The 287,297-nt window shown below is 43.3% G+C and overlaps 7 protein-coding genes and 2 long non-coding RNA genes across 16 annotated transcripts; 4 read left to right on the plus strand and 5 right to left on the minus strand.

The window, feature by feature from the left end:
- Positions 1-1,821: 1,821 nt before the first annotated feature.
- On the minus strand, positions 1,822-35,802 carry TENT4A (terminal nucleotidyltransferase 4A). 2 transcript variants are annotated; one of them, XM_081872713.1, is made up of 12 exons: positions 35,062-35,802; positions 30,495-30,618; positions 29,143-29,189; positions 28,219-28,339; positions 15,713-15,820; positions 10,042-10,170; positions 8,731-8,944; positions 7,046-7,172; positions 6,605-6,705; positions 6,229-6,395; positions 4,803-4,961; positions 1,822-4,522 (listed from the first exon to the last, which is right to left on the minus strand). In XM_081872713.1, exons 1-12 carry the CDS (start codon positions 35,739-35,741, stop codon positions 4,340-4,342), a joined length of 2,160 nt encoding a protein of 719 aa, XP_081728839.1. In that variant the 5' UTR covers positions 35,742-35,802; the 3' UTR covers positions 1,822-4,339. The 2 variants fall into 2 exon arrangements, with proteins under 2 accessions (XP_081728839.1, XP_081728838.1); XM_081872712.1 differs by having other exon boundaries at positions 1,822-4,525; positions 35,062-35,800.
- A 10,496-nt stretch (positions 35,803-46,298) lies between these two features.
- Positions 46,299-58,447, plus strand: MTRF1 (mitochondrial translation release factor 1). 2 transcript variants are annotated; one of them, XM_081872804.1, is made up of 10 exons: positions 46,299-46,429; positions 48,159-48,599; positions 50,414-50,505; positions 51,244-51,325; positions 51,690-51,797; positions 51,886-52,058; positions 53,418-53,535; positions 54,759-54,895; positions 55,908-56,006; positions 58,149-58,447. In XM_081872804.1, exons 2-10 carry the CDS (start codon positions 48,173-48,175, stop codon positions 58,269-58,271), a joined length of 1,359 nt encoding a protein of 452 aa, XP_081728930.1. In that variant the 5' UTR covers positions 46,299-46,429; positions 48,159-48,172; the 3' UTR covers positions 58,272-58,447. The 2 variants fall into 2 exon arrangements, with proteins under 2 accessions (XP_081728930.1, XP_081728931.1); XM_081872805.1 differs by lacking the exon at positions 46,299-46,429 and adding an exon at positions 46,515-46,635 and having other exon boundaries at positions 48,155-48,599.
- An 805-nt stretch (positions 58,448-59,252) lies between these two features.
- LOC309347933 (uncharacterized protein) lies at positions 59,253-63,392 on the minus strand. 2 transcript variants are annotated; one of them, XM_081872925.1, is made up of 4 exons: positions 63,216-63,392; positions 62,483-62,542; positions 60,905-61,068; positions 59,253-60,018 (listed from the first exon to the last, which is right to left on the minus strand). In XM_081872925.1, the coding sequence occupies exons 2-4, from the start codon at positions 62,501-62,503 to the stop codon at positions 59,784-59,786; spliced, it is 420 nt and encodes a 139-aa protein (XP_081729051.1). In that variant the 5' UTR covers positions 62,504-62,542; positions 63,216-63,392; the 3' UTR covers positions 59,253-59,783. The 2 variants fall into 2 exon arrangements, with proteins under 2 accessions (XP_081729051.1, XP_081729052.1); XM_081872926.1 differs by having other exon boundaries at positions 62,483-63,392.
- Positions 63,393-70,478: 7,086 nt separating this feature from the next.
- Positions 70,479-102,098, minus strand: WBP4 (WW domain binding protein 4). 3 transcript variants are annotated; one of them, XM_081872795.1, is made up of 10 exons: positions 101,497-102,098; positions 97,175-97,247; positions 93,695-93,757; positions 93,483-93,606; positions 92,816-92,983; positions 92,277-92,332; positions 90,381-90,447; positions 89,138-89,256; positions 88,123-88,328; positions 70,479-72,945 (listed from the first exon to the last, which is right to left on the minus strand). In XM_081872795.1, the coding sequence occupies exons 1-10, from the start codon at positions 101,844-101,846 to the stop codon at positions 72,738-72,740; spliced, it is 1,434 nt and encodes a 477-aa protein (XP_081728921.1). In that variant the 5' UTR covers positions 101,847-102,098; the 3' UTR covers positions 70,479-72,737. The 3 variants fall into 3 exon arrangements, with proteins under 3 accessions (XP_081728921.1, XP_081728920.1, XP_081728922.1); XM_081872794.1 differs by having other exon boundaries at positions 89,138-89,301; positions 101,497-102,093; XM_081872796.1 differs by lacking the exon at positions 101,497-102,098 and adding an exon at positions 100,763-100,898 and having other exon boundaries at positions 72,491-72,945; positions 89,138-89,301.
- ELF1 (E74 like ETS transcription factor 1) lies at positions 101,538-178,057 on the plus strand. 3 transcript variants are annotated; one of them, XM_081872751.1, is made up of 9 exons: positions 101,538-101,579; positions 132,074-132,359; positions 151,990-152,164; positions 153,806-153,913; positions 154,860-155,021; positions 160,739-160,822; positions 171,742-171,934; positions 172,879-173,307; positions 176,457-178,057. In XM_081872751.1, exons 2-9 carry the CDS (start codon positions 132,288-132,290, stop codon positions 177,079-177,081), a joined length of 1,848 nt encoding a protein of 615 aa, XP_081728877.1. In that variant the 5' UTR covers positions 101,538-101,579; positions 132,074-132,287; the 3' UTR covers positions 177,082-178,057. The 3 variants fall into 3 exon arrangements, with proteins under 3 accessions (XP_081728877.1, XP_081728878.1, XP_081728879.1); XM_081872752.1 differs by lacking the exon at positions 101,538-101,579 and adding an exon at positions 111,385-111,541; XM_081872753.1 differs by lacking the exon at positions 101,538-101,579 and adding an exon at positions 128,954-129,080.
- LOC309347957 lies at positions 162,207-176,293 on the minus strand. Its single transcript, XR_014159077.1, has 2 exons — positions 173,612-176,293; positions 162,207-162,473 (listed from the first exon to the last, which is right to left on the minus strand). It is a non-coding gene; the product is annotated as an uncharacterized lncRNA (long non-coding RNA).
- Positions 178,058-181,373: 3,316 nt separating the features above from the next.
- On the plus strand, positions 181,374-230,709 carry SUGT1 (SGT1 homolog, MIS12 kinetochore complex assembly cochaperone). The gene is made up of 13 exons (XM_081872858.1): positions 181,374-181,504; positions 181,615-181,660; positions 187,897-187,987; positions 190,304-190,373; positions 190,925-190,995; positions 192,378-192,431; positions 204,664-204,683; positions 205,746-205,792; positions 210,760-210,856; positions 211,610-211,717; positions 223,272-223,362; positions 228,050-228,237; positions 228,589-230,709. Exons 1-13 carry the CDS (start codon positions 181,473-181,475, stop codon positions 228,688-228,690), a joined length of 1,017 nt encoding a protein of 338 aa, XP_081728984.1. The 5' UTR covers positions 181,374-181,472; the 3' UTR covers positions 228,691-230,709.
- LOC309347960 lies at positions 226,289-227,985 on the plus strand. The gene is made up of 2 exons (XR_014159081.1): positions 226,289-227,234; positions 227,273-227,985. It is a non-coding gene; the product is annotated as an uncharacterized lncRNA (long non-coding RNA).
- Positions 230,710-242,360: 11,651 nt separating the features above from the next.
- CNMD (chondromodulin) lies at positions 242,361-270,386 on the minus strand. The gene is made up of 7 exons (XM_081872855.1): positions 270,225-270,386; positions 267,098-267,238; positions 259,553-259,693; positions 257,512-257,625; positions 248,685-248,838; positions 247,984-248,192; positions 242,361-242,768 (listed from the first exon to the last, which is right to left on the minus strand). Exons 1-7 carry the CDS (start codon positions 270,297-270,299, stop codon positions 242,550-242,552), a joined length of 1,053 nt encoding a protein of 350 aa, XP_081728981.1. The 5' UTR covers positions 270,300-270,386; the 3' UTR covers positions 242,361-242,549.
- Between the last annotated feature and the right edge of the window lie 16,911 nt (positions 270,387-287,297).

The following is a 287,297-nucleotide window of genomic DNA, read 5'->3' on the forward strand; positions in this document are numbered from 1 at the left end:
AGTTTTTAAAAACCATGTTGTCAGGAAAGCATTATAAAATGTTTGGGTCAAGTACAAAGATTTGCTGGAAAATAAAACTCCAAGGTGGCTGTCTCCAATGGAGGCAAAGTCAGTAAAAAAACTTAATATGGAATCCAAATGGCCGAAATATGGGGAGATTCTGGAACAAGAGGGGGATAAATGGAAGTTGCAGAGTTATGAGAAACTGAAAGATAAAGTGCGAGACTGGCTCCATTATTATCAAATAATGGAGGTTTATAAGTTAGACAGGAAAATTGGTTTTCAGGTGGAAAAATCAAAACTGGAGACAGAACTGTTAGAACCCAATGCTAAAATATTATCAAGAATGTATAACTTGCTGTTGAAATGGAATACCCAGGATGAAACGGTTAAATCAGCTATGATCAAGTGGGCTCAAGATATTGGTCATAACATTATGTTTGCTGACTGGGAACAGTTGTGGACCACCGGCATGAAATTTACGGCATGTAATGCCCTAAGAGAGAATATTATGAAAATGATTTATAGGTGGTACATGACCCCAGTCAAGCTTGCAAAAATTTACCCCTTGTCTGATAATAAATGTTGGAAATGTAAAGAAATTGAAGGTACATTCTTTCACCTTTGGTGGATGTGCCCAAGGATTAAGGTTTTCTGGGAGATGATCTATAATGAAATGAAAAAGGTATTTAAGTATACCTTCTTGAAGAAACCAGAGGCCTTTCTCCTGGGCATGGTCGGCCAATTGGTGCCAAAGAAGGATAGAACATTCTTTATGTACGCTACAACAGCAGCAAGAATACTCATCGCAAAGTATTGGAAGACAGAAGATCTACCCACCGTTGAAGAATGGCAGATGAAGGTTATAGACTATATGGGACTGGCAGAAATGACTGGCAGAATCCGAGACCAGGGAAAAGAGATGGCGGAAGAAGAATGGAAGAAATTTAAGGACTATCTTAAGAAAAATTGTAAAATCATTGAATGATAGAACGATGTTGATTTAGAAATTAAGGGGTTCTCAGCTGTAATGATTAGGTATCAAGAAAAGAAAGATTAAAAACTAAATAGAGATTAGGGGAAGGATTTGCTGAATTGAATTAATTAGAGACTGGAGTACAGGAAGGGGAGGTATGAGGAGGTCGGGAAAGTAAGGTTTATGAATATAAGGGATTGAAATTATACTTGTCATTGTATGTGGTTTGTATGTTTTGTATGTATTTCTTTTTTTTATCTTCTTTCTCTTCTTTTTTGTTTTTTCTATTTTAGATAATTTTCTGAAAACTTTAATAAATATTTTAATCATAAAAGCTGGCACAGAAGGCTCCCAGTAAAACTCTATATTAAGAAAGGAATAAAGTATCCTCTTCTTTTTGTCCTTCAAGTTCTTTTCTCCTTTAGACAAATGATACTGCTGTTGGTCCTGTTGCATTGCTTAGAAGCATTTCCCACATTCCCCATATCAGTGTTGTGGGTTTCCTATTGACATTAAGCACTGAAAAATACAAATGTATTCACAAAACATGCAGCCACTCACTTAGATGACTTTAAAGAAAAAGTACACCAATTATTAGAGGACAGGATTAGCAACAGCTATGAGCCATGCTAGCAAGATAAAAGCTCCAGTTTCAGAGGCAGCATATTTCCTGTTTATTCCCAGCATCTGGGAATGAAGTATCTGCTACCCCTCATGTCCTGCATGGGCATTTGTGAAACAGAATGCAGGATCAGGCAGGTTTTTGGCTTGATCACAGTATTGTGATAACACAATGAACAGAAAAGGTCAGTGGCAAATGAAGAAAGTTGCACCACAGACACATCTGGCTTTGAAAATTTATTAAAAATCAAAGAATACAAAACTTCACATAAAAATATGTATTTTAGCTTCCCACATTGTTATACACACAAAAAGAAACTGAACATGATATTTTAATTAGCTATCCACAGCAGCATATAATATAACCAGAGTGGTAGCCAGTGCAATTTATTGGTTCACCATGACTGAAATGGAACATGATATCTGCTTCTCTTAAGCCTATTCTGCTTTTAAATGGACTCTGTTTAGGACACAGAGGTTTCCATAACATAGGTTCATATTCAATATTGCTAGCATGTAAAAGTGAGTACAGGTCTATAATCAGCCCTTGAATACTGGTTTATTCAAGTTTAGATCCCTTATTGTACCAGCATCTATTAAAAACCTTTCACAAGGTTTAAAAAACAGTCAAAGCAAAGATACACATCCAATATCAAAGCAGGACTGAGATTTTTGGCAATTCAAAATCCAATTGCTGTTTACATAGTTATCAGCTGTAAAATTATCATTCATCTGGAGCAGTACATACACCAGGACTGGGATCCTACAATTCTGCATGAGAAAAGGGGCACACAAACAACTCTCCCTTCTTTCTGCAACCCCTTGCACTGCATTAGATGATGTTCTGAAGAGCTCCTCAAGTTCCAAGAGAAGCTTTTCATGAGGTCTGAGAGGCATTGTGAGACAGAGAAAAACCTTTTGTGTATGTGGAGATCTTGGCAACAATGTTCAAGAAGTATTCTGAGAAAACTTAGTATCAACCTATGACCGACTAGGAGAGACACTGATTGTTTACTTCTGGCTGCAGGCTGCCCAACTGCCAGTGTGCAGTTAAGCCTCTGCCTTAATCACATTTGCCTGATGAAGAGGTTTTATACTCATAAACGTGACATACCTTTCCCGAGAGATGCTGGTACAGTAAGTCATATACATTTTATGCCCATGAGAGTATCAAAACAGCAGCTACAACCAATACCAATATGAATATTCATTAATAATAGGTAAATAATATTTAAAGTTTTATTTCTTGTTAAACTCTGAACTGCAGACAAAATGTGCTCCTCTACTTTGGAATGTTGCGCTCTCTTCTCTCACTACCCAAAGGCCTTGCATTAATTCGGACAATGTTTTCTTAAATATGTGCTGCACCACCTTTCAAGGCAAGCCTACAGATACTAAAGCTCACTATTAGAAAAATCATTCTGTGTCAAACATTCAAATATCAGTTAAGAACATTCACTTCTGTATATCCTTCAGATGTCAAGATAGTAGAATTCTTTCTAAGCTCCTCCTCTAAGCAGAGCTACTTATACAGTGCTGTTGAGATTTAAGACTTCTTATCTTTAAAACAAGGAAAAGATGCAGCCAGTGACAATGAGAATATAGTGCTTTTTTAAAAACCCAGGGCTACACAAGATGTGTTTTCTTGCTTTAAAAAAGGTTAACAGAGGTTGCCATGGCAATGCACACTTGCATAGAACCCCTGTATGCATCTTTAAATCAAGTGACTGCCACAGACGATCGTGTCGCACGGGACTGTGCTCTTTTACAAGTTAACAGACTGATACTTTAAAAGCATAGAGAAGCCCAAAGGTACATTGCAGGTAGTTGCTTTTAACAGAACTAATGCACGCTGCTAATCAGATTCCTTAATGGAATCAATATATGTTCCTTTCTCCACATTCTTTAAGTTGGATATTTCATTCAGCAACAATGCTTGGAGCCAACCAGAGGGTAAATAAAACTAATTAAAAGCATTTGTAGATGAACACCTGGGACTTATTCACCTTTACCCTAAAAGACTGGAATTCTTTATGCTGATCTCTGTCCAGTTTTAAGGAATCAATTGAAGGTCCAAATTATCTTGCGTGATCCACATTGAAACAAGTATGACCTGTGCAAGAGCACTAGATTGTGCCCTCCCCATTAGCTAGAGTTAACGTAGTGAACCCCAACTTAAAAAATGCAGTCTGGGAAAGGATCTGTAAAGCAAGCAAATAATAAAATTACATTCTGTACACCCTTCATTCCTTAAATATAACTTAAATGAAAAACATTCAGAGTTATTGCACAAAAGTTATGTTTGATTTGAGTATGGTAACAAAAAGTTTAAACAAGAAATGGGAAGGCAACAAGCAAAGTCACAAAAATTTGCTACAAAGGAAAGGAAAGTCCAAACCATCTATACTTTTCTGACAAAACAAAAAAGCTATAATGAACAAATGCAGCTACAGCAGAAGGTGCCACCGCATTTATGGTCCTCACAGTACTTCTGCTACAGCTGCTTCGGCACTGTAGTAATCATGGATAGGCAGAAGACAAACTTCCACATTTAATAAGGCTTCACAGATAAGCACAATTATTTCTTTTAAGATGGACTCCACCACCACACAAAGAAACATGCAAGGTTGGATGCAGATATTTGGCAACATCCACAAACTGAAATGCCCAGTGCTGTTCTCAAGTCCAGACTAGTGTCACACATACTGCGTAAGTCTTAAGTGGACACTCTGAGGTTGGCCATTATCTGCTAAGGCTAATAGGCAAACTGTCTCTGTATTTCTTTCTTCTCCAGATATTACGGTTATGTTGGTGGTGCCCTCGGTTGCTAACAGGCTGCCTCATGGCTCCATTACCAGAAGAACTGTATCCGCTGCCTTGAGTATGATTGTGAGCTGCTTTGACCGTCAGCTTCATTCCATTGTGCTGCTGGAAACAAGAGGAAGTGGTCACAATTAGTGCCAGCTAAATTGCAAATTTACCAAATTCTTTTACTAAGTTTTGTCTCCTAGCAATTCACCAAGGCCAGACTCATACAGCTGTTTCCACATGTGTGACCGGAAGAGATGCAAACTGCATTCAGACAGTAAGATATAAGCAAAATGCTTCAAGAAAATCCATTTTAGAATAGTATTGCAAGCCAACTGACTTTCTGCTCCACCATCACCACTATCCAATGGGACAACTTCCATCATATAGTCCATACCTGATTATTAGTAGTCATAATCAATGTTCTTGCAGGCACAGACTGAGTTTTACCACTTGGCACAGGCAATGCTGGTGGTAAACCAACTGTAAGCTGAGATGGTGCTTGGAGATTGAAGTGGTACACATTAGGAGTTGTGCAAGGTGGAGTATCTGAATCCTTGTGACAAAGAAAAGGGGGGAATAGGTTTGTTGTTCTTTTAATATGAAAGGAGCACATGCTTACTACTCATTTAAGCACCCACACAAGCAAATACCAACAGCACTGTAAGCACCAGAAGATGATAAATATGTCAGGAAGCTGATACTTAGTCCTCTTAAGATGTGGTTTTCACCAAGAATGGTGTAGAAATGTCCTGTACTAGTTTGTAATGCCACTGGAGATCAAGGAAGCCTTTGTAAGAAAGGCAATCATGTTTGGGGAAAGATCCAAAGGGGATTCAGGAACTGTGGACTTTCCCCCAGGACATGACACCATACGTATATCTACATATGCTATACACCCTGTATGTTCTGGGACTTAAATAAGCAATTCCTGAGATTGCCTGATCACTATTTTTTATTATTTACTGCATTTCTGTCCCACCTCTTTCTCTAAGGAGCTCAAGGTGGCCTACATGGTTCTCCCCCTCCTCCTTTAATCCCCACAACAACCCAGAGAGGTAGGTGAGGCTGAGAGACTGCGACTGGCCGAGGGTCACCTAGTGATCTTCATGGCCAAGTAGGGTTTTGAACCCTGGTTTCTCAAGTTCTAGCATGACATTCTAACTGCTACACCACAGGTTTTACATGGCAAGTGTAAAACCTGCCATGCTCTGTCCATACTAATGAGGATGATATAGTTGTATAGGCAAGAAAGGTGCAATTCACATGAGCAACAACTTTTCTTTGTCTTATAACCGTTTTTAAATCTGTTATTTCATGTGCTTTAATACATTTACCTATTTAAATTCAATGGTGTTGTTCAGGACTTGGGAAACATTTTAAAGTTAAGAAGCATTTTAAGACACCAAATACATAAAATACAGAGCTAAAATGGCTGCAACAGAAAGGAAGCAAGGTTTTTAAGAACTAATTACTTTAATTGGTGCTATAATGCTCTTTCATTTAAGTGCTTCTGTGTGGTTTTCTTTTTAAAAAACTATAAAATTATTTTCTCTCTTATTAAAAGATTGATTTAACATTAAATGTCATTATGACAGTTAAGGTGACATAGGCATTTTATCTTTCTGAAAATACAGCATGATAAATCATCAAGTTTTAGAGAACAGCAATGTACCGGTAACTGGAAAAGTTTCAAGCTCAGTTAGTGTCAACAAAAGTTACGGAAGTCCTATTGCAATCTTACACAGATATACCAAATTACAGTCAGAAAAAAGGAATAAACAAATAGAAAACAGCTTCAAGGGGGGAGGAATAGGACTTACAATATCACTGCCAGAAAGAGAAGAAACGGAAGAGGCAGATGAGCCTGATGACAGCTGCTGAGTACCAGTAAATGACAAAGCCAGAGGCTGGCTGTATGCCGATTCAGCATCACCATTCTGGACTACATTACATGCAGATATTGGTTCTCTCCCTTTCATTGGAATACCTGTAAGCATACACATTTATCAGTTTTGTTTGAAAATAATCACCTTTCACAGTCCCTTGCTGTAAACAAGCGATATTATGCAATTATCAGATTTACTGCAGGGTTTAGCCATGACCCACATGCTCACTTCAGATATCACATCAAACCAAGATGTGGTTGAAATTAATTGAAATTTTGATGTGAGTTTTTACTTCAAATCCTTTACTCACCAAGATCAGGTGACAAATTAGCTTTGCTTCCCCATTTCTTCTTAATCCAAGCTCTGTAGTCAATCACTTCTTGTGTCACTTTGATGATTCTTCCTAAGGTACTGGAAGAAATAGTGACCTACATAAGAAATCTACACTGATTTACGGATAGAAGTTTGCAATCAAGAGCCCTTGTAGATAAAGGCTTGCATACACACGATCTTGCTTCATTTTGACAAAGAAAGTTTTAAACAGCTTGTCATACAGAATGGAGGAAAGACAGTGAGAAGAGGAAGGGGGAAGGGAGAAAGAAACAAGTTTCACAGTTACATTAAGCTAGTCATGCATTTCAGGATACAGTACTGTATGCTGACATCTCCAGTTATGAAGCCATTTAAGAAGACCAATAGTGCAAAGTTGGATTTTCAGAAGCCATGCAATTAACACACTCAAATTGGTTACCTTTCCGAATCTCTGTTGGGATACGATCTCGCAAGTGGTGATACTGCATGGCTTAGAACAATGTAGGCATAATCAAAAACTTGCTTTACTTGCATGGCACCATAACAACTTCTTCCAACATCGTTGCCTATAACAGTTAAATTAAAAAATTAAATAATGTTGACTTACAAGACCTGTTCATCATTTTTAAAGCTGGATAGTAATGGACACTTCTGATTCCATGTTGTCCTTGGAATGCCCATACATTTACCCCTTAAAATCTTGAAACAAGCAGTGATTGCTTGGAGAGGTTCTTAGTCCTTATACACAAACCACTTTCTGCACATATTGTGATCCATACTTCACCTAGGTACCCGATCTGCTATCGGACAGACTGTTCTGGTGACCAATGCACACACACTGTTATAAATTATTGCATTTTCCATATATTTTAAAACAGTCCGTTTTCCAGCCTCAATAAGAAATTCCATTCACATCGCTTTTCAGTTGGAAGCTCAGGGTTACAAAGTGATAGGGCGGTTTGTAACGTTAAGGAAGGGTTACGGAACGGTTATCATAACATATTTAGACATACAGCAGTACCTCGGGTCAAGAACTTAATTTGTTCCGGAGGTCTGTTCTTAACCTGAAACTGTTCTTAACCTGAAGTACCAGTTTAGCTAACCGCTGCATGATTTCTGTTTTCATCCTGAAGCAAAGTTCTTAACCTGAGGTAATATTTCTGGGTTAGCGGAGTCTGTAACCTGAAGCGTATGTAACCCGAGGTACCACTGTACAGACCCTTCAGGTTACAGACTCCGCTAACCTGGAAATAGTATCTCGGGTTAAGAACTTTGCTTCAGACTGAGAACAGAAAACGTGCAGCGGTGGCGCAGCAGCAGCTGGAGGCTCTATTAGCTCCATGGTACCTCAGGTTAAGAACAGTTTCAGGTTAGGAATGGACCTCCAGAATGAATTAAGTTCTTAACCCAAGGTACCACTGTATTACGTTTTGATTGTAATGTTAATAATGTGTTATTAAAATGTGACACCAGAGTGCGGTGCAGAGCAACAAGGAACCAGCAGTAAGGGAAATTGCATTGTTACGCAAGAACGTTAAGGTAGGAAACTTCCAGTCATAGTCTACACTGCAGATCAAACCTGTGTGTCATTTACAAGGCTCATACTACATTCATGCCTAGCAGCAACTGAAGGTGAAAGTGGTCAAATTAGGAGAACACTCAATTTGCTCAGCAGAGGATTATTGCATTTTCAAATCCTGAGGACCCTAACTCCTTCCCTATTATTGTGGGATGCAACAGGATGAAAAGGAAAGGATATAAAAACTGATTTACTAAGCCTTTATATGGAAATTCTTGCAGCCATGGATACAGAAAATAGGGAAATTCTGGTCTCAGGAGTCTTAAAAAAAAAAGCAGCACCATTTAAAACATTAAAAATATACTACATTCTACTACTAATCTCTATGTATTATATGATAGTAAAAACAGTGGGGTAAGAAAACACACACAAAATTGATGGCGGAAAGAAATCAAGATCAAGGCAAGGTTAAGGGCTTATATCTGAATGATTATTTAAAACAAGTAACAGGAACACCCATTTGAAGGATTTCCTCAGATAACCTTTAAACTCTGTGTTAAATCTGCATTCTTAATGGAAAAATATGAAGCAGCTTGCTATCTCACCAGGCAGAAGAGGATCTTCAATACATAACATGGAAGGTCGATATCCATTGGTCATGGCTTTCATGATTTCTTCTTTGGCAATATAGGCGCCTCCATTTTTTATTCTAATACCAGTTTTCAAGTAATTAAAATTCCTTCCATAGAGTTCAAAAAATTCTATTAGAAGCATTCCAAGATTTTCCTCCAGTCTTCTAGCATCAATTCTTGGGTGCAACTACAAGAAGAAAAATAGCAGTTTTATTATGCTGGTGTATGTGATCATTTATACTTCTGTCATCTTTATGGTGAACCATTTAAAGTTGGAAATGAGCATTAACTATCAACAACCAAAAATAACCTCAACTTCTTTAATATCAGAAAGTCTTCTCTCACTTTAAGATTTTAGGAGATAGACTTTCAAAGAATTGTATGCTACAAGAAGGTATCATAACTAGTCCAGTTCAAATTAATTACGTACATTTATTCATAAGAAGGGATGCAGGTGGCGCTGTGGTCTAAACCACAGAGCCTAGGGCTTGCCGATCAGGTTGGCAGTTAGAATCCCCGCAATGGGGTGAGCTCCAGTTGCTCGGTCCCTGCTCCTGCCAACCTAGCAGTTCAAAAGCACATAAAAGTGCAAGTATATAAATAGGTACCGCTTCAGCGGGAAGGTAGACGGCGTTTCTGTACGCTGCTCTGGTTCGCCAGAAGCGGCTTAGTCATGCTGGCCACATGAGCTGGAAGCTGTACCTGGCTCCCTCAGCCAGTTAAGTGAGATGAGCACTGCAACCCTAGAGTCATTCGCGACTGGACCTAACGGTCAGGGGTCCCTTTATCTTTTATTCATAAGAAACATGCCATGTGAAATACAAACCATTCAATTACTGCTATGTGAAAAGTTATGCAGTATGAGGCAGCACTGAAAAATGATTACACAACTACATGAACTCTATCCTTAACCCTAGGATAGCCCAAACAGCGTCCTCCAGCTATTGTTGGATTCCTGCTCCCATCATCCCTGACCACTAGCCATGCTGGCTGGGGTCAACATTTGCACCATACACACAAAATCTGTGGAGGAGTGAAAGTTTACAGCAGAACAGCATCATGTTTCTCAGCCCACTTTACACAAAGATTCTACTGTCTTTATCCCATAGCCTTTTGTTGCTTTTTGGACAGAACTCTTGCAGGAATTACACACTAATAAAGTAAAATCTACAGCCAATACAAAAGGTTTTGAAGTGAAAAAATCATATAAAGGTAAATAAACATTAATTGCTAACCAAAAATTTGTAAAGAATTCTTCAAGACTGACAGTACCAAATCACATACCTGTAGGAAGCTAACTGCCATTAAAATTAGGCTGTAAGAGCTAATTCCACCAGTAAAAACTTCATTCAAATCCCTTTGAAGGAGGAACTGTTTTAATACTAAAATCAAGTAAGGCAGCAATGAGTATTTCTGCAAATGAAAAGAACAGTTAATTTTCTGTAAGACAAGTTCTAGGTGATACGTTTATCATTATTTACTATAAATACAAAAGATTTCTACAAAAAAAAACCCCAAAAGAATAATGGGAGTAAAAGCCTTTATAGATTCTTGTGAATGAGCTAACGTATTTTCCTTAAATTCATATTTATTATCTACAAAAATATAAGTGTCACAAAGTAAGGCATCAAGAACTGCTGTTAACACCAAAAATACAAACTTTGACACAGTTAGCAAGAAAGTTGCACTTGTTAAGGGATGTGAAAGGATGTATTAAAAAAACTGAACTATGTATTTGTACTAAGCACATCCACCAAACCTTAAAAAGTATTCAGAGATTAGTGTTTTTTTAAATTAATATTCCATCTTACAGGGAATCAGAAAAATCAAGACAGACCTTTGTGATGGTACATGCAGTGAACAAGTGATTCACCTGATTGTATCCATACAAAATCATTCAAGGGCAACAAACTTCTGTAAATATGTACTAGTTTATTCAGCCAATATTCCCAAGCCTAGTGGGTAATCTGAAGGCACCTGAGCCAGAGTAGGTGAAACCCAAGGGTCCACTGGGAGCCCCATAGGACAGCAGGATAGAATCATAGAATCATAGAGTTGGAAGAGACCACAAGGGCCATCGAGTCCAACCCCCTGCCAAGCAGGAAACACCATCAGAGCACTCCTGACATATGGTTGTCAAGCCTCTGCTTAAAGACCTTCAAAGAAGGAGACTCCACCACACTCCTTGGCAGCAAATTCCACTGTCAAACAGCTCTTAATGTCAGGAAGTTCTTCCTAATGTTTAGGTGGAATCTTCTTTGTTGTAGTTTGGATCCATTGCTCCGTGTCCACTTCTCTGGAGCAGCAGAAAACAACCTTTCTCCCTCCTCTATGTGACATCCTTTTATATATTTGAACATGGCTATCATATCACCCCTTAACCTCCTCTTCTCCAGGCTAAACATGCCCAGCTCCCTTAGCCGTTCCTCATAAGGCATCGTTTCCAGGCCTTTGACCATTTTGGTTGCCCTCCTCTGGACCCGTTCCAGTTTGTCAGTGTCCTTCTTGAACTGTGGTGCCCAGAACTGGACACAGTACTCCAGGTGAGGTCTGACCAGAGCAGAATACAGTGGCACTATTACTTCCCTTGATCTAGATGCTATACTCCTATTGATGCAGCCCAGAATTGCATTGGCTTTTTTAGCTGCCGCATCACACTGTTGGCTCATGTCAAGTTTGTGGTCAACCAAGACTCCTAGATCCTTTTCACATGTACTGCTCTCAAGCCAGGTGTCACCCATCTTGTATTTGTGCCTCTCATATTTTTTGCCCAAGTGCAATACTTTCCATTTCTCCCTGTTAAAATTCATCTTGTTTGTTTTGGCCCAGTTCTCTAATCTGTCAAGGTCGTTTTGAAGTGTGATCCTGTCCTCTGGGGTGTTAGCCACCCCTCCCAGTTTGGTGTCATCTGCAAATTTGATCAGGATGCCCTTGAGTCTGTCATCCAAGTCGATGATAAAGATGTTGAATAAGACCGGGCCCAAGACAGAACCCTGTGGCACCCCACTGGTCACTCTTCTCCAGGATGAAGAGGAACCATTGATGAGCACCCTTTGGGTTCGGTCAGTCAGCCAGTTACAAATCCACTGAGTGGTAGCATAGTCAAGTCCGCATTTTACCAGCTTCTTTACAAGAATATCATGGGGCACCTTGTCAAATGCCTTGCTGAAATCAAGGTAGGCTACATCCACTGCGTTCCCTTCATCTACCAGGCTTGTAATTCTGTCAAAAAACGAGATCAGGTTAGTCTGACATGACTTATTTTTCAGAAATCCATGCTGACTATTGGTGATCACAGCATTCCTTTCTAGGTGCTCACAGACTGTTTGCTTAATGATCTGCTCCAGAATCTTCCCTGGTATTGATGTCAGACTGACTGGGCGGTAATTATTTGGGTCCTCTCTTTTCCCCTTTTTGAAAATAGGGACAACATTTGCCCTCCTCCAGTCTGCCGGGACTTCGCCTGTTCTCCAGGAATTCTCAAAGATGACTGCCAGTGGTTCTGAGATCACATCTGCCAGTTCTTTTAATACTCTTGGATGCAGTTCATCTGGCCCTGGAGACTTGAATACATCTAAACTAGCCAAGTATTCTTGTACTATCTCCTTAGTTATTCTGGGCTGTGTTTCCTCTGCTGAATCATTTGCTCCAAATTCTTCAGGTCGGGCATTGTTTTCTTTATCGGAGAAGACTGAGGCAAAGAAGGCATTGAGGAGTTCAGCCCTTTCTGTGTCCCCTGTTTGCATTTCACCATCTTCTCCTCTGAGTGACCCCACTGTTTCTTTCTTCTTCCTTTTGCTACGAACATACCCATAAAAGCCTTTTTTGTTGCTTTTAACCTCTCTAGCAAGCCTGAGTTCATTCTGTGCTTTAGCTTTTCTGACTTTGTGTCTACACGTGCTGGCTATTTGTTTGAATTCCTCTTTGGTGGTTTCCCCCCTTTTCCATTTTTTGTACACATTCTTTTTTAATCTTAACTCAGTTAAAAGTTCTTTAGATAGCCACCCTGGCTTCTTTAGGCACCTTCCATGTTTCCGTCTCATTGGTATTGCCTGAAGTTGTGCTTTTACTATCTCCCTGACAGTAAGAGCTGTTCGACAGTGGAATTTGCTGCCAAGGAGTGTGGTGGAGTCTCCTTCTTTGGGGGTCTTTAAGCAGAGGCTTGACAACCATATGTCAGGAGTGCTCTGATGGTGTTTCCTGCTTGGCAGGGGGTTGGACTCGATGGCCCTTGTGGTCTCTTCCAACTCTATGATTCTATGATTCTATGATTCCCTCTTAACAAACTCCCAGCCATCATGAACTCCCTTTCCTTTCAGTATTACTGTCCATGGGATCTCACCCAGCACTTCCCTAAGTTTTATGAAGTCGGCTTTCTTAAAGTCAAGAAATTGAGTCCTAGTATGCTTGGCTGCTCCTTTCCGCTGTATAGTAAACTTCAGAAGAGCATGATCACTCGCGCCTAATGATCCTTCCACTTCTACCCCACTAACCAGGTCATCAACATTGGTTAGGACCAGATCTAAAATGGCTGCTTCTCTTGTTGCTTCTCCCACTTCCTGGACAACGAAGTTGTCTGCAAGGCCAGTGAGGAATCTGTTTGACCTTATGCTCTTGGCTGAGTTTGACATCCAACAGATATCCGGGTAATTGAAGTCCCCCATTACTACTATCTCCCTTCCTTTTGCATGCTTGGCCATCTGTTCCAGGAAGGCATCATCTATGTCCTCCGTTTGGCTTGGGGATCTATAGTAAACTCCCACAATGAGGTCCCTGTTATTCATCTCTCCCTTAATTTTGACCCAAATGCTCTCACTTTGGCTTTGAGGTTCTAAATCTTGGATCTCTTCACAGGTATACACATCCCTGACCTATAACGCCACTCCTCCTCCTTTCTTGTCTGGCCTGTTTCTCTGAAATAGATTTGTATCCCTCCATTATTACATTCCAATCGTGGGACTTATCCCACCAGGTTTCAGTGATGCCTATTATGTCATATTTAGTTTGCTGTACACCAAGAGCTCAAGCTCATCTTGTTTAGATATATAGATAGAACTTTTTTTTTTTACATTAAAAAACCAGATTACTAATTTGTTTCATCCGAAAGAAAAATGCTGTATGAACTTGCCATTTTTTCAGAACAGCAGTAGAAAGTTCACAGAGTACTTACACTGTATAGTTCATTCATTGTTCTCGGTATCAGGGGCTCAAGGTTTGAGTGAATATGTAGTGCCAACTCTTGATATGCTTACCTCCAACTTATGAACTGGCACTGATAAAACTGTTCACTTGAAGATAACCCATAAGAACATAATTAAGAAATATGCCTCCGGCAGTAAATGCAAGATGCAGGTTCAAAATTTATTCTGTCCTGAAGTGCACAGAAAGCCTTTGTTAAATGACTGCAGTTTAGCCTATCTACTTCACAGGGCAGTAGAGAATAAAAATGAATGCCTCTATGTATACGCCCAGAGCTTCTTGGAGGGGAAAATAACAGAACTGAATGGGATGGCACTATACAGATATTGCCCAGTTGTGGAAGGAAGCCTCAGGAAGAACTAGTGGGCTAAGAGGATTGGGATGTGTAATTAGGCCTGAATGAGGTCAACTGCTCTCAAGAAATCACCTGGGTGGAGGACTTGGCTATTTTTTCAGTCCAAAATTATCCATTTTATTGACCAGAGATTTTCAGGAAGTCCAATCACCTTTTTCCCGGTGGGCAGCATTGCAGTTGTAGCCTTCGCCAACCCCTCCTCAGTAAAGGTATGCTAAAGGGATCCAGGGTGTGAATCCTGTCCAAAGCAGGACGGGGGCTCGGGCCATGTCACAGCCCCTACGGGGACCCCTCGGGGTGCCCCTCTTTGATGTAAGTCATACCACACCTCCTATTAGTGGTTTATCCTTAAGGGGACTCCCTGCAGACGGGCAGGAGTCAAGGTAGTCTGTAACCAATAAAGTTGTGGCCTATTTGAACCCATAAACCAAAATACTTTTTGTCAGCATGTTTTATTGTTCTCCTGGGAACTTTGTGGCTCAGGTGCCTCGGCACGCAACTTGAGGTCCAGAAGCAGTTGCAAAAAAGCTATTTTATTTTTGCACCATGAAACAAGAGAAAATACCAAACAATATTTTGGACAACTAATCTGGTTCTATGATTGATGGGTATGGCAGGTGCTTGAGGTTGACCAAGATTCAGTATGTCTGGATTTCAGACAAGGGAAAGAAGAGGAACCTGCCCCTAGTAATGGCACTCAGTTTGAAAGAGAAGGTGATAAATTGTTTCCAGCATCCACCAATCCAGTTCTAGAATCTCAGAGGGCCTGGAATGTCCGCGGTCCCCTTACTCCTAGCGCAATAGGCGTGGCATCTTGAACAAAGTCTGATGAAGAGCTGTCACCCTCTCCGTAAAGAGACATGGTGGAAAGCTCAGTCTTTATGTCCCAATGCTTGAATGAAAAGCTCCTGCAGACAACAACCCAAGGCTATAGCTCTGCCACAGATTAGCAGGCAATCCATATAGAAGCCTGCAATAAACTTTGTCATTTTCCTCCATGTGTTGGATGTTCCCTAGGATGCTTGGAACTTCAGAGGACTGCCCATGCCTACAATGTAAAAGCTTTTGTCAGGATGGATTGGGCAGCAACTGCTTTGAGGGAAAGCAATGAAGTCTTGTGCACTCTGCACAATGATACTTCATTATTTCTAGGGAGCACATGCCTATAATGGGAGTCACAGAGTTGAGGAAAAGTGCAACCAAGAGGTGAACTTTAATGAGCCCATGATGGGTGGAGGCAGGGTGTAAAATGGTTTAATTGTGTACTCTGAGCCTGGCTGGATTGTTCTGCTTTGAATGACATAGTTAAAAAATGCTGGTAACCATATGAATTGTTGCATTTCGAAAAGCAATAGAAATATCAGGGAATATCAAAATTTGTTTATCTTCTATTGACTGTACCTTCATGTAGTCTTGGATAAGTTGAGCTGCCTTCACACCAGTTTCCATATTAAAACTAATGTCAACTTTCACTTCGGTTTCCTGGTCAGTAAGCTTTATTATTGGTACCTGTAAAGATATTCAAACCAGTCATTCAACCAACTCCAACAAGTAGACCAACAGTTTTTATTTTAAATTAAAATATCCAAGCATGACTTACAAGGACAATTTAACTTTGCATCAATGCAGATGATGTGCAGTGAATAAAATTAATTTCACAATGATCTAGAGAAATCTTGCAAAGAACTGCTTTGAGGCAGCTACCCAGTATCTGTTCAACCCATAAGCACTGCTTCTTTTACCATGCCAATGTTGCTACTGTCAACATAAAGGTAAAGGAACCCCTGACCATTAGGTCCAGTCGTGACCGACTCTGGGGTTGCGGTGCTCATCTCACTTTATTGGCCGAGGGAGCCGGCGTACAGCTTCCGGGTCATGTGACCAGCATGACCAAGCCGCTTCTGGTGAACCAGAGCAGCGCACGGAAACGCCGTTTACCTTCCCGCCGGAGCGGTACCTATTTATCTACTTGCACTTTAACGTGCTTTTGAACTGCTAGGTTGGCAGGAGCAGGGACTGAGCAACGGGAGCTCACCCCGTAGCGGGGATTCGAACCGCCGACCTTCTGATCGGCAAGTCCTAGGCTCTGTGGTTTAACCCACAGCGCCACCCGCGTCCCTACTATCAACACATGCTCCTGCTAACTCAAGTTCTTCTTTTGACACTGAACTGGCACCAACGTATGCAGCCTTTATGGCACTTTAAAGGAGCTTCAGCATCCTTTGCAAAGTGTTACCATCAGAACAGTACACTTGTACAGATTCAGATGCTCACCTTGGGATGGAGATTTAAATTGTATTCATTTAATAGTTGCGAGGAAGCAGTTTTGAACAGTGTTTCTGCTCTGTTTAGGCTGGTGAGCTCATTCTTTGAGAAGAGAGACCTAGTCATGATCACATATTAAGATCATGATTAACACGCGCAACATGGGGCTGCCTTAAAAAAACTGGAAATTTCAGCTGGCCAAAGAAATGCAGCAGCTAGATCTCTAATCAATAATCAATCAGAGTTCCATAATTTTCTTTTGTCCTTCTCTCTCTCAAACTTTTCCCCCTTTTGTGTTAAGTCTTTTTAATTAGATTATAAGCCTGAGAGCAGGGACTGCCTTAGTACTGATATTTGTATGCTGTTCTCATAGCCTTTTTTTGCTGAAGAAAGGGATAAAAATACTTTCAATAAATCAGTCCCAGTTTTGTAAACCATGCAACACCAGCACAATTCAATTTGTATTGGCTTCCAGTTCATTTCCGAGCCCAATTCAAAGTGCTGGTTGTTGTTTTTAAAGCTTTAAGCTTTAAGAACCATCACTTAGTGTAGGAATATGTCTATTTAACTCAAAGTTTTGGGGAGGCATTGTTTTGTGTCCCACCACCAGATACAGTTGTTAGATATTTGGTAGAGCTATCTCTGCTGGGTCACCCTGACCTGAGTGATCAGACTGGTCGTTTCCCACACAGTCTTCAAATGTCAGACCAAAAAGTTTTTATTCTAGCAGGAAAATGGGTTGGCTTGCCCCTGAAACTTGCTGCTAAATATTATGCTTCAGTCTTGTATTTTTATTTAGGTTATTTATTTTTGTATATTTTTTCTTGCAAGTCACTTTGCTACTTTTTTTAAAGTGATGAACAACTTTAACAAAAAATAAATATGATGCTGATTCCCTACTGTGTTATTTGGCCCAGTTTGCATGTAATGCTAAGTCAAAACGTGGCTTAGCACAGTGAGCATGTCGCCAGGAAGGAGACTACATTTGCTGTATTCCTGCTTTGGTCCAAGGCTAAGTCATGGCTTGGCTCTGTGTTGTGTCCCCCAAACAAACTATAAGAAGTAATCAAAGTTGGTTTCAGTTTATGGTCTCTCTAGAGCAGGAGTCCTCAAACTTTTTAAACAGGGGGCCGATTCAGTGTCCCTCAGACACTGTCGGGGGCCAAACTATAGTTTGAAAAAAATATGAACAAATTCCTATGCACACTGCACCTATTTTATTAGTAGTGCACAAAAAATAAGAAAAACAATACAATCTGGGGTGGGGTTGTTGTTTTTTACAGAGGCAAGAAAGAACACGAAAGAATTGCAACCAGCACCACACAGGCCCGCCTCCTACCGCTGTTTCCAAAAGTCCTGCTATCCACCCTATGGAGTTATGGAAAGGTTGGAGGGGAAAGAGGAGGCCACTTGCGCCTGAGAGGAAAGTTTGCTGTGGCAAGATTGGGGGCGGGGGGAGACGACCAGGAAGAACAGAAATGAGATGTGGGGAACAGATGATTAGTAAGGCCCAAAAGACTCTAAAAGACTATTTTGAACTAAATGTGAACACAGAGGTTGAAACAAGAGTCATTTGGGATGCAAGTAAGGCAGTAATGAGAGGTTTCCTCATACAACAGAACTCAATAAGGAAAAAGATACAGAATGATAAAAAAGAGAAAATTCTATCTCAAATAAAAGACAAAGAGAAAAGTTTAAGATTAATGCCAAAGAGTCAACAGATTCCAAAAGAAATTAAAGCATTGCAGATTTAATTTTCTCAAATTATTAACCAGGAAATAGAATGGGAAATTAAAATGATGAAACAGAGAAATTTTGAATCTGCAAATAAATGTGGGAAATTGTTGGCTTGGCAATTAAAAAAGAGACAGAAGCAAAGTACATTGTATCTGATGGAAAATCTATGGAAAACCCTGCAGATATAAGAAAATGTTTTCAGAAATACTTTAAACAGCTGTATAAAAAAGGTAAAGAAGATAAGGATAAAATTGAGCAATTTCTTGTGGCGAATGAAATGCAGAAAATTCCCGAGGATAAAAGGTTCCTACTAAATGGCATGATTACGAGACAGGAGGTTGAGATGGCAATAAATAAGATGCAGTTAGGCAAAGCCCCGGGACCAGATGGTCTTTCTGCAAAATATTATAAAATATTGAAAGATGGGCTAATTCAACCGTTGGCAGATGTGTGTAATAAGATTCTAAGAGGGGACAAAGCTCCCGAAACGTGGAAAGATGCATTTTTCACTCTGATTCCAAAAACAGATCAAGATAGATCCGATGTAAAAAATTATAGACCAATCTCATTACTTAATGTGGACTATAAAATCTTCGCAAACAGTTTGGCCAATAGATTAAAAAGGGTTCTATCAAATTATATACATAAGGACCAGGCCGGATTTCTGCCTGGGAGACATATGAAAGATAACATAAGAAATATAATTGATATACAGTGGTGCCCCGCAATTCGAATGCCTCGCAAGACGGAAAACTCGCTAGACGAAAGAGTTTTCCGTTTTGGAGGTGCTTCGCAAAACGAATTTCCTATGGGCTTGCTTCGCAAGACGAAAATGTCTTGCGAGTTCCTGCGGGTTCCCCCCCCTTTTTCTAAGCCGCTAAGCCGCTTATCCGCTAAGCCGCTAAAAGCCGCTAAACCGCTAATAGCGCTAATCTGCTAAGCCGGCAATGGGCTTGCTTCGCAAGACGAAAAAACCGCTAGACGAAGAGACTCGCGGAAGGGATTCTTTTCGTCTTGCGAGGCACCACTGTAATAGAAAGGTTGGAAGCGAAAAGAAATTGTAAAGCAATGTTAATGTTTACTGACGCTGAAAAGGCCTTTGATAGTGTTTCTTGTTTATTTATGATGAAAAATCTAGAAAGAATTGAGGTTGGCCAGGAATTTTTAAATGGTATTAATGTGCTCTATTTTGAACAAAAAGCAAAAATCATAGTTAATAATGTGGTCTCAGAGGAAATCAGAATTGAGAAAGGAACCAGGCAAGGGTGCCCGCTTTCCCCTCTGCTATTTATTTGTTCTGGAGGTTTTGTTAAACATGTTGAGGAAAGAGGAGGTTAAAGGCATTGTAGTAGGATCCAAGCAATATAAATTAAAAGCCTTTGCTGATGATTTGGTTTTAACTTTACAAGATCCAGAAACCAGTGCAGTAAAAGCACTGGAGCTGATTCAAGAGTTTGGGCAGGTAGCAGGATTTAAATTAAACAAGAGCAAAACCAAAGTTTTAGAAAAAAACTTAGATGTTGAGGAAAGAAAAAACCTTTTTGAAAGGACAGGCCTTGTTTCGGTGAAAAAAGTTAAGTATTTGAGTGTGAATTTATCGGTAAAGAACTTGAATCTTTACAAAGATAACTATGAAAAATTATGGAATGAAATCAAGAGAGATCTTAAGGTATGGTCAAATCTAAAACTCTCATTGATGGGCCGAATATCGGTGGTTAAGATGAATGTATTGTTAAGGTATTGTCTAAATTTATCTGGCAGGGGAAAAAACCTAGAATTAAATATAAATTACTTACAGATATAAAAGAAAGAGGGGGCTTTTCCCTGCCAGATTTGAAGATATACTTTGAACCTGCTGCATTCTGCTGGATCAAGGATTGGATTCAATTAGAGAATGATGATGTGTGAGACTTGGAGGGACTGGATAATCAATTTGGATGGCATGCATATCTATGGTATGACAAGGTAAAGGCCCACAGGGGTTTTAAGAACCATGTAATTAGAAAGGCATTATACAATGTATGGACTGGATACAAAGATCTCTTAGTAAGAAAAACACCAAAATGGATATCACCAATGGAAGCACAGGCTCAAAAAAAGTTAAATATGGAAAACAAATGGTTGAGGTATTCAGATTTGTTGTTAGAGAATCAGGAAGGTTTTAAATTAAAACCATTTGAACAAATTAAAGATAAAGTGAATTGGTTGCAATATTACCAAATTAACGAATTATATAAGATGGATAAGAGAAATGGTTTTGCAACAGAAAAAACCAAATTGGAAACGGAGTTGTTAGATACTAATGATAAGAATATGTCTAAAATGTATAGTTTGTTGTTGGAGTGGCATACAAAGGATGAACAAGTTAAATCGGTCATGATTGATTGGGCAAGGGATGTGGGACATAATATAATGATGGAGGACTGGGAGAGGCTATGGAGGAAAGGAGTTAAGTTCACTGCATGTACGATGTTAAAGGAAAACATTATGAAGATGATGTATAGATGGTACTTGACCCATGTAAAATTAGCAAAGATTTATCACAAAAGTGATAATCTTTGTTGGAAATGTAAAGAAAAAGAAGGTACTTTTTTCCATATGTGGTGGACTTGTCCCAAGGTGAAAGACTTCTGGGAGAAGATTTATAATGAACTGAAAAAAATGTTGAAATATACATTTATTAAGAAACCAGAGGCCTTTCTCCTTGGAATAACAGGTGTAGAATTGCCCAAGAAAGATGTTAAATTATTTTTGTATGCCACAACGGCCGCTCGAATATTACTTGCTATAAATTGGAAAACACAAGAACTACCAACAGTGGAAGATTGGCAGATGAAGATGATGGACTTTTCAGAGCTAGCTGACCTGACTGGAAGAATCCGCGACCAGAAAGAAGAGGAGGTTCAAGAGGACTGAAGGAAATTCAAGGACTATTTGAACAAATATTGTAATATAAAAAATTAGAAATTACTTGAAAGAAACAAATAGGCCTAGGACAAATTAAGTTATAATTAAATAAATGGGATTCAGAATGTCAAGAAAAGTGAATAAGATGACTATAGTTGGAAATTGTTTTAGTTTAATAATGATATTGGAAAGCTGTTACCTTTAAATTACAAGGAAACTCAGAAGGGAGGGATTTGAGGAAGTCAATCAAGATGTTTTAAAAATTGGATTTGTGAAGAATTAAGTTTGTTATTATTGTCTATTTGTTTATTGTTCCCCCCTTTCCCCCCTCCCTTTTTTTCTTTTCTTTTTTTTCTGTTTTTGTGTATTAATCTGCTTTGTGATTTGTGTTATTATGGTGGAAAAATCTAATAAAAATTTATTTTAAAAAAAGAAAAGAAATGAGATGCGGGGTGTGGGAGAGAAAGGCAAGAACGGAAGACCTGTTTTAAAAAACAAAAACAGAAAGCATGAAGGGGGGTCAGGCAGCAAAAGGAAAGAGGAGGTATGCTGCCCCTTTCCTTGCCATCTCCTCTCCTCTTCCTCATTCTCCTCCCTCTGTGGGGGATCCGTGACCAGCTGGCAGCCGCCGCCACCAGCACCAGAGCCTGGTAGAGCAGCCTCCAACCCTCCCCGCCGGCTCAGGCCATCATCCAAGCACGGGAGGCATCTGACCACCACCCCCCCCCCCGCTCCTTGGACAAGGACGGAAGGGAGGGAGGAGAAAAGGCAGCTCTTTCACCCACTCAGCAGTTCCTGCTGCTGCTGCTGGCGGCGGCCCCAGCCCTCCTCGGAACTGGCAGCTGATGGGGCTGGGTGTAGTTGTGTGTGGGGAGTGGGGTGGGAGCTGGAAAGGAGGAGCGGTTCTTTCCTCTGTACCTCAGTCTCTGATTCTCCCAAAGGCACCATTCCGGGGACTCCCGCTCAGCTCCGGCAGCTCATTGTCACCTCTTGGCAGCCTGGCCCCATCCCTCCTCCTCCTCCTCCTCCCTCCCTGGTGATCTTGGCTTAGTAATGGCGGCGCAGAGAAGCCAGAAGGAGGGAGGGAGGAGGAAAGAAAGCCGCTGGCACCAATGAGAGGGAAACAATGCTGCTGGCACCAATCAAAGTCCAGCCCCTTTCCTCCACAGGGCGGGGAGAAGTCAGGAGGAGAAAGGAGGAGGTGCCACCGTGTGAGGGAGAGGGAAAGAATGCGCACGCTGGCGCAGCCAAACAAGCAGATCCACGCCGCAGGCCGGGTTTAGAAGGCTACTGGGCCGGATCCAGCCCGTGGGCCTTAATTTGCCAATGCACGCTGTAGAGCGAGGCAAAGCACAAGTGCTGGTTCAGACATAACATTAAGTCAAACATAGCTTAGCTGTGGAAAGAATGACACCAAATGGGGGAAGAGTGCTGCAGCTGCAATCTCCCCTCTGAGAACTCATACTTTTGCTCACTCATGTTAAGGCATTAGTTCAACACAGCATGCAAGCTGGGTCTATGTTGTTAGCAACTACACTGTGCGTCTCACTGTAAGTTTAAAAAGTGGGATATTAATATTTTAATAAAGTAAACATGGGGGTTTGCATAATTTATTAGTTTTTGTTATGAGGCAGGGTGACAAAGAGTTTGAAGATTCACCATGTTGTCTTTGAAAAAAGAAATCCCCTGGGTAAGATAATCTTCCACCACTTTTTAAAGTCACTCTCTCCAAATAAAACAGGATCAGAGTTGAATCACCTGCTGAGAGTTTCATGTACAACCAAGTTTCTTACACCAAAACTCAAGATTTGGTGTCTTAGACATAGAAATCTTTAAAAAACGGGGTACATGTCCATTCACACCACAGGCTCTATCTAACTCCCATGCACATTTACTATTACGGCATCAAACACCAGCTCATTTACAGTGATGCTCTAGTCTAAATACAGAATCTGTATCTGTTTACTGAGAGTTCAAGTGATAGACTGAACCTTTGAACCCTTGGACCTACCAATATTACCAGCATTTCAAAACAAATTTGGAGATGTATAATTTGACCACTTAACTTCAGAAAAAAATGACACAGTAAGACAATAAGGACTAAAGCCCCAAGGCACCATCAAAACAAAGGCAGCCTACAAACTAGATGTGTCTGGGAAGTGTGCAAACTATTGCAAATCCTCTGAAGCTATGACTCACAGGCTAAAGGCAGCTTAGCATGTGCCAGGAGGAATCTTCCAGTGTCAGCATCAGCAAAGCTGGGGGCAGTATAGACACTGAACACCATTTGTCAGCGAAGTTGTCAGGACCTTAACTCATGGACGAAAAATCAAACAAGACAAAGGCAAACAAATGGCTAAGTTTATGGTTGGTAGGGCTGAAGATTTTATATCAGGACCCAGAAATGGTTCTCAAGTTGGCATGTAGAGTATATCTGTATCACATGAACAAATGATTATAACAAACTTAACTATTGAGCGATCAGTCTGAAAAATAACAGAAACGTAACACTTATGTTTTGGTTATTTGGACCACATATAATGTGGTGAGCTAATTTGGAAGAATTAATCAAGATAATGAAAATTGCAAGCTACTTTTATTTTTATTTATTATTGTTGTTGTTGTTATTTATTAAATTTGTGGAGAACATATTCGTGAACAGTGACAGTCATAAACAGTGATAGCCATGAATCAATTGCAATACTGGGAATTTGATAGGAAGTCCAACAAAAGAGAAAACTACAAGGAAGTTTCCAAAAGGGAAGCATTTTTAAGGAAATATGAAATATATTTGCAAGTTATTTTGAACTAAGAAAGGAAGTTTTTGGGTTTTTTTTTTGAAGTGCTGCTAATCAATGAGATCTATATTTGAACAATGAATGTGTAGTAGTTTTGCTGAAGAAATTTACAAGAGGTTTCAGGTCATTGATGGGTAAATGGAAGGAAGTCTACTTGATGCAATGTTCAAAGAAAAGATGCAGGATAACCAAAACAAGCTTAACTCTACATCTGGTATTTTCTGCACATCAATAATTGCAAAATGGATTATAAAATAAGTAGCCAAATTACTATAAAATAATCCTAAAATTTTAAAAATAATTCAAATAATACATTAAATACAGTTTTTATGTGCTCCTCAGGCATGTCTAGTTACAAAAGATAAAAAATGCTGATTTGAATGTTTCAATTAGCTGTTTTAACCATCGGCTGTGGTGAGGACTGCAGGGCCTGCTCCCTTCCAGGGCCTTTTCCAGCTGGCCCAGGGGGCGTGGCCCAGGCCCTTATTTGGAACAAACTTTTGGGGAAGTGTGGGAAGTGTTCTGCCATTGATTCCCTGTTCCAAGTGGTTAATGTGTTTTAAAATGTCCTCAAGCAGTTGGTGGCAATTTAAATTTTTATTTCTTTTTTTCCTTTTTTCCTTTGTTGGGGGTGGGGGGTGGGATGGATATTTGGTTGGGGATTAATTTTAGTATAATTGTTCTGTTTTTGTTTTTTGTTGTTTTATTGGTTCTGTACAGTTTGTGCTTTGTTTTTAAAGGGCGGGATTAGGGCTGCCTGGGAGTGGGGCCCCAGCCAACACAATGGCTGGGACAAGGTCCACGGGGGTGGGGTGGGGGGAGCACTGGGACATCCGATCTCGGTGATCATGGGCAGGAGGAGGAGTTACGCTAAGACCAGACCATGTCATTACCGAGGAGGCAGGTTTAGTCGTTGTTTGAGGACTATCCCTGCCTCCGGGTCTGGCCTTGACCGGATGGATACTGGAATCAACAGGGGAAACCCACATGACCTGAAGGTGTTGCTGTGTAATGCCAGGTCAAGGATGAATAAAACCACTGCCATCCACGACCTGATTGTGGATGGAGGATTTGACCTGGCATGTGTGACAGAGACCTGGTTGGAGGAAGCAGATGGGCCTGTCTTTGCCACTGCTTGCCCTCCAGGTTGCTCTTACGCATAGCAACCCAGGTCATGTGGGCGGGGGGGGGGGGCTGCAGTGATTTTTAGGAAGTCATTAGCTTGCATCAGGCGTCCTACTGGGAAGACCAGTTTTCTGAGTGCATGTTCTGGAAGTTGGGCAATAGGGGCAGTACAGGATTCCTTTTGGTGTATCGACCTCCCCGCTGCACCAAGGATTCCCTGTCCGAGCTGCTTCAGGTCGTGGCGGATGTTCTCCTGGAGACACCTAGTTTGGTTGTCCTAGGGGATTTTAACATCCATGCCGGCACGACCTTACAAGGGGCCACTCAAGACTTCGTGGAAAGCATGGCCTCCATGGGGCTGTCCCTGAATAAGTTTGGCCCAACTCATACTCATGGACATGCCTTAGACCTGGTGTTCACCTCTAGTGACGTGGGTGATCTGACACTAAGAAAAAGTGAAACAAAAGAATTGCCATGGTCAGATCACTTCCTGGTGCAACTGGACTTCTCCGCGACCCTTCCCCTCTTCAGGGAGGTGGGACCAATTCGGATGGTCTGCCCCCGCCACTTAATGCATCCAAATGGTTTCCAGAGAGTGGTAGGGGATGCTTCATCCCATGTTGATGGCCTTACAGCTGATTCCCTGGTGGCCTGCTGGAATGCAGAGTTAACCAGGGCTATCAACTGTCTGGCTCCGAAGCGCCCTCTCCGATTGCATGGAGCCCGGACAGCCCCGTGGTTTTCTTCGGAGCTGAGGGCAATGAAACAATCGCTGAGACGGCTAGAGCGTCGGTGGCAGAAAACTCACTCCGAATCTGACCAGACACAGGTTAGAGCTCAACGTCGAGCCTACCAAGTGGCGATAGCGACGGCAAAGAAGACTTTCTTCACCGCCTCTATTGCCTCTGCAGAAAATAGTAGCAGGAGACTCTTTCAGGTGGTCCGCAATTTAACGGAACCACCTTTACCACCGGGGCCTTGTAAAGACCCCAAGATCTCCCGCAACAATTTTGCAAAGTTTTTTGCAGATAAAATCACTCATATTCGGAAGGAGCTAGACACCACCGTGGGAGCAGGGCTGGGTTGGGAGAGTGCTAGAGTCCTGTCTGGTCAAGTTGCATGGAATCAATTTCAATCCGTTACCCCCGAGGATGTGGACAGGCTGCTTGGACATGAGAAACCAACCACCTGTCTCCTTGATCCTTGCCCATCCTGGCTAATAAAAGCAAGCCGGGAAGGGCTGGGCAATGGGTTCTGCGGGGTGGTGAATGCTTTCCTATGTGAGGGAACATTCCCAGATCCGCTGAAAGAGGCGGTCATTAAACCGCTTCTTAAAAAACCATCTTTAGACCTGGCCAGTATGGCCAACTATCGCCCAGTCTCAAATCTTCCATTCTTGGGCAAGGTGATTGAGCGAGTGGTTGCTGAACAACTCCAGGCACACATGGAGGATGCAGACCAATTGGATCCCTTCCAATCGGGATTCAGGCCTCATCATGGGACTGAAACTGCCTTGGTCGTGCTGGTTGATGATCTCCGGCGAGCTAGGGACAAAGGTGAGAGTTGTTTCCTAGTTCTGCTGGATCTCTCAGTGGCCTTTGATACAATCGACCATAACATCCTCCTGGACTGTCTAGAGGGGCTGAGAGCTGGGGGCACTGTTATACAGTGGTTTCGCTCCTTCCTCCTGGGCCGTGTTCAGAAAGTGGTGGTGGGGGATGAGTGTTCAGACCCCTGGGCCCTCACTTGTGGGGTGCCTCAGGGTTCCGTCCTCTTCCCCATGCTTTTTAACATCTATATGAAGCCGCTGGGAGAGATCATCAGGGGGTTTGGACTGGGTGTCCATCAATATGCAGATGATACCCATCTCTACCTCTTTCAAATCAGAACCAGTGAAGGTGGTGAAGGTCCTGTGTGAGTGCCTGGAGGTGGTTGGAGGATGGATGGTGGCTAATGGATTGAAGTTGAATCCTGACAAGAAAGAAGTACTGTTTTTGGGGGACAGGGGGCGGGCTGGTGTGGAGGACTCCCTGGTCCTGAATGGGGTAACTGTGCCCCTGAAGGACCAGGTGCGCAGCCTGGGAGTCATTTGGGACTCACAGCTGTCCATGGAGGCGCAGGTCAATTCTGTATCCAGGGCAGCTGTCTACCAACTCCACCTGGTACGCAGGCTGAGACCCTACCTGCCCGCGGACTGTCTCACCGGAGTGGTGCATGCTCTAGTTATCTCCCGCTTGGACTACTGCAATGCGCTCTACGTGGGGCTACCTTTCAATGTGACCCAGAAACTAGAACTAATCCAGAATGCGGCAGCTAGACTGGTGACTGGGGGCGGCCGCCGAGACCACATAACACTGGTCTTGAAAGGCCTACATTGGCTCCCAGTACGTTTCCGAGCAGAATTCAAAGTGCTGGTGTTGACCTTTAAAGCCCTAAACGGCCTCGGCCCAGTATACCTGAAGGAGCGTCTCCACCCCCATCGTTCTGCCCGGACGCTGAGGTCCAGCGCTGAGGGCCTTCTGGCGGTTCCCTCATTGCGAGAAGCAAAGCTACAGGGAACCAGGCAGAAGGCCTTCTCGGTAGTGGCGCCCGCCCTGTGGAACGCCCTCCCATCAGATGTCAAAGCAATAAACAACTGCCTGACATTCAGAAGAAATCTTAAGGCAGCCCTGTTCCCTGTTCAGGGAAGTTTTTAATATGTGATATTTTAGTGTATTTTTGGTTTCTGTGGAAGCCGCCCAGAGTGGCTGGGGAAACCCAGCCAGATGGGCGGGGTACAAATAATAAATTATTGTTGTTGTTGTTTAGATAATCTTATTATCCTACTTACTCCTTTTATAAACAGTTTTGAGGTTTTTATGATCAAGCAGAATATACATTTTGTGAAATAAAAAATAAGTTTAGGATTCAAATACTACTATTACAAACTCAGATAAAGCCGTTGAGTCAGAAACCTGCATCTTCAGAAGCAGAAGTATTGAGATTCAACACAGCATAAAAATAGCTGCATTAAAAAAAATCATACTAAATAGCTTGACTTTCTAAAATGGAATATAGCTTGTTCCTGTTACTTACCGTAGCTTTGTCAAGTACTTTAATTGAATATGGCTCAGCCACATTGTGTTTCCTTAGTGCTTGTTCCAGAAGCTGCAGAGGGGGGCTCTCCCATTTCCCAAAAACGACTAAATCAATATCACTATAGATAATACAACATACATAAAGGTTCATTAGAGGATTACACATTAATATTCCTTTGAAGATTGTTAAATTCAGTCTTCAGTAGACTAACCTTACTACTAATCCCCTCAAACAGAATAGGAGGGCTTCTAAAAGTAGGAAAATGAATACAGGATAACAGACTGTGAAGTTATTACATTACAGACTCAACCAAGAGCACCACACACAGGTATAAGTGTTTGTGTGTTTTGTGTATTTTGTCACATAATGTTGGCAATCTGGTTAAATTTTAAAAAGGCCCAGATTACTGCCTACATGCGTACATACTTTCCTTTCTGCATTTATAGAAATATTTAAACTCTGGAAAACAATTGCTAAGGTCAGTTATTATTCATAATCATTACTCTGTATCTGCCAGAATATTACAGAGTAGAAGTCTAAAATGCTAGCATACATAGTGATGTGATATGTTGAATGCTATGAAACACCTCAGTGAAAAGTCAGTATCACACAAACAATTCTGCGAAATAAGACTTAGCTTAAAAAGTTATGCCAAATTCAAGGACAGATATAATGAAGATATATTAACATATTCCCATTACATACCATACTATGTAAACCTACGTTTTACATAGTACATACTAAACCTAAGTTCATGTTAACGGAAATAATTGCATGTTTATCCCCAATTCAATTTCCTTCCCCTTCCTTTGGTGTCTTCCCTGTATTGATTTTAAGACTGGGAAGAACAAAAAATCCCTTTTGTATGATAGCATTATTAACAAAATACACTGAGAGCTGGAAATGTTAGTCAAGGCTTACCTAGTTGGCAGATAGAGCCCTGTACTAAAACTTCCAAATATCTGAACCTGCAAAAGAAAAACAAAGTTAATGCAGATCTCACAATTCTGAACGCTGAACTGAAAAATCCCTCACGGAAATCCACATGCCTTTATCTTCAGAAACAAAACAAAATAAAAAAATAAAAAAATTCCTTCCAGTAGCACCTTAAAGACCAACTGAGTTAGTTCTAGGTATGAGCTTTCGTGTGCATGCACACTTCTTCAGATACCATGCACACGAAAGCTCATACCTAGAACTAACTCAGTTGGTCTTTAAGGTGCTACTGGAAGGAATTTTTTTATTTTTTTATTTTGTTTTGACCATGGCAGACCAACACGGCTACCTATCTGTAACTGGATCTTCAGAAACAGTTCCTTTTACTGTTATTTGCTTCTTCCACTCAAAAACTAAGTGGCTTGCTTAAAAGGTCATGCTACTCAATTGCTACTCAAATGATTTGGTAATCAGAAGTGAATTATTTCTTTACTGGTTTACTCTAACCAGAGTTTGTTTGATTCAGTTGTCATGGAAAACTGTAGGTTACAGAAAACCAGGTCAGAAACCCTACATGGGGATGAGGGAGCCCTCAACACATTCCTATTACTTGAATGAAACCAATTTATAAAACTGAATTAACAGGGAAAGACAAATATTTATGCTTTGTAATATTTATTACCAAGGCTGTGATTTTTCTGGCAGGCGTCTCATCAGTAACGAAGATCAAAAACAAAACAGATTCTGAAAAGGAGGCATACCACAATAAAGGTTTCAATGTTTCCTAATAAGAATGTGCCCAGATTGGGAAGGGACAGTGCAAAGCAGCATTTTCATAGATGGCAAATCACAGTGGAACACTCTGACTACTGTCTCTCTGCACCTATCCCCATATCCAGCTTTAAGGCTAAGAGACATGAATGTGGTCACAATATCTGAAGCAGTGCACAGCTGTCCCTCCAGTGTCATAAATATAAATAGTTTTATTGGGATGGCTTTTATGACAAAAAGCCTACTGGTGTGTTTTCATGGGGGGGGGGGATAAATTTAGTATAATAAGGGAAGTTTCCACAACACTTTGGATCTACTGAATGCTAGCCGAGAGCATTGTATACATCATTTTAAATAAACAGAGACAAAAGGTATTAAGGATCCTATGGAAGCCATCAACGTGGCACAGCGCTTAGAAAGAAACCTTGTTTACCCCAAGGCTTTTGATTTGGGTCAGAAGACATAAGGAAGTCAACCCTATGTTGTGCCCAGTCCACCCACGTTATGGTGAGAATGGAGTTGAGAAGAGCTTGGGGACCTAAAATACCAGTCTGAGATGTACTCACATCTGCTGTAGGCCAAAGATCTTTGATGACCATTTTTATTCTTTTCACTACTTCTCTTCTCATGACTTCTTCTTCAGGACGAGGGGACATGAAGGCATAAAAGTCAATTATTTCTTCATGAAGCCTATGGGGAAGAAAAAAAAATTAAATTATTTATACCTAAGATCCAAGTCTGGGTTTCTAAAGTGAAACTTCCATCCATTAGTATGAAAAAGTACATTAAATTACAGTGGTACCTCAGGTTAAGAACTTAATTTGTTCTGGAGGTCTGTTCTTAACCTAAAACTGTTCTTAACCTGAAGCACCACTTTAGTTAATGGGGCCTCCTGCTGCCGCTGCGCCGCCGGAGCACAATTTCTGTTCCCATCCTGAAGCAAATATTACCTGAGGTAATATTTCTGGGTTAGAGGAGTCTGTAACCTGAAGTGTCTGTAACCCGAGGTACCACTGTAGTCTGAAAATTCATCCATTGGTATGAAAAAGTACACAAATTTGAATTTAGAACAGTGTGAACTAGAATATTCTATAAAAAGCAAAATTTCCAATGATTATTATGTAATTTGGAGGAAATTCCATTCCTAGAAAGCAGTTTGTGTGCAGGAAGCAAAATATGCAACCTGAAAAGACAAAAGAGTTTTGGTGAACTGCAGTACAGCTGTACCTTGGTTGTTGAATGCCTTGGTACTTGGATGTTTTGACTCCCGAACGCCACAAACCCGGAAGTGAATGTTCCGGTTTGTGAACGTTTTTGGGAGGTCGAATGTCCGACGCAGCTTCCAAATGGGTGCAGGAAGTTTCTGCAGCCAATTGGAAGCTGCGCCTTGGTTTTCGAACTGTTTCGGGAGTCAAACGGATTAAGTTTGACAACCAAGGTACGACTGTAATTATAATGAGTAAAGAATATTTTAACAAATATTAACGCCTTGGCACTAAATACATTTATAAAGTTTTTTCAACTAGGGTTGTCTGTATACTCTAAGGGTATGTTTCTGGTGTGTACAGAGACAGCAAACATATGAATATGTTTTATTCATAAACCAGAGTACTGTTCTGAATCCTAACAGTATACCTGAAGGAACGTCTCCACGCCCATCGTTAGGCCTCATTCAGCCAAGGGCCTTCTGGCAGTTCCCTCACTGCAAGAAGTGAGGTTACAGGGAAGCAGGCAGAGGGCCTTCTCAGTAGTGGTGCCCACCCTGTGGAACACTCTCCCATCAGATGTCAAGGAAATAAACACTATCTGACTTTTATAAGACATCTGAACGCAGCTCTGTTTAAGGAAGTTTTTAATGTTTGATGTTCTATCGTGTTTTAATATTTTGTTGGGAGCAAACCAGAGTGGCTGGGGAAACCCAGTCAGATGGGTGGGGTATAAATAAATTATTATTATTATTATTAACACTCAGAACTGATTTGCAGTAGAAATCATTAATTCAACTAGGCCTCAGAGGATCAGATATTTAAGGATGATAGGCACAACAGCTACTACAGGAAATAAATTATAGATTCTGGGTATTGATATTAGAGTTAAGGAACTGATCACAGGTCACAGTAAACTGTCAATGGATTTTTATTTCATGGCATAACCTTGGCCATACATTATGTCTTTCTCATGTGACATGTAGGACAGTGTACAAACCACATGGAATAATCCAATATAAACTCTCTCACACATACAACTGAATGACAATGGCTTCCCAATACATGTACACACATTAAAACATGTGGGACAACCACAATTTTAATATTACACAAGTCCCATCAAAGTATCAAAAGTATGCTTAATAATAGAGCACATGAGAGAGACTGGGACAACTAGCTTTAAGGGAAGTTGTAGCTTTCTAAGCTCCATCTTAGGGTCATTCCACATTATGAGATGGAAGAGCAATCCCAGTTCTGCCATTGTGTATATTTGACAGCTGCAGCTAATTATGGCTCCTTGATTAGTGCTTTAGGTGTGATACAAGTTTTCCTAATATACACATTTAGGTGTGCAACATCACTTCACATAATTAGTTTGACAGCAAATCAAGGCGATTCCAAAATAGAATCAAAAATCTACATTCTTAGGCATCTTCTAGGACGCAGGTTGTATTGTATGTACACATAAGGTTTGTAAATTTTCAAAAATAAAAAAGAAATTTAAAAAACATCCTGTAAAATATGAAAATGTTTACAAAATGTTTAGCACGGTTCAGGAGAGAAGGTCTGCTCAAGCCACTAACATGTTACAGTATCTTGGAATATTGAGGATTAGAACCAGGCCACGGGTGGGTGGGTGGGGGTGGGTGTGGGTGTGGGTGTGTGGGTGTGTGTGTTGAGGTTAAAAGACTGATATTTGCAATACAGGGGATGCTTCAGGAAAAAGAAAATAAAAAGGACATATTTCCCTTTCCCACTCTTCAGACCCTCCTCATTACATAAAGTGGTAACATGTTCAGGCCCTGTGCCCTCAATCACTGTATATAGCATAAAGCAGTTGCCAACATTTTTGGACTAGTGAGCACATTTCAAATTTTGAGAGTGTGCTGGGGGCACCAGTCGCAACATAGCAGCCATGGAGAAGGCATGGCATAACACAAAATGGCTGCCATGTGAGTGTGGCATAAGATAAAAATAGAGAGACAACCACTTCTGACAACCTTATGCTTACAATGGGTAACAAACTATTTCCTGCTGGTCCAGATTATGGAGATCACATGTATACACAAACAGATGCTGTTGCTGTCTAATAAAAGAGAGCATTCCTCAGTACTAGAAAAAATATACAAGGGTGCAACCCCTTTCACATAAAACTCCCCTCCACAAACTCCTAAGGCTTCTGCTGATAGATGGCTATGCCTTTAACAGGTGCACACCTAAAAGTTTATAGATACAATGCAAAAATTTGTTAAGAGGTTCCACTCTGGCATGTGTGACAAACCCGCCTTCATCCCAACCTAGCACTGGAGAAAGCCTGCTAGACCAGGCCAACTGCCCATCTAGACCAGCATCCTCTTCTGACAGTGGCCAACCAAATGCCTGTAGGAAACCAGCAAGCAGATTTAAAGCACAAGAGCACTCTCCCTTCCTGTGATTTCTAGCAACTGGTATTATTCAGAATTTTACTGCCTCCAATTGTTTTCCCCTCTTCAGCTGCAAGGCAGAGAGAAAGGTGAGGGGGAGATTTGTTGCTTGTGTATTATTGTACTTGGAGAACCTCAGGAGCGCAGTAGCAGAACAAACCCCTTCACCTTTTTAGCTTTAAGTGGTGGGGGATAGGTCTCTGATTTCTTTACTATGGACAACATCTTACATCTACAGGAGTAGTCCTGGCAACTATTTTATCTCACTACCAAGGCCAGCCAAAATTCATGCAACTTTGCCTGCAATCTATATAACAGCCCTTTTGGGGATGCTAAGATTGTCAGAGGAGCTGCTATTGGTTTGTTCCACTGTCCTCAGAAGCTCACAGTGGTGTGGGAGAAGGCATTCTCTGTGGCAGCCCCTAAGATATGGAACTCCTTCCCCACAGGGGTCTGTGTAGCATTTTCATTGTACAACTTTCAGGGAATGTTGAAGACAAACCTCTTACAACCTGGGCTTTGACAGTTGATGTTTATATTTTTAAGACTCCCCTCATTTCTGGAATTGTAAGCCGTTTCTAACATTGTTTTAATTGTTGTAACCCACCTTGGGACCTTAGGATGAAGGGCAGGTGATAAACAATCACAACCGCAATGTAAGTCAGCGCTATCCTAATATTGCAGATATACTGGGGCAGGGATGAGAACGGTTCTCCAAAGGTTACCTACGGAGTTCATTGTTAGTGTACTAGGGAATTCCTCCTTTGAAGCTCAGTCTCATAGCTATAATACTAAACCAGGTGAAAAATAATTTTGAACTGTTACACCTAAAACACATGGGCAGAACAGCCATTCCTAACTACAGGCTTCACAGAAAGTGGACACCTTTCAGCCACAACCTCATTTTACTCTGAAGTATGACCACTGATCACAAAGTGACTTAGACCCCAATTTAAGTGTATATGGAAAGGAAAGTTTCACATGTGTTCTGCAAAGACGACCCTGCATTAAGACACAGGTCACCTTGAAAAATCCCACAATCATCCTCCCTGTCTCATTCCGTTAATAGCTCAGCCAATAGAACATAAGACTCTTAATCCTGGGTTTGAGCCCCATGTTGGGCAAGATTCCTGCACTGCAAGGGGTTGGACTAGATGACCCTTGTGGACCCTCCCAAATCTACAATTCTATTATTCTAAATGGAGGTCCTAAGCCAATTTACTGGATTTCTCAGTCAGTCCAATCGAGAATGCCTTACTGTTAGGATTCATTTCTTGTCTTAAAATCATCCAAGCACTTTCAGCCTACAAAAATCAGCCACCAGGCAGCCTTAGTAGAAACCCCCTCTTGGTGGTCCAGACTTAGCACGGCTACAACGTATCTATGAATAGGACCCCCCCCCCAGTCTAAAAGCAATCACTGGGGAGGGGAATTTCAGGCGAGGGGTCTTGGCCCCGCACAGCTGAGGAGCCCGTCGCAAGCGAGCGCCCAGAACGGCTCACCCTTGGATGCCGGGGCTGTAGCGCTGCCTGCTTTTCCACGGGGTGCCCGGAGCGGGGCCGAGCGCGGGCTGGGCTTCGGGACAAGGCCCGCCGCCGCCGCCGCCGCCTCCTCCGGAGAGCAGGTAGTTCATCCCATACGTGCTGGCCTTGTTCTCCCGTTTCCTTCGGCTCGGGTGGTACTGGTGCTGGTGGAGGGGGCGGGCGGGCAGGGGCGGGGGCGAGGCGTCCGCCGGCCTCGGGCTCTGCGCCGCCGCTTCCCCGCTCCGCTTCGCCGGCTTCCCCACGGGCGAGGCCTGGCGAGACCCCGAGGGCGGCGGCGGGAACGAAGGCGGCCCGCCGGGGCTGTCAGCGCCGGACTCCGCGGAGGAGGAGGAGGAGGAGGAGGGCGGAGGCCCCGGAGGAGGCTTGTGCAGCAGCAGCAGCGGCGGCGGCGGCGGCGGCGGCCTCTCGGTCAGGAGCGGCGGCTTGGCGGCGGGCGTCGTCGTCAAGCGGCACAGGGAGTGGCGGGCCTGGGCTGCCTGAGGGAAGGGCGGCGGCGAGGAGGGCGTAGACGGCGAGGAGGAGGAGGAGGAGCCGGAGCCGCCTCCGCCGCGGCCCTGCGAGGTTTCCCAGATCTGCATCCAGAGCGCATTGGCGGGGCCTTTCTGCTCGGGCTGGATCCAGGCCACGCGGGGATCCATCCATCCATCCGCCCCGGCGCCTCCCTCCCCCCGCCCGTTCGCTCCCTCGCTCGCCGGCTCCGGCGGCCTGTCAGGCGCGCGCGCAAGGCCCCGACTTGTGAGGCGGCGCGAGGGGGCGGGGAAGGGGCGGCGCCAACCGCCTCCGGCCCCGAGGCCGCGCGCCTGCGCCCTGCTTCGCCCCGCCCCGAGCGCCTAGAGCTAGGAGAGGGGAGAGCGCAGAGGAGCCGAGGCAGCAGCTGGGCTCGGCACGCGGAAGAGGCCTGACCAAAGGCGGAAGGCAGCCGCTTCAGGAGCCTCAAAGGCGCCGGAGCCCGTGTGCTGAGCAGCCGGCCTTCTCGGGGACCCCGGGAGCGTGGGCTGCCAGCATCTCGGGGCGCACAGAGGATGCATGCGCATTCAACTGCCGAATAGCATCCGGCGAGATTCAGTGGTCCACAGACTTGGAGGAAGCCACCTGATAAAGGAAGGCATTTTTTTTACCTGCTGGCTCTCTAACTCCTTCCCCGCTTGCCATAAAGTGGTCGTTTATGCATAGCAAAAAAGAGAGGACAAACGCATCAAAACAGAGGATGAAAGATGACAGGGATTTGCATAAGAAATGCCCCTGCAAATTTATACATATAGATGGAGATTTAGAAAAAAAATACTGTCACTTAAATACAAATACATCTGAATAATAATAATTTTACCCCACCCATCCCCAGCCACTCTTGAACCATGGCAGGAAAGACTTTAAGAGCTATGTGCCTGCTTAATCTGTGTCAAGGTGCTATTGATGGGCAACTTCAAGACCCCTCCTGCTGTCCCTTCTTGTGGAAGGGGGCATTGGGTGTTGCTCACCAGAGGCATTTCATCCGCCAAGCTCGGCACGCTCCCTCAGTTGTTCATCCTTTGGGAAACGCATTTGGCTGGGAGCTTGCCCTGAGAAGAAAAGGATTAAAACTACAATTTTTGCCTTGGCAAGACCAGCCAAAAATGATAGATGCCTACCAGTAGCTCTTGATGAACCAGTCATGTTCTATTGTACAGCAAGTGGCCATCAGAACACCTTGTGGCAGTAAACTCCATAAGGTAATTAAGTGCGTAAAATATCCACTTCCAACCATATGTCCTGTACCTGCTGCTAATCATCTTCAACAAAGGCCAAACTTTGTTCTTAACAGTCACTTTTAAAAAGGAAAAGAAAGCGATAGCAGCCACAGGGGGCACTAAGGATTTTTAGGATTATGTACTGTATAGCAGGTAGGAATGGGGGAGTTAACCCTTTCCTTCCTTGACACCATGCTGACAAACATAACTCCTCTGAAGCCGCTGTGTGCATTGGGAGGTAAGCTCCCATTGGCACCCAAGAAAATTAACAATTTTGGAGGAATGAGCCTTTTGTTGTTGTTGTTAGAACCACATGCGGGGGAGGAAAGGATTATATTGCTCCTCTTTGCCAGGTTTGATCCTTAGTCCTACCCAACCAGTGGCTGTTGTTTGCATGATTTTTCTAAAAAACAGTGACAGCTCTGTTGGTTTGTTGCAGCAGAAACAGAGACTCTTGTGACTGATTTACTATAGTATGCTTTACAGGACAATCCTAGGCACAGGGAGGTGGTACAGAGTAAGCTGGTGCAAATGAGGTGTGCGTAAACCTATCCTGAGCCCATTCAAAAGTCCCAGGGAGGGGGACATGCTGGCCAGTGTTATCGGGGTGGCTCAGAGTTCTCCTGCCCCCCCCCCCGAGGGATCTGCATGTTGGTACCTGGGAGCAAACCACAAGGCTCTGGGAGTGTGGAGGCCTGGGGCACCCATGTGGGGGTGCAAGGGATATTTGTGGCAACCACCAGCCCTCCACATTAGGAAGAGGGTGTAGCTGAGGCTCCCCTCTCCTTCCAGAGTGACCAATTTCTGGGAATCAGGCTCTCCCCAATGACTTCCATGATGCAATTTGAGTTAGAGAACCCTTTATGCTGATTCACCTCCCACTGAGTTCCTGGCTGAGCTGAATGGGCTTAGGGTGCAGCATATATCCCTGACCCATACCTGCCACACTCTATTTTCAGGGTTTTCACTGGCTTGCAATCTACTGGGCTTGGCTGCCCCAGTTGGGTCCCTACTGTGCTGGGATGGAGGAAACGGCATGGGCACCTTTTTGGCTGAGCTCGGTTGGGGGACTCAGCTCAGCTGCACCAGGAGCCTTCCAGTTCAGCTGGAGATCCACTGCATCCTAACATGCTCAGCCTGGCAAATCTTGCTATAGGACTGTCCCCTCAGTATTTAAGGTGCAACAAGATGGTTGTGCTGTTGTTTGTAAAGTATGTGCTAAACACAAATGTGTGCTTGGTCCTGAATGCCTCAATTTCCACTGTGATGAGAGAGAGGAGTTTTTTGTCCGTGGTGGCCAACTGTCGCAGAGAGTAGAGTGGGCTGCTGGTGTTCAGGTGACCTCCAGATGGGCTGTTGCTGCATTGTCCCTCCACTCCATCTTGGGATGCATCAATGACCCAAGTGACCAGGGGTCAGGTGAGCACCTCTGGCCCACGACACCATCTAGTGGTCAGAAAGCTACTTTGGGGGGCTTAATCCGGTCCGCTGGTCAGTTTAATCCAGCTCCTATGGCAGTTTATTTCCTGGGGTAAAATCATAAAAAGCTCAACAACTTTGGTTGGCCCTCATGGCCCTTCACTTCATCAAATCTGGCCCTTTTTGAAAAAAGTTTGGACACCACTAGCTTTCCCTAAGCTATGAAAGCCCCAAGCCAATGCAATTCTGGGCTGCATCAATAGGAGTATAGCATCTAGATCAAGGGAAGTAATAGTGCCACTGTATTCTGCTCTGGTCAGACCTCACCTGGAGTACTGTGTCCAGTTCTGGGCAGCACAGTTCAAGAAGGACACTGACAAACTGGAACGTGTCCAGAGGAGGGCAACCAAAATGGTCAAAGGCCTGGAAACGATGCCTTATGAAGAACGGCTAAGGGAGCTGGGCATGTTTAGCCTGAAGAGGAGGTTAAGGGGTGATATCATAGCCATGTTCAAATATATAAAACGATGTCACATAGAGGAGGGAGAAAGGTTGTTTTCTGCTGCTCCAGAGAATCATAGAATCATAGAATCATAGAGTTGGAAGAGACCACAAGGGCCATCGAGTCCAACCCCCTGCCAAGCAGGAAACACCATCAGAGCACTCCTGACATATGGTTGTCAAGCCTCTGCTTAAAGACCTCCAAAGAAGGAGACTCCACCACACTCCTTGGCAGCAAATTCCACTGTCGAACAGCTCCTACTGTCAGGAAGTTCTTCCTAATGTTTAGGTGGAATCTTCTTTCTTGTAGTTTGGAACCATTGCTCCGTGTCCGCTTCTCTGGAGCAGCAGAAAACAACCTTTCTCCCTCCTCTATGTGACATCCTCTTATATATTTGAACATGGCTATCATATCACCCCTTAACCTCCTCTTCTCCAGGCTAAACATGCCCAGCTCCCTTAGCCGTTCTTCATAAGGCATCGTTTCCAGGCCTTTGACTATTTTGGTTGCCCTCCTCTGGACACGTTCCAGTTTGTCAGTGTCCTTCTTGAACTGTGGTGCCCAGAACTGGACACAATACTCCAGGTGAGGTCTGACCAGAGCAGAATACAGTGGCACTATTACTTCCCTTGATCTAGATGCAATACTCCTATTGATGCAGCCCAGAATTGCATTGGCTTTTTTAGCTGCCGCGTCACACTGTTGGCTCATGTCAAGTTTGTGGTCAACCAAGACTCCTAGATCCTTTTCACATGTACTGCTCTCAAGCCAGGTGTCACTCATCTTGTATTTGTGCCTCTCATTTTTTTTGCCCAAGTGCAATACTTTACATTTCTCCCTATTAAAATTCATCTTGTTTGTTTTGGCCCAGTTCTCTAATCTGTCAAGGTCGTTTTGAAGTGTGATCCTGTCCTCTGGGGTGTTAGCCACCCCTCCCAGTTTGGTGTCATCTGCAAATCTGATCAGGATGCCCTTGAGTCCATCATCCAAGTCGTTGATAAAGATGTTGAATAAGACCGGGCCCAAGACAGAACCCTGTGGCACCCCACTAGTCACTCTTCTCCAGGATGAAGAGGAACCATTGATGAGCACCCTTTGGGTTCGGTCAGTCAGCCAGTTACAAATCCACTGAGTGGTAGCATAGTCAAGACCGCATTTTACCAGCTTCTTTACAAGAATATCATGGGGCACCTTGTCAAATGCCTTGCTGAAATCAAGGTAGGCTACATCCACTGCATTCCCTTCATCTACCAGGCTTGTAATTCTGTCAAAAAACAAGATCAGGTTAGTCTGACATGACTTATTTTTCAGAAATCCATGCTGACTATTGGTGATCACAGCATTCCTTTCTAGGTGCTCACAGACTGTTTGCTTAATGATCTGCTCCAGAATCTTCCCTGGTATTGATGTCAGACTGACTGGGCGGTAATTATTTGGGTCCTCTCTTTTCCCCTTTTTGAAAATAGGGACAACATTTGCCCTCCTCCAGTCTGCCGGGACTTCGCCTGTTCGCCAGGAATTCTCAAAGATGACTGCCAGTGGTTCTGAGATCACATCTGCCAGTTCTTTTAATACTCTTGGATGCAGCTCATCTGGCCCTGGAGACTTGAATACATCTAAACTAGCCAAGTATTCTTGTACTATCTCCTTAGTTATTCTGGGCTGTGTTTCCTCTGCTGAATCATTTGCTCCAAATTCTTCAGGTCGGGCATTGTTTTCTTTATCGGAGAAGACTGAGACAAAGAAGGCATTGAGGAGTTCAGCCCTTTCTGTATCCCCTGTTTGCATTACACCATCTTCTCCTCTGAGTGACTCCACTGTTTCTTTGTTCTTCCTTTTGCTACGAACATACCCATAAAAGCCTTTTTTGTTGCTTTTAACCTCTCTAGCAAGCCTGAGTTCATTCTGTGCTTTAGCTTTTCTGACTTTGTGTCTACACGTGCTGGCTATTTGTTTGAATTCCTCTTTGGTGGTTTCCCCCCTTTTCCATTTTTTGTACACATCCTTTTTTAATCTTAACTCAGTTAAAAGTTCTTTTGATAGCCACCCTGGCTTCTTTAGGCACCTTCCATGTTTCCGTCTCATTGGTATTGCCTGAAGTTGTGCTTTTACTATCTCCCTCTTAACAAACTCCCAGCCATCATGAACTCCCTTTCCTTTTAGTATTACTGTCCATGGGATCTCACCCAGCACTTCCCTAAGTTTTATGAAGTCGGCTTTCCTAAAGTCAAGAAATTGAGTCCTAGTATGCTTGGCTGCTCCTTTCCGCTGTATAGTAAACTTCAGAAGAGCATGATCACTCGCGCCTAATGATCCTTCCACTTCTACCCCACTAACCAGGTCATCAACATTGGTTAGGACCTGATCTAAAATGGCTGTTCCTCTTGTTGCTTCTCCCACTTTCTGGACAATGAAGTTGTCTGCAAGGCCAGTGAGGAATCTGTTTGACCTTATGCTCTTGGCTGAGTTTGACATCCAGCAAATATCCGGGTAATTGAAGTCCCCCATTACTACTATCTCCCTTCCTTTTGCATGCTTGGCCATCTGTTCCAGGAAGGCATCATCTATGTCCTCCGTTTGGCTTGGGGATCTATCGTAAACTCCCACAATGAGGTCCCTGTTATTCTTCTCTCCCTTAATTTTGACCCAAATGCTCTCACTTTGGCTTTGAGGTTCTAAATCTTGGATCTCTTCACAGGTATACACATCCCTGACATATAACGCCACTCCTCCTCCTTTCTTGTCTGGTCTGTTTCTCTGAAATAGATTGTAACCCTCCATTATTACATTCCAGTCGTGGGACTTATCCCACCAGGTTTCAGTGATGCCTATTATGTCATATTTAGTTTGCTGTACCAAGAGCTCAAGCTCATCTTGTTTATTACCCATGCGGACACGGAGCAATGGTTCCAAACTACAAGAAAGAAGATTCCACCTAAACATTAGGAAGAACTTCCTGACAGTAAGAGCTGTTCGACAGTGGAATTTGCTGCCAAGGAGTGTGGTGGAGTCTCCTTCTTTGGAGGTCTTTAAGCAGAGGCTTGACAACCATATGTCAGGAGTGCTCTGATGGTGTTTCCTGCTTGGCAGGGGGTTGGACTCGATGGCCCTTGTGGTCTCTTCCAACTCTATGATTCTATGATCCCACCCAGGGAAGGTGCTCCAGTCTCAGGTTAATTTCTGGTGTCGCTCAGCTGAAATTGGTTACCTGCTAAACTGAGAAAAGGCTCCTGATTCTCAACTCTCCGGCTTGTCACATATTTGCCTCTCATAAGTTTCTATATGTTCCAGAGATTCTTGAAACAGATCTGCCTCTCTCATAACTTGATTCTGGTACAATATTAATTCACTGTCTATTTTATTAGGATGAATCTGGAAAATAACAGAATAGTTAACATTTAATCTGCTCCGGAAGATTAACTTCACAAAAGTTCTTTTTGGGTTAATAAAGGGACACTGGATAGTTGAATTAGAACTTGGATAATAAAATGACTGTTATTTAAAAGAGTTCTTGCCTTGAAAAATGACAAAGCAGTAAGTTGATCTCAATTATCCTCTTTACTATTGACATTCACAGCGGTTTCTTGGGAGATTTTTTTACTCTGGTATCAAAGTACATTCATACTGTGTGCACACATGCTTAAAACAAGGCTTTCCAATTTCAAAAACACTGATGCAGTAAGAGGGAAAACAAGTCCCCTGCTGCCATGCATTATAACAATGTTCCAGGTTCATATTATACTAGAGGAGGAAAAAAAATGCTTTTATTAGATTTATGAAGTAAATAATTCCATCCAACAGCATAAATTATAAGAGCTTTGCACTGAATTTGTGTGCTACCTGACAACACATTTCTCAATTCTTCATGATACTGTGGCTTAATGGTTTCTATTTAAATTTAGTTTTCACAGAACAGACTTATTTCAAATTGACAACAAAATTATTAGAGACCTATAGAGATCTAATTTGATCCACCCACCAAGAATGACAGCTTTACAGACAACTCACACTGCTTTTCTGGTATTTCACAAAGGACAAAGTGAAAAGACATAACTGTGGCTATAAGGTATTTGATATTGTCTGTACAGTACAATAAATGGAAACTGGGATAGCTCAGTCATAAAGGATGAGGCTTTTAATCTCAGGTTTGTGGTTCGAGCCCCACATCGGGCCAAAGATTTCTGCATTGCAAGGTTGGATCAGATGCCCCTTGCAGCTCCTTCCAACTCTACAATTCTACGATTCTATGAAATATCCCACAAACTTAATATGGCACTAACTTAAGACCTTTATGACACCATGTTAAAACCTTCCTATTTTCCCAGGCATTTCACTGCTTGTGACAAGCTATACTGACCCCTATACTGTTGATGTTTCACTGTTGCAGATGCAGTTATTGCAGTTGTTTATTAGTGATGACTGGCATGTTTTTACTGGTGTTTTTATTTTATTTGTAAGTCATGTGCAGACTATTTTTGTATTAGGCAACTTATAAATCATAGAATTGTAGAGTAGCACTTCAACAGAAAATTGTGGAGAAGATACTTTGGCTAAATAATTCCAAAGTGCTCTGTTGTCTGCGAACTGAGACATCCTGGCACCTAGAAAACTGAAGTATTTCCCAACCCTGGTAAGAGCTTATTCCTCATGAAGAATCTCATGAGGTGATCTCATAATACAGTGGTGATCTAACTCTTCTTGGCACTGCTAGACACAGGCCCAGATGAACTGGAGTTCAAAGGTTATGTTCCCATGCCAAGTTTGTATATGACTAAGCCATCGGATATGACTAAACTGCGGGAGGCAGTGGAAGACAGAAGTGCCTGGCGTGCTCTGGTCCATGGGGTCACAAAGACTAAACAACTAAACAACAACGACTAAACGACTAAACAACAGCAAGCCATCGGATTAGCCAAGGGAGGTGATCATGTGATATTAGGTATGCTTTGTTTTCACAAAATAGCCTATAACTTATTTAAAGGTGATGTATGCCATACAGGACAAAACATATTATTTTCCTTAAAATTATTTTGTTTTTGCTACCTGCCTTTCTGCAGAATGACTCAAATTCAATGAGGCTAAGCAGCTGAGAAGATGAAGCAGTTGCATGTCAGATTACAATAAGCTGCATGATATGAAGGAAGTTTTTGACAACTGCTCTGTGAACAGAAAGCCAGGAAAGCAGGCCAGGAGACACCAGGAGCATGGCTTCTGCTGCTCCAGCTGGAAGGTCTTCTCTGCTGCAGGGCTATTGACTGCCAAGGGCCCAGTGGGGAAGGACCCCCCCCCCCGGTATAGTAATCTGGGTATGTTTTAATGTGCATTGATGTTGTTCGTGAGTCCCTTTGAGTTTTGTACCCTGAAAAGTCGGCTGTAGGTCAGGGGTGGGAAGTCCCTATGGGCAGATCCAGAACTGGTCCAGGCTCCGCAGACCACGTGGGCAGGTGGGTGGCCTCAACCGCCTTTCCACACCCTGACATCACAGAATATCAAGTAACTCAAAGTTCAAGAAGCACCTGCAAAAGAAGAATCAGAAGCATGCTTTCTGGGTGCTCAGAATTCTTCCTTTATCTGAGGCTTGGACTTTCCTGTGCTCAGCGCCATGTCTTTTTCACTCTATAAGACACACCCGACCATAAGACGCACCTAGTTTTAGAGGAGAACAAGAAAAAAATATTTTTCCCCTCTCTGCTCAGCGCCCCTTCAGTGAAGCAGCAGGAGAAACGGAGCCCCTTCCATTTCTCGTGCCACTTCGCTGAAGGGGCACTGCGCAGAGAGGGAAAGCTGCGCAACGCCTCCCCAGCGAAAGCAATGCGAAGCCTCCTGAGCACAGCAGGAGTTCTCACGCTGCGCTTAGGAGGTTTGTGCGGTTATCCCTGAAGCCAGGAGAGCAGGAGGGATCGGTACGCACCAATCCCTCTTGCTCTCCTGGCTTCAGCGATAGCTGTGCAGCCTGCATTCGCTCCATAAGACGCACACACATTTCCCCTTACTTTTTAGGAGGGGAAAAGTGTGTCTTATAGAGCGAAAAATACGGTACATCAGGCCCAGGAAAGACAAAACCCAGGGAGCAAGCCTCTGAGGCTTGGAGGGCTAACTAGGCTCACAGGCTGGAGATTTCTACCCCTGCTTTAAAAAAAACCCTCTAAAGAAATAATTTCTGCACAGACTGAAGATTCATTGGCTATAGGAGCAAATTACTATCAGTAACTGAAGGATTGAAATACACCTCTTTAGTTTTAGAGTTGACAAGGTAATGTAGTGGCTTGTGTATCTGAGTATCACTGGGAAAACCTGGGTTCAAATTCCCACTCCACCACAAAACTCACTGAGTAACCTCAGGCAGTGGCTCTTTCAGCCTAACCTATAAGGTTGATGTCCAAGTGCCCTGTCAAGGGCAGGAGTCCACAGGATCCAGGCTGCCAGAATAAAAGGATTCCCCACCCCTGCAGAAACAGAATGGCATAGTAAACATATGTTTTGTGCTGACCTGCAGTAAGTACCCAGAAATCTAGTGTTGTGACTAATAACCTGCACTTTAGAATTTTGTAAATTTAATATATTACATATCTATGACCCACCAGATGTTGTGGGACTAGAATTCTCATTATCCCTGACAGTTGGCAGGGAGCTGGGAGTCCCAACAATCTCTAGATGGCCACAGGTATGTTAGACAGTATCTAATGGCCCAATCTATAAACTTAAATATAAAACACTCAAATCAGTTACATAGCAAAGCATCCACTGGAGAATAATTAGGAGGGGGAGAGGAGAAAGAAGATTTCAGAACTATTAGGAAAAAGCTGAAATTGGTGAACTTTTTGAAAGGATACACACATGACTTTTTACATCGTTATGAAGCCCTTTACAAACAAACACATAAACAATCCATCAAGCCCCGCTGAATATAATGCATCTTACTGGGGTTGCCGCCTATGCCTACTTCTAGAAAATGAACCCCCGTGGTGTTCATGGGGTTGCGGAGTTGGCCATAACTCGGGTGGCTTTCGAAGAGGGCTGGACCCATTGAGGGCGGAGAGGGCTCTCCGGGCTCTCTACTCGTCGGGAGGCAGCCGTGCTCGGATCCCCTGGGGGCTCAGCTGGGGGGCTGGAGCAGAAGGGCCGCCCCCGGCTTCGTCCTTGTCGCTGGGTCCCGACGGGGATCTCTGGCGAGGGGCGAAAGGGGAGCGAGCAGGATGAGGCCTCGGCAGGAAGGGCAGCAGGCGAGCTCAAGACAGGAACGAAAGGCCCCAAAGATCGGCCCCTGGCAGCGCAGGGCGCGCGGGGTGGGGGGGGGGGAGACCGAGGAAGGCGGCGAGGGGGCTGCCCCCCAGGCGCCCCCCTTGAAGAGGCGGCTCTCCGCGGGCGCAGGCGGCCCTCAGCTCCCTCGCCGGCCCGCTCCTTCCGCCCCCAGGCCGACGCCGCCCCCTCCGAAGCGCCCTTGCGGCCTGCGAGCGGCGGAGGAGCAGCGGCCGAGACTGAGGAGACTGCGGAGGCCGCGGAAGCGGAAAGGTGTCCCTCCCCCCCCCCGAGCTGCGCCGGCCTCCCGCGCCCGAGAAGAAGAGGCCCGCGAGGCGAAGGAAGGGCCGCCCCGGCAGGAGGCGAGGGGCCTCGGGGACGGGCGAGGGGGGTCCGCGCCGCCCCTCGGACCACCTCAGAGCCAGGGAAGCGGAGGCAAGTAAGAGGAGCACCGGAAGCGTCGCCCTGGCCTTCTGGGAGGCGCCGTTCTGCCCCGTTCCTTGTTCCCCTGACAAATGGCTGCCTAACTTCCCCATCAGCTCCTCTTGCAGCTGGGATGTGGGAGCCCCGGGCTGAAGCTGCGGCGCTGCCTTAGAATTCCTGCTCAGATTTGCAGAGCGTCCTGTGCACAAGATGATGCTCTAGGTAGGGCGGACCTGCATTCCTATTCCCTGGCTACTGTATATAATAGTAGTAGTAGTAGTATTTGTACTACTACTCGGGACGCGGATGGCGCTGTGGGTTCAACCGCAGAGCCTAGGACTTGCCGATCAGAAAGTCGGCGGTTCGAATCCCCGCAACGGGGTGAGCTCCCGTTGCTCGGTCCCTGCTCCTGCCCGCCTAGCAGTTTGAAAGCACGTCAAGTGCAAGTAGATCAACAGGTACCGCTCCGGCGGGAAGGTAAACAGCGTTTCCGTGCACTGCTCTGGTTCGCCAGAAGCGGCTTAGTCGTGCTGGCCACATGACCCAGAAGCTGTAGGCCGGCTCCCTGGGCCAATAAAGCGAGATGAGCTCCGCAACCTCAGAGTCGTGGCGACTGAACCTAATGACTGAACCTTTACTACTACTACTACTACTAAGGACTTGTGACCTGCCAACTTGGCCAGCTTGGGCCAGAGCCAGACGCTTTGCTGAAAGACTTACAGGATATTGGAGACTAGAATTTGTGTCAGTACCAATGGTCAGCTGTCTTATTATAATTAAACTTAGAAGAGACTGTCTTACGGTTTGCAGAAGCAACTACCATGCTGGAAGTAGTTAGTGAAATTACTGACTGGGAAACTTGGGTATTCCCTGAAATTATAGGATCATTCAGAACTGTAGGGAGCAGTATTGCTCAGCCTTTGAACGGTGTTTAAATCTTAAACGTTTTGCTCAACAGCATGAAATATGTAAAATGTTTCTTATTTGCTAACCATGCCTGTCAGAGCAGTTTCCTACGAGCTTATGTATGTCATGTTCCCAGCTCCTGCCAACCTAGCAGTTCAAAAGCACACAAGTGCAAGTAGATAAATAGGTACTGCTGCGACAGGAAGGTAAACGGCATTTCCGTGCGCTTTGGTTTCCATCACGGTGTCCTGTTGCACCAGATGCAGTTTAGTCCTGCTGGCCACATGACCTGTCTGTGGACAAACGGTGGCTCCCTCAGACTGAAGCGAGATGAGCGCCACACCCCATTGTCGCCTTTGACTGGACTTAACCACCCAGGGGTCCTTTACTTTTTTTACCTTTTAATGTTAAGACAACCTGTTGGCTCATGCTCAGAACAGGATATGATACCAGAAGCATGGAAAACTAATCATTTTTTCCTTAACAATAATTTATTTTGATTAAAGTGGCTACACTTTCACTGAACCACCATTTTTTCTCAGGCTGTGTTTTGGCAACATGCCACATTTATGTAATGGAAATATTAGTAACCTATCTCATGGGGTTGCTATAGTGGTCAATATTCAGCATTATAGTATGAGTTATAGGCTTGAATTCAGTGGCAAGGAAAGCGCCACTGCACACATGATGGCCCTGGTGCAGGGCTTCTGCGGATGGCATTTGTTAGGTGGATCCTGCCCACTGTGTTGTTCAGACACTTAGTTAAACTGATATAAGTGAAGCAGTGGAAAGCAATACTAGTCTTTTTCTTTCTTTTCTTTTTTTTGCATTCCAGAAAGATTAGAACCCTGAGATGAAACCTCACCAAACAATTCCTTTTTTTAGAACATTGCGTGTTCAGTGTTACTGCTCTCTCCAGCAGCGTCATCTTCCTTTACTTGGTAAGAGAGCTACTTTTTGGACAAAACTGAATACTTTTCAGCACAGCTGGGATTTGTGGAATACTACAGTTGCCCCTATTGTAGCATTTAATAACTGGCCAAGGAGATATCACCAGACCTCAGGAACACTCTGGAACCTTGAAGCACTGCAAACGTATTTACAGACTTTAAGCCAAGAATACCAAAGAATGGAGAAATTGCTCAGTGATAGCTCAGTAAAAGAACACAGAAGAAGAGCTCTGAGCAAGAGACATGCTGAACTGTTCCCACTTGCTGTGACATTTAAAGAAATTCAAGAGGCAGAAAAAGAACTTCAAGATTTGGAGATACTTTGTTCAAGTAAGTTATGCAGCTGTTTTGCTTAGCTCACCTCCCCCTGCCATCTTCAAGACCTTTTGCTTAAATTTCATCTAATAGAGCAATTGTACCCTGACATCCACCAACTCTCTGTAGCTTTCTCCTCACCTGTTGGCTTTACAAGCCATTCCAAGTCTCTCCCACTTTTTTCTCAAATTCATGGGTTCATTAAAAGCAGTGTGCTTGGACCAGCAGCTATTTGCAGGATTCACTGAGGAAGTACTGCAGGAAGTACTTCTTTAAGTGTGTTTACAGAGATCTCTCAGTAAGGATCCCCTAGAGCAGGCATGTCCAACACATTGATTGCGATCGACCAGTCAGTCGCTGGATTGAGAGAGAGAAGCCCGGCGTGCTCTGACTGGCTCCTCAGAGGGAGAAAGGGCTGGTTTAGGGAGAGAGAGAGAAGCAGGGAAGAAGAATCATGGAGCAAGGAAGGAAGCAACTCGGAAGGGAAAGAGTTACCGACTGGCTCATCAGATCTGTGTAAACTAATAAAAAATATAGTTTGACTTTTCTCACTTGTTTAGTTACTTGTCCATCTAGTAACTATTTGGATCTGTCATGATGATATCCAAACATAACTATGGTACAGTGGTACCTTGGTTTTCGAACAGCTTAGTTCCCGAACAACTTGGAACCCGAATGCTGCAAACCAAGAAGTAGGTTGTAGAGCAGTGGTGCTGGCTGGAGGTTTGTTCATCTCCTTCCTGCTGCCACTACCTGCCCTGCTCATTGAGACCAAAAAGTCTGGATGCTATCCTAAAGTTCGAAGAGCCACATGAAGATACGTAGCTTGCCCAGAAAAGCTGCTGTCCCTTTCCCCAGCAAACAGTGATAAAATATTTGACTAGGGCAATAATATTGTCCGCTTTCACCACCATCTTTTATGGGGAAGGAAAGAGCCTATTGTTTTCATTTAGTTCCTCCTCTCTCCTGTTGACCTACACACCCCTTCAATTTCATTTTTAGCAAAAGCCCAAACCCCTGCTTTCTTACGATTCTGATATTACCATATTTTTCACTCCATAGGGCGCACCTAGTTTTCAGAGGGGGAAATCAAGGAAAAAAATATGAACACCCCCCCCCCAGCTCTGGGAGCAGCGGACAGGCTGCAGGCAGCCTGTGCGCTTCTCCCAGACTTTCTCCCTGCTTTTGCGGGAGGTGGGGGAATTCCGCCACCTCCCGCAGAAGCCGTGCGCTCTTTAAAGGGGCTGCACGGCTTCTCCGGGCTTTTCTGGGAGGTGGGGGAATTCCCTCACCTCTCGCAAAAGCCCGCAGAAGCCGCACACTCTTTAAAGGGTGCGTGGCTCCTGTGGGCTTTTCTACGAGGTGGGAGAAGGGACTGATGCAGCCAGTCAGTCCCTTTTCCCTCCTGGGGAAAAGCCCGCAAGAGCGCACGGAGCTTGTGTGCGGCTCTTGGAGGCTTTTCCCACCTGCCTCCCCCCTGCATTCGCTCCATAGGATGCACACACATTTTCCCTTGCTTTTTTGGAGGGGAAAAGTGCATCCTATAGAGCGAAAAATACGGTACATAATTCCATTTCAAGGTTTTCCCCGTGTCCTTCATGGCACACTGCCTCAAATGTCTTTAGATGAGCATGGATGCAAATTTGCCACCTAAGTCCAGGCTGGACCTTGATGGAAGAATGTAGCACATGTCTACAGGAACTATGTCAAGATGGTTCGCAGAACAACAAAGGAAAAAAGTGAAATAAAATTAAATGAGGCAGATGCACCCAAACTGTTTGTTTTAACAAGATTACTGAATGTTTACTTCTTCAACCACTTATCCCTAGAGCTAAACAGCCCAGAAGAGAAACCACTACTAGAACTTGCTCTAGAGGAAAAGGAGATTATTGACCAGAAGATCAGCGCTCTGTGTCGAAAGGTGAGCAGGGGACCAGGGATGGATTTCCTGATCCAGCAATCAGTTTGAATGGTGATACGTATGGAGAATAGTGTGCACTAGACTCTTGTGTAGGAAAAACAAGGTTGTACCTTCCCATTTATTTCTCAATGTGGCCAGCAGCCTGGAGTTTTTCTCTAGGGAAAAGCGGTGCTGAAACTGTCCCCGCCCCCCCACAAGCCCTTCCATAGCGGGCTGCTGCTGCTGCTGTGCTCACAAGGATCAATTTCCGATTGTGCAGGTGTTGGGCTTAACTATGGGAGGGAGAGGTGGGGAGGGGGAGGGGGCAGCTATGGCCTGGGCTGGGGCTGGAGCCATCCAGCTTCTGAGGGAGGCAGAAAAAGAAGGGGCGACAGGTTCTCTGTAGGATACAGAGAGGTGTTGGCCTCTCACACTGGATACTCTTCAGAATCAGAAGCAAAAAGCATTTGAATCTGCAGTGTAGTACTGTGGTAGCCTGTGTTCTGAATATTTTCACAAAGCTTTCTAGTTTGTGAGAAACTATACCTACACATAAACTTCTGATTCACATTATGATACTGTGAATGAAAAAGTAGGTTATGTGTTCCTGTACATAAAACATTAGCGTGAACTTGCTCCTGAATATCAACCCCACCCGCACAAAAAATGTGTGTTTTGTCTTTGCTTTCTAACTATTATCAGCATTGATAATATTTTCCACTTTGTACTTGTGAATTAAAAACCTATTTTATTTTTCAGATTTTCCAGATCTTGATACCAAGAGAAAAATATGATGACAGTGGTGTATTGTTAGAAGTAACATCTGGCAGGACAACTGGAGGTCAGCAAAGTCGCCACATAAAAACCACCCTCCTCCTAGTTATGGGGCTTTCCGTTTTTGTCAGTTGTTTTGTGTTAGAAATTAGATATTGATTTAACAAAGCTAAATTATTAGTGGTGGTGGTGATGGTCCACAGTCAGAGGCAGTGCTTCAGAATACCTGTTGCTGGAAATGACAGGAGGGGAGAGGGCTGCTCTTGGGCTCCATTCCTGCTTGCAGGTTTCCCACAAGTTGGCCCCTGTGAGACCAGGGAGCTGGGCTAGCTGGCCCTGAGCCTGCTCAGCTCCTTATGGTGACAGCATTCTGCACAGCACTGCTCATATTGACATTTCAGTAGCATTCAGAGAAAACTCTTGCATTTCAGGTGACATTTGTCAGCAATTTACCAAAGAGGTATTTGACATGTACCGGAATTACGCTGATTACAAATGCTGGACCTTTGAGACTGTGAACTACACTCCAGCGGATTACGGTATGGCTGTAGCCTGTTATACTAGTCGCATAGATAACTTAAAAGCTTGCCTTCACCCCTTTCCCCAACCTGTAATGTGTATTTAAAGGTGGGCTACACCATGCTGCTGCTCGTATTTTGGGAGACGACGTCTACAGGCATTTGAAATATGAAGGAGGGACTCACAGAGTGCAGCGAATCCCTGAAACAGGATTATCTTCCAGAATGCAGCGGATCCATACTGGCACCATGTCCGTGATTGTCCTCCCTCAGTCAGATGAGGTATTCATTTCAGTCGGTGTCTCTTGCTGTGTAACTCCATAAATGCTAGTTTCTAAGTAGAATGTTTGTTAACTTGACCACAACACCACCTTACGTGATGTTCCGGGGGAAATAGCCGTGCCCATAACTGCCTCATGAGATGGGCCTGTTGTGCATGTGTCTGTCTTTTTAGTAGGTTTCTGGTGCTACTTCAACTCTGCACAGGGAAGAAAAGCTGAGCTCTGGGCAAGCTGTATCCCACCAGTCCCCATGGGCCAGGCCAGCTTGCTTCACTCCCATTTCTCTTAGGCACAAGGGATAACCAGAGGGGTGTGGGGTACTGCAGCTCCCATTGTCCCTGGCCATTGGCAGCACTGGTTGAACTGGAGTTAGGAGCGAGCAGTGAGGTGACCAAGTTTGCTGATGATACGAAATTGTTCAGGGCAGTTAATTCAAAAAGAGATTGAAAAGAGCTCCCAAAGGCCCACCTGTCAATCAAGTGGCATCCCGAAGCCAGGACTGCAAAGCACCATGCAGGCAGGACCATGCTCTTAAAAATGGTTTTTATCTCCGTTTTAGCCGTGCATTTGGGAATCCAGCCCAACTGAACAAGTTCAGTTCCTGCAGGAAATTCCCCTTAGCTGATGTGGGAGGAGGTCCGTGCTGCCTAGGGCTGAGCACTGTGGGGCTGCTTCAAAGAGCAGCACAGAGTGCGCTACGACTCCTCTCTCCAGGTGCTACTTTGAAAGCACTCTCAGCCAAGGCTAGCATCCCCTTTCCCAAACATTAGGGAGGGTGACCCAGAAGTCAAAGCTTCGCCATGGACCTCCATGCTTGTGGGGTGGAGGAGAGGCTGATAGGGTCGGGGGGCGGCTGCATTTAAGGGCAGCACTGGTGAGTGGGGGGCAGTCTCCTATCTTCTCCAGCAAAGGAAAATGATGCACTCAAGCCTTGCTCCGTTGAAGGAACAAAATTGGCCAATCCCTTTAAGCTCCTTAAAGGGTGGATGGGCATGGCTTCCTCCAGACGGCCTGGCAGGCAAAATGGAGAGGTCTGGCCAGTCAGGTTTAACTCACAAGCCACATCTTCCCCTCCCTGATGAAGAAGATACTTCTCCTCAACCAAACATAACCATACCAAACAAAAACAAAAAAAGGGATTTTTTAAAAAATGCACGCAGCCCCAGCATGGCTTCTTTGGCAGTTCTTCTGATTCTCTGAATAGGGTGAAGGGGAAAAAAAACCACACACACACACACACACACACACACACACACACACACCTCTTTGGGGGATGGACGCAGGCTTTCCCAATAAAATTCCGTGTAAGATAGTAAAATGTTCTCTCTCTCTCTCTCTCTCTCTCTCTCTCTCTCTCTAGGTGACAGTTAAAATAGATCCAAGAGATTTGCGTATAGATACATTTCGAGCCAAAGGGGCAGGAGGTCAGCATGTCAATACAACAGACAGTGCTGTTAGAATTGTACACATTCCCACAGGTAACCCTTGTATAGTTTGTTTTATCTTTGCTCCCCTTTTCACAGAAACATGCACATCAAATATATAGGAACCAGTATTCAATTTGTGATACGCAGGCTGTCTTCTGTGGCTATGCTAAAAAAGAGGACTGATGCAGATTCCTGGGGGACAGTGCTCCTTAGACGAGTGGATGGGGCAACCAGCCAGATGGGCAGGGTACAAATAAAATCATCACCACCACCATCTATTTATAATCTATTTGTATTCTCTGCTTCCTATTCTTTAACCAGTTACAGATCCATAAGAGGGCCTGTTCCTTTATCCTGTGACTGCTAAGTTTTTTTGCTGAGGGAGGGACTGTATCAAAAGCTTTTTTGAAAATCTCCTTATACAATGTCTGAAGGATCATCCCTATCCTTGTTGCCACTGCCCGAGCCTCTCTTGCCCAGGTACAGTTGGGGGCGCACTTTAAGGCGGTGCACCGCCAGCTGCATCTCCACCTGCCCTTGCATGATGTCACATATGACATCTGGTGTGCTGTGGTTTGGGGGGAACAACCTCATAGGCCAAAGTGGAACACCTCCAGGGCCCAGAACAAGCTGCCAGCTGGAGATTCTTCAACACTATTTCCCTCCTTTCCTCAGACTCTCTTCCTGAGAAAATTGACCAAGGCATAAGGATCTGTTTAGATGTATTGTTTGTTATAATGTAAATATATAGTAAATTACAAGAAAGGAGATTCTGACTAAACATCTGGAATAACTTTCTGACAGTAAGAGCTGTTTGACAGTGGAACAGTCTCCCTCGGGAGGTGGTGGACTCTCCTTCCTCGGAGGTTTTTAAGTGGATGTCAGATGGCCATCTGTAATGGATGCTTTAGCTGGGATTCCTGCATTGCAGGGGGTGGGACTGGAAGGGATTGGGTCCCGTCCAACTCTACAATTCTGTGATTCTTTGATTCTGTTTTTCTGGAAATAATTTTTCATGGATAATATTTTTGTGATTATGCCAGAAAAATAGTTTTAAAATACATAAAATAAGAAGTTTATAGATGGGAACTTAAACTTCATAGTGTCTGTGTACATTTTTGTTTCTTGGAGCACAGGATTTTCCATTTTACCAAATGGGAGCAGTAGCCCTGCCTGGTCAGCTTAGCATGAATAATTTGCAAGTCATGGTCACTTATTTCCAAAACTTATGCAGGCAGGGATTATCTGATGAAAGCTTTCTAAAAATTCTGAAGGGTTAACCACTGAGTGCCAAGAAGAGCGATCTCAGCAAGTGAACAGAGAAACTGCTCTGCGGACCTTGAGAGACAAGCTGTACCAGCAGACCATAGAGAGAGAGCTGAGGCAGAGGCAGAGTGCCAGGAAACTGCAGGTGAGAAGATGGGCCACTGCTTCCCTTAGGTGCTCCCTGTGTGGAAAGGGGGGGGGGAGCTCTGCAATTGGCCTCACTCCGTAAGCAGGGGGTTTGTAGGCAGGAGGTTTTGGATTCAGCCTCTGACATCACCACAAAGCAGGTCTGAAGCTCGTCAGTGTTTAGTAATGGGTGACAATCACATTTAAATAAAAATCCAGGATACCTGAATTGATTTCTGTGGGACAGCATTCACTTCACCAGGAAAGGTTGGCATGCAATATGTGAGCAAACCAGTAATCTAGGCAATGGGTGCCCCCCCCCCGGCAGCCTTCTTTTTGGGGGCCTAATACCTGGATTTCTCTCCCTGAGTTTCAGTCATTGCTATGACTTCATACATTGACTGAAGGCAGGACCAAATTAGTTTCTCACAAAACACATGAGATATCTGCATATTTTGCCTTATGGCTTTGGTTCTACAAGTGCTAGAAAGTTTTATTTAAAATAATGAAAACCAAGGATTGGGGGGATTATGGCCTGGGGAGGGTGGCTGCCTCTTGCTGCAGATGCCCAAGGATCAAGGCCTTTGAGCGACTTTGAATGCATTTTGCACTTGTATAATTGCAATAATTATAACTCGTCTCATAAGGTTATTATAATAAATTATCTATTATAAAGCACCTAGATTGAAAACAGTAAAGCTACAATGCAAAAGTAAATTAGATTTTAAGACCTGCATTCTTAATTGACACTTTGCATACAAAATAAGTACTATATTTTAATAGGCTTTATAGGTTATTTTATGGCTTTTATTGTAATGTATTGTTCTTTTTCTGATTTTATGTTGTGCTTGGAGTCTCCTTTTGTAGCAAGTGACTAATAAATTGAATTAAACATAATAAATTCTCAAGTGTTGAAAAATGTGTAGACATTGACCAATAATAATAAATGCCGAGCTATTGAGACTATAGCAAAAATGTTTTAATTATTACATTTTTTAAATTGTGAAACAAAACAAAATGTTGTTTTGCAGTTGGGGACAAGAGCCCAGTCAGAGAGAATTCGCACATATAACTTCCACCAAGACCGAGTCACTGACCACAGGGTTACCTATGAAATCCGTGACATCAAGGTATTTGTCTCTTAAAGGGTTCTCCTATGTTGGCCTGGAGCCTCCATCTTCTCCAGTAATGCAAGACCCTGCAGCAGTGCATGGAAACCCTGTTGCCCGATAGTCTTTTCACTGGGACTTTTGCATGTTGCACCATTCAGCTTCAGCTCTTCCCCTTTACAGTGGCACTCAGAAGAGGCTGTGCAACAGTCCATTGCGGGAGGGGGGCGCGCTTCTGTTCGTGGCTCCAGCCATTGCATTCCTTCATGGGGAGGTGGTGGATGCCCATATTTCTCGGTTTTTTCCCTTGCCAGATAAATTTGGACAGGGCCTTCTGCCATTCTTTAAAGCATTTGACATTATCAATAATAGGTAAAGTTTGAAATAGAAACAGCATTTTCGGCAATACATTCATCTTAACCACCGATATTCGTCCCATAAGTGAAAATTTTAAGTTTGATCAAATCTCTAAATCTCTTTTTATTTCATTCCATACTTTCTCATAATTATCTTTATACAAATTTAAATTCTTAGCTGTTAAATTCACACCCAAGTATTTAACGTTCTTCATAAATGCTAGGCCTGTTTTTCTATAAGGGTTTTTCTTTCATCTTTATCTAAGTTTTTATCGATTACCGTATTTTTCGCCCCATAGAGCGAACTGGCCCATAGGGCACACCTAGTTTTTTGGGGAAAATTTTTTTCCTCTTTTATTTCCCCCCCAAAACCAGGTCGGGGAATCCAAACCAGGTTGGGGAACAACGGGATAGTGGTGCTGCGCCTCCCCGCTGTCCCCCGAGCTTGTGGGGCTCCCCGATATCTGCATGAAGCCCGGGGCGCGCTGTGCAGCGCGCCCCAGACTTCGGGATGCAGGCTGTTATCCGCAAGCCTTGGGAGCCCGACGGGAACTTCCGCGGAGCTCCCAAGGCTTGCGGAGAGCTTCCTGAAGCCTGGAGAGCGAGAGGGGTCGGTGCGCACCGACCCCTCTCGCTCTCCAAGCTTCAGCGAAAGCCTGCATTCGCCCCATAGGACACACACACATTTCCCCTTCATTTTTGGAGGGGAAAAAGTGCATCCTATAGGGCGAAAAATACGGTACTTTGGTTTTGTTCTTGTTTAATTTAAAACCAGCCAGCTGCCCATACTCCTGTATCATCTCCAGTGCTTTTACTGCACTGGTCTCTGGATCTTGTAAAGTTAGAACCAAATCATCAGCAAAGGCTTTTAGTTTATATTGTTTCAAACCCACTACGATCCCCTTGACTTTCTCTTCTTTTCTCAAACTGTTCAGCAAGACCTCCAGGACCACAATAAATAATAGAGGGGAAAGTGGGCACCCTTGCCTGATTCCTTTCTCAATTTTAATTTCTTCCGATACCATTCCTTGGAGGTTTTTAAGCAGAGCTGGGATGGCCCCAGAGCTGGGATGGTCAGGGGGCTGGACTAGAGGACCCTGGGACCCCTTCCAACTCTACTGTTCTATGATGCTGCAATTCCATGCCTGCTGAGCATGCTTTGTCTTCAGGGGCCTGTGGCTTTGGCTTTGGCTTTTCTTCATTTGGGGATCTTTGGAGTATGTGTCTTATGCCTAAAATCTTTTGTTTATTCTATTGATGTTTGTGGACAGCTGTCTCTTCTGTCCCTAGGTACATTTTAAAACAGCTTTAAAATAGTGAGCCAGGAAATGAATTATACAGACAATGAGATGCTTATTTCTATCTTTTTATATCTGTGTTCTTCTTCCTTCCTCCTCTTCCTGCTGCTCCATCCCATTCTCCCTCACACTCAGTTGCCAGCTTTTTCTCTTCTCTTTCAGCCAGTGTCCCATGCCACCCAAGTCCTTACGGAGCGTTTTTTGTGGTTTCCTCTCAGGGATTTTTTCACAATAATTTTTCAGAATCTGCAGATTTCAGGTTCTCATAAATCTGTTGGTAACTTCTCTCATGTATGTTAGTGGTGCCATTTTTGGCTACAGCTTTGTAGGCAAAGGAGAACTTGAATCTGACATAGAAGGGGTGTTATAATTAATGTGGCCGAAAGCAACTTCACAAGTAGACCATGAACATTATACATGTCCATATGCTGCTTACTGATGTAATCCAAACTCATGTTGATCCTTTCAGTCCACAGTAACGTGTTTTATTTTCCCCCATCTTTTAATAGGAATTCTTAAGTGGGAAGAAGCTCCTGGATGAACTAATCAGCAAACTCTTAGAGGCTGCAGAGATGGAATCTCTGATGGAACATTTGGAAAACAATTTAAAATCTCTGCAAGCAGACTCCTGACTTGAAAAGTGTAATGGATGCAAATGCTTTTAATTGGCTTGCAAAATTTAACAAACCTCACAGAAGTATGAGTGCTGTTCTGCATTTTAATATTTCATTATCACTGTCGCTGACTTTATGGCTGTGACCTAAACAAATGGCATATAAAAGCATGTAGAACTTCATGCAGAGACAAAGGTTTGTCTGGTGCTTTATTTCAGGCTCCATAGTTGCTCTGACAAATCATACAAATAAATTTTTTAAAGGGATGGGTGCAGCTTGACTAATCAGACTGGCAAACACACACACTTATCCATGGAAGACGCAACTCAGTTTTCAAGCTGTTGAGACACAGCTTCCAGGGAAGAGCTAGCGTGTTAACCCTGTTAATCTGCAACATGTAGTGTGCAGAAAATGGGAAATCAGTCAAGTAGGCATCATACTGATGACTTCCAGGAAACATGGTGGACTGAAGAGAGCTCTCCTGGAGACTCCTGCACCACCTGAGAAAACCCAGGCCCTCCATGTGCAGGATAGCGCAGAGCAGCAGCCGCTTGGAATGAAAAAGAGGGAGAGAAAACCACACCATCCCCAGGGAAGCAGCAGGGAGATCACCACGCAAGGGAACCTCTCCGGGTCCCGGCACAAGCTTCTTCTCCAGCTTCCATGTGGAGGCAGGTAGACTCTCCCTGACATGCCCCCCCCCCCAAGCACAAGACACAGCAACCCGACCCCGCCCATGGAGAAATTACATCCCAGAGAGAGAGGACTTTAAGAAACTACGTGACTGAGAGTCCGCTGGTGGCACTGCAACTGCAAGCAATCAACAGCAGCCAAGCATTCCCTCTGATCTCTTGCTCTGCCAGCAAAACTAAGGCTCTCTTTCTCTGTTATCTTCCCAGTTCTCTTTCCCACTCAGCCCCACATTGCTTACAACAAATAGGTCACTAATGGACCCATATGAAGGACTCTGTGACTTGAAAACAGAGACACTAAAGGTACTTTTGTAAGTCATGGAAAATCTTTTAATGAAAACATTTTTTAAAAAAGGTCTGCATCATACCACACGTGTCTGTGTGACAAGAGTCTTTTAAACAAGTCAAATCCAGGTGATCAAAAACTCATTTCCAAAGTAGTTAACATCTATTCCATCTTGTAACTTTTAAGCCTTTTCTGGTTTATTTATATTGTCTTAAGATTCAGAATCACAAAATGATTATGATTATTTTACATTTCAAAAGTGGGAAAAAGTGATAGTCTCAACAAATACACTATCAACAATAGTATATAATTAGGAGAACTAATCTCAGTCATGAAGCAGCATGAAATCATTACAGATATTCTAGATTCATACGTTAAAGTCCAAAGAAAAGTAAATACAGTAACTGATTTATTTTTTTAAGATTTTCTAAGCTGCTTAAAACCTAATCTGTACTAAATTCTTTATTTTGTGAAAGCCTAGAGATGTTGTGCTGTTGACTTCAGCAGGAGTCACAGTTCGGCCTAGCTCTGCCGTCGTGAAGCTGAACACTCCTAGGTGTATTTGCGACTAAGCTCGTTAATTTTCATAAACCCTTCTTTGTTGTTAATAGTCTTGTACACAGTAACGAGAAAGGGAAAAGCAGACGGTAACTCCACCCGCCTGCTCAGTTTCTGGTGTCCCCAGTGAAGACACCGAAGCTTGTCTGCCAGGTCTTTCCTTCCTGACCTTTCTAGAGCATCCTGAAGCAGTTTGGTCTTGTTAAGTTTGTGCCATGATTGTTCGTACCTGTGTGTGAAGGGGGGAAAGGAGGGTGCATAGTGGTTACCAAAGGCTCCAAAGCCATTTGGATAGTCTTCAAAAGTGCTGAACCCAAGTAACAATTGCTCTGGCATTTCATCTGTACTTTGACATATCATTTCCTAAGGCTAATGGCAGATAGACTGGTGCACAAGCGCATTTCTTGTATAGTCAGCTCTGGCCAGAGGCATACGTGCATTAGCTGCATCTTGATAGGACTACTGTAATGCTCTCCTTGTGGGTCTGTCCTTGAAAACTACTTTGGTTGGTACAAAATGCAGCTGCTAAGATCTTGACTGGGGCAGGCGTTGGGACTTTCATTAGTTGCCAGTTCATTTCCAGGTTCAAGTCATGCACTTCAATTACTGAAGGACCAGCCCTTGCGGTGGTGTGGCAAGATACCAACCGGGCATTGGCCTCAGCTAATTAAAAAGACTTGACCGAGTCCTTGAGGCAAAACTGGATGAGTAACTCAAGGTGGAATCAACATCATCTCATTGCCTTGGGCTGATCTTAGACCAGTGCTTGTTCTAAGCAGCAGGGTTTGATCATTTTTAAAGAGAGAGTACTTGCAAAAGAGAATAATTGACTGTGGAATATTTTGTGTGTATCACATTAATTACAATCCATGCTTGCCTCTTCCTCTACCCAGGTGGCAGAGAGGCTACATCGGTGACCAGCATTTATTTAATTTGTTGAAAGCCACGCAGAGTGGCTGGGGCAACGCAGTCAGATGGCAGCATACATGTTGCTGTTGTGAATTCTATCTTTTTAGCCATTATTTCTGAGGAGCCATTGTTTCTGTGAAGGAAATGCAAAAATCATGCTCAATACTAAAATAAAGGATATTTACCCTCTGCTCTGACCTACTTACCAATGCTCCAGCATTTTCTGGGCTTGAGCTGTCTTTTTTGTGGTAGCTGCACGAAAGTGGTTTATCTCCACACGACTGAATCCCAGCTCAGAGGCTACCATGGTCCATTCAAAACCCAGTTGCTTGCCCAGTTCTTGCACTGATTTGAGGTTAATGACAGCATCCTATTGAATTTATATTTGTGTTATTAATTCAGAGGGCGTTCTTTTCTGGACATATTGAGGGACCTGTTAAACCAGTTTTGTACAGTGCAATCTACATAGATTTTGCTACAGAAACAAATGACTATATTATTAATCATCACCATCTTAGAGCGATTACACCAGATTCTACTTATATTGCTACTTTCCTTCTTTTTCACCTATACTGTATACCAGGCATAGGCAAACTCGGCCCTCCAGATGTTTTGGGACTACAACTCTCATCATGCCTAGCTAACAGGACCAGTGGTCAGGGATGATGGGAATTGTAGTCTCAAAACATCTGGAGGGCCAAGTTTGCCTATGCCTGGTGTATGCTGTAATTACTTTCTCTTTTACATGGGCTTTCCCCCCAGGATATTGTTCTGCATAGGTACAAGGAAACTAGGTATGCAAATAGATTAGTTTTTGATGGCACAACACCATAGCCATATTTCACTCAACACCAAATGGTAATTGGGAACGGCTGCCTTAGTTTCCATTTCTTTAATGCAGAAAAAGTCTTGCTGCCAGCAGCCATATCACATTAACCCCCAAGGTCTTGAAAAGGGTTGCAATTAGGCAACTGTGTTTCAAAACGTGAAGAAAGCATGCAAATTTGTGTCCTTACTCATGATGCAGGTCAAGTGGTATGTTCACAGAAAAAATAGGCATGCCTTTAACAAAAAAGAGGACTGTTGAGCAACACACATTTAAGATGTCCCGTGGCATCTTAAATTATTACTTATGTATTACCAAAACTTACCATCAAATGAGCAGTTTAATTCTTTTGGTTCCTAGACAAATACACTTGTGGGGCCTCTTGTTTCAGTGGGTACAGGTGGGTATATCTGCTCATAGCTGGGCAATCATTTGACCATTCTTTGAATATTTGTTTGACCTCTCACTGTACCATCAGTGTTTAGGTTTGAAGCTGGTGGGAAATGCCAATCAAGGGAATCTTTGTATGCCTAATAGAAAGTTACTGGTAGGTTGCCTTCCTGACAGCATAAGGAAAGCAGGGCTGCAGCTTCCCTTTTGGTCATACTTGAAGCAAGTTGCTTGTGGAAGGCAAAAAGGCACCAGAAACACAGATAATAGCATTATCTTTTTCTCATCTGTTATCATTCAACATTCTGTCCATGTTAAGACTTGTTGACTCAGTCACAAAATATAAGACAGGGTTGCATGACAAACCAGGTTACGAAGTCCCACCTCACACTTCGAAATCTGATTTTTAAAGACAAGCCTCCTATGATTGCTGGAAAAGATGTACAAGTGAACAACCGTGTGATCAGGAACTGTGCATGCAAAGTATTTAACTCACTTTCTGAAGCTAGAAGTGCTTGTGTATGATTCAGAATAAGCAGTCTGAAGAAAAGTCAAAAGGTCAGCTTACCTCCTGGGCTTTATTTGGCATTCTGTTTCACACTTGTTAACTCCTTTATTTTTAGTAAATCTGTTGGGATGGTAGAAAATGTTTTCCCCCACTAAATAATAGTAGTACTTCTTTCAATAATTATTTTGCACTATTTTCATTATCATTTAAGTAATTAATCTTGTGACCCAAGCCTGTATAATTTATTCTATAATTGAGTCTACTGATAATTTGATAATATTTCTATGAAAAATATAATTGGATCAACTCTTTAGTTATTGGTAGAGCATTTATTCACTCTTTACAATTGGAGTCAGTATGAGGGAACAGATTATAATTTTTGTTTTGGCTGTTGGTACTTTAATTCAGATTCCCAGCTACTCTTGGCAGCCCAAAGCATGTTTTCCCTGAACTCAGCCTCATTATTTGCAAACTTCTAGTTAGTGTGCAAAGGTTTACAACCTGGGAACCTAAGTAAAAACATCTCCAGTATATATTACCTGACAGAATTGCTGTGAGAACTGTAACACTATAAATATTGTAATTTTTTTTGTCTGAGTATATGCAAGGCAGCATACAAAGTTAAAAAGATAGAACAACAGAATATGCTAAAACACGTTTTTAAATAACAGTAGCAAACAGACCCCATAGTAAATTATTTTTAACAATTATTCATAATCTCCCAATAGCCATTAAAACTCTACTTGCTTATGAAAGTACATTTCAGAATCAACAAAGCTGCTTTCTGACATACCTTGTTTCTGTGTTTTATTCAATAATTGCTCTTCTTCCTATTATACAACTTCTTGTTAAATACATATATTTTAAAATACTATCTTCTGTGCTATTTTGAGCAGTTGGTATGCTAAAATATTACTTAAAATATTACGTTTCTGAGGTACCTTTGCAAAAGAAGTACCTAATGAAGACTGATTTAAGTTAAGAGAACTCTTTGAATATACTCTTGCATGTTGCTAGGCAGCGACTGCAACATGCACTCCTGTTAAAATAGTTAATTTTTAAAATGCTTAACTGAGAACTGTTTGTTACTCATGATAAGTACATCCAAAGAAGTTATTTCCTCAAAACTCTTATTGAATAGCCTTTTTTGCTCCACCACAGAATAATTTGAGTCGTGCAGCTCCAAAGAACACATTGTTTTATTAGAGACTGAGGGTCACCATTGCTTCCCCATTTAAAACACAGCTGCCGCCGGTGGCCATTACAACTGTTGGGGTGGGAAGTGGGAAGCCCAACGGTTCAGTTGGAGCCAGAGTCAAAGGCAGGCAGAGCCAAGCAAGGTGAGTTTTCTCCCCATCCTCCCTGGGGAAATTCTACAAGGGCAACAGGAGAAGGAAGCTCTCAGGCAAACAAAAGGATGACTTGGTATGGGGAAAAGGGGTGGGTGGGTGAGGGGTGGGTGCTGAGCTAGAAGGGCAAAGCCAGAGAGGAGAAACCCACAGCTGCATCAGACCTAAGGTGACTTGTTCCGGAAGCTCTGCTAACGCAATCTTGGTAGCCAAGATAACCCCACAATTAATTGGTAGAGGTTGTAGCAATGAGCTCATGCGTGTTTATGTTCACTTGCTTTGATATAAAGAAGCACTGATTGGGCTTGCTTTGATGTTCTTCTTATCTGTGGGCTTGGGGTGCTGGGCTCTCTGGGCTCTGGGTATTTGCCACTGATGCCCTCATCTAGTCAGGTGAACTGATGTTTACAGCTTTGCTGTATAAAGAGTATATACACATCTGATTGGTTGTGGACAAGCCATCTCCTTGCTGCACTGCCTGTCCCACGGCTACTGAGCAGAAGGGCTAGGAGACCAGGAACACTCATTTGCTATGACTCCCCCAGAGGGCCTGGGGCATGTGCCTCAAACCAGAGGAAATGATTGCAACACAGGCAGTATAAAATGTACTGGATCATAGAATCATAGAGTTGGAAGAGACCACAAGGGCCATCGAGTCCAACCCCCTGCCAAGCAGGAAACACCATCAGAGCACTCCTGACATATGGTTGTCAAGCCTCTGCTTAAAGACCTCCAAAGAAGGAGACTCCACCACACTCCTTGGCAGCAAATTCCACTGTCAAACAGCTCTTACTGTCAGGAAGTTCTTCCTAATGTTTAGGTGGAATCTTCTTTCTTGTAGTTTGGAACCATTGCTCCGTGTCCGCTTCTCTGGAGCAGCAGAAAACAACCTTGACATCCTTTTATATATTTGAACATGGCTATCATATCGCCCCTTAACCTCCTCTTCTCCAGGCTAAACATTCCCAGCTCCCTTAGCCGTTCCTCATAAGGTATCGTTTCCAGGCCTTTGACCATTTTGGTTGCCCTCCTCTGGACACGTTCCAGTTTGTCAGTGTCCTCCTTGAACTGTGGTGCCCAGAACTGGACACAGTACTCCAGGTGAGGTCTGACCAGAGCAGAATACAGTGGCACTATTACTTCCCTTGATCTAGATGCTATACTCCTATTGATGCAGCCCAGAATTGCATTGGCTTTTTTAGCTGCCGCGTCACACTGTTGGCTCATGTCAAGTTTGTGGTCAACCAAGACTCCTAGATCCTTTTCACATGTACTGCTCTCAAGCCAGCTGTCACCCATCTTGTATTTGTGCCTCTCATTTTTTTTGCTCAAGTGCAATACTTTACATTTCTCCCTGTTAAAATTCATCTTGTTTGTTTTGGCCCAGTTCTCTAATCTGTCCAGGTCATTTTGAAGTGTGATCCTGTCCTCTGGGGTGTTAGCCACCCCTCCCAGTTTGGTGTCATCTGCAAATTTGATCAGGATGCCCTTGAGTCCATCATCCAAGTCGTTGATAAAGATGTTGAATAAGACCGGGCCCAAGACAGAACCCTGTGGCACCCCACTAGTCACTCTTCTCCAGGATGAAGAGGAACCATTGATGAGCACCCTTTGGGTTCGGTCAGTCAGCCAGGATCAAATATCACTGTCAGGTATGACGCCCTAACTCTGACCTAAGTCCTTCGACACTGCAAATCATAATGCCCTGTGGACTGTCCTTCTGAAAATCGGCTGCCCAGATAAATTTGTGAACATTCTTTGGCTCCTCCACAATAATATGACAGCAACAATCACAGATTACAATGGCTCTCAAAATGAACCATTCACAGTGGGATCAGGTGTTAAAGAGGGTAGCGTTATTGCCCCAACTCTATTCATTATTTTCATTGCCATGATCCTATACTTTGTCAAAGGGAAACTCCCCACCGGAGTAGAAATCATATATCGAACAGATGGAAAGCTCTTTAATCTGAATAGGCTGAAAGCAAAGAGTAAGGTTACTGGAACTTCCATCACAGAGCTTCAGTATGCTCATGACAACGTAGCTTGTGCATGCTCAGAGGATGACCTCCAACCCATCCTAAGTATCTTCGCAGAAGCTTACAAAAAGCTTGGCCTATTGCTCAACATCCAAAAAAACCAAAGTGCTGAACCAACAAGCACAAAACAACCCCCCTGCAGCGCCCCAAATCCAACTCAATGGTGTAATGTTGGAAAGTGTCGATCACTTCTCCTACCTAGGCAGTTATCTTTCCACAAGGGCCAACACTGATGCTGAAATCCAGCATTGCCTGAGCTCTGCGAGTGTGGCTTTCTCCCGATTGAAGTGCAGAGTGTTTGAGGACCAGGACATTCGCAAGGAACCCAAAATGCTTGTTTACAAAGCTATTGTACTACCAACCTTACTGTATGCTTGTGAAACATGGACCACTTATAAATGCCATCTCCAACTCCTTGAAAGATTCCATCAACGGTGTCTCCAAAAAATTTTACATATCACTTGGGAAGACAGGTAAACTAATGCCAGAAGCAAAGATCGGTGTCGAAGCAATGATTCTTCAACATCAACTTTGTTGGACTGGTCATGTTATTTGGATGCCTCATTATTGTCTTCCAAAGCGAGTACTCTATTCCAAACTTAAATATGGAAAACATAATGCTGGTGGTCAACAAGAGGTTTAAAGACTCTCTCAAAGCAAATCTTAAAAAATGTAGTATAAACACTGACAATTGGGAAACACTGTCCTGTGAGTGCTCCAATTGGAGAACAGTCTTTACCAAAGGTGTCATGGGTTTTGAAGACACTCAACTCCCACCCAGAAACCAAATCCACATCGTGATCAACTCCCGCCCCAAAACCAATGTCCCCACTGTGGAAGCGTATGTGGATCCAGAATTGGCCTCCATAGTCACTTATGGACTAACTGTTAAGACCGTGTTTATGGAAGACAATCTTACATGGCTACAAGTGATCGCCAAAGAAGCCCAGAAAGCAAGGGGGCCAAGCTGAAATGACCGGTCTCAAATAGAATGATAAGTGTATCAGCTTTGAGACCGGTCATTTCAGCTTGGCCCCCTTGCTTTCTGGGCTTCTTTGGCGATCACTTGTAGCTTCAGTGTATAATAGAAGATTTTGAGCATAAAAACTGGCCCTGTCCATTTGCAACAAATTACAGTGGTGCCCCGCAAGACGAACGCCTCGCAAGACGGAAAACCCGCTAGACGAAAGGGTTTTCCGTTTTGGAGGAGCTTCGCAAAACCAATTTCCCTATGGGCTTGCTTCGCAAGACGAAAGTGTCTTGCGAGTTCCTGCGGGGTTCCCCCCCCCTTTTCCTAAGCCCTAAGCCGCTTATCAGCTGATCCGCTAAACTGTCAATGGGCTTGCTTCGCAAGACGAAAAAACCGCTATACGAAGAGCCTCACGGAACGGATTAATTTCGTCTTGCGAGGCACCACTGTATTTGGGAGGCAGACAATGTGGACCAGCTAATGGCTATTTTTATCAACACTAAGCAAAGGATCCTGCATGTGTATTCTTTAGAGATTTCTCTCAAAGACCCTGTCCAACCCCAACTTTGCAGGTGTTTGCCCTGAGTGATGTTACCATGTTGATAAAAGCTGGCCTAGACATTTCTTAACATAATTGGTGAGCACATGCTAAGAATACCACAAGTATGCTGTTGGAAAACAAATTGTGTGAATGCCATATTTTGATTATTTCTTTTATATTCCAAAAGCCAAAGAGGATAAAAATTGTTTCCACAATGGTGGCATTTTCATATTTATAGTTATTACCACAGGGAAATAAAAAAGTATTTCCAAGTGTCTAATTTTGTTTCTTGTCATCTTGTGTAAATCTTTTAAGTGGCAATTATAGCTGGTAGGCTTTGGTTCAAAGGACATTTTTATTTACAATACGATCACAAACTAATCCAAAATATTTTACAAATGGAAAATTTTAAGAAAAATAAAAGGAATTTTTGAGTCTCATACAACACATGGTAGTTGAAGATTTGAGATACATATATGTTTTATATAGTTTGCTTGCAGTGTGGAGGCTTTAATATGTCATGTGCTGTCATAGTGGAAGAAACAAGGCAGAAGGAAAGGGTGTGTCTTGGTGAACAAGTCACGTTCACCTTTCACAGACTGGCAGGGCTCATTCATTGTTGTTATGAGACCCTTTGAGGTCCATCAACCAGTCAGTTCAGCCACGATGAGAGATGGTGGCTTGGGCATGGAGCCAGTTACCAACTGAAACCCACGAGCCACACATATCAGAATGGCCTGCATATGCAAGTGCAAATATCAAAGATTATGACAGCCTAATTTAGAAAATGCTATTGTTCAACATTGTGATTCAGTAACGCATGTCACTTCACTGTGAATTATCCAGCAAGCTAATAGTAGGCCTTGATCTCTCTTCTACCCATCTTGGAGCTGGAAGGAGGTGGTGAAGCTCGGTTCAAATGGCAGCACAGCTCAGATATACATGTGCTTGGATACCCCTGGGAAAGACTCTCACTCTAGATTAAATTTCCCCTTTACATCTATCATAGAACTGGAGGGTTGGGACCATGAGTGTCATCTAGTCCAGCCCCCTGCAATGCAGGAATCTATTTGCCCAATGCGGGGCTTAAACCCACGACCCTGAGATTAAGATGATTAGTGTGGAAATAAATGAGGATTATGATTTCACATTAAGGCTGTATAAAACAATAAGATGAATTGTCAAGAAACAGAATGTTCTTGACTTATGTAACAAAGGCAATGAGACAGATTAACAATGTGTTAGCACTTGCAATATACATAACTGCAGGAAGAGAAGGTGCCAGACAGAAAATATTTTCTGAGCAGAAGAGCACAAAAATAGTAGGAGACAGTGGAAGCATTCATTCAGAAAACATTTTTGATCCCCCAGTTAGAACCCAGGAAAATTCAAATTGGAGCATTTTAAATTTTTTCCTGGTTCTAAGAAATCTTTGCTCAAGTCACTCAAAGTCAGCCATGGAAATTTTCTCCTATGGAGATGGAACACTTTGATCCTAGTTCTTTGTTGCCATGGTGTAGGTGAGTGAGAAAATAGGGAAAGTAAGCAAAGATTGCAGGAAGCAGGGGGAGGAAGAAAGAAATCAAGGAGTGGCATAAGCAGATCTGTCCCCATTCCCTTAGAAAGATTTTTCAGCTTTGGGAATCTAACACAGCTAAATTATCCAAGTCCTTGTGAAAGTGTGAGTTTGCTAGGAAGACTTCAACTAGTTTTATTGTTTAGATTAGCATAGGAATTTTAGATGGAATAATTGCAAATAACATTGCCTCACTAGTTCAAAGTTAAAGGTTTAAATTTCTTTGCAAATCAGAATAGAACAAATCTCTCCCCAGTTTTGGGGAAGGTAAGGTTTTGAAACATAGTGCTGTAACCAAAGATGTTGCTCAGTTGTTGCTAAGGTTTCCTTCAGCAAGATGGGGAGGGAAGCAATTTATAGGAACTTCCCTCCCACTGCAGCCCCCCGTATCTGCTGTACTGTCCCTAAACTCCCAAGCAGCTTTTTTTGGGGGGGGGGGAGGCCTGCAAGGTGAGGGAGAGGCATCGCTTATGATTGTTTCCCTCCCATCCCACGGACACAAAGTTACTGCCAGCTGAGTGCTACCGCTGGATACAACCTGTAAGCACCTGCAAGACCTGCTTTGTGGCACCCATCTGAAAGCAACCATCATTTAAGCAGCATGTCTGACACAGACTCTTCTTTGCCTCTCTTTATTGGTAATTCACACCGCTTGCAAATACACCAACAACATACTGCCATTTTAGAAGAGTAATTCACACACAAAAATATTTACACAACAGGAAATAAGAGTGTTTCAGAATAATGCACAGGAAGTGCATTATTTTCCATCCTAAACTTTTGCATGATTACTCATTATTAGTAAACTGAAGAGCCCTAATAATCCAAGAGCTTTTTCCTTTCTTCTGCTTCATATTAATCCTTGGTTCTTGTAAACACACACACACACACAGCAGGAAATGAATAGCTGACTCTGTAAGCAACCTCTGAGAAGAGAAAACAGAAAAAGGCAGATAAGTGGCACAAAGAAAAGTCAGAAGAGTGCAATTATTTACTTTGTGACCCTTTACCAGCAACAGTGTGGAACACAAAACTCCTTTCTTCTGCCCCAATTACTTCACCCCACTGCTTCTTTCTGTACCACAATAATTAGAGCTAGAGGGTTGCATAGTCAATACCGAGAGAGCAAGAAATTCAAGTTATACAGAGCTCTAAAATATGTATAGCCTCCCTCGTGTTTCCTATTTAGGGCTAACCATAGCTTGCTATGACATTAGCTGTGACCTTCAAAGCAGAATCAGTTACCCATAGTATCTGATTACAACCACAGTTTACAGATTTTAAATGTTACAGTAAACTGAGGTTAGCATTAAAAAGGAAATGGAGAGAAAAGCCTCTCAAGAGAGGAAGTCGACAGATGGTTTGAACCTGAGCCTCTGATCACAGCAGGATAGTTCAAAACAGTTCATATATAAAATTAGGTAAGTTACAAAGCAAATTTTAAAAATAGCTTGCTTTCCAACATGTAAACACATCTGAATTTAAGATGTGAAGTTTACCTGGGCTAATCAGAAAAAAGGCAGTTAATGGAACCATTAGAACAAATGGAGTAACACATACAGAACAAATTAACTTGGCATGTCCAAAAATAAATGCTGGTACTTTTATTAGATTGAGTTAGCCTTTTTTCACTTAAAGCAGACAAACATGTTGCCATAAGTTTCTATGCTTCATGCTATGGTACAGTGTACTTTTAAAAAATACCATTATTTTGCAGTATTTAGCATATCTCAAGCATGCATTTTAAAACTTGTCTGAAATAAAGCTATTTAGTACCTGAGAAACTAAGGCAGTCCTATGTATAGTTCCTTTGGAATAGCCCTGACTGAATTCAATGGAAGTTCTGCCAAAACATCACCATCATTATATTTATTTCTATCTGGCCTTTTTCCTGACAAGACTCAAAATCAGTTACAACTAAAATAGAAACAGCTAAAAGCTTTTTTTAACGGAAATTTAATTTTTTTAAAAAATAAGCATAGGATTGCACTGTAACTCATTATTTTAGACACGGGAGGAAAAAATAAGTTTAAAAGAAGTGCATATACTCCCTTCTTTGGTGAAAACCAGGTACTACAGGTAACATAGCAAGTAGAAGAGGGGCCCAAAAAGCAAATGTGACTCTTAATTTGGCACCATAACATGGATTACACCCAATGCTTTTCTGTTCCCTCTTTTCAAGTTTCTCGCAGATTTGGTCCCCTTCAGCCTCATTAGTAACTGTATCTATAGTGAAGAAAGAAGACAAAAACCAGCAAGGCAGTGAAGATCGCCTGCAGAGCAGACAATGTCCAGGGAAGTCCCAGGAATAGAATCTGCAAAGCTGTTTGTGCCTCCCCTGATGACAAGCTGTAGAATAATAACAATGCAAAACAAATATATGTTTACTTAATTTGCAAAACTATGCAGGCCAGAGAATTCAGGTTACCTTCGTGTCCCAGGCTCAGGTTTTTGGGCCACAAGTACACGCAGCCCAGGCTACCATTCTGCCACTGCACAGACCAGAAAGGGAGAGACCATGCTCCCACGGACTCCGCCGCAGCGCAGCAAGAGACCTGCCCTTGTCTATTTATCTCATCCATAAAACATTCCTTTCCCTCATCCAAAGCCTGCCAAAGAAAAACAATGAAATCTAAGGAATATACAAGCGAGCAAGAATTACCGACGAAAGAAGAATGGCAGACAAAATTGATGGACTATGCAGAATCACATAAATTAACAGGAAGGATTCGAAACCTGCAGGACCAGAGTTTCTTAGAAGACTGGAGTAAATATATGAACTATTTGAAAAGTAATGGTAATGAACAGATCACACTAGCAGGATTGCAAGAAGTTTTGTAAGGAGGACTATTTGAATTATTGCAAGAAAGACTATGAGAAGAATTGTTAGTTAATGATAATTAAGAGTAATAGAGAAATTAAGAAATGCAGAATAAGTGATAAAGAATGAAAAATCATCAGAGGTGTTGACAGAAGTCTACAATATTGTATAAGATAAGAAGTTATGTTATATGATTGTTGGAAATGGTATGTTAAAAAAACCAATAAAAATGTAAAAAAAGATGGAGGAATATACAAGCTACCATCACAAAAGCACAAAAAGTAGCAAGAAGAAAAGCAGAAATATTTGAGAAAAAAAAAAGAGGTAATATTGTTGTCCATAACATGGGGCTGAAATATCACGTTGAGATCTTACCTAGGCTTTGAATGGTAAATTGTTGTGTATTCTACTACTTTCTGTTAAGGTAAATGAGAGAAAGGTTTGATGCTAATTGCTGCATCACATTTCAAAACTCTCCAGAAATTTAAAAGGTGTAGTTAAATATTCACTGTTTTCCTTTAAAAACCAAAGAGGAGGTGCTCTTCTGTCACCGTTCGTCAATACTTAATATTATGACAAGCTACCATATAAATTACAATACTATTTTAGAAAGCAACAACCATGAATTTAGATCCCCTCTGCTATTCACTGATGATAACCCACCAAAGGAATAGAACATAAGTAATGGAGCAGTTAAACTCCCATTTCCCTTAGAAAATGACTCACTATTACCACATAATGATGGTAAGACAAGAAACACAAATTCAGATGATGAGGTATGTAAAAAAATATATTTAGATGACTGCATAAAGGAAAAAAAACCTTTGTTTAGCAAACAAAATTAGTATCACCTCAAAAATAAGTAGTATAATACAATTTACACCCAATAAACTTGGAAGAATTAAAAGCTTCTAATTTCCAACCATTTCCGTCAAAGAAATAGTTTAAAATATTTTGTTTTCTTCCCCCTCTTCTCTCTTCCGCGAAAAAACACACCCCACTGCAGTATAGTTAGTCTGTTAGTGATCATTCAGTCTCTGTCGTATGTTTCTAGATTTTCCATTTTCAAATTTTCGCTTTTTGAAAACTGGTATTCCCTCTGTTGTGTCTCCAAGAGAAGTGACAGTTTTTTCTTTAAATATCACTTTGGCATCCTCTGGGGCTTCCAGAACTGGGGCTGGCAGAGAGTCACTTTCCACGTTGGGAAGCTCCAAGTCTACTTTTTCACTAAGATAAAACAAAACAAAAAGAAGCATTAAACAAATGCAAGTTCCACTAATATATCAAACCAAAATCACGTGACATCGGTAAGGGAATTCAAACACAAAAGCTGACAACAAAAACCCATCAAGCAAAAACACTGCTCAACCTTGAATCAAATAGGCAACATAAAAGAACAATATAATCAGACTAGTGTTAAGTTAATTGCATACGTAAAATTGACAACGTAAGTTTATGGGAGCAAGCAAGGTTGGGGACAGGTTTGAAGGAACACTCCCCAGGTGTGCCCTTGGGCAGGCAGGCAGCATGGGAGGGCTGGGTGGATTATTATTATTATTCTTATTTATACCCCACCCATCTGGCTGGGTTTCCCCAGTGACTCTGGGCGGCTCTCAACAGAATATTAAAAACACGATAAAACATCAAACATTAAAAACTTCCCTAAACAACAGACTGGTTGCAATATCACCAATTAAATGATGTGTTTAAAATGGATAAGAAAAATGGATTTAGTAAGGAAATTTCAAGGTCTGAAAAGGATTTATTGGAAAACATTATGAAGTTACCTTCCAAAATGTGTAAGTTGTTAGAGTGGCATACTAAGGATGAAGAAGTTAAATCAGTAATGATACAAGGGGCACAATATCTAATTTTCATTTTGGGAAAAGTTAAAATTTACAGCATGCTGTGCGATGAAGAACTATATGAAAATGATGTGTCAGTGGTATTTAAAACCTATAAAATTAGCAAAGATGTATAGAATTGCTTCAAATGTATGTTGCAAATATTAGGAGAAGGAAGGCATGTTCTACCACATGTGGTGGACATGCAAGATAACAAACGCATTCTAGGAAATGATCTATAGTGAGTTGAAAAAAATGTTTAAAAGAATGTGAAAAAAACCAGAGGCTTTTTTATTAGGAATTTTAGGTGCAGAGATACCAAAGTAGCAGAAACGATTATTCATGTATGTGATGACAGCAGCGAGGATATTACTGGCCCAGAGATGGAAAGAAGATAAAGTCCTGACCAGAGACGAATGGCTGATGAAGATGATGCCAAAAATGGCAAAAATGACTGGGAAGATTAGAAACCAGGAAGAGAAGAACTTTAAGGAGTAGGAAAATTTTACATTGTACTTAAGAGAACACTGTAAACAACTAAGAACTTTGGCAGGATTTGAGTGATGCTTGTAATGTACTAAAAATAAAGGTAAAAATGGATTATTTAAGAAAAACAGAAAATAAGTGAAGCAGTTGCAAAAGATTGAAAATGGTAACCATGGAAGGGCGGAGGGGAGTCAAAGGATTCAGGGGATCCTAAATGATGGTGTTGATGTTTAATGTTTGAATTTAAATTTGCAATGTAAAACTCAATAAAAAAGATTTATATAAAAAAAACTTCCCTAAGCAGGGCTGCCTTCAGATATCTTCTAAAAGAATTGTGATTGGAAATGTACTGGGAGCCAATGTAGGTCTTTCATGACTGGTGGTTTTTTTAAAAATGTATTTTTATTAAATGTAAATTTATTTTTAAATATATTTTTATTAAAGATTTTCTTGGTTTACAAAAGTATGTGCGATGTCTCTCTCTCTTTCCCCCCCAAGTAACATTTTTTTACAGATCAGTTTCATTTGTTGAGATATTAGGAAGAAAAGGGGGAAAGAGGTGGAGGGGGGAAAGGTGAGTGGGAGTGGGGTGGGGTGCCAGTGTTTCTATTTTACTTATGTGGGGTTTTGTGTCAGCATCGCTTGTGCAGGTTCTCTGCTATTCACTTGTGTTCCTTTGGTGGTGAGAGAGGTTGGGGTTGGCCTAGGGTGTGGTTGTTTGTTTGTGATTGGCTGTGGTGATCTTTGTTTTCATGTGTGAGTGGGATGGGTGGGTGTTTTGGATCAGGTTAGCCATATTGATTTGTACGCTGTTGGTGGATTTTTGTCGTCATCTTGTTGGGCTGTGTATGTGATAAAGGGGAGCCATACTGGGGTGAAGGCATCTTCTTCTATTTGTCCCTGTGTCAGTTTCAGTTTATTGGTAATTTTTTCTAGTAAGGCTGTTTCCCATACTATTTGGTACCACTTGTCCATGCTTACTCCTGACAGGTCTCTCCAGTATCAGGTTATGATGTTTCTGGTTGCTGAAAGTAGGTGGGTTATGAGTTCTTTGTGGTGTAAATGGGCATTATTGTCTTCGAAGATGTTTAGTAGGGCCAGTTCTGGGGTGATTTCTAATACTTGCTTAGTTATTTTACATATTTGTCGTATGGCTGTTGTCCAGAATAGTTGGATTTTGGGGCACTCCCACCACATGTGGAGGTATGTGCCTGTGGAGGTGCACCCTCTCCAGCATTTTGCTGAGGTTCCTGGGCATATTAGTGCTAGTTTTCTTGGTGTTAGGTACCACCTGTAGGTGAGTTTCAGAGTAAGTTCTTTCCTTTTCGTTGATATGGATTTAAAGGGTTGTTTAGACCACATTCTGGTCCATTGAGTGGGGTTAATCTCATAGCCTATGTCATCCTCCCATTGTTTTTTTATTGTGTCCAGGGGATTCGTGGGATTTTGGAGTAGCATTTTGCATATTGCGGATACCATCACTTTAGGAGGAGGTTTTCGAAGGTTGTCAGGGGCCTAGTTGCTACTGATTTTACTGCTGGATTGTTTAAGAGAGCATGTAGTTCTCTGATTAGGGAGGTTGCTGTGCTTATGGGGTCTGGTGTTGTGACCATTAGGTCATCTGCAAAGAGCCCTAATTTATAGGTTCTGCCTTTTATTTCCACTCCCTTGATGTCTGTGGCTGCTCGGATTTAGATTGTTAAGGGTTCCAGAGCCAGGATAAATAAGAAGGGAGACAGTGAGCATCCTTGCTTCGGGCCTCTTTGGAATGCTATAGTATTTGAGTCCATATTGTTAGTTCTGCATTTTGCTAAGGCTTGGGAGTATATTTGTTTGAGGATATGTAGGAAGTTGGGGCCAAATTTCATGTTAGTTAGTACTGCTAATATGTATTTCCATTCTAAGCAAGGATGTCTAGGGACATAATTGTCAGTGGGAGTTTAGTTGCCTTGCTGTGTTCGATCAGGTTCAGTAGTTTCCTGATGGGGTCTGTAATACTGCAACCAGGGACAAAGCCAGTCTGGTCTGGGGCTATTAACTTGTGCAGGAAGATTTTTAGCGGTTGGCCAAGACTGATGTGCGTATCTTGTAGTCTTGGTTTATTAATGAGATTGGGCAGTATGATTCTACTTTGAGGCTGTCTTTCAGTGGTTTGGGGATGGAGACTATTTTGGAGTGAGTCCAGGTTTTGGGGATGGGCCCCCCTTTTATGATGTCATTGAATAGGCGGGTCATCAGGGGTTCTTTGAATTTCCTATAGAATGCTGCTGTGAAGCCTGGGGCTTTGTGTGGTTTCAGGTTTTTGAGGACTGTATCTATTTCCTCTGGGGTGATAGGACTGTCCATGAATTCCTGTTTCTCATCAGTTAAGGTAGGCATGGTCAGTCCCACTAGGAATTTTCTGATTTTCTTCTCAGGTGGGTTATGGGAGGTGTATAGGTTGGAATAGAATTCTGTAAAGCCTGAGGTTATTTCTTTGGGGGAGAATGTTATGTTGCCATCTTTTTTGGTGATTGCAGTGTATTCTTGTTCTGAGTGCTTTTTTCCTACATCTATTTGCTAGTAGTCTGGAGTTTATCCCTCCATATTCATAGAAGCATTGTTTAGAGTATAGAATACAGACCATTGTTTTGCTGATTTCTAGGGAGTCTAGCTCTCTCCTTTTTTGTTCTATAAGTTTGAGGAGTTTTTTAGATCCTGTTCGTTTGTAGCGTGATGAGATGGCTGTGATGTCTTGCTCTATTTTGCTAATTTTTGTGGAGGTTTGTTTTTTAAGGAATGCTTTCTCTTTTATGCAAGCTCCTCTGGTGACCGCTTTCATTGTGTTCCATAGGAGGGGGGTTGTTACATTGCCTAAATAATTTTCCTTGAAGTAGTTTTGGAGAGTTTTTGTGAGACTCTCTCTAATTTGTTTGTCTGTAATTAGGATGGGACTGAAGGACCATGATGGGGTGGTTTGTGTTCCCTCTCCTATTTAAACAGTGACTTCTACTGGGGCGTGATCTGTGATTTTAATGTTACCTATGTTTGTTGATTCCACGGAGGGGATCAGACCCTGTGTGAGCAGAATGCCGTCCAGTCTGGACACTGTACCATGGAGTCCGGATTGGAATGTATGGATGGTGTCTCCTGGGTTTTGCTCACTCCAAATGTCGTAGAGAACCCTTTTATGTAGCATTTTTAGTAACTTGTAAGAATCTCTAGTTGTTGGGGGTTTCTTTTGGAAGAAGGTTGCCCATGGGGTTGTAGGGTGGATGTCTTGCAGGGATATACCTTTCATATTTAGGTTGAAGTCTCCTCCTAGGATTGCTTCCCCTTCAGAGGAGAGGAACTTGTTTAAGTGTTTTCTGGGTGAATTCTAGTTGTTTCGAGTTTGGGGAATATATGGAACAAAAATGAATCTGCCTCTTTTGTCCTTTAGGACTGTTGTGGCTTTGAAGTTCAGGTCTCTACTAAGTATTATGGCTACTCTGCGGGCCTTTCCTGAGCCTGGTGCAACCCACTGTTGACTGAAGCAGGGGTTGCTAAGGAGTTTGCTCCCTTTCGGTGGGTTGTGTATTTCTTGTAGGAAGGTGATGTGTGGTTTCATGATGTTTATGTATGAGGTGATGCGTTTTCTTTTGATGGGGTTTTCCAACCCCCTCACATTTAATGTAATTGCTTTTAGGCTAGCCATCTTGCTTATCTATTATGTAGGGTGATTCCTTGCCAACCTGTCCGGGTTGTCCTGTGTCTCTCACTTTGTGTTGTTTAACGAACCAATGGGGTTGCGCTGACCTAGTGTGTGGTGGGTGGGGGACTAGTAGGATTAGGATTAGATTTGGGTTAAAGAGTAGGGGGTAGAGTGTAGAGAGTATCCTATATGTAGTCTCATAGGTGTTTTTAGGGGGGTTTTGGGCCATCTGGCACTTAGCTAGTTGGTCCTAAGTCTCAGCTGGTGTGGAGGGCCTTGTTCAGGGGCAGACCATCCTCCGTGTCATTCGCGATAGGGGCTGGTCAGTGAGACAGTGTTAAGTGTCTTTGTGAAGCCAATGTCGGGTATAGGGCTCATAAGCAGTGCTGCCAATGTTATTAGCATCATTGGTATGTTGGGGTGGGGATGTGGGTGTTGGTACGCTCTGGTGCCACCACTGTGCTGGTTGGGTGTCAGACTTTAGCCTGTTTGTGGGTTGTTTTATTGAGGTTGGAGAAGTTATTTTTCCTTAGTATGGAGTAGCAGGGTGCTGAAAGTGTGGGTTATGGGCTGTTTGGTGATGGGGAAAGTGGTTTGAAATCATCTGGACTGGCATTGGGGTGGGATGTGGAGGTGTAGGGCTGCGGGGGGGGGGGGATATTGATGGTGTTAGCTATATTTATGGCCTAGGGGGAGAGGGGGGAAGGAAGGGGGGAGGGGGGGGAGAATCACCAGTCCTTCAGTTTGAGGTGTTTTCTGGTTGCTTCATTCAGCTGTGGTTGTTGTTGTTGTAGGGTTGTTCATCTGTGATGTGTTGGTTTGGTTGATCTTGGCCTGGTGTCTTGTGCTGTACAGCGGGACGATTCTGTGCGTGGTGGTGGTTAGCTGTACTGGTTTGCACTGTTGTGTCGCTTCTGTTGCTTCTTTTTCCTCTTTACTGTCGTCCAATTGTTTGCTGTTGTTTCATCATGGTTGTGGCTGTCACTTGGTGGGTCTGTCAGTTGCCATTCTGGTGGTAGGTTGAGTTCGATGTTCTTCAGTAGTTGCAGTACTTCAGGTATGTTAGTAGCTGTGCATTGTGTTGTGTTGGTTGTTACAATGAGGTGGAAGGGGAAGCCCCATCGGTACCTGATCTTTGCTTGGAGACGCTGGGTGCATGGGAGTAGGCTTTTTCTCCGATTTAGGGTGTCCTGGGATAAATCCTGTAAGAGCAATATGGGGTTATTTCCATATCAAAGGTTGGTTGAGTTTCTGGTGTTGTTCCATCCCTCTTCTTTCTTTTTGTAGCACGTGAAGCACACAATGATGTCTCTTGGGGGGCATGCATTGGGTTTTGGCATAGGTTTTAGGGCTCTGTGAGCCCTCTCTAGGTCATCTACCTTGAGTGTCAGGTTTGGGATTGTATTTTTCAGCCAGCGTACAATTAGGTCTGCTGGGCTTTTCTCCTCCACTTTTTCAGGAAAGTTGCGGAAGCGGATGTTGCAGCATCTACTGTGATCTTTGAGGTCTGCTTGTTTGATTTTCATTTCTGTGTTTTCTAATTCTATTCTTTCCAGGTGGCTTTCCAGTTCAGCCAATTTATTATTCACATGTGTGTTTTCCTCTCTGTACTCCTTTATTATTCTTTCTTGTATTTGGTTCTTGTTTTCTAGAGTTTCCACTTTGAAGGTCAGGTCACTGCACACTTTCAGTAGTTCTGTTAGTCTTGTTTTCACTTCCTTCAGTTCTCGTTTAGTTGCTGGGTCGTTCTCAACTTGGGGTGTGTGTGTGTTGTGTCCTCAGTGTTGTTTGCCATCTCCCTGGTCAGTGTCATCGCAGTCTCACTGATGTTTTTGGTTTAAGACCTGCTTGATGTCCTCTTGGGGAGGGGCGTGTTGTGATTTGGAGTTGTGGTGGTTCCTGGATGTTGCTGAGTTGCTGAGCTGAACAGGCATTGTTGACTGGTGGCTTTTAAAGAGCGTCTGGATCAGGTGGTTATTTGTGTCCCGTCTGGGTTGTGTTTTGAGGGCTTCTCTGGGGTTCCCGTAATCTTCTCTGTGGTGCGCACTCATACACACAAAAGGACATCATGGACTGTCCTCAGAGTTCGCTAGATGACATCGCGGGAGACCGCTGCCCCAGGAGAGCGAGGAAAATTCTCAGGGATGACTCATACCCTGGCCAGCACTTCTTTAATCTCCTACCTTCGGGCAGAAGATACAGAAGTATAGTCAGCCGCACCAACAGGTTAAAGAACAGTTTTTATATGTGGGCTGTTGGGCTGCTGAATGGAAAAAAAATAGTGGTGTAATTGACTTCTGACAAGCACACAGAGTGCGAACAAGACTGAGTGTATGTTTGGGGGGGGGGGGGCTCGTTTAATTTCACTGCACACAGGTGGTGTAGTGACAATAAAGGTTTATTATTAGGGGTACTGGAGTCCAGTTAGGGGTGGAAGGTGGGATTAGGGGTTAAGAGATTTAATGCTGGCAAGGGTGTGTTTAGGATAGAACCAAACAAAACAATATAGGGGCAAAAGGTTGGAAAGAAGAGAAAAAGGGATTTAGGAGAAGGGGGGGGAGGAGATTAGAGAATAAAATAGGAGAGTGAGAGAAAGAGGGGAAGGAAAAAAGAAAGGGAGAGAGAGAGAGAGAGAGAGAGAAGTAGTAACAATGATAATATATTGTAGTGGTGGTTCTAATTATGGTATGAGGTAAGGGACCGTGGGGAGGGGGGTTATTAATGAAAGTGGGTGGGGAGGTATATGTATGTAGATGTAGGGGTTAAGAAGGAAAGAGGAAGCAAGAAACAGACAAACCCAAAAAAGGAAAATAAATTAAAAGAGAAGAGAGAAATCTGAAGATGGTGAGGTGGTGGTGCCTGACAGTAATATCTGTATATCAAATGCTAAAAGTAAAAATGAAAAATATGGTAAAGTAAAAGTATGTAGAAAACCTCTTTGAGGGGCTGGGCAAAGCAATACACAGTAGTGTGTGTGTGTGTGTGTGTGTGTGTGTTCTCCTTAAGAAGAAGAAAGGGAGGGAGATAGAAAAGGGGGAGTGGGGAGAAGGAGGGAAGAAGAAAGAGAAAAACAAAAAAGAAGGGGAAAATAAAAGTAAAGGGGGGGAGTAAGAGGAAGGGTATCAATAGCAATGGCAGTAATATGGAGAAAATTTTTGTTTTAAAAAGAGGGCAGTGGTCGTAGCAGCGTAGTGGGAAGGACTCTCCCCTTCAAAAACAAGCTAACAAATAAAACAGAAATGGATTCAAAATTTTGTTATTCTCCCTTTTTAAAAATAAAAATAAAAAGATAAAAATAAAAATAAAAGATAAAAATGAGAATTAAAAGTATATTAAAAGATTTTTAAAAATTGGTTATTTTATTTTTAAAAATGAATAAAGTATGGAAAGAATAGTTGCCACATTTTGGATTAGTTGTAGTTTCTGGGTCATATTCTGTAGGCAGGGAGGGTCTCAGCTTGCATACCAGATGGAGCTGGGAGACAGCTGCTCTGGACACAGAATTGCCTTGAGCCTCCATGGACAGCTGTGAGTCCAAAATGACTCCCAGGCTGTGCACCTAGTCTTTCGGGGGGACAGTTACCCCATTCAGGACCAAGGAGTCCCCTATACCTGCCCACCCCCTGTCCCCCCAAAACAGTATTTCTGTCTTGTCAGGATTCAGCCTGAATCTGTTAGCCACCATCCATCCTCCAACTGCCTCCAGACACTCACATAGGACCTTCACCGCCTTCACTGGAGGTGTTCTTCACTCACTTAAGTTCTGACTTAAAAGAGAAGTAGAGCTGGGTATCTTCTGCATACTGATGAACACCCAGCCAAAACCCCCAATAACAGAGAAAGGACGGAACCCTGAGGCACCCCACAAGTGAGAGACCAGGGGTCCAAATACTCATCCCTCAACACCACTTTCTGGACACGGCCCAGGAGGAGGGAGTGGAACCACCGTATAACAGTGCCCCCAGCTCCCCTAGACGGTCCAGAAGAATGTTATGCTCGATGGTAACAAAGGCTGCTGAGAGATCCAGCAGAACTAGGAAACAGCTTATTTTAACACGAATAATGTAATATTAGTTAAAGGAAAGGAAAGAGTGAGAAAATGAACTAGAAAAATGCGTTTAGATGCAAAGAAATAGGAGAAAATTTGTGTAGGGTTGGGGGGGGGCCAAGGGATCTAAGTAATCCCAGGAGTGAAAAAATTGAAAATAATGTGAATGTCCCCTTCATGGATCACTGCCTTGCCGTGGCGAAGGGGCCTGAATAACTCAGAGAAGCTATGAGCTATGCCGTGTAGGGCCACCCAAGATGAACAGGTCATAGTGGAGAGTTTTGACCAAACGTGATCCACCTGGAGGAGGAACCGGCAAGCCACTAAAGTATCCCTGCCAAGAAAACTCCATGGACAAAGACAACAGGCTGTGCTGGTCCCAGGGGGGATGAGGTACTATTACCGTAGGCCAAGATCAACAGGGAGCCGGGCGGGGTAGCAGGAACGATGGTAGGGCAGAAGCAGGAAGCCAGGCGAGGAACCGGAACACTGGTAGGGTAGAAGCAGGAGTCCAGGCGGGGAACAGGAACACTGGTAAGGCAGAAGCAGGAGTCCAGGCGGGGAACAGGAACACTGGTAAGGCAGAAGCAGGAAGCCGGGCGAGGAACAGGCACACTGGGAGTGCCGAACAAGGACTGGGTAAAGCAGATACTTCACAACGACGTTGCTCCCGCAACCTGGGACCGGGCTGCCTGACCTTTATCTTCTTCTAAGGCTGGGGGCGGTCCCGGCCCCCAGAAGCCCCGCCTCTCTTGGCCTTAAGGCGAGCACTCCTCCTGGGAGACACCAGTTCCCTTCGCCTCTCTGCCCTAAGCCTCTGCAGATCAGGAGAGGCCGAAGGGTTACTGGGCCCCGGGGGAGGCTCACCTGTAGCCACTGAGTCTTCCAGCACCTCTGGGGCCTGAATGATTTCACCTGGTGCCTGCTCTTGAGTTTCCTCAGCAACTAGGCCTTGCCCCAGTTCAGCCGGCCCTGGAGGCGGGGACTCCTGCGCTGGCTGGGATTCCTCCGGATCACTCTCAGACTCGGAATCCCAGGCCATCACACAGGCATATAAAAGTTATGACGCTGGAAGATGAGCCCCTCAGGTCGGAAGGCATCCAACATGCTACTGAGGAAGAGCAGAGGACAAGTACAAGTAGATTCAGAGCTAATGAAGCGGCTGGGCCAAAGCTGAAAGGACGCTCAGTTGCAGATATGCCTGGAAGCGAAAGGAAAGTCCAATGCTGTAAAGAAAAATATTGCATAGGAACCTGGAATGTAAGAACCATGAACCTTGGTAAGGTGGATGTGGTCAAAAATGAGATAGCAAGAATAAATATTGACATCCTGGGCATCAGTGAACTAAAATGGGCGGGAATGGGCGAATTCAGTTCGGATGACCATCATATCTACTACTGTGGGCAAGAAATGAAGTGGCCCTCATAGTCAACAAAAGAGTGGCGAAAGCTGTACTGGGCTGCAATCTCAAAAATGATAGAATGATCTCAATACGAATCCAAGGCAGACCTTTTAACATCACAGTAATCCAAGTTTATGCACCAACCACTGGTGCTGAAGAAACTGAAATTGACCAATTCTATGAAGACTTACAACACCTTATAGAAATGACACCAAAGAAGAATGTTCTTCTCATTATAGGGGATTGGAATGCTAAAGTAGGGAGTCAAGAGATAAAAGGAACAACTGGCAAGTTTGACCTTGGAGTTCAAAACGAAGCAGGGCAAAGGCTAATAGAGTTCTGCCAAGAGAACAAGCTGGTCATCACAAACACTCTTTTCCAACAACACAAGAGACGACTCTACACATGGACATCACCATGTGCATTAAGCTTGAATTTTGCTATAAGAAACTGGTGATCTGAGCCACAGTCAGCTCCAGGTCTTGTTTTTGCTGACTGTATAGAGCTTCTCCATCTTTGGCTGCAGAGAATATAATCAATCTGATTTCGGTTTTTTTTTAAAAAAATTTTTATTGGATTTTCACATGTTATAACACACACACAGACATATAAATGGTTTTATATCTTTGCTTTCATAACCCTCTTTCCCTGACTTCCCCCCACCCCCCCCATACATCCCAATTTCCATATTAAATTCAGCAAGTTCTTATTTCCTTCCCCAATCCTATTCTTATTATGTTTAAATTTGATTCTTTTTGTTAGGCCCAATTCAATAATCTTTTGCTTATATACATTAGATCCTTATTCTAAGATCAATCAAAATTCTTATACCAAAAATTACCCTTTATTTTTTATTAAAATATGAATCAACATTATAAAAAAACAACAACCCAAAAATCCTAAAATTTTAAATTCTACTTTTCCCCTTCCCTCCCTGCCCAGGTATCTGTCCCTTCCAAAATAACTGTCCTCTTCTAAGATCCCTAGCCCGGATTTCTCACGTCAGAGGCCTTTAAGTCTATTTCAGTCTCTCCCTGCCTGTTCTGTTGGTAATCCATTTTATTGGTCTTCAAGTCTCGGGAGGTCTCTTCATCCTTTCTCAGATCAATCCTAGTTAGAAGGACTTGGTGCCAAGGTTCTGCCAAAGGTCCCCAAAGTCCCAAGTCATCAAATCCAGAAAAGAGGAGGAATTGATAAAATCTCTGTCAATCTCCGAAAGACACGAGATTATTTCTCTCTGATCTTAGGCTTTCGCTCCTTGCTTTAAATTGTCTGTATGGGGGGGGGGGTGCGGACTTCCCTTTAGCACGTCCCCCCCGGTCGCCAGATTAGGGATAAAATTTCTTTTAAAGATCGAATTTCCTTTACTCACGGGGTGTTTACTTTCGGTCCAAATGTCGGGAAGAAAGTTGACGCTCTCCGGCAATGGCTTGCGGCTTCACTCCACTGAGGTAGCGGTCTACTCTCAGCACCACACCACTCCTCGTACCTTCTCCGCAGCCTTTAAAAAGGCTCTTTGACTGTCGAGGAGGGAGCTTAAGGTGCCCACCGAGTCACCAGGTCCACAGGTATCCGCACCTGTGGTTTCTAAGGGTCCCCGCGTCGCCGGCGCGGCAAGACCCGTTCTCAGCGGAGCCGATTCCCCCCGGAGCTCGGAGGGAATCCGCCATTAATCCGATCGCGTCAACCCGGAAGTCCTAATCAATCTGATTTTGATGCTGCCCATCTGGTGATCATAGAATCATAGAGTTGGAAGAGACCACAAGGCCCATCGAGTCCAACCCCCTGCCAAGCAGGAAACACCATCAGAGCACTCCTGACATATGGTTGTCAAGAAGGAGACTCCACCACACTCCTTGGCGGCAAATTCCACTGTCGAACAGCTTTTACTGTCAGGAAGTTCTTCCCAATGTTTAGGTGGAATCTTCTTTCTTGTAGTTTGAAACCATTGCTCCGTGTCCGCTTCTCTGGAGCAGCAGAAAACAACCTTTCTCCCTCCTCTATGTGACATCCTTTTATATATTTGAACATGGCTATCATATCACCCCTTAACCTCCTCTTCTCCAGGCTAAACATGCCCAGCTCCCTTAGCCGTTCCTCATAAGGCATCGTTTCCAGGCCTTTGACCATTTTGGTTGCCCTCCTCTGGACACGTTCCAGGTTGTCAGTGTCCTTCTTGAACTGTGGTGCCCAGAACTGGACACAGTACTCCAGGTGAGGTCTGACCAGAGCAGAATACAGTGGCACTATTACTTCCCTTGATCTAGATGCAATACTCCTATTGATGCAGCCCAGAATTGCATTGGCTTTTTTAGCTGCCGCGTCACACTGTTGGCTCATGTCAAGTTTGTGGTCAACCAAGACTCCTAGATCCTTTTCACATGTACTGCTCTCAAGCCAGGTGTCACTCATCTTGTATTTGTGCCTCTCATTTTTTTTGCTCAAGTGCAATACTTTACATTTCTCCCTGTTAAAATTCATCTTGTTTGTTTTGGCCCAGTTCTCTAATCTGTCAAGGTCGTTTTGAAGTGTGATCCTGTCCTCTGGGGTGTTAGCCACCCCTCCCAGTTTGGTGTCATCGGCAAATTTGATCAGGATGCCCTTGAGTCCATCATCCAAGTCGTTGATAAAGATGTTGAATAAGACCGGGCCCAAGACAGAACCCTGTGGCACCCCACTAGTCACTCTTCTCCAGGATGAAGAGGAACCATTGATGAGCACCCTTTGGGTTCGGTCAGCCAGCCAGCCAGTTACAAATCCACTGAGTGGTAGCATAGTCAAGACCGCATTTTACCAGCTTCTTTACAAGAATATCATGGGGCACCTTGTCAAATGCCTTGCTGAAATCAAGGTAGGCTACATCCACTGCATTCCCTTCATCTACCAGGCTTGTAATGCTGTCAAAAAACAAGATCAGGTTAGTCTGACATGACTTATTTTTCAGAAATCCATGCTGACTATTGGTGATCACAGCATTCCTTTCTAGGTACTCACAGACTGTTTGCTTAATGATCTGCTCCAGAATCTTCCCTGGTATTGATGTCAGACTGACTGGGCGGTAATTATTTGGGTCCTCTCTTTTCCCCTTTTTGAAAATAGGGACAACATTTGCCCTCCTCCAGTCTGCCGGGACTTCGCCTGTTCTCGAGGAATTCTCAAAGATGACTGCCAGTGGTTCTGAGATCACATCTGCCAGTTCTTTTAATACTCTTGGATGCAGTTCATCTGGCCCTGGAGACTTGAATACATCTAAACTAGCCAAGTATTATTGTACTATCTCCTTAGTTATTCTGGGCTGTGTTTCCTCTGCTGAATCATTTGCTCCAAATTCTTCAGGTCGGGCATTGTTTTCTTTATCGGAGAAGACTGAGGCAAAGAAGGCATTGAGGAGTTCAGCCCTTTCTGTGTCCCCTGTTTGCATTTCACCATCTTCTCCTCTGAGTGACCCCACTGTTTCTTTGTTCAGATTTCCAAAAAATAGCAAGGAGAGACAAGAAGGCCTTCTTAAACGAGCAATGCAAAGAAACAGAGGAAAACAATAGAATGGGAAAAACCAGAGATCTGTTCAAGAAAATTGGAGATAAGAAAGGAACATTTCGTACAAAGATTACCATAATAAAAGACAAAAGTGGAAATGACCTAACAGAAGCAGAAGACATCAAGAAGTGGTATGTATATGCAGAATTCATCATGCGAAAGGCGGGGCTGGATGAATCCCAATCGCCTTCTAAATCCGGCCCGCGGATAGTCCGGGAATCAGCATGTTTTTACATGAGTAGAATGTGTCCTTTTATTTAAAATACATCTCTGGGTTATTTGTGGGGCCTGCCTGGTGTTTTTACATGAGTAGAATGTGTCCTTTTATTTAAAATGCATCTCTGGGTTATTTGTGGGGCACAGGAATTTGTTCATTCCCCCGCCCCCCCAAAAACATAGCCCCCCAAAGGTCTGAGGGACAGTGGCCCGGCCCCCTGCTGAAAGAGTTTGCTGACCCCTGCTCTAACCCATGTCCAGTCAGATTCAGTGAGTTTTCCACCACTGATGCTCTAGCTGTCTCAACTATTGTTTCATCACCCTCAGCTCTGGGGAAAACCATGGGCAGTCCGGGCCCCATGCAATCGGAGAGGGTGCTTCAGAGCCAGACAGTCAATAGCCCTGGTTAATTCCGCATTCCAGCGGGCCACCAGGGAATCAGCTGAAAGGCCTTAAACAGGATAAAACATCCCCTACAACTCTCTGGAAACCATTTGGATCCATTAAGTGGTGGGGGTGGAACATGCAAATTGGTCCCACCTCCCTGCAGAGGGGAAGGGTCACGGAGGCCAGGTGTACCAGGAAGTGATCCAACCATGGCATTTCTTTTGTTTTGCTTTTATTTAGTGTCAGATCACCCACATCTATAGAGGTGAATACCAGGTCTAAGGCATGTCCGCGACTATGGGTTGGGCCAAACTTATTCAGGGACAGCCCCATGGAGGCCATGCTTTCTTGTAAGGTTGTTTTGGCATGGACGTTAAAATCCCCTAGGACAATCAAAGTAGGTGTCTCCAGGAGAACATCCACCATGACCTGAAGCAGCTCAGGCAGGGAATCCTTGGTGCAGCGGGGAGGTAGGTACACCAAAAGGAATCCTGTACTGCCCCTATTGCCCAACTTCCAGAACATGCACTCAGAAAACTGGGTCTTCCCAATAAGATGCCTGGTGCACGCTAATGACTGCACCCCACCCATATGTCCTGGGTTGTTGTGTGTTAAGAGAAACCTGGTAGGCAAGCAGCGGCAAGAACAGGCCCATCTGCTTCATCCAACCAAGTCTCTGTTACACGTTATCAAAACATTGTCAGAAACCGGTTTGAAGTTCAGATCGCAATAAGAGGAATTCAGAGGAATTTAACGCTCTCCCAAGAAATGGTATACAATCAATGGTCTCCACGCTGCATCTGGGACTTACTATGGATCTTTATCTTCCGTGATTTCTTCCCATTCCCCGTAAGGTTTGACTCTTCGAGATGCTGCCTGAGAGGTTTCCTGCCGAACGGCTGGTACATCCTCTATATCACTGCTTTCATGCTTCACTTTTTGCCATTCCCCATAAGGGCTGATCTTTTTGCGTCTGTGAGGCTTTTCCTCTACTTCGTCATCACTTTCTGTTTTCCTCTGAAAGCAAAGAAAGCCAACAGCAAACTACTGAGCAATACACCACCAGAAACCATGTGGGTGGGGGCGGGGATATCTGACAAACAAGAGAGCATGTTTTCCTTCCCTGTTTTCCTTTTGCAAGGTTTCAGAGGATTTTCCTGGTTTTTCCCATCACTTTGGTGTCAAAATTTGGTGGTCAGGAATGCATTCGAAATTTCCTGATAGGACTCAACAGAAAACACTGACTCGTTACACAAACACTCACCTATTTCCTGACAACGCATGGTGTTTTGATAGTGAGACCAATATAATAAATAAATCAGCAAGTGAGCAAGATGTCTTTATGGGTCCTCCATCCCTGGTATCTCCTCCTTATTTCCCAAATCCCCCACTTCCTCCAGCCCTACTCCCACTCAAAACCCTCTAAGCATCCCCCATTGTCATAAGGCTGTGACCCAGAGACAGGGGGTCCTATCCCTTCTTTTCAACCAGTCTCTCACCCTTGGGGAAGATTGCCTTTGGCTTCCTCTCTAACCACAATCCACATCCCAAAACCACCTGAAAGAAGTGCTCTGTCCCCATAACTGGCTCATCCAAAGGGCTTTTATCTCCCTTGTCTGGCAACTGGCATGCCAGAAACTGCTGCCATGGGCAGGGAGACTGTTCATTACCCTCCCCACCCCCCACCCCGGCTCTGTGGCCTGGTCTCCTCAGTGGCAAGCATTTCTGCTGGATGGCAATGAACTTTTTATTCAAACTTCAATAATTAATATGACTTGATAAAAGATGTGGGTTTATTCTGAAAATGACTTAGGAAAATGACTTACCCGGAGATTTCTTTTTGGCTTTTGCAGTTCGCTTTTACTGCCTGCTTTCCCTGCATCTGATTCAGCTTTCTTTGACTCCATTTCTCGGCTGTCTTCAGGATGGTTTTCTTTTTGACTCTCTTTTGAAGGAGACACAAAATTATCAGGTTTCTCCCAGGTTGATACTAGAAAACACAGACAGCAATGTATTTTAAACAATAGTTTGTATTAAAAGAATCTATATCCAGCCTATTTTCAAAATAAACTCAAGGTGGCTAACAAATCAAAACATCACACAATGTTAAATTCCCATTCTTAACCCCACTCAAACAAACAACTGTTATTTGCGTTTCACAATGTTAATGCAAAAGCATCAGTTGTACACTCAACATACAGAAACAAATATGGGTCTGAGGTAGATGATGCAATTTGGTGTCATTGGGAAGCTAGATATAAATCTGAAAATTACTGATTTTGAATTCTGGCAGCTACTCCCAGCCTAGTGCCAAAATGACAACAAAGTAGGCAACCTGGCAAACCTCACTGGGGAGAGCTTTCCACAATTGGTGTGCCAGTACTGAGAAGAACTACAGTGGTACCTCTAGTTACGAACTTAATTTGTTCCAGAGGTCCGTTCTTAGCCTGAAACTGTTCTTAACTAGAGGCATGTTTTTGCTAATGGGGCATCTTGCTGCCGCTGCGCCGCCGGCACACAATTTCCGTTCTCATCCTGGGGCAAAGTTCTCAACTCGAGGTAACTCTTCCAGGTTAGTGGAGTTTTTAACCTGAAGCGTTTGTAACCTGAGGCGTTTGTAACTCAAGGTACCACTGTACCTAGTTATCACCCACTGTACTTCAGACATGATTGGCTCAAATAGTCATGACATTAAGAGGGCAGACTCAGTCCGTTTCACCTTATGAACAGTGCTGCAGCTTCTCTATGGCCCACAAGTTCCTACAGAAAGGACATGAGGGCCTTATCAGGGTAACAACTCCACCCCACCCCCCACCCTCTGGGATTTAGTTCTCCATTTGTGCTACTGACTTCACAGAAGTGTAGGACTGTCTCACGCTGGCAAAACTCTGCATGGGCAGAAACCCAAGTTCAATCCCAGCATTTCCAAGGAATTTTGGGAATGACCTATATCAAAAATCTGGGAAAGCTGCTGCCGGTCTGTGTAGGCAACACTGAGCTAGGTGGACCAATGGTCTAACTCTGGATAAGGCACCTTCCTATGTTTTATCTCTTTTTTATCTTCCTTACCTCCTGTTTCTGTGTTGTAGTAATAGGTGCGACCATCTTCACTTGTTCCTTCCATCCACTGTGCTGTCTAACGGAGAAAAATAAACCACCTAGTAAAAGATTAATCCAAGTCTCACTGATGTACCATATGGATATAGGCAAGGAAGGTCAGGCTCCACTTATGAAAATATTGCAATTATATCTAACTCATTAAAATCATCTGGGGGACATTCCATACACTCTAACAGAATTTGGACAGAGACAGAATGGCTCTCAGATAGCCAAGTTACCTGAAATACATCTTTACACCTTTTCTTTGAAGCCTTTGACTTAATAAACTTTATTGTTTCCATTAACAAGTGAAACAAGTCCTTTGTTACCTTGGAAATCCCATTTCCCCACACCCTCGTCTCCCCATACTGTCAGCTTTTAGAAAGCAATATTCTTAGGACAGGGATCTGTTCTTTTTCTTTATAATTCTTGATTGTACTGTATAAATAATAAGGGTCACCAGAGAACTAAGCAAAATGAATGATGTTGTATAACACCTTGGAAACTGCATTAAAAAAAGAAATTGAACAAAGGTAGGTATAAGAAGTATCACTTAGAAAATCTGATTTTCCTCCCCACCAATTATATATGGCGGGCGCTATGAGTCCTGGGAAAAGATACCAGAGAAACATGTCAAAGACTTGCTCCTGGATCCTGTCCTCACACACCCTAAGCCACATTACAAACTTGTTCCTAAATACCCATGCAACATGATAATTGTAGCTAAACTAATTTTTGCTCTACACTTGAATGCAGTCAATTCTCCAATTAAATAGCAATTAAAAATCTGAGACATTACAGGAGTGGGAAAGTAGACTACCCATAAGCACAGGAGAGATGGAAAATTAAACTTGATGATATGACAAATTGCTGGTTATAGACTACTATGAAAGAAAATGGATTAATTCATGTGAATAGTTCTATTGATTTGCACTTAATAGCTGGAACTTGACTTGATTAAAGGCACAGGATGACATGTAATGCGGACTACAAGGGAATAAGAGAAAAGGGATTCTTCTCGTCCACTCGTATAATGCTAGATGCTACCCAAAACGTGTGTACATATTTTGTATGTATAATATCAATCTTTCCTGTTGATTTAAAATGCAACTAACTTGTGCCAGGACCCCAAGCCCATATAGTTTCTTGTGCAAGTATAACCTTGCTTGCTTGGTTAATTTTAAGATATTGCCACATCTTTCCTCTACAAATTGTATTTTGACCTCTAGTAAAAAATGAGAACAGGACCATAAAGAAGGCTGATCGCCGAAAAATTGATGCTTTTGAATTATGGTGCTGGAGGAGATTCTTGCGAGTCCCATGGACTGCAAGAAGATCAAACCTATCCATTCTTAAGGAAATCAGCCTGGGTGCTCACTGGAAGGACAGATCCTGAAGCTGAGGCTCCAATACTTTGGCCACCTCATGAGAAGAGAAGACTCCCTGGAAAAGACCCTGATGTGGGAAAGATGGAGAGCACAAGGAGAAGGGGACGACAGAGGACGAGATGGTTGTTCTCGAAGCTACCAGCATGAGTTTGACCAAACTGCGGGAGGCAGTGGAAGACAGGAGTGTCTGGTGTGCTCTGGTCCATGGGGTCACGAAGAGTCGGACATGACTAAACAACAAAAGTAAAAAATAACTTTAGCAGGAAGCGTTCTGAAAATGTGAGTCATGCCAAGACTCAGTTTATGGTGTGCAGCATTTGCCAAAGGAGTAGATCCAATAAGGGACACGTGGCTTCAGCTGGTGTTTCCCCTTTGGTGTGGGACTTAGCTACTGGTAATTCTAATGACCAGTTCAAGCTCAGAGAACCTGCATAACAATAAAACAAAAGCAGGATTTGCTTTTACAACTTTCATTTACCTTTTGGAGTTCTTGAAGATTGTCCTGAAATTCTTCAGGTTTCTCCCACTGCGATTCTTAAGGGTGGAGATGATAATAATAAAAGAAGAGATATTAGGTTTCAGTTGTCTGTACATTGAAAAAATGGTGACACATAAAGTAAATCTGTATGGAAGTAATGATGGCTGGGTAATGGCCACAGTGATGGGACCACCGTGGGGAGCACTGAGCTGGCTCTGCCAATGTGTCCACGCAGCCTCCACCTTGCTGGGCCTCATCCCCATCCCGGTAAGCGGCAGTGATGCCAATCTCAGGAGGGTGGCTCCACGTGGTCACACTGATAGCTCCTAAAGGACTGAAGACGGCAGACTGGAGAAAAGCTTCAGAAAGGAATAAGTCTGTGGCAAATGTGTTTTTTTTAGCCAAGGAACTTCCATGCGTGGTGAGAGCAGGTTATTTTGTTCTGATGTCATAGGTACAAGCGGGTGGTGAGGTAATTGGAAAGGAGCCATTGCAAGATGTGTGGATGGTTAAATCCACATTCCTTGTTACAGGTTTACCTCCTGATATAGTGTTGTAGTAATACATATAGCCTTCTGGAGAAAATCCTCGCACCCATTCCTTTGTTGCATCTGATGATGTTTCTGTGGTCTCTCTCTCTCTCTCTCTCTTTCTCTTTTCTTTCTTTTCCTCATGCTTTTTTGGTGCTGAGCTCTGACCTAAAGATTCTGAAACATCAAGTTCCAGTTTTAAAAAACAAACATCAAAACTTCCGGGGACTTATGGGTTGCTGTGGATGCTCCCTTCATGAGCGAAGACCAAGGATATATTTTGGGGGTTTGGGAGAGCTACACCCGCCATCATCCCCCTGGATTAAAGCGACTGGATATAGATCACTCACACACTTGTTAAGCCAGCTCCCCTTCCCTGCCGAGCCGAAAGGTTCAGTGAAGGAGAGGGGCTTGAGTGACAGGGAGTGGGAATCCATCTTGCTGACTCCTCTATCGGACAATTCACTGAACAGAAGCTGGCCGAGCGTAACCTTCTCTGATTTGGATTATAACAAGAGAAGCTCACCTGGACATGATGTAGAAGTGAATTGCTGGGATTTATATCTGCTGTTTTTTTAAGGAGGGAAAGAGGAAGCAGCTACAGCTATGGGAAAAGTGAGTGACAGAACATATTAAGCAGGAGCTTGTTCATCTCTTTGGCAGCATCAGACCCTACCTGTCGTAGCACCAATTCTTTTCAAATCCTCCTGATAAGCCTTCATTGCAGCTTCCTCCATGGCTGCAAATTCCTTTGACATTTTTTCTTCTTCTTTTGCCTTTTCCAAACTTTTCTTTTTAATCTGCAATTGAAAAAATAATGAGTTCCATTAAATAATGGAATTTAATATAATGTGATTAGTTTAAACAAGGTTTAATATATTGTATTACCTCACTAATCTTTTTAGCCACATTTTCCTTATGGTTTTTTCCTCGTTCATGAAAGTCAATACTCTTTAAAAGGAAATAAGACAGAATTAAAATACACAGAAATGTGAACTGGCAGGAGCACAAATGAGACTGAACACAGGTGACATATTAAAACAAAAGGAAGCAAACCTACCAGTAACCTAGAGTTCCAACAAGAAGTTTAATGACATGGGGCTGGGGTACCTTAGTGACCACTGTGCTCTATATGAACCCGTTCCAAGAGTTCATCAAAGGCACAGCTCTATGTGTTGCCTGCTTGCCCTAATAGGATGGATAGGAACTGGGGGGAAGGCCGCTGCAGTGGCGGCATGCCACTCACAGAATGCACCCGCCAGGAAGCCTTGCTTGGTACCTTTGCTTTTAAGTTCCAGTTACAGATAGGTAGCCGTGTTGCAATGTGGTGCCTTCCATAGTTCCAGTTACAGATAGGTATCTGAAGAAGTGTGCATGCACACGAAAGCTCATACCTAGAACTAACTTAGTTGGTCTTTAAGGTGCTACTGGAAGGAATTTTTTTATTTTGTTTTAAGTTCCAGACACCTTTTCTTTTCCCTCTCAGGCATTTTAGCTGGATTTTGTGGCAGTGCTCAGGAAGTTTTATGAAGTTTTTATGTCTTGTTTTTTATTCTGCTTCTGTTTCAATCTGCTGTTTTTATCATTTTCTTGTTTAAATTATTTGTTAACAGAAGCTGGCTAAAATATCTTAAATAAATAAGATCACTACAGTCAATTAAAATCTCAAAATAATACTGCGTACTAATACAGGCTCGCCTCAGTGAAATGCTCAGAAGTTCAGGCTACAAAGATAAATATAAAAGAAACACACAACAGGAAGGATGAAAACAAGTTTCCTTTTCTTTCAATCACAAGGATTCCTGAAATGTTAATTTATTTTAAATATATATCAGGCATATAATACTAAGTAACAGCAGCAATGAAGAATACCAGCCTGAAGCACTGTTGCCAACCCCACAGATGGAGCACACAGGACAGTAGTGCTTGTGAAATACAATATAGTCACATTGGTCAGTACATATTTTACCAATTGGCGATTTAGCGCACAACACTACTGACTTCCCCAATGTTGACGACCTGCAAGGGGCACTATTGGAATGGTGTGCAGGCTTCTCTCTGCCAGCCTCTACCAATAGAAAGGGGCTTTATTGGGGGGGGGGCTCTCACTGCCAGCAGTCAGCAGAAAGTCTCAGAACAGGGTGTTTCTGGCACTGTAGGCACACATCTTCCAAGGGGCCCAATTCTGGAGCACAGCAAAGGGAATGAATAAAAAATATCTGCACCCTCTCCTTCCTTCTCCTCCTAGGATTGCTTTGCTACTTATTTTATTTCCAACCAGCTGAAGTGTGGTAAAGTTCTCACCACTTGCCAGAATGATGCAGCTGAACATCTTACCAAGTTAAAATGTTTTTCTTTGTTCACACAGTTCTTTGTAAGCTTTGGAATGGGAAGTGGGGTTTAGCCACAGGAAAAGCAGGGGTAGCAGAAGAAGAAACTGAAGCTTCTAATTTAGGTAACAGGGTTACAGATTGTGAAGTAAGAATAGGTTTGGAGAAAGTCACGCTAAGGGAGAGAAAGAGGCTGGACTTCCTTTGTTGAGACAGAAATGCAAGAAGGTGCTTAAGAACTTTAGAGAGGATTACAATGATGTTTTGAAGGGGTGGGACAGAAGGCCATACAGGAACGCAGCTGAAATTTTTTGCTTACAAGATTTTGTTATTGCCGTAAGTTTATACTTTGTGCCACAAAGAACTGCAAAAGTAATCCAGATTTTGCACAAAGTCAGTCAAAACATACCATGAAAATTAAGTTTGTATGCATTGGTTTATTTGCATAATTTATTCTGATTATGTCAGCCATGGAAATAGGTAAGCAGACTGTTCAAAATTTTGCAGAGTTATATTCTTAATTGTAAGATTTCACCAGCCATTGTCCACATTTTTTCAAGTTTATCTTTAAAGCCGCGAAAGCTACGAATTTGCTTTGTTAAAATAAGGGTGTAGGGACTTATAAGAAGAATGATCAAAGAGAATTCATCAGTATTGTAGTAACAAACAGAAATATTGCAAGGAGTGCCCTCCACCAACCTGAGATCTTGAGACTTCACAGCTCACATGACATGCAACTACCATCAATATTAACCCTGCTCGGGCACACAGGTAGGAAGCATGGGGACAAAATTGTCCCCTGCATACCCAGCTGACCCAATCAGTCGCCAACCTTTCTGTAATGAGCAGGGGACATCTGAGGAGTTTTTACCTGTGCTCACTTAAATGTGAGTGGAAGGCTCTGCATGATCCAGGTTCCCCCATCATGTAGAGGCTTCTAGCCCCCTTCATACCTTCCACATTTAACCTCGGAAGGTCAGGGACTGAGTGAACAGAACGGGGGGTGGGTGGGTGGGGGTGATCCCATGCCTCCTACGCATGTGGGTTGTTCTCATTCAGGAACAATGCCTGAATAGAAATACTGTTGCAGCTATTGGAGCACTCATGACAGCTGGTCCCAATAAAGATCAGGACAGTATCAGTAGCTGTTGCACAACCTCTAAGGAAGCAGTATACAGTGGTGCCTCGCAAGAAGAAATTAATCCGTTCCGTGCGAAGCAAGGCCATTGACAGCTTAGCGGATTAGCGCTATTAGCGGTTTAGCGGCTTTTAGCGGATCAGCTGATAAGCGGCTTAGCAGCTTAGGAAAAGGGGGGGGGGAGGGGAAAAAAACCCGCAGGAACTCGCAAGACATTTCATCTTGCAAAGCAAGCCCATAGGGAAATTTGTTTTGCAAAGCGCCTCCAAAACGGAAAACCCTTTCGTCTAGCGGGTTTTCCGTCTTGCGAGGTGTTCGTCTTGCGGGGCACCACTGTATCTGGATCTCAGATATACCTGGGGTTCGCTCAGACTCAGCACTCAGGTGACCACTCCTCATAATACAAACTTCCAAGTCTAGATTGACCTGTTGAAAATTAATATATAATTCATTTTTTGTAACAGTTACAGATAGGTAGCCGTGTTGGTCTGCCATGGTCAAAACAAAATAAAAAAATTCCTTCCAGTAGCACCTTAAAGACCAACTGAGTTAGTTCTAGGTATGAGCTTTCGTGTGCATGCACACTTCTTCAGATACACTGAAACAGAAGTCACCGGACCTTTCTATATAGTGAGAAGGTGGGGAGGGGTATTACTCAGAAGGGTGGTGGGAATGGGTGATTGGCAGATAGCTGCGATGAGCCTGTTGACGACTCTTAACGACTGCAATAGGTCTAACAGGAAAAAGCAAGGGGTGAGAAGGTGAAAAATGGCTTAGTCATGTATAATGAGATAAGAATCCAATGTCTTTGTTCAAACCAGGTCTCTCCATAGTTTTAAGTTATTTTTCATTTTTTGTACTTCAGTTTCACTTAAGAGTACAGAAGGTAGATCATCATACAGGCTTGTTGTCCGCTATCCAGCACTTGCAATAATCACAGAATTTCTTGGGCTGAGATTTCCAGTAATCGGCCCTAGAAAAGAAAAATGTGGAAATTAAAAGCCATTTTGCAAGAGTAAGCAACTCAAACTGAAACCCAACTTTCTCACTGAGTTATTTGTTCCAATGCCAAAAATCTACTTTTCCTAATGTGCGATACCAACCATTTCTTTGTTTTCTGAAACACAGGAGTGCTTCAGAGAATCTCAGTGAAGAACAATCAAGGCTCTTAGAACATACTAAGTGCCGTATTTTTGCACCATAAGACGCACCTAGTTTTTACAGCAGGAAAACAAGAAAAAAAATTCTGACTCAAACGTTGTACTAAACTATTTAAAACAGCAAAGCGGGCGGCTCCTGTCCGCTTTGCTGCTTTAAAGCGAGCCACGGTACATAACAAAGTTAATGGAAAAAGGATAGACATTCCATTACAATGTAGCTGTTTTCAAGTAGGACTGTGTTAAAAGTTATAAAATGAAGGAAGTTCAGACAAATTGAGGGAAGTCAAAAATGGAATTAAGAGGTAATTAAGAAATTTGAATGTACAATTCTGTTTTCTTTTTTTGTATTTGTAAATTAATAAAAATATAATTTTTAAAAAAATACAATGTAGCTGTTTTCATTATCACTGGGAAGTCAGTATTGGCAGCGGTCACATAAACTAAAATTTGAGCATTTTACTGTTATTAATCAAGAATGGTAATAGTCAGGGAGAGAAACCAGAGCTGTGCAAATGAGAAGGGCTTGGAGTATGGAGAAACAGCTCTTACTGTCAGGAAGTTCTTCCTAATGTTTAGGTGGAATCTTCTTTCTTGTAGTTTGGAACCATTGCTCCGTGTCCGCTTCTCTGGAGCAGCAGAAAACAACCTTTCTCCCTCCTCTATGTGACATCCTTTTATATATTTGAACATGGCTATCATATCACCCCTTAACCTCCTCTTTTCCAGGCTAAACATGCCCAGCTCCCTTAGCCGTTCCTCATAAGGCATCGTTTCCAGGCCTTTGACCATTTTGGTTGCCCTCCTCTGGACACGTTCTGGTCAAATTTGAAGCTTAAATTTCAAATGGAGCTCAGAATCCAGTTAGGCAATCAAGCCTTTGCAGTTCAATTAGGAGGCACTGAGAGACGGCAATTTGCTGCGCCCCCCAAAGAACAACCCAGGAGCACGGGGCAACGGTGCATAGCCTGCCCGCTGCTCCCAAACCTTTCCTGGGCTTTAGGGGCAGAAAAGCTCACTCCCAAAGAGCAGCCCAGGAGCATGCCACACTCCGACAATTTGGCTCCAGGGACCACACATTCGCTCCATAAGATGCACAGACATGTCCCCTTACAGTGGTGCCTCGCAAGACGAAAAGAATCCGTTCCGCAAGTCTCTTCGTCTAGCGGTTTTTTCGTCTTGCGAAGCAAGCCCATGGAGGAGTGGGGGTCCTATGGGTCCAGCAGAGTGTGGGAACTCACCCTCCTGAGCCTCCAGGCTGCCATTTTTGCACGGGGGAAAGAGGCTTGAGTTCGCTCATGGCTCCACCGCGCTTAGCGGCTTATCGGATAAGCGGCTTAGAAAAAGGGGGGGGGGAAAGGGAAAAAACCCCGCAGGAACTCGCAAGACATTTTCGTCTTGCAAAGCAAGCCCATAGGAAATTCATTTTGCGAAGCACCTCCAAAACGGAAAACTCTTTCGTCTAGCGAGTTTTCCGTCTTGCGAGGCATTCGTCTTGCGGGGCACCACTGTACTTTTTAGTGCGTCTTATGGAGTGAAAAATACGGTATGTGTATTACTGTAGTACTTTTATACATGTGAATAACATATAAAAAGATGCAATTTATTCCCACAATAACTATGAGACTGAAAAACAGTGATGGGCCCAAGTCCACGCAGGAAACTTAAGAATTGGGCAGGATAGGACTTCTGGTTCGCTGTGGAGGTAATGGCAGCGTGCTCCGTGTCGTCCGCTTAAGGGACGGCACAGTTCTGGTAGATAGAGCTTTGGGGGTGAGCGCCAGGGCTAGGTGCCCCCAACCCCCACCCCATGGAGGAGTGGGGGTCCTATGGGTCCAGCAGAGTGTGGGAACTCACCCTCCTGAGCCTCCAGGCTGCCATTTTTGCACGGGGGAAAGAGGCTTGAGTTCGCTCATGGCTCCACCGCACTCTACTGCCGAAGCCACACACCGCCACCACAAGCAGCGGATCTTCCAATTAGAGGTAAAAGCCAAATAAAGTTTTTTAAAAAGGAATTAGGCGTAAATTGACTGATTTGGTGAAACAGAAGCAAAAAAGGAAGTCAGCTTCTGATTTCTGCGGACAGGCTCTGCAAGGGGATTTTTTTGTGAGTGGGAAGTAGAGTGGCATTCGCAGCTATGCAGATTTAGTAACAGTTTAACTTTGGACTTTTGAGAGACTTTCTTTTGTCAGCATTTAAAGTTTCTGACAGATATATTTTTTAGGGTGATTTCACGATATAGCCAATTTTCATAGTTTTAATATTATTTTAGATTTTAAGATAAACAACTTTGTTTCATTATTTTTTTATTTTACAGCTATAGATTGTAGGAAAGTTGTACACAGTAGTCATTCCCCGTTCCCACCCCACGATGTCCCAAAAACGTAAAATTTTGTCATAAGACATAAGAGACCCATAAATTTTAGTCTTTGTTGAGAAAGAGCATGTCTTTGCAATAATTTTTACCATCAAAAACTATTGATTGCATTGTGCCCTAATGCTTTTCTAAACCTAGTTTTTCTACCAAAAAATCTACATTTATACATTTTTTAGGCATTTATTAAATTTTTGAATGCTGGTGTATTTTTTCCTGAAATCCTTATCATGTTATTGATCTCTATGTAAAATTTCAAAGAGATCTGATCATTGGTTATGGAGGAAAAAAAATAAAATGCACACAAGGCCAGGATCTTGAGGGATAGAAACAGATTTCACGAAACTTTGAAGTGCTATAAAATGAAAACTGTTTGAGATAGAGGGAAAACATTTAAGGGGGTTTCTTTCAACCATAAGCAAAGGGTGTACAGCAAGTTTCATCAAAATCTGAGAGGGTGGCGAAACCCTTGTTTTTTGCGTTGATTTGACGCGGAATGACCCATCTCTCCTCCATTTCATCTCTGGTCTTACAAACTATGAACATTTTTTTTTCTCCTCTCCTTCTTAAATGAGGTCAAAAACTTGTGCATCACTTTGTGATTTCTGATTGGTTTGAATAAAGACGACCTATTAATTATAATTAATATCCTTCTCCTCCTTATCCCTGCATGGGAGTTTTCTGACCCGTTTCCCCGCCCCTTTGGCCTGATAATGAAACACGGGCGTGCGATACTGGGGGCTCCCGGGACGCGTGTAGGCCCGCGCGTGATGCCCCCGCCCCCCCCCCCCGAGACGGGCTCCTGAGGAGCAACCGGGAGCGGGGCTGAGAGACGCCGCGTCCCTTTCCCGTGTGAAAGGCTCCCTCGCGGGGCGGCGGGAGGGAGGGAAGGAGCCAGGCCCACCCACCTTCGGCGGCGCCCCCTCCCGCTTTCCTCCCTTCCCGGGAGCGCTTACATCTCTCTCGCCGAGGCGCCGCCGCCGCGTCAGTTTCCTGAGGAGCGGAGGGAGCAGAGCAGCAGCGCCTTTCTCTCCCCCCCAGAGGCGACGCGACGGACGGCAGCCGCACAGGCTCAATCCGCGCCGCGCGTTCGCCCGCTCGCTTCCTCGGAGAGGCGGAGGGAGGGGGAGGAGGAGGAGGAGCCTCCCGTCGGGCGGGGGAGGGGCGCGCCAGAGCCGGGGCGAGTTGCGCGCGACGCCCCCCCCCCCGACGAGACCCCCCCCGCGCGGGCTCTGAGCGGCCGCGGGTTCGAGTCCCGCGCGGGCGGGGAAAGAGGCGCTTTCGGGTGGCGCGGAAACCCGACGGGGCGCCGTCCGCTAGAAGGAGACGCCGTGGCGGGCCGGTCAGTTGGCTTCCTCGAGTCCGAGTTCCCCCTCCTGCCCTGCCCCCTCCCGCGCTCCCCTGGAGCCCCACCCGGGCCGCCCCTTCGGGTCGGAAGAAAAGGCCCCGCGCAGCTGCGGCTCGGAGGGGCTTCCCCTTCCTCTCCCCCGCGGAGGGGTCCAGGCGGCCCTTCGGGGCGGTGCCGGGGATGCTCCGGGTCCCCGCCCCGACGGGCCCGGCTCGCTGGCTGGCTCGCTCTCCCGCGGAGGCTTGGGGCCAGCGGGGGGCAACAGGCACCATCGAAACGGGAGGGGGGGGTCTGGTTTTCAGCAGGACGGGGAGAGGTGCTGCCCCTTTCCTCCGCTCTTACGTTCTCGCCGCTTGTTTTCTTTCTTCAGCGCTGGAAGTGAGCTGGGAGGCGAGAGCGATGGCTGAGCGAGCCACTCGGGAGAGGTAAGTCTCGGAGCAGCGCGAGTTTCTTTCGGCCTTTGCATTGGGTTCGCTGCTTAAGGAAGTCTTTCTCTCTCTCCCCCCCCCCTTCCACGGGGGAAGAGGAACCTCCGGCTCCGTGGGCCCTGCAGAAGCCCACGCAGCACGCCAGAGTTTCAGGTCACACCCGCCACTTTCAAGCCCTGCTGTAGCAGCGCTTGAATCCTGCACTGTACTTTGCGAAAGGTGCTGGGAAGAGTGGTTCTGGGAGGCCTCATGAGTGCTTTGCATAATTTTAAGTTTTAGGAAACCTCAGTAAAGACTAACTGCAGTTTGTCTGAGTTAGGGCAGAACACTAAGCTGCAGTTAGTATCTTCTTTTCATGGCCACACTGGAGAAAACGGTGGCAATCCTAGGAACCCAGTGGCCACAAAGACTTGTTATTGCAATACTAAACCATGGTGCAACTGCAGCCCCATAAGGTAACCTTCAGCTAGGAAGTGAGGATTTGTGGGCAATACTATTGACATGAAAAGGTTGGTCCTTAGGGTATAAATATTGATTTGGTGATTGAAGGACTGCCACCCAGTGGATATAAAGGTGTATTATATCTCACATATTTATATTCTAATACAATTTGCAGTTACTTTTGATATTATGAGCAAGTGTGGCTTGTATTAATGCTCTGACAATTCATAATGATTAGTTCACTTATGAGTTAGTGAAGTACTAAAATGGATTATGGACAGTTTGTAAAGAAATGTGTACCATTAATTAAAATTATTTGTTACTCCTGCATACCTCTTTATTAGTAATTACCTGCTTATTTACTTGCCAGTGTTGTGAACTCTAGCAAGTTCTCCTTTCCATGAATGGAAGTTACCTAAACTTTGTTGCTATAGTATTGCTTTATGTGGTTTCTGATAGGTTCAGCTATTATTGCGATTCCTCTTTAGTTTCAGAACCGTCAATAATATGAAGAAACAGCAAATACGGTAGTAGCAGAAAGACACAAATACTGATAAAGCTGTACTATTTTATAATTTCACCTAAAATTAGAGAAGGCATGGCATGTGATACATTTTATTTGCTGAGGCCAATATATATTTTTAAGAAGATACAACAATGGGGGATTAGGTTTTTATGAGTAAAGTGGTACCTTGGTTGGCTCCCGAACAAATCAGCTCCTGAATCCCTCAAACCTAGAAGTGAATGTTCCGGTTTGCGAATGTTTTTCAGAAGCCGTACGTCCGACTTGGCGTCTGCGGCTTCCAGTTGACTGCAGGAAGCTCCTGCAGCCAATCGGAAGCCGTGCCTTGGTTTTGTCTTTTTTTCAAAAAGTTTTATTGTTTTTCCAGTTTTATAACAAAATATAATAACAATACATAATAAAAAAACAGAAAAATACACAATACAAAAAGAAAAACATAGAAACAATTATTACTTTCAATACCTAATTTAATTACTAGCTTCTCTTTTATTGATTCTAGTCCTTAGTATTTTACGACCCATTATTATTATAATCCTCAGCCAACTTCCAAGTGATTTCCAATTATCTTATATTACAATATTTAGCTAGATATTCTTTAAATTTCTCCCAATTTTCTTGAGTCTCCTTTCTGATTGTAGATTCTTCCAGTCAGGTCAGCCAGCTCCAAAAAGTCCAACATCTTCATCTTCCATTCTTCTATTGTTGGTATTTCTTGAGATTTCCAATTTTTGGCTAGTAATAGTCTTGCCGCTGTGGTGGCATACAAAAACAATCTAACATCCTTTTGGGGCAATTCCAATCCTATTAGTCCAAGTAGAAAGGCTTCTGGTTTCTTAATAAATGTATTTTTCAACATTTTTTTCAACTCATTATAAATCTTTTCCCAGAAGTCCTTGGGACACATCCACCACATATGATAAAAGGTACCTTCTTTTTCTTTACATTTCCAACATAAAGTATCATTTGTGTGGTAAATCTTTGCTAATTTTACAGGGGTTAAATACCATCTATACAGTGGTACCTCGGGTTACATACGTTTCAGGTTACATACACTTCAGGTTACAGACTCTGCTAACCCAGAAATAGTACCTCGGGTTAAGAACTTTGCTTCAGGATGAGAACAGAAATTGCGCGACAGCAGCGGGAGGCCCCATTAGCTAAAGTGGTGCTTCAGGTTAAGAACAGTTTCAGGTTAAGAATGGACCTCCGGAATGAATTAAGAACAGTGGTGCCTCGCAAGATGAAAAACTCGCTAGACGAAAGGGTTTTCCGTTTTTCGAGGCGCTTCGCAAGACGAATTTCTCTGGGCTTGCTTCGCAAGACGAAAACGTCTTGCGAGTCTTGCGATTTTTTTCGCTTTCCCCCCCTTTTTCTAAGCCGCTAATAGCCGCTTTGCCGCTAATAGCCGCTAAGCCGCTAATAGCCGCTAAGCCGCTAATAGCGCTAAGCCGCTAATAGGGTTGCTTCGCAAGACGAAAAAAACGCAAGACGAAGAGACTCGCGGAACGGATTCTTTTCGTCTTGCGAGGCACCACTGTACGTAACCAGAGGTACCACTGTACATCATTTTCATAATATTTTCTTTTAATACAGTGCATGCAGTGAACTTAACCCCTTTCTTCCACAGCCTTTCCCAATCTTCCAACATTATATTGTGTCCAACATCTCTTGCCCAATCTATCATCACAGATTTAATTTGTTCATCCTTTGTATGCCATTCCAACAATAATTTGTACATTTTGGATAGGTTTTTAACATTGGTATCTAACAACTTCGTTTCCAATTTGGATTTTTCCGTTGCAAAACCATTTTTCTTATCAAGCTTATACAGTTTGTTGATCTGATAATATTGTAGCCAATCTAATTTATCTTTTATTTGATCAAATGGTCTTAATTTAAGTCCTTCATTGTCTTCCCACAATAGATCAGCATATTTCAACCATTTACTCTCCATATTTAACTTTTTCTGAGCCTTTGTTTCCATTGGTGAGAGCCACCTGGGTGTTTTCCTTTCTAAGAGATCTTTATATCTTATCCAAACATTATATAAAGATTTTCTGATTACATGAGTTTTAAAACCTTTATGGGCTGATATCTTGTCATACCCTAAGTATGCATGCCAACCAAATACATTGTCAAATCCCTCCAAATCTAGCACATCAACATTTTCTAGTTGAATCCATTCCTTAATCCAGCAGAAAGCTGCAGCTTCAAAGTATATCTTCAGGTCTGGCAAGGAAAATCCCCCTCTTTCTTTTGAGTCTGTTAATATTTTATATTTAATTCTGGGTTTTTTTCCCCTTGCCAGATAAATTTAGACAATGCTTTCTGCCATTCTTTAAAACATTTTACATTATCAATAATTGGGATAGCTTGGAATAAGAACAAAATCTTTGGCAATACATGCATCTTAACCACTGATATTTGGCCCATCATTGACAGTTTTAAATTTGACCATACCTCAAGATCTCTCTTAATTTCATTCCATAATTTTTCATAATTATCCTTATATAAATTCAAATTTTTCGCTGATAAATTCACACCCAAATATTTCACTTTTTTCACAAAGACAAGGCCAGTCTTTTCCGGAAGGACTTTTCTCTCCTCATTATCTAAGTTTTTCCCCAACACTTTGGTTTTGCTCTTATTTGCTCTTATTAAATCCTGCTGCTTGCCCGAACTCCTGAATCAGCTCCAGTGCTTTCACTGCACTGGAGTCTGGGTCTTGTAAAGTTAACACCAAATTGTCGACAAAGGCTTTTAACTTATATTGTTTGGATCCTACTGTTATACCTTTGACCTCTTCCTCCTTCAAAAAATTCCCAAAAATAAAAAGATCCTACTAAATGATCACAAGAAAAGAGGTTGAGAAGGCCATAAATCAGATGCAGCTTGGTAAAGCCCCAGGACCAGATGGTTTGTCTGCAAAATATTACAAGACTTTGAAAGATTGGCTTATTCAGCCGTTGGTTAAGGTGTGCAATAAAATATTAAGAGGGGACAAAGCACCTGAAACCTGGAAGGAAGCTTTTATAACTATGATACCAAAACCAGATCAAGATAGATCCAACGTAAATAATTACAGACCGCTCTCATTACTTAATGTGGATTACAAAAATTTTATTAACATTTTAACCAATAGGCTGAAGAAGATACTAACAGATTATATTCATAAGGACACATGAAAGATAATATTAGGAATATAATCGAAGTGCTAGAAAGGTTGGAAGCTAAAAAAAAATTGTAAAGCGATCTTAATGTTTATTGATGCTGAGAAGGCCTTTGTCAATGTTTCCTGGAATTTTATAAAAAAGAATTTAGAAAGTATGGAGGTTGGACAAGAATTCCTAAATGGTATTAATGTGATCTATTTTGAACAAAAAGCAAAAATTATAGTTAATAATGTGGTCTCAGAAGAAATTAGTATTGAAAAAGGAACCAGGCAAGGGCGCCCACTTTCCCCACTACTTTTTATTTCGGTTCTGGAGGTTTTGCTAAATATGTTAAGAAGGCCGTGCCTTGGTTTTTGAACTGTAACAGGAGTCGAATGGATTCCCAGAACGGATTAAATTCAAGAACCAAGGTACCGCTGTACTCTTAGTAGAGTTGGGGGGCAGTCCTATTGCAAGCTCCACTGGGGTAGGCAGCCTAGGATGCAGCAGATCTTCGCTCAGCTGGATTAAAGTCCTCAGCGCTGGCTCAGATGGGCTTAACTTGCTCATCCTTGCCCAGCTGGCTGAGATGAGCCTGATGTAGTCCCAAAAAGGGGTGTGTTTCCAGGGATGGGACTGGGGGAGGGGCGACTTAGGCACAGTCATGTGACACGGCAACGTGGTGCAAAATACTATTTGAAAGGCTTGTTTCCCCTCTGCCAGTCTTAGGTAGAGCAGCAGCAACAGCCCTACTGCTGAACAGAGTTAGCATCTGGTATAACTTGGATGTTGATGTTTGTTTCCAATAGAAACAGCCAATTGAAGGGGCAGTAAGGATGAAAAAGTTATGCACTTAGGTTGCATCTAATGTGCAGTTGGTATATCAAATAAATAAGGCTACCAGATGCTGAGACCATGTGCAGGAAGTGAAAATTTTATTGTAGCAGAGTACTTTGTTGCTGGCAGTGAACATGCAGTAGAAGCATAGATGCTTATAAAACTGCTTAATTCAATTTAAAGAACAATAGATCCCTTATTTTGCATTTGAAAATGGCCCCCAAGTTGAAGATTTTTGAAATTAACGAACTTGAGGTGTATGTCTGTTATAAGTCTTTGACAGCACCTGAATGCAACACATGCTTCTGTTGTGAGGATCAAATTCAATAAAAAGTTAGTTTGGATGTTCTTTTTACATTTTTTTTTAATAGTTAAGTTGAGAGAGAAAAATTTTGCTTTGCTAGAGATAGAGAGGTAAACTATTCAAAACTTGGAATTTTGAATTTTTAAAAACAATATTAGCAGATAAAATTATGACCTGTAATCAAAACTGTTTATGGAGAATGTTACATGAATATATATTAAATTTTAAAAAAGAAATTGTTGTATCCCCTTGAAGGATCAGTAAGTTACTGTGGCATGAGCTTTGATAGACAACTACATTAGTAGTGCCCTCAAAAAAAATCCTTAGATTATTAAAATACTGTCAATCAACATATGCTGGTTTGCACTCTCAAGGTTTAAGACCAGTTAACACATGGAGTTGGGTATAATATGTTGAGGCATGGGGCACTTGTTGTGTTCCTACACAACCTTGTCGATTCTCTGCTTTTCATTTCAAAAAAAATCTGTCAAGGCTTCGGTTACATTAATTGTCCCTAAGTCTGAAAGCTGCTTCAGACAACTTGAGCTCTGAACTTCACCCTGTCTCATCTCAGCGAGTGATCATGCTCTTCTGAAGTTTACTATACAGCGGAAAGGAGCAGCCAAGCATACTAGGACTCAATTTCTTGACTTTAGGAAAGCCGACTTTATAAAACTTAGGGAAGTGCTGGGTGAGATCCCATGGACAGTAATATTAAAAGGAAAGGGAGTTCATGATGGCTGGGAGTTTGTTAAGAGGGAGATAGTAAAAGCACAACTTCAGGCAATACCAATGAGACAGAAACATGGAAGGTGCCTAAAGAAGCCAGGGTGGCTATCTAAAGAACTTTTAACTGAGTTAAGATTAAAAAAGGATGTGTGCAAAAAAGAGGAATTCAAACAAATAGCCAGCACGTGTAGACACAAAGTCAGAAAAGCTAAAGCACAGAATGAACTCAGGCTTGCTAGAGAGGTTAAAAGCAACAAAAAAGGCTTTTATGGGTATGTTCGTAGCAAAAGGAAGAAGAAAGAAACAGTGGGGTCACTCAGAGGAGAAGATGGTGAAATGCAAACAGGGGACACAGAAAGGGCTGAACTCCTCAATGCCTTCTTTGCCTCAGTCTTCTCCGATAAAGAAAACAATGCCCGACCTGAAGAATTTGGAGCAAATGATTCAGCAGAGGAAACACAGCCCAGAATAACTAAGGAGATAGTACAAGAATACTTGGCTAGTTTAGATGTATTCAAGTCTCCAGGGCCAGATGAACTGCATCCAAGAGTATTAAAAGAACTGGCAGATGTGATCTCAGAACCACTGGCAGTCATCTTTGAGAATTCCTGGAGAACAGGCGAAGTCCCGGCAGACTGGAGGAGGGCAAATGTTGTCCCTATTTTCAAAAAGGGGAAAAGAGAGGACCCAAATAATTACCGCCCAGTCAGTCTGACATCAATACCAGGGAAGATTCTGGAGCAGATCATTAAGCAAACAGTCTGTGAGTACCTAGAAAGGAATGCTGTGATCACCAATAGTCAGCATGGATTTCTGAAAAATAAGTCATGTCAGACTAACCTGATCTCGTTTTTTGACAGCATTACAAGCCTGGTAGATGAAGGGAACGCAGTGGATGTAGCCTACCTTGATTTCAGCAAGGCATTTGACAAGGTGCCCCATGATATTCTTGTAAAGAAGCTAGTAAAATGTGGACTTGACTATGCTACCACTCAGTGGATTTGTAACTGGCTGACTGACCGAACCCAAAGGGTGCTCATCAATGGTTCCTCTTCATCCTGGAGAAGAGTGACCAGTGGGGTGCCACAGGGTTCTGTCTTGGGCCCGGTCTTATTCAACATCTTTATCAACGACTTGGATGACGGACTCAAGGGCATCCTGATCAAATTTGCAGATGACACCAAATTGGGAGGGGTGGCTAACACCCCAGAGGACAGGATCACACTTCAAAATGACCTGGACAGATTAGAGAACTGGGCCAAAACAAACAAGATGAATTTTAACAGGGAGAAATGTAAAGTATTGCACTTGGGCAAAAAAAATGAGAGGCACAAATACAAGATGGGTGACAGCTGGCTTGAGAGCAGTACATGTGAAAAGGATCTAGGAGTCTTGGTTGACCACAAACTTGACATGAGCCAACAGTGTGACGCGGCAGCTAAAAAAGCCAATGCAATTCTGGGCTGCATCAATAGGAGTATAGCATCTAGATCAAGGGAAGTAATAGTGCCACTGTATTCTGCTCTGGTCAGACCTCACCTGGAGTACTGTGTCCAGTTCTGGGCACCACAGTTCAAGAAGGACACTGACAAACTGGAACGTGTCCAGAGGAGGGCAACCAAAATGGTCAAAGGCCTGGAAACGATGCCTTATGAGGAACGGCTAAGGGAGCTGGGCATGTTTAGCCTGGAGAAGAGGAGGTTAAGGGGTGATATGATAGCCATGTTCAAATATATAAAAGGATGTCACATAGAGGAGGGAGAAAGGTTGTTTTCTGCTGCTCCAGAGAAGCGGACACGGAGCAATGGTTCCAAACTACAAGAAAGAAGGTTCCACCTAAACATTAGGAAGAACTTCCTGACAGTAAGAGCTGTTCGACAGTGGAATTTGCTGCCAAGGAGTGTGGTGGAGTCTCCTTCTTTGGAGGTCTTTAAGCAGAGGCTTGACAACCATATGTCAGGAGTGCTCTGATGGTGTTTCCTGCTTGGCAGGGGGTTGGACTCGATGGCCCTTGTGGTCTCTTCCAACTCTATGATTCTATTCTATGATTCTACTTAAAAAGTATGGAAAAGGTAACATCCCCAACATTTTTCTATTATTTTATTTTTTTAACAATTATAACTGGTACTGGATTTTTATCACGCTATATGCATTAATTAGCTCTCACCAATATGTACCTGAAACTCAGGATTACATTTTATATATCTGAAAGCTTATGCCATTATAAATGTATTCACCTTTAAGATGCCACAAGACTTGCTGCTGTATTTACCACATACTTATTTTTTGTTAGGTCATAATTCACTTTGTTGAACACAGGTTATTAATACTGGCAGTTGTTTCTGCTTCTGCTCTCCTTCTGTCCGCAGTCTGTAAAGTGAAGAAGCGCGGGGGGGGGGGCAAGGAAGAAAAGAAAGCAGCCCCTCTGACTTTGGGGAGGTGCTGCGTTGCTGTCTGCAATCTGCGGTGGGCTCCCTGATATGTGGTACCAGTTGGATTGCTATAGCATGTTATATGTGGGGCTGCCTCTAAAGATGGTTCAGAAACTTTAGCAGGTGCAAAATTTGGCAGCTAAGTTGCTCACCAGGGCAAGACGGTTTGAACAAATCCTGGCCCAACTGCACTGGCTACTAATAAGTTTCCGGGCCCAATTCAAAGTGCTGGTTTTGACCTACCAAGCCTTTAATGGCTCAGGAACGCAATACCTCAAGGACTGCCTCTCTCCATGTGAACCAACCCAGACCCTGAGATCATCTTCGGAAGCCCTTCTTTGGATGTCTCCTCCATGAGAGGTCTGGAGAGTGGCAACACGAAAACGGGCCTTCTCTGCAGTGGCTCCCCATCAGTGGAATGCTCTCCCCAGGGCAGTTCGCCTGGCGCCTTCATTATACATCTTAAGGTGCCAGGCAAAAGCTTTCCACTTTAACCAGGCCTTTGGCTAATTAACATCTTGTGACCTTTTACATGTCTTTGGGTGGGGGTTATGGGATTGTTCTTGTTTGTGTTATGTATTTTGTGTTTTTATTTTGGATTTTTATGCTGTGAACTGCCCAGAGATCTTTGAATGAAGGGGTTATACAAATTTAATAACAATACCAGCATCCATGGCGCATGTTCTGAACTCAGCTGTTCCTTGTTAGTGTCTTCTTCCTTTGCAACTTCTTGGCCAGTGCTAGGACTGTCCTTCCTGATTCCAGTTTCATTTTGCCCTGCCTTTACTGAATGGCTACACCTTGTAAGATTGGTCTTGCTGTATGTAATTGTTTTTCCAAGTTCCCTTTTTATGTTCTTATTTTTTGACTCAAACCAAAAAAGCTATGCTGAAGAGTTATCTTACATGGCAGAAGTATTGCAAACAACCCTGATGCCCCTGCTCCCCCAGTGCAAGGTTATGGAGTGTTCAGAATAATTACTACTCTGACAAAAACAATGGCTTCTGTTGCAATTTAATTGAAGTAAATTATATTCAAATTAAGTGGTTTTAACAATACTGCAAAGTTGTGTTTAGCTGATTTACAGTGTAAAGGGTTTGGTGATTGATCATTAACTGCTCTGAACAGTGAAATTCTTCCGTTCTTAGCAAACAGAGCGCAGGGAGAAATATCTGATAGGGCTGCATGAATTGCTGTGGCCTTTCCTTGTCCTCTTGTTGAGCGTGCCGTCTGTATGCTCCACTTTGCTTCTGCAATTGTTCGGCCTTTGCTCTCCAACTAGTTAAGGTGTGGCTGGCTGATTCAGGTTGTTCTCTCTTTCCCCTCTTACCTGAAGATTTGCATGTTTGACCTGGTGGAGTAATTGGGCCCACAGCAACCTGGGCGTGCCTCTCTGAGAAACATTTAGTTTCATGTATGACTCATAAGCTGAAGCACACACACCACTTCCCCAATCTACAGAAGCCATTTTAACTGCACAAAACTGCTGGATTACTTTTTACTGTCTAGCTTTTGGGACTCTGCAAACATCTTAGATCAAGGTAATTTTGACTGACTTAACTTGGTGAAGTGTCTGTAACTTAAATTTAATATTTCTGGTAGAGGATTAGGTGTACCTGCTGAGTTTTAAAAAGCAAACATGGCTGTGTGCTTTTGACTATGTTAATAATTGAAAGTCACACGCTTAATTTAATTAAAAATAGGGAACAGATAGTGTAATACTGACTGTTTTGTATTTTAATGTTTTGTTTGCCACAATATTAAAAAATGGGTTTGCAAGATTAAGGCTGGGAAAATGATCTGTTGTAGCACAATAAGTTTGATTGCAGGAAAAATGAAAATTACTTTAAGGGGGCCTGTCAGTTTTACTGGTTTACCTATATATAAAAGTGTTAATGGATTTAATGCTTTTGAAAAAGGAAACTAATATAATATAAACTGTTGAAATCCAGCACTGTGTGCTGCAGAAAAAATACATTTCAGGTGTAGCCTTTACCTTTAAGGTGGATTCTTATTTGTAAAATAGTTACATGTGTCTAAGCATGGTATAGGCAAGCCTGTGGCAATCCTCCAGACGACACATTAGTAAACTGAGCTGGGTTAAAGAGTTGAATTCTGATTGTTCACTTCCAAGAGACTGAACTGAGGAAGACTGAGCCAGTCTTCTGTTGTCTGTGATTTTAGCACTCAGCTTTCTGTTATGCTACCCAAAAAATGAAAAATAAGAGTTTGTAGTTGTTATAATCCTAAAGACTGTTGCTGGGAATTTCTGCCGTTCTATACTGCAAAACGTATATATTACATTTTATAGCAGAAGGGAGTTTGTGTTGTAACATAAAGGTCTCAGGTTAGGACCAAGGAGTGGAAAGGCTGTTTCTATGAGGGGAGGGGAATACGCTTGAGTTGTAAATTATTTGTCTATTGACTTCAGCATGCAAAGTTACTGTTTTCCACAACATGATTTTAGATGGGGGATTCTGCCTGTCTTGTTTAGGCATTAGTTGTCAGTTTTAGCTGAAGGCTTATCTGAGGAAGCTGTGTTTTATTTCCTGTAAAGTCTCCCTGTGTCTATGGAATACAATGGGGCTTTTTGCTGCAACCAACATTACCAAGATAGAAAGCTTGCATGTTGGCGGTGGGGGGGGGGGGGCTTGGTCAGATGCTGTTCAATTTCTGATACTGTTCCTTTGTTTCAGCCTCTCTATTAAGTTCTCCTGCAGTATCCCTGGTGTTTAATGCTTTCAAAGTAGTGGTGTTTCCTAGCATATAAGGAGCCTATGTTATCAGATATTTAAAAATAACTTTGAAATCCACATATATATCTGTGATCGAAAGAACTTGGTGATTGCTGTCTGTATTCAGTAATGTTTTAGGACAACTTTTTGTGAACCGCAGTCAACCTTTACCGGTGCCACAAAGCAAGCCTCTTCTGAATCTGAGGAGATGGGACAGGTTGGTGGTAGGGGCAGGAGGTGTATGCTGCCCAGAACAAACAACAGCAGCAGCAGCAGCCTTTAAACCATTCTCACGAGTTGGGCAGAAGCCCTTGGGTTGCTAGCCTCAGAAGGCCAAACTAGATATTTATTTATTCATTAAAGTTTATGTAGTGCTTGATTGTGTGTGTGTGTGTGGGGGGGGGTTAAAAAACACACGTTCAAAGCAGTTTACAAAAATAATAAAACAATCAGATTCTCAATAAAACCAGTTATTTTAAAAACATTTTTTAAAAATAAAATCAGTGATAAGCAAAAAACCAGATTAAAACACAGGCAAACGTTCTACATATCTAGATAGTCACGCTTAAACAAAACGTTTTTAGCAGGCACTAGAAAAAGTGCAGTGGATGTGCTGGCCTGATTTCAAAATGACCAAAATGATTCCAAAATGTGTGCTGTCACACTAAAATATAGATTTCTTTCAAATGTGTTCCAAGTATTATGTGCAGTGCTTTTTTCTGGGGGGGGGGGGACACAGGGATATGAATACTCCTAAACATTTTGGGAATCTTTGTACTTTTGTCCATTTACTGTATTATATTTTTCCTGATTTTCTTGAGTCAAAATGACAGTACCCCTAAAAAAAAGAAAAGAAAAAAAGCACTGATTATGTGGCATCTTTAACAGAGCTAGTTCCGCAGATCAAAGTGCTTGAGTGGCCCTATATGGGATAAGGCAATCTCACCGGTAAACTGTCACAGTTGTAAAGTTGTCACAGGCTTTCTATACCAACAGGAACAACTTGAACTTGGCCCAGTAGCAAATCAGGAAGCGCTGCAGTTGTCTGAGCAAAGCCATTCTACGCTGACAGGGTCTCATTCCTGTCAGCGATCATGCCACAGCATCCTGCACCATCTGCAGCTTTTGGATCAAGTGCAAGGGAAGCCCTACAAGCATTCCAATAATCCACCCTTGAAGTAACCAATGCATTAACTGCTGTGGTCAAGCTCTCCTGATTCAGGAACATCGTAGGTGTTGCTCCACTTGCATCTGTTAAAAGGTGTTTCTAGCCACTGAGCCTACCTGGACCTCCAGTGACAAAACTGGATTTGGAAGCAACCCCAGACTGTGAACTTTGCTCCTTCTTGGGGAGCGCAACGCCAAACAGAGCAGGGAGTTGACTAGTTTCTTGGACACGGGAACCAGTCTCACACACAGTGCCTCTACCTTGTCAGGATTCACGTTCAACTTCCTCCCCCTCATCCGTCTCACCAGATAGGACACAGAAGTTCTCACAGCTTGAGTGGTGGTCTAGTCTTTGGTTAGCCCACACCTCTGTTTCATTTCTTGGTTAAAAATTCCACCTGCCCCTTTTGGGGGCAGAATTATATGGGTACCTGCAATTTTTCCAAGGGGAAAGATCAACCTTGAAGGAGGAGGCAATTTTTAAGTGGAAGGTGTTGTGAGATCAGTCCCCTCCCCTATAGTTTTCCCAGCTTGATCTCCTCCATGACTGTTACGTAGTGTAGAAAAAGTACAGGAGATTCTCATCACATCGTATCTCGCTTAAGGGGCAGTGTAAAAAGTTAAAGGTGAATGTTCACTTTTTGTAATGATTATTAATGTCCTCATAGTTCCTAGTGGTCTCCTGACATATTCTGTCAAAACCAAGTCTGCCAGCTTCTTTTTAAAACATTGGTATTGAAATGACCATTATAAAATATTTTCTGCTTACAGTAGGAGCATTTCTTCATTACTGGGGTTTTTGGGGTTGTTGTTTTTTAAAGCAACCCTTCATTTACAAATTGTTGGACGTATTTAACAAAAAGTGGTGAATTGCAGTGCCAAGTTGCTTGTTCCATGTGTCACAGCAACCCAGGTGGCGGCTGCTGTTGGATATGAAGTCTCTACTAATTTGTCCTTTGTGTGAACAGTAAATGTGATATCTAGCCTATTGGAAAGAAAAGGAACAGAACAGAATAGAATGGCTGACCTAGCTGAACAGAACAGGACCCACATAGAAACATTTGGGATGTTTTGTGTTGTTGGTTCTGGAGTGTGTGTGTGTGTGTGTGTGTGCGCGCGCGCTGCATTTCACAAAAAGTGGTTTACATCAAAATATTAAAACTGGGAAAGAGGATGGGTGGATAGGGAAAGAGAGAAGTGCATCTCTTCATTAAGAGAGCAAAATTGTTGTTTGGCACCTACTCATGTTGTGTGTTCACTTGGAGTTTCTGGGACTCAAGCAAAGTTAAATAGCAACTACGGCAGTTCAAGTCAAGTTGTTTTATTATGGTCAATGACCAGTATTAGGATGAAATCACCAATTAAAAAATTTAAAATCTTAGAACAAACTAAAATAAATAAAATTACATATACATAAAAAAGCAGTTCCAGCTGGTCATTTATCCGTCAGAGGGAACCCTTCATGATCATTTGTCAATATACTACTCCGCAGAATTTGGCCACATTATATGTTACACCGGAATTATTATCCAGGAGCAGCAGAGTAGCTAAAAATGTGTTGGAATATATTTTTTGATGTTTACCACATCTGTTCTTATCTCTGTGGTTACAAAGTTTGCGGAGTTGCCAATTTCTTGTATTCTGCTGGCCTCTTCTGCTGTACTTTAACAGCTACTTGATCAAAAGACATGAGCTGATGCTTATATTTGCCTCTGCGTCTTGAAAAACCTCAGTTGTTGATTTTTGCAGATTACACAATAGTTGTATCCTGATTTTTATATCAAAATCTTTACATGTTTTTGGTTATCTGACCAATCTGTTCTTGCTCCTCAGTTTATGCTCCCCCCTCCATTAAAACTGGAAGGTAAAGGTAAAGGTAAAGGGAACCCTGACCATTAGGTCCAGTCGTGACCGACTCTGGGGTTGCGGTGCTCATCTCGCTTTATTGGCCGAGAGAGCTGGCATACAGCTTCCGGGTCACGTGGCCAGCATGACTAAGCTGCTTCTGACGAACCAGAGCAGCGCACGGAAACACTGTTTACCTTCCCGCCGGAGCGGTACCTGTTTATCTACTTGCACTTTGACGTGCTTTCAAACTGCTAGGTTGGCAGGAGCAGGGACCGAGCAACGGGAGCTCACCCTGTCACGGGGATTCGAACCGCCGACTTTCTGATCGGCAAGTCGTAGGCTCTGTGGTAAAACTGGAAGCTACTTGATGACAAAAATGACTAATGTAGTTGTTCCCTGGGCATCATATGCAGGATTTCATTCATATTGCAGGTTACAGTAGAATTCTGGCAACCTCTTAACCAGAGCAAAGGATGCTCATGAGAGAGGATTAGCAACACCTCCATTACTGTTGATTTTGCAAAGGGTCAGAGTACAAAGTATACTTGCTAAATTTAGAATATTGTGCTGCATACCCAGAGGGAAGGCATTATAACTTTCCTCAGATACAGCTCTCAAAGTGGAAATTAAGGTGAAGCAAGAACCCTCCTTTGTCCTGAAACTGACACCATGACGTAACTCTACCTTAAAAAAGGTAAAGGGACCCCTGACCATTAGGTCCAGTCGTGGCCGACTCTGGGGTTGCGGCGCTCATCTCGCTTTATTGGCCGAGGGAGCTGGCGTACAGCTTCCGGGTCATGTGGCCAGCATGACTAAGCCGCTTCTGGCGAACCAGAGCAGCGCATGAAAAGGCCGTTTACCTTCCCGCCGGAGCGGTACCTGTTTTTCTACTTGCACTTTGACATGCTTTCGAATGGTTTACAAAAACTGACACGCTCAAACCATAATCTGTTTTTAAATCATACATTTCAAAACAGGGCAGTGAATTACAGTCATACCTCGGGTTAAAGATGCTTCAGGTTGAGCATTTTCAGGTTGTGTCCCGCGGCGACCCGGAAGTAACGGAACAGGTTACGCCGCTCGTGCATGCGCAAGACACTCAGAATGACATCATGCGCAGATGTGGTGACCTGCGCAGATGCTGGTTGCGTTCTGCTCATGGTGCGAATGGGGCTCCAGAACGGATCCCGTTCGCATCCAGAGGTACCACTGTACTAAAATGAGCTAATGTGACTTTACTAAAAATGCAGCCACAAACCAACCACTGAAGCCAGCGGTAAAAGGATAGTAAAAAGAAGGCTCCCCACTTTCCATGGGGAGGGCAACCTAGTCTGGGAGCATTTGCAAACTTCCATTCAGAGTATTTGGAGTTGGTTTTCCCACCCCACAGCACAGTCTTCTTACCTGGATTAAGTTTCACCTTGTTTCCTCTCATCCACCCAAAAACTGCCTCAGGGCCTCCCTGAGGTTAGCAGATAGAAAAGAGAAGTAGAATTGGGTATCATACTGATGGCACTTCAACCCAAACCTCCAGGTGACTTCCCTCACCGTGATTTTACAGTGGGGGCACTGTTATGCAGTGGTTTTACAGTGATTTATACAGTGATTTTACAGTGGGGCACTGTTATACAGTGGTTTCGCTCCTTCCTCCTGGGCCGTGTTCAGAAAGTGGTGGTGGGGGATGAGTGTTCAGACCCCTGGGCTCTCACTTGTGGGGTGCCTCAGGGTTCCGTCCTCTCCCCCATGCTTTTTAACATCTATATGAAGCCGCTGGGAGAGATCATCAGGGGGTTTGGACTGGGTGTCCATCAATATGCAGATGATACCCAGCTCTACCTCTCTTTCAAATCAGAACCAGGGAAGGCGGTGAAGGTCCTATGTGAGTGCCTGGAGGCGGTTGGAGGATGGATGGCGGCTAATGGATTGAGGTTGAATCCTGACAAGACAGAAGTATTGTTTTTGGGGGACAGGGGGCGGGCTGGTGTGGAGGACTCCCTGGTCCTGAATAGGGTAACTGTGCCCCTGAAGGACCAGGTGCGCAGCCCTGGGAGTCATTTGGGACTCACAGCTGTCCATGGAGGCGCAGGTCAATTCTGTATCCAGGGCAGCTGTCTACCAACTCCACCTGGTACGCAGGCTGAGACCCTACCTGCCCGCGGACTGTCTCGCCAGAGTGGTGCATGCTCTAGTTATCTCCCGCTTGGACTACTGCAATGCGCTCTACGTGGGGCTACCTTTGAAGGTGGCTCGGAAACTACAACTAATCCAGAATGCGGCAGCTAGACTGGTGACTGGGGGCAGCCGCCGAGACCACATAACACCGGTCTTGAAAGACCTACATGGGCTCACAGTATGTTTCCGAGCACAATTCAAAGTGCTGGTGTTGACCTTTAAAGCCCTAAACGGCCTCGGCCCAGTATACCTGAAGGAGCGTCTCCACCCCCATCGTTCTGCCCGGATGCTGAGGTCCAGCGCCGAGGGCCTTCTGGCGGTTCCCTCATTGCGAGAAGCAAAGCTACAGGGAACCAGGCAGAGGGCCTTCTCGGTAGTGGCGCCTGCCCTGTGGAACGCCCTCCCATCAGATGTCAAAGCGATAAATAACTACCTGACATTCAGAAGACATCTTAAGGCAGCCCTGTTCAGGGAAGTTTTTAATCTGTGATATTTTAGTGTATTTTTGGTTTCTATGGAAGCCGCCCAGAGTGGCTGGGGAAACCCAGCCAGATGGGCGGGGTACAAATAATAAATTGTTGTTGTTGTTGTTGTTGTTGTTGTTGTTGTTGTTGTTGCCAGATGGGCGGGGTACAAATAATAAATTATTGTTGTTGTTGTTGTTGTTGTTGTTGTTGTTGTTGTTGTTGTTATTGTTATTTACAGACCTTAAAGGTACAGTGGTGCCTCGCAAGACGAAAAGAATCCGTTCCGCGACTCTCTTCGTCTAGCGGTTTTTTCGTCTTGCGAAGCAAGCCCATTGACGGCTTAGCGGATTAGCGCTATTAGCGGTTTAGCGGCTTTTAGCGGATAAGCGGCTTAGCAGCTTAGAAAAGGGGGGGGGGGAACCCGCAGGAACTCGCAAGACATTTTCGTCTTGCGAAGCAAGCCCATAGGAAATTTGTTTTGCGAAGCACCTCCAAAACGGAAAACCCTTTCGTCTCGCAGGTTTTTCGTCTTGCGAGGCATTCGTCTTGCGGGGCACCACTGTATACTGTATAGCACCCTGAAACTGCTCTCCTTTCATCACTTTCTCCAGGAAGGACCAGAGGAAGTAGATGTGATTTGCATCAGTAATACTTTATTCTGAAATAGTTCCACCTAATATAACTTGAGTGACAGAACATTAATAAATGCAAGATCATTGAAAGTGCAGTCTTGTAGGAGATATGTGTTGACTTTCTGATTGCACATGCAAAGACCTCATAGGGCACTTGTGAATCCACACACCCCCATCGCATTCTGCACTCTGTTGAGCATGATTTGTAGATCTGATTCTGAACCAACCTTTGTCTGCGCTCAGAATGGCTTCTGAACGTCTAACCAAGTCAGGAATTGTAGGGCATAGCAGCATTCACTTATTGTAGAAGTGAATACTCTGCATTTGTGTACTGCTTACTTGCTGAACCATATTAAATAGTTAACCTAGGCCAAGGGTCACCAACCCTTATGGTTGCGTTTGCATATTTACACAGACTTGGAGAAACTGTTGTGGACACTGCACACACGTGCTACAACTAAACGCACATGGCAACTATCGGCTACAGCCGGATGCTTCTTTCAAGCCTAATTTCAGAAGTGGGGAGGAGACCCAGTGGGCACCAGTAAGGGTGTATGTGGGGGCATCTATGCCCACAGGAACTATGTTGGCAACCCCAGACCTAGGCAATATTTTACTGGGTAATTGTTTTATGGATAGTTCTGCTAATAATATGCCAAGGATATTTTTATACACGAGGCTTAAAGCAATTTGCTTCAATAAGACTTTGGGAAAAGAAGTTTATTTGCAGTGCTTCTTTCTGATGTGTTAGCAGTGATTAGACCCACAGGGGTCTAATCAATGCAATTTAAGGCTGTGTAAAATTATTCCTAGTAAAGGGGGAAAGCATCTAAGCCTTAAAGTGTAACCACTGTTAAAAAAAAAGAAGGCTTTGTTAATTGGGTTCATTTTGTGCTGAAAGAAATAGTAGGAAGATCAAAGTAGTACAGTAGATGCAATGCAATGCAATGCAATCCATAAGATGTGGGCAAACAACTGGAAGAAACCAAATTTACGAGCAACAGAAAAATGGTCTTGAGGTGCTTGGCAGACTTTGATCATGATAAAAATGACTCGCTTGAAGATGATGATGATATAACCCCCTCAATCCGGTTGGGTTTCCCCAGCCACTCTGGGTGGCTCCCAACAGATTAAAAACTGAATAAAACATCACATATTAAAAACTTCGCTAAACAGGGTTGCCTTCAGATGTCAAGAGGCTCCCTGGGGAAATAGACTTGCCTCCCAATGGACAACTGGCAGACTTAGATGATACATCGGAAGAGACCCTGTAATGTACGAAGGAATATGGCAGTAAATATTTAATATTGGATAATTCTATTAGTCTCCATAAATTGTAACATCTTTTCAGATTCAAGTCTCAAACACATTCCCCACTCCCAAAAAGGATTGAGAAACTTTGGCCTTGTTCAACTGTCCAAGAATAAGCTTCAGTCAGCTTTGGTCTCATGTGCTTCCTCCTCCATCCCTGGCACAGTTGGAAGAAAGATTTGGGGAGTTTTCAATATTAGATTAGCCATAGCTTGTTGTGATGTTTGACCAACAGGGGTTTGTCTTAATGATAGTTTATTGAAATAAATCAATTTTAAAGCATATTTTACGAGTCTGGCTGACTGGCTTGTTTCAACAGACATAATTAATATTATCCACAGTTCAGGTTTTGGAGAACACACTTAACAATTGTTAAATGGAAGCAGAAGCTTCAGATCTCCTTGAGAGAGTTGGGAGGCAGAGAAACTTGCATGTGTTGGTTTTCATAGCATTAAACCATGGTTTGGCATTCTGTTTGGATGCAACCTTCCTCCAGCTATGGAATGTATACTCAGTTGTTACTTTAAGTGTCACTTATACTTCATTTCTCCCTTCCTCACCTACAAAGTCCTTTTTGTAATATTCCAGAATTTGAAACAGTCTGCAATCTGAATAATTTTAGGAAAGTTGCGTATATGCGTGTAAATTGTTTTTGTTTTTATAATTTTAGTTGTATATGGAAGTTTAGGTTACAAAATGTAGCAAGAAACTGGCGCATAAGGAGGAGCCCTTTATGGTGGGAATTTGAATTTTATTTCTAAATACAAATGGAGATGTGTATTCTTCAAATGATGCACGCTGTGTTGAGAAGTAAGATCCATCCGGCTTCTCAAGAGTTTCAGGTCCGTTATCAGCAGACACTCATTTCTTCCTCCACAATTTAAAGAAGTGGCTTTTAAAAGTTGGAGGCTCTGTGGCTGCCTGCTTGCTGTGAATTTGGTGTGTATTTGGACACAAGTATATATGGTTTCTTTCTTTCCCCCACCTCCTCTATTTCAGTTGCCACTGATTGGTTAGATCTGACACAGAGATCTGGGCTTCTTAGTTCCAAATGTTTGTGAAAATTCCTCTTTTAAATGATGCAATATTTTAATGCTTTAAACAATTACAGGGTTGATTTTTACCTAGGAAAAAGTAGTTGGAGTTACAATATCCATTGTATCTTAATTAAGTATTTTCCAAGCAAAATCTAAAATGGCCCAGTTAAAATTGCCAGGCTTGGTTGTAATCCCTCCCAGCTAACTCCCATAATTTTCCCATTCTGGTACTTCCTGTTTTGTGATGGTTCTTTGATGAAGAAAGTAAAAAAATTTGTATGACTTTTGTAGCAGAAAGGTGTATACTACAGTTGACAACAGATGTTTGTCAAATTCTGAAATGCTTGCATCATTCAATAGTTTTAATCATGCTGTGTTTCATAAAAATGCAGGATTAATTGCTTCCATACAGTTTTTGTGATGATGGACATGTGGCACATCATATTGTTGCATGCCACCCCAATCTCCAATTCCAGCGGTTCCAGGCCCTTACCCAGGGTTCATGTTTCCTTTTGGAATGAGGCACAGAGGAGATTGTGGTGTCTTTATGATATCTGATCTCTTTATGCATATATACAACCTCTGCCTGTGAGGGAGGGGTTCACAGCATCAACACCCAAAAAGGGCCTTGGATTCAAGAAGAAATCTAACATTGCTCTCCAAGGTTGTTCTGCCTCTCTCCAGCTTGCTGTTTTGCTTTGAATTCACCTCGCTGCCACTCAAAACCCAGGCTTTGTCCTTCTAACTCTCTGAGTTGAGGGAGGGTGCCTGCCGATTTGCTGTCTCCCACAGATTCCTGTCGCCTTTGTTCTCTTAATGGCCAGGTGATCACCTTAACACAGGAAGCTAACTTGGCTTCTGTGTCAACACTTGCTGGATTCAGGGATCCAGGGGTGAAGAGGATCTCACATACAGCCACTTCCTCCCCTGCAAACTCACAACAATACTGTATGTTTAGGTCACAATTGCTAGAAGCCTTGCTAGCCATTAGATCTTGTGAAGCTAGGGAACATAATTTCTTATTTCTTAAGATGGTGGTTTGTGATTTTTGGTAATATACATAATTTCAAAGAATGTCTGCCATCTTTCATCTCCCCCAGTTCTGTCTTTTCCTTGTGTGAGAATTGGCTCCCCTTGCCCCACAGTGTTTTGAATTTGTGTTTTTATAGCATGTTGCTTTGCAGATGTTAGCAGGTGTTTCTCTGAAAGGCATGACACTTGATGCTTTGTTTAGTATACTGTGGCATTAATGAACTCTCCTACTACAAGTGTGAAAGAAAGATGCAGCAGTGAAGGCAGGAAGCACTTGTCACTCATACTTCATAGCTACACGTCTGCTTCCTGTCAGTTAGACCACTAGAAGTGGAACAGATGAACCAAGATACTGCTCTTCTTTAATTCTTCTCATGAAGGTTATGATGTAACAGTCTAAAATGGAAAAAGTAACTGTATTCTTTTTTCAGGGAAGACTGGACTTAATGGAAATGGGAAAATTTCTGATCATTAGCAACAAATGGAGGAATAAGGCAGAGTAGATAATTAATTAATAGTTAAAGCTATTTTTGGTCATCTGCATACTATCCCTTGCTTTTTCCTGTAGGACTAATTGCAGTCGTTAACAGTTGTCAACAGGTTTACTATACCCATTTAGTCAATCACCCATCTCCTACTACCCTCCTGAGAAAAACCTCACCCAGTATATAGAAGGGTCTGGTGACTTCTGTTTCTGTGTATCTGAAGAAGTCTGCATGCACACAAAAGCTTATACCCAGAACAAACTTAGTTGGTCTCTAAGGTGCTACTGGACAGTTTTTTAAATTTTGTTTTATTTATTTTGACTGTGTCAGACCAACATGCCTACCTACCTGAATATTTAATCATTGTTAGGATTAGTCAGAAACAATCAATTTATTTGTATCAGAACATTGTAGAATTCCATGAAGTCTATCTTCCAATTGGGGTAACATGAAATTACACGATGGAGTAAATTGCATGCCTGTGACAAACTAGTATAAATGTGATTATCATTGATGTTATATAATGGATCACATCCATTAGGTTAAGTACAATTATTTTCATATTCGTCCGAAAGAATAAGAAAACTGGTTGCTTGTTGGCAGCCCATAAATTCTGTCCGCCACCAAAAGCAGTGGTGATGCCTTGCTCTTCCCCCAGCCTTGTCACCATGACGGCTCCTATCTGCTGGGGGCAAAACTAAAATCTTGCTTGCTGCAAACAGTCCAGTGAAGAAGGAGGGTCTGCTTACTTTGAAGTTTTTAAGGCTCTCACACATGACAATCCTTGACAAAGCAGGATATTTTTTCCCTTTCAACCAATTTCATTTGGTGAAAGAATGTGCAGGTTTTTGTGCTGGAAAGATTTCTTAATCAGGTAGAAGCTAGCCAGTTCTGAAATGCAGAGTTGCAATATTTTACTCACTTCCTATAGATAACTGCCTAATTGGAAAGCTCTTTGTAACTGCTTGCTAGTTAATGATTTTTTTTTAAAAAAAGAAAGTTTTAAATCTCAACTGTTTTGTGATGTATTATTTGTATAGTAATTGATACAATCTGCATTTGTAAGTAGCCTTTATGCTATTTCAAGGCTGGCTATCCAGACATGTGAATTTAAACTGTGAAACACAGTGCCTTGAGCAGGACAGAACCTTTGTTGCCGTTTACTACCCTTGTTGAAGCAGGTGTCTTAACTAAAGACATTGGGATAAGTCCTACAGGAAGCTTGATGTTTCAAAAGACCAATGCCCAGTTTTTCAGGACTGTCTAATCTCCTGTTTTGAGTTCATCTTGCTTTAGAACTCCTAATTTAGATGGTGGAATTCATTTTATTCCCATAGTAAGTTAGGGTATCACTAACTTTGTTGATCCAAGAGAATAAAGGAAATTTAAAGTGGTTATTTGCTTAGTGCCCAAACAAGAAGGTTACCTAAGAAAATCATGGCAGAATCCGTATACAGTCATACCTCAGTTCCCAAACGCCTTGGGAGTTGAATGTTCCGGCTCCCAAACAATCAAAAACGGGAAGTGAGTGTTCTGGTTTTCGAACTTTTTTTGGAAGCTGAACATCCGACGCGGCTTCTGCTATTGTTTCCGGCGTGCCTGCGCAATCGGGAACCAATCGGAAGCTGTGCCTTGGTTTCCAAACTTTTTGGAAGTCGAACAGACTTCTGGAATGGATTCCATTTGACTTCTGAGGTACGTCTGTATTATTGAGAGACAGGACTTTGTTCTGAGTAGGCACAGCCGGTCCATGCTGATCTCTAGCTTGCCATAGTTTATCTGTTCTGTTCCTTGTAAGGATTCTGTGGGGCTGCAAGGTACCCCAGAGGTGGGAAAGTGTTTCATTGTATTTTGTTTGCTTCTCATTTTTCATTCACTGCTTCTGCAATGCACCTGGATTAGGTGTATTTTCTTCACTTTCCTGCTTCTTTGCTGGAAACTAAACACAGCACTGAGGATGGGGCAGGGCTTTCCTCAGCAAGCGTTCCCTGGCAGATGCTGAAGTTCATGCTCAAACTAGCCCTTTGCCCACATTCCCAGCCTTGAATTGTGTTCCCAAAACATTTGTTCTATGATCACATGCTTGGCTTCATCGGCTTTTAGATCCTGTTGGTTTCAGCAGAGCTTAAAAACTCCCAGCACTACGACTACTGCTACTACTACAGACCCTCCAAGGGTCCCTATTTTCCAGGGACATCCCTGATTTGGAGAAACCTTCCTGGTTTCTGATTTGATCCCAGAATGTCCCACTCTTCCTTAGGATGTCCCTATTTTCATTGGAGAAATGTTGCAGGGTATGGAGTTATCTGACCCCCGACCCGTCTGAAGGCAATCCTGTATAGGAAATGTTTTTTTTAAATTTTTTTTTGTGTTTTATTATGTTTTGATATATGGAAGCTGCCTAGAATGCTGGGGCAACCCAATAGTATGTGTGGGGTATAAATAGTAAAATGATCCTTATGGAATGGGATGTCCCTATTTTCATTGGAGAAATGTTGGAGATTATGCTGCTGCTACTAGTTCCTTCCTTTCACCAGAATGTCCCAGCGCAGGTTGCAGCCAAATAAAATGCAGCACAGAAAACAGTTTAAAACAAATTGTAGTTTAAAAGAAATTGGGCTTGTTGCATTAGCAATTTTATAGAACTATTGTCCGCTTTTCATTTTCTCTTTAGGTTTTTGCTGTTTTTAACTTTGATTACTACAACTGTGTTGTCTCTATCCTACAGTTCCATAAAGAGCCCTGAAGCAAAGGATTTATGCTAGCGTAATATTTTGGATGTGCCTTTCTAAGAGCAGAGGAGGGATAGGGTTTGTTGATTCCATAGGGTTATGAGCATTTTGCACAGTAAAGGGTTTCTTAAAAGGAAGATGCCATTTCTGAAAGTACACCATGGGGCTGGTCTCCAAGACCAAAGTCACTGGTCTCCAGTGACTGACCTCTCCACTTGCATCTAGCTAGAAAGTCGTCTGTGTTTCTCTCCTGGGCAGGCTGTGTGGCGCTTTCTGTTTTCATCAGCTAAGCCTGCCTTTTCAGTTCAGTTTTTCTCAGCATTTGTAATTAGCATTTGAAAAACCTCTTAGCCCAGGACAAACCTGTCCAGTGGATAATGCATGTAAATGAAAAGGTGCTAACCTAATTCATACCTTACAGAGCATGTTTGTGCTTTTCTTCCTTTTGACAGGTGTAGTTAACAGTCAGTAGAAAGCGCATACAAGTTTCAAAGCTTTGTGCAAAATGTATACAGTGTTTCTTACGTGTTACCAGCAATTGTATTGGATAGAGTTGAGGGAAGAGCTGTGAGAAGTGGCAGAAAGAGAGGGCTCTAAAAATAGCAACAGTATAGGGAGTTTTCTCAGGGGAGCAATGGTTGAGGAATGGCAAGCAAGAAGAGGTGGAAGCGATGGGATGGAAAGAGAAATATCCGCGTTAAGGATACAGTGCTCATCCCTGAGAGCAAGAACTGGTCACTTGTGTCTTCCATTGCTTAGATTGTCGTATGCTTCAAATTTAACTTTGCAGTCAAGCGTGGATTGGGTTATGTGTCTTTTGCTTACTTTGAACAGCTACTTATTGCAGGAAACAAACAGAAAGCAAACAGAAACCTGACAGCAGGGAGCAATTATTAAAACTACTGCTTACAGTGTTTATATGAAAATGTGAACTATCAGTAGCATAAGTGAATGGGTGTATTTAAAATACTTCTTGCAATAATAGAAAAGCAAGTCAAGAACCTTTATAAAAGATAATTTCTGCCCTCCCCTTTGTATCTGCTTTCTATTATTATTATTCTATTATTCTATTATTCTATTATTATTATTTTTTGCTACCTGAAATACTTTAAAGTAATTATATATATATATGTTAAGATATATTAACATCTAGGAATATAACTGTGTTTATAAGTCTTATTTTAAAAGTATTTTATGGCATTTTGTACATAAAAGGGTCCTGTTGGTACTGAAAGGGGTTAAATATGAAACAACAGGTATAAGCAGATCTCAGTATGTGATATGTTTAGTTGTTTTGCAAAGGCTAAAAGTCCTGGCTCTCTGTAATCTGACACAACGATAGTGCAGGCACAGTCCTGAAGGAAGAGAGACAGCAATGTGTACAAACTGGAATTTCTGGTCTAGCTGAATCATACCAGCTGCCTGCCCTACTAGAGATGTGACTGTTCATGTTGGTCACATTTGACAGCAACTAGGAGGGAGGAAGACCATATTAATATATTAACATCTTCCAATAAGATAGATTTAAACTGTAAGAGGCTTGCAAATATATGTAATATATGCAGCCTTCAGGCACCTGTGGGCTCCAAATCTACAGTGGTACCTTGGTTCTCAAACTTAATCCATTCTGGAAGTCCGTTCCAAAACCAAAGTTTTGCAAAACCAAGGCGCGCTTTCCCATAGAAAGGAATGCAAAATGGTTTAATCCATTCCAGACTTTAAAAAATAACCCCTAAACAGCAATTTAACATGAATTTTACTATCTAACGAGACCATTGATCCATAAAATGAAAGCAATAAACAATGTACTGCAGTCACACAATCAATCAATCAATCAATCAATCAATAGCTGAACGGGTTCCACACAGTCACCCACAAGAAAGAGCCACAAAAAAACACAAAATCAATAGCAAAAAACAGACAGACCTCAGCGTAACACTCAAATCAGAAGTGTGGCACTCAAAATGGAAGTGTGGCACTCAAAACGGAAGTGTGGCACTCAAAATGGAGCACGTTCGGCTTCCAAAAAAGGTTTGCAAACCCGAACACTTACTTCCAGGTTTGCAGTGTTTGGGTTCCAAGTTGTTTGAGTACCAAGGCATTTGAGAACCAACTGTACTCAGTTTGTTGATATTTCTACCCATCTCTTTATATAAGTCCTCAAGGCAGCTTAAATTAAACTTTAAAAATTGTAGCACATGCTCCTCAAAAGTCCATCCTTCTGTGCGCCGCAGTTCCTGCCCTCTTCCTGATGACATTGCAGTCGTAGCAACCAACTACAAGCCTTTGGTTGTCATGTCTGAATCTGGCCCCCTAGTTTGTTTAGAGAGAAACAAGCCATGAGCTCATAATTGGAAAACAAGAAACTGCAATTTAACACAGTTTGTGAACTCAGCCTTTATAGTTTCACATGTTCCAGTTCTAAGCTACTTGTTATCATAGGACTGTAGAGTTGGAAGGGACCTAGAGAGTTATCTAGTCCAACCTGCTGAAATGCATTAATCTCAACAAAATCTGTACAAAACAAAGCAATATATACCAAAAGCAAATCTGTCAATACTATGTGGATGAGGCTTCTAGATAAATGCTCTGTATTCTTGCTGGAATATGAACATTATCGCCTTTTCTGGATTAATATAAGGCACCTCTCTGTCATGGTGTAACTTAGCCCTTTGCCATTTTCTACATGTCTTGACTGGATGTTCACAAACTGTATTCAGATGTAATATGGACTGCCTCCTGAATGTTCATATGATGGTTGATACTTTTGTATAGTACTTTCAGGTGTTTCATTACTTTCAGGTGTACAGTACTTTCAGGGTAGATATGCTTAGAAATTAAAAGTGTCCATAATTTTTTTTACCCAAGTTGGTTGAGAAGCTGCTTGGTTTCTAATGGTGATAACAGAATAAACGATACAAGGAGAGAACTATAGCCTAAGATAGGAAAATAAGTGGTAAGGGAACTCCTAGCTGCTTTAAATGAATTCAGATCTCCAGGGCGTGGTGAGCTGCACCCAAGGGTACTGAAGGAGCTTGTGGATATAATCTCAGAGCCTTTGTCTATTATCTTTGAGAATTCTTGGAGAAGAGGTGAGGTCCCTGAAGACTGCAGGTGGGCAAATGTCCCCATCTTCAAAGGGGGGGGGGAGAAGACCCAGGTAACTACTGACCAGTGAGTTAGAGGTCCATACTGGGAACCGCCCTAGAACAGATAATTAAACATTTAGACTATGGGCATTAAAAATAGGAAGTTATGATTACTAAAACCAAGCATGGGTTTCTCAAAAACAAGTACCGGTAATGCCAGACGAATCTCCTTTCTTTTTTTGATAGGGTTACAAGCTTGGTGAATCAGAGGAATGCTGTGGACATAGTGTATCTCAATTTCAGTAACACTTCTGACAAATGCATCCCCCATGATAGTCTTGCAGAGAAGCTGGTAAAATGTGGGCTGGATGAGGTAACTGTGAAATGGATTTGTAGCTGGTTGATTGATCAGACCCAAAGAGTGCTCACTAACGGTTCCTCATTATCCTGGAGAAAAGTGACAAGTGGGGTGCCACACAGTTCTGTTCTGGGCCAGTTGATGTTCAACATATGTATAAACTACTTGGATGAATTGCAGGTGACACCAATTTGGGAGGGGTAGCTAATGCCTCCGAAGACAGAATCAGAATTCAAAATGACCATAACAGTTTGGAGAACTGGGCCCAGACTAACAAAATGAATTTCGGTAGGGACAAATGTAAGGTTCTGCACTTAGGCAGGAAGAACTAGATGCACAAATATAGGATGGAGGACAACTGGCTTATTAGCAGTACATGTGAAAGGGATCTAGGGGTCTTGGTGGACAACAAGCTTAACGTGAGTCAACAGTGTGGTGCAGCAGCAAAAAAAAGCTAATGCTATTCTTGGCTGCATCAACAGTAGTCTAGTGTCCAGATCAAGGGAAATAATAGTACCACTCTATTCTGCCCTGATCAGACCACACTTGGAATACTGTGTCCAATTTTGGGCACCACAATTTAAGAAGGATGTTGACAAGCTGGAAGGTGAGCAGAGGAGGGCAACCAAGACGATCAAGGGTCTGGAAACCAAGCCTTATGAGGAGTGCTTGAAGGAAGCTGGGTATGTTTAGTCTGGAAAAGGGGCTGACAGGAGATATGATAACCATCTTCAAATATCTCAAAGGCCGTCACATGGAGGATGGAACAAACTTGTTTTTCCCCTTGCTAGGACCCGAGCGAATGGCTTCAACTTACAAGAAAGGAGATTTCAACTAAAGATTTCAGGAAGAACTTTCTGACAGTAAGAGCTGTTTGAAAGTGGAACAGTGAAACGGTGAAATCTGCTATGATTAAATGGGCACAAGATGTTGGACATAACATAATGATGGCTGACTGGGAACAGTTATGGACCACCGGAATGAAATTTACGGCATGTAATGCCCTAAGAGAAAATATTATGAAAATGATATATAGGTGGTACATGACCCCAGTCAAGCTTGCAAAAATTTATCATTTGCCTGATAATAAATGTTGGAAATGTAAAGAAGCTGAGGGTACATTCTTTCAACTTTGGTGAACGTGCCCAAAGATTAAGGCTTTCTGGGAAATGATATATAATGAACTGAAAAAGGTATTTAAATATACCTTTCTGAAGAAACCAGAGGCCTTTCTCTTGGGTATTGTCGGCCAATTGGTGTCAAAGAAGGATAGAACTTTCTTTATGTATGCTACAACAGCAGCAAGAATACTCATCGCAAAGTACTGGAAGACACAAGATCTACCCACCTTGGAAGAATGGCAGATGAAGTTGATAGAATACATGGGACTGGCAGAAATGACCGGCAGAATCCGAGACCAGGGGAGAGAGACAGCGGAAGAAGATTGGAAGAAATTTAAGGACTATCTTAAGAAACATTGCAAAATTAATGAATGTTAGAATGACATTGATTTAGAAATTATGGGGTTTTCAGCGGTAATGGATATGTAAAAAGAAAAGAAAGGTTAAAAATTAAATTAAAATTAAGGGTAAGGATTTGCTGAAGCAATAAAATAGAAATTGGAATACAGAGAGGGGAGGTATGGGGAAGTCGGGGAAGTAAGTTATAAGAAAATAAGGCACGGAAATTATACATTTTTTTCTTTATTTTTTCTTTATTTTTTCTGTTTTTCTTGTTTGTATTATTGTATTGTGCTGGTATGATAAACTTTAATAAAAAAAATTTATAAAAAAAATGAAAGTGGAACAGACTTCCTCCTTAATTGGAGGTTTTAAAGCAGAAGTTGGATGTCATCTATCAGGGATGGTTTAGTTGAGATTGCTGAATTGCAGGGGGTTTGACTAGATGGCCCCTAGTGTCACTTCCAACTCTACATTTTATTATTTTAAGTATGCAAAGCTAAGAACCCAGGCACCAAGAACTGTGATACCTCTTAGAACTAATCAGAAGAACTTTAGTTTCTAATGCACACTGAATATGAGGATTCATTGTAAGGAAAGGGGGAGGGGCACTGCAATGTTGGCAGGGGTTATTAGGGAATTTCTGACCTAACAGTGGAGTTTGATGCAGCGCATCTATAGGAAATAAAAATGAAGTATGATCAGCTGCATTTGTGACCTCCTGAAAGCTTCCACTCCAATATGGGTGGGTTTGGTACAAAAACTCTCTGAGTACAAATATCAAGAGGACTGCCAAAATTAAAGAACATCACACATCATATCTTGATCTCATTTATGTTTTGCTTTTAATAGCGCTGCTTTGACTATTTTTATCTCAGGTTAGAATTTTGATATAGCTTATCACTTCCTGCTAAACTGATTTAGTCCAACTTTATACATGGTTTGTTAGAATGAAAGAATTATAAGTCTATCTCCCCACATGTTGCAATATTCCTAGTGCAGTTTTGTTTATCGAGTTTTGTAGCATACTATTCTTTGCATGTCTCATTTGCCATGACGTGGTCAGTGTTTCCTTCCTGCTGTTTACAAGCCGGTGTTAGAGATAAGAATACACTCACGTTGCATTTACACAGGGTTGAAAAAAATGCCCAAATATCTGTTCACTTAGGGGTGGCAGAAGACTTTTTTGCATCTTTAGATCAAAAACAAGCAATGAGTCTTAGGAGTGTGGTAAAGAGAGACATTTTCTTAAACCAGTAATAAGTATATATTGCAAAGTTGGATCAGCTTGAAAGGCAGAAATGTGTTACGTGGACTGGTGGCATTCGATCCCTCCAGTCACCTTAGATGGTGGGTTTTCTGATTACTCCATTGTATTTCTGTTTGCTGGCTGCTAGAAAAGTGTGCTTCCCAATTATAATAATAAAGCATTTGTCTGTTTTAAGTAATATTAGTAAGGTGTTAAAAAATAAAGAGATGGACTTTATAGCGTCTTCTTTGATTTTATTTTACATTTTTTATGACGGTGATCTTGATTTTGTTTTTCAGTGGCCTTTGGATTACAAGAGTATTCAGGAAGGCATTTTCTAATTGACCTGTCTGTGAATAGTAGAATCCAGGAAGATTGTATAAGAATCTGGGTACCTGAGTAACTTCAAGATCGTCTACCCCACACAACTCATTCCTGATGATGAACTCTGTTTCTTTACATTGAAGGAGCATTTTCCCCACATGCAGAACTGAAATCTTGGAATGCTTTATTATGGCAGCAGCTGTACAGCAGAATGACCTAATGTTTGAATTTGCCAGTAATGTTATGGAGGATGAGCAACAGGTAAGAGAGAAATAAAATAAACCATGTTGGATAAGCACTGGTGTATTCTACGCAAATATTAAAAGCGTTATTTTACTTTTTTCCCTTTTGAACGTTTGATTCTAATCACAGGATCACACTTCAAAACGACCTTGACAGATTACAGAACTGGGCCAAAACAAATGATGAATTTTAACAGGGAGAAATGTAAAGTATTGCACTTGGGCAAAAAAAATGAGAGGCACAAATACAAGATGGGTAACAGCTGGCTTGAGAGCAGTACATGTGAAAAGGATCTAGGAGTCTTGGTTGACCACAAACTTGACATGAACCAACAGGGTGACGCGGCAGCTAAAAAAGCCAATGCAATTCTGGGCTGCATCAATAGGAGTATAGCATCTAGATCAAGGGAAGTAATAGTGCCACTGTATTCTCCTCTGGTCAAACCTCACCTGGAGTACTGTGTCCAGTTCTGGGCACCACAGTTCAAGAAGGACACTGACAAACTGGAACGTGTCCAGAGGAGGGCAACCAAAATGGTCAAAGGCCTGGAAACGATGCCTTATGAGGAACGGCTAAGGGAGCTGGGCATGTTTAGCCTGGAGAAGAGGAGGTTAAGGGGTGATATGATAGCCATGTTCAAATATATAAAAGGATGTCAAGGTTGTTTTCTGCTGCTCCAGAGAAGCGGACACGGAGCAATGGTTCCAAACTACAAGAAAGAAGATTCCACCTAAACATTAGGAAGAACTTCCTGACAGTAAGAGCTGTTCGACAGTGGAATTTGCTGCCAAGGAGTGTGGTGGAGTCTCCTTCTTTGGAGGTCTTTAAGCAGAGGCTTGACAACCATATGTCAGGAGTGCTCTGATGGTGTTTCCTGCTTGGCAGGGGGTTGGACTCGATGGCCCTTGTGGTCTCTTCCAACTCTATGATTCTATGATTCTACAAGGGAAATCCTGTGCACATCTATGAATTGCTTTCTAGTATATGTGTGTTTATAAGCAATTTAGTTGATAGGCTTCATGCCTTAAGACTTTATAACACCTATAATTCTCTAGATGGATGAGAAAAAGCAAACTGAACTTGAATCCTAGCAAGACTGAGGCACTGTGGGTGAGTGGTTCCTACATCTGAGAAACTGGTGAATTGTTTACTCTGGATAGGATTGCACTCTCCCTGAAAGAGGAGATTGATTGTCTCAGAGTATCTCTGGATCCAGTCTGTCACTGTAGGTCCAGGTCCAGGTAGCCTCAGTGGCTAGAAGTGCCTTCTAGCAATTGCAACTGGTATGACATACACAAGTTTCCCTTCCTGGACCAGGAAGGCTTGGCATGGATTACTCCAGGGTTGGATTTACTACAAGGTGCTCTATGTAGGACCTCCCTTGCACTTGATCTGAAAGTTGCAGTTAGTGCTGAGTGGGGTGGCATGTTTGCTGAGGGAGGCCTTGTCAGCATATAAGATCTGTGCTCAGAGAACTGCAGTGGTTGCCCATTTGCTCCTGGGTGAAGCTCAAGGTACTACTGGTAGTAAGTGAATCAATCTTTTAGTGTGACAAGCGTAGACACTTTGGAACTCCTTGCTTATTGACACTAGGGAGGTGCCTTCACTATGCTCTTTTTGGTGCCTACTAAAAACACCTTAGGCAAGCCTATCCACACGTGTAGAATGTTGACCATGTGTTTTAATCTAGGTTTTAGCTTATTGTTGATTTTAACTATTTTTTTAATGTTTTAAATTGTTGTTTTTAATTACTTTTGCTGCTAATGTCATCGTTTTCTTCTTTTTGTAACTGCTTTGAGGGTTTTTTAAAACAATTGAGCAGTATCTAGGTGACAACCATTTCACTCAGGGGTTCCGTTCCTGGCCTCCCGTGTGTGTTGGTGTGCATATAAGCATGCCGTACCCCATTAGACCACCTTCTGCTGCCTTCTGGGTCCAAAGGCACCTCTGAGCAGCCAAAAATGATTATGTTGGTGTCAACTGTTATTATTGCAGATAGATAAAATAAATGAAGGGTGGCTAAGCTGTAGCTCCCCGGACGGCAGCTCCCGCTATACCTGACCATTAACAGTGTTGGTTGGAGCCAAAGAGCCACAGTTTAGCCAACTTTGTAGCAAAGGACTGAGCAGCTTTTATTGGCACTTTGCCTCTTGAAATGTTTGGCACTTGTGTATCCTTCAAGAAGAGTGTCCTGTCTTCTGGCCACGGCTGAAAAGTTGTGGCTTTCTCCCTCCCCCTTTCTGTGCACAAGCAAAAGGCATGAGGCAGAGGGGTGAGAGGGCAGTCAAGGCAGCTCAGAATTTGGGTGTGCTTTTTCCAGAGGGCCTTGCAAACTGAGGTGCTCATGGCCCTTGAAGAATCCTGGGGAGCTGGGCTGAATCAGAGGGTACCACAGGCCCACTGTCGGTGCTTGAGTGGGATCATCAGCTTTGGCAGGGCTGGGCTGGGAGGAGCCTTCTTGCATCTGCAAACCCTGCTCAGAGAAAGAGGGAAGGGGACATTTGATTATTATTTTATTTTGCAGGTTGGGGGCTCACAGAATCATATCAGGGAGTGAACAGTAAAGGGAGTGATCAGTAAAAGCAAGGTTTTGTGGTTTTTTTAGAAAATGACTAGTTGGGGGGGGGTAGGGCTTGGGAGCTATAGAAAATATTTTGGCATCATAGTACCATAGTGAGGGACCCATGGGATCAGTCAGCAAAAACATTATTTTAAAAACCCTGTAAGTTAAAAAAAAATAGGGGTAAAATTTGGAGACACTTTGGGAGGGGCAAAAAAACCTTATGGCATCACATTGAGAGAACCATAGAAGCAATCAATTAAAAAAAATTGATTATTATTTTAAGAAATGACAAATTTCAGGGTAGGATGGAGTTTGGAGACTGTGTATGGTGACTTCAGGTTATCCACCCTAGTTTAAATAATGAAGTACTTGGGCTAACACGTTAGTTAAAAGCAGATTGAAATTAAAAATCCATAAGGCCCATTCAAAAGCTAATAAAGTTGGACCCAAGTGTACACCCTTGGGAGGGATCTGGGACCAGCACTGTGAAGGCCCTGCATCTGCTGTCTGTCAGTCAAGTAGGTCTTAATGGTAGAGCCTCTGAGGCCAGTCATAAGGCTAGGAAGGGGGCAAGAGCCGTTCAGAGAAATTGGTCCTAATCTGTTTAGGCCTTTAAAGGTCAACAGCAGGACTTTTAATTGGATCCACAAACGAATAGTTTGCCATTGCAACTGGTATAATGACCCCAAAACCTGGTCCCAACCACTCTCCAGGCAGCTGCGTTCTGATTTCTGAAGTGTTTTCAAAGGCAGCGCATGCCAGACATTGCAATAGTCCAGGCTGCTTTTCTCTGCATAAAGTTAACAACTGATGAACCAGCTTATGCTGGTGAAAGGTGTCCTAAGCCATGAATCCCGCCTTGTGCCTCCACAGATAGTGCAGAGTTCAATAGAGCGCCAATCTCCATACTTGTCTTTCAGGGGATGTGCCTCCCCATGCCAAACCAATTGCAAATCTCCAGATATACAGTAGATGGCATCTCACTTCAAACCAACCGATGATTTTCTTCTGCAGCATCATATACACATTAAACAAATGGAACCTTGTGGGATTGTGCAGGACAAATCCCATGGAGAGGCCCAGCCGGTTAATACAACTACCCTCTGAGTAGGTCCCAAAAGGGAGAAGGGGAACCACTCAAGCCAATGCCTCAAATTCCCAAGACTACATGAGGGCCTCCAGTGTCAACCACTATCAGGCACACACTAGGCTGCTGGCAGCAAGAAAGCAGGTAAAATGTTTGAGGGGGGTGCACATGACAATGGTCTCACCCCCTTCACTTGCTGATACCCATTTTCATCAGTTCTCAGTTTTTTGGGGTAGAGACAAGCTTGTAGCATGCCAGACAGATCAGTTTGCTTTGAGGAGAGTTACAGAATTTTTCTTTGCTATGAAATTCTTCTTCGTTGTGTCTAATGTATACATTTAAGCTTATTTAGATCAGAGCCTAAAGCTAGAAGCGTTTTTGTACAAGGACCTGAGCACTGTGTAAATTGATGGACTGGATGAGGGTCAATAAATGGAGCTTGATGGAGGCAAGTGATTCTTGTGTCTGGAAGATTGGCCAGTTGCCTATTCCGGTTGTGTTTGCATTCCCTTTGGAAAAGCAGGCTCGTAGTTTGTGCTCCTGGATCCAGCCTTGTCAATGGTAACCTTCGGTAACCACAGTTCTAGGAGTGCCTTTCACAAGCTGTGGTTAGCACACCAATGACAGTTATACCTCGGGTTACAGACACTTCAGGTTGTGTGTTTTTGGGTTGCACACTGCGCCGAACCTGGAAGTACCGGAACGGGTTACTTCCGGGTTTTGGCACATGAGCAGAAGTGCCGAATTGCGACCCGCGCGTGCGTAGACGCAGCACTGCAGGTTGCGAACGTGAGGCACCCGAGCAGCCACTGTCCTGCCATTCTTCAACTGTGATTTATGCATTGGTGACCTCAGGACTTGATTACTGCAATGCATTCTCTGTGGGGCTACCTTTGGGTCTGGTCTGGAGGCTCCAGCTGGGACAGAATTATGCGGATATTGGGTCCGGCAAGCTTCCCAGTTGGGCTCCGTATCCCTGGAAGCTCTGAGCTGGCCTAGCAGAGTAATGCAGCGGTCCTGAGTCCATGTGAGAAAGGGATAAATCAAGTCCAAAAGACAGATCGGTTCTTATCTCTAGAAGCGTTTATTTACAAGCCATAAATCAGTCTTTTTCCCGTCAGAAGACTCCGCCATTCTGGCATCTCTCCGTGCTTCCAAAAGCACACAGACACAGCCTGTCAGTTGAGCTGCGTCTCTCTCCGTCTCTCAGTGAGAACCGAAAGTAACTCTCACAGACAAAGCCTGTGACGTAGGGCCCTGCTTCCGGCCCCTCCCAGATGCAGGGCACCACGGAGTTTTAACCCTGTTTGTTCCAAACTCCACACCCCCTCTTGTCCTGCATCTGGGGACAATAGCCAACAATGCTTTCCCCATGCACAAACCCTCACAGAACTCCTCGTGCTTCTGGAAGGTTAATGGTTTTGTGAAACCATCAGCGAGGTTCTTGGTTGAGGGACAGTATTTCAGAGCAACTAGCCCCTCACGAACGCTCTGACACACATTTTGAAAACGTATGTCCAAATGTTTGGTCCTCGCCTTGAACTGCCCTGTCTCAGCCAGTTTTAGGCACGGTTGATTGTCTTCATGCACCACAACGGGCAGACAAACCTCTCCACAGATTTCCTCAACCAAACACACATAGAACTCCAACTCTCTGCAAGCATCTGATAGCGCACTGAACTCAGCTTCAGTAGATGAAAGCGCTATGAGACTTTGCTTCCGGGACCTCCACCCTATCACTGAGTCCCCAAACTTCACCACTAGGCCTGACACTGATTTGCGATCTTCAAGGTTACCCCAATCTGCGTCCACAAAGCAAGTCAGTTTGACTTCTCCTTGAGCTGACAACCTAAGACAAAAGTCTTTGGTATCTTGCAGGTAACGCAGCACCCGCTTTATACCATTCCAGGCCTGCACACTAGGACTTGAGGCCTCTCTACTGAGCAGATTGACAGCAAACGCTATATCTGGTCTGCTCCACTGTGACAGATATAACAGACTACCCAGAGCTGACTGAAAGAGCTCAGTGTTTTCGAACACCACACGTTCTACTTGCTGACACTCCTTTACAAAACCAGCCTCCATGGGTGATCTGGCACCTGCACACTCAGACATCCTGAACTTTTCAAGCAACTGTTCAATCTTACCTTTCTGGCAAAGCAAGAAGCTTCCATCACTTGCTTTTGTGATTTGCACGCCCAGATAGGATTTGACATCTCCAAGCTGCTTCAGCTTGAACCGCTTTCCAAGCTCTCTAGCAAACTTTTCTACCTGTTTACCTGTCTGCGCCATCACTAAGATATCATCAACAAAGACCTGGATCACTTCCTGTTTTAAGCCTGCACCTTTAATATAAAGACAACTGTCTGCAAGAGATCTCTTAAAACCTAGCTCTTCTAAGGCTTCATGTAGGCACATATTCCAATTCCTGGCAGATTGACGTAATCCATAGATGGATTTGTGCAATCGCCACACAACGCCTGGCTCACTGACTTCAAACCCTGGAGGAGGAAGCATGTACAACTCCTCCTTGAGATCTGAGTTCAGGTAGGCGACATCTACATCAAAATGGTTCACCTTCCAACCTCTCTGTGCTGCTATCGCTAAAAGCGTTCTCAGAGTTTCCGCTCTCGAGGTTGGCGCATATACCTCTGTGAAATGGACACCCTTCCTCTGTGTGAATCCTTGGGCTACTAATCTCGCTTTATACTGTGGTTCTCCTGCTTCTGTGGGTTTCAAACGGTAAATCCATCTGCAGCTAACAGCTTTTTCACCCATTGGCAACTTCGTGAGTGAGAACACACCTAGAGACTCCATTGAGTTCATCTCCTTCTGCATCGCCTCATGCCATTTGCTAGCTTCTTCCTGAGGCAACTCCTGAACATCCTCAAAGGATTCAGGTTCACATCTAGCCACACCAACCCAGACACTAGTGGCTTCATACCTTTCAGGTGGCTTGCCCTTCGTTGATCTTGCTGACCTCCTCAGCGTGAATTCTGGAACTGCGCCTGATTCACCTGGATCAACCCTACTATCCTCTGTGTCAGACACATCCCCCTCTGACCTGCTGCGCCGTTTCGGGCGCACAGCTGGTTCTGCTGGTGAGGATGGTGCACTCCTTAGCTCAGACTTGATGGTGACCTGTGGAGGGGTCCTGGGACTCCCTTTTGGAGAAACTGGCGCTGGACCCTGTTGCTGTGGACTGCGCGCATCAGCAACAGGTTCAGCCTCGCCTTCCTCCTCTTCCTCATCTGAGTCTGACAGAACATCTGGGTTCCCATGAAGACGCTTCCACCCACTCTGCTCGCAAAACTCAGCACTGCCGCTAATAAGCAGCTTAGACTGGTTGCCAGTAGGGTATGCGAAACGCCACGCCTTTGAACCCGGCTCATAGCCCACAAAGATCATCTTCCTAGACCTTGGCTCACCCTTTTTGCGCATGGCTTTTGGAATGAGAACAAAAGCCTCAGACCCAAAAACATGAAGAAACCCCACCTTCGGCTTCTTCTGATGCAACAAGTAATACGGTGTGTTGCCTACACTGGAATTGTACACCCTGTTCTGTACAAAACATGCTGTCCGATAACTCTCTGCCCAAAAGTGCTGTGGCAAACCCGAGTCTGCCAACATAGAATTCGCAGATTGCTGTAATGTGCGAAACTTTCTCTCTGCAACCCCGTTCTGTTTCGGAGAGTAGGGGGCCGTCAATCGATGATTGATACCCTTCTGCCTGAAAAACGATTGCAGCGCAGAACCTGTGAACTCCCCCCCGCGATCAGATTGAAAGGAAATCACCCTGGTAGAGAACTGTAGTTCAATCGCAGTGATCCAATCCCTGATCAATGCAGCTGCTTCTGACTTGCATTTAAGCGCAAAAACCCAACTAAAAGTCGAAAAATCGTCAATCAGAACTAGAACCCACTTAGACCCAGCTAAAGAAGGTGTTGGCATGGGTCCTGACAAATCTGCATGCACAAGTTCAAAGGGTTTGCTAGTTCTCCTCTCTGATCTGGGGTATGAGCATGTTGTGACCTTCGAGTGCTTACAGGCTTGACAATCTAGGTATTTGCCACAAGCCTTGAACCTACAACCAATGGTGTTCTCTGCGGCTTTTTTCACAAGCGACCACCCGGCATGTCCGAATTTTCGGTGCCACAAGTGAATACAACCATCGTGTGGTGGGACATTTGCACACTGCACATGGGCATCTTCAATGGACTCTCCACTAGCCCCATTTTCCACCAGCCCCATTTCTCCACCAGTCCCATTTTCCACTAGTCCCATTTTTGCACCAACCCCATTTTCAACAGGCATCTGCACCAGAAAGAGCCTGTCTGTTCTCTCAACGCTGTAGATCTTCTTTCCATCCCTGTAGAAAGAGCAACAAGTGTTAGAAAAGTGAACATCGAACCCAGCATCATTTAAGGCTGTTACACTTAAAAGAGAGTGCGCAAGCTCTGGGACAACATAAGCTTGCACCCAACAATCCAAGAAAGAACAATATAAAGACCCAGATTCAGTCAGTGGTCTCTTAGATCCATCTGCCATTTTGACATAACGTCCAGTTTTAACTGTCTTGCAGTTCCTCAGGAGCCCACCAGATGGCACAAGACAGTGAGTCGCTCCCGTGTCTATAATTAGAGATAAAGTGTCTCTCTGACTGTCTTCCAAAGCTGCCATGGCAACGCTCGCACCCCCACTGGGGTCTGTGTCAAAGTCAGTGTCCATCCTGGTTGCCATGGTTACTGCACGGCTGCTACTGCTGTTCCCAGGCTCTGTTGTCTGTGAAACGCTGCTTATCTGCCTTCCTTGCAGGTGGCTGACCTTGCATTCCAGAGCCTCAGCAGAACAATGCCCTTTGCTGTTGGACTTCGCCTCAAAGCACAAACAACTCTGGGAGACTTTGGCTTTCTCAGAGCTCTTGGATCGGCCTGCACCCCCACTCCTGGGTGCCACGTCGCCTAAGGAACAGCTTGCCACTGCTTTCCTCTCTCCAGCTCCCAGCCTTTCCCCAGGACACAGTCCATCACTCAGATGTGTTGAAGCATAAAAACAGCTCCCCAAAACAGCCCCAGCTTCTTCTGGGCTTCTCTTAGCCCCCTCTGGGCTTTCTGGGCATTGCTCAGACACTCCTGGGCTTGCTGCTCCCTTTGGGCATCTTCTAGCCCCCTCTGGCCTGGCTACTACTGCTTTCTGACATGCAGTCTTCAGTGCCTGCCACGCGACCCAGGGCTTTTTCCCTTGGAGCTCTGGCAACAGCCATGCATGAACACTGCCCTTTAAAATGGCTAGCACCCTTTGCTCTCTCTCTAGAGCATCAGCCACGTCTGCTTTGGGCTGGGCCTGGCCTGGATCAGCTTGCGTGCATTCCCACAGCTCCTTTCCCTTCAGCCAGTGGTAAATGCGCTCACTCCAGTCCTCCCAATTGGTGCCATTGAGCCTTTCACCGGGGTAGCTGTCTTTGCCCTGCTGTGCCTGAGCAGCAGCCATTCTCCTCCCCCCGGGGCTTTCAGCGTACTCACTCTGCCAGCAAGCTGGACGTCCGAAGCAGCCGTCTCTCTTGGCTCTTGGCTCCGCTCCCCAGCATCTCCCACTGCCCTTCCTGGCAGGAGGTCACAGCAACTCAAAGCTGGCGTTCTCCTCCCTTCTCACACTTGTCAGGAAACACGTAACCTCCATAACCTATGCGGATATTGGGTCCGGCAAGCTTCCCAGTTGGGCTCCGTATCCCTGGAAGCTCTGAGCTGGCCTAGCAGAGTAATGCAGCGGTCCTGAGTCTATGTGAGAAAGGGATAAATCAAGTCCAAAAGACAGATCGGTTCTTATCTCTAGAAGCGTTTATTTACAAGCCATAAATCAGTCTTTTTCCCGTCAGAAGACTCCGCCATTCTGGCATCTCTCCGTGCTTCCAAAAGCACACAGACACAGCCTGTCAGTTGAGCTGCGTCTCTCTCCGTCTCTCAGTGAGAACCGAAAGTAACTCTCACAGACAAAGCCTGTGATGTAGGGCCCTGCTTCCGGCCCCTCCCAGATGCAGGGCACCACGGAGTTTTAACCCTGTTTGTTCCAAACTCCACAAGAATGACGTGGCTAGATTGATGGCAAGGGCAGACTACTTGCCATACGTAACCCTGTTGCTTGAACATTGGCTTCGTGTATTTTCAAGTCCCTTAACAACTGGGGGTCCAGGATACCATAAGGACAGCCAATTCCAATCACTGAGATCTCTAGGGGAGTCTCTAGCAGAAGCCACACATTCAGTATTGTGGGCCCAGGTCTATGGAACTAATTTCCAGCTGAGCTGATACAAGCCACCACTCTGTTGAACTTTGGGCACTTGGCAAAGACTTTCCTACTCCCAGAGGCGTTTCTCCTTAACATTTAAACCTAGACATCATCTTAAAAAGTAGAGACATCACCTTGCCAACAAAGGTCCGTATAGTAAAAGCTATGGTTTTCCCAGTAGTGATGTATGGAAGTGAAAGCTGCACCGTAAAGAAGGCTGATTGCCGAAGAATTGATGCTTTTGAATTCTGGTGCTGGAGGAGACTCTTGAGAGTCCCATGAACTGCAAGAAGATCAAACCTATCCATTCTTAAGGAAATCAGCCCTGAGTGCTCACTGGAAGGACAGATCGTGAATCTGAGGCTCCAGTACTTTGGCCACCTCCTGAGAAGAGAAGACTCCCTGGAAAAGACCCTGGTGTTGGGAAAGATTGAGGGCACAAGGAGAAGGGGACGACAGAGGACGAGATGGTTGGACAGTGTTCTCGAAGCTACCAGCATGAGTTTGACCAAACTGTGGGAGGCAGTGGAAGACAAGTGCCTGGCGTGCTCTGGTCCATGGGGTCACAAAGAGTCGGAAACGACTAAACAACAACAAATAAGTATTAAGTCTACCCATTGAATTTTGTTGTTGTTTTTTGTACAGCACATAGACACTTGAGTGGTATAAAATACCTAATGGTATAGAACAGCTCATCATCATCCTACTTTGGTGGGGAGGGCGCAGGAGAACAAGATTCTAAGCACAGGAAGCAGCCTTATACCAAATAAATTTTTATTAGTTTCCCAATATTTTCCCCAATAATAGCCCAACTATAGCAATATCAAGGATGCAGCCTTATACCATACCAGACTATTGGTCCATCTCGCCTAGTTTTATCTCTTCCGACTAGCAGTGACTCTCCAGGGCTTCAGGCAGAGATCTTTCTCAATGTCTTCTATCTAATAGCAGGCAATAGCAGGAGTTGAACCTGCGACCTTTTGCAAGCAAAGCATTTGCTCCACCACTGAGATCAGATCCTTCCACAACTTTTTCTCTTTATATATTTTTCTCTGAAAAGAGGTGATTTGCATTGCGTTTTTAAGCTTATTCTTATTTTAGAGATTATGAGTTCTGTGGTGGAATTATTGCAGGCACAGAGATTGTTGAAGGTGTTCTCTTGTCCTCATCAGATAATATCTTCTTCCCTTCATGACAATGGACCACTCCTGGAGAGTCATGAAACCAGAACTTATTGTGGGGAATATACTTGCTACTTTGAGCAGTAACTCCATTGTCTGACCAACTTGCAATAGAATATTATTTACTTTGGTTGTATCCTGTTCTTCCTCCAGGTTGATCAGGGCAACATACTGATTCTGCCATTGTTACCCTCCAGTTTATCCTCTCAACAATCCTCAGAAGTAGGTTTGATGGAGAAATAGTGACTGGCCCAAGTTCACACAGGGACTTACACCTAGGCGGACACTCCCTGGAAGGACAAGAGGCACTAGCTTGGAAGATAGCTGAATGTAGCAGAGAGCATTGCAAAAGAACTATGCTCTGATACATGTAAAAAATCTCTCTCTTTGGCTACCATTACACCTGGTGAATTGCATCCAGCATTGTTGTCATTCTGAGGGGTAAACAAATACACCCAAACAACTCCAGCCAAATTTATATTCTTCTCTGATCATTGTGGTGAATTTGTAACTTAGCAGATAGAATTGCTTGGCCTGGTTAGCAAAATTATAATTCATCTTGCTAAGCTGAGATGAAGACAGGAGTGCTTGGTGTGCTCTGGTCCATGGGGTCACGAAGAGTCAGACACGACTAAATGACTAAACAACAACAAGCTGAGATATTCATGAGCCTTTTGCTTGCATGTAGAACCTTTTTGTGATTCAACCAGGAACAATCTAATTACCTACAGTTTCCCATTTCAGCCAAATCAGGAAACTATGGTTCCAGCTTTGGAACAAATTATTGTGTGGAACTCAATTTAAAATGCAGTTTAATATCCTGGTGTCTTCTGAAGCTAGTGCTTGGTTTGAATGAAATGGGAAATTGTGTTAATGAGAGAGTTCCAGGTTTATCATGGTGAAATAAGGAGCAAAATGTTTGTGTGTACGTGTGCAAAAGACTTATATGTATCTCCACTTTAAATGCAGAGATACTTTTTACTGAATGTGGCCACTGGGTTTGATTTAGGGAATAGCTTCTTTATTTGAGCTTGTGTTAGAGATCTCATTCTTAGCCTGCTTAGTTAGATTGGTTTCAGTCCCCCTGAGCTATGCAGAATACATGCTTGGGGCAAGGAGGTATGAAGGCTACCACAGTGTTACTTATTCTGGTACTTATCCTGGCTGCTTTGAAGAAGTGTAGGCTGCTGGACAGATTTTTAATCTGTTTAAATTTACATCTCTGCTAAATTTTGTGCAGTTTGCTGTTCATGGCAAATGCTAAAACTGACCTTTTCAGCTCCTGGTGCAGCCAATTTCCTATTTTGGAATCAGTAAGGACGGATGGAAATTAAATAGTTTTGCCTTCTTATTTTCACCCTTAGTTTGGCATTGATTCTGTATGTGTTGCCTTCATCCATTATGTTTACCTAAAAAAAACTAATAAGAAAAAATACACCTAATTGTTCCAGTTAGAAGCTTCCTTGTCATTTCATATTGGTGAGCAAGAGGAGTTGGTGACATGACTGAAATATATTCAGGGAAATATTTTGCAAGATTCTCCTTATACCTGTCAGTCTTAAAGCAGCTGGTTGCTTAGTGTGCTCCTCTTAGTAAAATATTTCCCTTGTGGATGCTCCTGAGTCCACATTTGCAACTTGCAAAGTAGCTTTTTGTGACTGAGAGGTTTTTGTTTTCTAGCACATGGTGATGCTGGTGAGTAAAGCTGATCTTACTCTGTACTTAGAATTAGATGTATATATTGTTCATTTGGTATCTGCTGCTCAGTTCTTATAATAATAGTAAAATGCATGTTCCTCGTAGATCCTCTGGTCTTCCAGACCTAAACCATAGCTACCTCTGCTCCCTCCTGTGCTCTAACCTTTGGTCACTCTGCCATGCGCCTCAGGCATTTGCCTACTTGTGTCCCACCCTGTCCGGTCAGCTTGAGTCTTGTCCCTCTTCCAATATGACTTTTCTGTCCAACACTCTTGCCTGCCACACAGAGGGTCTTTTCCCCCTGGGTGTCTTTATCTTCTAGTATGTGTGTTTTTACTCTTGCATGCCAACAGCTTAATGCATCAATGGTTTGTGAATATAAACATTTCGGATTTTAGGATGCAGTGTTTTAGAGTTTTTGTTGGTACTGCCCATAGGTCCAGTTCAGATGTGATACTGGCTTAGCGCAGACAACACATTAAAGCAGGGTTTCAGCCAGCCATAGTTTATAACCCAATCCATGTTTTGTGTTTCCAAATGTACAAGCAAAACACAACTCATTGATGCATCTCATGGTCTTTGTTTTCTGCCCTCTCAGTTTCATAAATTTACTCCCATCTATCTCCATGGTAAAGCAACCCCTGAAAGAGATGCAGTTGCTGTAACTATGGCTTGTTAATTCAAACATCATGTCAAACCATAGTTAGCACAAATGTTAGCTTTGAAAAGCTAAGTTCTGATTCTAGCTTCTGATTATGGCTTTCCAGCTGATTGTAAGCCATGGTTTGACAATTCAGCCATCACACAAGCTTTAGTTGGGCTTCCTTAGTCATATTTTGAAGTGATGTCTGAATTGAACAAAAGATGCCTGGTTTGCCAGCTTTGGTACATGCCCTCCATTTAACTCTGGAGAAATTCCTTTCTCAGTTCTAATCTTGTAAACCAGTTGCCACCATTTTGTATTAATTGATTTCAAACCATGGTTTGTATTAACAGTGCTTTGCATCACTACCAATGAACAATGCTAAAATGTATTATAACAGAAGGTGACATTTGCTTTACATCTATTGTGGTTTCTGTGTCTGGGCTGAGTTATTCTCTCCTGATTTCTTCCTATCTTTGCTGACAGTCTGATACGGAAACTGATTACAGACACCTGCTCTGCAAAAGGACTGATAAGGATAGCACAAAACGTTCATACAAATGTGCAGAGATAAATTTATTCCACCAAGAATTTGGTACACTTCAGTCCCAAATTAGCCTTTCATCAGTGGCATCTATAACCCAATAAATAAAAGCATCCCATTTGAGCAGCTTTCCCCAACCTGATACCTTCCAAATGCTTTGGGCTGCAGCTCATCAGCCCCCGCCAGCATGGATGATGGGAGTTGTACTGCCACAACTGGAGGGCAGCAGGTTGAAGAAGGCTGCATTGGAGCAATGCATATTCTGTCTAGTACAACATAATTGGTTACATGTAAAAAATAATAAGTGCAGCACACCTGTTAAATGTCAGTTAAAATGAAAAAAATATATATATTTAGTCTCTCTGGAAAATTGATGGTGCTGGGAGAGTTAATAATTATCTTCCTTCGTTCAGTATTTGTGTAGCTGTGGCTTTGTTAATGTATCTGTCACCAAGGAAAAGAAGGGGGAGGCTTTTGATTTATGCTCAATAAGGAATTTAACAAGGTTTTATTATGCCTTCCCCCCTCGATCGAGGCTGAATGGACTTCATTTAAAATTACTTTTGGACCAGACCAGGAGTGTGAGTGCCTCATGATTAATGCCAGTATTCAAATTAATGAGGAACCAGTCACGAATCATGCCAGGTAATACCCACTTTGCCTTTCAAGTCGGCAGACACAGGCTTAAGCGGAGTAGCGGGTTGCAGTGAACTCCCCAGAACCCACTGGGGAACATTGCCAGGAATTTTACCTCATAAATTTTGGCTTTCCCCTTCCTGAACTTCCTTACTGCCCCGGAGGGCAGTGGAGAGCTACTGCCATTAATCATGAAGTCAGCCAGAAACCGAAAATTGATAGTGCTCTTAAGCTCTAATCCTTGCACACTTACCTTTGAGTAACTCTCATTGAACTGAATGGTGCTTACATTTGAGTAGATGTATAGGCTTGCACTGTCAATAACAGATAATTCTTGACTTCTGTAAGAACAGATTTTTACAACAGTAGGGATTGCCTAAGCTGGAAAAAAACATGCAAAGTGCAAATACATAGTTGTATTCTAAAGGTTTCTTCATATAGTAAATATGTCTCATTTGTAACTTCTCCTTTAGAAAAGGAAAAGTTTGCAAGAGCAGAAGAGGAAGTTGCCTAAGATAAAGAAGAGTCTAAATACAGAACTGTATTCTAAAAGCCTCTTCATATGCTAAGTATTACAAATGCAATAAATGGTTTGCATATTTTTTGTCACGCCTTGGTCACCAGCCCCAAGTACCTCAGAAGCCCAGCACACTTGCAAGAGAATCACCCACTCTCCTCTTGGCTCCACAAGGTGAACGGGGGTTGTTCCAGTTCCACTGAGCTGAGCTAATATAATAGAATTTAAGGAAGAATAGAGACATCTGTGGGACACTCATAGAAGAGGAACTAATGCCTGTATGTGAACTTGTTAGCTAATGCATGGTCACAACTCTATGAAAGTTGCCAAATTACTCCTATCACAATTTTATACTGCCTCTTTTTATAAAACTCTGTTGAAATGGTGTCTCTGCTAAAAGATTGAATTCCAAAAGCATTTAAATCATACACATTGGCAGATATCTAGCTGTGTTATACTTGGAGTAAACCTTAGGGAGAAGTTAGCAGCCAGCAGCAAACTTAGCACATTGCAGCTTCTGGGAGCTCACAACCATGAACTTGTGATCAGAACTTGCAGGTGGGCATTTGCGAGGGCAGTTTGACGGGGAGGCCTGGAGTCCTGTCTCACGGTGTGCATAGGACCAAGAGTCATAGAGGGCAAGGGAGCTACTGCCATGACCTGCAGTACCTGTGCCATGTTGGTCTTTCTGCCAGAGAACGTGTGAAAGTACATTTGTAGCAAGTGTAAGCTGGTTGCTTTGCTGGAAGAGAAGGTCCAGCAACTTGAAGCTCACCTAGACACACTTTGAGTGACAGGACAAGATGCAGTGTTTCTCAGTAGAGCTGAGTTGCAGTGGCGTAGCGTGGGGGGTGCCAGGGGTGCCGGCCGCACCGGGCGCAACCTGGGCGGGGGCGCACTTGCACTAGCAGCTCTCTGCCCCTACTAAAATCCACTGGTTAGGGAGCCCGCGCTCGCTCGGCTTGGCGAGGAGGTCGCAGAAGGGGGAGAGCAAAGCCTTCTGCCGCTGGCAAAAAAAGGAGAGGAAGCCGGGCGGGCGGGCGGGCGGGCTGGCTGGCTGGCGGGGGTCTGGCTGCGCCTGCTGCTGCCGTTGCCGCTGCTGCCGGGCTTTGACAGCTTGGCGAAGCGGAGGGAGAGGAACTTTATGGTAATTGCGGCTCTCTTTCCACCCTCCAGAGGAGAGGAGGAAGAGACAGGAGGAGATGGATTTGGAGGAGTCCTTTTCCATTCTTGACCTAACCCTTTTGGATCATGGATGAGTATGCCAATAACCCACTTGCTACCTTCCGTGGAGATGATTTCTGAGAAAGGGAATTGCAGTGTGGAGAAGGCAAGCTGAGAGGAAGGAGTGGGAAGTACTTGAGCCATGAGGTTCCTGCCTTTGTAACCTGTCCTAATAATATCCAGATAAGCGCCAGTAGTCAAGAGGAAAAGACTCAAGAACAGCAGATGCAGACCTTAGAACACTCTGAGGAGGCTGTGGAAGACATCATGATTCCTGCCACTCCCCAGAGGAGGGAGAGACAAGTGGCAGGGGTAGGTGACTACCTACTGACGGGGACAGAGGCACCAGTGTGCGGAGGAAATGAGATGTCCCGGGAGGTGTGCTGTCTTCCAGGTGTCTCCTGAGACAAGACAGATGTGAACAACAGCAATAGCATCTATTAAAAGTCTGGAAGAAAAAAGAACTTCAAGTGGTCTGGAGGAACCGAAAAGGTGTGAAATAATTCCTTCTAACTTTCTGCCATCTCCCAACATTTTAAGTCCACATCCTGTTGGACTTCAGTTCCAATCAGCCTGCGCAGGCACAGTCTGCGGTCAGGGAAGATGGGAATTGTAGTCCCAACATCTGGAGGGCTACAGGTTCCCCTTCCCTGTTGTAAGTCATTCAGTTTAGCTAAGTATTTTATTTGTGCAGAGCTTCCATAATTTAATATTAATGTAGCTTTCTCTGCTTTGCACATAATTTTTTTTTAAAGTACAATATTTTAAATCTTATTCTCTTATACTAAATAAAAAAATTCCTTCCAGTAGCACCTTAAAGACCAACTGAGTTAGTTCTAGGTATGAGCTTTCGTGTGCATGCACACTTCAGATACACTGAAACAGAAGTCACCGGACCTTTCTATATAGTGAGAAGGTGGGGAGGGGTATTACTCAGAAGGGTGGTGGGAATGGGTGATTGGCAGATAGCTGCGATGAGCCTGTTGACGACTCTTAACGACTGCAATAGGTCTAACAGGAAAAAGCAAGGGGTGAGAAGGTGAAAAATGGCTTTGTCATGTATAATGGGATAAGAATCCAATGTCTTTGTTCAAACCAGGTCTCTCCATAGTTTTAAGTTTGGTGATAAGTTGCAATTCAGCAGCTTCTCTTTCCAGTCTATTTCTGAAATTCCTTTGTAATAGAACAGCTACTTTGAGATCTTGTATAGAATGTCCTGGGAGATTCTCTTATACTAATTACTATTCCTTCTTTGTCTTCCTTGTATATTCATTTTATTGTACAGAACATTTTTAAAGCATGGGCTTTATTCTGAAGAGTGATTAAGTAAAATTGGAAAGTGCTTCAGATTAGATTGACATGAGCCAACAGTGTGACACGGCAGCTAAAAAAGCCAATGCAATTCTGGGCTGCATCAATAGGAGAATAGCATCTAGATCAAGGGAAGTAATAGTGCCACTGTATTCTGCTCTGGTCAGACCTCACCTGGAGTACTGTGTCCAGTTCTGGGCACCACAGTTCAAGAAGGACACGGACAAACTGGAATGTGTCCAGAGGAGGGCAACCAAAATGGTCAAAGGCCTGGAAACGATGCCTTATGAGGAACGGCTAAGGGAGCTGGGCATGTTTAGCCTGGAGAAGAGGAGGTTAAGGGGTGATATGATAGCCATGTTCAAATATATAAAAGGATGTCACATAGAGTAGGAAGAAAGGTTGTTTTCTGCTGCTCCAGAGAAGCAGACACGGAGCAATGGTTCCAAACCACAAGAAAGAAGATTCCACCTAAACATTAGGAAGAACTTCCTGACAGTAAGAGCTGTTTGACAGTGGAATTTGCTGCCAAGGAGTGTGGTGGAGTCTCCTTTGGAGGTCTTTAAGCAGAGGCTTGACAACCATATGTCAGGAGTGCTCTGATGGTGTTTCCTGCTTGGCAGGGGGTTGGACTCGATGGCCCTTGTGGTCTCTTCCAACTCTATGATTCTATGATTCTGTGAATGACCCTAAGACTGTTTTGATGTATGGAAGTGATGTTATATGGAAAACGTCTGGATAAGGTTACTGGATAAAAAAAATAATATCCACGCAGGATTACAAACTGTTCTAACCAGCTTGCGGAGATTATCAGAGGTCACAAAGAGAAAGGAAAAATATATGAAAATAACAACAAGAGATGTGGAAAAACAATAAGAAAGGACTGGATAGTACTGTGAACATCATAAGGTTAGATTTGTGGACATTAAAACAGCAGTAAGAAGCAAGAAGTTGATTGGATCCCCTTCGGAACTTGAAATATGGGTACCCCCAACAAAAATTTAAAATTTGGCTGTGTAATTTGGAATTTATGTAATTTGGTTTGATTTGATGTGATTGGTCGGTTAATAAAAAATTATTCTTAAAAAAAATATTATCTAGAATAGTAGTCTTGAAGCCTTTCTATCTGGAAATGACTTTCCAACATTTTTAAGGAACACTTATTACTTTGCTACCATGCAAGTGTAAACTGTTAGTGTCCTGTTGCACCCCATGTTGCGTCACTGGGTCCCACTAGTGGGTCCCAACTCATCAGATGATCTAGACGGGGATAGCCTACACAGTGCCCATCAGAAGGTGATGGATTTCAACTTCCATCATCCCCAGCTAGTGATGATAAGAATTCTTGCCTAAAATTCTCTGTAAAGGTAAAGGGACCCCTGACTGTCAGGTCCAGTCGTGGACGAATCTGGGATTGTAGCACTCATCTCACTTTATTGGCCGAGGGAACCGGCGTACAGCTTCTGGGTCATGTGGCCAGCAGGACTAAGCTGCTTCTGGCGAACCAGAGCAGCACATGGAAACGCCGCTTACCTCCCCGCCAGAGTGGTACCTATTTATCTACTTGAACTTCGTGCTTTCGAACTGCTACATTGGCAGGAGCTCACCCCGTCGGGGGGATTCGAACCGCCGACCTTCTGATTGGCAAGCCCTAGGCTCTGTGGTTTAACCCACAGTGCCACCCACGTCCTACAGCACCACCCACGCTCTGTAGGAAACCAAATTGGCTACCCCAGATATGCACAATGTCTGTGCCAAAAAGCAGGATTCTAGTATGCCTCAAGCTACAGCAGACACATTGGAAGATATGCTTACAAGGCAATTTATTGCTCCAGCTGACTCATGAAGTTGAGACAGATAACACGTTTGCCAATTTGTGTTGTGACATTATGTCTAATTATTCCCACTGTTTGCTGATAAAGTAATGTTTTGTTTTTGCCTTGCCCCTTCTTCTTACAGCTGGGTGATCCATCAATCTTTCCTGCTGTCATTGTGGAACATGTACCCAGTGCAGATCTCCTGAACAATTACTCTGGTTTGTCCTGTGTTGCTGAACCCAGCGACATGATAACAGAGAACTCGCTGGATGTTGCAGAAGAAGAAATTATAGAAGATGATGATATCACCCTTACAGGTTTGTGAGCATTTTTTTTTTTTGCATTGTCACTTAAGGACACAGTGGCTGAGATATGTCCATGCCTTTTGACCTGTTAAACCAGGAAGCTTCCAGTTAACCATGGTTTCATGATTGGTCCAAGTTGGAAAACCATGGTTACTAGCTGAAATGAAATGGGAAACTATGGTTAATTGAAGGCTTTTTGATTTCATTTCAGTTCACATGAAGTGGCTCTGTGCTCAGACAAAAGCTTGTGCATATTTTGGCTCAGTAAGCCAAGTTATGATTGCCTGAACCAGCTCAATTGAGTTATCACACTGAACCATAGTTTGAGCTTCCTAATGAAGGGGCAAACCCATGGTTTATAACTGCTTATCTGCTTTTGTTTTCATCCTTTCTGTACTCACCTTCAAAAGTTCATCTCATTACTGAATCTTGAGGCAGATCAACAGCTGTAACTATGATTTATCAATTCAGATATCAGACCAAACCATCATTTCCCAGCATACTTCAAACTACGGATTGTGGTTTCATAGAATCATAGAGTTGGAAGAGACCACAAGGGCAATCGAGTCCAACCCCCTGCCAAGCAGGAAACACCATCAGAGCACTCCTGACATATGGTTGTCAAGCCTCTGCTTAAAGACCTCCAAAGAAAGAGACTCCACCACACTCCTTGGCAGCAAATTCCACTGTCAAACAGCTCTTACTGTCAGGAAGTTCTTCCTAATGTTTAGGTGGAATCTTCTTTCTTGTAGTTTGGAACCATTGCTCAGTTTGCTGACTGATAATAAAGTTAGACAGAATCATAAGGCCTTTTGAGGTACAGATGTAATTAAAAATATGTTGGAACCAACACATTGTTTTTCCATCCATCTTGTTTTTCCTTGAGACACTGTTGTGGGAGCCTTGCTTCTGCTTCATTATTAGCTGAAATCTCCAGACACAGCACCTCACTTGTCAATCTTTTTGGTGCTGTTTCTTGACATAGCTAATAATTCAAGAGCTCCGTGTGTCAGGCTTCAGGGACTCTGCTTCCTCCCCCCCCCCACTTTGGCAGTAGATAAGCAGAAGCAGGTGCACACAATTAAGGATTCCCCCCACTTCCCCCCTTGTCACTCACATCACTTTTGCGTCTTACAACCTGATCTTGCAACCACTTTGCTTTCTGTGCTGCCCCTTATCTTGCTCTCCTTGACCTTGGGCTGAGCAGATGGGCGCTTTCCAGCGAAAGTGAGTCTGTTAACTCTCTGTCTCCCAGTTCTTCCCAACTTCTGTATTCTGAACTATGTCCCTCTGTAAACCACTGTTCCAAATCTATACTGTTCCACTGCTCCTGGGAGGATTCAGGATGCTGATCAGGAGCAGGGGGAGGGGGAGACTCCCACCATTCCTCCTCAACACAATCCCTGACATCATGGGGAGACATTGAATTTATGCATAACAAAGTGGAAAATGTGCAAGGCTTGAGAAAGCTTATTACAGGAGTGGCTGAAAGCAGGAAATGCAGCTACAGATTCACTATCATGAATATTTTCTCCTCATGGGATTTGTAGTTATGTCCCAAGATCCCATATATGGCATGAAATCCAAATCAAAGAATGTTTTCATTTCACCTCATATGCTAGTCTTTTGCTGAATTATCTCTCTTATCTGCAGTTGAAGCGTCTTGTCAGAATGGAGATGAAACAATGCAAACCATCGAAGCTGCTGAAGCTCTTCTTAATATGGATTCTCCTGGCCCAATGCTGGATGAGAAGAGATCAAGTGAGTCTGACAGGAATACATCTGTGCAAAGTGTCTTCTGTCCAAAAACTATGCGGCTGTGTTAGATTTTGCAGGAGAGAAGGCTTGAGCTCTCTAGTAGGTTTACTTGGTAGCTTTGCCATTGCACCATAGGGCAGGCTAGGGAAGTAAATAAGGCTATTTGAAAAATATCATTAACAACCCTTTCAATTAGTCCTAATCTCCCAATTTTCGGAAATGGAAGGGTTAATGAAAAGCTTTTACTTTAAAGGAGTAGCGTTAGCAGATCTTCTTCCCTTTATTTAAAGAAGGAGCATGATTTCACAGAAGTTGCTTTTGAGTCTAATTGGTCTTGGAAAGATTTAAGCCTGTACCTAACTTTCCATTGACATTAATGAAACCTGTAAAAATGTTGCCTGGATCAGGCACAAATATTTAATATCCACACAAGCGTCATTTTCTTTCCACATTCTCTTTACAACTTAAATGTTAAATTTATCACTGATTTTTTTAAAACATTGGTTTGATGTTCACATTAATCCGTTTCAGTAGCTTCAGATTTGGAGCTACTATAAGACCTCTCTCTTTTGGTTCACTTTTGGTTAAGTCACTTCCGGGACGAGCTGATGTATTCATTTTTTCATTCAGTATGTATCTTGCTCTTCCTTCAGAGAGGGTAAGGCAGCACACATGGAGTTATCCAGTATCACCTTCTTAACAGCCCTGTAAGGTTGTAATTAAGTAGATACCTTAATTAGTCAAGAGAAATAGGTAACCTACATTAAGTATATTCAAATTAACATGTGTCAAGATACATTAGCATTTTATTAGTTATTCTGTTAAAGTGATTGAAATTCAAAAGTCAGCTTTTGTTCTTACAGAGCCTTGACTATTTTGTAACCTCATTCCTAGAAACCTTTCCAAAAGCATTAAAGTGTTCATTGACTTCTTTATTGTTTTTCTGCAGCCCATGGGTTTGGAATGGAGGAGGATGTTGACCTTGGTCCTATAACTCATGTGTCAGTCACACTAGATGGGATTCCAGAGGTGATGGAGGTTCACCAAATCCAAGATGCATTTGCTGAATCACCAAGCACTCTAGCACTTGAGCAACCAAAAAAGAGAAAAGGTAAGAAATGTGATTATGTGCTAAACATTCTCCTACAAATGGAATAAGTATGTGCATGTTTATAATATCCATTGAACAATTGGAAAAATAATCCAAATTAGCATAGTGGCTCATCAGTAAAGCAGAATGATCACATCTCTTAGCTAAGTAGATGTGTTTGACGCTGTTTTATATTTCAATTAAGGTATGTACAAGAAGAAACATTTGATTATTTTAAGATGATGATGATGATGATGATGATAATAATAATAATAATAATAATAATAATAATAATAATAATAATAATAATTTATTTATACCCCGCCCTCCCCAGCCAAGACTGGGCTCAGGGCGGCTAACAACCAATAATAAAAACAAGTTGATTAAAATACAATTTAAAAGATTAAGATACAACATTAAAACAATTAGGGAGCAATCTTATCATAGGAGGAGAAAGGAAAAAGAAAAACAGGGAGGGAATCAAACTGATTCTGAGCCAAAGGCCAGGTGGAACAACTCTGTCTTACATGCCCTGCGGAAAGAGATCAGATCCCGCAGGGCCTTGGTCTCAAGAGACAGAGCATTCCACCAGGCCAGAGCCAGTGTTGAGAAGGCCCTGGCTTTGGTTGAGGCTAATCTAACTTCCTTAGGGCCCGGGACCTCTAGGGTGTTGCTATATATGGACCTTAAGGCCCTCCCTGGGGCATACCAGGAGAGGCGATCCCATAGGTACGAGGGTCCTAGGCTGTGAAGGGCTTTAAAAGTCAAAACCAGCACCTTAAATCTGACCCTGTACTCCACCGGGAGCCAATGCAGCTGGAAAAGCACTGGGTGAATATGCTCCCATGGCAGAGACCCCGTGAGGAGCCTCGCTGCAGCATTCTGTATTATTATTATTATTATTATTATTATTATTATTCTAAGATAGAGACACCATGAACTGAACTGTTTAAATTCAGTACCTACCTACTCTGATTCTTGGGTATTTTCAGAGTAGAAGCTATAGGTTAGCAGCATGTTCAGCCTACTTCAATTCTGCAAACCTAAAACTGATTTAAAATGCAGAGACGTCTGGAAACTCCTTCCTGGTGATTGAACTCCACACAGGTGGCACAAATATTGAAAGTACATCATTTAATTGGGGAGGCCAAGACTCCATGGTAGAGCAGTTGCTTTCCATGCAAAAGTTCTGAGTTTTAATCCACAGCAACTCCAGGTAGGACAGTGAAAGCATGGAAAGCCATTGGCATTCAGTGTAGACAGTGCTGAGCCAGTTGGACCAGAGGTCGGATTCAGCTTATGGCTCCTTTCTGTGTTATTTGTGCTGGTGTGAAGCCTATGTGTTTAGGCACCTCTCAGCTGATGCATATGCCTAAACAGCATGCCATCTGTGTGAAAGCCCATCACAGGGAGGTGCTTCTTCCTTTTTTAAAGTACATTCCAGTTACAAGGCAAGCAAAGTGGAAGGAAACCAGTGTGGCTGCATAAGGAGCTTACAGATGAGCTGAGAGTTAAGAAGGGCATGTATAAGAAATGGAAGAAAGGGGAAATCACAAAGAAGGAGCATACACGAGTAGCCTACAGTTGCAGGGGGAAAGTCAGGCTGACTAAAGTCAGAATGAGCTCAGGCTTGTAAGAGAGGTTAAAAATAATAAAAAAAGTTTATTTGGCTATGTCTGAAGTAAGAGGAAGAACAAGCAAGTGGCAGGTCCTCTGCGTGGGGAACATAGAGAAATGCTATAGGGTGACAGAGAAAAGGCGGAACTCCTCAACACCTACTTTAGCTCTGTCTTCACCCAAAAGGAAAGTGATGCCCAACCGGGTGATAACAGAATAAATAATGTAAGGAGGGAGCTGCAGCCCAAGATAGGAAAAGAGGAAGTAAGGGAACACCAGGCTACTTTAAATGAATTCAGATCACCAGGGTCTGATGAGCTGCATCCAAGAGAGCTTATGGATGTAATTTCAGAGCCTTTGTCTATTATATTTGAGAATTCTTAGAAAACAGGTGAGGTCCCTACAGACTGGAGGTGGGCAAATGCTGTCCCCAGGTAACTACCAACCAGTGAGCTTGACATCAGTACCAGGAAAGGTCCTAGAACAGATAATTCAGCAGTCGCTCTGTGAGCATTTAGAAAAGGATGCTGTGATTACAAAGACCCAGCATGGGTTTCTCAAAAATAAGTCATGACACACCAATCTGATTATTATTTTTTTATGGAACTACAAACTTGGTGGATCAGGGAAATGCTGTGGACATAGTATATCTTGATTTCAGTCAGGCTTTTGACAAAGAAAAAATAAAGACTTTCTTGAGGTTATTGTTAGGTGGATTTGTAGCTGGTTGACTGACCAAACTCAAAGAGTACTCATTAATGGTTCCTTGTCATCCTGGAAAAAAGTGACAAGTGGGGTGCCGCAGGGTTCTGTCCTGGGCCCTTTGTTGGTCAATGTCTTTATAAATGACTTGGATGAAGGAATTGAGGGGATGCTCATCAAATTTGCAGATGACACCAATTTGGGAGGGGTAGCTAATGCCTCAGAAGAAAGAATCAGAATTCATAGAATCATAGAATCATAGAATCATAGAGTTGGAAGAGACCACAAGGGCCATCGAGTCCAACCCCCTGCCAAGCAGGAAACACCATCAGAGCACTCCTGACATATGGTTGTCAAGCCTCTGCTTAAAGACCTCCAAAGAAAGAGACTCCACCACACTCCTTGGCAGCAAATTCCACTGTCGAACAGCTCTTACTGTCAGGAAGTTCTTCCTAATGTTTAGGTGGAATCTTCTTTCTTGTAGTTTGGATCCATTGCTCTGTGTCTGCTTCTCTGGAGCAGCAGAAAACAACCTTTCTCCCTCCTCTATGTGACATCCTTTTATATATTTGAACATGGCTATCATATCACCCCTTAACCTCCTCTTCTCCAGGCTAAACATGCCCAGCTCCCTTAGCCGTTCCTCATAAGGCATCGTTTCCAGGCCTTTGACCATTTTGGTTGCCCTCCTCTGGACCCGTTCCAGTTTGTCCGTGTCCTTCTTGAACTGTGGTGCCCAGAACTGGACACAGTACTCCAGGTGAGGTCTGACCAGAGCAGAACAATTCAAAATGACTGTAACAGATTGGAGAACTGGGCGCAAGCTAACAAAATGAATTTCAGTGAAGACAAATGTAAGGTTCTGCACTTAGGCAGGAAGAACCAGATGCACATATATAGGATGGGGGACAATTGGCTTACTAGCAGTACATGTGAAAAGGATCTAGGGGTCTTGGTGGACCACAAGCTTAACATGAGTCAACAGTGTGATGCAGCAGCAAAAAAGAGCTAATGCTATTCTTGGCTGCATCAACAGAAGTCTAACGTCCAGATCAAGGGAAGTAATAGTACCACTCTATTCTAACTTGGTCAGACCGCACTTGGAATACTGTGTCCAATTTTGGGCACCACAATTTAAGAAGGATGTTGACAAGCTGGAAGGTGAGCAGAGGAGGGCAACCAAGATGATCAAGGGTCTGGAAACCAAGCCTTATGAGGAGTGCTTGAAGGAAGCTGGGTATGTTTAGCCTGGAAAAGAGGTGACCAAGATAGCCATCTTCAAATATCTCAAAGGCCGTCACGTGGAGGGTGGAACAAACTTGTTTTCTCCTGCTCTGGAGGGTAGGACTCGAACCAATGGCTTCAAGTTGCAAGAAAGGAGATTCCAACTAAACCTTCGAAAAAACTTTCTGACAGTAAGAGCTGTTCAGCAGTGGAACAGACTCCCACGAGAGGTGATGGATTCTCCTTCCTTGGAGGTTTTTAAGCAGAGTGCCCATCTCTCATGGATGCTCTAGCTGAAATTCCTGCATTGCAGGGGGTGGGACTAGATGACCCTTGGGGTACCTTCCAGCTCTAAGATTCTATGATTCTTAGTCTCCAACATGGCATGAGCCATAATGGTGGGTAGATTCAACTAACGAATTGCATCAGTGGAAGCCCTGCATAAGTCCTTTCTGTTGTTACCCAATGGAGTTTCTCCCCTTGCTCTGCACAGAACTGTGTGCAAGCCGAAATGCTTGTGCTGACAGAATTACCACCTTAGTGTGACGTTGAATTCCTCCCATGTATATGTTTAGATATACATATAATATAAATTGATAAAGATGATTATACAATAATCACATGGTCAAGTTGTTTAATAAACCACATGACATGTGCTCGTTTTGTACAGTCACATGAACCTCTTTGCTTCCATTTCACTTCTCCCTTCAGGCAAGTGAGGAAATCAGATCAGGAAGTCACAGTTGACATAGCTTCCTGTTACATGTGTACCGGGAACCATGATTAATGACTTCCAGACCAGCCAGGATTGTGTTGTGCAAATGTGGCCAATGTGTAATAATGCTTAGCATTCATATCAGAAATGGGGCGGGGGGCCAAGTACCTCCTTGTTTACATGAGATGGGAACTGGGGACATCCTGGCACATTACCATGCTGACCATGTGGGGAAATGGTCAATTACCCTTGGTGGGGTTGCGCTACCACTGAAGGCAGCCTGAGGATGCTTCCAGATCTATCTTCATCATTGGAGGCCCAGGCAGCCTCAGTGTCTAGAAGCATCTTTTTCGAACTGTGACTGGAACGGTGGCTTGAACCATTCTGGACCACGAGAGCTTGACCACAGTAGTTCAGACACTGGTGACTTCAAGATTGGATTGCTTCAATGGACTCTCGGTGGAGCTGCGCTTACGCTCTGACCCAGAAACCGCACTTAGTGCAGAATGCTGCTGCATGGTTGCTAACAGGAGTGAGGCCTTGTCAGCATAGAGCATCTCTGTTCCAGGATCTGCCCTGGTTACGGATTTTGTTTCCAGGCCAAGCTTAATGACTTGGAACTTCTTTACTTTTTTTACTTTACTTTATGCTTACCTCATATGCTCCCACTCATCTGCTTCAACCAGCAGAACTGGTGCTGTTACAGAGCCACATATTACTTGCTTCACGTTTGTAAGAAAATGATCTTTTAGTGCAGCAGTACCTGCACTTTGGAACTCCCTGCCTCATGACATCAGGCAGGCCCCTTCACTGCACTTTTCTTGGTGCCAGCTAAAAGCTTTTTTTAATGCAAGCCTATCTAGATATGTGGAGTGTTTACATGTATTTTAATCTGGTTTTAGGCTTATCATTGATTTTAATTATTTTAAATAATGTTCTTAATAGCTGTTTTTAACTGTTTTTACTGATTTGATTGTTTTATTCTTTTTGTAAACTGTAGATATTGATGTTTTACTCTTTTACTGTTAATTTTAATTGTTTTAATCGCTTGTTTTTAACTTTTTATTGGTAATTTTAATATTTTTGTAAGCCATTTACAGTTTTTATTTAAAATCAGTTGATGCGATAAAATAAAAATAAATAAAATATTGATTCTTAGATGCCTATTTAGCTCATTGCTAAATGGGATAAATATAAATTATCAGAATTTAACTAGCAAAGGCTTATTGCTAAGTTTTGGATAAATTATTTGGAGATCCATAATTGGGAAGCTATTTGTCCCACAAAATAAGTACTGTAAAATCATTGACTTGGACTCCATTGGTGTGCTGGGTCCTTGAACTGTTGTGATCTTATCTAGCAGTTTGGTTGTTTTAAATCTGACGTGCCGTGGGTTCGATATTCACTGAAAGCATTGGTTGCCCTATGTCTGTTTTATAGTTTCAGTGTGAAAGTTCATACAACAGTCATTTTATTTCAGGGAAGAAACCCAAAGCTCCGCGACCAGAATCTCCTACTCTGACTCCAAACATATCAGTGAAAAAGAAAAGCAAAGATGGGAAGGGTAAGCATCGGCAACGTGATCCGACGCCTGTCGATAGAGCTGAGTATATAACATTCTGGATAACTGGGAGTCAAGCACAACTACTACTTCAGCAGGGCTGCTTCATTCTGATCATAGGGTTTAAGAGGCAAGGAGAGGTGTTTCTTGTTTCATCTGAAGTGAATTTGCCATCTACAGTGATAACAGTAAAGAAGATAATTGGGAAATTGCCCTTGCCTCATTCCATGGCAAGTGCTGCTTTTTTGTACTGCAGGAGTACACAGGTACCCACTGCTGGTACTTTCTGATACTAAGCCACACTGTATTTTTAAGTTGTTGTTGTTGTTATTAATTAAGCTTACATACTGCCCTCCATCCAAGAATCACAGGGAGGTTTACAGTATAAAGGTGGCTTTTCCAGGGTGTGTGTGTGTGTGTGTGTGTGTGTGTGTGTGTCTGTCTTACAATGGACTCTGCTCTGTGCCTGTCAGATAATACTAGTCTAAGTGAAGAATAGCAACACTATGAACTATGAACAAGTCCTGTAATGCTTGTGAGCTCCTTACGATATAGACTGATTTGATCCCATGTAAAATTCTCTACATAGTGCTACTTGTGTGGAGACTCTGGGCATTATTGAACTTGATGGAAGAGAATCTGCAAATGTTATAGCCTTGACATGTTCACTCAGAACCAAAGTATAATAGTTGGATTCAAATACTTTTGCTTTTTGACAATATGTTGAAAATGATCAACATAAAGTTGGAACAAAATTGGACAGCTTTGTAGTCCAAGAGCCCATTGAAATAGGTTTCTGCAAAGATAAGGGAATCCTCATTCTGCATAGGTGGCCCTGTGCAACCCCAAATATCTAAGGAAGTCAATCCTAAATGTTGGGGGGGGGGGGTGCAGTCAAAGGGACTTATTTCTCTATTGGTGGTTTTGCGGCACCATCAAACCTTTTTTGGAGTGCTGACTTCAAGGAAATGAGCACTACTTGGACTTAGGACCCCACCCACTCAAGATTACCCGAATGATGACCTCTTAGCCTTTCTATTGGCAGCTGCCCGTATGGAGATAGCCAGATGCTGGGAAACTGACGATGGGTTTCACATCGACTCTTGGCGTCCCAGAGTAAATGGCATTGGCTGTCAAAGCAGCAAGGGACAAATACAATCCCTGTTCCTTTTATAACTTTTGGCAAGTGTTTACTGAATAGAGAAATCATACAGATTGTGGCAGGAATCTACCCAGCACTCATGGGAAAATGTGGCATGATATTTAGAGTAATCAGATGAAACTTTCATAGAATGAAAGTCTATCATTCTATTGGGTAAACAAACAAACCATTGTGTTGCAAAATGTGGCTCAGCAATATTGAAAGCAACACAATGGCCAGAAACACTTACAGTATAGAAAACTTTATGGAATAATGTAAAACATGAAAACTATCAAACTGAAGTCTCTTAAAGTCCTTGAATAAGTCACGGTGCCAGACTTTACCCAGCGGAAATCAAGTTTGTATAATCAGCAAATGTCCAATTCTGATGTCCAACTCTGAACTCTGCTGAACAGTGTTTCCAGATAGTAACTACTGTTTTGTTCAGTTCTTCACCAGCCAATTAGTTCAACAAACTCTCGTAAGTACAAAGATGTGTAATTTCTTCATTATCTGAAAATAAAATATACAAATGATGACCTGCACATACATAACAATAACTTCAGATAGCGTGGAAATTATAAACTGTAACATAAAAAGGTTACATACCCAATCTACATACGATTATGTAGTCACTGTTACTAACATCATTTTTTAAAAAATATATATAGCCAGCCCCAGGTGATACTGATAACAAGGAGACTGAGCTTAAAGCCACAGTACAAAGTAACAGCAAGGATACAGATAATCAAATAAAACATTTGAGGTCTAATTCCGAGTTAAGTCCCCCTGGATTAATGGATTTAAACATAAAAATAAAACGGGTTTCTTGCTGCCGTAACTGATGTTCATAATCTTTTCTGATACCCTTTGTCCCCTGATTCACCCATAAAATAATAAATAATAAATAATAAATAATAAATAATAAATAATAAATAATAATAAATAATAAATAATAAATCCGTATTTGAATGGTTGTGGGAAACAAAATATTGTGGGAAACAAAATATTCTACCAGAGGTGCCTCCATATTGGTGTTACGTATGCGTGAACGATGTTCCCCAATCCAAACCCCAACTGCTCGAAGTGGTGGAGCCTATATACAATAGATTACAAGGACATCGAATAAGGTAGACGTCTCTGGTCTGACATGTACTAAATTGACAAATAACAAATCTGAAATTAGTTTTCTCATCATAAATTTCTTTAATCTGTGAAGAAAAAGGGCAGGATAAACATCTGCTACATTTGTGGTGACCAGTGGGCCCAGAACTACTGATGGTATATTATAATTCTTTCGGAATTCATATCCGTGTGTACTAACATTTCCTTAATTGATTTGGTCCGTCTCAGGCCAATCAAAGGAAATTCATTACAACCTGGTACATTCCAGAGTGCATGCCAATGTTTGCATAGAATTCTAATGATTCTATCTACATGAGTGGTATATTATAATAAACCCATAATGCGATTTTGAGACAGAGAGGTGGCACTTCCGGGTTGGTGCCTTCGGTAATGGCGGAATTCCTCTGATTGGGAGGAATTTGCCTCGTGGAAACCTTGGTCTGGCCGCCACGGCAAAGGCGGAGACCCATTAAAAATCACAGGCGGGTGAAGCCTGTGAATGCGGGATTCAGCTGGCACCTTTTGCGCCTCCCCTACTCGTGGGGAACCCCAGTTTCGGGGATCCAGAGCGATGTGGGGTGAGCGGCGCGGTGCTTCGAATCGACTGCTTTTTCCACGGAGCGAAGCCGCATAGCTGTTGCCGGAGAGCACTGACTTTTTCCTGTGGACAATTTGATCTTAAAGCAACTACTCGTGAGTAGAGTGAAGAATTGGATTTTTAAACGTCTTAATTTGGTACCGAAACGGGGAGGTTCAAAACAGGAAGTCCGCCTTCTCCTTTTGTAAATAGACTGAAGCAAAGAGGCTGCAAGCTAAAGTCTTGGAAAGCCTACTGTAAAGGACTAAATTTCCACCAATAAAAAATATTAAACCCCCCTTGGAAGCAGGAGAAGAGGGGGAAGTTTTGGATTGTATATACCTGCAGGAGAGAGTGAAGGAAGTTAAAATACCACCGCTCTGAACCTGGAAACGGGCTGCTAGTAAGACTGACGTGCTTTGGATTGTTCATTGACTGTGAATAGAACGTTCGGTGACAGCTAGCTAAATAAGAGAGATACATTGTTTCAACTGTCTCGTCTGACCGTAAAAAGGAGTAAAAGTAACTGAAAACTGAAACTAACTTTATTGTTTGAACTGAGTTTTAAAAAGGGACATTACGGATTAATATAAACAGCAACTGTTTCCCCCTAGAGGAAGCTTTTGAAACTGTTACAAGAGCTGGATTAGGGGAATGTAAGATAAAAACTGTAAGATAAAAACTGTGTGACTGTGGGACTGACCTTGAATTTCTTAAGTGTTATGGCAGATGGAAAGGAAAAAATAGACCAGTTCCAGAAAAAACAACAAGGTCTGGGAAGACCTGGCAGCAACCTAGGAGAGCCTCAACATCAGGCCCCTCGGCGGCTGCACCAGTACATTCTAAATCAAGAGGAATGTTAGCAGAAGAGGCCTTAGCGGTTGCATTAAGTAAGATAAATGATTCATTGGAACAGCTTAACAAGAAAGCAGACGCGACAAATGCGAAAGTGAATGCTGCAACTATTAAAATCGACTTAAATACAGAAAGTATAAATAATTTGGGACAAAAGGTGAATACTAACACAGAAACCATCCAGAAATTGATACAGGAATCTACTTTGATACGGCAGACCGCAGAGGAAGCTAGGGAAAAGGTTGCTGCTGTGGAAGGTAAAGTAACACAACTGGAGAGGGAGAGTGTCCCAGCCCTACAGAGGCAGCTTGAGGACCACAAGTTGACGCATTCTATGACTGAGCTCAAAGAAAAACAGACGAATTTGAGGATCAGAGCTTTACCTGAACTGGAGAAGGACAGTTTGATAATTTTCTCACGCAGGAATTTGCGGATTTTTGGGACTTGGACTTGGATCAAGAGGAGTTCAGAATTGTGAGGGCCTTCAGACTTGGAAGAGGAGGGGAAAAAGAGAAGAATAGAATAAGAGACTGTTTGATTACCATCCGAACTAAAGAAGAGAGAGACAGAATTTTGGGTTGGCACTACCAGAAGACTTTGGAAGTACAACAGTCAAGAGTGGAAATTTTTAAAGACATCCCGAAATATCTTTTGGATATTAGGTCTAACTATGGAGATTTGGTTGACCTGCTGAGAAGGAACAAAATCATCTTCAGGTGGGAGTTTCCCCAAGGTCTATCCTTCAGTTTTAAAGGAAGGAAAATAAAAATAAGATCAGTAGAAGATAAAGTAAAGTTTTTGTATAAATACGAAGATCTGCAGAAGGGACTTGGAAAAGAGCCAAGAGCATTGGATAGAAGATCACCAGATAGAGGACTAGAGCAAAGAGCATTGGATAGAAGATCACCAAACGGGAATATTGGATTTATCAGCATATTCCTTTGGACTGGATCCCCCAGTGAATGTGACACCAACACCATTAACAGAAGAAGAGCAAGCATTGGGTGCAGTTGGAGGAAAATCAGAGTAATTATACCATGGTGTTGCAAGTATTGAGTTGGAATGTGAATGTACTGAACTCCCCGGAAAAAAGGCGGAGAGTCTTTCATTTATTGAAAAAAGAACAATTGGACTTGATTTGTCTACAAGAAACACATGTGATAAGGCTACACAGGAAGATATTGAGTAATAAAAGATTGGGCCATGAATTTATCTCATCAGATAAAGTTAAAAAAAGAGGAGTAGTTCTTTATGCAAAGGAGAGCCTATCACCGAAATTTATATTTAAAGATGGCCAAGGAAGATTTGTTGCAATTGAAATTCAATCACAAGGAGAGAAATTCTTGATAGTAGGCATCTATGCACCAAATGAAGGAAAATCGGAATTTTTTAAGAAGTTACATGAGACTACATGGATTACAATATGATTTTGATGGGAGATATGAATGGAGTGGTGTCTACAAATATGGATAAGACACAGAGACAGGTAGTCACCAAAGATGGTAGACTACCAAAAACCTTCTTTGACATGACTGAAAATATGGACTTAGTTGATATCTGGAGAATGAAGAATCCTCTGGGAAGAGAGGGAACTTTCTTCTCTGAGGCTAAAATGACATGGACAAGAATTGACCAAATTTGGGTAACTTGAGGACTGGTTCCAAAGACCAGCAAAGTGGAGATTTGCCCCAAAACTTGTTCTGATCATAATGCTGTGAAGATGGAAATGAAATTGACACCAATTGTTTCCTTCAGATGGAGGATGAATGATACTTTGTTTAGGAATGAAGAAGTGACCAAGAAGGCCCAAAAAACCTTGAGAGACTATTTTGAGATAAATATGAACACAACAGTGGAAAAAAGAGTAATCTGGGATGCAAGTAAGGCGGTTATGAGAGGATTCCTGATACAACAGAATGCAATTAAGAAGAGAACTCAAAATGAACTCAAACTGTTTCCTGCTTGGCAGGGGGTTGGACTCGATGGCCCTTGTGGTCTCTTCCAACTCTATGATTCTATAAAAAAAGGATAAAATCTTGGAGAAAATAAAGGAAGGAGAGAAGAAACTGAGAGCAAAACCAAAATCACAGGAGATCTTGAAAGCGATAAAATTGACTTCCGGGTTGGCGCCATCGCCGAATGGCGGACTCCCTCCGAGCTCCGGAGGGAGCCGGCTCGGCAGGGGCTGGGTCCTACCGCACCGGCGATGCGGGGACCCTTAAAAACCACGGCCACGGAGGCCGTGGACATGGAGACTCGGCTGGCACCGCTAGCGCCCTCCCGACTCGTGAAGGAGCCTTTTTAAAGGCTACGGATCGGGTGCCGGGGAGAAGCGTGGTGCTTTGAGTCCTCTGCTATCCCTGCCGAGCGAAGCCGCATGCCATCCGGCGGAGAGCGCTGACTTCTTCCATTGAGAATTCGGACTTTCAACAACAACCCGTGAGTAATTTGGAAACCGGGTTTAAAAGGAAAAACAAGAAATTTTTTTTTCGGATTTGATACGAGCGGGGGGGATCTAAAAAGGAAGTCAGTCCCCCTCCCTATTGTAAACCTTCCAAAACAAGGACTGGGAAACCAAGGTCCAAAAAGAATTGTATTGCTGATAAAAATTAAGAATTCCACGATGGGAAACTACAAGAACTGTGCTGGAGGAAGAATTGAGGGAGAAGGAAAACGTAACCCTCCCCCCCGGGAACCGGGGTGACCGAGGAGAGAGCCTGGCGAAAAGCGAAGGAAACTTTGACAGCTGTCAAAGTAGCTCTCAAAGTCGGAAATTCAAAGAGGACTTTAATACGAGGACTTTGCTGGTTAAATTTTGTTATAATTTGTTACAACCCGTTAAAACTTGGATACAAAATGGCGAAAACATGGATAACAATCGGACTTTTGGACTAGAGAAAACAAAGTTACTATAATCCCCCTAGAGGAGCTTCGGGACATTACAAAGAAGGTCGTAAGTGGAAAAATACCATCGGAATTTTACAGGACTGGTTATCTTCTGGGAAAGCTGCAAAACGGAAACAATATTGTGTCTACAGGGTGTTCAGCTAAAGGAGACAATAGAATTTTTTATTGAAGAAAGGAAGGAACTGAACGCAAGTTTTTGTTCCTGAACAACAATAACCCCTGCAGACTTACTAAATTTCTGAACTAGAACGTTTTAGTAGCGGAACAAGAGGAAACTGGACTACAATTTGGAAAGAACAATGGGGGGAGCGTTATTATAGATTTGATGCTAAATGGTTTAAAAATTATTCTAAAAATAATTATAAAAAGAAAAAGCCAGCAAGGAGTTGGGGGAAAAATGTGATTTATGGACTTTAAAAATTCCAGGCAGACAACATGGATTGGTGGTCAGGGGGAAACTAAACCGGGGACGGGAGGGGGGGGGGGAGAAATAGAATCCAAAGGCTTGTCAACTATCTTTTGAAATGGGTTTCTTTTACTTACTACACTTTTTATTTCTTATTTTCTTATATGTCTATTGTGTGGGGTGTTTTTGATCATTAAAAAAAAGGGAAATTGTGGAATGGAAAGGGGGTGGGCTCTGGGAAAAGAACTTTTGTTTCGTTAGTAAGGGTATTGATGAGGATTGTACAAAGTTAAATTTAAATTCGATTAATGGTTTAAACAAACTAAGTTTTAATTAGAATTGAGAGCTTGTGGAGCCAACAATATGATAGGGGAATATGGTAGGGGTGGGGGAAAGAGGGAGTCCCGGAAAGTGGGTGTATGAAAATAAGGCTTTGAATGTATTCTAATCTTTTCTTTCTGTATTTCTGAAAATCTTAATAAATATTATTTAAAAAAAAAATGAAAGCGATAAAATTATATCAAGTACAATATATGAAATTGATGAATCAGGAAATAGAATGGAAGATCAAACAGATGAGACAAAAGACATTTGACTCGGCAAATAAGTGCGGGAAATTGTTGGCTTGGCAAATGAAAAAAAGACAAAAACTTAATACGATTACGAGTTTGGAAGTGGAAGGAAAGAATATACAGAACCCAGTGGAGATTAGGAAGTGCTTCCAGAGGTATTTTAAACAACTTTATACACAGGAGAAGCAGAAAGAAATGGCTATTGATCGATTTTTGAAAATAAATGGACTACAGAAAATCTCTCAGGAAAATAAGTTAATGTTGAATTATAAAATTACGGATCAGGAAGTGGAAGGGGCCATCCAGAACATGCAATTGGGTAAATCTCCAGGACCAGATGGTTTGACTTCAAGATATTACAGAACTTTGAGAGAATGGTTAATACAACCATTGAAGGAAGTCTGTAATGAAATATTGGAAGGGAAAAGGGCACCAGAGTCGTGGAAGGAAGCTTATATTACACTTATACCAAAATCAGAGACTGAAAAGACACAGCTCAAGAATTACTGCCCATATCGCTGCTTAATGTGGACTACAAAATTTTTGCAGACATTTTGGCTAAAAGATTAAAAAAGGTGTTAGTAGAAGAAATTAATAAAGATCAAGCGGGCTTTCTCCCGGGCAGACATTTGTCTGACAATATGAGGAACATAATTAATATCTTAGAAAAACTACAAGTGAATATAAATACTAAGGCAGTTCTGATATTTGTGGACGCGGAGAAAGCCTTTGATAATATTTCTTGGAGTTTTATGAAGAAGAATCTACAGGGGATGGGGGTAGGTCAAGGTTTTGAAAATGTTATAGGTGCAATTTATTCAGAACAAAAGGCAAAATTAATTGTGAACAATGTATTGAGAGAAGAGTTTAAGATTGAGAAAGGAACACGACAAGGTTGCCCAATCTCTCCATTGCTTTTCATATCGGTCCTGGAGGTTTTGCTAAATATGATTAGAAAGGACCAATTGGTCAAAGGTATACAAGTGGGAGCTAAACAGTACAAACTGAAAGCATTTGCTGATGATTTAGTATTGACTTTACAGGAGCCAGAATCTAGTACCAAAAGGGTATTGGAACTGATTCAAGAATTTGGTCAGGTAGCAGGTTTTAAGTTGAACAAGATGAAAACTAAGGTTTTAGAGAAAAATTTAACTGCGAATGAGAGAGAGAAGTTTCAGGAGGAGACAGGATTAACATTGGTTAAGAAAGTGAAATATTTAGGGGTTAATATGACTGCCAAGAATGTGAACTTGTTTAAGGATAATTATGAAAAATGTTGGATTGAAGTGAAAAAGGACTTGGAAATATGGTCAAATTTGAAGTTATCATTGTTAGGCCGAATAGCTGTGATAAAAATGAATGTATTGCCAAGGATGTTGTTTTTGTTTCAAACATTGCAAATTTTGGACAAGATGGATTGTTTCAAGAAGTGGCAGAGAGATATTTCTAGATTTGTCTGGCAGGGCAGGAAGCCTCAAATAAAATTCAAGATATTAACTGATGCTAAAGAAAGAGGTGGATTTGCCCTGCCAGACCTTAAACTTTATTATGAATCAGCTGCTTTTTGCTGGCTGAGAGAATGGCTGCTTCTTGAAAATACTGATGTGCTGGACTTAGAAGGCTTCAACAATGTATTTGGTTGGCATGCATATTTGTAGTATGATAAGGTAAAAGCACATAAAGCGTTTAAAAACCATATTGTTAGAAAAGCACTGTTTAATGTTTGGATAAGATTTAAGGATCTGTTAGAAAATAAAACCTCAAGATGGTTGTCACCAATGGAAGCGAAAGCACAGAAAAAACTCAATATGGAGGCCAAATGGCCGAAATATTGGGAAATTCTGGAACAAGATGGAGACAGAATAAAACTGCAGAGTTTTGAAAAATTGAAAAACAGAGTGCGAGATAGGCTCCATTATTACCAAATAATGGAGGCATACAACTTGGAGAAAAAAGCTGGTTTCCAGGTGGAGAAATCAAAATTGGAAACAGAATTGTTAGATCCCAAAATTAAGAATTTGTCAAGAATGTATAACTTGCTGTTGAAATGGAACACTCAGGATGAAACGGTGAAATCTGCTATGATTAAATGGGCACAAGATGTTGGACATAACATAATGATGGCTGACTGGGAACAGTTATGGACCACAGGTATGAAATTTACAGCATGTAATGCCCTAAGAGAAAACTTAATGAAAATGATTTATAGGTGGTACATGACACCAGTCAAGCTTGCAAAAATTTACCATTTGCCCGATAATAAATGTTGGAAATGTAATGGGATTGAAGGTACATTCTTTCACCTTTGGTGGACATGCCCAAGGATTAAGACATTCTGGGAGATGATTTATAATGAAATGAAAAAGGTATTTAAATATACCTTCCTGAAGAAACCAGAGGCCTTTCTCCTGGGCATGGTCAGCCAATTGGTGCTAAAGAAGGACAGAACTTTCTTTATGTATGCAGCTTTCTTTATGTAACAGCAGCAGCAAGAATACTCATCGCGAAGTATTGGAAGACACAAGATTTACCCACCCGGGAAGAATGGCAGATGAAGTTGATGGACTACATGGAATTGGCGGAAATGACTTGCAGAATCCGAGACCAGGGATAAGATTCGGTGGAAGAAGACTGGAAAAAGTTTAAAGACTATTTACGGAAATATTGTAAAATTAATGAATGCTAGGAAAATGTTGGAATGAAGTTATATGGCTTTAGTAGAAATGTTATAAGGAATTAAGGATAGATAGATTATCAATGTATTAAAGGGAAAAATAAGGTTAGAATATGTTAAGATAAATTACAGGACAGAAAACAGAGGAAGATGGAAAAGAATTGCTGAAACAGTTACCGGTAATCAAAGTGGAATGCAAAAAGGGAGGTGTGAGGAGGTGGCGGAAACAAGTGAATGAGAGACAAGATACTGAAAGTATTGGATGTGTTTTAAATTGTGTTTGTTTTGTTTTGTTAATTTAATATTTTAGTGTTAGTGTTATGTAGTGTTTTTGTTTTTGTATTGTATTGTTTTGTTTAATTCTTTTTTTCCCCTTTGTAGTCTTTAAAATGTTAATAAATATTATTTTTAAAAGAGACAGAGAGGTGGCTGTGGGACTATGGAAGAAAAGAAGGGTCCCAAAATCCATGATAATTTATTTGAAGTTATTGTTATGTATGTGCAGGTCATCGTTTGTATATTTTATTTTCAGTTAATTAAGAAATTACACATCTTTGTACTTACAAGTGTCATTTTATTGGGACAAGTTATTTGTTGTTTACTGCGGTAACAATTGTTTTCTCAAAATGTGTCTTTCTGAAATTCTTTTTATTCATTTATTTTAGGAAACACAATTTACCTTTGGGAGTTCTTGCTAGCTCTGCTTCAGGACAAAGCCACTTGTCCGAAGTACATAAAATGGACTCAGAGGGAAAAGGGCATTTTTAAGCTTGTGGATTCCAAGGCTGTGTCGAGGTTGTGGGGAAAGCACAAAAACAAACCCGATATGAATTATGAAACAATGGGCAGGGCTCTCAGGTAGGTAAACTTAAGATCATGACAGAATATACTCAGCACAAAATGTATATCATAAGGTGGAGAGCATCCTAAGCTAAAACAATGTTAAGCACTAATACTAGTAAATATTAGATACAGATATACAAAAATACTTTGTGCGGAGCTCACCCCGCTCTCCAAAACAACAACCACACTCCCAACCTAATGAGGATAGAGTCTGATCAGTGAGCCTGCCATGCTGACTGTTGGGAGGGAAAAGATTGAAAATAATATTAACATTCTAGAAATTTTAATACTGTGGTTGAATCAAGACTAGCTAGCGCTGGACTAGTAAGACATGGCTCACAATCTTCCTCTCTTAGCATGGATACCGGCTGTTAAATGAATCATGACCATCTCAGGCCCACAACTGCATTTTTGTTTGCAGTGTGGCTTCATAAGCCCAGGTGGATCCTGTTCTGTACTTTGAGCGGAATGTCCTTGGTTGCATGAAGACTTTTCAGAATATGGAGAGTGATCTGTTGGGGGAAAGTACTTGAGTATTCAAAGCTCATCAAGAACAGAAACAGCAGGAAATGAATTGTGTTCATTCTTTTAAAAGTGCATATTGCTGCATTAATCTGTTAGTGTTAAAACAGTATTTTAGGTAGAGTTTCTCCAACTTAAGTACAGTCGTACCTTGGTCGAAGAACACCTTGCGACTCAAACGTTTTGGCTCCTGAACGCCGCGAACCCGGAAGTGAGTGTTCCGGTTCGTGAACGTTCTTTGGAACCCGAACGTCCAACACAGCTTCTGCGGCTTCCGATTCAGTGCAGGAAGCTCCTGCAGCCAATCAGAAGCAATGCCTTGGGTTTTCGAACGTTTTCGAAAGTCGAATGGACTTCTGGAACAGATTCCGTTCAACAACCAAGGTACAACTCTATTCCTTTGTGTAATCTTTGGTGTGTTTTCCTACTTCAAATAGATATTATTACCAAAGAGGCATTCTGGCCAAAGTAGAAGGACAACGTTTGGTGTATCAGTTTAAAGAAATGCCAAAAGACCTTGTTTACATAGATGATGAAGATCCAAGTTTGAGTACAGATTCCCCCGATTCATCTTTACAATCAGCACCTGCTGGTAATAGAAACCAAATGGGCAGGTCTAAAACGTCTTCAAACATGGCACAAAAAGGAACATCTGCTGCTGTTTTAAAGACTCCAGTCAGCTCCAAGTCTGCCAGGCTTCAACAGCAGCTGCCCACCGTGACATCAGAAGTGTTGAGGACGGTGCAGCCTAGTCAGCCAGTCCATCCAACTCCGCTTTATCGGACAGTTCATTTAATGCACCCCGTGCAACCCATTCCAGAAGGACACACAGCTGTGAGCAGTAACATGCTGGAGGAGAACATCAGGTAAGAATGTCAGAACAGGGCACCTGGGGCTGCTGGGGGCAGCTAGCTTCAACAACAACAACAACAACAACAACAACCATAATACCCCGCTTTCCCCCCCAGACAGGACTCAAGGCAGCTTACAGATAAGAACAAGAATCACTAAAAATATGGAAAAAACAATTAAAAAACAATTAAGAGAACTAAAACTATATACATATATAAAATCTGTTTAAAACATACAAATAATTACAGTACCTAAACTGTTAACCAGAAACCATTTTGAGTTTCGTCAACAAGTCACTTAAGCAAAACCTTGGGCTACCTTGACTTTGTGAAGATGTCAGCTCCCAGAGAGAAGCTCCCAGTCTCTTTGCTCCCTGCTGCCACCAAGCAGCTCCTGCTAAACAGGTCCATAACAGCACAAGGCTTTGAACTTTGAAAGTCTGTTCCAAGCCCTAAAACAGACAGACGTGTACCTTCATTCCTCCACACTGTGCAATGACATATACCTTCTGGGTGGCTCACAAAAAATTAAAGGAATAAAATACAATACTAAATATGATGATACAGATGATAAAAGTTATTATTGAAGGATGAATAAGTACAGCAATTGAGAACATGCATATAAAATAAATCACAAACCCTGATTTGAGAAGCCTATAATTTTAAAAAGATGGGAGGGTGCTACATCGACAGGATGCCACCACCACAAAAGCCTTCTTCCTAGGAGCCACCCATCTCACTTCATTTGTCAAGGGCACTTGAAGCACGGGCTCCTCTGATGAGGATGTTAAGGATCAGAGAAAATAATTTTTTAAAAAAGTAACTTGGCCTTTAAAGTTGTTAAGAGCTTTAAAAGTATGCAAGCATCACTTTAAATTGAGCCCAGAAACTTAACTGGGATCCGGTGCAGCTGGCAGAGCTGGGATGTAATGTGGCCAAAATAATCTTGGGAGCATATTCTGGACCAACGGCAATTTTCAGTGCTTTTTAAAAGTTGGCTCCATGTCTAACCCATTGCAAAAGTCTAAATGGGTGGTTAGCAGGCCAGATAGGACTGCATCTGGCTTGTCATGCATAGACCAGGACACTAGAAAGATGTGAAAATAAGATACCTAAAAGCGGAGAGCAAATTTGCACTTCTCTCTCAAATGGTTAATGTACATCCAAGGCACCCAGAAATTTAGAATTTGGCACATATTTGGTCCAGAACCCAGTGGCTACAAGAAAAAGTTTGAAAATTAGTCATTGTTCCCTCAAAACTATAATATTGGGGTTATGGTGCTCACCTCACAACAAAAAACAAGTTGCACTGAATAACTTAAGCATTGGCTTGGGAATTCTGTTCCTCCTCCAAACTTGGATTGGGGGTGGGACAATTCCAATCAAAGCCCAAAACACAGGCTGTTGCTTTCAGATGCAAACTTTTATTTACTTATTTTCACACAGACTTCACTGCTGGTCAGTGGGCATTAGAGATAAAAATCTGTGAATATGATTAGTCCACAACAGCCGGTTTTGAGGGGCCTCACAATGCCTAAAAGTGCCATGCTTGGTGTTGTGGTTCTGCTGCGCTGGGCTGGGCTTGCCTCCAGAGTGCATCACAGCCGACACAAGCAGGGAGGACTGAAGTACAAGGCAATGGGATGAGAGGGGAGCAGTATTGGAGGGTGGCATGGAACAAAATGGAATACAGTCATACCTTGGTTTTTGAACAGAATGCATTCCGGAAGTGCATTCGACATCTGAAACATTCAGAAACCAAGGTGTGGCTTCTGATTGGCTGCAGGGGCATCCTGCAGCCAATCGGAAGCTGCGCCGGACGTTCAGCTTCTGAAAGAATGTTTGAAAACCGGAACACTCACTTCCAGGTTTCAATAGTTCGGGAGCCGAAATGTATGAGTACCAAGGGGTAGAAGGAGGAAGAGAAATACAGAAGACACTCCCTATTTTGAGGGTTATTTTTAAATTCCTCCTTACAGAACACAAACACATCCAGGCACACAGACTTTGCTATTTCTTGAGTCCTTTGTGCAAAACTAAGGAACTGTTAGTTATTGAAGCTGGGGAGGATTTTTGATGGGGGGGCGGTATTTTAAGAAGATAAACAGTCATGCCGAAGTGTTTCCCTACTGTTTTGCTGCTGTTTTATTTAAGATGTCTTTTGTAGCCTTTGAAAAATGGAATCAATTAGCCATTCCAAAAAGAAAGCATCAAAAATATGCCTCTCTGCAATTTTTTTGCATTTGCCTTTTTCGCCAGGGGGATATTTTAAACATCCACCCTCACTTGTATTTGCAGAAAGTAACTTCAAGGGTAAGAAGTGTGAATAGAGGATTCTGGGTCTTTTTCAGCTTTGTGATGCCATGGGAAAAGTCTTACAATGCGGCCATTTTTCAGCCAGAAGAGCAATAATGAACCCTACTCTCTAAATTTGCTCTCTGTTTGAATATCAGCTGACACCAGCCACTCCCTGCTTCTCAGCTATCTTAAGGCTTATGCCGTGCAGAAATGAAAAAGGCCTTCGTTGGAATTCGCCAGTGTCTGATGCCCATTGGGAGCAGCAGGGTGGAGACAGCGAGGCCAAGAATTGGCAGGCAGAGTCCTCTGCTCCTGGCTTTGTCCCTGTCCTCCTTCTCCCTGCTAAGTTCTGCAAGGGCAAAACTGAGATGGAGGAGGAGGAAGCACAGGCAGAACTCTCTGGGCTCATGGTAAAAGTAATATTTTGATACTGAACAGATTTGGGGAAAGTTACAGTGGTCAACTGAGTTACTTCTATTTTGGATGAACAAGTAGATTTTATTTCTAAATTGTGTTCACAAAGATTCAAGATATTTTGTATGTTAATACTTTAGCTTTGTGTCAGACTTTAGTTTTAGTTTTAATGTGTGAAGAGCCTCGTCCTCTTCATTTGTCATATTCCTCACAACTATTCTAGTTTCCTCCTCATCCTCAACATAGTTTGCTTTAGGCTGAAAGAGAGTTTGGTGTTTTCCAGTGAGTCCTCATTTGTTTGGTGCTTTCCAGTGAGTCCTCATTAGGGATTTAGCATTGGCTTTCCAGGCTGAAGGCAAGTTCATTGCCATGTGGCTTTCAAACAGAACAATATTACAAATGCATTAGAAGTAGGGGGGGGGAAATGTAATTATTTTTGCCTCTCTTAACAGGACTATCCAAGCCCCAAGCCAGGTTCCGGTTGTTGTGTCCCCAGGGAATCACCAGCAGCTGCATACAGTAACACTCCAGACAGTGCCTCTAACCACAGTGATAGCCAGCGCAGATCCAACATCCACCACAACACCCCAAAAGTTTATTCTGCAAGCCATCCCAACTTCACAGCCCATGACTGTGCTTAAAGAGAACATTATGCTGCAGTCTCCCAAGCCAGTCTCTCCTCCTTCATCCATTGTCTTCAGTCCTGCTCAGGTTCACCAAGTTCTCACCAGCAACATGCAGACCATTTGCAATGGAACAGTAAACATGGCTTCTTCTCCATCCTTCAACACTGCTACCCCCGTGGTAACTTTTACGCCCAGCAATTCACACGTTGTTGCTCAGCCGTCCAACACTGTGATCACTTCTGTCATTAAAGCTCCAGAAACGAAACCAACCGTTATACAAGGAGTGGTAAAATCAGAGGCAGAGGATAGCACAGTGGAAGAATGCAAACACTCAGAGCAAGGCTTCCAACAGCAGCCTTTGATGGTGGTGGTATCCAACTCCAATGGATTTCCCTCTTCTGTGCAAATTAAGCAAGAAAGTGAAAAGGTGGAGCAAAGTTCATACAAGTAAAGGTTTTTTGTGTGTGATGGGACTTCATCAGCTGTTGATGTATCATTTGATTCCAAAGCAGGCATTACAAAGCTACTTTAATTTCTGAAATTAATTTAGAAGTAATACGATACACTTAATTTCAGTGTTTTGTTTGCTAAATGATATAAAATATTAATGTTTAAAAATGCAAGCTTGAAGGAATATGGCATTTATCTTTTTTAGATCACTGTCCAAAAAATCTTAATTTCATACACTTCATGCATTATTTGTCTATCTTGCTATCTTGCATAATAATATAACCATTGCTGTAATCAGTGCTTTAAAATAATAAATTTCTACAAAGATGTTTTCACCCATCTATGTGATTCTTTTAGCAAATTCCAAAGATTTGTTTAATGCCAGTGAACTAAAATACTTTTGTTTTTATATGGACAGAAAACAAGCGGACAGTTGGAAATATCCTTGCTTCTATTGTGTTTTGCACCAACTACTTTGTTGTGCAAAATGAAATACACCTCCTGTCCCAAGAAGATACTAATTTACAATATGCTTTTGTTTTCATAATGCAGATATATTGGGTATTCCCTGTTCACCAAAACTGAAGTTATCATTACAGGTGCAATTATTTTCAGACCACTTCAACATTCAAGCTTTAAAAAATGTGTTTCCCATTATTTTGTAGGAAGGTGAAAAAAGAATTGTATGATTTATGAAAGTATTTTGAGATTAAAATGTTTCTATAGAACTACAGTTTTCTATTGTAAATATGTAATTTAATTTCTCAAAGACTTTTTCAAAATTTTGTTTCCATAGAGCAATATTTTATAGATACAAATAAGATCATTATGTTTAGAGCTCTAAAGTTATATGTATTCAAATATTACAGAGTGGATTTGTATTTAAAAATTTTTTAAATTGTGGAACCCTTCTGAACCTTTTTTGCCTTTTGTATTTTAATTGGTTTATTATGAAAATAAATCAAGTACAACATGTTTATATGTTTTTGTTTGTGAATCTAGGAATCTGGAGAGATAAATTTGGCATGCATTACCATGTAGAACAGTTCAGGATAAAACAGTCTTGGTAAATAAATTCAAATACAGTACAGCAAATAATGAAGTGTCTTCACCAATATGGCCATCAAATACACAAATACAAATAATTTTTAATCCCCCAATATTGGTAGGTTGCATCCAACGCTTCACAGGTGACCTGCTCATGCAACAGGACTTCTCACTCCTCTCCAAAATATTCCAGTATTGTGTGCACACTGTTGACTGACGACTCTTCTGCACTGTCGTCCACTCCTACTTATCCCCACATTACAGTGATTTATGACAATCCTGCATTGTTATGTACTAAGCAGGCTTCTATCTAGCAGCTTCCAGAAGCACAACTTTTTGTGGCAGAAACAACAAAGTATACAATTGTATACATTTAAGCTGGTACCCCTTGCATCTCCTGGCAATTTGGCTCCATATAGCTGCCAATGGATGATAACTCTTCATCTGTCTAATGGGCTCTAGTTTGCAAAAGCTTATGCCATGATGAGTTGGGTAAGTGTTTTAAGATAGCACAAGAACATGTAATACATCAAAACAAGTGATTATTGTATAAAGGGCTGATGTGAAATAGAGCTTAACTATACTCCTCTCCCTAGTCATTTTCTATCAGTGGCAGTTTTCCATTCCAGGGGTAGGGGAACACCTCATGGGCACTGTGAAGCTTTGATTATCCTTGGAGCGTGGTCACTGAGTGTGGACATCTTGAACCACAGGGTACCTGGCGGCAAGTCGCTCTGGAGTGCACAATCCCACATCAGATGTTAGTGTGCAGTCCAGCAGGCCAACAGGTCCAAAGTCCAGTCAGACCAGGTTCCTGTCTTTGCAGCTGATAAAGGGGTCAGGGCACTGGGAGGTCAGTCCCACACAAGCACAGTCCCCAAGAACTCCCTGGAACATCCAAGCGAGGGTCTAACTTACATGGGAAGTTGGGCAGACACAGCACCTCCGCTCTGTTTCCCTTTTATCTCTTGTCTGCTGATTTCAGCCTCCGAGCTTGATGGGGCAGGTGACCTCACCTGTTCGGAGCCTACTCCAGTTGGGGAATCACACACTTCCTCCCAGAGCTAATGAGCCCCAGCTGGTCAGTTAGGGAGCTGGGCTGTGGGCCCTTGCCTGCCTCAGCTTCCTAGCAGGTCCCTTCCGCTGTTCTTTATGCCTTGGAGTCCTCCATGATTGTAGAGACGGGCCTCTCTGGTCCTGCTGCTCTGGTTCCTGTGCACTGACCCCCACCATCCTCCATCTCCCGAGTACTTCCTACACCAACCTCCTTTCCCCATCCTCAGCTTCCCCAGGTGTGTCCCAATCCCAGCTAAACCCCTTGCCAGGATCCTCTTCCTCCTTTTCCTCTTCCCTGTTGTCCTGCCAGTTCATGACAGTGAAAACCCCTGCAACAGTGGCCTTGTAATCTTACAGTCCCATAAGATCTTTTTCCGTATCTCAATTCTTTTCTTTTCTTTTCTTTTTGCTTTCCTCACCATTATTTTTCCTTTGGGATGTGGGTAAAAGGAAGAAAAAAAGAAGACTCAAAATACAGCATTTAAAGCAAATATGGAAATATGCACAGCTGAATCTATAGGGAAGTTTGTAGCGGAAAAGATAATTTGCCCACAGCATTTGCTTGTGCACCTGTCATTTATCTCCATTGCAAAGATAATAAACACAGAAGGAATTCCTCAACTTTGGTTTTCTAGAGCTAGCTCTTGTTTTAAAAATACTTTAAAGTTTGGAGCAGAAGAGAGCGGTCGACAGAAATCAATAGCTATATCTAATCTTTTACTAATTATATGACAGGCTGGCAGGTGCATGCCCTCCAACATTTTCGTTCCCCAAAATGGGACGTTAGGAGGGGCACACCTTCCTCTCCTGCTGTCTGGTGCTCCTCGGCTCTGTTGACTCACTCCATTCCAGGATCCAAACACAAGCCAGGATTGGCTTCTGTGATCTGGAATGTCCCACATAAGATGGGACACTTGCAGGATATGCAAGTGCACCCCACCACCCTTACAACATAACAACAAATAATAATAAAAAATGAAACAAAAGGAAGCAGGAGTAGGGCTCTTTCTAGCTCCCCACCCTCAAGGATATTTTTTTTTAATGTATATATTTAAAAGTACAGCCAATCTGCATGCAAGTCACTGGGAGGCTTCTGCAAAAACAATCATTTTAAAAGGGAAAGAAGCAGAAAGAATCTGTTATTGGCAGATATAATGGACCTAAAACAAAAACATGGGAGAACAGATGTTTTATGAGACAGGAAAAAATGCCAGAACTTCAAGCTCCAGAGGTGTATAAGGGAGCCATTGGAGCACCCCACAATTGCCTAACCTTGACTCCCATAGGTTCAGGTCTTCAAGCAAGGGACTTCAGCCAGGAGATAGAAGCAAACCAGCAGCCAGTAGGCTTTGTAACACCACTTCAAACTACCACATAGAAGCAGAGAGAAGCCCCAAACAATGGTTACATCCATATTCCCAAAATACATTTCCAGAAGCAGCATCAAGACATCATAGATATGTCCCAGAAAAATGTGTGGTCTCAGGTAGAACCTGAGATCCAGGCATGCCCGAGTCACTCAAAGTCTTTCACACATACTCCATCACAGTACAGATAAAAGTATTTCGTTTCCAGATGCCCGTGTCAAGTCAGATACACCCATTTGTGTCTCTGGGCTTCTTCCCACTATGGGGCAGGTAGGCATTGTGACTGACATGGTCATGTCTGACACGCCCATGACTCCTTGGGAAGGCCCTGGGGACCGGGGCTCTCTCGCCGCCCGCCTTACACGTCGCTTCCCTGGCTCCTAAATGCCATTGGAACGGAAGAGATCGATGCAACGATGTGATTTCTTCGGAATTTCTAGTTTCCCCATTGAGCCATCAGCCAATTGCCTCGTGGGCGGGAGAGGGGGGCGGGGGCGGGTCTCGCGCCCTCCTTCCGAGTTCCCGGTAACTGGAACGGAAAATTCCTATAGCTAGGCAAGATTTCAGCCAAATATATATTAGGCTTTGCATGAGAAAGCCTCGAAATGATTAGCTTATAAAGTGAAGCCACGTAAATTTAGAACCAGAACCAGATGAGGGTCGGGAGCTTCAGCAGAGAAGCCCTTTTCAGCCCCGTTTACCCGACGGGGAAGATCTCGGTGTCCTTCCCGCCCCGAGACGCGAGCGCGCCCAGAGGCGCCTCCCCCGCGGGGGAAGTTGCGCGCGTCTCGCGCCTCTGACGCTCCAGCCGAGAGGCGGGCGCTCGCTGATGGCGTCACCGTGACGCCCCGCCCCTTCCCTCGCCGTAAAGAAAACCGAACCAAACTCTTGGCGCTCTCGAAGTTTCCGTGGCGTCGCCAAGATGGCGGAGTCGGCGGGGCTGGGCGTGTTGCGGTGAGCGGCCTGGTCCCCCCCCCCGGCTCCCCTGGGGGTCCCCTGTCTGTCTGTCTGTCTGTCTGTCTGTCTGTCTGTCCTCCTCTGACTCTGAGCCTCTTTCCCCTCAGGCTGCCGGACGGAGACGTCGAAGGAGACCCCGCCGGAGCCGCGCAGGTGAGCGCCGCCCGCCGGGGGGCGGGGGGGGAGGCCGGGCGAGAGCCGGGAGGCTGCCGCGCTTCTTCCTCCGCCCCGTCTCCCATCTCGGCTCACCCGCCCGTCCCTTGGCCGCCTCCCGCTTTTCTGATTGGAAGGGCCTTTCAGGACCTCCCCTCCCTCTGGGACCCGCGTCTCTCGGGGGGCTTCTGAGCGCCAGATCTCGCCCAGGAGCATCTTCAGCTTTTCGAAATTGCCCTCCTTAAAGTCCAGAGTCTGTGTCCGACTGGGCTTAGCTTTCCCTTGCCTCTGTATGGTCACTTCCTCGCGAGTTTCCACTGCATCAATCAGTACCTTCCTGTTGGTGAGGACCAGGTCCAAGATAGATGATCCCCTTGCTGGTTCTTCCACCTTCTGGAAATGAAATTGACAATGAGGCAAAGGAGGAATTTGTTGGAAGTCTCCCATGACTACTGATCTTTCTCCTTTTTGAATGTTTGGTCATGTGCCCTAGGAAGGAGTCATCCATGTCTTCAGTTTGGCTTGGAGGTCTTTAGCAGACCCCCACAGTAAGGTCACTGTTGTTTCTCTCTCCTACAATTTGTACCATAAACTCTCAATCTGCTTTTCATGCTCCAGGTCATGGATTTCTTCAAGAGTGTAGACTATCTTTACATATGACGCTGCTACTCCTCCCTTTTTGGTCTATTCCTTTAAATGTATTGATTGATATATGCAGCCCATATGTTTATATTGGAACATATCCAAAACCCTGGATGACAGCCCCCAATGCTTTTATGTTGTTGTTGTTTAGTCGTTGAGTCGTGTCCGACTCTTCGTTACCCCATGGACCAGAGCACGCCAGGCACTCCTGTCTTCCACTGCCTCCCGCAATTTGGTCAAACTCATGTTGGTAGCTTCGATAACATGATTTTCGAGAACATGAATGCTTTTATAGACATTAAATAACATAGGAGAAAGAATGGACCCTTGTGGGACCCCACAGTCAAAGGTCATGGGGCTGGCACTCCACAACATCCAACAAAATCCTAATATTACTTGCTGGTAGTGACCTCATAGGAGGTAGTGACCTAGGAGTGAAGCTACTGTAATACAGTACAGTGGTACCTCAGGTTAAGAACTTAATTTGTTCTGGAGGTCCGTTCTTAACCTGAAACTGTTCTTGACCTGAGGCACCACTTTAGCTAATGGGGTGCCGCGCTGCCACCACACAATTTCTGTTCTCATCCTGAAGCAAAGTTCTTAACCCAAGATACTATTTCTGGGTTAGCGGAGTCTGTAACCTGAAGCGTGGTGCCACTGTACTTCCAATTCCCACTCCCTTGAGCAGCTTCAGAAGGGCATCATATTAAATGACACAGTTATTCTAATAACCCATTAAACTAATAATCTTATTTTAGTATAGGCAACTCCTGTTTTAGGCACATCCAAACGACATATGATTGCACACATGTCAAGGCACTAAACCTGGTAGTAGCCCCAAAATATACTAAAGATACCATGAAAACTACTCCCACTGTTACAATGAGTTTTTGGGAGTAACCTCTCCCCCCAAAAGCATTTTAAAGAATGAGATCATAAATATCAAGGGAGGAACTCAACAGTGCTTGCCAGATGAAACAACCTGCTTTCTTCTCCCCCTGTGTGCAGTTCTGGGGGTTCTCCCAACACTCTAGAATGGATTTGGGGGATGGAGAGAGGCAGGGAAAGCCCTCTTGCAGGAACAGGAGCTCTTGCGCTGACTTCTACTGTTGTGCCGAGTTAGTGCAATCTGGCCCCAAGACTCTGCCAAATTCCATGTTACAATTCTCTGAGGGGTAATAATTTATTATTCAATGACACTAAAATCCAGGCAAAACCCAACATATTAGAATCATGTTGCTCCATTTATCATCTACTACATTTATTATCAGGTGGCGCTGTGGGTTAAACCACTGAGCCTATGACTTGCCGATCAGAAGGTCGGCGGTTCGAATCCCAGCAACGGGGTGAGCTCCCATTGCTCGGTCCCTGCTCCTGCCCGCCTAGCAGTTCGAAAGCACGTCAAAGTGCAAGTAGATCAATAGGTACTGCTCCGGCGGGAAGGTAAACAGCGTTTCCGTGCACTGCTCTGGTTCGCCAGAAGCGGCTTAGTCATGCTGGCCACATGACCCGGAAGCTGTACGCCGGCTCCCTCGGCCAATAAAGCGAGATGAGCGCTGCAACCCCAGAGTCGGCCATGACTGGACCTATTGGTCAGGGGTCCCTGTACCTTTTACATTTATTATCCACCATCCAACTTGCCTAATAAGGTGACAGCTGGGAAGTTAATACCTCACTATTCCCTAAATAGCGACAGTTATAACCCAAACTTTTCTTAAAGCTATACATAGCCACCAAAATATGTATGAAGACTATATCGCCCACATGTCCAACATCAAGCACTTGATAACTTACATCTTTTCACAAGCACCTAGTATATCTGAAGACTGCAAAGTTCCACCCACGTTTCTGGCATCAAGCACTTAGTTACATTTTTTGAAACCTCAAATTTGTTTGTGGATTTTAATTGTGCTTTTGCTGCTATTTTATTTGTGCTCAACTTGGAGAGCTTTTTGATTATGTGCTTTATAACTACAAAAGATGTACGATACAAAAGATCAGGCACGTCCAACTTCAAATAGGCTGCGATCTACTACCCAGGATCATAAACTGGCAGTGATCTACCCATTGTCATTGAAGGGACGAGGAGTGTGCGCAGGGTGCTTGTGTGGAAAGAGGTTGCTAAGGAGGGGGGAGTTTAAGTTGGGGGGGGGAGGAAAGGGAGGCAAAAGTTCTCTTTCTGAGGAGCCAGTCGGCTTCCCATCCCCATCCCCACCCCAAGCCAGCCCTTTCTTAATTTCTCTCCACCCCCTTAAGCAGCTCTCTCTCCCCACCCCCACCCCTGTCAAAGAGAGCCACGCAGCTATTTGATCCCAATCCTGCCTGATCCCCCACCCAGGGGAACCGAGCAGCTGATGCTGTTGCTGGTCCTGATCCCGCCTTCTGTCAGAGACAGCACAGACCACTCCCCAGCTCCCTTGCCCGCCTGCTTCTCATTGCTGCCTCCACCATTTCCCGAGCTCCAGCCTCACACAAATCTCAGTCCCCCCTGCCCCTTATACCGCACTGCGGCCCCTTCGCAACATGAATGATACAGTCAACTAAGTTGCACCCTGATCGATGGGTTGGACATGCCTGCAATAGATGAATCAGCTTATAAGAGTTTTCTTTTGCCCCCACATTCTTCCTCCATCTGTCTCTTATCTTTGAATATTATTTCCACCTTCTTTTGCTCCTGTCTCTTATTCTTGACACTCAAAGGATGTCATTATACTCTAGATAGCAATCCTTTCTGAGAATTGTAGTTTCCCAGCATTATCTCAAGTATAGTTTGTGACCTATGTGATACCGTTAGTCCTTGCAAATTTATTTAAGCTTTTTATTAGCCAAAACTCATATATAGGTTTCTAGATCCTTTGCTGTCACTGCAACTAATTCTCACATCTTTCAGACCCCTCACAAATTTTGTATGTTCCTCTAGTTTTCTAGAAACTGATGTCACAATATATTATCAGTTTGAAAATGTTTCAGTGGAAAAATGACATTGCCAGAGAAATTTTACTAACCTAAACTTAATCCATTTTCTCACTAGCACTCATTGAATGGCATTAGAATGCACCATCCTAGAATCATAGAATCATAGAGTTGGAAGAGACCACAAGGGCCATCGAGTCCAACCCCCTGCCAAGCAGGAAACACCATCAGAGCACTCCTGACATATGGTTGTCAAGCCTCTGCTTAAAGACCTCCAAAGAAGGAGACTCCACCACACTCCTTGGCAGCAAATTCCACTGTCAAACAGCTCTTACTGTCAGGAAGTTCTTCCTAATGTTTAGGTGGAATCTTTTTCTTGTAGTTTGGAACCATTGCTCCGTGTCCGCTTCTCTGGAGCAGCACAAAACAACCTTTCTCCCTCCTCTATGTGACATCCTTTTATATATTTGAACATGGCTATCATATCACCCCTTAACCTCCTCTTCTCCAGGCTAAACATGCCCAGCTCCCTTAGCCGTTCCTCATAAGACATCGTTTCCAGGCCTTTGACCATTTTGGTTGCCCTCCTCTGGGCACGTTCCAGTTTGTCCGTGTCCTTCTTGAACTGTGGTGCCCAGAACTGGACACAGTACTCCAGGTGAGGTCTGACCAGAGCAGAATACAGTGGCACTATTACTTCCCTTGATCTAGATGCTATACTCCTATTGATGCAGCCCAGAATTGCATTGGCTTTTTTAGCTGCCGCGTCACACTATTGGCTCATGTCGTTTGTGGTCAACCAAGACTCCTAGATCCTTTTCACATGTACTGCTCTCAAGCCAAACTTTTTAAGTGCCAACTTTAAATGCTCCTTTTGCCATTTCTACTTGAACAAAATTACTTGGCTTCACTGCAGTGCTAAAAAATCAGTTTCCCAATTATTTTTAGCTGTTCCATAGATGCATTTTTTGTGAGAAACAATGTTTCCATGTGCTCTGGCACTTGTCATGGCCTTCCATGCACCAGAAGTGGTTTAGTCATGCTGGTCAGATGACCCTGTTTGTGGACAAACCGCGGCTCCCTTAGCCTGAAAAGTAAGATGAGCACTGCAACCCCACAGTCGCCTTTGTGGGGTCCAGGCATCCTTTACCATTTACCAGTGAGAGATGAAACAAAATTGAGCTTGAGAATAAAAAATTATTTGATTCTCAGCAAATTCTTGTTACTAAACCTGCACTATCCAAGATAATGGGAAAACAGGGAACACTTAGGAAGATTATTATTTTATTTATTAATTAAAATTGTATATCACCCTTCATCTGAAATACTGCTGCAGAACAGGAAGGAAAGATAAGAAGTTTGTAACTGAAAGAAGATATTGGTGTTATAAATATGAAATTGGAAACTGCTAAATATGTGATATAATGAAATTTAGATTGGAGGGTGTCAAGGAAGTCTTATAGCAATGTACAGTGGTACCTTGGGTTACATACGCTTCAGGTTACAGACTCCACTAACCCAGAAATAGGTTTTGATCCGGAGAGGATTCTTGTTATCGTAACTGGAATGCTACGTAAGCCTTTGTTCTCTTTATACATTATTTTTGCTGTGCTATGAATCGGCAAGCCTTCACTGAAAAAAGAATCAATTATTAACGGAATGAAATTACAGTGGTATCTCAGGTTACATACGCTTCAGGTTACATACTCCACTAAGCCAGAAATAGTGCTTCAGGTTAAGAACTTTGCTTCAGGATGAGAACAGAAATCGTGCTCCGGCGGTGCGGCGGCAGCAGCGGGAGGCCCCATTAGCTAAAGTGGTGCTTCAGGTTAAGAACAGTTTCAGGTTAAGTACGGACCTCCGGAACGAATTAAGTACTTAACCCGAGGTACCACTGTAAGTGTACCAGGAAACAAGAAGAAACAATTCTTCTTTTATTTTTTTGTTTTTATTGCTGTTATGTTTTTATGTTGTGTCAAGTGTAATGTTTTTCTTTTGTGTTAATGTCTATGCATTATATGAGAAAACCAATAATTTTTTTTTGGGGGGGGGATGAAATACTGCTGCAGCACCCTGTTTTGCACTAAGTAACTGACTCGGGTGAGGAACAGAAAGGGGCTAGAGTAGATTTGCCTGTGGGGAAGTGTTGGTGGATGAACCATTAAGCATGTCCCTCCTATCCATGAAGCTTCCTAAGTGAATTTTGACCACCAAGGAGTTGCTTGTGCCTGTGCAACTTCATTCAGAGCAGTGCTGTTACATTGGATGTGAAACTGATCTTCTGTTGCATTGGGTATGAAATTGGTTGTCTACCCTGTTAGCTTTGAATAGTAAAGAGAAATTTGTGTGTATACTGAGAAATCAGAACAGTTGCACGGTAATAAATAGATGTCACAACAGTATACATTCAGTAAATAATTTTTACTGTCCCCCCCCCCTTCATTCTAGATACAGTTTCTTGACTAAAATGCTGTTTACTCCTTGGCGTATACTGTGATGCTTTTATCTCACTTATAGGCACCTATCCTCTGAATTTGAGAATTTTGCTTCTGGTGTAATTCTTCTCAAAGCAAAATTGTACTAATTGATGCTCTTTGATTTGACAGGCAAGACATTTCACTGTGGGCTACACAAGGATTTGTAGAAAATGTCATGTTAAATTTCTGCATTTACACTTGCAGAAGCTGACAGCGGCTTTAGAACAGAAGCCAGATGATGCAGAGAATTACTGTCAACGAGCTTTTGCTCACATTCTTCTACAAAATTACCATGGTAACATCTCTTTATTTGGTGCTGTTATATCCCAAAATGCTAAAATGTTTTTAGAGTTAATGATGGTCTAAAATTTGATTTCATACAGTCAAAGAATTGCCGTATTGCAGAGTTGGAAGGGTCTCTCAGGGTCATTTAGCTAACCCCTTGCAATGCAGGAATTGCAACCTCTTGCAATGCAGGGCTTTCGTTTCTTTTTTGCTCCCCTCCCCCGCCAGCACATTAGTAGGCTTTGCTTGTGTATTTCACAAAATAACTGCTTGGAATGCACACAGTTTGTGTCTTTGCCTGATATTTTCACCTCATCACACCTCTGTGCTAGATATAGTTACTTCAAAATCAATTCCGTTGGTTGGATCCAAACTGGGTAATAAGCAAGCAGAAGGCATTTCTACCCTCACAATATCAATGGTGTTTCTCCAGTTTTTGGCAGCTTTCCGCTCCCCTTTGGCTTACATGCCATTCTGGTCCTCTAACTTCTGGAGCAGATTTGGGTTTGTCATCAAGAAGCTCAGTTCATCTGTAACTCTTCATGTGTCCTGAACAATGAGAATTTCATTGTGGTGGATAGGGTAAGCCCCCGTTGTGTAAACCAGTGATGATCTCAGCACAGGGGGGATACCAGTTGTGTGTCGAGGGTTGGATGCAGGCCACAGCCACCTGACCCACTCATGGTGAGAGCCTCTAGCGGGTGTGATAAAGAATCACTGGGCGAGAGATGGGGAGGAAGTGGTTGGATCTGCCCATTGTATTGTCTGTGTTCTTTACTGTTGATTAGGCATGGCATAGGGGAACTACGTGGGTGGCAGCCATCTGCACTTTTTATTTTTTATTAATATTAAAATTTGCATACCGCCCTACACCCACAGGTAGGGCGGTTCACAACATAAAATCACAATATAGAAACATGAAAGACATAATAAAAATAAAAACAAGAACAACCCAATAATCTCCCTTCTCCAACACATTTTAAAAGCAGATTGGATGTCAATCAACCAAAGGCCTGGTTAAAGAGTTTTCACCTGGCATCTAAAGGTGTATAATGAGGGCACCAGACGAACCTCCCTGAGGACAGCATTCCACAAATGGGGAGCCACTGCAGAAAAGGCCCATTCTTGTGTTCACCAGTATGCAGACTATACCAAGCTCGACCTCTTGTTTAAATCGGAACCAGTGAAGACAGTGAACTTCTTGTGTGGATATCTGGAGGTGGTTACGGAGTAGATGGCAGCCAGTGGATGGAATTAGTGGTTCTGGGAGACAGAGCAAGCAGGTGTGGGGGATTCCCTGGTCCTGAAGGACCAGGTGCACAGCCTGGGAGTCATTTTGGACTCACAGCTGTCCATGGAGGCATGGGTCAATTCTGTGTCCAGGGCGGCTGCCTACCAGCTCTGTCTGGTACACCGGCTGAGACTCTTCCTGCCCGCAGGCTGTCTCGCCAGAGTGGTAATGCTCTGTGTATCTCCCGCTTGAACTACTGTGCTCTACATGGGGCTACCTTTGAAGGTGACATGGAAACTACAACTAATCCAGAATGTAGTTACCAGGCTGGTGACTGGGAGCAGCCACTGGGACCATAACACTGGCCCTAAAGGATCAATACTGGCTCCCAGTACGTTTCTGAGCACAATTCACAATGTTGGTGCTGACCTTAAAGCCCTAAATGGCCTCAGCCCTGTATGCCTGAAGTATCTCCACCCCCATCATCCAGCCCAGATAATGAGGTCCAGCTCTGAGGGTCTTCTGGTTGTTCCTTCACTGCAAGAAGTGAGGTTACAGGGAACTAGGAAGAGGGCCTTCTCAGTAGTCAAGCCCACCCTGTGGAATGCCCTCCCATCAAATGTCAAGGAAATAAACAGTTACTTGGCTTTTAGAAGCCATCTGATGGCAACCCTGTATAGGGAAGTTTTTAAATTTTGAAGTTTTATTGTGCTTTTATAATTTTTGGAAGCCGTCCAGAGTGTCTGGGGCAACCCAGCCAGATGGGTGGAGTATAAATACTACTACTACTACTACTACTCTTGTATATCTTTTCTAGCTGATTTATTATGTACTGTACTTGTTTGTCATAGCAGCTCAATATTTGAAACTGATACTACTAATCTAAATAAGATTCAGAAAACTTTAGATGCAGGTTTTGCCTTCCTAGAATAGCTTGTTTATATTTTATTTCTAATATATGTAGTTGCCACCCATTAACTGACTATTCTAGTATGAGGAAACCTGTGTGAAGTATTGAGGAAAGACAGAATTAGTGTGGTTTAATAGTGAGTGAAATAATGCAATACTTAGAAATTTAATAACCTTTTTTTGTAGATGCCATTGCAGATGCAAAGAAGTCACTATCACTTGATGCCAGTAATGCTGTAGCCTTTCTCAGACAAGGGTGAGTGTTTATTTTATGAATCGTATGCAGGTGTTTTTAGTTTCCCAATTTTGTGAAGATCTTGTTGACTTTCTTGCAAAGGTGCTTTTGTATGGGGAGAATCACTGGCATTCACACACGTTGCCCTCCCCCCGATTTTTGCCACACACTCCCCCCACCATTGTGGCTTCCTGAGAAGTTGTTCCTTGGGAATGGTGTGGGATGTGGGTGCAATGGGCAGGGGGGTTGGAGAGAACTGGGGCCTTGCTTTACAAAATTGGAAGTGTATTCTATTCTCAAAATAGTACTTTTGGATAAATATTTAGAATATTTACCTGGACCCATTTATGATTTCCGTAGCAATTTAATACAAGTTCATTCAAGATTCTTGATTGCAAGTCACAGACCAAGTAAAACTAAGGATTCTTTTAATTATTAAATAATTGAAATGTTTATAAGGTTTGACTGTTCCCCTGCATTAATAGGAGTGAATTGTCAATTACTGAATTTTATAATGTTGGTAGATCCTGCTTAACAAATATTGGCATTTTCTCCTCTTACGTGTACATCAGGGTAGGTGAATACCATATGAAAGACTATGATTCTGCACTGAAGTCTTTCAGGGAAGGACAACAACTGGATAGTAAGTATGAACATTCAAACTGATATGCCACCTCATAGTTTAAACCATGCTCAAAGTGGCTGACAACATTTTAAAAATTACATAATTATAAACATAATCAAAGTAGTTATCACAAATAATGCATTGAAAAGCTCTAAATTAAAGATGCAAAAAATAATATCGGTAACAGCAAACCCCTCCCCCCATGATACAACAGCCCAGGAGTCTGTTCAGCAGCTTCAGTTTTTGTAGGTGGGGTCAGTCAGGGTCTCACCCTCCCAGGCCAGGTGAAAAACACCCGCCAGACAGAGCAGGTCTTCCAGGACTAACAGCCAAGATCACAACACCATCATTACAGTGAATCATATTGTAGTTAGGCATCCCGATAACAAACCTAGGTGATCCTTCATGCGATACTCTCCCCTCCCCTGTAACTGTGAAGAGATCAGAAGCTTAATCTTAACTAACGTTAAGGAAAACAAACCACCTTTATAAACTATGGTTTAAAGTTGGCTTGTTTTCACTAACCATAATTAAAATTAACCAACCATAGTTTGCTAGAGTGTAGATGACATCCAGTTTGCATACCCTCCATTATAGATGTCATCTTTTTGGACTTAAATGAAATCTGATCACCAAACTATTTAAGTAGCATTGAAAGCTGGAACAACATTGAGTGCCTTTGTCAATTGGTTCAATATTGAATGCTTTTTAAATAAATAGTTGGTACAGGTGCAGCTATGTTACTATGCTATCCTTCTATAATGGCATTTTGTAATCAAAAAAGTTTTTCTGTAATCCAGAGTTGAATACAATATCTCAAAGTTAACTGCTGATAGGTTGATATTGTCACGGGTAGGTTACTTGTGTGTGACTGAGAGCCACACTTTTTGCCACTTAAGGAGCAACACAGGGAGCCAGTGTGAAGCAGCCGTGGCATATGCATAAGGTGCATCAGATCCAGACTCTGTTCAAGAAATTACTGCCTAAGCATGGCAGAGAGAAAAAAAGCCTTTTGAGTTACATCACCCTTCTTGCCAGCTGAACTTATGGCAGTTTGCCAGGCCACTTGACTGAGCTCAATGGTCTTAGGATCCAGCTCAAGCCTGCCCCATTCCTGGAACACCCTTTTTTCAGGACTTAAGATCCCCTGGGCCCGGCTGCCCTGGGAACCTCCCAGCACAACTAGATTTCCGCTAGATCCTAGCTCTGCTCCTCCTGGCAGATATTGCTATAAGTTTGCTCCCTTTGTCTTCAGTAAAAGCTAGAAAGGCTGGGAATCTCAGATTCTAGCAAGGGCCTGTGTTTGCTATGTAGACAAGTTGTCACCACAGCATAAAAGCTTATCAAATCTTATAGTAGATGTCATACTGCAGTAGACTATTGTGTGTTTCATCTGCTAGGTACTGACACAGCTTTTACTATTTGGATTCAAAGATGTGAGGAAGCCATCAATGGTAAGCAATGCTTTACTTATATGCATTCTTATGGGATGGGAAACCTCAGATGTGCCATCCTAATGGAGCCTTTTTCGTGTTTTCATCTATAACCTGGTAAATACTCTTCACTGAATTTTTAATGCTTTTGACCCTGCCTGCCCCAAAATCTGTGTGATATATTCCAAGTAGAATCAGGATTTACACTGCACAAGTTTCCCTGTGAAGAGGATTTATTGGGGAACAACCATCAGCAAACCTAGTTGTGAGTCGAGGACCCGCCACCTGCGTAGGATTATAATAAGACACAAAAATACATTATTTTAGGTTAATGGGAAAAATTAGGCCACAACTTTATTGGTTACAGCATGTGAGTAGTATTGCCTTAGGCACTGGATAAAACATCAACACATGACTCCACCCCTCTCAGCAGGGAGTCATTTCAGGGTTAACAACCAGTGGGAGAAGCTTGTTGATGCAAATACAACTGGAAGCTTCCCCATGATGTCACCGGGGGTCGTGCCATGGCCCTAGCCACCAGCAGGGCATCGGACAGAATCCACGACCGCCGGATTCCTTTAACAGAATACCCCAAAGAGGAGGGGTAGATGATGGCCCATACCCAATCCTCCAACACAGCACACCTATTCCAATGCCTAACTGCCAATACCAGAAAGTTGTGATGAGTTGCTACGAGGTAGACGAGAAAACCAAGAGGCTGGTGCCAAATTGCCAAATGGATTAAAAAAGTCCTACCAGTCCAACCGAAGTCCATAGCAAAGTCAATACATATATCTAAATTTGTCTGGCAGGGCAAAAAGCCCAGAATTAAGTTTAAGATATTAACAGATGCGAAAGAAAGAGGGGGCTTTGCCCTGCCAGACTTAAAGCTGTACTATGAAGCCGCAGCTTTCTGCTGGCTAAAAGACTGGCTACTTCTCGAAGATACTGATGTATTGGACTTGGAAGGTTTTAACAATGCTTTTGGTTGGCATGCATACTTATGGTATGGCAAAGTTAAGATCAATAAGGCCTTTAAGAACCATATTGTCAGGAAGGCAGTGTTCAATGTCTGGACAAAATATAAAGACTTATTGGAAAATAAAACTCCAAGGTGGCTTTCGCCTCTGGAAGCTAAGGCCCGAAAAAGACCCAATATGGAGGCCAAATGGCCAAAATATTGGGAAATATTAGAAAAAGATGGAGACAATTGGAAATTGCAGAGTTTGGAGAAAATGAAGGATAAGGTGCGAGACTGGTTACATTATGGACTCTCAGGACTCTCCTGCTGGGTGTCTGAGGGCCCTGCTCCTCCTGCCACTCACCATCTGGCCCGGGGCGGGGCCTGACAGGCCCATAAGGACTGCTGGACTCTGCTGCCCAGGAGGACTCTCCTGTTGGGTGTCTGAGGGCCCTGCTCCTCCTGCCACTCACCATCTGGCCCGGGGCGGGGCCTGACAGGCCCATAAGGACTGCTGTGCTCTGCTGCCCAGGAGGACCCTCCTGTTGGGTGTCTGAGGGCCCTGCTCCTCCTGCCACTCACCATCTGGCCCGGGGCGGGGCCTGAAGGCCCGTAAGGACTGCTGGACTCTGCTGCCCAGGAGGACTCTCCTGCTGGGTGTCTGAGGGCCCTGCTCCTCCTGCCACTCACCATCTGGCCCGGGGCGGGGCCTGAAGGCCCATAAGGACTGCTGGACTCTGCTGCCCAGGAGGACTCTCCTGCTGGGTGTCTGAGGGCCCTGCTCCTCCTGCCACTCACCATCTGGCCCGGGGCGGGGCCTGACAGGCCCATAAGGACTGCTGTGCTCTGCTGCCCAGGAGGACCCTCCTGTTGGGTGTCTGAGGGCCCTGCTCCTCCTGCCACTCACCATCTGGCCCGGGGCGGGGCCTGAAGGCCCATAAGGACTGCTGTGCTCTGCTGCCCAGGAGGACTCTCCTGCTGGGTGTCTGAGGGCCCTGCTCCTCCTGCCACTCACCATCTGGCCCGGGGCGGGGCCTGACAGGCCCATAAGGACTGCTGGACTCTGCTGCCCAGGAGGACTCTCCTGTTGGGTGTCTGAGGGCCCTGCTCCTCCTGCCACTCACCATCTGGCCCGGGGCGGGGCCTGACAGGCCCATAAGGACTGCTGTGCTCTGCTGCCCAGGAGGACCCTCCTGTTGGGTGTCTGAGGGCCCTGCTCCTCCTGCCACTCACCATCTGGCCCGGGGCGGGGCCTGAAGGCCCATAAGGACTGCTGGACTCTGCTGCCCAGGAGGACTCTCCTGCTGGGTGTCTGAGGGCCCTGCTCCTCCTGCCACTCACCATCTGGCCCGGGGCGGGGCCTGAAGGCCCATAAGGACTGCTGTGCTCTGCTGCCCAGGAGGACCCTCCTGTTGGGTGTCTGAGGGCCCTGCTCCTCCTGCCACTCACCATCTGGCCCGGGGCGGGGCCTGAAGGCCCATAAGGACTGCTGTGCTCTGCTGCCCAGGAGGACCCTCCTGTTGGGTGTCTGAGGGCCCTGCTCCTCCTGCCACTCACCATCTGGCCCGGGGCGGGGCCTGACAGGCCTCACAGGGACGATTGCTGTCACTGCTGCTGCGGCCCAGGGGGATCCGGAGGGGTGCAGAGTTCTTTTTAAAATGTTTTAAAATTTTCCTTTTCCTTTTTATTTCTTTATTATTATTATTATTGTGATTATTATTATTGTATATGCAGGGGTGGGGTGGGGGTGGGATGGATGTTTAGTTGGGAATTTGATTTTGATGGATTGTAATTTTTACAGTTTTTTATTTGTATTGTTTTTTGGGGTTTCTTTTTTGTTTTGTTTTCATTGTTTTAATGCCTTATTTTGTTTTTAAGGGGAGGGGTCAGGGCTGCCGGGGAGTGGGTCCCAGCCAACAAAATGGCTGCGGCATGTTCCACAGGGGGGGATGCGTTGGGACAACCGATCTCAGTGATCTCGGGTAGGAGGAGGAGTTACGCTAAGACCAGACCATGTCATTACAGAGAAGGCAGGTTTAGTCGTTGTCTGAGGACTATCCCTGCCTCCAGGTCTGGTCCTGACCAGATGGATACTAGAATCAGCAAGGGATACCCACATGACCTGAAGGTGCTGCTGTGCAATGCCAGGTCAATGATTCATAAGACCACTGCCATCCATGACCTGATCATGGATGGAGGATTTGACCTGGCATGTGTAACAGAGACTTGGTTGAATGAAGCAGATGGGCCTGTTCTTGCCGCTGCTTGTCCACCAGGTTTCTCTTACGCACAGCAACCCAGGCCTTGTGGGCGGGGAGGGGGGGTTGCAGTGATTTTTAGGAAGTCATTAGTTTGCACCAGGCGTCCTATTGGGAAGACCCAGTTTTCTGAGTGCATGTTCTGGAAGTTGGGCAATAGGGGCAGTACAGGATTCCTTTTGGTGTACCGACCTCCCCGCTGCACCAAGGATTCCCTGCCCGAGCTGCTTCAGGTCGTGGCGGATGTTCTCCTGGAGACGCCTAGTTTGGTTGTCCTGGGGGATTTTAATATCCATGCCGACACGACCTTACAAGGGGCCGCTCGGGACTTCGTGGAAAGCATGGCCTCCATGGGGCTGTCCCTGAATAAGTTTGGCCCAACCCATAGCCGCGGACATGCCTTGGACCTGGTGTTTACCTCTACGGATGTTGGTGATCTGACACTAACTAAAAGTGAAACAAAAGAAGTGCCATGGTCAGATCACTTCCTGGTGCAACTGGACTTCTCCGCGACCCTTCCCCTCTGCAGGGAGGTGGGACCGATTCGGATGGTCCGCCCCCGCCACTTAATGGATCCAAATGGTTTCCAGAGAGTGGTAGGGGATGCTTTATCCCATGTTGATGGCCTTTCAGTTGATTCCCTGGTGGCCCGCTGGAATGTGGAGTTAACCAGGGCTATTGACTGTTTGGCTCCGAAGCGCCCTCTCCGATTGCATGGAGCCCGGAGAGCCCCGTGGTTTTCCACGGATCTGAGGGCAATGAAACAATCGTTGAGACGGCTAGAGCGCCGGTGGCGGATAACTCATTCTGAAGCTGACCGGACACAGGTTAGAGCTCAATGTCGAGCCTACCAAGTGGCGGTAGCGACGGCGAAGAAAACTTTCTTCGCCGCCTCTATTGCATCTGCAGAAAACAGCAGCAGGAGACTTTTTCAGGTGGTCCGCAATTTAGCGGAACCACCTGCTACATCGGGGCCCAGTACGGGCCACATGATCTCCTGCAATGATTTTGCAAAGTTTTTTGCAGATAAAGTCGCTCAGATTCGGGAAGAGGTAGACGCCACCGTGGGAGCAGGGCCGGGGCGGGAGAGTGCTAGAGTCCTGTCTAGTCAAATTGCATGGGATCAATTCCAATCTGTTACCACCGAGGATGTGGACAGGCTGCTTGGACGAGTGAAACCAACCACCTGTCTCCTTGATCCTTGCCCATCCTGGCTTATAAAAGCTAGCCGGGAAGGACTGGGTGATGGGCTTCGTGAGGTGGTGAATGCTTCCCTCCGTGAGGGAGCCTTCCCAGACCCACTGAAAGAGGCGGTTATCAAACCACTTCTTAAAAAACCATCTTTAGATGCAGCCACGATGGCCAACTATCGCCCAGTCTCAAATCTTCCATTCTTGGGCAAGGTGATTGAGCGAGTGGTTGCTGAACAACTCCAGGCACGCCTGGAAGAAGCGGACCATTTGGATCCCTTCCAGTCGGGATTCAGGCCTCATCATGGGACTGAAACTGCCTTGGTCGCACTGGTTGATGATCTCCGGCGGGCCAGGGACAAAGGTGAGAGCTGTTTCCTGGTTCTGCTGGATCTCTCAGCGGCGTTTGATACCATCGACCATAACATCCTTCTGGACCGTCTTGAGGGGCTGGGAGCTGGGGGCACTGTCATACAGTGGTTCCGCTCCTTCCTCCTGGGCCGTGTTCAGAAAGTGGTGGTGGGGGATGAGTGTTCAGACCCCTGGGCTCTCACTTGTGGGGTGCCTCAGGGTTCTGTCCTCTCCCCCATGCTTTTCAACATCTACATGCAGCCGCTGGGAGAGATCATCAGGGGGTTTGGGCTGGGTGTTCATCAGTATGCGGATGATACCCAGCTCTACCTCTCTTTCAAATCAGAACCAGTGAAGGCGGTGACAGTCCTGTGTGAGTGTCTGGAGGCGGTTGGAGGATGGATGGCGGCTAACAGATTGAGATTGAATCCTGACAAGACAGAAGTACTGTTTCTGGGGGACAGGAGGCGGGCAGGTGTGGAGGACTCCCTGGTCCTGAATGGGGTACCTGTGCCCCTGAAGGACCAGGTGTGCAGCCTGGGAGTCATTTTGGACTCACAGCTGTCCATGGAGGCACAAGTTAAATCCGTGTCCAGGGCAGCTGTGTACCAGCTCCATCTGGTACGCAGGCTGAGACCCTATCTGCCTGTGGACTGCCTCGCCAGAGTGGTGCATGCTCTGGTTATCTCCCGCTTGGACTACTGCAATGCACTCTACGTGGGGCTACCTTTGAAGGTGACCCGGAAACTACAACTAATCCAGAACGCAGCAGCCAGACTGGTGACAGGGAGCGGCCGCCGAGACCATATAACACCGGTCTTGAAAGACCTACATTGGCTCCCAGTACGTTTCCGAGCACAATTCAAAGTGTTGGTGCTGACCTTTAAAGCCCTAAACGGCCTCGGTCCAGTATACCTGAAGGAGCGTCTCCACCCCCATCGTTCTACCCGGACACTGAGGTCCAGCACCGAGGGCCTTCTGGCGGTTCCCTCACTGCGAGAAGTCAAGTTACAGGGAACCAGGCAGAGGGCCTTCTCGGTAGTGGCGCCCTCCCTGTGGAATGCCCTCCCACCAGATGTCAAAGAGAACAACAACTACCAGACTTTTAGAAGACATCTGAAGGCAGCCCTGTTTAGGGATGCTTTTAATGTTTGATGTATCATAGTATTTTAATATTCTTTTGGAAGCCGCCCAGAGTGGCTGGGGAGGCCCAGCCAGATGGGCGGGGTATAAATAATAAATTATTATTATTATTATTATATGCTCAGATTAAAGAAGTTTTTAAAAATGACAAAAAGTTAGGGTTCCAGGTGGAGAAATCGAAGTTAGAAACAGAATTGTTAGAACCAAAGACTAAGGTACTATCTAGAATGTATAACTTGCTGTTAAAATGGAATACACAAGACGAAATGGTTAAATCGGCTATGATAAAGTGGGCGCAGGACATTGGGCATAACATTATGTTTGAGGATTGGGAAAGGTTGTGGACCACTGGGTTGAACTTCACCGCATGTAATGCTCTGAAGGAAAATGTAATGAAAATGATATATAGATGGTACATGACCCCAGTTAAACTTGCCAAAATATACCATTCGTCTGATAATAAATGTTGGAAATGTAAAGAAAATGAAGGAACATTCTTTCACCTCTGGTGGACATGCCCTAGGGTGAAGGCCTTCTGGGAAATGATATATAATGAGTTGAAAAGGGTATTTAAGTATACCTTTACTAAGAAACCAGAGGCCTTCCTTCTGGGTATTGTCGGCCAGAAGGTGTTAAAGAAGGACCGAACATTCTTTATGTATGCAACAACGGCAGCAAGGATACTCATCGCAAAAAACTGGAAAACTCAAGATCTACCCACACTGGAAGAGTGGCAGATGCAGCTGATGGACTATATGCAACTGGCCGAGATGACTGGCAGAATCCGAGACCTGGGAGAAGAGAAAATGGAGGAAGACTGGAAGAAATTTAAGATGTATCTACAAAAACATTGTAATTTGGTTGAATGTTAAGAAGGATGCTAGATTATAAAAAATTGGCCACCACTAAATTAGATTTAAATTTGATGATAAGTGAGACTAAAGAAAATATAAAAATTTTTTGGAAGAATTGCTAGATTATATTTGAATGAGTGGATATGAGATTGTAAACAAGTTGATAATTTGTTTGGGGAAAAAAACTTTTAATGATGTAAATGGGAGCGGGAGACGTGAGGGAGTCCAAAGAAGTGATGAAACTATGTTTGTGACAGAGGTAAGATTGTTTGTTGTTTGTGCATTTGTATTTAAAAACTTTAATAAATATTTATATACAAAAAAAAAAAGAGAGATTTAAAACATAGCAAAGTCAATACGCAAAGGAAGCTGACCAAAGAGGGAGGGAGGGAGATCCGATGCAAGCAGGAACTGACTGGGGTCAGAGAGCTGCCGTGGCTGCTTAAATGCAGCTAACCCCACCCACCAGCCGGCCCTTTTGGCCAACTGAAATGCTTGGCCGCAGCAGCAGAGGCAATCAGAAGCAGGGAGCTGGAAATGCCTCCCTGCCGCTGCGGGAAGCTGCTCCCACTCACAACTCCTCCCCTCTAGGAGGAGGAGAGGCCTTGTAGAACCTGCCAAGTGGGTTACGAGATCTAGTGCAACACTTGTTTTTCCAAATAACTTACAAATACATAAATATATTCATATTTATGATTAGGGTGGCAACATGTATGTGTGTGAGCATGCAAGTGGTTCGTATACAAAAAGGTGTGACTTTCAGAAAATGTGTGGTAGAGAGACATTGCAATTATAGACTGAATTTATTTTCAACCTTTCTATCTTGCTTCTGCCATAGAATGGTCTCAAGGTAGCTTACAATAATATAGCACAACAAAATGCAATACAATGAAATCAAAAAGAAAAGACAGCAGATCAACTTCTAAACAAGTATAAACCAGTGATATAAGTCCATTAAAATACTCCAGGGTCCAAGAACGTTCCTTACAGTTGCCAGAATTTCTTCTATAAACCTATGGTATTTTATTAATTGGCTTTTGGGCTACTTCTTAAATGTACATATTTCTGTCATAGACACCGAAATTACTGAATATTTGCTTTGATTTTATTATTCTTCCCTTTTTTTGAATGGAGAATAAAGAAACCTATACCTAAATGCAGTAATTAAGGGGTGTTCTGTTTTAACAAGCTAGGGACAGAGCACACATAGATCTTGTATGCATTTCAAAGCTTAGTTTTAATGTGATGGGAAATATGAAAGATATATAACTTTGAATTGACTGCTTCTGCACATCCCAGTGAGAATATGGAGATAATATTTTCCTCTTTGAGAAATAAAACCCTTCTCAAACTCCTTAAGGTAGAAAGTGAAGCAAGGTAGCCAAGTAAGAGTCAAAAGAGCAGTCATTTTCTACTTATTTGACAGACAAAATATTCTCTTCAAGCAGTTTTATGATTCCTACAAGGAACTTCAGTTCAAAATTCTACAGGCAAAAATTCACACACACCCCCACACGTTTAAAGAGTGCTAGAAGTGCCTAATGTTGTTCTCCTTTATTTGGCTAATTATTTTAAACCACGTAGTAGACACAGAAGTGAAATAGTGATTCAGAATGGAATTTGTGAGTTAACTGCAACCATTTGAACTTCAAGTACTTCATAATATTTGGTATTTCTGTAACACATTTCATATGTTCTGAAACCTCACATCAGCTCATTAATCCTTACTGTAGCCCTTTATGGTAGGCCAATACGATAAAAGAATTGGCAGAACATTCCCTTTAGTGAGCTGGAGGAAGATGGCTCCCCTGGCTTGCGCAGAGCTGCCTCTTTTCCCGACGCCCAGGTGCGCTGAGCAGTCGCGTCGGGGCTTCGGGTAGCTCTGTGCAAGCTGCGGGAGGGCTCCCACGGCTTACGGAGAGCAGCCTGTTCTGGGGGCTGGGGTCGGGGGAAGCTCGGGCTTCCCCTGCCCCAGCCTTGCGCCTTGGGGGGGGTAATTTTTTTCTTTATTTCCCCCCAAAAAAACTAGGTGCACCTTATGGGCCGGTGCGCCCTATGGGGCAAAAAATACGGTACTTGTCAGTAAAATCAAAATAACAGAAATCGACTTCCGGGTTAGCGCCATCGGTGAATGGCGGAGTTCCTCCGATTGGAGGAACGGGCTCCGTGGAAACTGGGTCTTCCCGCTGCGGCGAAGGCGGGGACCTGCTAGAAATCCCAGGTGGAAGAAGCCTGGGAACGTGGGGTTCGGCAGAGCACCATGAGCGCCTCCCCTACTCGCGGGGAACCCCTTTTGGGGCTCCGGAGCGAAGTGGGGTGAGCAGCGCGGTGCATCGAACCGAGTGCTACTTTCACGGAGGGAAGCCGCGCAGCCATCGCCGGAGAGCGCTGACGTTTTCCTGATGACAATTGGACTCTAAAACAAGTACCCGTGAGTAAAAACGGAAGATTTGATTAAGAAAACTACAAAATTTATGAATTAGGTACGTAGGGGGAAGGTCTAAACAGGAAGTCCGCCTTCCACTTTATAAATAGACTGAAGCAAAGATCTTATAAGCTAATCAGCCTGGAAAATTGACTTAAAGACTGAAATTTCCTGCATTTATAAACAACAAAACCCCCCTTGACAGCAGGGGAAAAGGGGGAAATTTTTTGATCTCCTAAGCCTGCGGGGAGAGAGTAAAGGAACATAAGCCTCCATCGTCCCAAACCTGGGGACGGGGTGTCAGGACAGAAAGTTTTGGAGATGCCCATCGATTGAAAGTGGTTCACTTTTGACAGACAGTAAAAAGAAGAGAAATAAATTAACTTTAATGCCTCTTTCTGCATCTTGCATGTTAAGGAAACAAAGTATTTGAAAACCGAAAGTAAAGTTTCCTTTGTTGGATACATTTTAAAGATGGATGTGAACTGAAATTGTGTCCCCTAGAGGGAGCTTGTCAATTTGTTGCTGCAGTTTATAGTGAAATTATACAACTCTGGGAATTAAACCGTGGGACCAGCCGCCTGACCTTGAACAGCAATGTGCCGGGAAGAAACTTTGTTGTCTGACCTTGACAGAATCAATGCCAAGCTACAGCAGCTGCATGAGAAAATGGACTTAATGAACGAAAAGTTAGACTCTATATCTGTTGTAGCCAGTAAATATGAACCAACAGAAAATAAGGATAAAGAAGCTCCACAACAATTAACTCAGGAAACTGGCTTGACAGGGCAAGTCCAAGGGCAGATGATGACGGAAGAGGTTGTGATTGCACTTCAAAAGATACAGATGGAGAAACCTAAAGTCCTGCAGGACCAAAAGTCGCAGTACTGCAAGATTGAATACGATGTGTCTCTGGAAGTGTCTGGAGTTAAGGAAGCTTTCAGCTCTGGCGGGACTCTGGATCGGGTTGATAACTACTTCTGGAACAACTACTTATTGGATTATATAATTAACCTGGGGGAATGGGACTCTGGGGAATGGGCTAGCCTGATGAAAGAAAATGGAGATTGCTACCGATTAGAGTTCCCCAGAAGCCCATCTCCCAAGGAGAAAGGGAAGAAATCATGAAAGAAACCAACAAGGGACAGGGAAGGGTGTAAGAATAAACAGGAACAAGAAAATCTGCAGAGGGGGCATGGAAGTGACTTAAGAGCCTCGGATATCAGAATACCAGATTGATGGACTGAACGTGAGAATGAAAGGACTGACATAACCCGAAACCAGGAAGAAGGGACGTTGGATAAAAATTTGAGGAGAATTTCTTTTTTATTTTTGGAATTAGTTTGATATTAATGAAAAAACAGGGAATTTGTTGGAAAGGAAATAATTGGCATTAGTAGAAAGGTATGAAGAAGTTAGGTATAATTATGGTTTAAATTTTGAAGCTTTATGGGAAGAAATTTAAGGACTATTTACAGAAACAGTGTAAAATTAATGGATGTTAAAATGAAGTAGGAAGGAAACGAAGTGATTTCTAACAATAAGGTTAAAAAGGAATATGCAAAAATGGTTTGATAATTAGATGAAAAATAGAATGATATAATAGGTTTAAGATAAAGAACTAAGATAAAACAAAGAGGAAAAATTTGCTGAATTAATTATTCGAATTGGAATATAAAGGAGGGAGGTGTGAGGAAGTCACGGAAATAAGTAAATGAATCATAAGATAGAGAAAGAGGGATTTGTTTTTAACTTGCTTTTATTTTTCTTTTATTTTTTCCTGTATTTTGTATTTTTTTTCTTTTTCTTGGATTATGTAATTTCTTTTTTTCTTTTTTCTCTTTTTTCATGGAAATTTCAATAAATATTTTTTTTAAAAAAAACAAAATAACAGAAATCAACAATTTAGCAATCACAGAATAAATTCAATATTACAAAAAACAAACAAACCATAGAATCATAGAATCATAGAGTTGGAAGAGACCACAAGGGCCATCGAGTCCAACCCCCTGCCAAGCAGGAAACACCATCAGAGCACTCCTGACATATGGTTGTCAAGCCTCTGCTTAAAGACCTCCAAAGAAGGAGACTCCACCACACTCCTTGGCAGCAAATTCCACTGTCAAACAGCTTTTACTGTCAGGAAGTTCTTCCTAATGTTTAGGTGGAATCTTTTTTCTTGTAGTTTGGAACCATTGCTCCGTGTCCGCTTCTCTGGAGCAGCAGAAAACAATTTAGGCTTAATTACATAAATACAAAATAAAAATTAAAGTTTACCAACAATAAAGTTTATTTATTGGTCTTTTTCTTTTATTGAAAAAGAAATGAAGTTACAAATTAGAATTCACAGAAAAAAGTCTCTAATAAGAGAAAGTAATAAATCATAAAAGATCTCAACTTTTCAAATAACAAGACCAAAGAAAAGAGAAATTTATTCTCCATACAAAATTTGTTAATTTTACCAATTGCCATTGTTTTAATAAGGCATTTTTTACCATATGGTGCTGAAGTTCATTTCCAGCATCTAGTTATATAAAGTTTTTGAAGGAACCAACAGATTCAAAATAAGGAGTCTTAAGAGAGGAAAGGATTTGCTTATATAGGCTGTTTAACAAAACAGTCCAATGTTCTAAAGTTCTTGCAGATTTTATATATGCCCCCACCCAAGGTGATGTCAGGTAACTGGCAGGTGGCATAGTTTGCTCGAAACAGCCTCGCATGCCAATTTCAGAGTCAGATGGGCCTAAGTAGGCCTCCAGCTTGGAAGCCCACCATAGCTGCCTTAGATCTCTCTGTGTGTGTTGCTGCTTGAATGGTACATTACTGTTGCCATAAACTTTTCACACTTGGTGTGGAAGCTTGTCCATGTTTCCTTGGAAGTAAGTCCCACTCACTCCCTAGTTAAGGTTTGCAATCTAAATGTATCTAGTGTTAAACTGACTCATTCTGTAAAATAACCTGGAGCAAAACTACTAACTAGCTTTGATACCAGCAGGCTTTCTTTGTGGCTAATTGATATATATTTTAAGAAACATGTTTTCAAAATAAATTATTATTTTTTTGCCTTGCAGCTGGATTGCAGAATGAGGTGGTAAGGTTTTCCCTAATTTGTATACTTGGTTTCTAGAGCATAACACTTCTCCAAGTTGTATGGCAACCTTTGTAAGGATTTTATGTTGATGCTGATGAGGCATTTTATAATGTAACCCAAACACTTTCCAACAGGATTCCTACTATTCAGTGTCCACTAGTCTTCCCACCCTCTGAACCAAGTGCTAATAGATCAGAAAATCTCAGATAATTTTTAAATGTAATTTATCAGAATTTTAAAAGTAAAGAACAAGAAACACACAGAAGAATATACAGTGCATACAGAGATTTACACATGTCTAGGACCAGGCCTTTCTTGCTTCTCTCCTTGCTTCTCTCCTGTTAGTTAGTTAGTTCTCTCCTGTGAGTTAGTTCCTCTCTGCTAGGTCTTTCTCTTCTTCCCGTAGCTTGTATCTCTGTGACCATGGCCTTGGATGGTTTCTATCTCCATTCAGTTCTTTCCAGCTGGCTCCCTTGATCTTTGTCTGCTCCTTGGTCATAACCTCTCACACAGTTCCTTGCTTTGCTGTTCTTGACCACATAAAGTAACACAGCACACTATGTTCCACCCTGAGATTCCTCATTTAAACAGTTCCCTTGCCAACACCTTGTGCTCAACAGCTTTCCGTTTAAAAATCTTGCACATTCTGTCTGCTGTGTTTTTCTTCTGCTTATATTTAAAGTTCTGAAGTGCTTTTAGCTACAATATGGTTTTAATCTTATGGTTCTGTGTCCTTATAGTTTTGAGTCCCCTTGAGTAATCAGAAAATGATTTATTATCTGTAAAAGCATATGTAGGTGCATGTTTTTCTAGTCATACACCCACCCACTGGTTTCATGGGTACAGGAGTTGCGGAAATATGACATATATGTATAAAATGTGCCTAAACTTTCTTTTTGCATGTGTGTATTTTCATGTGGTTCTTGTATTGAAGTCCATTTCATGCACAAGAGACCACAGATAGCTACTAAAAAACACTCTTTTGTAACGTGAAAATATTATGATGCTTGGCTTAAAAACTGCTAGATTATTCTAATTTATCAATATCTTTTCATTGTAAAGGATGACAATCAGATTTTGCAACATCAGTCAAAACCACCTAAGATCAAGTAAGATGGAGTTCTTTTTTAACATTCTCTATAACAGTACTTAGTATTTACAGAATAATTTTCCTAAGAAAGGCCTCAAAAGAAAGCCAGAACCAGTGGGACTTTCCTCAGCCAAACCACTCCAAGTGATCTACTACAACCTGTCCAGTGTAAAGGGTTCCAGGAGAGGGAGGGAGGCAGGTAAAGGAGCAGGCTCCAGCAGAACTCTTCTACCCTGCCCCCCAGAGTGATATACCATCAGCTGCCCTATGAGTAGCAACCTGATGGTGTTTTTTTTAATTTGTAACTATTGTGTTTTGTGTTCTTAAAATACATAATTGAATGTTGCTTGTTAGCTGTCTTAGTATTAATTATATCCTGAAATGCAATGTAGACATAATCATAATTTCATTAGAACGTATGGTACACTCTGAATAATTTTGTAATTTGACCTTCGTTTCTCGCTATAATCCTGCCTATGAACACTACACAGCCAACTTTACCGCCTGTGGTCTTGAACTCCCTTAAATTACTGCCCATTTGCACTTGTTTTCCCCATGTTTGGAAGCCCCTCCCTGAACATAAGGTATAAACTCTCAGTTTCCTGAGAACCCATTCATTCCACGTGGGCTCTGTCATATTTATCCCCTTAATCTTCAGTTCCAGCTAGCCGAGCATGTAGCTGGGTTTCCCTGAATTCTGCTTTTCCTCCCTTCCTGTCTTGTTTTTGTCATTTTGTTCATCTCAGATTGTAAGTTACTGCCGGCAGAGATTTTGCCTTTGCAGCTCAGTACATTGCCATATGCACTGATGACACTGTGCAATAATTAATCATCTTTATAGCTACCATACAGGTAGCACTATGGTCTAAACCACTGAGCCTGGGACTTGCCGATCGGAAGGTTGGCGGTTAAAATCCCTGCAATGGGGTGAGCTCCCATTGCTCGGTCCCACTTCCTGCCAACCTAGCAGTTTGAAAGCACATCAAAATGCAAGTAGATAAATAGGTACCGCTTCAGCAGGAAGGTAAAAGGCGTTTCCATGAGCTGTTCTGGTTTCGCCTGGCCACATGACCCAGAAAAACTGTCTGCAGACAAACGTCGACTCCCTCAGCCAGTAAAGCGAGATGAGCACTGCAACCCCAGAGTCGTTCGTGACTGGACTTAACTGTCAGGGGTCCTTTATAGCTACCATGTACAGTAGTTAGCTAGTATTAGCAGATCCCCTAAGTGTCCCTATTTTTCAGGGACGTCCCTGATTTAGAGAAGCTGTCCTGGTTTCTGATCTGATCCTGGAATGTCCCACAGGGCATCCGTGTTTTCATTGGAGAAAAGTTGGAGGGTATGGAATTCTCTGACCCCCAAGCAGTTTGAAGGCAATCTGGTATAGGGAAGTGTTTTTATGTTTAATGTTTTATTACGTTTTAATATATGTTGGAAGCTGCCCAGAGTGGCTGGGGCATCCCAGTAAGATGTGTGGGGTATATATAGTAAAATGATCCTTATTGAAGGGGACATCCCTATTTTCAGTGGAGAAATGTTGGAGGGTATGTATTAGTATTCCCTCTTTATAAATGAGGGGTTGGGGCTAAGAGAATGGCTAAAAGAATCTTTTTGCTTTCTGTGTTGGGCTCCTTGAAATTGAATTATTTGATTAATGTAAAGTGAAAAAGTTGAGCTATGATTTCTGGAAAATAATTATTCCAGACAGCCTACTGGACAAACTCTGCTCTACTGTCAGGTGGCACATAAGAATATAGGCATCTAGGACCAGGATTTTAATGGTTTCCTGTTTTTCCAAATTAACTTATTTGCTGAAGAATCCCTTAGTATCTGGCCTGGAGCCCTGTGCATTGTGCATTCTGTTCTTGTTCAGCGTTAGAAAGCAGATGGGTATAATTAACTCTTGTGACTCAACATCATTCCAGAGAGAACTTCCCTCAAAAAATAAAATCAATACTTGACTACTCTGCATCCAGACAGAAGAGAGCAGATTCCAAGGCGTTAAAGCCATTGGCAAACCAGAGGTTCCTGAAACAATATCCATCCATAGCCCCCCCCCCAAAAAAATAATAATGATGATGATGATGGGTTTGGTTTGGCAGATGCACACCCTGACCACACCAGACTCAACAGCTTCTGCATGGTCAGCATCCAGTCCACAAGCTCTGGCAAGCTACACTTTTCCTTCCTTTCTACCACCTTGTGGTTTCCTAATAGGATTGCAAATCCCAGCCAGAGGGGAATCTGTGCACTCAACTTCTTAAAATGTATTAGCCACATAGTGGCCAAAAAATGTAGCTGCATGGGGGAGGTGGAGAGCTCAGAAGGGCAGGAGGAAGCTCCTCTGGTCATTTTGCATATAACCTTTCCTCCACTGATCTCTCCAGAATCAACCCAGAAATAACAGCCGGTAGGCTTATGGGTCCCACAAACAACATAAACTGACATCCATCCTGACAAAATAATTTGTAAATTTGCACAGCTTGCATTCCCACTCATTACATAATCATGGCCAGGAGCTAGTGATCTGCTTAACTACCTCTATTTCAATTGCGATTTTTCTGTTATTCCTACAAACTTCCACAACAGCAAGATACTGCATCCACGAGTGGCATGCTAGGCTTTCTACCGCTGGGGTAGATACAGAGCCAGTGCCCTAGTACCCGGAAAGGCAGGTGGCAGACCAGAGTAGTGTTCTGGAGATCTGGGGTGGGGATGTCCTGCTTCCTCACATTTCAAGCATTTCCTCCAGCAAGCATCCAAATAATAATAATAACAATAATAATAATATATTATATGCCGCCTATCTGACTGAGCTGCTCCAGACATTCTGGACAGCTTCCAAACAAATTATAAAACCACAGTAAAACATCAAACATAAAAAACTTCCATATACAGGACTGCCTTCAAATGTCTTCAAAAAGTCAAATAATTGTTTATTTCCTTGACATCTAATGGGAGGGCATTCCACGTGGGGGGCTTGACTACTAAGAAGGCCCTCTGCCTGATTCCCTCTCAGGGAGGGAACCGCCAGAAGGCCCTTGGAGTGTCTCAGTGTCTGGCTGGAAGGATGGGGGTGAAGACACTCCTTTGGGTATTCTGGACCAAGGCCATTTAGGGCTTTAAAGGCCAGCACCAACACTTCCAATTGTACTCTGAGGCGAACTGGGAGCCAATGTAGATATTTTAAGACGGGTATTACATGGTCCCAAGGGCAGCTCCCAGTCTGGCAGCCACATACTGGATTAGTTGTAATTTCCAAGTCACCTTCAAAGGTAGCCCACATGGAGTGCATTACAGTAGTCCAAGCTGGAGATACCCAGAGCATTACCACTCTGGTGACACAGTGTGCAAGCAGGTAGGGTCTCAGCCAGTGTACCAGCTGGAGCTGGTAGACCGCTGCCGTGGACACAGAATTGACCTGTGCAAAATGACTCCCAGGCTGCACACTTGGTTCTTTATGGGCATATTTACCCCACTCAGGACGAGGGAATTCCCCACACCTCCCTGCTTCTTGTCTCCCAGAACCAGTACTTATGTCTTGTTGGGATTCCACCTCAATCTCTTGACTGCCATCTACCCCACAACCGCCTCCACACACTCACACAAGACATCCACTGCCTTCACTTGTTTCAATTTAAATGAGAGGTACAGCTGGGTTTCATCTGGTGAACACCCAGCCCAACCCCCTATTGACCTCTCCTAGCAGTTTGCTATAGATGTTAAAAAGCATGGAAGAGGAGTCAGAGCCCTGAGGCACCCCTCAAGTCCAGGGATCTGAACACTCACCTCCCCCAACAGTATTTTATGGACATGGCCGAGGAGGAATGAGTGGGTTCACTGCATAGCAGTGCCCCAAACTCCCAGACCTCCTAGAAGATCCAGGAGGATACCATGGTCAGTATCAAAAGCTGCTGGGAGATCCAGCAGAACTAGGAAACTGCTTTCATCTCTGGCCCTGGCCCTGTCCCACTGGAAGTCATCAGCCAGTGTAACCAGGGCGGTTTCAGTCCCATGATGTGTTGATTGCAAGTGGTCCAAATGGTCCACATCCTCCAGGCGTGCGTGGAGTTCTTCTGCGACCACCCGCTCAATCACCTTGTCCACAAATGGAAGATTTGAGATAGTGTGATAAGAGAAACCTGGTCGACAAGCAGCAGCAAGAACAGAGCCAGCTACCATGTCCAACCAGGTCAATTCCTCCATACACAATCAGTGGCACTGGTCTTATGAATCATTAACCTGGCATTGCACAGCACTACTTTAAGGGCTTGTGGGACACCCTTGTTGATACTCTTCTTCCAGTTGTGCATTTTCTTCTGGAATCTGTTCTAAGGCTCTCATCAAATAGTCTTTGAAACTTGCTGAGACCATCTATTGTGGGAGCTTACTTAAAGGTTGCTTTCATGTCAGCTTGAAGAATTAATGAACTTGATGCTCTTTGGTTAGAAAGGAGCTGCATCTTCCACTTAATATACTGATAATTAGGGGGACTGATCAATCCTCCATTCTTGAAAATGAGCATGCAATTCCACTCCAAAAGGCTTGGATCATTGCTTTAGGAGGATCCATGCTAAATTCCTGGATGATCCATTTTCTGCCAAGGATCATCATTGACATTCATGTTTGACATAACAAAATTAAAAATAAAAAAATTCCTTCCGGTAGCACCTTAGAGACCAACTAAGTTTGTTATTGGTATGAGCTTTTGTGTGCATGCACACAAATCTGAATAGTATCTGAAGAAGTGTGCATGCACATGAAAGCTCATACCAATAACAAACTTGGTCTCTAAGGTGCTACTGAAAGGAATCCCCCCCCCCCGACTACGGCAGACCAACACAGCTACCTACCTTTAACTAAATGTTTGACATAGTTCACATGGACCCTTGTTCAGAGGGAAGGAGTTGGGAAAGTCTTGGGAAGCAATCAGGATACAACAGTGGGATATTCACATAAACTAAAATACTGGTGTTTTTTTTAAAGGCATGACTGGTACCAAACAGAATCTCATGTAATTGTAACTATTATGATCAAAAACGCAAAGAAGGATGATGTAAACATACAGTTTTCAGAAAAAGAGGTAAGATATGCATAAAATTCAAACTGAAATCAAGGCACCCTTAGGTTATAAATGTAGTTCTTTTCAAAGTCATTTCTTTGAGTTCAGTGTAACTTCCAAGAGAGTGTGTGCTTATTGCAGCCCAAGATAAAATCAGCAGCCTTATGCTTGGATGGGGAAAAGTGAGGCTTTGGGAAATGTTGGTGCAGGTATTATCTAATATTTATACTCTCTGTATTGTTCTGTCATGCTGTTCACTAAATCCTAACTTTAATTATTGGGACCCCAGGTTTGGTTAATTATATTGCAAGTATTCTTGCTTTATCATTTACATATTTTAGACAATAGAATCAAAAATTCAGTGAGTTGCTGCTTTATATTCACACATCTTGCTGGGTATGGAAATGTGTGAAGTATAAAGCAAAAGAAGAAGCTGTGTGTCTTTTGTCCATTTAATTATTTATGGCTTTTGGTAACTTTCTACAGTTAATGCAATTCTTTACCTAAAGAATGCACATCAAACTGACATAACAGGCTTTCTGAGTACCTACTTGATGACTAAGAACATTAATCTTCTGTTTATGTTCTAGCACACTTTGAATTATCTGTTGAATAATTCAATATAAATTGCTGTTTGAAATTCCTCTCTTATACTCGACACAGATTAGATGTTCCCAATGAAAGGTCTTTGCCTTCATTTCCTGGGAAATGACAGAAACACTAGGAGGCCTTTTCCTTGTGTTTACTACTGATTATGTTTCGTATTATTAACAGCTAGATGTATTCGTGAGGCTTTCGTCAGAGGAAGACTACAACTTAAAGCTTCATTTTCTTCATTCCATAGTTCCAGAACAAAGTACATTCAAAGTTCTTTCAACCAAGGTAATCTTTTAAAGAACAAATTATTTTGTTAGATACTTGTCGCCAGGGTGGATTTGATTTAAATTAAATGACGATTTAAATCAATAGTCAGTAATACTTGATTTAAATCATATTTTTAACAAAAAGACTCATTCTTACTGGTATAATCTTAATATTTACAACCAGATGAAGGTTTCATTTTTGGAATAAGAACTTTTTAGAGTAGTTTTTACAGTTATATAAAAAATAGCTGATTCAGTTATACTATTAGAAATATGTAGACCGATAATTATGAAATTATTGTGAGGTTTAATAAGTTAACTGTTTATATTTGGACAACTTTTCTGCTGTACTTTATTGGAAGGAGAAAAATAAATAATCATTTCCTTATTAACAGTTTAAACAATTTATTTAACTAAAACAATAACGTTATAGCATATGTATCCATGTTTGTTAACTGATGTGGTTAGAGACTTTCTTGTTTGGATGATGTCAGGCGAGCCCTGGGAAGAAGGGTCTGGAACTAGTGTGAACTCTTTATTAGTTGACTGGCAAGCACTTCAAGGTCTCACCAAGTTACTATTTCCACCACCCACTTTGGGATTTGCTTCTACGTTCAGGTGCCTATTCTGTACAGTTAAGTGTTAGTGCAGTTGTTGGAACCCAGTGGGATTGGGAAGAGGTTGCCAACCCTGAAGTGCCTTCCGCACTTGCCTCAAGTCTGAATTGCACAGATATGCAACTGACTTACACAATTATTACACAAAGATTCCAAGACTTGTGGAGCATTCTGCTTACAAGGTTGCACTCCATCTTTACTGCTTCACACTTAGCTACTTGTGCAGATCTATTCCACTCCAAACAATCTATTCATTGAAGAGGTAAGGGGTTGAAAGATTTTTCCTCCAAAAGCATTTTTCTTTTTTTAAAAAATCCAATTTTAAATTTAAAAAATTGATGTTTTTAAGAAATCATTTATTTTTATCCTCCCTGCTTGTCACTTACTCATATTTGTAACATGCGTTTTTACCCCCTCCCCCCAAGAAAAATCTTAGCTGGTTAAGAAGAGCAGTTTGTGTGCATGCTTCTGCAAATGACTTAGGCTGCAGTCCTAAGTATGTTTACCTAGCAGTAACCCCACTGAACACAGCATAGTTTTGTTGTCGTCATTTAGTTGTGTCCGACTCTTCGTGACCCCTGGACCAGAGCACGCCAGGCACTCCTGTCTTCCACTGCCTCCTGCAATTTGGTCAAACTCATGCTGGTAGCTTCAAAAACACTGTCCAGCCATCTCGTCCTCTGTCGTCCCCTTCTCCTTGTGCCCTCAATCTTTCCCAACATCAGGGTCTTTTCCTAGGAGTCTTCTCTTCTCATGAGGTGGCCAAAGTCTTGGAGCCTCAGCTTCACGATCTTTCCTTCCAGTGAGCACTCAGCGCTGATTTCCTTAAGAATAGAGAGGTTTGATCTTCTTGCAGTCCATGGGACTCTCAAGAGTCTCCTCCAACACCATAATTCAAAAGCATCCATTCTTCGGCGATCAGCCTTCTTTATGGTCCAGCTCTCACTTCCATGCATCACTACTGGGAAAACCATAGCTTTTACTATACGGACCTTTGTTGGCAAGGTGATGTCTCTACTTTTTAAGATGCTGTCTAGGTTTGCCATTACCTTTCTCCCAAGGAGCAGGCGTCTTTTAATTTCGTGGCTGCTGTCACCATCTGCAGTGATCATGGAATAAAATAAGAAATAAAAGAAATAAAATCTCTCACTGCCTCCATTTCTTCCTCTTCTATTTGCCAGGAGGTGATGGGACCAGTGGCCATGATCTTCGTTTTTTTGATGTTGAGCTTCAGACCATATTTTGCGCTCTCCTCTTTCACCCTCATTAAAAGGTTCTTTAATTCCTCCTCACTTTCTGCCATCAAGGTTGTGTCATCTGCATATCTGAGGTTGTTGATATTTTTTCCGGCAATCTTAATTTCGGCTTGGGATTCATCCAGCCCAGCCTTTCGCATGATGAATTCTGCATATAAGTTAAATAAGCAGGGAGACAATATACAGCCTTCTCTTGCTCCTTTCCCAATTTTGAACCAATCAGTTGTTCCATAACCAGTTCTAACTGTAGCTTCTTGTCCCACATAGAGATTTCTCAGGAGAAATAGCTTACTTTTGAGTAAATATGCATAGGATGGTGCAGCTTTAATAAAATCAGTTTGTTTTCAGCTAAAACATGGAAATTCAGAATGGTGGGTCAATTTCTGTACTAAATATGCAGTTATTGTAGAATGCATTCTCCCCTGCTGATATCTGAACTAATCAGTCATGTCAAACGATATACAGTGGTGCCCCGCAAGACGAACGCCTCGCAAGGCGGAAAACCCGCTAGACGAAAGGGTTTTCCGTTTTGGAGGCGCTTCGCAAAACGAATTTCCCTATGGGCTTGCTTCGCAAGACGAAAATGTCTTGTGAGTTCCTGCGGGGTTTTTTTTTCCCTCCCCCCCCTTTCCTAAGCCCTAAGCCGCTTATCAGCTGATCCGCTAAGCTGTCAATGGGCTTGCTTCGCAAGACGAGAAAACCGCTATACGAAGAGCCTTACGGAACGGATTAATTTTGTCTTGCGAGGCACCACTGTAGAGGTTAGCATTAATCTTTTTTTAGGGCGAAACAGTGAGATTCAGAGTCCCCAACACAATGAGTTGCTGAATCCTATTTTATGACAGCATCTTATGACAGATTTCTTTAAGATTAGTGGACTACCGTATTTTTCGCCCTATAAGACACACTTTTTTCCCCTCCAAAAATGAAGGGGAAATGTGTGTGCGTCTTATGGGGCGAATGCAGGCTCCTTGGCTTCAGCGATAGCAACGTGAAGCCTCCGAAGCCTGCGCTCCGGAGGCTTCGCGTTGCTTCCGCTGAAGCCAGGAGAGTCAGCTCTTTGAGGCTGGCGGTGGGGAAAGCAGCGCTTCCCCCATCGCCAGCCCCAGAGGATGGGGGGCAGCAGGAAGGTGCGCAACGCCTTCCCGCTACTCTCCAGCCCGGCTTCGAGGCTGGCGGTGGGGAAAGCAGCGCTTCCCCCATCGCCAGCCCCAGAGGATGGGGGGCAGCGGGGAGGCGCGCGACGCCTTCCCGCTACTCTCCAACCCTCCTGTGGGCTTTTGCAGGAGATGGGGGAATTCCCCCACCTCCCACAAAAGCCCACAAAAGCCGCGCTCTCTTTAAAGGGGCTCTGCGGCTTCTGCTGGCTTTTCTACGAGGGGGGGGGAGGGAATTCCCCCACCTCCTAGAAAAGCCCGCAGGAGCCGCGCACCCTTTAAAGAGCGTGCCGCTCTTGGGGGCTTTTCCCCAAGGAGGGAGAAGGGACTGACTGGCCGACTCAGTCCCTTCTCCCTCCTGGTCGAAAAGCCCGCAGGAGTCACGCTGGGCTCCTGTGGGCTTTTGCGGGAGGTGGGGGAATTCCGCCACCTCCCACAAAAGCAGGGAGAAGGTCTTGGAGTAGCGCACAGGCTGCGTGCAGCCTGTCCGCTGCTCCCAGTGCTGCGGGGGGGAAATCATATTGTTTTACTTGATTCCCCCCCCCCCCCGAAAACTAGGTGCGTCCTATGGGCCGGTGCGTCCTATAGGGCGAAAAATACGGTACTTAAAAACAAGAAAAAGAAATGATGTTTCATTATTCAGATCTTGCAAGTCGAAATTGGTGGCTGCCTTGTGGATCCTGGATAAAGTCATGAACGCAACCTAGGATTGGAGGAAGGCACAGAGGTTAAGCCATTGGTACCAGTTTTCAAAGAATGGTTTATTTCACTTATTCAAGAGCTCTCAATCATACAACCTATTCACACATGTTCTGCAGGGAAATACCGTATTTTTCGCCCTATAGGACGCACTTTTTCCCCTCCAAAAATGAAGGGGAAATGTGTGTGCGTCCTATGGGGCGAATGCAGGCTTTCGCTGAAGCCTGGAGAGCGAGAGTGGTTGGTGAGTACTGACCCCTCTCGCTCTCCAGGCTTCAGGAAGCTACCCGCAAGCCTTGCAAGCCTGGCGGGAGGTCCCGCGGGCTCGCAAGGCTTGCGGGCAGCGGCCTGCAGCCCAAAAGCTCAGGGGACAGCGGGGAGGCAGAGCGCCGCCACCCCGCTATTCCCCGACCTGATCTGGAGGCTGGTGGGAGGGGAGAAGCAAGCTTGCTTCTCCCCCCCCCCCCGGCAGCCCCACAAGCTCGGGGGATATCCGGGAGGCGGAGCGCTGCCACCCCGCTATTCCCCGACCTGATCTGGAGGCTGGCAGGGGGGGAGAAGCAAGCTTGCTTCTCCCCATCGCCAGCCCTCAAGCTCGGGGGACAGCGGGGCAAGCCACTGCCCCACGGAGGCTAGAGAGGCTGTCCCTGAAGGCAGAAGAGGGAGACAGAGCGCTCTGTCTCCCTCTTCTAGCTTGGGGATGGCTGCGCAAACCTGGGGAGGAAATAAAAAAAATTTCCTTGATTTTCCCCCCAAAAAACTAGGTGCGTCCTATGGGCCGATGCGTCCTATAGGGCGAAAAATACGGTAGCTACTAAAGATAGTTGCTCTGTCTAATTAGAAAGCCAGCCTAGTAGCTCAAAGGGTGCTGGCCAAAACTTCATGCTGCTCCTTCAGCCCAAAGTTCTTACATTTTTCTTATTAAGCACAATCTTCCTTGCAAATATTCATTGAATTACACAGCCTTAAACTGGCAGGTTATGCTTAAAATTCTACAAGGAAGGCTTAAGCAGTATGTGGACCGAGAACCCCCAGAAGTACAAGCTGGATTTAGAAGAGGCAGAGGAACCAGAGACCAAATTGCAAACATGCACTGGATTATGGAGAAAGCTAGAAAGTTCCAGAAAGACTGCTTCATTGACTGTGCAAAAGCCTTTGACGGTGTCGACCACAGCAAACTATGGCAACTTCTTAGAGAAATGGGAGTGCCTGATCACCTCATCTGTCTCCTGAGAAATCTATGTGGGACAAGAAGCTATAGTTAGAACTGGATGTGGAACAACTGATTGGTTCAAAATTGGGAAAGGAGTACGACAAGGCTGTATTTTGTCTCCCTGCTTATTTAACTTATATGCAGAATTCATCATGCGAAAGGCTGGGCTGGATGAATCCCAAACTGGAATTAAGATTGCCGGAAGAAATATCAACAACCTCAGATATGCAGATGACACAACCTTGATGGCAGAAAGAAAGGAGGAATTAAAGAACCTTTTAATGAGGGTGAAAGAGGAGAGCGCAAAATATGGTCTGAAGCTCAACATCAAAAAAACAAAGATCATGGCCACTGTTCCCATCACCTCCTGGCAAATAGAAGGGGAAGAAATGGAGGCAGTGAGAGATTTTACTTTCTTGGGCCCCATGATCACTGCAGATGGTGACAGCAGCCACGAAATTAAAAGACGCCTGCTCCTTGGGAGAAAGGCAATGGCAAACCTAGACAGCATCTTAAAAAGCAGAGACATCACCTTGCCAACAAAGGTCCGTATAGTAAAAGCTATGTTTTTCCCAGTAGTGATGCATGGAAGTGAGAGCTGGACCATAAAGAAGGCTGATCGCCGAAGAATGGATGATTTGAATTATGGTGCTGGAGGAGACTCTTGAGAGTCCCATGGACTGCAAGAAGATCAAACCTCTCCATTCTTAAGGAAATCAGCGCTGATTACTCACTGGAAAGACAGATCGTGAAGCTGAGGCTCCAAGACTTTGGCCACCTCATGAGAAGAGAAGACTCCTAGGAAAAGACCCTGGTGTTGGGAAAGATGGAGGGCACAAGGAGAAGGGGATGACAGAGGACGAAATGGTTGGATAGTGTCTTCGAAGCTACCAGCATGAGTTTGACCAAACTGCGGGAGGCAGTGGAAGACAGGAGTGCCTGGCGTGCTCTGGTCCAGGGGTCATGAAGGAGTCGGACACGACTAAACGACTAAACAACAACAAACTGGCAGGTTCACTGCACTCAGATTATAAAGCCTTTCCTTGCCTTTGGACTAACAAGAGTGCCTCTAAGCAAATGGGCACAACTATCCTAAAATGTGACATTATTTTAAAATCTGTTATTTTAAGTCCTGTCTATTTAGGATAGCCCTGAATAACCATTTTCTTTTGGTAATCTTGCATAGACCTTACATTCATATAAAATACACCATCCATGCTCTTTTGAATTATTATGTTACAAATAGTGATATTAAAAATAAACATGAATACATTCACAAACTTTTCAGACTTACTTTGTGAAATAATATCTGACTTAATATGATGCATGACAATACTAGTTGAGTTCTATGGCTGTGTAATAAGGCAAAAGTGAGAAGTAAGACCGACAACCCCTAGCTCCTAGCAGGAACAATCCTATTCAGGGCTCCATCCCATCAGCTTTCCTGCAGGATACTATGACAGGAAACTCAGCTGTGCAGTTGATCCATCAGTTGAATTGCTGCCCATCGGATTTCTGTGCCACTGAAACAATTGTGCTGCTGGTGACAGAGCTGGATTAAGGAACTCTCACAAACTGCAAACAGGGAATGCAACTCTATCCAGAACTGGTTGAACACCAGCTCTCATACACTAGGAATGATGTTACTTGTGCAACCTGTGTCTTGTTGGAGTTGAGCTTCAGTTTTCTGGTCTTCATGGTACTGCATTACTCCCCTCCCCCCCCCCCCCGCTTGCCCCCCATAAGGCAGAGAGCTTTAAACTGTTTTTGAGCCGGGTCTGCTTGGGTTACCTGGTGCAAAAGGAGCTTTTAAGTGCTCTGTTTGTTTGATGGGCAAGGCCTGCTTGGCTCTGGGAGTGATGGGGATGCTGTCACCCGCTAGATGTTGGGTGGCTCCAAGGGTTTCAGTATACAGTACACAGTTTTCATTTATGCATAAGATGTGGGATTACCATGCGCTCATAGCACAGGTCATGGAAAAAATATACAAGATGTACTTTAAATACATGGTGCATTACCAATGAATGCAATTAATTCAATTTGCACCAAGATGTCTCACAAATAGCATATTTGTGGTGTAGTGGTTAAGAGCGGTAGATTCGTAATCTGGGGAACCGGGTTCGCGTCTCCGCTCCTCCACCTGCAGCTGCTGGGTGACCTTGGGCTAGTCACACTTCTTTGAAGTCTCTCAGCCCCACTCACCTCACAGAGTGTTTGTTGTGGGGGAGGAAGGGAAAGGAGAATGTTAGCTGCTTTGAGACTCCTTCGGGTAGTGATAAAGCAGGATATCAAATCCAAACTCCTCCTCTTCTTCTATTTTGCATACATTCATACACTAATATAGCATAGCTAAATTTGCCAAATGCAGCTGTGTTAGATCATGTTTGTCAATTCACTGAATTTGGTTTTGAAGTTCTGGAAATTTGCTGACAGATCTTTAAAACTCACAGTTATTGGTTTCTTCTGGAACCTCAGTAGTTATGTGAAATTGTCACTTTCACTAGAGGGTGCTAAAATATTGTTTCAGGCTCATTGGGTTCTGTTTTAATAGTGGCTTGGGGGGAGGGAAGCAATGAATAAATACCTTGGCTTGGCTTAGTACTTCATTTTAAACCATTAATTTTCCACCATTATTATTGTTCATAGTTTATACTCTAATGCATATTTCAAGATTATTCTAATCTAGGAATAGGAATTCAATACCTCTTTTACTTCTAAAAGTGTTGCAAACACATTTAAAAAGCAATGAATGCAGCCTTAAATAAGCACTGGAAGTTTAGAAAGGTTCAAACTGCTATTTCAGGAGTTTTGACTTAAGACTTAAAGAGCAGTGCTAACCATGGCTACTCAGAAGTAAATCCTTTTGAATTCAGTGGGGCTTACTCCCAGGTAAGTGGGATTAGGCTTGCACCCTAAACAGTTGCGTAACCTTTTTTAGATTTCTCAGCAGCTTTTGGTATTGTTGACCATGGTATCTGGATAGGTTGTCTTGAGTGGGATGTTGGGAGGCCCTTCCTTGTGGTGGCTTTGCTCCTTAGACTGTGAGCTCCAGAAGGTGGTGCTGGGGGATTATTGCTCTGGCAGCAGTTAATGCCTTTTGGTTCTGCAAGGGGCAGTTTTATCCCGGGGTGCGCTTTCCCTACAATTGATGGATTTCTCTCTCTCTCTCTCTCTCTCTGGTGTCATAAAGATATAAAAATTACTCTCTTTGGTCTGCTTAAATTAGTATATTAAACAATGTAAGGTAAGTTAGCACTATTTAGTTGACATACCTTAAAATATTGAAAAGTATGAAATATAGATAATTTTCAAGTAAAGTTTTACATCTGTTTAACAGTAAGGGCAACTTTTGAGGGTGAAATCCTGTGATGGGGGGGTTGGGGTGTCCCCTGGACTGTGGGGTGTTGCTGATTCGCGTTTCGGCTTACGGTAGATCTGTCCTTAAGATTGTGTTTTCCTGTTGTAGCCGTCGACAGCCCTGCTGTTCTCACCACTCCAGCAGTAGCAACAAAAGGGATTATGTGTGGATTCACTGAATCCAAAGTTTGATCAGAGTGACTATAAATATTAAATAAGTAAATCAGATATCACACTGCAGCCAAGTTAGGTTTCCTTAATCATAGTTTGTTGGAATTTTGCTGGTAGCAGCACACCATAGTAGTGAGATGCAGACACACACAACCTCACTGCCTTAATTTTTCTCTTAGATGACTTCCACCCCCACCCCACCCCCGTTGGGACTAAAACTGGAAAACACTAGCCTTAGTCTTACTTGGAAGCTAGAACAGGTGTGTACTTGATAGTTTGGAATCCCCTGGTTTAGGGTTAGGGTCAAACAGAAACTAAAATAAATATGTAACAAGGAGAACTAGATAAAATCTATTTGTATAGTAATATACATGTTTTTGTATTGTGATTTTGTGTTGTGAGACACCCTGAGGTATACAATTGTTGTTGTTATTAATGTACATACATATACTTATTTTTCCCTAAGAAATAGCATTTTTGTAAAAGTAAAAGCCTATTTTAAATTATTTCTGTTTAGTTCAATGTTTAAAGTAGGAGTTTTGATTCATGACAGGATATTCAAACAGCTTGCTATAAGATGACTCTAGGGTGAGCATTTACAAAGGTACCGTTGTTCTTAGGGCTACAGGGATCCCTGGGTTATCCTGGGTTTGAATAGAGCTGAGATTACTCTGCCAAAATTACTCTGCCAAAATGAGTAAGTTTATGCATAAAATTGAACAAGCTGGACTTCAAGTCATATGGCAGACTGCTAACACTGATCTTGGAAGTAAATTATATGTTTGTAATTGTAAAATGAGTGCTGTGATATTTAGTGTGAAACTTAAAATACGCTTGTAACAGGTGTGGGTAGAGATCATGATGATATCTCTTCTTTGGCTGATTATGAAACTGCATAATATAAAATTATCCCAAAACAAGAGGGATGAAACCAATATTCTGTATAACTTTAGAATGTATAGTATGTTTAAAAGTCCATGCCTCTCTGCTGAATCGTAGTCTGTCCCATTTGTTTTAAATGATACGCAGGGTTTTGTTTTGTTTTTACATGTGCATAATCATTATTTAATTGTGTTGCTTGATTTGTCAAGTGTGCCTTTTTTTAGTCAGTCAAAATATGTTTAATCAGTGGAGATTAGTCCATAATTTCCACAAGTAAAATTTCAAGCACATTTTTATAAAGTTTACCCAAAAATCTCAAAGTCACATTCTTTCATGTCCTCCACATACTCATTTCTTTCCTTCAGCTTAGAGAGACTCCTGGGGATTTTCCTGCCAACCAGCTGCCTGCACCACTCAACCAAACCTAATCCAAAAGTACTGTTGTCGCCAGGAGGTCCCTCCCAGACAGAAAAACCATGTGATAAATTATATTTCACTAGAACGTCAGACTTCTTTACCTTAGTGTTGCAGATTCTCCCTCCATCCTGTTTGTAGGTCTGCTGGTATTGTAGACCTTTCAGAATCCTACAACTGTTCTGAGCATGTTCAGAGTGCTTCCTTGCAAGCCACACTAACTTAGAGCTTGTAGCATGTTCTAAGCAGCTTTGTCTTTTTTTCTTTTGCTTATTATTTATTTTGTGACCTTGCTAGAAAGAGGGTGCATTAGGGGCCACAGTGTGAGTCCCTTTCTAGAATGTTTTTTTTTTTAAATTAATTAAATAATTTTGCATTTGTTTAGGAGGAGAAATTGCCAGTGGCTTGTGTGTGAGTTGCAGCAGCTTTTGTTGCCTGCCTTGCGCAGGTGGGTTGGGTTGGGTCAACAAACATGTGCTAGAGATTAAGAGAGTTGTTAGTGTCTCCTTGCTCTGGCTTCCCATGGGATTCATAAAGACAGGTGCGCTGGTAGTGAGTGATTGACTTGAGCACAAAGGAGAGAGTTGAGATTGAGGGACAAGGGTCCAGAGCACAAGTAGTCGCCTTGACTGATCCAAGCAGCTTGTTTACATCCTCAAGCCTTATTAACTGAAATTCATCCAATATAATGGGACTAGACTGTGCTCTGGACCCCCCCTTGAGATCCATCTGCTATAACAGCCAAGTCAAGATCCTGGTGTATGCAAGCAATTCTATCCTTAAAATGCTTTGCAAACAACTCATAGCTACCATTGGTTTCAGCACTTCCTTTGTGCCAGACTGCAGGAGGTCCTGCACTCCCTGGAAGAGCTCTGCTGGACGACCTACTGAGGCTGCAATGGAGGCAGCCAAGTAGGCCTTCTTTCCTGCCTTCACTGCCACTAGATGGGCTCTATGATGAGCCCTCACCAGTATTTGGTTGATAGAGCTTAATTTCTAAGTAAGAGGTAAGTAAGCCAGTCTTCTGAAAAGGATACTTGGAAGCTCTTTCCCTGTCCATAAATGTGAAGAAAATGATTTATAGCAAGGAGACAGTGGCACTGGCACATGTGGCATATGATACATTTTTCTAAATGAGTTCTGTACATTTCCTGTTGTGAAGAGAACTACAAGGTAAAAAACTACAGCCCCACCAAGTCCAAATGTCACCAGTTGCCACTGTGCTTTGGCTGAATCACTGAGAAAGTGATTCAGCCATAAGTATAAAAGTAATGCTCAAGCACACTTTCTAGGATTTGTTTTTCAAAACCTTATTTTCACACACCATCCTAATTACTATGGCTCTTCCCAGGCAACAGCTGCTTCTTTTTTTGTTGCTCATTGTTCTGCAGAGCTATAGAAAGGTACAGGCTGAATTCAAAGAGCACAGCTTCAAGTGAACAAACACATACCTGGATTTGTGGCTTACTTTGCCCAAGCAGACCACAATCTGTAGTCTAGGTTTGTTTTTCGGCTTACTGATAATTGTTTAGAGCAAAACAAGCCACAGTTCCTGGTTCAGCTGTAACACACAGCTAGGGCTTGTGGTTGGTTTTTGGATGCGGGGGGCAAAGTGGCTCTCATCAGCACATCCACAATAAACCATTTACTATGATAAGCAAATTGAGCTAGTTTGTAAATTAGCTTAATTGTACGTTTAACTGGTATGGCAGTTAACAATTTTCTTTTTTACAAAAATTACACCAGAAAAAAACTACAGGCCTCATTTAGTGCATTAAAATTTGGGTTTTTGTTGTGTGTTCTGTAGATTGAAATAAAAATGAAGAAACCAGAAGCTGTACGATGGGAGAAATTGGAAGGCCATGGAGGCTCTCCTAAACTAAAACAATTTGCGCCTGGTTAGTAAGTTCATGTTCAGTTCTACAAATTGTACTTTTGCTCTTATCTACACACTATTGCACTCTTTTGTTTGAGACAATCACTTATTGGATTATAGGTCTGTTCTTGGATGCCATCATTATCCATTATTAAACAACAAATTATAGTCCTGCTACTCAAAGATCACTTTTAATGTAGCAGAGAGAAGAGAATCAATCTACTTTGGTCAGGATGCAAACTTTTTTTCTATTTATTATTTTATTTTAGTTATCAGATTTTTAGTGTTCCTTTCACCATTGGTCCCAAAGTGGTTTCCAGCCATAAAGAGTAAAACTAGATACAATTTAAGATCCAAACAATGTAACCTTAAATGGACAGGACAGGCAAAACGGGTCCTCCTGGGAGAACTGGCTGGCCTTTGTTCAATATTTTATTAATTTTCAATTACAAAAATCCAATAAATGCCATATTTTATCAATACCAAATAGCAATATCAATTCAAATACAAATCAATTACATAGCCAATTATAAAATTTGTGTGGCTTCCGACATGCTGTACTTCAAGGTCTACTGATTAACTTTAATTCTGCCTCCAGACTATTGCTCAAACCATATACAATCCACTCTTGATAAAATCCCTTATACCACAGCTACAATAATTGACATCAGTTCCTATTAACACATATAGTCATTTGTAAATTTGCAAGTTCTCCTTTCTTCTTCCTGTGTGAGGTTTTAATTTTCATCAATTGTTCCTTTATTTATCAAATATTATGTCCATATTAGTTATTCCTGATCTCCTTTGTGCCTTACGGCTCTGTTGACTCAGAGTTATTCTGGAGGGATCTCTCTCTTTTGTTCTCAACTCTTCTGATTGTAGCTGTAAAATTCCATACTTCCGATTTCAAGCAGGGAGTTGCCTAATGTCCTGCCAGAGCCCCGGCAAGCCTCCAAGTTCTCCCCTCCACATCCAAACGAAGCAATTAATTATAAGTACTTATAGAAGAATGATCTGGTGCCCCACTAGAACCCCAGGAAGTCTTCAAAGTCCAGTCCCTCCTCCCCTCAATCAGGGGGCAAGTAAAAAATTAACTCCGCAGAGGCTCCAAGCCCTTTTTATAATTATTCCAAACTTTAATATTTTCCTCACACAGTCCCGTTTGTCATTATATTCCATATCTATACTCCCACTTTCTTTCCTCTTCACTTGCTGTGAAGAACAAAAAAAAAAAAAAGGCATTCTGGGGGGGAAGGGTGTTTGCCGAGTCATTTATGTAACAAAGGATTATTTTTAAAATTTCTTATCTTCTTGGTTTCTGAGCTTCCCAGTTAATTTTTTCATTTCGGCATAGTCCATCAACTTGGTTTGCCATTCTTCTCTGGTCAGGGTTGTCTCTTCCTTCCATCTCTGGGCTAATAGTATCTATGTGGCTGCTGTTGCATACATAAACATTATTTTCTGGTCCTTTGGTATCTCGGTACCTATAATTCCTAATAGGAGAGCTTCTGTTTTTTTAACAAAAGTTATTTTAAACATTTTTTCCATTTCATTATATAGCATCTCCCATAAATTTTTCGTTACTTTACACGTCCACAACATATGATAAAAGGTACCGTATTTTTCCTTCTATAACACGCAGATTTTTTCTCCTAAAAAGGAAGGGGAAATGTCTGTGCGTGTTATTGAGCGAATGTGTGGTCCCTGGAGCCAAATGGCGCGAGGGGAGGCAAAAAAATATCAGGCAAAAATCAAATCGCGCGTCTCCTAGAACGGAAACCTGAAAAGAGGAAGCGGCTGCTTTCCTGCATTCTGCCTCAGGGTCTTACTGCCCACCCACCTCTGTTTCCTTGCTGTGTTTGCTCAAACGGAACAAAGAGCAGGGAAAGCCCCTCCCCTCCAGGCAAGCCGAGGGGAAAACATGCAGGAGGGAGAGAGAGAGAGAGAGAGGGAGAGAGCTGGCTGGCTTGGGTGGGTAGGTGAGGGAAAACTTTTGCCTTCCTTTCCTCCCTCCCGTTATACCCCTCTCCTGCATTCTTAGTCAGCTGCTTCTCTGCACACCCCTCTCGTGCTCCTTGTCCCTTCTGTGTTTTTCCTTCCCTCCCCACTTAAAATGTGGTTAAAAAGCATGGATCCACATGGATCCTCAGGATCTTTGCATTGGGTCAGCCCAAATTCACCATCAGATCACATAGCATGTCCATGGCTACAGCCTGCCCCCCCAAAATCACGCACCCACTGTTGCCTGGGGCTGCAATGGTGCAAAAACGTGGTTAAAAAGCATGGATCTACATGGATCCTCAGGATCTTTGCATTCGGTCACCCCAAATTCACCATCAGATCACATAGCATGTCCATGGCTACAGCCTGCCCCCCCAAAATCACGCACCCACTGTCGCCTGGGTCTGCAATGGTGCAAAAACGTTAAAAAGCATGGATCTACATGGATCCTCAGGCTCTTTGCATTCGGTCACCCCAAATTCACCATCAGATCACATAACATGTCCATGGTTACAGCCTGCCCCCCCCCAAATCACGCACCCACTGTTGCCTGGGGCTGCAATGGTGCAAAAACGTGGTTACAAAACATGGATCCACATGGATCCTCAGGATCTTTGCATTGGGTCAGCCCAAATTCACCATCAGAGCACATAGCATGTCCATGGCTACAGCCTGCCCCCCCCCCAAAATCACGCACCCACTGTTGCCTGGGGCTGCAATGGTGCAAAAACGTGGTTACAAAGCATGGATCCACAGGGATTCTCAGGATTTTTGCATTGGGTCACCCCAAATTCACCATCAGATCACATGTCTGTGGCCACAGCATGAAGCACAAAAATGATACATCCACTGTTTCATTCAGAATGTTTTTTCCCTTGTTTTCCTCCTCTAAAAACGATGTGTGTGTTATGTTCAGGTGCGTGTTATAGAGCGAAAAATACGGTACCTCCTTTTTCTTTACATTTCCAGCAAGTAATTGTGCTTGTTCTGTACATTTTTGCTAACTTAACAGGAGTCAAATACCACCGGTACATCATTATTATGTAATTTTCTTTCAGTGAACAACATGCCATGAATTTCAAATCTGTTTTCCATAGCCTCTACCAGGCTATATTATTTTCTAAAACATCTTTTTGAAATCTTGATAACTCATAACTAAAACCTTTCTTTTTATCTGTCTTTAAAATATCATTTAATTGATGATACTGTAACCAGTCTGTTACCAGTTCTCTTATCTCTTCCGAGTCTTTTAATTTTACCTGTTTTTCTACTTCGGTTAACAGCTCTATATATGTTCAATTTTTTTCAAAGATATTGCTTCTAATAGGGAGAGCCACCACAGTGCTTTTTGTTCTAATGTCTTTATATTTCTCCTATACCCTAAAAATGGATTTTCTTATTATGTGATTCTTTCATACCATAAGTATGCATGCCATGCAAATCTGTTATCATGTCCTTCTAAATCTAAAATTTCTCCATTTTTCAAAATTATCTATTCCCAGATCCAGCAAATGCAGGATGCCTCATAATATAATTTTGTCATTTCTTATGTGAATGCTCCTTTTAGTTATTGGAAAGGTGGGAAGGTTCCTCTGAAGGAAGATTACAACATTTGGGGTTTTTGGTTTAGAGAAAAGGAAAGTAAGAGGAGGCATGCTAAGCATATTTAAAATATGCATGGCATGGAGAAAGTGGGTGGGGGGAGCTTTTTCACCCTCATAACACGGCAACCTGTGGGCATCCAATGAAACTGAATGTTGCAAAAACCAGGACAAGCAAAAGAAAAGACTTGTTCACACACCACATAGTTAAACTGGAATTTGCTTCCACAAGCAGGTAGTCATGGCCACCAACTTGGAAGGCTTCAAAAGAGAATTAGGCAAATTCACAGAGGCTAAGGCTGTCAATGGCTGTCAGCTGTGATGGCCAAGTTTTACCTCCACTGTTGGTAGGCAGTATGTCTCTGGATACCAGCTTCTTGGAATTAAAGGTGAGGAGAGCGATGTTGCACTCAAGGCCTGTTTTCAGGCTTCCCATGGGCCCCTGGTTAGCCTCTGTGAGAACAGGATTCTGCCCTCGATGGGTCTGATCCACAAGGCTGCTCTTATGTTCATGGGGTGGGGAGAGAAGGAGCACAGATAGAGAATGAAAAAGTAGAACAGAACTTTTCACTGGCTTTTGTGTGTAGAGTGACATTTGTAAGTGAATTGAGTGCTTGGTAGAGCCCAGCATGAATCTGCTGTGGAACAAAAGCTGCCCTCTTTTGTTCCCTCTTCTGCATTATGTAGCCCATTGTTGGAAGACTGGGAAGGTGTGGATTAGAGGATTGATTGTGTTTGTGGTGTGGGAGAGAGGCCAAACAGATATATATTATTGGGGGGGGGGTGCGAGAAAGAGAACCCCAATGGATATATGTATGTAGGAGAAAGGTGTGTTGTTTCAGCCCCACTCATCATGGGCATGTAGTTCCTGAGAAGAGAACTCACAAGGACCCATAGCCTTTGAATTAGAAAAGATTGCCTGCCCCTGCTCTGGCTTTTATGGTCCTGTTTGAGTAAGGAATGCAGAGGGAAATACATTCTTCAGTAAACTCAGTTATTTGGAGCTGTTGCCTTCTTTTCAGTCTGTACATGCTAAAGTCCACCACTGTTCATCTGTGATAAGCTGTGATATATTGTTGGAATCAATCTCTTCTCTCCATTTTCAAGTTTCAGATGCAACACACCTTTATCCTTCATCTTCTCATTATACAAGGAATTGGGACAAATTAGTAGTTGAGATCAAAGAAGAAGAGAAGAATGAAAAGTTGGAGGGGGATGCAGCTTTAAATAAACTGTTCCAGCAGATATACTCTGATGGCACAGATGAAGTGAAACGTGCCATGAACAAATCTTTTGTAAGTTAACATGAGTTTTTCTGAGTTGTGTTTAATTTATTATGACTGCAAATGTAACATCAATACCCTTTGACAAGGAAACCTGCCATAGAATTGCAGAGTTGGAAGGGACCCTACCAAGGATTGCATGGTCCAACCTCCTGTGATGCAGATATGGCTGTTTCTGAGAGTTGGAGAACCATGAAATAATAGGAAATTATTTTGCAGGTGGAAGGGTGCATTGAACTTCTTAGTTCAGTGCTTAGTGACTGGGCCACTGTGTCTCCTTCTCGCCTGCAGAACTCAGTCTACTTGATTCTTGGATTATTCCTTTTTTTAAATAATCGACAAATGTGTGTTTTCCTGTTTCAGATGGAGTCTGGTGGGACAGTTTTGAGCACAAACTGGTCTGATGTGGGTAAAAGGAAAGTAGAAGTCAATCCTCCAGATGACATGGAATGGAAAAAATTCTAACTTTTTCATGTGCCGCTTTGTGCTGCCCATATTTGTGTATTTACCATTGTGTGTGGACACAGCATCCTTGAAGCTGAAGCACTGAATGTTCATTTGAAGATTATTCCTGTCATCTTACCTTGATATGCTCTAGGAATACCTTTCTCTGCAGGTCTTAGAGGAATTGAAGTCTCTTACTGCTTCTGTCCTTGAAGGGGTTTTTTGGGGAGATAATACAAACCTATCATTCATACAGTTTCTGCTGGATTGCTCAGTTATGTATTTGAAGAGTTAGCAAGATTTTTAATGGGCCACCTAGGATTATTGCCTTATTAATACACAAAAATTCTTTAAATAATTTATTCGCTTTGGTGATTTTGGGGGTAAATACACTTTTCACCTACAGTGTTAAGATTCTTTGCTGTTTAACTCTGCATACAAATAAAACTGTAAATATATAACTTTTCCAAAAATATCTTAGGCTCATTCTTTGTCAAACTAAAACAGTTGCAGAAAGCAAATTTGCATTTTTTGAGTTATGTAGCCTGTGGATAGGCTTCCTCTGTGCTAAAATTAGGATCTTAGTACAGTGGTACCTCAGTTTAAGAACAGTCCGGTTTACGAACTCCGCAAAACCGGAAGTGGTGTCCTGGTTTGTGAACTTTACCTTGGTCTAAGAATGGAAGCCAAATGGTGAAAGGGTGGCAGGAGGCCTCATCAGGGAAAGCGCACCTCGGTTTAAGAACGGGTTCAGTTTAAGAACGGACTTCCGGAACGGATTAAATTTGTAAACTGATACCACTGTACCTCATTCGATTTACAATAAAAGTAACAGACATTGCTCTATAGGCATTATACATAGTGTATTTTTATAATATAATAGAAATAAACAGAATAAGCACATAACAAGAGGCTAACCACCGTATCATAACCACCGTATATGATATCTATCCCGCAAGCCCACACTGCTGTCCTTCTCCCATGCAATCACATGGAACGGCATTGAGTTTCACCTTCCTTCCATCTTGACTTATTACTGTGGGTGAACCAGGGTTCATCTCTTATAATAAAAGTGGGTCAGTTTCACAACAAGCCAAGTTCAGACTATGAGTTATGTTTGATAGGGGAACGGACTCCCTCGGGAGGCGGTGGACTCTCCTTCCTTGGAGGTTTGTAAGCAGAGGCTGCATGGCCATCTGTCTTGGATGCTTTAGCTGAAATTCCTGCATTGCAGAGGGTTGGACTAGATGACCCTTGGGGCCCCTCCAAACTTTACAAAGCTTTATGAAGCTGATTTGTTACACTAACCAGAGTTTGTTATATCCTATAGCTCAATAATAAGCCAAGGTTCAATGAAAGCAAAACTAAACACTTGCTTTAACGGTCTGCCTCATGGGAATCCTTTGAAGCAAGAGGATATTCAGAAGTAGATTGTATAGGGTCCAGGGTGGGGGCAGGATAGAAAAATGCACAGTGAGTGTGTTGAAGCCCTTGGGGACAAATGGCACATTGTGTCTTAGGCTCTGGTATCATTCCCTTTCCCAAGATCAAACTTCAGCCCCAAAGGTGTTCTGTTAATTTCCTAGACTGGGAAAGTGAATTGAGAGTCCTGTCCCCCCACTGCTGCCCTCGGACCATGTACAGTTTTGTTTTGTCCCTCTGTTACCTCTGGTCAAACAGGTTTGGCAGTGTTTTGAAACAGAACACACATCTCCAGAACCTGTTTACTGCTAGGGAAAGCAGAATGAGTCTATGCATTGTGAACAGAAAAATCTCTTTCAAATCATCTGCAACTGTCTGAGGGGCAGGGACACACACAGGTTGTTGGGGTTTGGGGGGGGGGGATTGTTGCTGTTGATTTTTTGTATATTTTAGTTTTTTTGATTTATGTGGAAATCGTTCAGTTTGATTTTGTATTATGTTTTAGTTACTGCTTACAGCTACTTTTGATATGTTTTGGGGTTTTTTTCATGTTGTAAGCTGCCTTGAGCATGGTTTGAGCATGGAAAGGTGGCCTACAAATAAAATTATGTACATATGCATGTATGGATGTTCTAATTCAGTTGTATCCTTTTTTGAGATCTAGTCAGTGCATTACAAATATAAGTCCAATGAGGCATTAAGCATTTGATTGTTTATAAATAATTGTTGAATAGACATATATGGGGGAGCGGGGGAGGTCATTGAAATGGAACTACCAGTAGATGAGTTTTCTACTTCTATTAAATGTTTTTCAGTTTCAGGTTTTGCACAAAGCATTGCAATGTTTTCTAAGACTTTGCTTTGAATTGTTCATGTAGGATTGAAATGTAGTGATTGAAAGGAGGCGTATTATTATAGAATCATAGAATCATAGAGTTGGAAGAGACCACAAGGGCCATCGAGTCCAACCCCCTGCCAAGCAGGAAACACCATCAGAGCACTCCTGACATATGGTTGTCAAGCCTCTGCTTAAAGACCTCCAAAGAAGGAGACTCCACCACACTCCTTGGCAGCAAATTCCACTGTCGAACAGCTCTTACTGTCAGTTTTTTAAAAAAATATTTCAGTAAAGATTTTTTAAAAAATATTTCAGTAAAGATTTGCTGACGTGCACATAGTTTTTGCATATATGGAGGTATCCACATATCAAAGTGAACAATGTATATTAGCAAGTTTTCTATAATGAACAGCTAAAGTTCATTCTTGTATGGAAAAAGCATCCCTATAGATAAAAACAATGCAAAGCCTCTTAACAGTTTTCAGCTTCATTTAAATATGTTTTCACATATTTGCCTTTACTAACTTAGCTTAAGGCAAAATAATTGCATTTGGCTTTTGAGGGAAATGTAATGCATATATAATGGTTTTGCCTCAAAGTTTTGCCTCTTTGGAGGTCTTTAAGCAGGAGCTTGCCAACCATATGTCAGGAGTGCTCTGATGGTGTTTCCTGCTTGGCAGGGGGTTGGACTCGATGGCCCTTGTGGTCTCTTCCAACTCTATGATTCTATGATTCTAAAAACTTGTACTAGTCAAACTATAAAACATCCCATCCTTCTCAGATGTCACTCTTAATGCTACAACATATAAAATTCTTTAATACCATATTACAGGGTAATGTGGTTCAGTGGACTAATTGTGACAGCAGAACTGCTCATACTTTAATTATACTTTAAACATTAACTTAGAAACAAGCACATTGACATTTGATCTTTGGGGTGTCTTGCCCTCCAGGGCTAGGAAGCAGTCTTCTGAAGATGTTCCAGAAGGGATGGGACCACCCTTGTGTCGCGGAGGCAGCATCCTCCACAACACAGGAGCTCCAGTGCTGACCAGATTACAGTGGTACCTCTAGTTATGGACTTGACCCGTTCCAGGGTGCCATTCGCACCCCAAAAAGTCCATAAGTAGAACGCTGCTTCTGTGCACGTGCACAGTGTTATAGAGTGCTTCTGCGCATGTGCAAAGTGTGCAGAACGTTTCTGCGCACACACAAGTGGGAAAACCCGCTTGTATACACTTCCGAGTTTGCCGCGTTCACAAGGCGAAAAGCCGCAACATGACCCTAACGCAACACAGGATATGACTGTATTCCCAACTCGGGGAGGAATCCAACGGCAATATCCTCTGGTGGCCCAGTTGTGCTTCCTGCCACTTCTTCCCTCTCATCCAGAGCTGCAGGACAGATTGCAGGAGGCAGCAGCCTGTGTGTTTCTCCCACCCCCAGGGATGAAGTCAGTGAAAACCCACAGGGCCAATGGAGGAGGAGGAAGAGAGGGTCTGGGTGCCCTCAGCCTGCCACAGGCAGGAATGACCAGCTCAGTGAATGCAATCACATGTATTGCCCTCATCCAGTTACCGCATTTTTCGCTCTATAGGACGCACTTTTTTCCCTCCAAAAATGAAGGGGAAATGTGTGTGCGTCCTATAGAGTGAATGCAGGCTGCGCGGCTAAGCCCAAAGCCAGAACAGGGAGACGGAGTGCCCCGTCTCGCTGTTCTAGCTTAGGGATGGCTGCGCGCAAAGCCTCTGCAGGGCAGCGGGGTGCCTTCACCCTGCTGCCCTGCAGAGGCTAGAAAGGCTGTTCCCAAGCCAGAACAGCTTGGGGCTGGCTGCGCAAAGCTATCCCTGAAGCCTTTGGAGCACAGCGGGACCTCGTGCTGCGCTCCAAAGGCTTCAGGGATCTTTGAGGCTGGCGGTGGGGGAAAGCCGCCAGCCCCAAAGAGCAGGTCGAAAGGAACCTGAAGCCTCCAGAGCGCAGCGGGAACTCACGCTGCCCTCCGGAGGCTTTGGGTGAATGCACCTTAAACGCACCTTGTTTTAGAGGGGGAGAACAAGAAAAAAAAAATCCCTGTTCTCCCCCACCTACGGTCCGGTGCATCCTATAGTAGGCAAGCTTTGCTTGAAAACTATTTTTAAAAAATAAATTTATTTTTCATTAATAACAATGCAATGGTGGCCACATTAATGCAATGCCAAATTATGCCAAATCACAATACAATAAAAAGGCCAATTAAACAGTTCCGAATTAAACATAAACTTCCCATGTTTTGGCTATCATTGATGTCATTCCTTGGTCCTGCACAAATTCTCTTAATTAGTCCCAAATTCCACATTTCTGATCTTAATCCCTTGTTCTAGCAGCCACTGATGTGATAACTTTCGATCGTGTTTAATAAATCCAAATCCATTAACTTGCAGAGGGAATTTATATCCTTCAGCTGTGTGAAATATTTGTTTACCTTCTTTTCCTTCATGTTGTAATCAGTCAGTTTTCTTCCACATTGCCCCTCCTTCCAAAACTCATTTGTAAGCACCCCACAGCTCCATTTTGCCTCTCTGAACTGAAAGCACTCCAGCGTCCGGCCGCGACTTCTGGTTAACTTCCAGTGTTTCTCTCCTTGCTTCTTCTAACGACTGGCGTCTCACCAAAACCATAATAAATCAGAACTAGAGCTCTCTTTAGTTGGCAATGTTACAAATCATCACAGTATTTCACACAGTCTGTTCTTTCAAGCACTCCGTAAAGAAAACTATAAGTTCTTGTTGAATCCCTCTTGCATTCCATGTATAGTTGTAATCCATTAATACAGTGGTACCTCGGGTTAAGTACTTAATTCGTTCCGGAGGTCCGTACTTAACCTGAAACTGTTCTTAACCTGAAGCACCACTTTAGCTAATGGGGCCTCCCGCTGCTGCCGCCGCGCCGCCGGAGCACGATTTCTGTTCTCATCCTGCAGCAAAGTTCTTAACCTGAAGCACTATTTTTGGCTTAGTGGAGTATGTAACCTGAAGCGTATGTAACCTGAGATACCACTGTAATTTCATTCCGTTAATAATTGATTCTTTTTTCAGTGAAGGCTTGCCGATTCATAGCACAGCAAAAATAATTTATAAAGAGAACAAAGGCTTACGTAGCATTCCAGTTACGATAACAAGAATCCTCTCCGGATCAAAACCTTAGCACTCAGTGGCTGATTCATTTTGCAGGTTATCTTTCTCCTCCTTCCAAAACATGTCTGTTTCTTTAGTCCAAATTCAGATACTTCTTAAAAGAAACAGAGATATCTCTGCTCATGGTGACTGCATTGGGGAGTTTCCAAGACGTGCAGTGCTATGCCCTCTGCATCCCTGTCCCCACATTCCATCAGAGCGAGAAGCAGTTATCAGATGATCCGTGAGAGAAAGCTCTCCCCCCCCCCGACCAGAGGGGGGCTTGCAAGGATAATTGCTTTCAAATTATCCTTAATTAACTGCACGGCTGGCATCCGCTACCATGGGATCAGCAGTTAGCCATAGCGGCTGCACCGGAAGTCCAGCTTGAAAACTTTAAGTCTTTAAGTACTGAACATAAAGAGCAATGCCTTGGTATTTCAGACTTCATACACTTGACTTCCATGCTAGGTTTTTTTTTTCAGCTTTCCTTGAGTTGGTGCAAAATTACTAAAATCTAAAAATCTCTTAAGTATCATAAGGTTCAGGGGAAATGTATTTGTATAATAATAAAAAATAATAATAAACTTTATTTATGCAGTGCCCTCCCCAGCCAAGACCGGACTCAGGGCAGCTAACACCAGGTATAAAAACAATTGGTTGAAATACAACTTAAAAACAAGATTAAAATACAACATCAAAATGCAGCCTCATTTCAGTAGAAACTCAAAAACTTTTTTGGGGATGAAAACGTGTCTTCACCAAGGCCAACTATCCAGACTGATTCTACGTGGGCCAGAAAAAAAGCCAGGGAAGTTCCCATATAGGAGTTCTATCACAGAAGGAGAAAGGAAAAAGGAAAGCGGGAGCGGGGATCAAGTTGATTCCAACTTGGTATAGAGAAACAAGGTATAGGGGAAATGAGCAAATTTCAGGACACAGATAATATTAACTCACATGGGCCAAAGCACAAGATTGTTAACGTGATACATCTCAGGGCTTTGTCCTGTGTGGTGGCTTCTTCCCACAAAATCACAAGGACCTTCATGAAGCAATTTCTAACTATTGGATTGGATCTTGTACCCAAGTTGCTGGCTACAAGAGTGGGAGGCGCTCCACTCTAGTTTTTCCCCCTATTGCTCCACTCTGCTCTTCCGCTGCTTTCCTTCCATTGCGCTATGTCTCCTGCCTCTCTTGAACTCCGACTTGCTGAAGTACAGGTCCTTGCGGACATGGAAATTTTAAAACAAATTTCACTGCAGTGTGGTTGATTGTATATGATTGAGGAATATGACAACCGTGAATGTGCACTAAAGGCAAAAATTATGCTCAACAAAGTATCATAATGGAGACCCATAAGTTTCTCTGAAAAATATGGAAGAAAGCCGTCCAAGATGAATGATTCCACCCCTCCTGTCCCTGATAAAACCAACAGAGCACTTACAAGCCAGAACCCTTCCACATCTGGTTATGTTCCTCCTGGAAAGCCAGTTGCCATTGAGAAAAGGACTGCAGTCATTGAGAAGAAGGTTGAAGGAATGGAAATGGAACCTGCAGGTTGCTCTGATACAACGTCTGCTGTTGAGCCCTTGAATGCCATAGGCTTCACCACAAAATCAACTTCCTCTCTCCCCTCATCAACTCTTTGTGCCACAAAACCTTGTTAAACTTGTTTTTCATTGCTTGTTTGAATTGTTTGTGGTGGTAATGGTTTTTGTGATTTTATTCTTTTATTATTTCAAGGTAATGCAGAGGACTTTTTCCAATTGGGAATGCTTTAAAAAAAATCAATACATTGCAGAGCAGCATTATAATAATGTGGTTCAGGGTTTTTTGTTTAATCATTTGGGGTGAACCTGTTCTGGGTTGGGAATGTATTGGAATTTCCCCCGTAAGAAATAATGAAAATGTTCAGATTTAAGCATACTGAATATAGCACAATTCTTTCATACTTCCATATAGGGCTGCTCTTGATTGACTGTTAGAGGTGGGTCACTGAGAGCCAAGTCACCTAAAATGTTTGCACTGCCTTCCAGTTACTTCTGGACGACAATGCAACATAATTGGCCATAAAGCTCTTGACAGCTTTGTCCTTGTCTTTTCTATAACGATGAACAAAAATTATTTTCCTGGCTGTATTTCCTGCACACTCAAACATGAAATCAGGCAATCTTGGCAGTCTTAGCAGTTGCCCCACAATTGTGAAAAATTGTGGAAAACCCTTTCCAAAGAATTGGGGTTATATTGCATATATATCCAGTAGCAACACTTTGCCGAAGTTTGAGCCTCTTCTAGAAAATATACAATAATTTAATTGAATGACTTCTTTCCCCTCACATTTGTGCCATATAACACTTTGATCAGAGCTTGTAGGGCAGCGGCTGAAGAAGGAGCAAAAAGGGTTTTTCTCCTGTGTGTGTTTCTTGTGGCTGATTAGCTGCTCTCCCTGTGCAAAGGTCAGAGGGGGCAGGGTTTCTGTTGAGGTAGGTGATTAGCTGTGGGAGGAGCTTATCAGAGCTTGTAGGGCAGCGCCTGGCGGCGCGCACAATTTGATCTATCTTTAGATTTAGGGGAGCTAGTCTCAAACGTTTGTTGGGGGAGACCTAGGGTTTTGGGGGGGGGAGTTACTTGTCCTGTCTGCACACTTCTTATGATGGAGGACCACTGTAGCCAGCCCCAACGACACGTTCTCAAGATGGAGAGTGAGGGAACAGCTGCAGTCGCCTGCGGTTCCTGCACAATGTTTGCCATCTTGCCAAAGGTTGCAGGCAGTTTTACCTGCAGCAATTGCATATTGATTGCCCTCTTAAAAGACAAAGTCTAGCAACTGGAGGAACGTGTGGCTACGCTCCAAAGAATTAGAGAGCTGGAGCTCTTCTTGGAAGCAACAGAGCACACCATCTCCACCAAGGAGGAGACGGGGACTCCCCTGAGAAGGAGGCTAGTTCACCAACACAGGAGCCAGATATATGGAGAAACGTGACTCAAAGAAGTAGGATGCCCAGGGTTCGCTCTGATTGTTTAGAAATACACAATCGCTTTGAGGTCCTCTCCCCTAGAATGGAAGACGAAGAGCAGACTCCATTTGAGGATCTCTCCCTCGTTACAGTCGATCAGGTATATGAAGACGAGCAGCAAAGTCAGTCCTCAGGGAATGTGCAGGCGACCTTGGAACGGACAGATCACGGAAGAACCCCGACCAAACCTAAGAGGAGGCGTGTAGTGGTGATAGGGGATTCCCTACTGAGGGGAACAGAAGCAGTGATCTGTGGGCCTGAGAAGATGTCTTGGGAAGTGTGCTGTCTCCCCGGGGCTAAGATCCAAGATGTAACTGAACGACTGCAAGGAATCATAAAACCCACTGACAAATACCCCTTCCTCTTGGTTCATGTGGGAACCAATGACACTGCAAGCAATAGCCTCCAGAAGATCAAAAGAGAATATGAGGCTCTGGGCAGGAAATTGAAGCAATTAAATGCACAAATTGTCATCTCATCTGTCCTCCCAGTTGAACGACGTGGCCCAGGGAGAGAGAGAAAAATAGTGGAAGTGAACAGCTGGCTTCGCAAATGGTGTAAACAGGAACGGTTTGGATTCTTAGATCACGGACTGCAGTTTCTTGAAGATGGACTTCTGGCAAGAGATGGGCTGCACCTCACAACGGTTGGGAGGAATGTTTTTGCCAAAAATCTCAGAAACCTCATCAGAAGGGCTTTAAACTGACTAATGTGGGGGAGGAAGACAGTGCTCCTGAAGGTAGGAGTCTATCAATTGATAAAGATGATCATCCAAATGTCATAGACCAAATGGAGCAAACAGCACGCAGACCTAGTGGTGAGAGGAAAAAATCCTTAAATAAGAGACACGGGGGAATGATTAATGGACTTCAACATCTGTACACTAATGCGCAAAGCATGGGTAATAAACAAGATGAGCTTGAGCTCTTGGTACAGCAAACTAAATATGACATAATAGGCATCACTGAAACCTGGTGGGATAAGTCCCACGACTGGAATGTAATAATGGAGGGTTACAATCTATTTCAGAGAAACAGACCAGACAAGAAAGGAGGAGGAGTGGCGTTATATGTCAGGGATGTGTATACCTGTGAAGAGATCCAAGATTTAGAACCTCAAAGCCAAAGTGAGAGCATTTGGGTCAAAATTAAGGGAGAGATGAATAACAGGGACCTCATTGTGGGAGTTTACTATAGATCCCCAAGCCAAACAGAGGACATAGATGATGCCTTCCTGGAACAGATGGCCAAGCATGCAAAAGGAAGGGAGTTAGTAGTAATGGGGGACTTCAATTTCCCGGATATTAGCTGGATGTCAAACTCAGCCAAGAGCATAAGGTCAAACAGATTCCTCACTGGCCTTGCAGACAACTTCGTTGTCCAGAAAGTGGGAGAAGCAACAAGAGGAACAGCCATTTTAGATCTGGTCCTAACCAATGTTGATGACCTGGTTAGTGGGGTAGAAGTGGAAGGATCATTAGGCGCAAGTGATCATGCTCTTCTGAAGTTTACTATACAGCGGAAAGTAGCAACCAAGCATACTAGGACTCAATTTCTTGACTTTAAGAAAGCCGACTTCATAAAACTTAGGGAAGTGCTGGGTGAGATCCCATGGACAGTAATATTAAAAGGAAAGGGAGTTCATGATGGCTGGGAGTTTGTTAAGAGGGAGATAGTAAAAGCACAACTTCAGGCAATACCAATGAGACGGAAACATGGAAGGTGCCTAAAGAAGCCAGGGTGGCTATCTAAAGAACTTTTAACTGAGTTAAGATTAAAAAAGGATGTGTACAAAAAATGGAAAAGGGGGGAAACCACCAAAGAGGAATTCAAACAAATAGCCAGCACGTGTAGACACAAAGTCAGAAAAGCTAAAGCACAGAATGAACTCAGGCTTGCTAGAGAGGTTAAAAGCAACAAAAAAGGCTTTTATGGGTATGTTCGTAGCAAAAGGAAGAAGAAAGAAACAGTGGGGTCACTCAGAGGAGAAGATGGTGAAATGCAAACAGGGGACACAGAAAGGGCTGAACTCCTCAATGCCTTCTTTGCCTCAGTCTTCTCCGATAAAGAAAACAATGCCCGACCTGAAGAATTTGGAGCAAATAATTCAGCAGAGGAAACACAGCCCAGAATAACTAAGGAGATAGTACAAGAATACTTGGCTAGTTTAGATGTATTCAAGTCTCCAGAGCCAGATGAACTGCATCCAAGAGTATTAAAAGAACTGGCAGATGTGATCTCAGAACCACTGGCAGTCATCTTTGAGAATTCCTGGAGAACAGGCGAAGTCCCGGCAGACTGGAGGAGGGCAAATGTTGTCCCTATTTTCAAAAAGGGGAAAAGAGAGGACCCAAATAATTACCGCCCAGTCAGTCTGACATCAATACCAGGGAAGATTCTGGAGCAGATCATTAAGAAACAGTCAGTGAGCACCTAGAAAGGAATGCTGTGATCACCAATAGTCAGCATGGATTTCTGAAAAATAAGTCATGTCAGACTAACCTGATCTTGTTTTTTGACAGAATTACAAGCCTGGTAGATGAAGGGAACGCAGTGGATGTAGTCTACCTTGATTTCAGCAAGGCATTTGACAAGGTGCCCCATGATATTCTTGTAAAGAAGCTGGTAAAATGCGGTCTTGACTATGCTACCACTCAGTGGATTCGTAACTGGCTAACTGACCGAACCCAAAGGGTGCTCATCAATGGTTCTTCTTTATCCTGGAGAAGAGTGACTAGTGGGGTGCCACAGGGTTCTGTCTTGGGCCCCGTCTTATTCAACATCTTTATCAACGACTTGGATGATGGACTCAAGGGCATCCTGATCAAATTTGCAGATGACACCAAACTGGGAGGGGTGGCTAACACCCCAGAGGACAGGATTACACTTCAAAACGACCTTGACAGATTAGAGAACTGGGCCAAAACAAACAAGATGAATTTTAACAGGGAGAAATGTAAAGTATTGCACTTGGGCAAAAAAAATGAGAGGCACAAATACAAGATGGGTGACACCTGGCTTGAGAGCAGTACATGTGAAAAGGATCTAGGAGTCTTGGTTGACCACAAACTTGACATGAGCCAACAGTGTGACGCGGCAGCTAAAAAAGCCAATGCAATTCTGGGCTGCATCAATAGGAGTATTGCATCTAGATCAAGGGAAGTAATAGTGCCACTGTATTCTGCTCTGGTCAGACCTCACCTGGAGTACTGTGTCCAGTTCTGGGCACCACAGTTCAAGAAGGACACTGACAATCTGGAACGTGTCCAGAGGAGGGCAACCAAAATGGTCAAAGGCCTGGAAACGATGCCTTATGAGGAACGGCTAAGGGAGCTGGGCATGTTTAGCCTGGAGAAGAGGAGGTTAAGGCGTGATATGATAGCCATGTTCAAATATATAAAAGGATGTCACATAGAGGAGGGAGAAAGGTTGTTTTGTGCTGCTCCAGAGAAGCGGACACGGAGCAATGGTTCCAAACTACAAGAAAGAAGATTCCACCTAAACATTAGGAAGAACTTCCTGACAGTAAGAGCTGTTTGACAGTGGAATTTGCTGCCAAGGAGTGTGGTGGAGTCTCCTTCTTTGGAGGTCTTTAAGCAGAGGCTTGACAACCATATGTCAGGAGTGCTCTGATGGTGTTTCCTGCTTGGCAGGGGGTTGGACTTGATGGCCCTTGTGGTCTCTTCCAACTCTATGATTCTATGATTCTATGACTTCTTTCCAACACATCGATGAAATATTTTTGGGTGGGATGAGTATGGAGGGGAAGGCTTCTGAAATGGAATCAAAGCCAATAGTTTTATACAGTTTTAATCTTTTGAATCTTAGCTCAGTCAGCAGAGCATGAGACACTGGTTTGTGGTTTGAGCACCCCGTTAGGCAAATGATTTCTGCATTGCAGAGAGTTGGACTAGGTGACCCTTGGTCTCTTCCAACTCTACAGTTCCATAGCAATTGGATCACAATTCTTTCTTACTGTATTTTGTAGGGCCTCTCTCTCCCTTGCCCCATTTCTCATTGTTGCCTAATGTCAGGTATGGAGCAGTTCACTGACAGCAGATGCTGGAAGATTTCAAATGTCTCTGTGTAGTATCTCCACACAGTAGAAGTATATGTTCTGCATCTGGAGGCTATTAACTACAGTGGTGCCTCGCAAGACGAAATTAATCCATTCCGCAAGTCTCTTCGTCTTGCGGTTTTTTCGTCTTGTGAAGCACGGCTATTAGCGGCTTAGCGGCTTAGCGCTATTAGCGGCTTATTGCCTTAGGAAAAGGGGGGGGGGAGGAAAAAAACTCGCAATAACTCGCAAGACGTTTCGTCTTGCGAAGCAAGCCCATAGGGAAATTCGTCTTGCGAAGCACCTCAAAAGACGGAAAACTCTTTCGTCTAGCAAGTTTTTCGTCTTGTGAGGCATTCGTCTTGCGGGGCACCACTGTATTACGTAAATTCCTATTTTCCACTTAAAGAAACTTTCAAAGCCGTCACTTGCTGGAAACAACACAGCCTCTGCCTGGGCTACTTTGATTCACAGGTCTCCTGAAGGGACTTTGATTTTATTCTGTGAACCGCCCTGAGACCTCCAGGTATAGGGTGGTATATAAATTCAATAAATTAAAATAATAAAATTGATGGGCTTTGTTGAGCCCTTCCATGCAACATCCCTGTATTTGGATTCTGCCACTGCCCTCACCCCCCTCAAGCTGCTCAGTGAGAAAAGGGTGATGTAATTGGTTTCTAACAGCTTTTTAATGATCCCCTGGTTCTATATGAATAACAACAAATAACAGCTTCCCTTATTATTTATTTGTCAAGTGTTACATACAGTGGTAACTCAGGTTAAGAACTTAATTCATTTTGGAGGTCCGTTCTTAACCTGAAACTGTTCTTAACCTGAAGCACCACTTTAGCTAATGGGGCCTCCTGCTGCTGCCGCGTCGCTGGAGCACAATTTCTGTTCTCATCCTGAAGCAACGTTCTTAACCCGAGGTACTATTTCTGGGTTAGCGGAGTCTGTAACCTGAAGCGTATGTAACCTGAAGCGTATGTAACCTGAGGTACCACTGTAGTTGAAAGCTACTCCCCAAAGCATTAGGCCTAGTAATCTAATTGGACAAATGTTCACATCTATTTAATAACAGACGGCTTGGGTAGGAGAGGATGAATTTTTAAAGGGGAAGGAGTTGATCTGGCTCAGAATGTATAAGATTCCTTTTTAAATTTTCTCTTTCAGCAGGTCTTGGAGGTGATTGTTTTCAAGAAGGCGTTTAGGTTTCCAATACTTTATTTGTAAAACTAATAAAATATTAACGTGAGGTTTTAACTTTACTTACATCTATATCAGCCAATGTCATTTTCTGGGATAATTTAACATACATACAAACAGATTCACTTGCAGAGATATTCTTGCTTCTGTTTGGTTGCCCAGGACAGCCTCCTGCACTTCCCTCTTCCTTCACACCACACCCAAGATGCGAGCAACCCACCAGCTGCAGGGCATGATCAGCCGGCAAGCGGAACGGCAGCCTTGGTAGTTATAAGGCCACGGGTAGTATCCCAGGAGAGGTTCACAGATCCGCTGGCAATGTGTGTAGCTCCGTCTGCACTCAATGCAGCAGACTCCTTCATGGTCTAGCCGTGGGTCAAAGGTCATCCCTTCACCCCCTTCCAGCTGCTGAAATTTGAAATATAACAAGCACAGTTTTTTAGTGGTACATTTCAGTAAGTATCATAAAAATAGCAAGAATTCACCATGGCCATTAATTCACAGATTCAGTTGCTCTTAAATTGGATTTCAAAGAGGTTGTAGTTGACCTCTAGATTCTAGACTGATCTTTAGAAGTTTAATACTTGTTTTCAGGCACTCAGCCTTATTTGGTTGTACACTTTTAAGTGGGGAATGCAAATGGGAAAGAAGTCCTATTACAGCAGCAGGTGCTGGGAAAGTCAGTGTGACTTCTTAATAGTGAAATGTGAGTGGTGCTTGGGGGAATGGGCCTTGGGCAAGCAGCATGGGCATAGAACAGTGATGGCCAAACTTGGCCCTCCAGCTGTTTGGGGACTACAACTCCCATCATCCCTAGCTAACAGGACCAGTGGTCAGGGATGATGGGAACTGCAGTCCCAAAACAACTGGAGGGCCAAGTTTGGCCATCACTGGCATAGAAGATCTCTTTGATGGTGGCTAAAACATTATGCAACCCACCCCCCAATAATCGAGCTTCCTTTAAATTAGCAACTCCATACAAGTTTAGTGTAGCAGGTCAGTGCAGTTTCCCATTGACTGAGTTTCTTCAATTTAACACAGCAAATGCTTTCAGCTACTGACTACTGCTTGCAGAGAGGTAATTATAGTGGAACTGAGAGAAAATGGATGAGCAGGAGAAGCACAGAGGGAAAACAAGGACAACATTTACCCTTCTGAAGTTGATCTCAGCTCTCCAGAGTCCTCGGATTAGGAGGGTAGCAGTGATATGGAGAAAACTCTGGTTAAGCCATCAGAAGAAAAAGGAGTGGTTGGTGAGGATGATAAAGAATTATAATCACCAGAACGCATGGGTTCAAGGTGTGGAAGATGGTCTTGCAGAGGATGGTGGGATCTGTTTCTTCCTGGCATGGATTAATAGCTGCTGTCCAGACCTGCTCTCTGTTTCTGACAGGGAGGGGGCCTCCAGGACCTTAAGAAGGCACCTGCCTGGCAATGCCTTTCCTAAGGACATTGTTATTCACCTTGCTCATTTACCAGTGCAAGGCATGAATTGTGTGCAAAATGTAGAGTGCCCTGGGAACAGCGAGCGCATGCCTCTGATAGGAAACTTGATCTCTTGAATGATTAATGAACTTCAATGTCTGTACACTAATGCGCAAAGCATGGGAAATAAACAAGATGAGCTTGAGCTCTTGGTACAGCAAACTAAATATGACATAATAGGCATCACTGAAACCTGGTGGGATAAGTCCCACGACTGGAATGTAATAATGGAGGGATACAATCTATTTCAGAGAAACAGACCAGACAAGAAAGGAGGAGGAGTGGCGTTATATGTCAGGGATGTGTATACCTGTGAAGAGATCCAAGATTTAGAACCTCAAAGCCAAAGTGAGAGCATTTGGGTCAAAATTAAGGGAGAGAAGAATAACAGGGACCTCATTGTGGGAGATTACTATAGATCCCCAAGCCAAACGGAGGACATAGATGATGCCTTCCTGGAACAGATGGCCAAGCATGCAAAAGGAAGGGAGTTAGTAGTAATGGGGGACTTCAATTACCCGGATATTAGCTGGATGTCAAACTCAGCCAAGAGCATAAGGTCAAACAGATTCCTCACTGGCCTTGCAGACAACTTCGTTGTCCAGAAAGTGGGAGAAGCAACAAGAGGAACAGCCATTTTAGATCTGGTCCTAACCAATGTTGATGACCTGGTTAGTGGGCTAGAAGTGGAAGGATCATTAGGCGCAAGTGATCATGCTCTTCTGAAGTTTACTATACAGCGGAAAGTAGCAACCAAGCATACTAGGACTCAATTTCTTGACTTTAAGAAAGCCGACTTCATAAAACTTAGGGAAGTGCTGGGTGAGATCCCATGGACAGTAATATTAAAAGGAAAGGGAGTTCATGATGGCTGGGAGTTTGTTAAGAGGGAGATAGTAAAAGCACAACTTCAGGCAATACCAATGAGACGGAAACATGGAAGGTGCCTAAAGAATCCAGGGTGGCTATCTAAAGAACTTTTAACTGAGTTAAGATTAAAAAAGGATGTGTACAAAAAATGGAAAAGGGGGGAAACCACCAAAGAGGAATTCAAACAAATAGCCAGCACGTGTAGACACAAAGTCAGAAAAGCTAAAGCACAGAATGAACTCAGGCTTGCTAGAGAGGTTAAAAGCAACAAAAAAGGCTTTTATGGGTATGTTCGTAGCAAAAGGAAGAAGAAAGAAACAGTGGGGTCACTCAGAGGAGAAGATGGTGAAATGCAAACAGGGGACACAGAAAGGGCTGAACTCCTCAATGCCTTCTTTGCCTCAGTCTTCTCCGATAAAGAAAACAATGCCCGACCTGAAGAATTTGGAGCAAATGATTCAGCAGAGGAAACACAGCCCAGAATAACTAAGGAGATAGTACAAGAATACTTGGCTAGTTTAGATGTATTCAAGTCTCCAGGGCCAGATGAACTGCATCCAAGAGTATTAAAAGAACTGGCAGATGTGATCTCAGAACCACTGGCAGTCATCTTTGAGAATTCCTGGAGAACAGGCGAAGTCCCGGCAGACTGGAGGAGGGCAAATGTTGTCCCTATTTTCAAAAAGGGGAAAAGAGAGGACCCAAATAATTACCGCCTAGTCAGTCTGACATCAATACCAGGGAAGATTCTGGAGCAGATCATTAAGAAACAGTCAGTGAGCACCTAGAAAGGAATGCTGTGATCACCAATAGTCAGCATGGATTTCTGAAAAATAGGTCATGTCAGACTAACCTGATCTTGTTTTTTGACAGAATTACAAGCCTGGTAGACGAAGGGAACGCAGTGGATGTAGCCTACCTTGATTTCAGTAAGGCATTTGACAAGGTGCCCCATGATATTTTTGTAAAGAAGCTGGTAAAATGCGGACTTGACTATGCTACCACTCAGTGGATTTGTAACTGGCTGACTGACCGAACCCAAAGGGTGCTCATCAATGGTTTCTCTTCATCCTGGAGAAGAGTGACTAGTGAGGTGCCACAAGGTTCTGTCTTGGGCCCCGTCTTATTCAACATCTTTATCAACGACTTGGATGATGGACTCAAGGGCATCCTGATCAAATTTGCAGATGACACCAAATTGGGAGGGGTGGCTAACACCCCAGAGGACAGGATCACACTTCAAAACGACCTTGACAGATTAGAGAACTGGGCCAAAACAAACAAGATTAATTTTAACAGGGAGAAATGTAAAGTATTGCACTTGGGCAAAAAAAATGAGAGGCACAAATACAAGATGGGTGACACCTGGCTTGAGAGCAGTACATGTGAAAAGGATCTAGGAGTCTTGGTTGACCACAAACTTGACATGAGCCAACAGTGTGACGCGGCAGCTAAAAAAGCCAATGCAATTCTGGGCTGCATCAATAGGAGTATTGCATCTAGATCAAGGGAAGTAATAGTGCCACTGTATTCTGCTCTGGTCAGACCTCACCTGGAGTACTGTGTCCAGTTCTGGGCACCACAGTTCAAGAAGGACACGGACAACCTGGAACGTGTCCAGAGGAGGGCAACCAAAATGGTCAAAGGCCTGGAAACGATGCCTTATAAGGAACGGCTAAGGGAGCTGGGCATGTTTAGCCTGGAGAAGAGGAGGTTAAGGGGGTGATATGATAGCCATGTTCAAATATATAAAAGGATGTCACATAGAGGAGGGAGAAAGGTTGTTTTGTGCTGCTCCAGAGAAGCGGACACGGAGCAATGGTTCCAAACTACAAGAAAGAAGATTCCACCTAAACATTAGGAAGAACTTCCTGACAGTAAGAGCTGTTCGACAGTGGAATTTGCTGCCAAGGAGTGTGGTGGAGTCTCCTTCTTTGGAGGTCTTTAAGCAGAGGCTTGTCAGGAGTGTTCTGATGGTGTTTCCTGCTTGGCAGGGGGTTGGACTCAATGGCCCTTGTGGTCTCTTCCAACTCTAGGATTCTATGATTCTTGCATATTGATGGCCTTCTGCCTCCCGCAGCCCCAGCAGCTGCATTGAATGTGACCAGGGGTTATGCCAGGCATGGCCAAACTTGGCCCTCCAGCTGTTTTGGGACTACAGTTCCCATCATCCCTGACCACTCGTCCTGTTAGCTAGGGATGATGAGAGTTTAGTCCCAAAACAGCTGGAGGGCCAGTTTGGCCATGCCTGGGTTATGCTGTTGGCTGGTATTTCTTTTCTTTTCCTAGCAGCTGTTCATCTTTGTTCTTTGCTGACTTGATTAAACTTATTTTTTAAAAGAAATAGTGAAAGAACTATGAAGAAAATGCATATCATGTTACCACAAGTAGGCTGGCTTTTCACTTGCCATCTGTAATTTTTGTCAGTATCTTCCGTTATCTGACAGAAAATGCAATTTATTACTAATTAATATAATGCACTAATTTTTATCTTGTATCCTCCCTTAAACTCAAACCACTGAGATTAACTTTTGAGGACAGTACAGGATGATTGCAATAACTGGCACAGTTGGCTACTGCATGTGAAAGACTGAAGGAAAGGCATGTCCAATACTGAAATCCCTGGAAGCGTTTCACCTCAGTTCTCTGCTCCAAGACTCCGAGAATGACCTCGTTCTACCGTGGTCCCCTCATCCATCCTGGTCATCTATCAGATGCTGGTTTTTCATATTCCTGCCTCTTGGTTAGTGTTTCAGATTCCAGAGATGCCTTTGTGTGGGGACAGGTATAGGAGTGAGGGCCGCCTTTCACATGCTATGCCCAGCCATTGAGGGGAAAACATGGAGCGCCTTGGGCAGAACTACTGAGTTTGGCCCTGATCCTTGCACTTGTGCTGTCTAACGTGGGAGAAAATAACAGGTGACCCAGGCTTCCCTTTTCTCTTGCTGCTTACAAGCACCCAGATGCAGTCCATGTCCTTCCAGGAACAAACTATGGTGTGTTTCATTTTTTTGCCTATTGTAAACCGATGCTACCTCCTTATTATGCAGAAGGCTCAGCAACATAGTTTTCATCTGAAACTGCACAGAGTAGAAACCTCAGCTCACCTAAGTCAGTGACTGGCTGACTGCTCTCTCCTGGCTCACCTGTTTGGTCAGTACCAGAAGATGGAAGAATGAGGCAGTTTCAGGGGCGTTCTGTAGAAGCGCCTGGGGAGATGCACATTGACCAAGACTGTGGATGTATTCCATTGCTAACAAATACTCACATGGTAAGGATTGTCTGGGTTAAAGGCTGGCTGGGTGTCTTGCTCAGAAGTCCGGGTAGCGTTAGACTGCCGTCTACGCTGCTGAGCCCGCTGGGTGGTTCGTGGCCTCGTATTCACCTCTTCAGCAGCAGCGTTGAACTGATCCAGATCCAAGTTTGTCTGAGCTTGGCGTGCTTTCCGCACAGCTCCTCTCTTTCTTCTCTGCCCGACTGCAGACAGACATTGGGGTACATGACTCATTTAAATAGGTTCAGCTAAGTGCTGGTTGAAAGAACCCACTAAGCTAAAAGAGTTGAAATTCAATTACTTCTATTGTCCTGCAGTGTATGAGTTCTTTACACGGGGTGCATCACACATAACAGCTGCATCTCTAAACAACAGATCAAGTGCCTCTGCACCACTGGGGAGGCTTGAGGGGCTGCAAGTCCCGATGACAGCAGAAAAATAGTTTGTCATTTTTCTACACTAAAAAGCCCCAAATGTTGTAACCTTTCCTCATAGGGCCTATGTCACGAGACCTGTGCCTCTCAGAATAGGTGACACTGGGCTGGATAGCCGAGGGCTGTGATTCAGTATAAGCCAGTAGACTGCCTTGTAATGAGTCTGGCTCTAGGATCTCCCTAGGCCTCCCCCAGAATGAAATTAATTTGGATGGGCAAAGATGGCTTAAGTCTAGGATTTAAAGGTTAAATAAATGTTACCTTTTGGATAGGATGGCCGAAGCCAGAATATCTGTAGATCTCCACAGAGCTCTAAAATTTTGGGACTCAGAAAATTATTGTTCTTTATGGGTTGACCTGCAGCAACCCAGATTAGCGAATTTTCAGCAAATTTAGCTGGCATAATTTCACCTTCCTGTAAAAGGAGAGTAAGAAAATAAACAAATCTGCTGTTAATTTGACTGACAAAGGGCATGTGTTGCATGTGAAATTGGGTGCTAATAGTCAAGGATTCAGCAAAAAAAAGAGAACATTTTGGGTTACTTTCATTCTTTCCAATTTCAGTTCCATTTGAGATTAGCCGTTACCAGGAGCCGGTCTTATTAGGTTTAAGGGAAAGAGTGAAATTGGCTTCACTTTTAAAAAAAGACACTTTAAAACATTTTTAAAGGGTGTTTTATTGGCAGGATTATTAACTATTTAGGGATCCATGGTGCCCTCAAGTGCTTAAAAGCTATGACAACATTGTGTGTTCTGACTGCAGTAATGATGAAGTTATTCAGTCATGCAAGATTTTGGGTGCCATCATGATGCTATCACCTCCATAGTATCCTGCAGGTTAAAAAATCAATTTGCATACATCTCCGACCAAGAATCTTGCACACACTACATGGTTGTTAGTTATGTGCTTCTCTCACTCCCTGGAACAACTTGAATTACGAATTTTGTTTTTATGTCTAGAATTATGTACACTGTTTCTAGAAGACAAAAACCTCAGGACTCAGTGTTCACAAGGAGCTCCGTTCAGAACTGTGATGGAGATTAGGCTTTGCTTTGTAAATCAGTGGCAGCCCCTGCACTGCAAGCCAGCATGGATCCAGGCATATGGCAGACAGAAGCGTTAGGCTGAGATGATTCCCCCAGCCCCATGCCCAGTGCCAGGAAATCATTTCATCTGGCTATTAACCATCTCATGTGGATGAATGGGAGCTGGCCGGCAAGCGTAACCCACCTTGTGGATTAGGTACTTTTTTGCATTTCCTAAGAGGTCCAAGCTTGCCTCTCTTTCAGCAAGGGCAAGATCACCTTATAAGAATAAGATTTCAGGTGCTGAGAGATCCTGCTGGCTTGACTTCAATTCTGTGGCATGATGCTTAGATGGGGTGGCTCAGCAGGGCTGCCTCAAGTCATTTTGTTGGCACCCTCCTCTAAGGACCAGACAGAAGCCAATTGGACTAGTAGGTGGATCTTACCCCAATACAGCTGAAAGGAAAATACCATATTTTTCACTCCATAAGACGCACCTGACCATAAGACGCACCTAGTTTTTAGAGGAGTAAAACAAAAAAAATATTTCTGAATGAAACAGTGGATGTGTGATTTTTGTGGTTCATGCCAATGCAAAAATCCTGAGAATTCATGTGGATCTGTGCTTTGTAACCACGTTTTTGCGCCATTGCGGCCCCATGAAACAGTGGATGCGTGATTTTTTTGGTGCAGACTGTAGCCATGGACATGCTATGTGATCTGATGGTGAATTTGGGGTGACCCAATGCAAAAATCCTGAGGATCCATGTGGATCCGTGCTTTGTAACCACGTTTTTGCGCCATTGCGGCCCCATGAAACAGTGGATGCGTGATTTTTTTGGTGCAGACTGTAGCCATGGACATGCTATGTGATCTGATGGTGAATTTGGGGTGACCCAATGTAAAAATCCTGAGGATCCATGGGCTTTTACCTCCCCCCTCCCAGGCAGCCTCTTTTATCTCCCTCCCAATCCCTTACTGATCAGCTGCTTCCTTTCAACACTCCCTTCCCTCTTGTTTGCCTTAGTGTCTTTTCCTTAGCTGGAGCAGGTTTTTTTTTTTTTTGCTCCTTCTTTTCTTCTAATTTTTCTCCTCATTGCTTTAGTCTTCCTGTCTCCTCTCCTTGCAAGTTTGCTGTCTTTCCCTCCCCCCCCCCAGGCAGCCTCCTTTATCTCTAGTGTCCCTTATCTCGCTTCTGATTGACAAACAATCAGCTGCTGTGATGGCCTGGGAATCTGATTCAGAGGCTGAACCTGAAGAATCCTAGCCTGCACAGGAGTCCTTGCCTCCAGGGCCGGATGACCCAGGGCCGGGGCTTGAATCTGAAGGAGCAGACACCAGATGAATCCACTCTGGCTCTGGAGGTGATGGAGGACCCATTGCCTGCAGGTGCTCCTCTCCCAGCCCTGTCAGGGGAAGGTGAGGTTGCCTCTGGGTCCAGTAACCCTCCAGACTCTCCTGAGCTGCAGAGGCTCAGGGCAGAGAGGCGGAGGGAACTAAGTTCTCTCAGGAGGAGTGCTCTCCTTAAGGCCAGGAGAGGCGAATCACCTGTGGGCCAGGACCGCCCTAGGCCCCAGAGGAGATAAAGGCCAGTCAGCCCAGTCCCAGGTTGCGGGAGCAACATTGCTGGAAACCTGTTCCTGCCAGCACCCTGACCTGCTCTTCCGGAGTTCCTGACCACGCCCAGCTCCTTGCCTTGGACCCCGCTTCGCCCTTGACAGACAGCCTCCCTACCCTCGATCCAGGACCAGACTCAGACCACGGTACATGGTAAACCCCCCCCCCCGGGACCAGCACAGCTGCTTTGTTTCAACACCCACTTCCCTCTTTTTTTTTTAAAAAAAAAAAAGCATGATCTGCTTTTTGCCCCTGGGCAATTTGGCTCCAGGGACCACGCATTCGCTCCATAAGACGCACAGACATTTCCCCTTACTTTTTCTTCCCAAAAAGTAAGGGGAAATGTCTGTGTGTCTTATGGAGCAAAAAATACGGTACATTGCACAGCCCTTGAAGGCAGCAGACTAGCACAGCAGATGCAAAGCTGGCGGCATGGCAGTCGTAGCTCTGTCCCCAGCCCTCAGCACCTGCTGCCTAAGGCAGTTGCCTTCTTCAGCTGTCCCTGTGTGACTCAAGCTGTCCCAAGAAACTCTCTATTTTCAAGGAAGAACTCAGGATAAAATTAAAGACAACCAGGTGCAGGGAAAGAGGCACTTTTGCTAGCCACTCTGGTGGGTGTTCTGGGTCCCACAGTTAAGGGAAGACCTTAATGGGAGCAAACACAACCTGGTGCTGGATTATAGTAGGCCACAATTTTATTGATTACAGTGCAACAGGCTTGGCATCGCCACTGGACGATCACCCACATGAACAACTGCCACACTCTGCTGCCTTTGGACAACGGGTGTTGACCATTTGTTGAGGCTGACCATGGCATGAACTACCTCCTCAGGTCACTGGTAGGGGGCGCTGTGGTCCATCAGCCTCTGTGCTGAGCCTCTGCACAGAAATCACCGGCCTCCAAGATCCTTGAAGGGGCGGGATGAGAACTCCTGGGGCCACCAGCCGAAACACAGGGGCCAAAGGGGCAGCATACCCTCCAACATTTCTCAGATGAAAGTTGGAGGGTATGCTGGTGTTTGAAAGCACAAATGCACATGATGGGTAATTCAGTCACCCTAACGCCTTGACTCTGTTACTTTAGTGTTGCATTATGACAATTTTTGCACTTACAGCAAAAGAAAAGCACAATATTATGTCCTAAATGTTTTAGTGCACATTTCATTGTAGTAGATATTGAATATAAAATGGCCAATTAAACTAGCATTTCCAAAAACCAGAAATTGGTTTATCTCCAGTCTGAGGTAATTTGGTTTTCTGAAGTCCACGCCAACCCCGCATCTATTCAGTTATTTTTATTTCTATAAAGCTTTCACAGATTATTATTATTATTTTAAAACGGCAAAAGAAGGGGATAAAGACATTTTTTAAAAAATATCACTAGCTAGAGAGCCTAGGAGCCCGTTACAAAATCAATAATGGCATTGTGCAAACAACTTGGCTAAATAAAATTGATCTAGTGTGTGGTACTTAAAGTGATCTCAGAGGGCAATCTGAATTTTATCCTCTGCTTCCATTTTAGTGTTTCTGCAGTGCAGCTACAGAATAGCAGCTCTCTTATGTAAAAAATATTTGAATTCCTTAAAGTTTCTAGTTCAATCAGTGCCATTTTCCAACACTACTTCGAATATGAAAATGAAAAGACCTACAGGGTGCACTTCCAAATGAAGGCTTTCTTTAACTTGCACTGCAAGCTTTGGGTCAATATAATTGCTTTCACTGAACAAGACTTTTAATCAGAGCTATCATATTAGCTTAACAGTGGAACAGCAACAGAACTGGCAGGACTTCAGGGAGGAGGAAGAGGATCCTGGCAAGGGGTTCAGCTCAGAGTGGGTCACACGGGGGCAAGCTGGGGATGGGGAAGGAGAGGTTGGGATAGACAATACTCATGGGGTGACAGAGCATAATGAGGGTACAGAGGCCAGTGCACAGGAAGCTGAGCAGTGGGACCCAGAGCCAGAGAGGCCCCCGTCCCACAAACTTCTGGGTTAGCGCCATTGGCAATGGCGGCGTTCCTCTGACTGGAATTCGGGTCGTGCCGCGGCGGCGAAGATGGAGACCCTTCAGAAATCCCAGGCGGATGAAGCCTGGGAACGTGGGATTCGGCTGACACCAGGAGCGCCCCCCCTACCCACAGGGAAACCCCTTTTCGGGGGTTCCAAAGTGACGTGGGGTGAACGGCACGGTGTTTTGAATCGACCGCTATTTTTACGGAGTGAAGCCGCGTAGCCGTTGCCAGAGAGCGCTGACTTTTTCTTGTGGACAATTGGATTTCAAACAACAACCCGTGAGTAGAACGGAAATTGGATTTTTAAAGTATTTTTAAATTGGCACCGATCGGGGAAGGTCCAAACAGGAAGTCCACCTCCCCTTTCTGTAAATAAACTGAAGCAAAGAACCTGTCAACTAAGGTCGTGGAGAGTTTTATGTAAAGGATTTAAATTCTACTGATTGAAATTACCATCAGTATTTTTTTTGGGAAGCAGGGGAGCCTGCAGGAGAAGGTTAAAATTTGGGATTTGAAGTGCCACTTCCCTGAACCCGGGAGTGGTCTGTGAGAGCCCGCTGACGGTGAATAGATAAATTTGACAGCTGTCAAGTTAGCTGTCAAGATACAAAAGAAGAACTTTGTTTCTACTGTCTCTCTTTGTTACAAGCTTACGTTTAAAACGAAGGAAGGACTGTTACAATTTAACGTATGGGACTTTTGGGTCTGTGCTGGAAGGAGTGAAAAGGAACTTGAATCCCTCTAGAGGGAGCTTTGGGATATTGTCGTAAGGAGCAGCTGGGAAATTGTTTTTAAAGATAAAAGCCTTGAGAAATCAGTTTTTGACCTTGGACTGTTTAAGGATGGCGGTCGGGAAGGAAATTGAGTGTGAACTGAACAGGACATTTTATCTCTTGGGAAAGCTGCAAGACCAGATAAATGTTATGGCTACTAATGTTGTAATTTTGGGAACAAAAGTGGGTATTAGTAAAGAACTCGATAAGAACTCGGCACAGAAACCTCTTTCAACTGAACAAATTGGAAAATTTGAGAAGGAGAATCATGTTGTGATTAAAGTGAAGAAAGGGGGAGCCGTAACCCTACAGATGCAAATGGTGAACTACAATTTGATGGCAACAAGGAGAAGCAAATTTTTGGAGATGGAAGCCTGGCCTGGTCTGGAAAATGAAAGATTGGAGAGATCACCTCATGTGGAGATCAGATGACCTTTGGATTACAAATCTGAGCCAGGTGGAGGTTGGAGTTTCAGGGGCCTTTGGATTTGAAAGGAGCGTGAAACAAGATTTGGAATATCCTATAGGCCCTATTTTTAACCATGGAAGTTTGGCAGGAAGAAATATGATTACCGTTGGCTTGGAGCTTCCCCGAGATCTGGTTTTCAACACCAAAGACTATCAAAAAGACCGGCAGAGGGGACATGAAAGAGATTTAAGAGCCTCGGATTTAAGATCTCCGGGTTGATGGTTTTCCGAGATTGATGGACTTTTGCTGGGGGCCGAAACCGGGGAGGGGATCTGGTGGAAGAAAATTGGGAATTTAAAGTGTATATAATATAATTTGTTTCTTGTTTTTTTAATGAGAAATGGGAAAATCATGGAATGGAATCTTTTTTGACCTTAGGGGAAACGTCTTAAGAATAAGTACAGATATATAGGTTTGGATGAGAGTTAAGATTGGATAAAGTAAAAGTGGATGGTTATTTGGTGAAAGAAAGAATGGAAAATTATAGTATAATAAGATAAGATATAAGGATAAAAATAAGATGAAGGATTTGTTGAAATATTTATATGAATTAGAATATAAAGAGGGGAATTATAGTATGCTAAGATAAATTATTGGGATTAAAACAAAGTTGGAAGGATTTGCTGGAATATCTAATTGAATTAGAATACAAAAATGGGAGGCGTGAGGAAGTCAAGGAAATAAGTGAATGTAAGTAAGTGAGTTAAAGGTTTGACTTGTTTTTTATTTCTTTTTCTCTTTTTTGGTTTTTAGATGTGTATTGTTTTTTCGTTTTTTCATTTTTGATTGCTCTTTTTTATTCTTTTTTTTCCTGTAACCTTTAAAATCTTAATAAAAATTTATTTTAAAATATATATATATATAATTGCTTTCACTGAACAAGACTTTTAATCAGAGCTATCATATTAGCTTAACAGTGGAACTGGAAGCTGTATCCAGTCCAAACCAAATCTTTCACAGTATCATAAAATGGATCTCTGGGATAATTAAACCTAACCTCATCGTCTGAGGAATGATTCACTAAAATTTTAACCATCCCTAAGTGGTGCATCCTAAAGAAACTTCTGACTACCCAGTTCCCTCAGTGTCAGTAAACAATTCCCCCTGCAACACTTCTCTCACATGCCTTCCATGCCAAAAGCTCTCTCATTTGCTCAGTCCCTCCCCCTGCAGTTTTCCTAAAATGTGATGCCTCAGAATGGCCCTCCAAGGACATCGTTAGTGAAGGAGGCCATCTTCAGCCAGCTGGTTCTTGGCTCAACTAGGCTCATCTGAGGTCAAGTCCTCAACCCTGGCTCAGCCCAAGAAACACTTGCTTGGCTGGGGGCCCAGCTGATTGAACAGAGGCCAAAAAGAGATGTTCTGGGTGTGCGATGCAGGTGGGACCAGGGCTTGGGCTGGGGCTCAGGTGGATCCTAAGCCTGTTCAGCTTGGTCATGTAACCTGGCACAGAATTATTTTAAAGACTCTTATCCTGCTGACAGGCTTGGGCAAAGCAGCAACAGAACTGGCAGGACTTCAGGGAGGAGGAAGAGGATCCTGGCAAGGGGTTCAGCTCAGAGTGGGTCACACGGGGGCAAGCTGGGGATGGGGAAGGAGAGGTTGGGATAGACAATACTCATGGGGTGACAGAGCATAATGAGGGTACAGAGGCCAGTGCACAGGAAGCCGAGCAGTGGGACCCAGAGCCAGAGAGGCCCCCATCCCCGCAAACATGGCAGGTCCTAAGATGTAGGGAACAGCAGGCGGGACACTCCAGGAAGCAGAGGCAGGCCAAGGCCTGAAGCCTAGTTCACTAGCTGGCCAGGTAGCGAAGGAGGTCTGCAATTTCTCAGCTGGGGCAAGCAGAGAGCAGGTGAGGGTCACTTGCCTCATCAAGCCCAGATGCTGCAATCAGCAGACACAGTGTCAGAAGGCAGCAGAGGGAGCTGCTGTGTCCACTCAACTGACCATGTTGAGGGATCTCGTCTGGGATTCACCTTGGACCTTCCTGGGTTTCTACTTCGAGATTGACTGCTGAACTTGGCTTACTTGGACTGACTCCATACTGTTTCCTGATCTTTGGACTTGGCTTGTGTGGATTGGCTTCTGGAGTTGAAACTTCATCTTGGCACACTGTCTGCCAGGTAGGCCAGGGGATTAGGACACAGCAGTCCCATTCTGCAGAGCGGGCTTTGGATCTGGTGTAAATTTATATGGGCTTCCCTTATACTGACTTGCTTCACAACAGCTTCTTTTGCATAGGATCAGAGCCAGCCTGCCCACTGCCATGCGTTTCTTCTTTCAGTGTTCAAGCCATGCCATACAGACACAGTCCTGCTGCTGGCAGGGATCAGCCTGCTTCCAAGGCAAACAAACCAAGGCACGGAGGAGGAGGGGGTTCAGGCTGCCTTGTGTGCCTGCCCAGTCCTGCCTGCTCTCAGGCAGAAGCCGAGAGGAACCAAGAGAACAGCTCAAGCCCCTCCTGTGCCCCTTACATAAGTGGGGGGGGGCAGAGCTGGCTCACCCATTAGTGAGGGTGAAGCAGCTGCTTCAGGCAGCAGAAGCTCAAGAGAAAGCTCCCCACCTGCCCCACCACTTCTGCCACCTCTGGACACCATCTTGCCAAGTTTCAGCCAGAGGTGGGCATTCTGCAAGGCCTTGGTGCTTGTCTTCTCCACTCCAGCGGTGGGGAAACAAGCAGCAACACCTCATCCCAGAAGACCTCCCTCTCTCTGAAACTTGGCAAGAGGGAGGCGTTCTGGCGGCAGCAGAAGTGATGGTGGCTGGAGGGGGGGGCAGGAGGCAGCAGATTTCCGTTTTGCCTCAGGTGATGAAATGGGATGGGCCACCTCTAAGCACCAGTCCCAAGGATCCCTTGGCTGCTGCAGACTTTCACTGAGCACCTCTCCTGGAAGATGCTGCTGCTGAAGAAAGCCAGACCTGGCCTAAGTGGGGAGCAGCAGCAGCAGCAACAGAGCTTAGCCAAAAAGTGAGGAGGTGGCAAGGCTGGGCTGCACCTTAAAGAGCAGCTGAAACATCCCCAGCTGCTTTATGGGCTCCTTGGTGTTGCTGCTGCTTTCAGGAGGTTCTCTAGGGCCCCGCTCCACCTTCACACTTCCCATCACAAAGCCTTTCTCCTTCCCTTGCACTTGACAATCCTTCAAACATAGCTTTGCTGTCAGTGTAAGCATATTTTTGGTGACTACCTACCAGATCCAAAGAGATTCTCTCTTTGGTCATTGCACTGACTTCAGGGATGTGAGATTTAGCTTGGGCTTTAATGTAGCATTTTTCTCCTCCAGCAAAACGAATTCCACTTATGCCCTAGAAAAACAGACCTTGGTTATTAACATAAATGTTGAGGTGCCCACCCAACTGCTGCAAGATACAGAAGTGCTTTTAACATAAAATGCTTTGCTTCCCACTAAAAAAGACCCAAAGTTATTCACTACCAAGTAAAAAGTACAGTAATAAAATAATATTTAAAAAGATTTAACAATGCAATTATATCACTGGTACTCTCAAATGACCAGGAAACTGAAGAATTCCCAGGAACCCAAATATTGATAAGGGAGGTCTCCCTAGAGCTAGCATTCCACAAACAGTCGGCTATTTCAGAGAAGGCATTTCCTCTCAACATATGTAGAAGGGCCTCAGGGTCTGGGAAATTTCATATGGGGAACTTTAGTTACAGGCTTACTGAGTTGTATACAGTTAAAACCAGCAGCTTGAATTGGGCAAATTGACAGTTACTGCAGTCAGACCAGAACCAGTGTTATATGTTCACACATTCTTGTCCCAGTTAACATTCAAGCAGCCACATTTTCCACTAGCTGTGGTTTCCAAACCATCTTAAAAGGCAGTCCCACATAAAACACATTGCAGTAGCCTAACCTGGAGGTTATCAGAGCAAAGACAATTAAAGCTGGCTATTCCCATCTAGATAGGGCTGCAGTTGGGCTTCCAGCGCAAGCTGGTAGAATAATAGAATCATAGAATCATAGAGTTGGAAGAGACCTCAAGGGCCATCGAGTCCAACCCCCTGCCAAGCAGGAAACCCCATCAGAGCACTCCTGACATATGGTTGTCAAGCCTCTGCTTAAAGACCTCCAAAGAAGGAGACTCCACCACACTCCTTGGCAGCAAATTCCACTGTCAAACAGCTCTTACTGTCAGGAAGTTCTTCCTAATGTTTAGGTGGAATCTTCTTTCTTGTAGTTTGGATCCATTGCTCCGTGTCCGCTTCTCTGGAGCAGCAGAGAACAACCTTTCTCCCTCCTCTATGTGACATCCTTTTATATATTTGAACATGGCTATCATATCACCCCTTAACCTCCTCTTCTCCAGGCTAAACATGCCCAGCTCCCTCAGCCATTCCTCATAAGGCATCATTTCCAGGCCTTTGACCATTTTGGTTGCCCTCCTCTGGACACGTTCCAGTTTGTCAGTGTCCTTCTTGAACTGTGGTGCCCTCAGTGCCACTAAGGCCACTTGTGTCTCCAGTGACAGGACTGGATCCGGGAGTAGCTCCAAGCTGTGAACCTGCTTCTTCCAAGGGAGTGTAACCCCATCCAGAACTAATCTTGCTCATCTGGGCACAGGAACCACCCCCTCGAAATGTCTTAAGTCTAGGCTGGATTGAGCATCCGTTTGTTGGTTCTCATCCAGTCCATTAGCAAGGTCAGGCACTGTTCCAGCGCAGCAGTGCCCTGTTCTCCCTGCTCACAGTCTTCACAGAAGGATTCCATGGTCAGTGGTATCATAGGCCATTGAGAGGCCAAGGAGAATAATCAGAGATGCTTTTACATTCCCCCCTTCAGCATATTTGATGAACTGCTCAGAGGTTCTATTCACAATCAAGTGGTATGTAATTTTTGTTAAATGATTTTTAAAAATTCTGCACATGGCAGCCAAGGTGGTCTCAGTAAAAAAACTAGGCTTGGACCCCAACTGAAATAAACACTGAGCCTAATAAATAATTTCCATGTTCTCTTCTTCCCCCGCCCGCTGCTGCCTTGGTGCTTTCACTCCAAATGCATACTGAGGGGAGCGTGACTGGCTTGCCAGCCCTGGGAGCCAAGCTGAGAGGGTGCCGCAAGAATGACTTAGAATGGAAGGCAAGAGGTGGAGAGGTGTGTGTGTCAAATTTTGGCATCATACAGGGCACTGCTGAAATTTGAAAGCCCAAAGTTCACCATTCCTTCTTGGGATACGCCCCCCCCCAAAAAAACCTTCAGCCAACCATACTTACAATCTGAAAATCATGAACTTCAATAGCCTCTTCCTCACCACTTCCAGTTTTAAAGGTTTCCAGGTTGTTCCCAGCATCTATTTCCATTGACACCTCTTGTGCCTTCCCGTTAATACTCATCATGTAATGGACATTGTAGACCTGGGATTGAAAAAGGGGGAAAAGATGATTACTTTGGTAGAAACCTATCTAACTAGATCTGGTATCAAAGACTACAGGTTAGACGTTCTATAAGATCTCAGCATCCATGCTAATGCTGGCATACCTAGGATGGCTCTCAAAATGTTATCGTCCCAAAACTCATGGTGGGTCAAATCCTCACTTGCTATTCTTATCTGCACTGAGAGATGGTGATTTGAATGTGAAGGGGTTTTCTTTGGCTTCATTGTCATGGTCAGATCCTGGTGAGGTTTAGATAGCCAGTTACCATTTCATCTGCGAGAAAGATCACTCTGCCTGCTTTCGGGCCATTAGAATGGTTCACCCCTAGATGCTGATGAAATCCAAGGGCCAAGAAGTTTCCAGGAGGCAAGGCAGGCCCTCTTGTTGAAGTCTTAATCATGCTATGGTATATGCAGATTACTACCAACTTCTATGACCTTAAAATGTTTTCCAGAGTTAAGAAAGGCAATGCTCAGTTACAGTAAAGCTAAAAAAGTTAAATTCAAGGCTGACAGAAACCTTCTATGGTCCTTGATACCCAGTTGCATGTAAGTGATGTCTTGGTGCACCCTCTGGGATCTTTTATGACTTGGGCACTTGCCCAAGGTTTAGGGCAAAGGCTTAGGGTTGCGGGAAACCATTATGGAAACCTCTTCCTCGCACGAGGATTGCCTTCTCCAACCTGGTATCCTCCAGGTGTTTTGGACTAAAACTCCCAATATTGGGAGTGAAGGCAGCTGTAGTCCTAAATATCTACAAGGCATGATATTGGGGAAGGCTGTCCATGTGCAAGTAAAAGGCTCCATCCACCCCATAATGGTTTTCTGCAATGTGGCACAAAATTATATTTTGTGACTGATGCCCAGGAAGCAGTCTCAAAACTGCAATTCTCAACATTCGAAGTGTGCAAACTGTCCAAGAAGATTGGTACTCCCTGATACTGGGCTGCATCTTCTTAAAAAAAACCCCATCTTTGGACCCGGCCAAAATGGCCAACTATCGCCCAGTTTCAAATCTTCCATTCTTGGGCAAGGTGATTGAGTGGGTGGTTGCTGAACAACTATAGGCTTGCCTGGAGGATGCGGACCATTTGGATCCTTACCATGGGACTGAAACTGCCTTGGTCACTCTGGTCGGTGATCTCTGGTGGGCTAGGGACAAAGGTGAATGCTGTTTCCTAGTTCTGCTGGATCTCTCAGCGGACTTTGATACCACTGACCATGACATCCTTCTGGACCGTCTAGAGGGGCTGGGAGCTGGGGGAACTGTTATACAGTGGTCCCGCTCCTTCCTCCTGGGCCGTGTCCAGAAAGTGGTGGTGGAGGATGAGTGTTCAGACCCCTGGGATCTCACTTCTGGGGTGCCTCAGGGTTCTGTCCTCTCCCCCATGCTTTTTAACATCTATATGAAGCTTCTGGGAGAGATCATCAGGGGGGTTGGGCTGGGTGTTCCTCAGTATGTGGATGATACCCAGCTCTAACTCTCCTTTAAATCAAAACCAGTGAAGACAGTGAAGGTCCTGTGTGAGTGTCTGGAGACGATTGGAGGATGGATGGTGGCTAAGAAATTGAGGCTGAATCCTGACAAGACAGAAATACTGTTTTTGTGGGACAGGGGATGGGCAGGTGTGGAGGACTCCTTGGTCCTGAATGGGGTAACTGTGCCCCTGAAGGACCAGGTGCGTAGCCTGGGAGTCATTTTGGACTCACAGTTGTCCATGGAGGTGCAGGTCAATTCTGTTTCCAGGGCAGCTGTCTCCCAGCTCCATCTGGTATGCAGGCTGAGACCCTATCTGCCAGTGGACTGTCTCACCAGAGTGGTGCATGCTCTAGTTATCTCCCGCTTGGACTACTGCAATATGCTCTATGTGAGGCTACTTTTGAAGGTGACCCAGAAACTACAACTAATCCAGAATGCGGTAGCTAGACTGGTGACTGGGAGCAGTCGCAGAGACCACATAACACCCGTCCTGAAAGACCTGCATTGGCTCCCAGTACATTTCCGAGCACAATTCAAAGTGTTGGTGCTGACCTTTAAAGCCCTAAACGGCCTCGGCCTAGTATACCTGAAGGAGCGTCTCCACCCCCATCGTTCAACCCAGACACTGAGGTCCAGTGCCGAGGGCCTTCTGGTGGTTCCCTCACTGCAAAAAGTGAGGTTAGAGGGAACCAGGCAGAGGGCCTTCTCGGTAGTGGCACCTGCCCTGTGGAACGCCCACCCATCATATGTCAAGGAAATAAACAACTATCTGACTTTTAGAAGACATCTGAAGGCAGCCCTGTTTAGGGAAGTTTTTAATGTTTGATGTTTTATTGTGTTTTTAACATTCTGTTGGAAGCCGCCCAGAGTGGCTGGGGAGGCCCGGCCGAATGGGCGGTGTATAAGTAATAAACTACTTCTACTACTACTACTACTACCACTATTATTAATCTAACCTCTACAGCCAGAAGAATAACCCCCCAACCCACATGCCAAGTTTGAGGGGAAATGTTGTTTAAAAGAACTCCTTCTGGGACTCTGTTTCAGTTTTAGTGCTTTTAAAACATTAACTGATAAGAAAGGGTTAAAGCAGCACATCTAAATAGCAAAGTTTGCCATTATGAACATGGCACAAAGCCAATGCAATTCTGGGCTGCATCAATAGAAGTATAGCATCTAGAGCAAGGGAAGTAATAGTGCCACTGTATTCTGCTCTGGTCAGACCTCACCTGGAGTACTGTGTCCAGTTCTGGGCACCACAGTTCAAGAAGGACACGGACAAACTGGAACGTGTCCAGAGGAGGGCAACCAAAATGGTCAAAGGCCTGGAAACGATGCCTTATGAGGAACGGCTAAGGGAGCTGGGCATGTTTAGCCTGGAGAAGAGGAGGTTAAGGGGTGATATGATAGCCATGTTCAAATATATAAAAGGATGTCACATAGAGGAGGGAGAAAGGTTGTTTTCTGCTGCTCCAGAGAAGCGGACACGGAGCAATTCTATGATTCTATTTAAATGTCAGGATATATGTGTGGGTGGGATTGCTGCCTGGGCTCTTTTTTTTTTTTAAGAATAATTTTTTATTAACCAACCAATCACATCAAATCAAACCAAATTACATAAATTCCAAATACACAGCCGAATTTTAAATTTTTGTTGGGGGTACCCATATTTCAAGTTCCGAAGGGGATCCAATCAACTTCTTGCTTCTTACTGCTGTTTTAATGTCCACAAATCTAACCTTATGATGTTCACAGTACTATCCAGTCCTTTCTTATTGTTTTTCCACATCTCTTGTTATTATTTTCATATATTTTTCCTCTCTCTTTGTGACCTCTGATAGTCTCTGCAAGCTGGTTAGAACAGTTTGTAATCCTGCGTGGATTTTTTTTTTTTTTATCCAGTAGCCATATCCAGACGTTTTCCATATAACATCACTTCCATACATCAAAACAGTCTTAGCGTCATTAATCTTCACCAATCTGCCTCCTTTCTCAAAACCTCTGAGGAGATTCACTAGGAATGCAGTCTAAAAACAAGTCCGTTTTTCCTCCCGGCTATAAATCCTTTGGCAAGATGGCGACTCCGAATTAATTGCTGCGCCATTCCCAAAAGCTCTTATTGCTTCTCGATCTCCATAAAGCATACTTTTGGTTAAAGTTTATCTCCACACAGACCTTAATCATCCTGCTTGGGTCAGTTCAACTGACGATTCTAATGAGGTGGGGTTCTTGTAAATCACATAGAAGGAAAGTAAAAAAGGTCCCCCCCCCATTCAGTCCCGTTGTCAACATACCCAGCCTTTGGTGTATCTTCATCGTAAAATATTCCTGTTTCTCCAACCCGTCTTCGTCTTTCGCAGAGGTCACTTAAATTAGCAGACTTCACTCCCCTTCTTCACTTGAAATATGTGCATTTGCTTCTTTTGTAATTAATTGTTCCAAATTGCTGCAGCTAGTGCACAGTCAGAGACAGCGTCCAGGAGAGCCGAGGTCCACACGGGGGCATTCTACCTAGGGCCCTCACCCCCTTCTTTCGAATTAGGGGGTAATTTATGGGCACAGCAGGCAAGGGCAGTGTTCCCCATTTCCTTGGGGCAACAAGGGAGGCTGCCTACTCCCATAACAGCCTCTTAGTTACCCCGTGTGGGTCGGAGAGATGGTATTGTCGGCCATCTTCCAATGCGCCCCTTAGTGGCCCCCCGCTGCCTGGGCTCTTTTGGGAGGAAGGATGGGATATAAATTCAATGAAATAAAAAAATTGGCACCTGTGAGTGACAAGCTGCTGGGTGCTAGATTTCAAAAATGTTTCATAGAATCATAGAATCATAGAGTTGGAAGAGACCTCAAGGGCCATCGAGTCCAACCCCCTGCCAAGCAGGAAACACCATCAGAGCACTCCTGACATATGGTTGTCAAGCCTCTGCTTAAAGACCTCCAAAGAAAGAGACTCCACCACACTCCTTGGCAGCAAATTCCACTGTCGAACAGCTCTTACTGTCAGGAAGTTCTTCCTAATGTTTAGGTGGAATCTTCTTTCTTGTAGTTTGGAACCATTGCTCCATGTCCACTTCTCTGGAGCAGCAGAGAACAACCTTTCTCCCTCCTCTATGTGACATCCTTTTATATATTTGAACATGGCTATCATATCACCCCTTAACCTCCTCTTCTCCAGGCTAAACATGCCCAGCTCCCTTAGCCATTCCTCATAAGGCATCGTTTCCAGGCCTTTGACCATTTTGGTTGCCCTCCTCTGGACACATTCCAGGTTGTCAGTGTCCTTCTTGAACTGTGGTGCCCAGAACTGGACACAGTTCTTTTGCCATTTCATCCAGTTAGCCACGTGGGATAAATCAGCCTCATACAACCAACATGTTTAGCTGTATTCTTGCATGAAGGGGTTAAGACCATAGAGTAAGCTGTCCTTCCAGGCTTAGCTAGGTCATTCCCCCTCACCTTGGGAAGAAGGACTACCAAACACTTTGCTCTCTTTCTCCCATCATGTGAAACCTACCAGTAAGGAGGTCAAAGCTGGATGCTCCAAGCTTAGGCTGTGTGGCTTAAGCAAGCCTTCTTTGTGTTTCTATACATATTTAGAAATTCACAACTTTGGAACTTAAGCTAAAGTTCCTGTATTTTCTTGATGCTGCATGGACCTCTGAAGAGTTGTAAGTAAACCATTTTAACTTACCAAATGTATGGTCTCTTCGTTTGCTAAGGGAAGTGGGGAACATGGGAGGTGGGCAACTTAGAAGGGGACGTTTTAAAGTTTTAACAGCCCATATTTCCACATATGGACCATAAAGAAGGCTGATCGCTGAAGAATTGATGCTTTTGAAATATGGTGCTGGAGGAGAGTCCCATGGACTGCAAGAAGATCAAACCTCTCCATTCTTAAGGAAATCAGCCCTGAATGCTCACTGGAAGGACAGATCCTGAAGCTGAGGCTCCAATACTTTGGCCACCTCATGAGAAGAGAAGACTCCCTGGAAAAGACCCTGATGTTGGGAAAGATGGAGGGCACAAGGAGAAGGGGACAACAGAGGATGAGATGGTTGGATAGTGTTCTTGAAGCTACCAGCATGAGTTTGACCAAACTGCAGGAGGCAGTGGAAGACAGAAGTGCCTGGCGTGCTCTGGTCCATGGGGTCACGAAGAGTCGGACACGACTAAACGACTAAACAACAACAACAACATTTCCACACTTTACTTGGCTGCATATTTTCCAATTTTAAATCTCTGCTGGGGCTCACTTACCAAAAAGTATTTTTCCCAAACTTGGATCAAGGCATACAAGAAATTCTATTATACCTAGTATTTTTCTTTTAACCAAAATATACAAAATTAAAGTCAACAATCCATACATTTCTAGAGATCCTACCTACTTTCATGTGGAAAGCCAGGCCTAGAATGGAGAAAGGGGACCCTGTGAGGAATTGTGAGCAATTGTGCTTGGATTGTATCTGCTGCATGCAGATATATTATTTATTTTATTCCTAGTAGCACCTTCTATCCTGCTATGGCTGTAAAAGAGCAGCAGAGAAGAAATCTCCATGCCAGAATGAGAGGAAATAAAATATCTGAAGACCTTGGCAAACTCTCAAGAAGAAATGCTAAGGCAGTTTGTGTTTCTTATTGAAACTTTGCTGGCTGAATTGTAAATGAAACCTGACAGAATAAAGGACGTCTCTGTGTTCAAAACGGAAACATTTGGATCTGGAGTTTTAAAACTGCAGCTTCGTCTACAACACATTGCTGTAGACTAATAATTAAAGCACAAGATCTGCCTTATATGCCACAGAAACTCTTGTTGAATTCTGTTGTGAATTAGAGGCACACTAAATAAGGCTCAAAGGATGCGGGTGGTGCTGTGGTCTAAACTACTGAGCCTCTTGGGCTTGCTGATCAGAAGGTTGGTGGTTCGAATCCCCATGACGGGGTGAGCTACTGCTGCTCCATCCAAGCTTCTGCCAACCTAGAAGTACGAAAGCACATCAAAGTTCAAGTAGATAAATAGGTACCACTCTGGTGGGAAGGTAAACGGCTTTTTCATGCACTGCATTGGCTTCGGTGTTTTGTTGCGCCACATGACCCAGAAAACTGTCTGCGGACAAATGCTGGCTCCCTCGGCCTATAAAGTGAGATGAGCACCGCAACCCCAGAGTCGTCTGCAACTGGACTGAACTGTCAGGAGTCCTTTGCCTTTAAATAAGGCTCCCTAGAAGACACACTAAAGAAGCCACCCAGTGCAACACATTTGCCACAGCTACCAGATGGTGACAATAGACCCAAGTGTTCCATTCGGCCTACCCTCCATAGCAGCCCTGGGGGCTTTGGCCCCCACAATAAAATATTTGAGGGGGCTGAGTCCCCCAAAGTTTATGAGAATTCCATTCAAATGGTGTGCATGCACTGTGTCATGTGACTGATTCTGCAGGGCTTACATGGGCCCCCACAATATTTTTTCATTCAAGTTGGCACCCCTGCTACCCCCTGATTATCAACAAGTTTATTCACTTGAAGAATGAAGGATAACAGACAATTTCCAGTGCAGGGTCTGGTTCCACAACTGCTGCTTGTTTTGCATTTTCTTCACACATCAAAAGGTACCAGCATCACATTTTGTAGTTCAGCTTTATGGATCCTGGCCCCTGAAATGGATCCTGGAAGCACACAGAGTACAGTCCAAGACCTGGCCTTGTTTAAAATACCAGGGGTCTCCTGCACACAGTCCTTATTTCCAGGAATGGTTTGGGGCACTGTGAGGAGAGCAGCTTAGGGGTCTGCTGGTAGCTTCAGAAACTGTTGGTGAATATGGTTAACTTTCATTCATGGCCCAGTCAGATGTAGCCCTGAGCCCAATGTATCTGATCCAAACAAAATCCAAACAAATCCCTCACTTCTCACCTCTTTGTCAGTCACCTTCCAATAGTAAAAGGCTCCCATGGCCCCAAAGAGTAGGAGGATGGCTCCACCAATAAGCACCATGGCTCCAATCCTGAGCAGCCGCCTTGTACTGGAGGGTTTTGCCATCACAGCTGAGTATGCCTGCAGCAGGGTGGGAAGCAAAGTGACTTGAATCAGAGAGGCAGAGGCCATTTGGAGGATGAGCGGCTGATCTGCAGTGAAGCCACAGAGGTTCACACGGGGCACACAAAGTCTTTGCTCAGAAACTGAGTGAGGAACAATTCCATTCAACCCTCTTAAAAATTACAACAAAAGTACCAAGCAGTCAAGGAAGGGGGTATTTTGAATTTGGGGTGTGCACATGCATGTCTACACAAGACTGAGAGAAAAGAAAGAGAGCAGAGGCTCACATCCAGGAGGATAGGGAGAGATCAAAGGCTTGTCCACAGTGGAGCAAAATGTGGATTCGTGCCTGCCTGTCCATTAGTGGGGAAGGGGTTTGGGTTCAATTCTGGCCATTTCAGAACTTCCTAAGGTTGAAAAACTCCTCATTTAGAGGGGGAAAGTCCAGGACAACATTGGGATGTGGAGGACATCATGTGGACACCCCTACATTAATGGGGAGACAGGCAGGTGCAAACCTACCTATTGTCCAGATTTCCACCTACCAGCCCTCCTGTAAGGGAAATGCTCCACTTCCAAACATCTTAATATAAGAAATGAGATACTTGTGCACCCCCCCCCCAGAGTAAACCCCAAACACTTGCCAGGATGGCAACTTCTCGTGTGCACTGGCCTTTCTGCTTCCAAGTAGAGATGACAAGTCAATACAGTGGTATCTCGGGCTACAGATGCTTCAGGTTACAGACTCTGCTAACCCAGCAATAGTACCTCGGGTTAAGAACTTTGCTTCAGGATGAGACAGAAATCGCACGGTGGCGTAGCGGCCGTTACCACTTTACCATTAGCTAAAGTAGTACCTCAGGTTAAGAACAGTTTCAGGTTAAGAACGGACCTCCAGAACAAATTACCTGAGGTACTACTGTATGCCAAGGGAAAAGAGGCACTGGCGTGTTCTGGGGTTTGCCACGATGGGCTGAAATTCAAGTACCATGTATTTCATGCCTCAAATATCTGATTCAAATCCCACCTCAGCTGTGAATTTACGACATGGCCTTGGGACAGACCCTCCATTCTTTCTAGGCAATCTGTTGTGCAGTACAATCTTGAGCATATTAATCTGGAAGTAGCAGCTTCACAAAGGGGCAACTGTGTGTTGGGGGGAGGGTGTGGGGGGGCGGGGAGAGAGACAAGCAGCACCTTCTGTTACAATATTTGAAGAAGTACCAAATCCTGTCTCAGGCAGCCATTTTTCCTGGTAGCCTGTTTCCTTCCTAAAGAGCTACTGACTAAAGAGCTATATGTCTATGCTCAGGTATGCAGGGAAATGGGCTCCTTCCATGGCACAGACCCTTCCTGACTGTTGAGGTGGTTCTGTGGAATGTTGGCTGCCTGAATGTCACAGGCACCTGGCACAGATTGTTTGTAACATGTCAGCTTGGACTTCTGTGATGCTCTCTTGTGGGACTGCCATGGAAGATGGCTCTGGCTGCAACACTGGGTGAAGAAGCAGCATGTAAAGCAGGGGGTCATTGGCAGACCATGGAGTGGAGCTTCACCCCACTGCTGTGGGAACATCTATCCTTCCAGAGTTGTACTGGCTGCCTACTCACTATGGGTCTCAGTTCAAGGTTTTGCCAATGCCCTGATGCACTTTGCACAGTGACACTTTGCAAAATGAGGCCTCTGGAAGGCAATTAAAGATCCATCTTTTTCATGTGGGCATTTCATGGAGGACTTAGGTTAGATTTGGCTCCTTTTAGTCCTTTGCTGAACTGCTTGATTGCATGGGTTTTCTAAATGTGTTTTTGTGTGCTGCTCTCAGATGCTTCTGGATAAGGGATAGTATAAAAATAATAAATAGAGAAATGATTCACAATGCTCAAGAAAACTAAGTTCTGAATAGATCCCTTGCTAGATCAGACCCTGTTCCAGGTTTTCCAGCACCTTGACCCAAATCAGCTTTTCCAATGTGTTCTTTTCTTTTCTGCTAGTGGCTGCTGGTTCCCCACACCCCTGTGCTTTGATCCTGATGTCCAGCTGAAGGTCCATGGGGCCATGGGGGTAGGGGGAGAGATCTGAATCCCAAAGGGTGGAATGTAGGTGCAACACCATCATTTGGGAGGTGTGCGTGTGGGTCCTGGGAATGCTGTGAATTAGTGAATCACCCTTCTGTCTGGATCTTGTATTTTGATGCTGGTGGGCCTCTGGGCACAGACCCAAGTTAACTAGCTTGCTATAGTATTTGGAGCAGAGGTCCTAGCTGTGTCAGAGAGGTTCCAACTAAAACCAGACTTTCTTCTGCCTGGCCAGTTGCCCAATCAGCCAACTGCAAAGCCATAAAAAGATGTGTGAGTCAGGTATTTTTTCTGATTTGCATTGGTCTTTATTTTTTTTTGGGGGGGGAGTGGGAACCTGCCCTCTGCATATGCTCACTTTGAGGCGCTCTGCACATGCTGGGGGTGGGGGGCAGGCCAAAAGTACCTTAGCCGAGGTACTTTGCACAAGAACTGCAGAGCACACACATCACGCGCCTCTCTCCAAGATGTCTCAAGCCACACGCGTGAGGGGGGGTGCCTGGAATGGAGTGCCAAAATGGAGGGGGGGGGGACGTAGAAAGAGGAAGAAGAAGTGAATAGGGTTCCTGAGTGAGTGATCCTCCTTCCCTTTTCCCCAAGAAGCAGAAGAAGGGACCCCCTGTCTGTTTTTGCCATTGTGTGAGTCTTCTGAGGAAAGATCCCCAGCTCCTTTGCGAGGGGAGGGAGAGAACAGTTGGCTTTCTCTTTCTGGGAAAGAAAGTATCGTCCCGTCCCCCGTCCCCTGCATTATTTGTGAGTCCGAAGCAATTCCCCCAGATCCCTCCGAAATCGTTAGACAGAGCTCCATCTGTAAGGTAGAAGTAGGACTTTTTTGCAAAACAAAAAAGTTTCCGCCAGCAAAGGGGGGCAGAAAAGTGGCTGGGAAAAGGGGAGCGGGGGCAGCTCGGGGTGCTGCGGGCCGTACTCACGGGGGGCATCGGGGCGGGCTCCCCGTCCTCCGGCTTGGCCAGTGCGATGGGCACCTTCTCCAGCCTCTCGGCCATCCTTTCCTTGGAACGTCGGCTGCCAGCTCCGTCTCGGGCGGCTCTGCCTGCGGCTCCTGCGGGAGCCTAGACAGCACCGACGCGCAGGGAGGCGGCGCATCGGGCAAGGCGGGCGCGCGGCGGAGGAGCCGGAGGGGGGGGGAGTTTCCAGAGGGTAGAAAAGGTGCGCTTGGGGTGTTTTTGGTTTCTAAACTCAACTTAAAAAAAAACAAAAACCTCTCCAGCCTGTTGAATCCAGCTGTGCCACACGCAAATGCCTGGTCTCATAAGCAAGAGCTGTGAAACTTTCCGAAAAAGAATAACGTGCGCCATTGTTCCAAAACTGTGTCGAGGGAGGTACGGTAGGGGGCTCCGCTGCAATTCCCAGGAAAAAAAAGCAGGAGGAGGGCGGGGGGTTATCAAAACACCCGGAGCCTTGCTCTTTAATTGGCCAGGAGAAAGGAACTCTGTCTATGCTCAGAAGCACTCTTCTATATTTGGCAGATTTTTAGATAAGTTGCATAACACTGTGCAGAATGCGAAAAAGCTCTTCTAAATAGGTGCAGTTGAAGATGGAGAGGTGGAGGCCATGATATTCTGGCTTGGGGGACTTTGTCAAAATAGTAAAATGTGGGTTGAACAGGGCAACTGTTAGGTGGAATTGTTACTCATTGACTGACAGAACCCAAAGCATGTTCATTAATGGTTCCTCGTCATCCTGGAAAAAAGTGACAAGTGACAGGGTTCTCTTTGTCCTGGGCCCATTGTTGTTTAACATCTTTATAAATGATTTGGATGAAGGAATTGAGGGGATGCTCATCAAATGTGCAGATGACACCAAACTGTGAGGGGTAGCTATTTCCATAGAAGACAGAATCAGAATTCAAAATGACCTTAACAGTTTGGAGAACTGGGCCCAAACTAACAGAATGAATTTCAGTAAGGACAAATGTAAGGTTCTGCACTTAGGCAGGAAGAACCAGATGCGCAAATATAGGATGGGGGACACCTGGCTTACTAGCAGTACATGTGAAAAGGATCTAGGGGTCTTGGTGGACCACAAGCTTAACATGAGTCAACAGTGTGATGCAGCAGCAAAAAACAAAAAAACAAAACCCTAATGCTATTCTATTCATTGGGGGATCCACAAAGCCATTGGGGCTTTCCAACAGAGCAAAGCAGGGACCTCTCCCACAACAGTCTCCCCCATCACTTCTGCTCTGCTAACAGAGACTGTCAGAAAGGGAACTCCTTGCAACCCTCTCTGCTTCCCCAGCCCTCTCCATCAGGGTTGGGACTGTGCTCTCAGGTTGCCTCTGTTGCAAGGCAGGGAATTCTTCTGGAGTCAGGAAAATGGCAGAGCATGTGTGTGTGAAGTAATTCTTCCAAGCCCCAGAAGACTAAGAGAGAGGTGATATTTTAATAGGAGTAGAGACAGTTTCAACACTGCACCTCAGGTAAGGAAGTTGCCTCGTGTGGCTTTGAAATGTTCCCATGGATTGTCATTAATATTTTGATATCTTAGTCTGAATTTTAACTGTTGACATGTTGTAGACTGTTTATGGCTTTTTGTATCGTGTAATATTTTTCAACACCTATGAAAAGACACATAAATAAAATTGATGGTAACATTCATAGCTTTTTTGCTGCTCTGTAAGCATGCATTTTTCTCTCCTGGGGTGAGCAAGAGCATTCAAGAGGATCAGTGCAGCTCTGGAATCCCCACCACACCTTCCTTCCAAAACCCAGAGCGTTTTTGCAATCTTTTAAAACTCTCTCTCTCTCTCTCTATATATATATATATAGAGAGAGAGAGAGAGAGAGAAATTGTGAACATACTGGTGCCTTTAGAGAATTCTGGGCCTGTAGAACATGTGGTGTCAGTGTAGTATAAAAAAAGGTAAAGGATCCCTGACAGTTAAGTCCAGTCGTGAACGACTCTGGGGTTGCGGTGCTCATCTTGCTTTACTGGCCGAGGGAGCCAACATTTATCCGCAGACAGTTTTTCTGGGTCATGTGGCCAGCAAGACTAAGTTAAGGTTACCAGATTTTTTTCAATGAATCTGGGGACACTTTAATTAAGTATATAAATAAATACTACATGTTCGGGACGTTGATGCTGCAGCAATGGCGGTGGCAAAAGGGCGGCTACTACCTTGACCTCAACCGCCACATTTCCCCTTCCTCCGAGGCTTCTATCTCCTTTCTCCATGAGCCTGGGCAGCCACTGAGTTGTTGGTTCTTCAGTGGTGGTGGTGGGGAAGTGGTACGCAGTAGTCAGGCATGGAAGGTGGAGAAGGAGGGCCAAGAGCGGTGGCTCGGCAGGTGCAAGCAGGAGGGGGCGGGGATCCCTCAGCTGGGAAGGGAGGCTTCACACTGCCTTTCAGAGCAGCCTCATCCCAACTCCTACTTGTGTCCTAGGCTCAGTGGTTTAGACCACAGCGCCACCCGCGTTCCAGCAGTGTAGTATAGCTGCACTCATAACTAGATGAAGGATGTGAATCCTGGATCTCTCCACAGGCATCCACCAAGGAACCATGCTTTGATCTAACAAAGAGAGTACATTTCTAGAATTTGTAGAATCTGAGAAATGAGGCAATGTGCACTGGCACTATTCTTCTCTCTCTCTCTCTCTCTCTCTCTCTCCCTCCCCCCACCATAAATTCTTTACTTTACTGCCTCCCTCAGTGGAAAAATAAATTCCTGCAGACACCCATGCCTCTCTCTTCACCTTTAAAGCTTTTAGCACTTCAGAAGTTGGTCTAATAAAATATTTCATCTTATCTATTATGCATCTCTTGTAAAAATTAAATGAAAGATTAATATTGCAAAAGATACCTGGTTCCTTTCTGCCCAGGGCTGCCACAAGTTCTCATTTCCTTTGCTGTTATTATTAAAGAGACTCCATCTTGAAATACCCTAGGCGTATGATTTCCACTTTTAAAAACATGTATTCTGAATTGGGGGGGGGCATAGTTTTTCAGCCATTAGGGCATGTTGAATTTTTCAACTATCAAATTCCAAAAATGAGATGTGCTAAAAGTTATAACTTGACTTGGGAATTCAAAGTATTTTTGTTCAATTAATATAATTTAGTTTTGGTTGGTAAATAACTACATAAAAAACCTGACTTTTTATTTTAAAAAAATATTTTATTGCATTTTCAATTTTATCATAATCACAGTTTCAGTACATAATTCAATAAATCCAAGCATTGCTCTAACAGAGCATCAACCCCCCCCCGCCTCTTTTTCTGACTTCCATACATCATTACTTTATTCTTAGCATTTCTATAACCACTATTTTTACCTTCTCTCTTATTTTTTTTATTTCTCCACATTAAATGTAAATCAGTTCCTTATATGCTCATTACAAAACATTTCAACTCAAACCTACAAATGTTTTCAGATGTTTACAATGTACTTTCATATATAATATAAATTTACCCCAGTCCTTTTGAAACAGTTCATTGTGCTGATTCCAGAAGCCTTCGCAGTAAAAAAGAAAAATATGGGAAGTGATTGGGCGACATATAAAGACCTGTTATCGGAAGTAGATAACAAATTAAAGTTAATGCCATTTGAAGAATTGAGAGGAAAATTAACTTATTGGTTGCAGTACCACCAAAAAACCTGACTTGTAAACATTTTTGTGGAATTTCTAATAATTTTAAACTTGCCATATTATTTTTTTGTGAAAAAAATGATGTAAAATTGCATTAAAATCATTAGAAATGATTGCCAAGTACAGTGGTACCTCAGGTTAATAACTTAATTTGTTCCGGAGGTCCTTTCTTAACCTGAAACTGTTCTTAATTTCTGTTCTCATCCTGAAGCAAAGTTCTTAACCCGAGGTACTATTTCTGGGTTAACGGAGTCTGTACCTGAAGCGTCTGTAACCCAAGGTACCACTGTACTTGCAGTTATATTATATACTAATACTATTTTTATATTTATATATTATACATATTTTATATTAAATTGCATATTGCAAACACACACACACACACACACACACACACACACACACACACGAGGAACTTGCTTTCACTGAAGGCCAGAGAGAGAAGACTACTTCTCTTGGACCACATCAGATTAGCTTGCCAGACCTGCCTGAGTGTAACAGAAAAGTAAAAAAGGCAGAAGCATCAAGAAGACAAGAGAAGGCAGCTTTCTGAATGTAAGCAGAGAAGGAAGTAACCAGGGTACTTTAATGCCATCAAATGAAATAATTTTATGTGCTGATGAAAATAAGGAACAAATAGCTGACGCCCAAGATGGAAATGATGGAACTGACATTAGGAAACAAAGAACGCATTCTACTTCTAAGAAAAAGACAATCAAAATAGAAATACATAATGTTGCTGTGCAGAGCACCAGAAGCAGGAGCAGCCAAGCATACTAGGGCTCAATTTCTTGACTTTAAGAAAGCTGACTTCATAAAACTTAGGGAAGTGCTGGGTGAGATCCCATGGACAGTAATATTAAAAGGAAAGGGAGTTCATGATGGCTGGGAGTTTGTTAAGAGGGAGATAGTAAAAGCACAACTTCAGGCAATACCAATGAGACGGAAACATGGAAGGTGCCTAAAGAAGCCAGGGTGGCTATCTAAAGAACTTTTAACTGAGTTAAGATTAAAAAAGGATGTGTACAAAAAATGGAAAAGGGGGGAAACCACCAAAGAGGAATTCAAACAAATAGCCAGCACGTGTAGACACAAAGTCAGAAAAGCTAAAGCACAGAATGAACTCAGGCTTGCTAGAGAGGTTAAAAGCAACAAAAAAGGCTTTTATGGGTATGTTCGTAGCTAGCAAAAGGAAGAACAAAGAAACAGTGGGGTCACTCAGAGGAGAAGATGGTGAAATGCAAACAGGGGACACAGAAAGGGCTGAACTCCTTAATGCCTTCTTTGCCTCAGTCTTCTCCGATAAAGAAAACAATGCCCGACCTGAAGAATTTGGATTAAATGCTTCAGCAGAGGAAACACAGCCCAGAATAACTAAGGAGATAGTACAAGAATACTTGGCTAGTTTAGATGTATTCAAGTCTCCAGGGCCAGATGAACTGCATCCAAGAGTATTAAAAGAACTGGCAGATATGATCTCAGAGCCACTGGCAGTCATCTTTGAGAATTCCTGGAGAACAGGCGAAGTCCCGGCAGACTGGAGGAGGGCAAATGTTGTCCCTATTTTCAAAAAGGGGAAAAGAGAGGACCCAAATAATTACCGCCCAGTCAGTCTGACATCAATACCAGGGAAGATTCTGGAGCAGATCATTAAGCAAACAGTCAATGAGCACCTAGAAAGGAATACTGTGATCACCAATAGTCAGCATGGATTTCTGAAAAATAGGTCATGTCAGACTAACCTGATCTCGTTTTTTGACAGAATTACAAGCCTGGTAGACGAAGGGAACGCAGTGGATGTAGCCTACCTTGATTTCAGTAAGGCATTTGACAAGGTGCCCCATGATATTCTTGTAAAGAAGCTGGTAAAATGCGGACTTGACTATGCTACCACTCAGTGGATTTGTAACTGGCTGACTGACCGAACCCAAAGGGTGCTCATCAATGGTTCCTCTTCATCCTGGAGAAGAGTGACTAGTGGGGTGCCACAGGGTTCTGTCTTGGGCCCCGTCTTATTCAACATCTTTATCAACGACTTGGATGATGGACTCAAGGGCATCCTGATCAAATTTGCAGATGACACCAAACTGGGAGGGGTGGCTAACACCCCAGAGGACAGGATCACACTTCAAAATGACCTTGACAGATTAGAGAACTGGGCCAAAACAAACAAGATGAATTTTAACAGGGAGAAATGTAAAGTATTGCACTTGGGCAAAAAAAAAAAAAAGAGAGGCACAAATACAAGATGGGTGACAGCTGGCTTGAGAGCAGTACATGTGAAAAGGATCTAGGAGTCTTGGTTGACCACAAACTTGACATGAGTCAACAGTGTGACGCGGCAGCTAAAAAAGCCAATGCAATTCTGGGCTGCATCAATAGGAGTATAGCATCTAGATCAAGGGAAGTAATAGTGCCACTGTATTCTGCTCTGGTCAGACCTCACCTGGAGTACTGTGTCCAGTTCTGGGCACCACAGTTCAAGAAGGACACTGACAACCTGGAACGTGTCCAGAGGAGGGCAACCAAAATGGTCAAAGGCCTGGAAACGATGCCTTATGAGGAACGGCTAAGGGAGCTGGGCATGTTTAGCCTGGAGAAGAGGAGGTTAAGGGGTGATATGATAGCCATGTTCAAATATATAAAAGGATGTCACATAGAGGAGGGAGAAAGGTTGTTTTGTGCTGCTCCAGAGAAGCGGACATGGAGCAATGGATCCAAACTACAAGAAAGAAGATTCCACCTAAACATTAGGAAGAACTTCCTGACAGTAAGAGCTGTTTGACAGTGGAATTTGCTGCCAAGGAGTGTGGTGGAGTCTCCTTCTTTGGAGGTCTTTAAGCAGAGGCTTGACAACCATATGTCAGAAGTGCTCTGATGGTGTTTCCTGCTTGGCAGGGGGTTGGACTCGATGGCCCTTGTGGTCTCTTCCAACTCTAGGATTCTATGATTCTATGTGGTATTGGCCTGTGTGCTATAGCTGCTATGTCAGGAATCAGACTGAAGGGTATTGCTCTGAGGAAGAATGGTGGGAGCCCCCCTCTCCCTTCGCACAAGAGCCTGATCCTGAAGCTCCTCTGGAGCAGGAGGATAGCATTGACCTGGAGCAATTGTTCACAGAAGGACACAGTTCGGGAACTGACAGTTGGGCTGAGTTGGGAGAAGAGCTACCAAGGGGAGAGGAATGGGAAGAGAGAGAGCTGGTTGAATGTCCCTCACTAGAAAGTGTGCAGCCCATGAGCCCTAGAGCCAGGCGTCTGGATAGGGCAGCCTCTCAGAAGGCTCAGTGGTGAAGGGATCATGTGGTGAGGAGATGGGAAGACGGAAGTAACTAGAGGGAAGTAGGAGGAACTCAGTTGGGAGCACCTGCACGATGAGAATGGACATTGAATGTTTGTGCTGTGTTTAATAAACCTCTCTGTTGCTGCCAAAAGACTACTTTTGCTTTGTGCTGTTATCTACAGAGAGGGGGAAGCCTTGCCTGGCAGCCTGACACGTTGCCACAGCTCTCTTTATGGATGCTGGCTTGATCACTGAAGAAGGCAAGAGACTTGTAACTGAAGAAAAGGTTATTAAACCCCTGGATTAGGACTTTAATGATCTTTGCCAGAATGGTGAAGTTGATGGCTTCTTCTTTGACGACCATCCATAATATCAGAACAGCATTATTCTGTGTGCAGTGAGCCAGGTGGACCTCTTAACTCTAGAGAAAGGCTCAAAGAAAGAAAAACCAGCTGACGTTATTGCAAATAATCTTGTAGATTTCATGAATAAGGGCATTGATAATTGCCTACAGGCCATTGGAGGTGATTCTACAAATGTTAACTCTGGGTGGAGCCATACGTTCAGTAGAGGTCGGGCTTGGTCATAAGCCGATCTGGTTACTTTGTGCCCTCCCCACCAACAGGTAACATTGGCAAGATGCTAGACGCAGCTACAGATCTTGAAACTGATAATTCACCAAACTCTTAATTGGAGAGCCTCTTGCTTCACTGAGTGGCAATGCCATAAAGGATCTGTCTACTGATCAAGCATATGGGTATCAGATCACACAGGCCGTAAAGACAGGAAACTTCCCATGGATTTGAAATTGGCCCAGTGAGGCATTCAAGGTGGTGAATGATAGCAAACAGCTAAACAATTTAAGACTGATAGTGGAATACATTGTTTGCATGTACTGCCCCTGTTGGTTCAATATCAAAGCAAAACACTCAGGTGGAAGGCCCACACCATATCTTGTTTCAGCTGTGGCAAGTTATATTGCAAAAGAAGGCTGTGGTGGATGCTGTTTTGCCAACCATTCAGCACTCAGTGCTGCATTCAGTGAAATGATAATCCAGACACTCTTGTGCTCAGACAACAGTGAGGAGAGCTGGTATCCAAAAGGTTGTTGACTTGAGAGGTGGAGATGATGACAGACTGGGAGATCTTTCTCTACATCTGAGGAAGACACCTTCCATCACCCCCAGTGCTTTGTCCCTGCTGGAGCTGATAGACTGGTCTGATGGGGTATATGAATCTCCTTTGACATGTAAACTTACTGCAGTGGAATTGAAGTAGTTCACTGGTCAGCCCATGCAAGTTTCCCAGTGGCCCTGTCAGGCTCAGTCTATGGAGAGGTATGTGAAACAAGTCACAGAAGCAGCAGCCACATGAGAAACATGAGGGCTACATCAGAGGCCAGGAAGCAGGTTGGAGGCTGATGTCCAAAAACAAATCAAAGCAAGGCTTGATGAAACGTTGTTTAAATTTCTTATTAACTGATGTTGTTACTTTCTAATGATGTTTTATGAGTACCAGGTAATATTGTATGCAGAGAAACTATTTTTTGTAACATCACCTGATATTTTCAGAAGGGAAAATTAAAATTATTTGGTTTTCTGAGAGCAGTTTAGGTGCTTTTTAATCAAACATAGATTTACCAAGCTCAATGTTGTTCAGAAAAAAAAAAAGGAAATTTGAATCCCTCACACCCTAAAACATATTTTGAAGACCCCTCACTGAAGAAATTTGCAAAAATTAAGCTTCAGCCCCTAAAGTGATGAATCCTATTCAGCCATGGGCTTTCTGCATTCTCTTTCTCTTAATTGGCTGATCAACCCCTTTTTCCACAAATGTGCAAGTCTTTGTCCTTTCTAATATCTTCAGAAGCCATCACTGCCAGGACCACTACAGATTTTTTATGTTTTAAAAAAGATCAAGTCATCCACAATTAAATTGAACTCCAGTGTTCTCAGGCATTAAGCCTTCATATTGTTGAAGGAGAAAACACCAAGACTACCTTTTAGTTCCCTCTTTCCCTAAACAGAGGCTGGCTTTTCTGTTCATTTCTGTTATTAGTAATCAAATACTCAATAACTCTTAATAAGCACAGATTTTGCTGAAAACAAATGCAATCACAGTTCATTAGAACAGAAGCAAGGCATGCTGTGTGACTCTCTAATTGGCTTGTCCCGAGATGGAGGGTTCCTGTTGTAGCTCATTTCTAATGATAGGTCTTCTGATCTTCTTCATTACCAAGCTATTTACTATCCCCAGAAGGGGATGTGTGGATGCAGTCAAGGTCTGTTCTAACAAATGCGAGAATTTGAAGCTTTGATCAGGGTGCAATGTGTGTTCCATGACTGTACACAAATGAAGCAAGAAGATGCAAAATGTTATATTTAGTGGAAATATCAGCTTCCTGAGCATCTCAGCCTACATTTTAAAAATCAGCACCAACTTTCAAGTCCTTATGCCTTGACCACAAGGACATAACCTCCATGTCCCATGAAAATAGGGACATCTCATTCCATAATGGTAATTTTACTATTTATACCCCACACATCTTGCTGGGTTGCTCCAGCAACTCTGGGCAGCTTCCAACAGATATAAAAACATAAAAAATTAAAAAACCATTCCCTATACATGATTGCCTTCAGACAGCTCAGAGGTTGTATAACGCCATACCCTCCAACATTTCACCCATGAAAATAGGGATGTCCCAAGGAAAAGTGGGACAGTCTGGGATCAAATCAGAAACTGGGACAGCTTCTCTAAATCAGGGATGTCCCTGGAAAATAGGGACACTTGGAGGGTCTGCAAAGACAATACTTTGAAGTGTATGCAGGACAACTGGTGAATCACAAAAGCCAAACAGGATGTGAAATCCAGGAGGACTGGGAGATACCTTCTACTTGATCCAATCATTTGCCCATCTAGCTGTGTATTGCACACTCTACTCATCTCCTTTTTTCTACTCTGCCACGGTCTCAGGCAGAGAGGTCTCTTCTGACTTTATTTACTACAGACACCTCTCACTGGAGATATCAGGGACTGACATTGGAACCTTCTTGGTGCAAAGTATACTGTATGTTCTGCTACGGAGCTATGGCTCCTTCTGTGAGTAAGTTTCCAGTGGTCATAAAGTAGGGTTTTGGAGCATTACATACCCTCCTGTACATAAGAAAAATATCAAATTATGCATATTGCTCCATTTCTGCAATTTATGTAGGTCACAGAATCTGGATTTCCTTAGTGGAAAATTGGAGGGCCTGTCACCTTCTCTGTTAATCATTAAATGCAGAGCTCTCCTTTTAATCTCATGGTTCAGGTAGAACACCACTAATGCGAGAATTAGCCTACTTCCTCTGATCTGGTAACCTCTCTTGGGTAAACTATGGTAAAGAGGGGACTTTGGGGAGTAGGTGTTTAAGAGGAAGAGGTGTGGCTGGACTGCACAGCAAAGAGGAACATAGAATCATAGAATCATAGAGTTGGAAGAGACCACAAGGGCCATCGAGTCCAACCCCCTGCCAAGCAGGAAACACCATCAGAGCACTCCTGACATATGGTTGTCAAGCCTCTGCTTAAAGACCTCCAAAGAAGGAGACTCCACCACACTCCTTGGCAGCAAATTCCACTGTCAAACAGCTCTTACTGTCAGGAAGTTCTTCCTAATGTTTAGGTGGAATCTTCTTTCTTGTAGTTTGGAACCATTGCTCCGTGTCCGCTTCTCTGGAGCAGCACAAAACAACCTTTCTCCCTCCTCTATGTGACATCCTTTTATATATTTGAACATGGCTATCATATCACCCCTTAACCTCCTCTTCTCCAGGCTAAACATGCCCAGCTCCCTTAGCCGTTCCTCATAAGGCATCGTTTCCAGGCCTTTGACCATTTTGGTTGCCCTCCTCTGGACACGTTCCAGTTTGTCAGTGTCCTTCTTGAACTGTGGTGCCCAGAACTGGACACAGTACTCCAAGTGAGGTGTGACCAGAGCAGAATACAGTGGCACTATTACTTCCCTTGATCTAGATGCTATACTCCTATTGATGCAGCCCAGAATTGCATTGGCTTTTTTAGCTGCTGCGTCACACTGTTGGCTCATGTCAAGTTTGTGGTCAACCAAGACTCCTAGATCCTTTTCACATGTACTGCTCTCAAGCCAGCTGTCACCCATCTTGTATTTGTGCCTCTCATTTTTTTTTGCCCAAGTGCAATACTTTACATTTCTCCCTGTTAAAATTCATCTTGTTTGTTTTGGCCCAGTTCTCTAATCTGTCAAGGTCGTTTTGAAGTGTGATCCTGTCCTCTGGGGTGTTAGCCACCCCTCCCAGTTTGGTGTCATCTGCAAATTTGATCAGGATGCCCTTGAGTCCATCATCCAAGTCGTTGATAAAGATGTTGAATAAGACCGGGCCCAAGACAGAACCCTGTGGCACCCCACTAGTCACTCTTCTCCAGCATGAAGAGGAACCATTCATGAGCACCCTTTGGGTTCGGTCAGTCAGCCAGTTACAAATCCACTGAGTGGATGTTTCCATTTCTCCTGCAAAAATGAATGACTAAATAAATAAATAAATAAATAAAAATCTGCTAAGGCTGCAGTTTGTTACCACCACTATGAGACCAGAATGTGATTTGTCTCTTGTAACAGAATCTTGGATTCACTTTAAAATCTGAATTCCTGGAGGGGGGGGGGGACTGTATTTTATGAGGGTTTTAAAAAAAGGAGTAGGGAGAATTACGGTATAACAACCTCATTTTTATTGTTCATCTTTGTTTGGCTCCCCCCTCCCCCACTCTTCTTCCTATACTTTGTAAATGTAATTTTGTGTGTGCATTGAATGGGGATTGATTAAGCAAGGCTTTCCATTGAATTAAAATAAAATAAATGGGTTTTCATTTAGAGACTTGAAATGCAGTCTGTGGAATGCAAATACCAATATTTGCAGACCTGAGGACAAAAAAAGGTGACTTAGCATCGCCAATGAATGCCTTCTTTGAAACATGGAATGTGGGGGACACTGGTGTCTGTGTGAGCCTCCTATTTCAACAGGGAGTGTGTGCTCAGCTGCAGTGAAATGAATCCCTCAGACCAGAAGCCCGAATGGTATGTCTTTCAAAAGGCAGCCTTTCTGTTTGCAGTGTATAAGACAGGGATGTCTCCTGTTGCCATTATTGGCCAGAAGACTTAGATCTGATGAAGAAATCAAAGGGATAACAATGGGTTATAAAGTATATACAGTGGTACTTTGGGTTAAGAACTTAATTCATTCTGGAGGTCCGTTCTTAACCTGAAACTGTTCTTAACCTGAAGCACCACTTTAGCTAATGGGGCCTCCTGCTGCTGCTGCACCATTGCTGCACGATTTCTGTTCTCATCCTGAAGCAACGTTCTTAACCCAAGGTACTATTTCTGGGTTAGAGGAGTCTGTAACCTAAAGTGTATGTAACCTTAAGTGTCTGTAACCCGAGGTCCACTGTAAACTGAAGGCATTCACAGATGATGTGGTGGTAACTGTGGAAGACCCTATGGTTAGTATACCAAGGGTTCTGGAACAGATTTCTAAATTTGGAGAAGTAGCAGGTTTTAAGTTAAATAAAAGCAAAACAATTTTTTTGGGGGGAAACATGACTGATCAGTATAAAAAAGAAGTAGAGTCATTAACAGGATTAATGATCGAAAAGAAAGTCAAATACCTAGCAGTGTGGCTAACAGCAAAGAATATAAATATTTTTAAAGATAATTATGTAAGAACCTGGAGAGAAATAAATAAAAACTTAGAGGTGTGGGGAAGGATGAACTGGTTAAAGGAATGGATATTGCTAAAAAATACTGATGTTTTAGACCTTGAAGGTCACAATAACAGATTTGGTTGGCACACATATTTGTGGTATGAGAAGGTTAAAGTCCATAAAGCTTTTCTGAATCATGCAGTAAGGAAAGCATGGCGACTTTCCCCATGGAGGTGATATCCGTAAAAAATAAATAAATGAGAAATTACTGGGTATCTTATAAAGAATTATTAATGGAAATGGATCATGAGCCGAAATTAATAATATAAGAGGATTATCAACTGTTTGGTTACAGTATTATTATTATTTATTATTTATTGAATTTATATACTGCCCTAAACCCAGAGGTCTCAAGACAGTTCACATAAAAGGATCACAGTATGTTAAATAAAAATAAAAGCAATAACCCAATAATACCGCTCAAAAAAGAGCCACATTTTAAAAGGGCATAGGCTGTAAATCAGATCAGCCAAAGGCCTGGTTAAAAAGGAACATTTTTGCCTGGTGCCTAAAGGTGTATAATGAAGGCGCCAGGCGAACTTCCCTGGGGAGAGCATTCCATAGACAGGGAGCCACTGCAGAGAAGGCCCGTTCTCATGTTGCCACCCTCCAGACCTCTTGACGAGGAGGCACATGAAGAAGGGCCTCAGAAGATGATCTCAGGGACTGGGTAGGTTCATATGGGAAGAGGCAGTCCTTGAGGTATTGCGGTCCTGAGTCATTTAAGGCTTTATAGGTCAAAACCAGCACTTTGAATTGGGCCCGGAAACTTATTAGAAGCCAGTGCAGTTAGACCAGGATCAGTGTAATATGCTCAAACTGTCTTGTTCCAGTGAGCAACCTGGCAGCTGAATTCTGCACCAGATGATGACACGTTCTCAAGATGGAGGGGGAAGGAACAGCTGCAGTCGCCTGCGGTTCCTGCACAATGTTTGCCATCTTGCCAAAGGTTGCAGGCAGCTTTACCTGCAGCAATTGCATGTTGATTGCCCTCTTAGAAGACAAAGTCCAGCAACTAGAGGAATGTGTGGCTACGCTCCAAAGAATTAGAGAGCTGGAGCTCTTCTTGGAAGCAACAGAGCACACCGTCTCCACCAAGGAGGAGACACGGGACTCCCCTGAGAAGGAGGCTAGTTCACCAACACAGGAGCCAGATATATGGAGAAACGTGACTCAAATAAGTAGGAGGCCCAGGGTTTGCTCTGATTGTTTAGAAATACACAATCGCTTTGAGGTCCTCTCCCCTAGGCATGAGTGATCATGCTCTTCTGAAGTTTACTATACAGCGGAAAGGAGCAGCCAAGCATACTAGGACTCAATTTCTTGACTTTAAGAAAGCCGACTTCATAAAACTTAGGGAAGTGCTGGGTGAGATCCCATGGACAGTAATACTAAAAGGAAAGGGAGTTCATGATGGCTGGGAGTTTGTTAAGAGGGAGATAGTAAAAGCACAACTTCAGGCAATACCAATGAGACGGAAACATGGAAGGTGCCTAAAGAAGCCAGGGTGGCTATCTAAAGAACTTTTAACTGAGTTAAGATTTAAAAAGGATGTGTACAAAAAATGGAAAAGGGGGGAAACCATCAAAGAGGAATTCAAACAAATAGCCAGCACGTGTAGACACAAAGTCAGAAAAGCTAAAGCACAGAATGCTAGAGAGGCTTGCTAGAGAGGTTAAAAGCAACAAAAAAGGCTTTTATGGGTATGTTCGTAGCAAAAGGAAGAACAAAGAAACAGTGGGGTCACTCAGAGGAGAAGATGGTGAAATGCAAACAGGGGACACAGAAAGGGCTGAACTCCTCAATGCCTTCTTTGCCTCAGTCTTCTCCGATAAAGAAAACAATGTCTGACCTGAAGAATTTGGAGCAAATGCTTCAGCAGAGGAAACACAGCCCAGAATAACTAAGGAGATAGTACAAGAATACTTGGCTAGTTTAGATGTATTCAAGTCTCCAGGGCCAGATGAACTGCATCCAAGAGTATTAAAAGAACTGGCAGATGTGATCTCAGAACCACTGGCAGTCATCTTTGAGAATTCCTGGAGAACAGGCGAAGTCCCGGCAGACTGGAGGAGGGCAAATGTTGTCCCTATTTTCAAAAAGGGGAAAAGAGAGGACCCAAATAATTACCGCCCAGTCAGTCTGACATCAATACCAGGGAAGATTCTGGAGCAGATCATTAAGCAAACAGTCAATGAGCACCTAGAAAGGAATGCTGTGATCACCAATAGTCAGCATGGATTTCTGAAAAATAGGTCATGTCAGACTAACCTGATCTCATTTTTTGACAGAATTACAAGCCTGGTAGATGAAAGGAACGCAGTGGATGTAGCCTGCCTTGATTTCAGCAAGGCATTTGGCAAGGTGCCCTATGATATTCTTGTAAAGAAGCTGGTAAAATGCGGACTTGACTATGCTACCACTCAGTGGATTTGTAACTGGCTGACTGACCGAACCCAAAGGGTGCTCATCAATGGTTCCTCTTCATCCTGGAGAAGAGTGACTAGTGGGGTGCCACAGGGCTCTGTCTTGGGCCCCGTCTTATTCAACATCTTTATCAACGACTTGGATGATGGACTCAAGGGCATCCTGATCAAATTTGCAGATGACACCAAACTGGGAGGGGTGGCTAACACCCCAGAGGACAGGATCACACTTCAAAACGACCTTGACAGATTAGAGAACTGGGCCAAAACAAACAAGATGAATTTTAACAGGGAGAAATGTAAAGTATTGCACTTGGGCAAAAAAAAAAAAAAGAGAGGCACAAATACAAGATGGGTGACACCTGGCTTGAGAGCAGTACATGTGAAAAGGATCTAGGAGTCTTGGTTGACCACAAACTTGACATGAGCCAACAGTGTGACGCGGCAGCCAAAAAAGCCAATGCAATTCTGGGCTGCATCAATAGGAGTATAGCATCTAGATCAAGGGAAGTAATAGTGCCACTGTATTCTGCTCTGGTCACACCTCACTTGGAGTACTGTGTCCAGTTCTGGGCACCACAGTTCAAGAAGGACACTGACAAACTGGAACGTGTCCAGAGGAGGGCAACCAAAATGGTCAAAGGCCTGGAAACGATGCCTTATGAGGAACGGCTAAGGGAGCTGGGCATGTTTAGCCTGGAGAAGAGGAGGTTAAGGGGTGATATGATAGCCATGTTCAAATATATAAAAGGATGTCACATAGAGGAGGGAGAAAGGTTGTTTTCTGCTGCTCCAGAGAAGCGGACACGGAGCAATGGATCCAAACTACAAGAAAGAAGATTCCACCTAAACATTAGGAAGAACTTCCTGACAGTAAGAGCTGTTTGACAGTGGAATTTGCTGCCAAGGAGTGTGGTGGAGTCTCCTTCTTTGGAGGTCTTTAAGCAGAGGCTTGACAACCATATGTCAGGAGTGCTCTGATGGTGTTTCCTGCTTGGCAGGGGGTTGGACTCGATGGCCCTTGTGGTCTCTTCCAACTCTATGATTCTATGATTCTATGATTCTATGAATTAATATGTGTTGGAAGGGTCCTTGTATATTTACTGTTTAAATGACAGCACTTTCCTGCCTGAGCACTGGGGTGTCATTGTCCCCCCATTTTTCACCACACTATTTCATAAGCCTGGGAATTTTAAAAAAATGTGAGAGAAATTTGCTTCCAAATTAAGGTCAAATCCTTTTTATCAGGGACTTTTGCATATAAACTTCACTTTGTGGGTTCTTCTCTTTTTAAAAAACTTTTATTAACACAGTCATAATTAGTGGCAAGCTGGAAAACCGTAAAATCTCAGTAGAAGACACCAAAGGTAGATGCCATTTCTCCTCAATTTGGAGGCACAAATGCTAGATCCAAGCTGTCATAATGACTGAGAGCCTGCCACACCAATCTGTATTCCTCAACAAATAAGAAAACATCTTTATCTCCCCAAGCTGTAGCTAATTTGGAGGTTTTGCAAGCTGACATGCAGTTTGATTAAAATGACCTTGAGCTAACAATTCATTTTAGATGGCTCAACGCTCAAAGTAGTCCAGACCTTCTGTAACTTATTCTCCTCCCCACATCCCCAACAGAAGAGATATTTTTTTCTGCACTTTGCTTCTGGTGCCTAGAAACAAAACAAAGGACCTTTTCCTCCACTTTCTAAATGTGTACCCAGAACCATCCATTTTGTGCCCACTAGAAAGATACAGAGGAAATAATAGATGGCTATACTTGAGGCTTGCAACAATACCCAAGGCACTGCACACATTTTTCAGCTGTGCTTGCTTTTTGTGGCCTAGATAATACTGCTCCTTTTCTGTCCTTGGCAGGCAAGTAAGCTGCTCTGATTTTATTCTCTCTCTCCTG

The sequence above is a fragment of the Podarcis erhardii genome (assembly GCF_964252035.2).
Source record: "Podarcis erhardii genome assembly, chromosome: 8".
In the NCBI taxonomy this organism is placed as follows: Eukaryota; Metazoa; Chordata; class Lepidosauria; order Squamata; family Lacertidae; genus Podarcis; species Podarcis erhardii.

Bases quoted from the DNA above. Each gene is read 5' to 3' on its own strand.
- TENT4A (XM_081872712.1), bottom strand. From the start codon at position 35,741: ATGGATCCCCGCGTGGCCTGGATCCAGCCCGAGCAGAAAGGCCCCGCC. The intron at 28,340-29,142 runs GTAAGCCTTGAC...TATTATCTATAG, and splicing joins GGGCTCTATCTGCCAACTAG to TGATATTGATTTAGTCGTTT. The intron at 15,821-28,218 runs GTAAGTAACAGG...ATATCTTTACAG, and splicing joins AAGTACTTGACAAAGCTACG to GTACCAATAATAAAGCTTAC.
- MTRF1 (XM_081872804.1), top strand. From the start codon at position 48,173: ATGAAACCTCACCAAACAATTCCTTTTTTTAGAACATTGCGTGTTCAG. The intron at 52,059-53,417 runs GTATTCATTTCA...CTCTCTCTCTAG, and splicing joins TCCTCCCTCAGTCAGATGAG to GTGACAGTTAAAATAGATCC. The intron at 54,896-55,907 runs GTGAGAAGATGG...GTTGTTTTGCAG, and splicing joins AGAGTGCCAGGAAACTGCAG to TTGGGGACAAGAGCCCAGTC.
- CNMD (XM_081872855.1), bottom strand. From the start codon at position 270,299: ATGGCCGAGAGGCTGGAGAAGGTGCCCATCGCACTGGCCAAGCCGGAG. The intron at 267,239-270,224 runs GTGAGTACGGCC...ACCCTGCTGCAG, and splicing joins AGCCCGCCCCGATGCCCCCC to GCATACTCAGCTGTGATGGC. The intron at 257,626-259,552 runs GTAAGTATGGTT...CTGTTTTTCTAG, and splicing joins AAGTTCATGATTTTCAGATT to GGCATAAGTGGAATTCGTTT.
- LOC309347933 (XM_081872925.1), bottom strand. From the start codon at position 62,503: ATGCCAAATAAAGCCCAGGAG. The intron at 61,069-62,482 runs GTAAGCTGACCT...TAAATTCAATAG, and splicing joins TGCCAAATAAAGCCCAGGAG to GATGCTGTCATTAACCTCAA. The intron at 60,019-60,904 runs GTAAGTAGGTCA...CTTCACACACAG, and splicing joins CAGAAAATGCTGGAGCATTG to GTACGAACAATCATGGCACA.
- SUGT1 (XM_081872858.1), top strand. From the start codon at position 181,473: ATGGCGGAGTCGGCGGGGCTGGGCGTGTTGCG. The intron at 187,988-190,303 runs GTAACATCTCTT...CTTTTTTTGTAG, and splicing joins TCTTCTACAAAATTACCATG to ATGCCATTGCAGATGCAAAG. The intron at 205,793-210,759 runs GTAAGATGGAGT...TTTTTTTTAAAG, and splicing joins TCAAAACCACCTAAGATCAA to GCATGACTGGTACCAAACAG.
- WBP4 (XM_081872794.1), bottom strand. From the start codon at position 101,846: ATGCAAAGCACTCATGAGGCCTCCCAGAACCACTCTTCCCAGCACCTT. The intron at 90,448-92,276 runs GTAAATGAAAGT...TTTCTCCGTTAG, and splicing joins ATCTTCAAGAACTCCAAAAG to ACAGCACAGTGGATGGAAGG. The intron at 88,329-89,137 runs GTAAGTCATTTT...CTTTGCTTTCAG, and splicing joins AGCCAAAAAGAAATCTCCGG to AGGAAAACAGAAAGTGATGA.
- ELF1 (XM_081872751.1), top strand. From the start codon at position 132,288: ATGGCAGCAGCTGTACAGCAGAATGACCTAATGTTTGAATTTGCCAGT. The intron at 155,022-160,738 runs GTAAGAAATGTG...ATTTTATTTCAG, and splicing joins GCAACCAAAAAAGAGAAAAG to GGAAGAAACCCAAAGCTCCG. The intron at 171,935-172,878 runs GTAGGTAAACTT...TACTTCAAATAG, and splicing joins ACAATGGGCAGGGCTCTCAG to ATATTATTACCAAAGAGGCA.